Source organism: Pelecanus crispus, chromosome 1 (genome assembly GCF_030463565.1).
Source record: "Pelecanus crispus isolate bPelCri1 chromosome 1, bPelCri1.pri, whole genome shotgun sequence".
Taxonomy (NCBI): Eukaryota; Metazoa; Chordata; class Aves; order Pelecaniformes; family Pelecanidae; genus Pelecanus; species Pelecanus crispus.
The window spans coordinates 92,649,894-92,932,311 of record NC_134643.1 but is presented as its reverse complement, the minus strand read 5'-3'; the positions used below and the strand labels follow the sequence as shown (position 1 = coordinate 92,932,311).

At 41.1% G+C, this 282,418-nt stretch overlaps 4 protein-coding genes across 5 annotated transcripts; 2 read left to right on the top strand and 2 right to left on the bottom strand.

Annotated features, from left to right (window-relative positions):
• Nucleotides 1-85,013: 85,013 nt before the first annotated feature.
• HAO2 (hydroxyacid oxidase 2) lies at nt 85,014-92,783 on the top strand. 2 transcript variants are annotated; one of them, XM_009484377.2, is made up of 7 exons: nt 85,014-85,144; nt 85,896-86,047; nt 86,878-87,161; nt 87,530-87,745; nt 89,550-89,708; nt 91,370-91,439; nt 92,728-92,783. In XM_009484377.2, exons 1-7 carry the CDS (start codon nt 85,014-85,016, stop codon nt 92,781-92,783), a joined length of 1,068 nt encoding a protein of 355 aa, XP_009482652.2. The 2 variants fall into 2 exon arrangements, with proteins under 2 accessions (XP_009482652.2, XP_075580925.1); XM_075724810.1 differs by lacking the exon at nt 87,530-87,745.
• Nucleotides 92,784-102,140: 9,357 nt separating this feature from the next.
• LOC104035039 (3 beta-hydroxysteroid dehydrogenase/Delta 5-->4-isomerase-like) lies at nt 102,141-111,976 on the top strand. Its single transcript, XM_009488206.2, has 3 exons — nt 102,141-102,294; nt 107,080-107,244; nt 111,162-111,976. The coding sequence occupies exons 1-3, from the start codon at nt 102,141-102,143 to the stop codon at nt 111,974-111,976; spliced, it is 1,134 nt and encodes a 377-aa protein (XP_009486481.1).
• A 5,593-nt stretch (nt 111,977-117,569) lies between these two features.
• ZNF697 (zinc finger protein 697) lies at nt 117,570-118,625 on the bottom strand. The gene is given in 4 exon segments (XM_075710373.1): nt 117,570-117,982; nt 117,985-118,093; nt 118,138-118,415; nt 118,532-118,625. Coding segments are annotated over 4 exon segments (894 nt in total).
• A 17,268-nt stretch (nt 118,626-135,893) lies between these two features.
• Nucleotides 135,894-280,075, bottom strand: MAN1A2 (mannosidase alpha class 1A member 2). Its single transcript, XM_075727805.1, has 13 exons — nt 279,768-280,075; nt 250,727-250,982; nt 233,192-233,288; nt 216,154-216,272; nt 213,595-213,675; nt 190,693-190,787; nt 187,983-188,106; nt 187,462-187,555; nt 168,261-168,376; nt 161,273-161,492; nt 149,792-149,964; nt 140,900-141,015; nt 135,894-136,382 (listed from the first exon to the last, which is right to left on the bottom strand). Exons 1-13 carry the CDS (start codon nt 280,073-280,075, stop codon nt 136,250-136,252), a joined length of 1,932 nt encoding a protein of 643 aa, XP_075583920.1. The 3' UTR covers nt 135,894-136,249.
• Between the last annotated feature and the right edge of the window lie 2,343 nt (nt 280,076-282,418).

Genomic DNA, 282,418 nt, shown 5'->3' with positions numbered 1-282,418 from the left:
TGAAGAAGTGGTGCTTTTGTCTGCTCAAACTGTTGATAATATCATAGCATTGCAGAGAGCTATATCCTGTGAAGTTCATGGAAAAACACTGTACTGGTAGCGACTGAGAAATAAAAACACCTAGAATCTTCTGAAATCTGTAAACCTTTTCTCCCTATAACATGTTGGGAAAAAGAAATCTTTCCTACATGTTCTTTTGTATTATCATCAGTTATGGTGACTGTGTTCTTTACATTCATTTTGAATCTGTGTTTCCTGTCATGAGCAGATTAAAAACAGAAGAGAGCGGAGTGAAAGTTTTCTATTGCAAACATCTGTGTCTGAAAAAGGATTGTATTTCCATGCCCTGGAACATCAAGGGGAAAAGCTTGCCCTCCCCAGCCACACACCTTTGGTTTGCAGCAATAAGGACTTTATAGACGAGGTTGCTTTACTACAGTAAATAGAAAACCCAATTCTGCTATTATTTCCGGTGGTTAATCCAGCCTGGGTGTCTGAGGAGACCTTCAGTCATTGTTCCTAGCAGAGAGCTATCTTATTCTATATCTCTAAAATGCTTAACATATTTTGGGGTGTAACATAAGCAATGCTTTTAATAAATCCTGTCTTGTGTATCTGAAATTCAGTTTTATATGCAAATTTTGCTGTCCAGATAAGTGTTCTTAGGGACTGTCAGCAGAAATGGTGAATGGACATACTTACCCTCTACAAGTTAAATGAACTCCACAGACAGAAAAAAATGGCTATGTCAACAGACTTCACAAAGAAAAAAATTAGTGCTGACGTATCATCCATATCTGTCTGCTTTTGAAGAACACAAGACTGGAACAGGAGAGAAAAGATGTTGTAAGAAGCACTGGGGGCCAGATATACAGTACTCTCTCATGATTTCTGGTATTACAAGAATTTAGCCCTGGAAAGAAGGAAACTTATTGGGGTAGGTGCTGCCCTGAGACCTTCCTATCTCCTACATAAATGCCCTCCTTTGAAAACTTCAATATACTAATAAGCATCAACGCAAATACCACCCAAAATATATTTTGCTAGATTCATGTACCCCCTCAGCCCATTGTACCCAAAGATCTGTTAAGTTGGGTGCAAAACTGGAACAAATCTGGGAAAGAGTTTGATAAAATTGTTGTCTGGACTGGTTCTTCAGTCATAATAATCTTGGGCACCGAGGAGGCTTTTGCTGGTATGCAACAGCAATTCTTCATTTCTGAAGTGGAAGCGTGTCTTCAAGTAACAGTCTATGGACTAAAGTTTTACTTTGTGCAACATTATTAGTGAGGATGGTCTTCTCTCTCCTAATCATTTCCCCCATCTGCCAAACCTCCTTCAGGTATACCCAACTGATGGTGATGCTTCCGTACCTGTGAACATATTAAAGGCTCATAAGACTGCCAATATTATTACTAGAGTTAATACAAAAATGAAGAAAACTTGCAAGTTTTAAACAAGATTGGCAAAGTTAAGAAATTGTCTGTTAGGGAAAATTAAGCAAACAGATTTGGAAAATTTAGGAATAGGTAGGGATTCACACAGTCTGAACCTCTGCTTTGTAACTCTGGTTGTTCAGTGTAGTAAGAGAACCTCGCAGCTGCCTTTTTACAGTGGCAATTAGCATGACATCTCTTACTTTCTCTAGAGAATGTATTGTAGTGTGAACATTTGCCTGTGACTTAAATGTTTGTCCAAGGTTCTCAGAAGAGACTCTACAAAGAATAATGAAGTGAATCCCTCCACTTGCTTATTGGAATAAGGATCTGAGATAAGGATATCTGGAATAAGGATGTAAGAGTAGGGTACAGAGAGATCTGCTTGCCTAATTCGCATTTAAATCAGGGGTCATTAGGCATCAGACACTTTTGAAAAGTCATTGATGTAAAACCTATGATTTATTTTTATAAATTGTTCTGGTTCCTAAGAAATATACCCTATTTCCAATCTAAATTAGTCTAGTTTCACTTTCCAATTTTAGATTGTATAACTTCATTGCCTTTTAAGCTAAAACATGTTTTACTTTCAGAAATCTTCTCCCCTTATAATAAACTTTTTTTTTCCCCCTAAAGAAATGGCATGGACTGATTTTTTTCAAAACTGTCATAAAATAAGCTTTACATATTTTAAATTACAATTGTGGCTCCTTAATCTTTTCAGTTTTTCAAGCTCTTTTGTTCAGGGTAAGCACCAGAATGTGCCACAATGCTATTGCTATTCTCAAGTATCATTTGTCTGCTTCTACTCAACCATCTGCTAAAAAAAAATAGAACTGTTGCTAAGAAAGTTTGCAGGTGATGCAGAGATTGATAGAACAATAAATAGCATTTATATATCTGAGAATAGTGTTAGCTGCTGCACCACACTGAGAGCTCACATTCTTTCTATCTGGTCTCTGTCTACCAATTTCAGTGTCAGTGATTTCCACAGTCCCCTGACTTGTAAGAGTGACATAGGTTTTTTGTTTCCAGGTGTGTGACCTTCCCCATTTATGTGTGTTCAGACACATTGCTTGAATGAGTTCCCCTTCCTACCAAACAACCCAGCTGTTCATAACTGGCTCTTTCTCAATGCTGTTTATCATTCCACCGAGCTGGGCATCATCTGCAAACTTTACTAGCAGTACTTTCATATTTTCTTCTATGTGGTTACTAAAAATACTGATTGCTATAATGAGATCAGGGGCTTAACACCTGGTGAACTGGTAATGATTTAACATCCATTTAATGTACAGTTCAATATACACTTCACAGATTATTTTATGTTAGTTTAAAAAATAAGACTGTCATGAAGTACCAAAATAAACACTTTATAAAAATGTAGATATGGCACAGCCAAGTGTATTTCTAGATACCAGAAAGATCGAAATACATAAAATGCAGAGTTGTTATAATTATCTCAAAAAAAAAAAAAAAAAAGTGTGTTAATGTAATATTAAATAACACTCCCAGATAAAGATTTTCAATGTTAATTTTTTTATTTTACCATTTATATGCACATTCATGGCAATGCTCTGACTAGTTTGTTCCCATCTGGGGAACGCAGAACGCCTATGGTTTACGTATGGGATACTTTGACTGGGTTTGCCGCTGCTTTGTTTCACCAGAGCAATGAAAAGTTGCTGAAATAGACACTAGCACCCTTTGCTTTCTGCACTCCAAATTCCTGTTGATTTGTTACCTCCCACCATTAATTATTCTTCATACACAACCCCCTTGTTTGCATTCCCTTAGCCTGGCTTTATCCTGTGAACATACGAAATTCCTCAGGCTCACACAATTCCACTCCCCTTGTATATATATATTATGTATATATTATATATATATAAACTGGCACTTAATTGAGGCAGAGTGACCAGCTGCCTAGAGCATCAGGTTGGCTGGGGGTGACAGCAAAACCTGCCTGCTCTGCCACCTGCTTTTCTTATGCCACAAATTCAGAGAGCCAGGCCGACTGCCGCTGCTGAGGGAGCGAGGGGATTGCGTGGGCACCAGCTCCGGCTGGGCAGGAGGGCAGCACCCCCAAGCAGCGTGGGTCCGTGTCTCCAGCTCTTCTGGCCTCTTGGTGATGGTGGCAGCGACTGATCAGCTCTACACAGGTTTTCCCTCAGCCCTCTGCCTCAGCTCCTCACCTTTCCTCCATCTCATGGCAGGAGTGACCCTGTCCCTTCTCCCTTGGGCAGCAAAATATGATTTTGCCCACATTGCTTACAAGCCTGGAGCCAGCCGTCTGTGCATGTCCGCTTTCCTCTCCACCACTCCTTCAGGGAGGGTGCTGCTGGCTTCCCCTCCAGTGCAGAAAACCAGCACGCTGCCTCCCACCTCCCTCTCAGCTTGTCTGTAAAGAGGATCTGGCACAATAGGTGCTTTCCTCCCAGATGCTTCCTATGAATGGCCATACTTGCTGTTATTTTTTGTAACTAAAAGTTGTTTTGTTGTTGTTGTTGTTTTTCCCCCCATGCAGAATTGTTCCCTTTTGGACTGGCCACCATCATCCATTGTTCTCCATGAAACAGAAACCGCCGTTGCCCTCCGGGGAGATGGTGGCTGCCTATACTGTGAGGCATCATAAAACACAGACCCTGTTGGGAACAATGGGGAAAAGCCTTCTCAACGTGGCCACCAGCTGGGGCCTGCCACCGCTCTCGGCCCGTCCAGAGCACTGGGGAGTGGCAGCCATGTTGAGGGGAGGCCGTGGTCCACCGAACAGCCTCTGGGCCCTGCCTGAGGGGAAAACAAGATTATGTACAGCAGGGAAAATACCCAAACAAAACCGGCTTAATTACAAGAAGCAAGTGAAATAAAGTCTTCATGCAAGGTTACAATGTATTTCACTGTTGTGGGAGCTAGCAGGGCTTTTAGCCCATTTTGTAGGGGAGGTGGGAGTCCTTTTTGCTGCTTTCTCCCATTGGTGCCTTGACTCCCCCGTAAATACTAAGAGAACAAAATTCTTATTTGACAGTTTTAATGGGAAACAATTTTTGTCACAGAATAATAAGCATTTCATCTATGAAGATGTGATATTTTTCCACCCTCCGTTTTCACTGTGCAGCCTCCTGCCTCATATAGTCTTGGGCCGCTGGAGTCTGTATTCTTTTTACCAAGATAGCAGACAAAGAGAGGTCTAATAATGGGTGGTCCATTTTTTTAAATGCCTGATTTTTAATCTCTAAGCAAATTAATATATTCAAATACATCTTTGAAGTTACTGGAAAATTTGTTTTGTAATCAAACCATACATATTTTACTGTTAAGGAGAGTACACTGTGTTTTTCATAGACAGTAAAGAATAATCAATAAAGCATGCCTGAGTTAGAAAATTCTGCCCTGACTCTAGAGTCTTTAATTGCCTCTAAAACACACACTCAGTGATAGAAAATATTTTAAAAGATGATGAAATTTCACACAAGCCACACTGTAGGAATGTTGTGATTATTTTCGAAAACAAGCATTGTGATTCAAGGAAATAAACAGGCAAGATCATACTTAATAGGAATTCAAACCATTGGGGTAATTAAAATCACAATTAGTGTACTCACCCAAGTCAAACTGTAATCTATTAAAATCCCATGTACATAAGCCTCCAGATCTCCACACTTTTACATTTACAATTCTATAGTATGAACAGTCATTTGCTGCCATTATTCTTCATAGCAGGAAATTTCCTCTTGAGCAGAAGTCTTAACCCTGCCACAGAGCGACACTAAAAATCTATATAATTATGCCTATGGCCATTTCAGTGGCTTTGTACTTAAATTGATAAAGTTGATCTTTAAAGATTCAGTATATGCTCTCTCCTCTTCAGAGTAGGAACTGTAATTACTTTGGAAGTAGCGATTCATCTCGAATGATCATAGAATCATAGAATCATACAATCGTTTAGGTTGGAAAAGACCTTTAAGATCATGAAGCTGCATTCTCGAGTGAGACACTGAGTTATTGGTATTGTGCACCTAATAATATGAGTTTGGGAGCTGAGAGGCAGTTTTTTGGTTTCGAATCATCCATAATCCTACTCAGGGTGCTAGGTGTGCTCACTGCCTTCCACACTGGCTAAAAGAAGCAACACCCTGTGTTTAGTAATGACATAAACAATGGACGCTACTGCCCAAAGTAAACATTGAATGCAGGGTCAGAGGATCGATTAGAGTGAATGAAACAGTGGAAAGTGGGAGGAAACAGGCAGGGAGCAAACCCAAAAATCATGGTACAAGAAATGAAGTGAATACACAATGGCCTTGAAAGAAAGCCAAGGGAAGGAGCTTTTTGAGCAGAGCCCTGACTGCAAGCAGATCTGGGATCATGAGCAAAGCAACTGATTGTTGTATTGCAAGAAGCGGGACTTTGTTTGTCATAAAACAGGATTACTTCAAAGAAATACCTGGCTCTTGTAATCAATTTCTCATTCTAATGGAAACAGCCTGCGATGTTGTGCATAGGGGCTAACTGCTCAGGCCATGATGGAGTTAGACTATGCAACCAGAGAGCAAACGACGAGGAAAGACAGGGAAGGAGGACAAAGGAAGATTTTAGAAAAAGACATGGCAAAATGGAAGAAAAATGAAAACTTGCAGGAAATTAATCTAAGGCCAGAGAGATAAAAGAATGTAGTCAGGATGTGTTCTTCAGTGTGATAGTCAGCCAGCTGGGAGATGCTAGTGGCTCTGGGGAAGAATAATCCTTAGTGTGCCCATGTTCGAATTTCTGATAAAAAAGAAGACCCTGTCCCTCCCGTCCCATTGCCATTTCAGAAAAGCAGCCCTCTCAGACAGGCAACCAGGCACCACGATGGAGGGTTAAAACACATGAAGCTGCTGCCCATTTGGAACACACTCTGTCTCCTTTCACATCTGCAGAGCATTTAGCTGCTTGCATCTGGTTGTGTTTGCGCAAATATAATTCCATATTCACTAATAATTCCCGAGGCTAAAGGCCCCTCTCCTGTAACCTTGTTAATATTCTCACAAGGCCTGGTGTGAACGCCTCACAGCATTTGGATTAGAATTCAGTCTGGTGGTTTTTCCCCCCCCCGTCTCTTACTCTTTCTCTCTCTCGTACTTTTCTGGCCTCCAGTTTCCTGGCCACCCACATGACGAGACACTCTCCCTCCCGCTCTCTCCCCATTCTCAGTTTCAAGGAATTTCCTTTTGTCAAAGGCAAAGTGTGATTGACATATTTTCCCCCTCTTAAGTGCAGTCTTCTTAATACTTGATTTAACTATGTCCTTATGGGGCTCGTATAATCATTACCTAGGTGAGAAAGAGACCCCCTGCTCCCTCTCTACCATCCGATCTTGGGCTTCAAGTGCCAGACTGCTGGCTACTTAGTGCTTTTTACACGTTTTTTACTCACTTCTTAAAGACGTTTTTATTAATTTGGTGGTGATGAGGGGTTCCAGATTTACAGCATTGGAAACTGAAGTAATTTGTTTGTCCACAAAACAGGTACCACTGAAGCAGCAGAACTGCCAGCTCCCCTATCAACATGCCTTGGGATCCCCTTTCAAAGCACCTCACCCAGGCCAGGAGAATCACCTTCTCCTCCATCCTTTCTGGGGAGAAGGCAATTAAATTTTCTAATCAGTCCTCAACCCTGATGTTAAGACCGATAACAGACTTGAGTCAGAGCTCACCCTGACCATAGTGTGAGAGGAGTCACACATAAGCATTTTGCTCATTCACTTCTGGTCACTCCTTTCTTTATGATGAGAAACAATGGTTTCCTGTTGTTCTCCAGCCTTTTTTCCATGTGACCTGCATAGTGTGGGCCCTGGCCAACTTCCCACCCCAGGTAGAGACCAAGGTGTGCCAAGGTGTGTGTGTGTGTGAAGGAGAGCGGCCATGGGGCTTGGGAAGGTGGATAGGCTGCTGGCAGGAGAAGGAGAGGAAGGCGAATCCCCAAGCTGATAGCTTGGAGTCTTTAATGATCCCCTGGTTAATTTATATTGGGCACCCTGCTGTACTGCTCTGGTTTTATCTGTGTCATGTACATTGGGACAGGAAGGTAAAACTCTGCATTATGATGGCTGTGGGTTGGCTGTGGGAATTCAGTTGAAGAGGTTGATCAGACTGAGCCAAGCATTTTCAGTACAATGTAGGAAGCATTATTAAGAAGTTTTTGACTAAATATTTGCAAGATCTTAGCACAACTTTTAATCAATATGAGAGCAAAACAGAGTTTTATTTTCTGTTTAACAGAAGTAGTCCTGGAAACTGATTGTTATAGCCAACATATAAGGAAAAGTTTAAGATTATGTTGAAAAACTATGCCACATCATTATAATGCCTTGTTTTCAGTTGTCTATGATCTTTCCTACATTTGAAATAACTAGGGTGAAATTTCCCATGTCAGGTATTAATCTCCATACCTTGCATCCTTCTTTTCCCCTTTCTTTGAAAAAGGAAGGAAAAAGAATTAATTGGGTTTTCAGAAAAAAATTAGGGAGACTTTATTCTCATGTCTATGCTAAAAAACCCCTGAAAGCGATACCAGTAAGAATTAAGAATCCCTAACTAATTTGGATGAAAGACTTGTCTTTTGATCAGCAGTTGGGGTGGAGGATCCCTCTGATGTCAGGAATGTATACTTGCCTATTTCCATGAAAATTTTCCCACATTTACTCAAGTTATGAGCCTCAGAAAGTCCCGCTTTGCACAAAGACATTAGAAATGCATGTTCTCTGCAGGACTTCTGCCTGTTCTCAAATGCAGGGGTGGACAGCAACGTTTTCTGCCACCAGAGCAGTAGGGTATGCGGTGTGGCTGTGCTGTCTCAGGGCACAGGGGGTGAACAGTGTTGTTGCCTCTGCTATGGTTTCAGTGTTTGGCTGACAGAGCATGGGAGAGGAGAAGGAACCTTTCTGACAAGGCTGCAGAAGGTAGGGAGCTGGGACCGAAGTACTGCGAGTGAAGACATTGGGACAAAGAGCTACTCAATATCCTGATGTTCTGAGGAAGGCAGGGGGGGCTTACAGGTAGGACTGGAAGCATGACGGGGTAGAGGCATGGACATCAGATGCTTGTCTCCAGAAACAGAACAGGAATTTCCACACATTGGAAATTAAGAAATGAAATATAACAGAAAAAAAACCCCTAGAAAATTAATGATTCAGGTTTCAGAGCAGAATTTGGATGATATGCAGTAAATAAGACATGAAGCACCTATTGAACAGTGAGTATAAAAGAAGACTTCAAACATACAAGGTCTTCAGCAGAGATCCAGTGGAAAATTGTTATATGGTTATGTCATTAAAGACGGTAAGGTAGCTCATAGATAGGGCTGAAATAAGGTCAGGCTTATTGCTGATGATCCTTAACATCCGAATGTTTGACTTTGTAACATTAATAGTTTCTAAACATAGTATTATTTATATAATACATAGATGTGGTGTAGCATATAGGCCAGGACCTATTCTGCTGTAAAGTGAGTTAGATTCTGTATCTCATAAATGGCTTAAATTAAATTAATTAACAACTATTTACCTTAGCTCTGGCTCCAAGCCACAAGGATTCAAAAGAACACATCCTTTGCGAAGCCAGCTTCTGTGTATTCTGTAATGAGATGGGACCAAACGGTAATGATATAAAAAAAATCCTTTCATACTTGTCTTCCTTTCTTCACACAAACATGTGCAGCTGTGGCCCATATCTGCTGAAAATAGTCATCACCACAATATGGCAATGAATATTTTCAACTATTCTTTTAAGAAAGCTTTTATCTTTTCTTGACCTCACAATGTCTCCAGGCAATCTATCTGCATTGTCAGGCCCTTGTTTAGTGAAGTATTGTTTCAAGAAGCATAGTCCAGGACTTTTTTTTCTGGTATGTGCCTGGGAAGGAGTTAACTTGTGGATGGCTTCAGCAGCTTATCAGATCACAGTCCTCAGCCTTGCTGCTGCTATGTGCCAGGACTGCCTCCCTTGCTGCAAAGAGCCTGTTCCCTGCCTTTGCATGCATTTAGTTTGCAAGCTGTCCAGAAACTGATGTTGGGTACCTGACTACAGATATTGGTAAAATACTGTATTTATGCATTATGGGAAAGTGCCAAATTCCATTGCTGCAGAATGAGTTAATGAGGCTGTGATCGAAATGCTTCGAGAAGGTGACGCAAGAACTGTTGTTTCCAGCTCCAAGGCAGCTCTGTATTGCTGCAATGGCTTACCCCTGGTTCAGGTTCTCACAGTTATTTCCACAACTGCAATTGTCAGAAGCTTTTAAAAATATAAGCTATGATTTCTAGAGCATGATTTACAGTAAGTGAGTTCTGCAGGGGCTGCAGAGCTGTGGGAAGCAGGGCCTCTGCACAGCAGAGCAGACCGTGTCCCTGGAAAAGCTCACGCCACTCGTGATTGCTGTTCTGCCCTTCCCTCTGAGAAGTTTCTGTTGAATGCCTTATGCCACACACTCTTGTGCATGTCACCTGTGAGATCAGTTCTCCACCCTTGTGTCCTGTTGGGCCACTCTTCTGTCCGACATTTGGTGAAGTGTGTCTCGCCTTCATACTAGCTCAACCTCAGGACTGTGGTGTGATGTTTGGATGGTTTCTCAGGCTTGCAGGACTGCCTTGTAAACAACAGTGCTCTAGGTGAAAACACAGAAAACAAATTCTGCAAATTGTGAAGGAGCCTTGGCTTTCAGAATGACCCCAAATAGCTCAGGAGACAAGTGACCTGAAACCTGCTAGAATATTTGTGTACTCTGAAGAAAATCCCCTCTGTTCTCTGTTGTCAAAAATCATCAGTAATAGTATTTTTTTTTTTTAATTCAAAGGAGCAAGCAAATAATCCTGCACCTTCCCTGCCAGATTGAAACCTCTTGAAATCTTTTTCTCTTTTAACTGAGTGCTTGGAGGGGGTGAGGGGGAAGAAGGAGAAAAAGAGACTTGAATAAGTTGCTGATGGAGCGTCTCAGTGTATCAGGTGTATTCCAGGCATTGTGCAAAACAGTCCCTGCCTTACTGTGCTTACAGTCTTAAAGAGCAGGGTACAGAAAACCTGGAACTGGAAATTGGGAATGGGATGAAGCTAGCAGCAAGCAGCATCATGGTCCTGCAGAATAGGGCTGGAGGGATCTAGCACTTCCAGGATCCCATTTGGAGAAAGTAGAACACAATCCAGAAAGCATTTGAATCACTCCATCGTCATCAAGTACCTGTGAAGCCCATGGGTGAAGTATGCCTCACCCCCTTTAATGGCCAGGCCAGATATGAAATGGCAGTCTGCTATTGCTGCCAGCAAATTGAGAAACAAAGACATTTCTGTCCCTTCATTCCCACCCCAAGCAGATAGCAAGCATGAGGTTGATGGGCCTTTTGTTATTAAATCAGTAGTTCTACAACTATGGTGTGAACATTGACTGATAGCAAGGACAAATGGCTCTGTTAAGATGTGGAATAAGGTAGGAAGAAAATCCTGAACCAAAACACTTTCCCCTAGGAATAGGGAAAACTAGGATATGGCAACTGGTGTTTCTGTTCAGACACAAGTGATCAGGAGCTCCCTTCCACATCCGATTCTGAGCTGCCTGCAGGCGTGTAAGGTGCTGCTGCAGGCTGAGGTGTGAGACAGAGAGCCTCCTTTAGGCTTTCCAGGGGCAGCTCCTGTTCCCGTGGATGCTTTGGACAGTGAATGGCATTGTTCTGGGGGCTGCAGCTTGCACCGAGAGGATTTATACACAGTGTCAAATCCCTCCTGTCCTGACCCCTCCTGACTCCTGGACATCTGTGAGGGAACACCCCTGAGAGGGTGTCTGTAAAGAACCGTTTATTTTGCAGTGAAGGGGTAATCTCATAATAACCAGGGAGTTCCTCCAAGTTCCTGGGAGTACGGAGTGAACATTGCCCAGTGTTGGCTGGCTGAAACGCTGCAAACACAAATACAATGGAGGCTCTGAAGAAGGCAGAGCAGCTCAGCACCCACAGCCCATGTTTATTTTCTCCAGAGATGAAGGGGGGACTGCAGGTCAGCAGGAATTGTGCATTCTGACTGGTATTTATTGACTCAGAAGTCCTTGCTGACAGACAGACAGACAGACAGGCAGGGAAGGGTTCCATTACAGTGACGTCATTGTCTCTTTCTCCCTTCGTGCCCCCCCGCCCCCCCCCCGCCCCCGAGGCTTTCACTGCTGACACTCTTTACACATTGCTGTGGCTTCTCCAGCTGGTGCTGGGGCGAATGGCAGCTGCCTTTCACCTCGCTGATGCTGGAAGCCTGGGTGTCCCTAGGGAACACGACTGTCGCTTTCAGCGACATACTGCAGCACATCTATCAGAGATGTAGCAACAACACAGAGCGTTGTGTTCAGCCTTCCCTCTGAGACCTGGGCTAAGACTGGAGGTCTGGGTCAGATGCTGAAGGTGAACTCTGGGTGGCTACTGGGGGTCAGCGTACAGGGGCTGTGTGAAAGAGAAACGTATCCCTGCGCTGTGCTCAGCCCCACTTCCACCTTCCATTCCCTGGATGTAGTCACTGCTAATGAGGTCTTTGATTGCCCGACTCTAATATTGTTCTTTAGGAGAGATTCGAGTCCATGCTGTAAGTGACGGTGAGGCAGATCTACTGTCAGCTATTCACAGGGATGCTACGACACTCTGAGCAGCCTCCATTCTAGCCAGGGGTCATGGCTTCAACACTTTTGATTCCTAGTACGGTTCCTCCGGAGGGTTCCTCCTCCTTTGGATTTAAGACTATGCTGTGGAGACTTGTAGCTCTTGCAAGCAGTACAGTCACCTATGCTTTTAGCCACACAGGGCAGCCTTTTAATGAGCCCTCACTGGCAATGCAAGATACTGGATCCTTCATCCTCTGTCAGAATGGAGAAGCAAAATGTCCATGTTTAAATAGCACGAATTGTTTCTCTTGTCCCCACACTCTCCATTGTTTTTTTTTTAAGATTAATTTTCTCACTTTGAATCCAGTAAACCAAAGGTGGCAGTTTCCAAAGGGCGCAGGAGGCTGGGGCACAGGATATCTGGAATGTTTGCAGCAAAGCAGTGTCAGATAGATCAGATCGTAGGTTCTTTACTCACTTTAAAAACATCATACTTGCAGCATGGATAACCAAATCACACTGATCTCTTGCTTAGTGAAATTTACATTAGGGATACTAAGAAGTTGCAATATGAGAGTGCCCTTTCAGACTCAGTCTTTATGAATATGCCATCTGTGCAAATAAAAATGCATATGAAGGAGAACCCAAGCATCAGATAATTTAGTCCACTTCTTGATTGCCAATGCAAGATTACGTGCAACAGTGCATGTTTTGTTTTAACAGTCTTAAATGACGAGATATCTTCCACATTTGGATTCTGGCTGTTTTTCTAGTAATTCGATTCATGCAGTGAGGCATGGTTGCAACACTTTCTGTTCTGTGACAGAATGCTTCTTACATCACCTAACATATATGGAATTCTTTTCAGGCTCTACCTCATTAAAAACCGATGCTTAGATCTCCTGCCTCTCTAATGTACAGGGGCAGATCTAGGCATATTTTCACTTTGAAAAGATTTCCTCTCCTTTTCATTAATGACAGCTGTACAGCTGCCTAAAGACTGGAGATTTCCCTTGACACTGCTGGATGTTTACTGTCTTGGTAATCTGTTTGTGGAGAGCCACATGCTTTTGTTCCCCCAGTAAAACTCCTTTAAGCAGAGCCTATTTTCCCTAATGTGGCCTTCCCAGTAAATAAGAGTAAAGAGGGTGAGGGGTTCCATATGTGTACAGTGGATGCCAATGATGGGATGGTACTGCAAGGATAATGCTTTCGTGGCTATGTCTGTTAGCTGCTGAGAATGTCTCATGTCAAAAGGCTGCAAGAGTGGAGCTCTCTTTGTGACCTTCAGGGTGCTTATAGGTGCACATCAACTTACAGTTCTAAGTATAAGAAGGCCAAACCAGCCCCTAAGCATTTTATCAGTTGCTGAACTTTAGGTGTAGCGGGGCAAAATATGTTAGCAGCATGCAAATACTGGGCACAGTTATCATCACTCTGATGGGCTTCCATGCCTGAAGAGGGAGCAACTGGACCATCAAGTCTTACCTGAGGGCTGACTTACACAACTGGGATGCCCAAGCTAATTCCTGTTTGAATAAGAGTGCATACACAGAAACAAAGCAAATGACCTAAAAGCAAACTACCAGTCTGTTACATGACTGGCCCGCTGTAACTTTCTTTTCTCTGTCTTTAATCCACTGCTTTTCACATCTTTCCTCATGAGGTGCAGTGTCCTTATGTCAGTGGCTTTCAGCTTGTGATTCACAGATTTCTGGAAATCAGGGGGCTGCTTCTAAAGTGAAAAGAAAAAATGTGTGAAAGAAAAGCAATTTATATGTGCTGTAATCTACATATGTGAAGTTTCTAAAGAAGATAGCGTATGTGCGTGCTCATTGGGGTGGGCAGGAATGTAAGATGAAAGGTTTTTCTTATGGAAAGAAGTAGGGGATTTAAATCCTAAATTTGTGGCAGTTTTGTAATCTTTAGGTTCCTTTAGTTTTCTATTTCAGGAGAGGCATGCTGGCTGGTACTTTGGATTGATGGAACCTCTCAGCAGTGTCCTGTACAGGCAGAAAGAAAGGATGCACAGCACAAGGGGTGTTCACATTAGATTGGAATAGGTTCCCTACTACTGAAGTATACTGTACGTGGCCCAAATTCCTGTGTGAGGACATGTTGGACGTGATATCCATGCACAGGGAAGATGCTGACATTAAAGAGTGAAAGTTGCCTCCTTAACAAGAGCAGGCACAGATGCAAACATGTCCTGGATTTGGAGGTGAAAATCTTTTGATCCTGTGCAAATTACTGTAAATCAGTTATGTTTGATCTCTAATTCAGATCCTATTTAATCCTTTTGAAGGACAGTCCACTGTGTTTTCTTTCTTCTACCCTGTCTCTTGGTCAAAGTGCTACCATGGCCCGATCAGCCACCATGCTAACCTTTGATCCTAGTTTTACTTAGCACCTTTTAAGCCCCTTTTCTTTAGAGCCTGTGATTACATCTATTTGTGGCAGCTGTATTCTAGAAACAGATTCTTTTGCTGTTTATGCATTCACTCCAAAATAAGTGACAGCCAGGCACAATGGATGTATCAAAAGCTTACATGCATCATCACCTGTAGCTGATCTGAACTTTTCCTTGCAAAACCTCAGTGAACTCCACTTGGCTTAGTTACCTCTGTCACTACAGAAGGAGAAACAGACTTTGTTGTTTTGCCTTCTACCAGTGAATCCTTACCACATAGACAACCTACCCATGTAGTGCAGGTTCATGGTCTTATTGTCATTGATCCATGGTTTAGGCCTAGGAAAAATGAATTTTAGTAATGAGATTAGAGGCAGATTAAAGCATTTTTTTAAAATATCAGTCAGATATTTTTGACAGATCTCCTGGGTTCTTTGACAGATCTCCTTTTGGTTTTGTTCCCTTCCCAAAACATCTTGTGATTTTCTGCAGTCAAACAGAAGAATATCAGGTGTTATGACATGTATACAATGCACCTAACTGATTCCCCACATAAATATATACTCACAATTTTGTAGGTTTATAAGTTGAGATACCTTAACTGATGCTGGATATCCACAGATACTGCGTGCTGTGTATGTACAGAACGAAACTAAGGTATACACTGGAAGCTAATTAAAAGTATCCCTGATGGGATGAAGTTTGTCTTTCAATGATACCAGAGCACACTAGTTTATATTAACACACATTAGGTAAGCACATTAGTTGAGTTTAGATCAACAAACTGAAATGGAACCAGACAATAGCTGGTTTCTTTCTGGCTTGCACATACTTATATATTTAAGTCCTACTCTGGACAAGCAGAGCTCAGTGCAGTAACATATTTCTTTTTGCTAGCTTTGCACTTCACATGATGGATTCTGAAGGACCATTAGCTTCCCCTCTTCAGCACATTTCAAGAATGGCCAAACTATGGCTTGCAAGATAAGTATTTCCTGACACATGGTTAGTCCAGCACGCAGTCCATTTCTTTCCATCTTCTGAAGGCCCTCAAGGCATGTGTACAGAGAGCAGGCTATAGGCTTTGTGGGTTGTTCTCATGATTAGTGCTACCAGGTAATCCCCGTAGTCCTCATTCCAAAAGATACATGTAAGTGACATGATGCCATGCGATAGGACACATCAGGTGATGGAAATCAAGCTTTTGATCACATAACAGGTGAATTATCTGGGAACTTAACAGAAAGGCTCAAGCTGAAGAGAACAACCCAAAAATGTCACCACAGGAGGGTCTAGGGCCCACCTCAGCAGAAATGTGGGGAGTCAGTGCTTTCCCAGGGCATAATGCACTCCAGCTATACCTTGTGCCTTCTCCAGCACATTATCCATGCCCTTGTGCCAGGTTTTTCAAGCAAACAGGATAGCCCAGGTGAGCAGTGCCATGGGAACTCCTCTGTGTCCTGGGGATTTCCAACTCATTATTTCTGCCACTCTTCCAGTCCTGGTACAGAGGCCACAATGAAACACAGCCTTTGTTTTTGTACATGGATCCCCCCCTTTAAGCTATAACTTTAAGCTATGCTGGTTCAGCACCATCAGAAAAAAAAATCAGTAGGAGTTAAAAGATACTTTTCTGAGTAAAGGAAAAAAATCAGTCCTCAAGAGAGGAATCTGGGTTGAAGATTGAAGTACTAATACAAAGAATGAAGAGGTAACATTGCAGCCTGGTAATTTTGTTGAACGTTAGTGCATTTTGACATATGTGAGGATAAGGGGAAAAACAGTTAATTAAATTTTGTTGTCTAAAATAAGCAAGGGTGCACTCACCTAATCCTGGGCAGAACTGTAGTTTTTGTCACTGGCTCCTGAGCATACATATTTAAATTGGAAAACCCAAAGCTTTTGGGTTCAGGTTTTGCAACATATTTCAGTTGGATTATGAATCAGGAATTATGAAATTTGAAGTGGCAAATGGTTGTTGTTGATGCTTTTCTTTAAAGGCCTGACTGCTTCCTCTTTTGTCTAGTTTTTCTTCTGTGTGTATCCTGTGTGTCCCTACATTATTTGCATGTCTCTCACCTGCACCTAACATGCCTGTTATTAACACATACTATTAATACTGTGGACTTAATTTTCAGAGGGGCAGCACAGAAACAAAAGCAGCTGCCTTTGGCTTCAACTGGAATTCAGCACCTCTGAAAATCAGGCACTAATGTTTTTCAGTTGGAAGAACAGATTCTCTTCTATAAAATAACACTTTGCATTTATTTAAAGAACTTCCAATCTATGTAGGTTTTAAAACACTGTGTACACGCTACTTTCGCACAGGAATCTGGCAGCCATTTCTAGGGAACATTAAGCAACAAGATCTTGTAGTGAACAGCAGAATTATTTTTTATTTAGAGGTTACATAACTCTGACAAAATGGAAACCAGCCCCCATGCTTCACTGTAGACCAGAACTTTCTCTTCCCAGATGGAGGATGACCTTTAATTGTGTCAGTTCCACCTCACATCCTCAGAAAACAAGGGCAGCTGCTTCACACATGAAGGGAAGCAGAGACTGAAGCAGCCATGTTGTTCAAGGATAGATCATGACTGAAGTAACCTTACAATAGCTACACGATTAGACCCCATCCGTCAGTCAGGTCTGTGAGAGTCTCCAGGCAAAAATACTTGATCTTAAATGTCAGAAATTGAATTAGCCCCTACCTACCTCTGTCCCTTTAGCAGCCACTGTTGCAGCAATACTGACGCATCCAGAAAAGCTGCCTGTCACGGTTAACGCATGGGGGAATCAAGCAGGGTTTGATGCTAGCAGTGCAAAGAGTGACACTGCACTAGAGCTGCTCACTTAACAGCGGCTGTATGGGAGGATTGGGCAGACGGGGAACTCCTGGTGCCAGTCTGCTGGAGGAGGAGTTGCCATATGGACTTCATGTAAGTGGGACTCGTAGCAAAGACTCATAGCAAAAACTAGAAACACACCAAGTATTCTGCCCAGAGTGAATTCATCAGTACTCCCATACACACATTATTGATAATTGTCTGAAAAACTCCACCACCACTTATGTTCTGCTATCTTTCGCTCCTTTTGTTCCAGCCACTCTCCTAAACATTCAGGTTTTTGATTCTCTTTCCCTGTTCCTTTAATGTCTTCATGGTGCTGAGGGGGTGGGTAGGCAGGAGGTGCTGGGACCCCTTCTGTGGAGCAGCTGTGATTGCTTCCCGAGTATGTGTGAGAGTTGGGAAAGATAGCGAGGCATGATTTTTTGCTGTATGCTGAAAGGCTTTCTCCATCAACCTGAAGAAGGACCTGAGAAGTGGTGAAAAGGTATAGAGTTGTCAGCCCCGAAACAAAAGCGTTCGCACAGTTGGGAAGTAACTGGACAGTGTCTGCGTCCTCTGATGAGCTGAGACAATTCCATTACCCACAACTTGCTGTAAACCAGCAAGTCCTCTGCTCTGAAATAGGCATTCGGCATTTGCTCTGCTATTCCTTAAAGTTTGGGGCTCTCCATCAGAGAAATGATGTCAGCACAGTGGTTGGCATGGAGTCATATCAGTAAAGACTTTATCATTTCTTTTGACAAAGTTGTCACTGAATGCAGTCGCATACAATTTTAAAATATTAATTCACTTCGACTATGTTTATGTTAACTTTCTGTGAACACTCAAGCAATTTACTTTTATTGACAAGAAAATCTGTAAAAAGTCAATGTCAAAGATACATATGTGTGCATTTAAGTAAACTAGTTTTAAGTTCTTATGCATAAGCATTCAGTTTTGAAGTGCTTACACATTCCCTCAGCGAAAGGCATGGAAACAATACGATGTGATTTATCTGACCAATCAAACCTAACCCAGACAGCTGCAGAGCAGGCTCTCCTGCTGGCTGCTATTTCCATGCCGGCAGAAGAAGAGGGTAGATGCCTCAGATGATTGTATTTTTGTTGTGAGCTGGTCACTCGGCTCTTCTTGCTGATGACTCAGAAGCTAGAAAAAGCACAACCTGCCTTGAAGGGTCAAATGTGAAAAGCGTAGGAGCCCACTAAACCTGGCGCTCACTGAACAACTGCCTATCAGTGCAATTCACTACATTTGGCCTTTCATTTCTGTATTTAAATATGAATATGTTGATAGGGAGCAGTTTGCATGCTGTGCTGGATATGAAATCTCACTCCCCCCAATTGATTCAAAATTGTTAAAAGAACTGTTGACAAGTTCCATGCAGCAAGTAGCTTATTAGGACAAAATGGTGAAAAATATGCTGACATTTGGTGTCACAGTGTTGTTCTTGTGTAACATGGGGGATGCACGATGTCATCACTGAAATAGCAGCTTCAAGCTATATCTGCGTAGCACTCCAGTGTGACTATTCCTGTGAACAATTTAGAAATGAAATACAAAGGCCTCATTAAAAAGGAAAAAACCACTACCAAGAAACAGCATCTAGATCACTCAAGGATATGCCCAAATGCCGGAAAAGCTGCTGCCAAACCTGAAGATGTCTAAATTCCTTTCAGGGCTATACCTTTGCCAGCAAAGCTCCTTGTGATCTTGAAGGTCTGCCGCTGAGCAGTTAAATCTTGACTGCATTAGGTAGCACAGCACGTAACCTGCAAGATCTTGAGAAGAAAACCAGTGTGGTGTGAGCAGGATTCTCCTGCACACCCCTCAGGTTTCTGTGATACAACAGAAATCCACGCCCGGGATTCAGGCAGGTTATGTGCGTGCTTGTCCCATCGCCTCCTCTGCTGGCGATCCCACCTGGCAGCACGGATTAGTTCGTAGGTCCCTGTCCACGCTAGTTCTTGCCATCTCTCTGACTTGTCTTTCCTCCATCTTCATCCATGGCAGGGAGTGTCTGCAAGGAGCTTGGGAGAAAAGGTAATCTGAGGACAGATCTGTATTTTCAAGGGGTGCATTTTGGCTGAGGTGTGGATTTGGAACAAGATGGCACTCAGAATACAGCGCTCCTCAAGTCATATACTTAATCAGCTCTGGTAGCATGACCTGCTTGCTGTCTAAAGTGCATTTTCAAACAAACATATGTTTTAAAAAAGCTTTATTTTGAAGATCAGAAGAAGTGGGGTTTTTTTCCCCCCTTTTTAAACCAGAAATCAAACCCAGATGGATTTAGAAATTTGTGAATAACGTGATTTTCGGCTTGTCGCCGAACGCGCCCCCCTCCACACCCCCCGCGCTTTCAGGCGAAACCCGAGTGCAGCCCGACGTGCCGGCTGCGGGGAAAGGACCTTTTTTTGCGAGGCGGGGGAAGCTGCCGGGGCCGCACGGGCGGCCTGCCCGGCCCGGCTCCCCTCTGCCCCCCGCCGCCGCCTGCTGGCGGGAACCCCCGGCCCCGGCGGCGGGCGGGTGCCTGGGTGCGCAAGGGGAGCTTCTGGTGGCCCCGGCGAGGGCGGCAGCGGCGGACATCTGCTGCGCACGTTTTATTTATTTCTTGTTTGGAATGGCTGTGTGAGTGGCGCGGTAAATCTCACACGTTTTCTCAATCTGTACCCCAGCCAGGTAGGATTGACAGCTGGAGAAAACCATTTATTCTGAGTGCTAAATAGGTTATCCACCGTCCTTAAGAAAGAAAAGCAGTGAGCTTTACAGCCGTGCCTCCCAGCCGTGCCCTTGTTTTTGACTTTGCCACTGGCAAGGCTGAGTGCCTGACCCCTGCTAACGTGCGGTGCCTTTAATAAGGAGAGGGAGGGAAGTAATTTTATACTCAGCGTGTGAGTGATTCATGTTCTCAGAGGGGATAAAAATGTTATTAGAAAATTCTCCTGCCAAATGTGTGGCAAACGAAACCAATTTATTAATGCTGTGAAGCCAATGTGTGAAATTGGGATAAAAGGTGAGGTGCGGTCTCACCCCCGCGCTTACTGCGGCAGAATGTGCTGCGAGACAAAGGGCTCTCGTCCTCAGAAAGGGGATGCTGCTGTTGTGAGCGCAAGCACTAGCAGCAAACAAACAAAACGTTTTCTTCAGCTCAGATGCACTTCAAAGTGTTGGGGTGAGAGATGCCGAGTCTGAAAGAGCAGACCTTGATCGTGAGCCATCGAACTGCTGCTTGAAACCTGTAAAACATTGTCAGGACACCTTTGAAGGGGCTTTTATTCTTTCCGTAGTTCAAGGCTTCCTCTTCATTTAGGGTTATTATTTATTTTATTATGTGTTAAGCAATCTCAGTGTGCTCTGTGTTGAACAAGACACAAAACAAAAACAGTCCCAGGCCCAAGAATACTCGCTATTTGAACCAAAGTCCACACAAGTAAGGCATGGTTTTGGAGCTAAGCAAGAGGCCCAGACATGGCCCATGCTTTTATACGAATGTATTTTGTATGGCATAATAGTGAAGGTGACCATATGTTCATGAAGTACCTATAAGGCAGATGCTGTACTATTGACAACAGCAATGTGAAAGAAGTTTATATTGAAGTGACTCCTGAAAGGTCAGTCCTCTGCCTGGTGCCCTTCAACTGAAGAAGTCTGTGACTGTTCCTGCATCCCCCTAATTTTTGCTCTCTCTGCCAATGCCATGTTTGATGCAAGTGAACAAGACTGAAACATCACAGATGGAGCTATAAGCAGGATGAGCAAGACTCAGCTCTACATCTTTTTACGTCATATGCAAATAGCATCATCTCCTTGTTTTCAGCACCTGGAAAACATCAGCATCCAGGCAAAGAACAGCCAGGCAGAGCCTGTCAGGACAGAGGAAATCTGTGGGGGAATCCTGGAAATGCATGAATAGAGGCTGTTATTTTCTCAGTTCCAGTTTGTAGACCTATTATCTGAATTGGCTAATCCCCTGCTAAAGCCTATCATGGGTCAATGATTGCACAAGAGCATAGTCTGAACAGCAATAAACACAACAGAAGACAAATAACTCCATGAATTCTGGAATTAAGGGAACATGGTTGGCATCTTGTGGTAGTTTAACTTTGGTGTCTAATGACACCAAAGAACTGAAGCTTTTCGTCTAACTGGCTTCAGGAGTGGCTTCCTGAATGGATTCTTGGGGGTCAGTGAAGAGCTAAGCTTACCTTGCCATCTCCCCATCAGCAGGGAAGCACTGCTAAGGGCTGTCCTCAACAGCTAGTGATTGTTTTGTTGACTATCTGGAGTTAATATCTCTGAAATAGTCACTTGTGTCAGCTGTAGTTGAAACTGGCTAACCTGTTCAAGCAACACAGTGAGAAGAAAGAGAATAGAAAGGAAATTATAAGCAAACTAACATCACAATCTTCCATCTCCCCCTTTGATAGTCCACATGTCCTTATAAACCTTGCTTCCTCAGAAACGTAGTTTATCCATGCTGAGCGTGGATAAACACCACGAGTCAAAAACACCCAACAGTCTTTTCTGCCACAGTTTGATAATTTTGTCTGTTACGTGGAGACTTTACAGGCAAAGCGGTAGAAAGGACAATTAACCAGTTTCTGATGTCACTTGTGCTGGTGTGTCAATCCTCTGGAGCTCTGCTGAAGTCACTGGAATTAGTCTACATTTCCACTGGTATGAGTAGATCAAAACATAGCCTCATTTGTGCAGTAACTTACTTTTTTAGGGAAGCATAAGAATTTCCATTTTGTATTACAATACTTAATTGGGAGTTGTTTATTATTACACCATTATTATCATATGGCCTGAGTGTTAGGGGGCAGTCATCTCTCAGTGTAATTTTGTATTTCCTGGAATCCCAGATCCATGGATGTCTCAGATACAGTGCTTTAGCTAGTAGCAGCGCAGATGTGACTGAGCTGTAACAACCTCCTGGTATTGCTTTGCCATATAAACTGTGATTTATAGCCGTGTAGCATATCATTTGCATTTGTTGTTGTTTGCAGCTATATCACAGCCGTGCTTTTCACAGTGTGCCAGAACTGTATCTGGTCTTGGATGTTAATGTTTTCGTAACAGGACTGTGTGATTTTGGCTGGGGCTAGTTTGCATTCATATGTATATGCATATATATATATATATATATATATGCATGCATTCATTTACATATCCTCTTGTGCCTGCTCCACTGTTCTGTGAATCCATTTGATCCTGATCTTGTACAAATAGCACAATTACTCTGTTTAGGGAATTCCTCAGAGAGAAGTTGTGGGCCATAGGCTGGCACTTTCTGTTGAAGTAAGCCTGCCACCTACACAAAGACCAGTGCTTCAGCCATCAGGAGTGTTCATCACACGGGCTGCTTTCTGCATGGAGCAGTAACTGCACTCTTTTGCATGTGTTTTTCTGTAAATTCAAAGAAAGACATTTTCTTTAGTTACAGTTTACTCTGATCATAATGCTTATCTGTCGGAAACCTAGTGTTTGTATTTCACCAACTAGATCTTTCAAAGTATTTGGACTTTTTTTGTGTACTGTCTCAACAAGAGGGGTTTGCCCTGCAAGGAAAGATGATGTGGGAGCTGAGGGTGACAGCAAGGTGGGCAGGGGCTGGGACCTCACCAACAAAGCAGCACAGTCCCACAGCACCCAAGCAAGTAGGTCCAGTGAAGATGACAGGGCTCAGCCAAGAATCCAGCGATCACCACACAAGTCTCTAGCAACGGGGCAGGTGCAAGGTCAAGCCAGGAGGTCAAGTCAGTGAGTCAGGCACAGGATTAATGTGGTGTGAGGCCAGGGACCAAAGGTGAATCCCTAAGCCTCAATGCAGTTCCTGAGCAAAGGTGGGAGGCCTCCGACAAGGCATCTTACAACTCTTTCCCTGGCATCTGATCCAAGTTACACAGCTGTGCCATTCCAGATCTGGTCATGATCCAGGTGGCCAAGCCCCTTGGATGGGGAGGGAAGAGGTTGCACAGCATATTGATACACACTCAGGGCAACCTTTGGTACGTTGAGACACTTTAATTCATGCATTTATTCAGCAATCATGGATACCTTACCGGTTCCTGTTCTTATCTAGTCTCCCTGTATCTGAGAGACAATTGACAAAGTTACCTTCTATTTACTTCAGGAAAGCTTTTCTTCATTATTGTATTTCAGAAAGCTTGAAAATAACCAGTGGCCTTTTTGCCAGTGTCTCATGGTCTGCCTGTGCACCTCTACCTGTCGATTGTACCCGCTTAAGGGGGAAGATTTATCTTTATCACAGTCACGCTTCTGAGAAAGAATAAAATTTGGAAGCTACGGTCATGAGGTACTATATGAAATAGTTTTTCTCTACCAAATGGTTGTTCATGTTCACATAATTTGGTTTTTACATTCAGCTTTTTAGTGCATTCTTCTCTGCAGTCAGGGGGTGGCAGGGGCCGTCACAGTTCTGATGCTTTCAGTATTTGAAGAAATATTGCTTTGATCAACACAATGTCTGCACACAATGAAGGTATAGATTTTTCTGCATGTCAGTATCATATGGGGCATGGTGAGTTTTAGCACATCCACTCCCTGTAGACCAGACCCTTCTGCCTTTGAAAGACTTTCCAGAATTACAGAATATTTTTCCGTACGGACTTAAAATGTTACAGCTTTGGAGTCTATTCTGGGCTGCTCATTTGTATGGAAAACATTCACCAGACTTTCTGCTAGTTCTAGGCTGCTGGTTCCCAAAACAAGGCCATCTCAGGCAGCAAGGACTAGGCAGCATTGGAAGTAGTTGTCTGGAACAGAGGTAAGACAGGAAAATGGGGCAGATTTGATATGTGTTCCCTAGTCTTACCTTTCATTTAATTTGTAAGTAATGCATTTACCCAAACACAAGGCAACTTTGAATGCAAGACAGTCAATATTTTCTCTGTGTGTGCATTTTGGAAAGGGGATGTTTAACTGCACACAAGAAAAAAAAATTATGTTTCCCTATATTCAGATTATAAACTAGGTCAGCATTGTCCAGTCTTTCAGCACAGCAAGCCTGCTGCTTTGAATTTCTTCTGTCTCTGTGTGAGGTGCTGGGAAGCATGCCTCCTTGGGAAGCTGGCTGTAAGCAGGGGTTGTGCCTGCCCTCCTGTCAGGGAGGGGAGTCTATAAGCATTCAGTATAGAATGAGACACTAATGTGGAGTGGAAGTTTAGAGTGTATTTTCTGAAACTCTTTCTTCCCCCATCCTACAAGCTGTCTTATATTTAGGCGAGTCTGAAAGTTTTTCTATTTTTTATTATTAAAGTTTTGAAGAAGGCCTTCAAAAGTACAAAGTGAATTCAAGATATATCTTCCTGATTTTGTAGAGCATCTGTAATAATTATAAGCCATACGATATGGATGCTCTGTTTGTATTGGTGGGAGGTACTAGACTCCAGTAATAATATTTAAGTATTACAGTGTTTATCACCACAAAGAAAGATTGTCCTGACAACAGCTACACAGGCATTTCCCATCACCTAGACTGCAAGTTTCTGATTGAGAGATGAAGGTCAAGGTGGGAGATGTAAATATGTGCCATTATGATGAAGAGTCTTTCAACAGTATGTGTAGGGGCAGTTGGATTAATTTACCTAAAATTTGGGAAGCACATCTTTAAGGAATTCTCTTCTTAGTAGGTGAGTATTGCCAGGGAGCAGTGAGGACCAGCTGCTACCTAAGGGATGGGGACCTGGGAGCCAAGGACAGTAACATGCCTGGCAGGGCAATGGCTTTACCAGGCAAGGTCTAGTTCCACCATAACCAAATGAGGTGAGCAGAGCAGACCAGGGCCAGGTTCAACCAAGAGTCCAGATCATCAGACAAGCTTGTGATGATGAAGCAAGTACAAGGTCAAGCCAGGAAGCCAATCCACAAGTCAAGGTTAGGTCTCGGGAGGGGGTAACAGGGTCAAACAGAGTCCAGGGATCATGGGGAAGGTCTGTAGTGACAAGACAGGTTGATGGTCAATGTCCAAATTGATGGGGTTCAAGAACAGGCACAGGCAAGGCTGTGGCTGATCTGGAGACCAGTAGTCCTACAACAAAGCTCAAGCAAGGGCTGAAGTTAGCCCAGGGCTGAACTTGCAAGGAGCTCCTGGACCCATGGGCAGGGTGTGTGGGAGAGGTCCAGAGGTAAGGCTGGTCAGGGCAACTAAAGCCTATTAGTGCAGTCAGGGCCCTGACAGCTGTTAAACTGAAAATACTGTAGGAACAGTTAGAAATTTGGCTCATTGTTTAGATTAAATTTTTCTCTGTACAAAATGCTCTGTAAGTATCTTTCCTATATGTTTGAATTCTGCTTGAACTAGCCCATGCGAAAAAAAACATTTTCTATCAGGAAATAGATTTTTCTATCTAAATTGATCACTGTCTAGAGCCAATGTGAGGCTGCACCTTCCCTTGCAGGAGCTCACAGAGGAGCTTTGCATGCAAGATTCAACCCATTTCCAGGGAACATGGTAATGTGTGCTCATCGAATATTTTCTCAGGCTGTCGGTCCCTTTTTGTGTGAAAGGGAGTCAAGAGCGTGATCTCTTCTCTTTTAATAGAAAACAAATGCTATGCTTTCAGTTGGGGCAGTATTAGATTAGGTTAAAAGAAGCACTCAGCTGAGAACTGGTCTCCAAAAGAGTCTTGTTCTGCAAACAAGAGAGATGTATCTTCACCTTCTCCAGAAGACCTATAGGCTAAGTGATTCAACTACATTGTGGGAAACTCTCCTTAAAGTCCCCACGCTGCCCGATCCACACTTGCAGTCCTTATCTCATGCATTCCCAGTGAGAACTCAGGCCAGAGAGCTGTTGGTCTTTTCTGGAAATCCAGCAATTCATGTGGCAAATGCCACTTTCTATGATTGATTATTAATTGGAGCAGGCGTTTGAACCTTGGTTTCACCTGCACCAGACAAGTGCCATATCTGCTAATCTGCAGAACCAGTCACTAGGAGTCAATGGTAGTCACTTTGATCCCCATTCTGGCCCACCAGATGTCTGATTGTTTATTTGAAGTGGAATCCTATCAACAGGAGAAATCAAAGGGGAGAAAGCTTGTCTCTTCATTTCCTTCTTTCAAAGTCAGAACAAAATCTCCTAACTTTTAGAATAGCAGTAGTGAACACAATGCAATTCTCTTGTCTCATAGCTAAAATGGCTTCAATGGTTGATCAAAAGTGGTGTTAGTTTCCTAGTTCAAAAGGCTCTAAGTATATGCAGCATAGTTTTCACATAACCAGCAGCATGGTGTTTTGAGAGAAGTTCAAGTAATTGGGCTTTACATGGGTAAAACTCAAATCCATGGTTCTGGTCAGGAAAACGTGTCTGCAGCAAAGAGTCCTTTGCAGCATTAGATCGATATAATTACAACTCTTAGTGATTGCCATCTCTCCTAGCACTGGACTATATGGTGTTGGAGTCGATACTCCACAACTGAGTGGAAGGAAAGAATGCAAGATAATAGGAATAACATACTTTGCTGTCTTGATAGGATGCTGAGTATTGTAAATCAATGTGGACTTCAGCCAGAAACAGTCTTCAGCCCCTGCTGAGAGTGTCAGCAGCATAGAGTTCCCCAAGTTTATTTCCCTTTGCATAAAACTTGTGCAAATTTGAGCCCCTCCTCTATGGTCCAATAAATTCTGAAATAGAGAGATCTTGATTCTCCATTCCTGGAACTGCTGATTTCAATCTCTAGGGATTTGGATATTTTTCTGTGTATTTTCCCCTTAAAATGTCTCTAGTTGAATGAAATAAAATTGTTTTTCTACAGTGTATTGGCAGAAATAATAGAACTTCAATCATAGAATCCAAATATATTTCAGCCAGTGCCTACAAGCCTGTTCAGATATGCTGAGAATGGACAGTCAAACCCAATGCTGGCCTTAACATCAGCTAGTAATGCATTGTCTTCAGATGAATTGCATCAGCTTACACTAAGGTTAAATAAGGTATTTGGAGGGCAGTTTCTTTATGCTTTTGCTCCTGTTTTGACAGAGCATGCCCTTTGTGGTGAGCTCTTTGAGTTAAATTCCACAGTCTCGAGCTGGAATGTCAAAAGAAGTGGAAATCCTTAGGTGGTGAAAAGTGTTGTATCTGTAGTTGGTCAAAAGTCAGGTGAATAAACATAATTTCCATGATAAACATAACCCATAGTCAATGAATAGCATGACTGAGTGGAATGTGGTAAATTTATTTTTCTCTACATGTAGCTAGGCACTCAAGTAGGATTCTGTATCTAGAAACAACCCATATTGGGATCTCTCCTAGACTCCTCCTTAGCTGCTGGGTTTCTTCCTTTTTGGTTCATGTCCAATTTCCCTCTGTCTCAGGATGTAAATAGTGCAGCCTTCAGAATTCTTGTTGAGCTTCTATTCCTTAGATAGCAGAAAATGCAACATGAAACAGAATGCAACAGAAAATGCAACTGTTAAATCCCACAGTTAGTGCCATGCTGTAGAGGTGAGTTGTCAAAGTGCTCTTATTGTGAATTTCTGCGTGAGGCTGGCACAGCGTACTCCTACCTTGCTGGAATAAAGTCCTTTTTTTCACCTGTTTGGAGTTAATGGAATACTATACGCTAGTAGGACAAAGAAAGTTGGTAGCCCTGGTGTGCTGAAGTCTATCAGTTGGGAAGCAGTAACTCGGGAAGCAAAGTCCAGCTTGTGGTGAATGATGAATATGATGTTTGGTGCTGTGCTATGGCTGAGTGAGCCCAGTGAGTGATGGCTGCGTAGTCACTGGGTATATAAACAGGCAATACTGAATAAAGAGATCATATTTCCTCTGCAAACAGTGCTGGCGATACGTATCTGGCACTAGATGTGTGCCCAGTTCTGCTGTCTACACTTCAAAAGGGTGATGAAAAAATGACGAGGGTTTAGAACCAATTACAAATATGACCGCAAAGGGAGTCTTCATAATGAGAGAGCGACTCAAGTGGAAGTTAGAAGAAAGCTCAGTGATGGTCTGTAGGTAACTATATGGACAGAAGATTTTGATCAAACAGCTCAGAGAAAGGCAGAAATGACCCAGAGACTGCAAATTTACACATTGCGAGATAGAAAAATTCACACTGAAAACCAAGTTCAGACACTTATGGTGAGGCCAAAGAGTTGCTGGAAGAACTCCTCAGCAAATGCAATGTATTCCTCTTTACTTGAAGTGCCTGAGTAAATTTACATTATGGCTGGCTGTTTGCCTGTGAGATGTCCTCCAGCTGAGCATGAATTTTTTTGGATTTATGTAGGAATTCTATGCCTTGTATTGCACTGGACGTCAAGATAACCTCCCAGTTTTCTCCTTCAGCCATAAAATCTATGTGCCTACCTGTTCATCTGCTTCTTTGGCATGTGGGATTGCTTATTCTCCTTTGTGGTGGGCTTTGAGCACAGTCCTGAAAGCTGAGATAGTTTTCTATTCAGACTCTACAGGAAGAGTGAATTAAAGTCACTGGGATCATCTTTCAAACTCTCATCATAAACAAAGAAGCTTGCCTATGCTTATTTCAGTTTTGTTCTTGTATGAAAATGTCACGTTTGGCAAATAACTGGGGTCTTGCTGCTGCTGCTGCTTGTGTCTTCACCTCACTCCTCAGTTTCTTCGGGCCAACTGCAGCTGTTGTGTTGGTGCTGAGTGGCTAGGAAAATAATGATCTGGAACTCAGCAGCATATTGTGTGTAAGCAATGAATTTATTGCCAAAAGTATGTATAAAATAAATTCCTGCCACAACCCATTTAGAAATCCTCACTTTCCTTAGCTATGGCATCTCTTTAGACACCTCGGCCATGGCTGGCAGGCTGGAGTTCTGGCAGGAACCAGGTATACCTGGGCAAGAGACTGTGACTTGGCACGTGGCAGCAGGAGGGTAAGAGGGGGGATCAGAAGGGGCTGGCTGAAAGGCTGAGGCTAGATTTTGCTCTGTCATGGTGTGGGGCCAAGGTAATTTTTCTGAGGCAGGCAGCTGTGAACAGCTGGATGAGCAGAGCAGGACTATGTGCCCAAAGGTGAGAAAGAAGCAGGACAGAGACAGTTGGTAGGACAGGTGAAAAGGGCCAAACTGGAAGGAAAAGGAAGAGTCTGCATTCCTTTCCAGACTCTGGGGGAAAACTGAGAATCATTAATTCCCTTTTTATTCACTCACCTGTGAGCAATACCATGAGAGGGCTTCATCTCTGTATCTAGGATTAAAGAAGTTGACAACCTAATATTGCTGTCAGGTATTCGATAACACAGCTTAGAGGTGTGTTGTGTGAAAAAATCTCTTATCCTATTGGTGAGCCATACACGTGCCACTAGTGTGTTGTATTTTAGTGGTTCCCATTTTTCATCTTGAAGGTGAAACTTTTAAAGAAAAACTGTCATATGGTTGTGTAATTAAAGGTGTGCATCCGCAGGAGAGCCTAGTTAATGTAGGCAGCATAAAAGCCAGGCACACTAGTTTATTTCTAACTTTAGATTATCTGTCATTGCAATGGCTACTAGTGTTTTTATAACTTTATTTTTCTCTTTGTTGAATAGTATGGTTCAGTCTGGCAGGTAACCTTAGTCTCTAATCTAGTAGGTAGTGACTGCTTTTTGCAAGACTTGTGCCTGAGCACACTGGTGTTGCAACTCAGCCTCTGCTGAAATCCTCAGGCTGCCTTCATTTTCTCATACTCTTATAATTCCCTGTCTATGGCTTCCCTGAGTCCCAGCTGTCCAAACCAGCACATGCCGAATTCTGCTGCCCATCTGTTTGTCTACACAGAGAAGCGTGACCACATCCCCACAGCCTCAACCAATTTAATTCACTTCCTGCTGTCTTTGGATTCCAGATAAAGATTTTTTTAAGAAACCAGCCCCTAATCTGTCCACTTACTAATGTTAATGTGTGTGCTTTCATTTAGAAGGAGGCTTTATCATAATTGCACTCTATTGGCTGTATTGCCCTCCTAAAAATGACTCTGTAAGTAAGTTTGTGACTTGAGACCATGGGAAGGGCATGCATTTCTTTGTGTCAGTTCCCATTATGCATTCAATCCTGGGTGTCTCCACATTTCAGCTGTCACCTGGTTTCACCAGGAAGTTCTTGTACCAAGAATTTTCGTTTATCAATTGCTATGTTACCAGTAGCGTCAAAAGCCCCAGTCATGAATATGGCCCTGTTATGCTTGATGTTGTATGAACACATGGTTAAGGAACTGGGGCAAGATCTTTCTGTGAATGCTTTTTTTCCCTCTTTGGTCAAAATGTAACTTTTTACTCAAAAGCTTCTAACACACAGATTTTTTGGAGACTATTTTGTTCTTGCCCAGTTTCCCTATTCGAAGTACACTAAGACGGCACTTAGGGACATGGTTTAGTGGTAGACTTGGCATTGTTAGGTTTACAGTTGGACTTGATGATCTTAAAGGTCTTTTCCAACCTAAATCTATGATCCTATGATTCTATGAAAATACAGCCTCATTCCCAAATTGCTTACAATGTGCTAGCACCACGCAACTCATACCCCTGCAGCAAGCAGTTCTCTTCTCATTTTATTCCCTGGTATGGATGCCTGCAAAATGAACATCATCTGGAGGCAATGGATCATTTTACCTAGGCCACCAAACATGTGTTTGTTGCTAATAACTTTGGTTTACTATTCAAGCATGGCCAGGCAAAATGAATGGTCTGGATTCAGAAGCCTTTGTATCCCAGCTCCACTCTTCCCCACACATTATTCTATAACGTAAGTCCCAGATCTATGGATGTTTGTTTTATAGCCCTATGTAAAGTACCATGTGTTTTACAGAACAGAACAATAGTGACAGCCACATTTTCAGTCAATGTGGTTTGGGATTTGGATGTCTTTCCTCTCTCTCTCTCCTCTTTAGGTCACTGTATTGTTTTCAGAACTGGCATATCTCAGCAATCAGCAAGTTACATATGATCAGTCTCTGCTTTACCTGGGAGCTCCTTGAGTCCTGTGCCAAGAGTTTGTCACAAATTTAAGACATGCACTTTTTAGAAAAGATGATCCCAGCAAAATGGTAAAATTTAGCTTCTTTTTTGCAGTCATGACATCCAAGCAATGAGTAAACCCACCAGAATACCTGTCTGGCAGTGTACACGACTGTTGTGCTGGTCTGTAAGCCAAAGCAATTCAAGTGATGACCAGTGAAAGCAGGACACCATTGCCTGGGAAACCAAATAAATAGAAGCACACAGCCATCCATCACTGCCATCTGGAAAAGATTGGGCTGAACGTCTTCCTGTCAGGATCTGCTACAGTATTTATTTGTATAGCTGAGCTTTGACTTTGGGGATTTCAGCAAAATATTCCTGTCAGCGATGATTCGAAGAGAAGATTTGGGTCTGATTGTCAGGCTAGTGTTAATTCCTCTGTTCAATTTTGCAAAATTACAATTGCAACTAATAGTTGCATTTCTTTTTTCACATGTAGGGACTTCACATGTGTGGAAACAACATGTAAGAGATGATCTCATTTTGGCATTATGTATGCGTGTTACCAAAGCACCGTCATGAGTTGGTGACATGTACAGGTGTAAATGATTCATGATGGATGAATTTTCTCCTCCAGTGTATGTCTAAACCTGATAAGAAGCACAAGTATTTGCTTAATACAAATAGTCTAGTAGGTTCTCCTAATATCAGAAGATAAACAAGGGCTGAAAGATGGAGTTATTTGAAACATTAAAAATTGGAACATCTGAAGGTACTAATGTACAAGGAGTTTATAAATCAGATGACTAGTTCTGAGGATAAGGCTATGCTAATGGCCATATATTACAATGCGGTAAACAAACCTTGAAATTTAATAAAGCAATACTTAAAACTGGAAGGACAGCATGAGGTATACAAGCTATACAGAACAGAAGAGGGTAAAGAGGCAATTTTAGCTGGCTACAACTGAGCAATGAAAAGTGTACTGATTCATTTTTTTAAGTGAGGACACAAGAAAAGGGAACAAACAAATGTAAATGTGCATTTGCTGCTAACCACCAAGGCAGAAGAGAATAACAATAAAATGTTCTCGAACCAGCAAATGCCACAAAATGCCAAGTCTGGGGGGAGCATAAGCTTTACGTGTGCTGATAACTGTCAGAAATTCCCTTTAGTCAAGAAGGAAAAAATAGTTTCCTAAACTGAATGAGAAAAATAACTTTATTGTTCAGAAGGGAGGGAGTCTGGTCAGTGAAGACACTGTCTGGTATCTGCTTTGCCATCTGAGAGGGCTGGAGAGGGTGAGAGAGGCAGAGAGTAGTTTGGCAGCAGGACCCAGGAGGTTCTGCTGACAGAGGACGTGGAGCAAATTACTGAATTTACTAGTGTAGTGAAGAAGTAAAAAAAAGAAAAGAAAAAAGTTAAGAAAAAAATAGAAAGGATAAAAGAAGATTAGGAAATGTAGGACCAAACCCTCAATCCCATGTTCATTGTTTACTTACTTTTTACTTACGTTGGCTCCATTTGACTTCCATTGGAATTTATAGGAATAAAACCACAGTAAAGTAGAATTGGGGCATTGCAATTTTGATTCTAGCAGATGAGAGACAAGCACTAAAAAACTGGGATCCTCAGTGGAAGAGGAAGGGCAGCTGTGTGCATTCATATTGTCCTTTTCTGAATGGACATAGTGAGGCTGACAAAAAGCTGGTTCTTCCCATCAGTGTCTTCACTTCTACACCCTCCTGCTAGTGTTAAATGTGTAGGAGCAGGGAAATTCAGAGTATTTCCACAGATGGCCTTGCCTTCAGTATATCCCTGAGGATTCGTGTGCTCTGGGAGAGGAACCATTTTCCTTCCTGGGAGAGTTGTGTCCTTCCCATAGCCCTCCTAAGAAGTCACCATGAAGACATCCTCACAGAGTTTGCCTTTCCCCAGAGCCTTCCCTTGCAGATCCATTGTAATTACAGCACAAAGAGCTAGCATTCCTTTATGAAAAAAACATTTTCAGAGACCAAGAAGCAGGCAGCGTATGTAACAAGGGGCTGTTCTTAGATGGGAGGTTTGAAACGCAACTGATCCATAAATGAAAATGTTGGGATAGAGGGTGTCAAAGCAAGAGTTACCCAAGACTCAAAGGGAGAGGAGAAGAGCAGCAAGGAAGAAGAATGAGTTAATGCTTAACCTAGACTCTTTAAAATCTGTTTTTCAAAGGGAAAGGAAGGAAGAAGGGAAAACCATTCAGGGAGTGTGAATTGTTGAACTAGATCTCAGAAAGTCTAGCCCTTGGAAGGATGGCTACCCAGGAATATAGATGATTTCAAATAATGGGTAACTTCTTATGTTATTTTTTATTTCTTGCATTATTGGTGTCGTTTTCTAGACAGGAAAATGGAAATGCGGTGTGCTTATTCTATGGGAGGTAAAGCAGAGATTTAATTAACCCATTCAGAGAAAGAAACACTAATAGTCAAGAACAGAATTCAGGAATCAAGCACTCTTTAGTCTGCAAAGCTGAAGTGAACATATCTGAGAGTAAGAACCACTATCAAGGAAAAAATGCTGCAGAAGACCTTGGTCTGGCCAAAACCAAGTGCTGCTGATTTGCAGGAAATTTATTTGTAATAGCTTTGGTCCAGAGAAAACTGAACCTCAGAGTACGTGCAGACAAGGATTTTCCTTACCTTTCCGCTCTTTGCTAAAACTGTCATTCTTTCCAGTTGAGTGACAGTATGTGCTGCCAAATAGTTTGCAAGAGCAATAATACATAGGTGAAGAAATGAATTGATAAACAAAGGTGAAGTTATATGCTTTCAGGGATCAAATGATATGGTGTATAATTTCTATATTATTTTACAGGAAGTGTTATGAAACTGTCAGACTTGAAAGCAATGGTATGAGAGCAGGAGGTGAATTTTTCCCAGTGATTGGCTTGCTTTCCACTGGAGATGGGATGTTGGCATTCTGTGAATAAAATGTAGAAACTCCTGTCTTCAGTGAAGCTTAAAACAACAACAACAACAAATGAAGGCAAAGAGGAGAATGGAAAATGAGGAGAAGAAATAAAATGTAGAATTCCCTCAGCTCCTGGACTGTGGCTTTATGTTGTTGGGATAATAACTCTGGGCCTTTTATATAACATGGTGATGTAGGTGCTACCAATGCTTAGATATTTAGATGGGCAGATGTTGCAGAGAGCCTGAAAAAATCACACCTGCTTTCTGTACACAGTCTCTTGCTTACTGGGAGGACTCGCTCTAGAGATGTCAAACAGCATTGCTTCTCCATTCCTTGGATATACTCCATTGGAGGAGGCAGCAGTTTTATTTTCTGCTTGGATCTCTAGAGAAATCATGATTCACAATTATAACTCGGTGGTTTGTATTGTTAGCATATCCCTAATGACTTCAGCTCGCCTCTCTTCCTGGGCAACGATGCCTTCTTTGGCTGCATTACTGGCATGTAGTAGCTAGCTCACAGTGTCCTGCCAACATGGAATGCATTATCAGGTCTTCTGAGTGCAGATGTCTTTTTACTTTTGTTACTATATTCTGTCTCAGAACTTGGAAAAGGGGAGCATTGCTGTTTTTCTAAAATCAAACTGAACTTCCACTGTGCCTTTTCACCTCACTTCATGCCGCTAATTCATACTATTTACCTTTGTGTCTTGTGATAGATAATGTTTTGGTTTATTTGTTTTGTGTATCTCCTCCTTTGTGCATAAAAATAGTGTATTTGTATCTTAAGAGGGCCAAATGTGAAGGCTGAAAATATAGAAGGACATTAAAAATATTACAATTTATTATTTTTAAGTATATTTCATGACTTTCAAGTGAGTCTAACAATTTTCTTGTATTTGAGTCATGGTTTCTGTACTATATGATTGGCAATGCTTTAATATGAAGCCAAAGAGTTGCTGTTGGCTTCCATAGGTGCAAAACTACACCACTATGTAGGGCTCAGATCGGTTGACCTAATCTCTGCTAATAAACTCAGTTTTATTTTGTTTATATAAACTGCCTCCAAATATGCTGTATGCACTGGTCTGATGAGGGAGGGATTTATGTCATTTTAGAAAAAAGATACACAGGAAGTCTCTGGTGAAAAGAAAGAAAGAAAAAAAAAAGAAAATTGCCTGCTTGAACAGAGGCTAGATTTTGCTTTGATGAAGCCGCAAAGAATTTGAGCACATATGAAGAACGTCTTATGAAAGTTTTTAGAACCCAAGACAGACGTACTTCACCCCTTAAAGCATTAACATAGAGCAATCCCTCATGTCCCGTTTGGTACATTAGCCACAATGCATCAAGCACCTTTGAGCACTTATGACTCTGACATGCCTCAAGTACCTTCTGTTCTATTGCCTCCTTCAACCTAGGAAGTGGTCCTTATTTTAGGACGCCTTTAAGTGCAGGAAGACTAGGAAGGCAGAAGAAGGACAAAACCACTTAAGCCTATAGGATGCTACTGGCAATTATTTTAAAGTGATAGAAAATGATGGAGGAAGCAGGAGACTGAGTGAAAGCAAATGTAGAGCCCATTATCAAAAAAAGGAGCAAGATTGATGCTAGTGAATGCTGTGGCTGTCTCAGATGGCATGCAGGCTACCAGCTGGACTGTTAGCTGTGATATAAATACTTTGGGGCTTTTTTGTAAAATATTCATGGTAACTTCTTGAAAACATTTTTCTCATTTCTTGAGTCACACTCCATGAACTGTGAAGTCACAGTAATGTGCTCCTAGGCCAGCAATTGTTTAGAGTCAGGAGTAGAACTGGTAGATATTTTTCACTTGAAAACAATTTTTGATGAAAAATGGCCTCTTTTGTGAAACCCTCTGTATTTAATGAAAAACAGAAAGCAAATATGTTCTTTGACTCTAAGTTAAGAGTAAATATCATCCCAAGGCAGTGTGAGCTCCACATGAAGGGGAAATCAAAGAGTGGGAAAGCGCACACATTCCCTAGAGCTTCTTTCACTCAGAACCTGTCATTTCCTCCATAGGGATGCTTAGCTTAAACTGGTGCAGGATACAAATCTTGAACACAGAAGAAAATAACAGTTACAGGGTGAAGACTACAGCTGTTGAATACCTTATCAGAGAACATCAGCTAAGAGCTGAGCATAGTTGCCTTTAGATCTGAAGTACATGTCCCACCTGTTTGAAAGACTTACCCATGCAATGATACCTTCTAGGTACTTTTCAGTTTAGTGTTATTCATAGTCTTCCAGTGATGCTGGAATATTTATGGCCTGACGTGGGTTCCCAAATACAGTTAGCTGTGGCTGAGGCATTTTTCAGTCTAAACATCATTACCTTCAAGTTGTCATCATTTCCTGATGTGCTTAGTCTCTGTTTAGAGCTAGTAATAAGCTGGATTCCTCTCTATCATTTAAGTATTTGTGTAGTAAATAGTTTTGGAGTCATATGTCATTGAACATCTCTGTACTTAAACATATGTGAACTCTCAAGGACTAAATTTAATCCCCAACATCATGCTTTGTAGGGGGTGTCAGCCTTGCATTGTACAAGGGGGTTTGTTTATTGACTAGCTTGGTGCTTCATTCCTTAACCACATAGTGTAAGAGAGACTAATACTGTGGCTGATTGCATTTCATTGATGTACTCTTATAAGCTGATGTCTTAGTTACATTACTTGTCAAGGGGAAGGGTTACAGACAGCCCCCGGGGCACAGATACACTGAACAGGACCTCTGGTGACTTGGGGTTTTCTTATGGGAAGCTTATCCCAGACAAAGGTCCCTCATTAGACGAGCAATGAACAGAGGCCATGGATCACCTAAGAATTTAGCTGGCAGCTCTGACAGCTGTGAAATTGTTGTATCAGCAGTCTTACTGAAGGGAGTGCCACGCAGATCCTGAAACGGAGCTAAATGACTAGGTAGCCCCTATTGGACTTAATTTCCTCATACTTGTTCCTGAACTGAGTAACTTCTTCCCTCATGGTGCATCATGTTGGAATAAACTTCGTACTTTTCCCTTGAATCTGATCTGCTCAGACAGCACTGGGAACCCTCTGCGTGAAGGAGAAGTGATCATAAGGAGCATGTGCTCCCTTAGAGGCTGTCCTGCACCCACCGCAGGTGTAGGAGTGCTAGCTGTTCTGTGGGACCGTCCTCCACTAAATTGCAAGGAACCAGACACACGCTGTTTGTGGATGGAAGTCTCCCTTGGTCAGCAGTATCCACAGCTCACTGGCAAGCAATAGCTATCCTAGAAAAGGGTTAGTAAGTTGCCATTGACTACATTTTTCCTTTACTCCTAGTCTAATAGCACCTCTGATGTCCAAGGTTGTTTCATCTGCACCAAGGTGAATGTTAGATAGCTGGTGGAGGCTGAACCTCAGCCTGTCTGAAGTGTAGATGTGCTCCCAACCTCAGATGGAAGAAGGAACAGCTGCAACTTGATGACAAAGCTTATTGGATCAGTCTAAGGGGGATGGTTGCTAAAGCTGGGGCTGCAGGATTTTTTTTTTTCAATTCAAAGCCTCTCTTTGATTTGACCATCATCATCTGAAATTTTCACCTTTGGGACTCCCATTTTCAATATTGACTGCTGGTCAGATTTTTTTAAAAGTGTGAGCAAAAGTGACTTAGTCTATTGTAAGCATGAGAAAAAGTGAAAAACCCATGCTTTCTACTCTATGAAGAGAGATGGAAGTGCTCTAGTGATAAAACAGCTGCAGAAAGAAACTTCAAAATAGGCAGAAAAAACTTTTTCACTAAGGACAAAAGTTTCTGAGTGTTGTTCTGATGAAAATGGATTTGCTTTTGTCTGAATAACAAGGACTCAGAAATTGCACTCTTTCTAGGCTCAGTTCATTTTAAAGAGCTCTTGTGGTACTCTTAATAACAAACGCACACTGGAGCCTTTACTGTGTTCATTGTGTTTCCTGTATATAAATTATTTTCATGAACTGTTTGTCTGGCATATGCAGTAGTGGAGGGCACTGTACATTTGTATTTAAAGTAGGGGAAATGGTATGGTAGAAGTAGGCAGATTTCATTGGTGCTGTAGTATTATGATCGCCGTTTTAATAATTGCCTTGGCATTCTTGTGGATCAAAATGCTACGGAAACACAAGTTATAATGTAGTTATATAAAATTAGAGCAGCAGTAAAAATAAGAGTGGGCTAGCGGCAGGAGAGGATACATGAGAAAACAATTCCTAAACTGAAATGTGGATTAAAGGTTCATTTAAGCAGGTTGCTATGTAACTCTGGACTGACCACAAGCATGTTAAGGCAGCATTCAGCTCCTCTGTAAAACATTTGCTGGTCCACAGGAAGAGTTTGTTGCATTAAGTAATTTATGGGGTGCTAAGAAGTTCCTTAAGCTATTATTAAAAACATACAAAATCTTCCCTGGTTAGGACTCTAGTAACTCAGACTTCTAACTAAGCAGAACTGATAGGGCAGGCCTTTTGATGTTTAATGAGTTCTGAAGCAGATGTGAGATGTGATAGACAGGGGAGCCAGGGTGATTTAGTGCTCATGGAACAAAATGATGAGATCCCCTCCTGAAAAAGAAAATGTAGCTAAAAAGGACAGGTTTTTTTTCCCCCCTTCTTCCTTCTTGGTGCATGTGTTTTTGATTTCCTCACCCCGTGCCTCTCAGTGTTGGCTCGTTTCCATTCAAACACACACAGAACACTGAAAACTAATTAGCCCTGGATGCAGCCACAGGAAGTTAGCCTGCCAAGTCCCCTTTCCCCCACAATTCCTCAACTTTCTCAGCTTGCCTCAGGCCAAGGGCCTTGCACTGGGCCTCTCTGTGTAGGTTGCCAGGTCTAATTTTACAATTTCCCTTCACCTTATCAAGTGTGCCCCAGGCCCAACAAGGGGGAAAGGATCAGAGCCAATGTTGTGTTGTGGGGCTTTCTCCCCCACACCCAGTCCCCACCCACCTCTTTTCTTTTCTGCATCAATTTTGGGAGTCTTGGTTGTATCTAGTTTCAGTGTTGACTTGTTAATCTGACCTTTGCTAATGCTTTTTAAAGGAACCAAAGAGAACTTCACCATCTTGTAAAACTTGAAAGTCCCTCCTCTCCAAGACTTTTCTTGAAGGTTAACAAATTTTCCCGAGAGCCAGAGGACTACAGGTGTCAACCATTTTCAGGCATCTCATTTCAAAGCAGAGCCCACCACAATCCCAATGCGAGAAGCCAAAGTCTGATTAGAAGAAATCAGCAGGCTGGATGCCAGCCCTACAGTGGGCACAGTCATGACACATGCAACTCAACTACAAAATACCAGCATGGCTGCAAAGTTATGAAGGTCTAGAAGCATATTGTGGCTTTCTTCTTGATTCTTATGCTCAGTTGCTGTGTGACACTTAGCAAAAGTCGCTTCAGCAATTTTGACATCCCTTTCTAGGCTGGTGATAACAGGACATAACCTCTACAGAGACTACTTTGAGCTTTGTGGATGAAGTTCATGACAGCTGTTATCAAATCTCAGCAGAAAGGGGTGAAGAAGGAAAAACATGGGGCAACTGAACTTGCCTCTTCCTTCTTCTGTGGTATAGGTAAGTGGGAACCGATGGCCTTATTGCACTATTGCTCATCCAGTCCAGTGTCCAGAACGTGCATGATCTAGAACAAAGTCTTCAAAGGAAGACTTGAAGATCCTGTGGTACAATGGGTGAGAAAAGAGAAGATGCTAATTTGACCTTGTTGTCCACTGCCATTCAGATCTCCAGGAGTTAGGAAGTGGCATAAGCCCTTAAGTACAAAATGTTTGCTATTGCCTGTGACAACTGTGGATGTTCTTGAGAGCCACATAACTATCTGGTCCTTCTTTATTGATGTCATGTTTTGAGCCCTACCAGTTTCCCGGAGCAATGAGTTCCAGACTGTAACTGCATGTTGTGTCAACAAAGTCCTTTTTCCATTGATGTGCTCTGTGAATATGTGAAGAAACTCATGCTACATCTGCTACAGGTGCTGGTGCTGCACCTGCCGTGTAGACAGAGAACTCCAGCCTGCACGGCTAGGAGAGGGAGGTCAAGTGGGAACGAGCTCTAAATTAACTCAAAGTCTGAAAATAACCTGAAGGAAAATATTAAGTACACTGCTAGGAAGGGCTGCTGTAGGAAGGGAATAAGATCCTGTTCTTATTTCATTCTCCCCTGATGCAAGACTTGAGAAGAGTTTTTTATGAGTTTTGTAGTGAAGTTGCATTTTAAACACATTTACCATCTTGCCTTTGATTTCCATGAATGTTATTCCTGTAGAGGAGGTGGTGGCACCTGATGTACTGTGTGTGGAACCATGCCTGCTGCCAATCTTTTCACAGCCTGCGAAATGCCTGTTATGATGTTTTAACATTTCGTATGTGTTAGTCAGGGACAACCCAGTTATGGAGAAGTGACTTCACTGTGCAGGCACACTGTTCCGGAGCAGAGATCAAATGGGAGCACAGAAACATATGTTCTAGACTCCAATTTGGATCATCCTTAAATGTGGGGCGTGGAGCATGTGAGTAGTCCATTAAGATGAAAGGGACTACTCCGGTGACTGCCATAATACTATGTGCAAGCAGCTTACTGAACTCAGGCAGGCTGGATCATTTTTAGGAAAAAACTCTCTTCTGTGGATAGAGGCAGCCCTGTTAATTTGATTTCAGGGATGTCAGTGGCATTTGTAGCATAAGCTCTGTGGGGCAGAGTCTGTTTTTTCCTCTGCATCTGGACCTGGCACAAGTGGCCCCCAGTCTGTTTGGCCTGTCCCTATTACAACTCTAACAAATGTAAATTTGGCAGGATGGCAGAACTAGCAGCCCACTAGTTGACCTGTATGCTCACCCTCTGGCTCCAAGTTTTAACACTTCTCAGAGTACTTGCAAGAAAATAGCCTTTTAGTTTTTTGATCTTTGCCCCGGTGTCAGGATCTAGTCCAAGATTATCACATCACTATTGGTTGCTATGAGGAAATCTGTGAATCCCAGTGAGAACTAAACAGCAAGGCATGTGCATCTTAAAAAAAACAAAATGAAGATCAAAGAAGTTTTATGCAAATATCCATATTTCTTTTAGTGGGAGGGGAGCAATGCAGAAAGTGGAGTATCTGGTAAAAATTATTTCTGCCTCACTCTTGTTTTGAAGTTTTCTGAGAGGTATTACCAGATATAATGATCTACAGTTCTGGAACCACAGCATGCATGCGTTGTGTCTATTTTCTGAGTGTGGATGCCTCTAATTCAGGTTATCTTTTAGAACTCTTCACTTGTCCTGAAGAGCGCAAGGAGGAGAACAAAAGTCTAACATAAGAAGTTGACTTCCTTTCTTATCTGTGAATTCAAAGAAGAGCTTATATTTTGCTAGCATCCTAGCAAAACAAGCCCATGTGGCTGGTCTTAGGGCTATGACATGTATCTGATTGCAAGTAGAGCTAGATAAAAAATGACCATTGAAACTATACTTTGTCAAAACAAAACAAAAAAAAAGTTTTTACTGAAAATGGAAGATTCCTTAAAATAATCTTCTTTTCTCCAAGTTGTTCACATATTCTTCTCAAAACCTAAACCCCAAATTTTTGAGTGCCATTTCTGAGCTTAAGTACTTTGGGGCCAGGATTTATCAGCTTTTGTCGCTTGTTCAAAAATGTGTGTGTTTGTTTTTCTTTTCTTTTCTTTTCTCAGTTCTAGGCTTTTAAAAAAGGAAATGTTAAAAATATTATGCACACCGTTTTCTTTCCCAGCACAGACTTAATGAGGCAGGGCTAAGACAGCAGTAGCCCTGACTTCACACTCCAAGTCACAGGATGCGTCTGCTGCTCCATGGTTACTCAAAACCTCTGCAGCATGGTGGGGTAAGCTTAGATCTGTAGCATGTGGCCTGTCTTTCTGTACCTACAGTTTGTTGGCACTGGCTTGTATCCAGACTCCTGGAAGAGCACCAAATGTTATTCTGGCACCCCTCTGCCTGGTAAGAGGGTACAATCGGGTATATACATGGCTCAGTGCCCACGTTGCTAAACCTTGGGTCCCTGAAGCCTGCTCCAGTCAGAAGAACAGCTTTGTTTTCTATATTTGCTCCTTAAATAACTAATTATACCCTTAAGAAACTAGTCTGATCCCAGTTCTAAGTGTGGCATAGTCTTTGCTGGAGACGGAAATAAATAGGTCAGAATTCATAAGATCCTGTTCAAAATCAACGTATAATAACAAGTAACTACAGCAAGAACATTTTAATCACAATTAACCTGCTGCAATTAATCACTCATTTTGTTGCATTTATATGTATTTCAAAGAGGACCTCCTGTGAGGCTTGTCTGACATGCAAAAATGCTCAATTTAGCTTTCTCCCATCAAATTTTTCTTTTAGAAATTTTCACATTTCTGAAGTTATTATTGCAAAAGTCCCAGTCTGTTCACTTTTAGTAATTCTGTGAGGGAGAAATACCAGCGTAGCCATTGGTGATGCCTGAGAATGGTGAACAGCTTCAACTGAGTGCACATGTTTGGGTTTGAGGAGATAGGATTGCCCGATCTGAGTGTCTTAACAGAAAGATCAAATTTTAAAATGTGTGAGGAGCTGATCTCTCACCACTGAATTTGTGGTCAACAATAATCTCCCCCCCTGTTAAATAGGCCTGGATATACAAGATCTGAAATCTTTCTGCACGGTCTTGCAAATAGTCCAGGTTCCTTCAGGATTGTCCTTATCTAATACAGAAGAGGATAATCTATGAAGCCCTTTCTCTAGAAAGTGCATTTGTGCATTATATATGTGGAGACTTACCAGAATAAAATTTCTGTTATATTTTGCCATGTAAAAACAGTGTGGGGGAATGGTCTAGATCAGGACTCGAAGCCTGATGCAACACCCTCACCCGCTGCTATCGTGTCTTGGAAGATAAAAGAAGCAGGAGGAAAGACAGCCAAGTTTGACTGTGATCCCCAGGGCTCTCTCCATCACCTTTGGTGATGTCTTCAGGCTGTGACCCTCAGAGTGTAGTTGCTGGATATTATTTTGGCATTAATAACTAGCAGCCTACTCAGCTTTTCCTCCGTGTTCCTTACCCTGTTCTTTTCTTCCACTCCATTTCTGTGCCATCTCTCCTTTATGTGTCCTGAGGCTTTGATCTGCATTTCCCTTCATATACACCCTGCTCTTCTAATACAGGGAAAGGCAAAATTCATATTCCCCAAACAGATCAAGCCCCCCAAAAGAAAATCAAGCAAATCAGATAATAATGAGCATGAACCACTTCCAAATTACTGTAGTTGGATATCTTTTCTTTGTTTTCACCCTCTCTTTTTGTTTACATGCTGAAGCAGGGTGGAAAATGTTGAATTTTATTTGATATGGGAATTTTACCAGGGAATTTGGATTCTTTCAATAAAAAAACAACATGGCCCCAGAAATTAATATTTGCAATGTACTCATTTAGATGGTTTACTTGATGCCTCTCTTCTCCCTAGTTTCCACACTAGTGTTTCACACAGCATCTCTCTCACCATCGGTCCTTTCCGGGTGCACCATTGTGGTAGGGCATTAAGAAATTATTTAGGGCACCATACTAGTGAGGCATAGTGGCATGAGTTACCCAAAAAACAACTCTTCATAGATGCAAGCCAACATTTCTCAATAGAAATGTCATTAATGCTGCTGGTACTGCTGTGCAGTACTGGTTATGTGGCTGTCAGCTCTTCTGATCAGTATTCCTTCTGGAGCACCAGAAGGCAAAGATATCCTATGGGCAGCTTTACGGCGAGGAACTTTTGGACCATGACACTGAAGTTATATTTGATATGTTTTGAAAAGGGCTAATGATTCCGATACCTTATATCCTATGGGCATTTTGCACAGATGAATACGTGGCACATTTCTGGTACATATCAGTCACAAACAGTTGCACAGAGCAGAACCTGGAAGATGGGAACCAGTGAGAGATAAATATTTAAGTTGCTATATGAAAAGCAAATAAACAAAAGTAATACCTTTTGTGAAAGTGAAGTCACGAAATTAATTACCCCTACTCTGTCAGTGGAAAACAAGAGACTGCTCTAGTGCAGCTGACATCCAGAGAAAGTCTCTGATGCCACTGTCATCTTGGGTGCCCATTTCTGAGACGCTATCTGTCTCTCTCTAAAATATATCCATGCATATAAACATGGCTTTTTATTTTTGAAACACGTGAAATAATTTAGTACAAACTAGAAAATAACTTCCAAATGCCCTCTTTTGCCTGCATTCTTCTGAGAACATATGGGGAAGATAGCGTATACTTTTCTTACAAAGAAAATGAAAATGTCATTGTTTTCCCCAAATGAATTTGAAAAATTGATTTTGAAAAAATGCATCTTTGAGATCAACCCCTCCCATATCAATACATCATATGAGAAACCAGTCACCTCTGCAGAAACATTTATTGGTTTCCATCATGTTGCATCGTTTAAAAGATGAGACAGCACGCTCTGCAGAGTGCAGAACTTCCTCTCCTCTCCTCTCTACTTTAATTGCATTTCTGTTCTCAGCATTACATAACTTTAAAGGCATGTTATAAATATTGTTCTGCGTCATAGATCATGTCTATAATTTATACAGCATTTTCACTTTGACATAGTCTGCTAAAGCAAAACATGGGAAATTAAAATAAAACCTGCCCTTTTGAAAGACATTTTGCTTTTATTTTGCAGAAGCCAATTTGATATATTTTGCATAGCATGATTATTCTGCAAAGTCAGTTTGGAAAGTTTTGATTAAAAACCCTGAAATATTTTAAAGTCAGAAAACATATTTACGGAATTTTTCTCCCATGTCTATGGTTTCATGTAATTGCTTTTGTTGTATTGTTTTAAATTCAAGATGAAATCATGGCTGATTCCCACTCAGAGTGAGGTAACTAGGTTAACAATAGTGGGGAATGCCATACTAAGAACAGAGGCAGATCTGAGAACAACCAGCTTAATTCCATGCGGTTTCCATTCTAGAGCAAGAAAGAGGGGTGCTACAGGTACAGACATTTGCTCTTTTCTCAGTTTACTCCAGCAAGTTAAAAGTTCAACTACTATGACAGAGAATAGGGTCATAATCCCAATACATATTACTCCTTGTTACAAAATCCATATTATTGATAGGGAGTGTTTTGTTTGATTAGCAACCTTGCAGTCTACCCTACACTTTCCCATTGTTTTTGCTTATGAAATGATAACTATGCAAACTGTCAGCTGTATCATTCAGTGTATAAATATATTAATACTTGTCTTACAACTGAATCACTCTGAGTCTCATGGGGCTGATCCAAAAGTGACCTTCATTTTGAATTTTAGTAATGAATGGAAGTAAATATTTAGGTTACATATTTTTCTAAAAATAGCCCTGACATTAGCATCAAACGCTTGGAGCATCCACCTTCCTGCAGAGTGGAAGTTCTGAAAGGGTTTACCCAGAAAGGTAATTTTTTTTTACATCTTCACCTAAACCACAACATTTCAACATCCCTGAATTATGTTTTCTTTTGATTTTTTGAACCATATTTCATTATTAAAATAAGCTTGTATATTGCATTGTATGCTCTGTAGTTCAAGTTCCTGTTCTCTCTTGGGGGTTGTTTCCTCTGGCTGGACAACATCTTTCCATGATGTACCCAAAATCTAGGGATTTCCAGGGCAAACTTTCTCAGGAAAGGAGCAGTATGGGAGGTGCATATGGAGGTGGGATGGATCTCATCTGATGGTTTCAGTAATGTACAAAACATGAAAAAGCACTGACAGCTTTTGCTGATGGCACAGAGCTGGGGACATCATCAGTACAGAAAAGGTCTGTAAATGTGAAGATCTTTTTCACACAGGAAAAAGATGGACATGAATATTGGTGCTTAGAAAGGGGATGGCAAGTTTGCTCAGAACAAGGTAAGAACTGGAGTTTTCTACTTGATTGAAGGTTGGCTGTGAGTTGCCAGTGTGATAGGACTGTGGAGAAAACAAATATCCTACAGTTGGCATTGAGGCATTTCTAACAGAGGTTGACTTTTAATATCATGATTCAAGAGCTCAGTGAGAACACACTGCTAAGGCTAAACTGGAAGTAAAATTGCAGAGGATGCCTGCTGGAGTGGCTGTGAATAGGAAGCCTGTCTTCTGTGTGGAGACCAAGACAATTTGTCTTTTTTAACTCAGCTCTGAGAAGACCAGGGAGAAGATACTCATGTTCTCCGTGCATAATTCAGGGCCAAGTGGCCAGGGTACCAAAGACCAATATAAGCTGAGTGGCCATCCTGGCACAAGAACAACTGGCTCTCAGGAAATGTGTGCTGTGAATTGGAAGAGTGAGGAAAAGCATCAGTAGGAATAATGGAAACTGGAAGCTGAACAAACTTTAAGACAGGGCTGGTAAATATTTTAAAAGGATTACATGATGCGATTGCCTGCTTTGGTGACTTGGGAGGTTCATTACGGTCCTGTGTTCTGCTTCCTTTCAGCCAACATAGTCCTTCCCTGGACGCCAGCCCTTGGAGTAAACGAGGACTAAAAGAGAGTTCCTGGGATAAAACGTCTGCCCACAGATCAATCGCCCGGGTTGTGCCAGTGGCCCCTTTGCACATTTTAAAGGACGGGGATTGTGCCTGTTGCGTCTCAGTGGAGCGCTCCTCTCTGGTCCCAGTCATGGCATCTGCCACAGGTTTGCCAGGAGCTGGGTAGAAAACTTCCATTTCATGTTCTCCATATGGCTGCTGTCTAGCACATGACATCACCTAAATGCCCGTAGTCCTGGCTCTGTTCTCAAAAGGCAGAACGATTAGGGAAAAAATAAACTAAATGTCCTCCTTGCTCCCCCTCACTCCTAAAAAAAGTGCAAAAGTCAAAAGTCTTAATGAATTGTGTTAACTCAGGAGCAATGACCCATCTTCAGGGTTCATAATTTGTTACGGATACTTGCAGAGTTGTTTTCTGTGTTTTTGTTTGGGTGGGAAGCCTGCAATTCCTGTTAATGCTTTGTTAACGTACTTTGTGACATGTGGTAATGCTAGGGAGAATAAAGACCAGGAAACACATGCAGCTGACAGGCAGGGCCAGTAGTTTTCCTCCTGCCAAGTAGGCTGCCTTCATACGTGTTTCTGGCAGTGAGCTGCATGACACCTCAGGTTCCCTCCCGTGTCTTTCCAAGAGTAACAGAGATTTTCTTCCTTGCAGAGGAAAAATGAAATCATGACAAAAAGTAATAAAAGCCATCATCCCAAGGCATTCACAGGAGTTTAAGACAGGAGTTGGGGGAGTTTCTAGCTCAGAATTATTTTGTTGCAGATTACTGGGTGCTGTAGTTTATCATTATGTATTTTATTTTGAAGTGTTTCATTTCTTTAAGGTGGTGACCTTCAGTATGCTGAAAGCATAACTCGATGATCTTACCAATTTTGTATAGTCCAGGTAACCTTATGCATGTTTCAAGCAGTGTAAGCTGCTTCTAAGGCATTTTGAGAATATGGTTTACTAATTAAATGTTTATGTTGACTTTACTCTGTAACAGTGCCTGCATGGGTGCATTCTGGGGGAGCTCTGGTAGATTCCACTGCAGTGCAGAAGGAGCTGGCAGCAAGGTGGGTGGTGGTGTACTGGAGCTCTCCTGCAGTACAAATGCTGTGAAGATGGGTGTCCCAAGCCCACTCAAGTAATGAGCCCATCCACTTTTTTTATATATATGTATTATTCCAGCAATGGCATAAACAGGCTTTCCCTTCTTGCTGATCTGAGATGACTCTAGTTATTCCATCCTCTCTCAGAAAATTACTTTTTCTTTCTTTCTCTTTCCTCAGAAGGGTCTTCACCTCCCCAGTCTCTCAGCATTGATTTGTTCTTTGTCTTCTGTACTTTACAGTCCCTTATGGTCCTTAAAATCCTACTACACCACACAGTCCCCTGAGCTCCCTGTCAGCTCTTCCTTGCTCACAGCATCTTCACATGTTTTTGTAACTTCTTCCTCTCTTTCTCTGTGGTGTCCCCACACATCCCTATTTTTCCTCATGTCTCATCCTCCTCCAACATGCTTTAGGATCTCTTTGCCAGTGCAGAGTAGCTCCCAGTAATGTATTTACTGCTATTTTAATAATTTCTAACAATTAAAGTGTCATGAGTGGCAGGACTTGCCTAAATAGGTGATAATTCAAAGATGAGACCCTAATTCTCTTTTTAAAAATACAATTTGTCTTCTCTCCCAGCTTTGCCAAAACTACAAACCAGTCTGTCTTACATTTCATATGCATGATCTCATGTCAGAGCAGAAGTTTGCTGGAAAATTTGAGATGAATTGGATGAGGCATTTTTGGATTCATATAGAAACTGAAGCATTCTTAGGTGCTATTTTTTTTTATTATTATTATTTTTTTGGCTTGTCATGACTCAAAAGCAACATGGGCTGGAAAATTCCAGATCTGCCAAGACCATTGGTTTTCTCCACAGACTCTAGGTTTTCAGGTTCTTCTAGAGGCCCAGAGAGTAAAATCAGTAAAAGGGGCAGTCTTTTTCAGTTGGTCGTCTTTCTCCCTTCCCTGCCTGATGGAGGACTGCCAGTTGGAGCTGCAATGCGTACTGAAGGACAACCTCCCATGTAATTACCCATTACCTCTCAACTGTACAAACAGAGGGTTAGGGGCCAGGGAAAGAGCTGACCAAATTGAGCCAAGTCCATGCGTGTTCATTGTCAACCTTTTTTATGGTTACTGAATACTGGTTGTTGAATGTGTCATATCAATAGGTGGTTTTCCAGTTTGAGTTGTGACTTGATAATACTGAGATAAATGGGTTTTTTGCTAATACAAATTAATTTTTTTCTCCCAGCAAAATAAAAAGTTGTTTCAAGATCCCTTTTTTCTTTAATATCAAAGCAGAGAATTCCTTTCAGTTTTGTGAATTGTTTTTTTTAATTCTTAAGAATACTATCTCTAGGCAAATTTCAAAACAAAATATTGTACGGAAAAAATCAAAATGCTCATCAGGAAAAACATTGAAATTTTTTTTCCTCTCCTTCCAAAAAAAATCTCTGTAGACTTGCTAAATTCAGTATGAATTTGTGAATAGTTTTGATTAACCCCAAATTATATTTTTTCTGGTAAAACATGTTAATTATTTATACCAGTATGTTTTGTAGCTCTATTTTACATTTTTTTTTCTCTGATTATCTCATCAATGACTGGTGCCTATGACTAGTTTGGTAAAAGTTTATTAGCTAAGCTGAAAAAAACCTATGGATGCTGTAAGAACTTTGCTGGATGATTTTTATGAGCCTCAAGAAGCCCATCCCAGGCAGCTATGACATATTTAAAATTTTGTGTAGCTTCCCTTCTCAGACACAGCATATGCTGACTTCTCAGTGGGTGTGGAGGAATTTACCCAAGCAGTGATAAACACTGAGAAGGTGATTTGGAGCTATGTATATCCAATTTTCCTCCATGAAAATGCCATCAATCCAAAGGTTCAGAAGACTTTGTCAGCTGTAGTTGAGCTTCTCAGGTCACACATGCTCTCCCCCTGTGCAAACAGTAAGCTATGAGTGTGTTTTTTATTCTTTGCCTGATCAGTTCCTACCAGAAGAAGAGGAAATGGTGCTTTGACAGGGTACACAGTATGCTAAAAAATAAAGCATAAAATAGTATGAAATGTGATTTGTTTTGTCTTGGGAGTGAGTAGAGCAGAGAGGAAACCCTCCATCTTTTCTTGCTCCCTTTTCCCTCCTCTCATACAAAACCTGTGATAACTCACAAGCAGCGTGGATATAGTCTGCTATATATGGCTAGAGCTTTGTGAGGGGTTAAACTAGAAGCAAGGCTTGCGTGAACTTTTTATGATGGACAATTTGGCAGCAATGGGCAGTGTGGTGTGGTGCTGCTAGGAGAATGGTGTGACTGTACAGGCAGAATATGACCACAGTGGCCAACACAGATTTCATGTCTCACCCTGGAATTTAAATTAGGTCTTGTGCTGGCCTTTTGTGCAAGATTAATTTTATTCTAGAAAGGAGTGACATTTCTTCCACAGAAAAGCCAGTGCTCTGACAATCTAAATTAAACTAAAATAAAATTTAAAAAAATATTATTCATATATGAAGAGTGAAAAATTATGGTGAAAAACTAGAGTTTAAAATAAGTAGGTTTAATGGAAAATTTAGCAAGGTAACTTAAAAATCTAAAACCCCAGAAAGTTCAAGATCTCAGCAACCTTTAGTCTGCTTTTGTCTCATTGCACATCTTCCATCTATAATAATGAAAATAAACCCATAGATTTGCAATCCCTCCGTACATTGACAAGATGAGCCATTGATGTGCATCATGTATGATTTAAGGACATCTTAAGCACCCACCCAGGACATATGGACATTACACAACCAGAAACTATCTTCCAACTCTTGTATCTATGGCAAAATCTTGACCTTTATGTTTCACATAAGGAACAAAGATTCCCAGCTTCCCATTTAAATTCTCCCTTCCATGTACTGAAAATATTAAAACAATTTAATTTCCTTACAATCCCCAGTGGTGCCCTTTAAATCAGCTTTTCATTGGGAATTGACTACATACTTTCTGTAACATAAACTGAAATCTGGGAGTTGTAAGCTGCCAGCAAAATATGAAGGTATGCTACATTTGCCCAGATATATAAGATATGACAAGATTTAATATGTATTAAATTTAACAGGTGCTGTGATCTCCCGCATAGATACACAATATTCAAAGGTGTACTCCAGAGAACTCTGCATTCCCTGCTAGTTCTGCATTTCTATCCTTTCCAGCATATTTTTATCTGTAATCTTACCCCCCATTTCTTACAATTCAGATTCCTTTTATTTAAGCAATGTTATCTGTATTTTTATCAAGTTCCTAAATTACAGGCAACATATGCAACCTTAGCTCCAGCTTCCCAGAAGCGTTAGTTGGGGTAATTGCAAACTGTTTAGATAAGCTGTAGACTTTGACAGAAACAGAACAAAACTTGGATGTCGCATTTCTCACCCAGTCAGGAAAGCTGTTTCTCTCACGTGCTTACTATTTGAATCTTTAGGGTGAAGAAATTACTAGGGAGGAGGTGGATGGGGAGAAAAGAGAATGGTTTTATTTTTGTGAAAGCTCCTTAGATTATGGAGAACCATCCATTGCTACCTTGCAGCTGGGATGTAAAAGCAAACATGTCAAATATGAGTGATCACCTTTTACGTGTGTTTTACATGGTCCTGAACACTGACAATAGATGTAAGGCAGCCCAACATAGGGAATGAGATGCTGAACTATTGGGACATAGGGTGTCTCTTGAGTTTGCCAGCAAAGGTCAAGAGTCCACATTAATCTAAAAATTATAGGCCTTGCTGGGAAGAAGTGCTTCTTGATTGCCATTTACAGTGCCCACACTTTGATTTCACTGGTACTGCAGGTTCTAGCTCCCAAACAGTTGGGAGCTCCCCTTAGTTTTTTAATGTCTAACTCATTCAGATATTAATAAAGACACCACCCCCATATTCACAATCATGTTGTATGTTTTCTGAACATGCAATACACATTCTCGGTCACTCAGCACTCCCACATCCACCAGTCTTTTTGTAGCTCAAGGAAGCCACAGTGAGCTTTCCAACCCAATTTTCAGTGGGGATCTGCCAGCTGGTGAGAGGAAGGTTCTCTGAAAGTTTGTTTTCTCTCTTCTGTCAAAGGAGGATGTTGAAACATCACTTACTGAGAAAACTATGTGAGAGGAAAATGTCATCATCTCAGTGGGCTAAATAGAACCATATTTCGCTCTCTGTCTGGATCAGTATTTTTAAAAAAGAGCAAAATTTTCCATTGATGACACCCTGTGTGCAGAAGGAAGGAGGCTGCTCAACACAGAGAGACACTTATAGACATAAAGAATCTGCATGTGGCTAAAAGCTAAATATCAGCCTATTAAAAACAGAAGAGGTAAACCAAAGACTAGACCCTTGTAAACACAAGGCACCAATGATGTTTCCAGAGATCTTAAAGCCCAGAGGAACCACTACGATACTCTAGTGTAGGCTTTTCCATAAGATAGGCCAAGAAGTTGTACTTCCTGGTTCCATCAATAGAACAATATCTTCTGCTTTATCTCTAAATTAGCTTTTAGAAGTACATTTCATTTTTTGTTTGAAAGTCTCAACTGATGATGAGTTGTTTGGGTAAGTGGTTTCAATAGCTATTTTCATGGACAAGAATGTATATCTTATTTATACTCTGAAATGCTCTTCCTTCAGTTTCCAGTCACTGGATTTCTTTTTACTTTTATCTGTCTTTTGCTGGAAATCTTTTCCCCATGAACATACTTTTAAGGATTGCATCACACTTAACTTCCGCTTGTATAAACTAACCAGGATGACTTTTTTCTTGCTGTGAAGAAGACCATGTCACTGAATTTCATATGAAAAGTGATGGGAATACTTGAAGTTCCTTTCCAAACATAAATTTCTACAGTTCTGTGGTGGACAGTACATCAGTTAAAATCTTTCTATCAAGATGCAAAGTAATGCTAGAAGATTGCAGTGTCTTTGTAAAAGGTATCCTAAACATCAGATAGAACTTGTTTTCATAACCTAGAAGCAAACAGGAATTAAGCACTTTTGAAACATGGTTAGATCATGCTCCATGGTCAGAAAGAAGTCTTAAATACAGTTGTCCCCAGCACAGGTGGTTGTCCAGCAGAGGACATGGGTACAGATATGACTAGTTTCCTTGAGAGGAGAAAAATGTTCATCTGGGAATGCACGTGAGATGTGGAGGCTGGAAGTGTATAAATTCTGTCTGTTGGACGCATAAGTTGCATTCTTTGTGTGGAAATCTGGTGCTCTTCTGGACTTCATTTGTTTATGGCTAATGTGAACTGATGAGTTTATTTACTGCTGCAACAGGCTGATTACACTCCCCTGGAAAAAAAAAAGAAAAAGAAAGTTTAAGATTCCTTAGTGCTGGGTCCACATATGTTAGCCAAGATAATTTCAGAATCAGTAACAATATTGACTGTTAGTCCTCTTAGCCCAATCACATTTCAGATTTATGAAGCTTTCTTCTAGCAAAATGAGTCTTTGATAAAAATTTCTGTTAGCTGTGGTCTTTTTTAATAAGGCATCAACCTCCATATATATAGTGGAGCTGCTAAATTTTCTGAGGGCTTAGTTTAAGAGTTGAGCAACAACAATATCATTTAGCTTTTAAAAATCAACAGAGTACGTACCTGTGGTGGGTTGACCCTGGCTGGACGCCAGGTGCCCACCAAAGCTGCTCTATCACTCCCCTTCTCAGCTGGACAGGGGAAAGAAAACTGAATGAAAAGATCATGGGTCAAGATAGGGACGGGGAGAGATCACTCTGCAATTACTGTCACGGGTAAAACAGACTTGACTTGGGGAAAATCCGTTTAATTTATTACCAATCAAAACTGAGTAGGAGAGAGGAGTGAGAACATGTGTACGGTAATGAGAAATAAAACCAAATCTTAAAACACCTTCCCCCCGCCCCTCCCTTCTTCCCAGGCTCAACTTTACTCCCAATTTTCTCTACCTTCTCCCCCCAAGCGGTGCAGGGGGATAGGGAATGGTGGTTGTGGTCCATTCATAGAATCATACAATCATAGCATTGTAGAATCATTTAGGTTGGAAAAGACCTTTAAGATCATCCAGTCCAGCCATTAACCTAACACTATCAAGTCCGCCACTAAACCAATTATCACACCTTGTCTCTGCCACTCCTTCCTCCTCAAGGGGAGGACTCCTCACACTCTTCCCCTGCGCCAGCGTGGGGTCCTTCCCACGGGAGACAGTCCTCCATGAACTTCTCCAATGTGAGTCCTTCCTGTGGGCTACAGTTCTTCACAAACTGCTCCAGCGTGGGTCCCTTCCACGGGGTGCAGTCCTTCAGGAGCAGACTGCTCCAGCGTGGGTCCCCCATGGGGTCACAAGTCCTGCCAGCAAACCTGCTCCAGCGTGGGCTCCTCTCTCTCCATGGGTCCACAGGCCCTGCTAGGAGCCCGCTCCAGTGCAGACTTCCCATGCAGTCACAGCCTCCTTTGGGCATCCACCTGCTCTGGTGTGGGGTCCTCCCCGGGCTGCAGGTGGATATCTGCTCCACTGTGGACCTCCCTGGGCTGCAGGGGCACAGCCTGCCTCACCGGCGTCTTCACCACGGGCTGCAGGGGAATCTCTGCCCCGGTGCCTGGAGCGCCTCCTCCCCCTCCTTCTTCACTGGCCTTGGTGTCTGCAGAGTTATTCTTCTCACATATTCTCACTCCTCTCTTCAGCTGCAGTTTTGCAGGGTGGTTTTTTTTTTCCCCCTTCTTAAATATGTTATCACAGAGGGGCTACCACCAATTGGCCCGGCCTTGGCCAGCGGCAGGTCTGTCTTGGAGATGGCTGGCATTGTCTCTATCAGACATAGGGGAAGCTTCTAGCAGCTTCTCACAGAAGCCACCCCTGTAGCCCCCACTGCTCCCAAAACCTTGCCATGCAAACCCAATACACTGCCTTAAGCTGTATGTTATGTGACAGGTTACAACTCTGGCACAAGAGGCACAGTGTTTGAAAGCTAAATCTGGTCAAATTGAGACTGGATATGAAGCATGTGCATGGCTGTGGAGTTAGTTAACTACTGAAGAAACTTCTTTAGGGACATGGTTAATTTTCTAGTACTTGAAGATTTTAAATCAAGCCTTTGAGCATATGGAAAGGGTGAGTATCAGGACTGGTGTGGAGAGAAATGTTTTGGATAATTTGTTTGTCTTTCAGAGAACATTCTAGTAAAACCTACAAGTGAAGAGGATGACAGGAAACAAAGCTAGTCTTATTTGCTGGGACCACACAGTATGTGCAAAATGAACAAACTTGCGTGCTCAGCCCTGAAAGTTGATGCTCACTGTTCTGACAAATTCATGTGTAATGTCACATATCTCATTCCTAAATTCTTCACACCTTTTTTACAAAGTGAATTTTTTTATGCTGCAAATCATGTGTCTTCCCATCCCAGCATCTGTTAGATAATTTAAAACTATTTATAATAATCATAGAATCATAGAATTGTTTAGGTTGGAAAAGACCTTTAAGATCATCAAGTCCAACCATTAACCTAACACTACCAAGTCCACCAATAAACCAGTTAAGGGGAGAGTAATAATTAATTTCATGTTTCCTGGCTTGGTGGCTGGATTATCTTTTAATGAAAGTAAAACTAGAATAGAATCATTAAGGTTGGAAAGGACCACTGCGTTCATCAGTCCAACCATCAACCCAACACCACCATGCCTACTAAACCATGTCCCAAAATGTCACATCTACCCATTTTTTGAACACCTCCAGGGATGGTGACTCCACCACCTCTCTGGGCAGCCTGTTCCAATGCTTGAATAGGGAGCTACACAGAAAATGGAAGCAAAGTTGAGTGAGGAGCTGGGATTACTGGAAAGATGGATATCTGTAGATTGAGAGCCTTACTGAGTCCCACAGAGTGGATATATTACTTGTCATCTTGAATGGCACTTGGCACTTCAAGACCTACAAGTAAGTACCTGAATGAAGAATGGGAATGCTGCATGCTGCAGGGATCTCAAGAAATGTCCAATGTGTTGGGGGAAAGGCGGGTCACTGTTGTCCAGTTTGGCTGAGTCTGGGTGATGCAGACCACATAGCCTCGTTGTACTCTGCAAGCCAGAATGCCATGGCCGAAGCCAGCTTCACACAGCGCTGGCTTGGGGAGTGAAGCAGCTCTGAGGGACGCCCAGCTGCTGGCTGTCCTCGAACACTGCCATAGCTGCCCTCTCGGCTCTTTCTGAAGGGTATTAACACCCAGACTGATGCAGTGATTAACTGATCCTCTGTTCTCCTCTTGATAAAATTATATGAACTCCAGCCAAAAAGGAATTGGGAAGATATACTGTAATGCCACAAATACTTTGACATTATATTAACGTGAGTACTTCAGGAAAACCTTCCTAAGGCAGAATAAAATGTTAAAGGAGAGGTTTATTAACTAAGTAACTAGATTTCTGCAGAACAGGAAATATGACAGGGAGTGCACCACTTCTTAATAAAAGTAAACAAACAAAATATCTCTACAAGAAACCCAGATGAGGAGAAAGTTTTGTGGTTGGTATTCTGTTATAACTATGAGGACCCACAGAACATATAAATGTAGCAAGTCAAAATGTAAATCATAGAGATTAATCCCCTGTCTGAGGAGTTAAGGTATGCAGTTAAGAAACTGCATTGCCGTTAATTATGAAAGACTTGATGGCTGTCTTATGGACTTACTTTCAATGGGGATATGCCAGAGAAATGTTTGTTAGCCAGTATTTTCAGTGTTCCCATTGACTGTCTGACAACAGATGCTAAAGTAGGAGTAAAAATTACAGAATCATCTTTGGCTGATCTTGAATATGTTGATAATATTACCTAGCACAGAGACTGCCAACAAGCTAAGAGGTTATTGGAAGAGCTGCAAAAAACTGTAGGCCTCTAGAGGATTTAAGATCAAAGTCATAAAACAAAAGGGTTTAGAATTTTTTCAGTGACTTTAGTAGCCTGTGGTTGAGTTATAGCATATCCTTTGCAAATCTTTTCAGTCTTGATGTAAAGCATTTTTGTAATGGAAAATCCCTCATGTCTCTCAGTAGGTGATTTCAATGTTTAATCAGAAATGCTTTCTAATCCAAATTTGTAACTCTCATAGTCTTTTCTTGCTAAACTGAAGAGCTCTTTCTTATCAGATATTTCTTCCTCACATAGGTATTTGTAGGTAAGATTGAAATCCCCTCTCAATTGTCTATTGGATAAGCTAGCAGGTTTGTCTTTCTTCATTCCTCACTATACAGCAGATTTTCCTGACTTCATATTAGTCATTAAATTATCTTCTCAACCCCTTCCAAATTCTACTGTCCTCTCACGGGTGTGGACACCAGAACTAGAACCATCACTGCAATCACAACAATACTTTCTTTAGCTGTTGGCATTAACTGTTTCATTGCCTATTTCTGTGCTGAAATTAGGAAGACGAGAGACACATGGTTGTATAGGCAGCTCCAGGAAGCAATGCAGAAGAGCCTAAGCTCCAGTCCTCCAAGGTGCCTCTGGGAAAAGCCATTCTCTTGTCACAGACAGTAGAAGGAATTCAGAGAGACCAGCCTCCCTAAGCCAAGGTTAGCCTTTGTAAGAAGCTTCAGAGATAAAATTGCTTTGCCCATATTGTTGCTACATGCATATCTCGCAGTGTGTAGACAGATTTTCTCAGGCAGTTGATTCAGAGAGAACCAGATTTACTCTTTGGCCATGAACCAGGTTCCTGGTTCAAGAAATAGCCTGACAGTTCTCCATGTGGGATATTATTCTGATTCATGTTTGGGCTGCAGCAATAATTCAGTCCTTCCATACAGTAATTTTATGCTTTTCTAGTTTGTTTTCTTGGAATATCTCAAAAATGCCATAAATATTCATTGGTTTACATTCACAGCAATCCAAGGAAGAAAGTAAAGATGACGGCCTTAATAAGATTATTCTGAGTCTTGTTTTAATGCTACATTTTAAGTCAGTTGCAGAGAGTGAAATAGAGCCAGTTTCTCATGCAAACTACTGAGTCCATCATATCTCTCTACTTGATATTAGAATTATTGCAGTCCACACTGGAAATCACCTCTTTTATCTATGTAAGTAGCCAACCCTGTGGCTTCATGACTCCCTTGCTATACTCCACAAATACCTAGCTATGTGCTGGAAATGAACCTCCAAGTATGTGACTTAGCCTGCTGGGATATACTTGAAGACAAGGCATTAAATGTGCCTCCTTTTTTCAGCAGCAGGGTATTTTCCTCTCAACATTCAAAAGAAGAAGGAAGTGTGAGAATAACTGCCCCAAAAGCATAATGGAATATTTCTGGTTTGTGCATTTCTCCTTTTGGACCGAGTCCCCTTGGCTTGCAGAGAAAAGCTCCAAAAGGAGAGCATAGGGATTTTTTTCTTCAGTGTGTTTGTCTAAGCTGTGGCCCTTCGTGCTATGAGAAACCTCTCAAGCAGCTCCAGCAAAAATCTTCCTTCTGCTCTCTTCCACATCCTCCCTTATTCCTAGGTCCCCCTCCCCCTCCTCACTTTCTTTCATGTGGATCAAGGCCTGGAAAATGACAAGCCTCTTGATTAATAGATACAGAAAGTCTTCTTATGTAATTTATTTGCTTTCTGCACCTGACTAGAATCACTAGGTTTATCTGGAAAGGAAAATATATTGTCCTTCCTGACTCCGAGTGGCAGCAGAGAGAGCTGAGCATGTGATATCAAGCTGCGCATGGAAAGCAAACAAAACGCCATTTCTGTATTTTGTAAGCATCTCAGGTCATAAAAGTGTCAGCACGCTATATTTCTTGCTGGGATCCTCTCTGTTTTATTATCTGAGCCCTTTCCATTGTGTTGAATGTGCAAGGAGAGTCTCCAAAGCAGGCAACATCTGTTTCCCTGTCATGTTTTTGATTATCAGCTCCATATTCGTTGCGAGTCTCCGGCTCACATATTCCAATCAAACTCAATGGGGGCTTCAACAGCGAGGACACTTCCTTATCTCCCTTCCCCCAGACTCTCCATCCATCATTCTTCCATGCTGGCCCACTAAATGCTGATGCAAGAGGCCTGTTCTTTACACTTGGGTAACACACTCATGACCTCTCCAATTTGTTTTGTTTGCTTAAGTCTAATTGCTGTGAGTATACCTGCCCCTCAGTCCTTAGCAGGGGAGAGGGGAGAGGAAGGAGGCAGGTGGGATATCTAACTGATTTTTGTTTTGGTACCTGTGGAGAACATTTTTCTAATGTAGTTTTAGATTTGTTTCCCAGTTTTCTTCCCTCAAGAGGAAGTTTCTTCCCCTCTTTCTTAGCTCCCAATTGCTAAATCAATCTCTCTGTCCTTTGCCAAGAGCTCTGTTTTACCATTTATGCAGGAATTTCAATCTGCAGATGGGGATTCTGCCAATAAGAATCAATTAAAACAATTGTCTTTGGCTTATGGTATGGCAGTTGCAGGATATCTGGCACACTGAGATCTGGGAACGCAGAGACATAAGTTACATTGAGCTATGAGTTGTTTATCCAGTGATGTTTTGCATTTATTTTCACAGAATATTTTTGTGTCCTTGTGCAGAATGGCAATGAACAGTTGTGGGGTCATGCAACCAGTGTTGCAGTTGAGATACAGAAGTGGCAATCTGTACAGGTGAATGGTATTTATTTATTTAAAGGGTAGGTTCCTGCCACCATAGGAATAACTCACCCATCCATCCACAATAAAGCCACACGGTGAATCCACATGGCAGAATTTTCCAGATTCAGCCAAAAATGTTGCTGACATTCATACTCAGGTTCAAAGCCTGCGTAGAAGAAATGTATGTACTACCTAGATCCTATATTGCTAGCAGTCCCGAGGTTACTGATGGATCTCTTACGTTCCAGGCGTGGCATGGCTTGCTTGCACACTCCAGGTTAAACCACTTTCCAGGTTTAGGGTCATAGAGGAATTTTTCTCCACATCAGATTGGTCAGCACAATTGCTACATCTGCCCTGTTGCACCATGCATCCCCTAGATGCCCCCACATCTAGGGCTTCCTAGATGTGGAAATGGCCACTAAAATTACTTGCTTGCTGGGCATCTGTTTGACCAGTTCTGACATAATTTCTGGTGTGGGGAAGGGAGGGACCCCAGATGGTGCTGGTGTTTGAAGGACCTTGCATCCTATGGCTACCTGCTGAGCTTCTGGCATTTGTTGCAGCTTCCTGTTCACCTTCTGGTGCTTCTGTTGGGCAAATGGAGCATACCCGGGGCAGAGGCCCTGAAGTTCATCTTACGAGGATTCAGACATTGTGGTTGCAAAGTTGGGTGGCAATCTGTATGCAGCCTAAGTTCAGGCTGAGCACTAGCTGTCCTCAAAGCCTGACAGAGACACCAGGTTGAAGGACGTGCTGGTATTTAGATCTCTGCCAGATCCAGTGTGCCTATAACTTTTTTTTTTTTTAACTTGAAGCCAGATCTGCACAAAGTGTTTCCATCAAAGTTTCCCTGCTGTCATATTTTTTATATCACAAGTTCTTTCCTTGGGCTACATGTAGCTCTTGCTCTTTGTGCAAGAGTCTCATGTTAGGAATTGCGTTTTAGCAGTGCTATGTGGCTTGTGATGAGGTGTATGTATGGTATGAGGCCATTTGGACCTTTCTGTCTACCATTTCTTACAGTCTTTTCCTGGACCTGGAGGAGACTGGACTTCATATTTATGTTGTTTCTTGACAGTTCCTCATGCAGGAGTGTGTGTGAAAGAGATTAATGGCTCAGCAGGTCATTAACAGAACCAAACTGACTACATTATGAAAGGCAACAAGGACTGGAAAGAGAAGAAGAGCAAAAGAAAGTAGATGCTTGCAGAGTACCTGTCACTGAAGATGACTGCAGGAAACAAAAGATAAGGGTAAGGAAAAGTGGGGAGAAGAGATGGATGGATGTAGCTCAAGGAGCAGCCAGGTATGGAAGACCGTAGCCTTTGTTGGTGGCCTCACAGAGCTGTGAGTGCAAAGGCAGACTGTTGTGAGAGACTGCAGTGCTCAGGCAGCTTCAAAATACAATTGCCCTGGAGAGGGAGTGAGAATTCCTGAAAAAATAAAGGGTGGAGGAGAAGAAAAGGAGCCATAGTAAGGTGGGTTACTGGGATGGGTCAGAAGAGGATGCAGGGTGTGAATAGTCTGAATGGGAATCATGGGCTGGGCCAGAGAGATAGAAATAAGTGATCAGGAAGAGAAGGAGGCAACAGAAAATTGGAGAGGGGGGAACAGGATTGGTGGAGATTCACAGAGTGCTGTATAGGAAAAAGGGATAGGACAGGTGAGGAGAGAAGAGAAAGAGTGTGAATGAACATGGGGGCACCCATAAAAGACAGAAGAGGAGAGGAAGCAGAGATTACAAATAGCAGAAGCTTGCTGTCAGGGATCCAGGTACAGAACACAGAATACCACAGCTGACATTACTCATCCACAGCCTTTTGCTTATGTTTCATACACCCTTTAATTTTATGATAAGACTTTTTTTTTCTTTTTTTCATATGAATGCTACCTCCCCTACCTACCTCAGTGATCAGAAATTTACATCATCTAGTAATTCCTGGTTTTCTACACTCTATATAGAATTTTTTGGTATCTTTTTTGTATTTACTGCATACGTACTTGATTGGAGATAGCTAAAATTATTTCCTGGGCTGATTTTTCTGTTGTATTTTCACTACATAAAAGTGTGGATGGCCTCATTAGTTGCATTGGTATAATGTGCCATAATGTTTTGATTAGTTCACTTGGAAATTTCTATTATTAGACTCTTCTATTTAATACAATATTTTAATAAAAGCATAGTAATAAACTTTATCCTTTAATAAAATACACAGCAGCGAGTTTGCATTAATGAAATGAAATATTTCAGCTTGAAAGCAAACCATCACCTAGAGAAAGCACCTAAAGAAAACATTTTGGTTATCTTGAATTAAAATTTGGGGGAGTTTTCCTGCCCTGCCCTGTCCCTGGGGCAAAACCTGGGGGCTGAGCACCACCCTGAGCCACTTTGGTGAGCCACGGGTCGGTAGGACCATGGGACATGGCCATCCAGGACACAATTTCTGATTGGCTAGCTGGAAGCTATGTGTGTTCTGATTGGCCAGTCAGAGGTCGTGTATTCTGATTGGATGGCCAGAAGTTGTGAGAGTTCTCCTTGGCCAGTCAGAAGTCATGTGTGATCTGACTGGTTACCAGGCTGTCCTGGCTGCCCCAGCGGGGCCGCAAAGCTGTCCCGAGCCATCCCCCTGCTCTCCTGCAGGCATGGGGCAAGGTGGGATGCAGGCAGCTGCAAACCCAGCCCATTTTGTCCACAGCATCGGGAGGTCACAGCTCTGCTCATGGTGAATTAAGGTCCTGCCAAGGAGAGCAGTGATGTGCTTCTGGGTACACTAAAAGCAGAAACAACCATGAGCATGTGGTAAAACCACAGGAAAGGCATGAAAAATTCTTGGATTGGATATCTGGGCACCCAAAAGCCTTTGGGAGGACACTGCACTTCTGAGGCAGGAGATGGGAAGAGGAGATTGCTGCTGGTGATACTTCAAAAAGGCCATTCAGCTAAACATTCAACAAAGGGGTTCTTGAGCATGAATTAGAGTTAAAATTGTGAAAGCAGTCACTCTTGTTGTAGAAGAAACCACATATCAAGACAGTAGCAGAAATTGAATGAGACTATACGGAAGTATGGATCCTGTTACTGTGAATTAGTGACTTCAGTTTTGTTCATGGATATTTCAAATGTGCTCACCAGGAAATACAGTCCAATAAAGGGCAATGTACTATGCATTAGTACAAGGGGATTCAATTGCAAGAAAACAACAGCTTGACCCAAGCCCTAGATCTGCAATGGGTATAAAAGCAAGAGCAAGGAGCATTAAACTTCTAAGTACAGTTTGGCTGTAACTTGCTATCTGGCCCCTTATGCAGTATAAAAGTACCACAGAACTCTGCCCTGTCTCAATCTCATCTGCTTGAGCTTTCCAGTTGGCTCCCCCACACTTTGCCAACTCTTCTGCCCTTTCTACTGTACTTAGGAACCTCCATCTTGCCCCTGCCTTCCACACCATTCCCTCACAATGCTTCCCCTGATGTGGGAAGATTATAACCTTCCCATACACTGTGTGATCCCTTCTTTGAAAAGAAGGTTCATCTTGCCTTCTGCTACAGGTTTCTACACCAAGGTTGTACCAAGAGGCAGTTGCAATGATTTAACATGGAGATGATAGACCACCAGTTCTCCTACCTGGGCCTGACTGTTGTTTAATATTTAGGGTAGATACTAGGGTAGGTGTAGGCTGTGCTTTTTTGGCAGGCAAGTTTCCATTCCATCTGCAAATGCAGTTTTTAGGCTGTATGCCTGATTCATAACAGCAGAGACAATACTGAAAAACCTGAAGAAAGCAATCATAATGTTATTAAAAATAAAGAAACTGTCCCACACATTTGATTTCTATTCTGTTTAAAAATATTTACTCATGCGTTTGTGGTGCAGCACCACAATCTCTGTGATTTTATGGTTCAGACACACCAACTGGTATATGGGTTCAGACTGGGAGAGTAGCTGTGGCCATGCTTTGCAGTTTGGGTTGTACCCCCTTATGACCAAAGAGCTCCTGGCAAACTTTATGTGCTTCAGCTCTTCCCTTCTGCTGCAGCTGCATCCCCACAATCCCACACCGTGTGCATCATTTGACTGCCTAAACCCAGTACTGTCTTTGAGCCCTGATCCTGTGTGTCTGATCTCACCTGCCAAGGGGTAAGTAAGCAGCAGGATCTATGTCACGGAAGCATGAAGAGAAAGTAGGTAGACTTTGTCAGAAGTTTTTAAAACAGGTTTTAGTAGTGAGTGAGATGAATGGGAAGAAGGAGAGCAGTAGGTGGAGCACATCCAACACGAGATCTTTGGCACAGAGCTAGCTTGAGATCTTTGGCACAGAGCTAGCTTCCAATGCGTGTTACATGGCCCCCTGAGCAACTCCTTCCTGTCTTGCACTGCAGCAAGCCAGCTGCACCGCCTCCTATTCTATCCCTTCTCCAGGTCTCCAATGCAGGCATGTCACCTTCACTTTCTTCCTGTCCCCACTGTGTCTGGCTTCCACTTGCCTGAGGTCAGTGAGATGAATCAGAGCAGCCTTCAAGCAGTTTTAGCTTTTAGGTAGGCACTAGCCTGGCATCCAGACTGGGAAGTGCTGAGAGTGCTTTGCTGCTAAGGTAACACAGTGCTAAGCTGCTTTGCTCTGTCTTATTTTTAGGGCTGTGTCAATCAGGTCATAGCTTGAGACTTGGACCTTTGATTTTAGTAGCAGAATTTACAATGTTTTGTCAGTAACAGGCAAGTTGAAAACTGCCTGAAAACCAGCTTACAATCAATAGCTCTCCAAAAGTTTGCAGAACATGTTGCACACTGAGTAATAATTTTGATGTTTTCTAGCTTTTTCATAATGGAAAAGAGGGTAAGCCTCAACTTCCTCATGTCTGCAGGCAGGAGGGTACTACGTCAGGGCAATGTGAATAGAGCAAAACTAGAGAAGCCAAAGAATCAGAAAGTAGGTCACTGGGTGACAAAAATGAAATCCTACTTGGGAAAAAATATAAACTAATACATATGGGGAGAATTATCTAAAACACGTTATTCACCAAGGGAGCCATGGAAATAGGTAGGCTGAAAGAGACCTAAGTTTGAGAGCAGCCAGTAAATTAGACATGAGTTTGCAATGTGTCAGCGATGCAGTTTGGGCTGCATACACAAAGGCACCACATCAGAGAACATGATAATAAACCCTGTCTCTACACGCCTGGTGCGACCACACCTGAAAGTTTCAGGGACTTTGAAGTCAGTGGAGCTGTGCCAATTAACACCAGCTGAACGTCTGCCTGTTGTGTTTAGTTATAGCTGCCTTATTACTAAGCAGTTATTGACAAATTGGAAGAATCCAGTGGAAAGGAACAAAACTTATGACGGAACTGCTAAGGCTCACGCACACACGCACACACATATAAAAATGACTAAGTAAACTCTATATGAGGAATGTTCAAACATTGGGAAAATCCCATTTATTCAAATTTCAAACAGCTGGCTGGTTTGACTGCAGCTATGATGCCCTGTAGTATATAGTCCCTAAGGATGTTTGTGGAATGGTTGGTCTTTGATTGCAGACATTTGCATAAGAACAAAGGTGCGTTTGTGAGCAAACATGGTATCCATTGTTAAATACAGGGTCTCTTCCTGGATGCATCCCTCTGGTTAATCTGCATTTAGGCACTTCAGCAAGAGACCAGTTTTTTAGATCTGATTATCACCCACAGTTGTCATGAACGTCAATGGCAAGTGCTAAGAGCTCTGCATGTCTGACCTCAGTTATATAGATGTTAAATATAGATGTATACATCTCAATGTAGGTGTCTAGATTTGAATTGTTTGGTGGACAACAGCTGAAGTTGCCATGAAGATCCAAACATTTTTCCATTTCATTATCTAAAGATACACTGACCCTGACAGCTAGTAAAGGCCATTTAATGCAATGTCCCTTGAAAGGAATTCCTGAAGATGAAAGTTCCCTGTCATTCTGTATAAGACTATCCAGGACCTGATCCAGAGCTCTGGAAGTCAGTGAAAATCTTTCCATTGACTTCAAAGTGTTTTGGACCATTCCTAGATAATAGCACAAATTTCACTTCATTCTTTCTTTCCAATTGGGTTGTCTGAAATTGCACAGTGTGTGATTGAATCCCTATGTCCCTTGCATAGCTTGCATGCCAGCTCCCTTTAACACCTCTGTGAAGCTTACGATGTTAAATGACATTTCGGTTGCTGCAGGCATCTTCTTTCCAATCTGGACCCCAGCTGCTTGAGGTCTAACAGATTGTTCTTAAAGGACAACGTGAAAGCAACAATTAATGTATCTAAAGAAGTCAGTTTAGCTAAACACCTCTAAACATGTGACTATGAAAGTTATGGAGTTAATCTAGCTTTGGACACATAAGCCTTAGCAGCAGCCAAGTAATTACAAACTTACCTATTCATTAACCTTGACGAAAGTAGAGATTTTTCATGCTGCTGGTGATCATAATGCAGAATAGTCTCGATGCTGAAATGCCTAAACAGAGAATCTGACTACTTAACCATCAGAGACCCAGATTACCCACATCACATACACAGATTAATGTGAATATATGACCAATTATGCGGGGAGGCTTTTACCTCCAGAAAATGACAAAACTTACAAAGTATGCACTCAAAAAAGTGTGTTAAAGACAGATGAGCTTCATACGGTGAAAACTCCTGAGTTTCTGTCATGTTCTGTTGCCACCATATGATGCCAGAGGTCAAACCCAGGGTTATTAATCTTTGTATACCACATGTAGAATAAAAATGCTGGAGCTACCTCTCTGCTGTCCCTAAAATCGTTCAGTCCCTCCACCATCTGACTGATGCCAATGTCCTCCAGCCAGGATTTAGCTACTATTTAGATCCTATTGTTACTTCTGGAACCATGAAGTCTGCTAGTTTCATTAACATCTGGCATTATTAAAACAAAAAACTTAAGTTGGAGAAGCCAGAATTATGTATTCCAAATTAATTACATGAGTGTTTCTCAGGGGAATTCAGGGAATTTGGTCATATCCCTGGAGCTTGCCTACCCTGTGGACAGTTCTCTCAAAGGGTAAATCACAGACACTGTTTCTCTCCATCACTGCAATCCACCTGTGCTGTCATCCTCCTCACTTAGAGATTTCTGTTGTATGTGACAGCAGAAAAAGACATCACTAACAAATATTGATGTCTAATGAATGCAAAGAGCTGGCACTTTCTCTGAAGTGGAAAAAATACATAGAAGAGGAGGCAAGTCTGTTTATCCTTGTCATGCCAGCTGACTGGGGAGTGGAAAAAGAACAAAGTTGAGCAAGGCAGAGGAGAGGTCAGTGTATTCCCCATCATAGGGGCAAAGTAACAGTATGCCTTACTAATAAAACCTGCACAGAACCAAATAAGAAAGTGCTCATATGTAGCAACACACTCCAAATACCACAATCACTGATGGAGAGGAAATGAGATGATGGGTGAGTGGAATGGGGAAGAGCACATCTGGCAAATCAAACAGTAACTCTCCATATCAAACGGACGCGGATATCAGACTCCACCCTGCATTTTGGAGGCTCTCAGAAGCTGCTCTGACCACGTCAGACAGCCCTGCTTTTGTGCTTCTGTATCAGTCCCAGGCACCTATAGGCAGGTGGAGTATTAACTCCGTCACAGCTTCACACAGCCTTTCTTGAATTAATCCGTATCTCCTACAGCAGTGCTTGATCCCTGTTGTGAATTGTATTTTCCAACATCTTTGAATGGACTGAGCGCCCAGTCTTCTAATGTGAAGTCTTCTCTCAAAGGTAGTAAGAATTATGAAATAATTATGGATTCATCTGACATGGCCTGTGGGGAGTGAGGAACACCTTCCATGTCTGAAGGCTTGGAGGTGACCATCAGACAAAATCATGTCGAATCTTCTGCAGAGCCGAGGAGAAGGGGACAGCAATGGAATGCACTTAAGAGAAATAGATACACACATGAAAGAAAAAGGCCTTGATATTTAAAATATTTATGGCCTTAAAAGGCATGAAAACTGATACTAGCCATTAACTAATAGACGTTCTTGGCTTTGTGATGCAGCTTACATCCCTAACTAAAACCACATCTCTGCTCTGACTTTGTCTGAAGCCAGGTGCACAGATGATTAAGTTTTGGGCCAGCTTTAAGGAGAGCGTCTCCATCCTGTCCTCTCCTCTGAGCACACACCATCTGTATGATACTTATTCATCTCCTTTTGCTGGGCTGACATACTGAGCCCATATTCTTCCAGCATCAGTTGTCCTCACACCGTCAAGCTGTGCAAATGGAAGGGATCTAAGCCTAAGGGAGTAACAGACTCTGGGAGTAGGCTTGTGCTGTATTAAGCCAGTATTAACTGCTCTGCTGTAACCTTGATGCTGTTCATATGTGTTTTCACAAAAGAGATTTGGGGCTCTAGCTGTCCACTGTTGCCAGCATGCGTTTTACTTCTGTGTTCACTATATTTAAATGCTACATTGCTGTGCACCTCCTCTGTGTGAATTACAAAAGGGAAAAGGCTGGCTTTGTATCTCAGAGCATATGGAGGCCTTGTAATGAGTGGAGAGTAGATTGCTTAAAGCATTTTTATTTTCCTTTCTGAACAGAATTTTTGAGCCCCTGTTCCTGTGTCATAGACCTGCTTGTAGCAGGAAATTATAAACCCAGACCCTGCCTCTTTGAGGAAAGGATAGGTGGAGAAAAGGACTTCAAATACATGCATGCTTTTCATAAAAAGATAAGACAGCTACTTTAAGTGTGCTGAACATACCAGAGAATAGACACAGGCTCTTTTTTTTTTTTTTCTTTTTTTTTTCTTTTTTTTCTTTTTTTTGGTTCTTCCTCTGGTCTAAGCCATAGAGCTTAACAAGATCAAATATATGCAATACATTTGACCCAAATACATGCAAATGTTATTCAGACCTGGATCCAAAGCTGTCACCCAGGTTTTCCACTCTACCAGATGTTAAGCCGCACAAGATGCATTCAAACTTCAATTTCAAGAAGTTCCTCCAAAGCAGGGCACTACTGACGTGTCTTACCCTTCATTCTTTCTTCGTTTTCTCTAAAAGGCAAAAAGGTACTTCCTTCCAGCTTTTCACAAGGCTTTAGCAGCTGTTTTCAGTGGAGGATGATGCCTTGTTGATGTGAGTCTGCCCTGCAGTTCTCAGGATTATTTCTGGGATGGTGGACTCAGGCTGCAGAGGGTACAGCCATAAGGACTGAGACTTTGAGAAGAGCAGGTAGAGAGCAGAGAAAACGTCTGAAGGACTCCACAGGTAAAGAGGCTAATTGCAGAGATACAGCTTCCCACCACTGCTTGTTGAGCGCATCTTGCCAGGAAACAACATGCAATACATTTGACCCAAATACATGCAAATGTTATTCAGACCTGGATCCAAAGCTGTCACCCAGGTTTTCCACTCTACCAGATGTTAAGCCGCACAAGATGCATTCAAACTTCCATGTCCACTTCCACTTCAAAAGTCCATTACCCCACACCACCCACAGCTGGTACCTTATGAGAGGCCCCAGATCACCCACAGCTGGTGTCTTGCGAGACACCTGAACAGTGCACAAGAGCCCAGAAGAACGAGGGTAGATCTGTGCTCTTTCTGCTTTACCAGAAGACCATCCACCAGTACTGCATCAGTTTCCATCTCGTAGGCTGGCTAGAATTTAGGGTGTGCTGGGTCTTGGACAGGCCAGCAAGGAGGATGTATGTAAAAATTTCTAGAGATAAGGACAGAAAATTAAAATGTTGACATAGCAGGCAACTACTTGCCAATATATGGCAATTGCATTCTATTAAGTGTCCTACACCATTCTTTGGATGGCAAAAATAGCACATCTTGCAGGACATTGTCCCTTGATAAAAATAGAAGTCCCAAGTGAAAGAACATCCTGAGGAGTGAATTGCTAAAGGTCAGCTAGGCTGCTGGTGCCTGAGGAGATGGACATCACAACCCATGCTTCGCAGGCTTTTCCTAACCCCAAAGTTCTTGCTTTCCTCAGCCATTTAAGAAAGCTTGTAAAGGAGAACCGTAGCTCAAGTAGCGTTACAAACATAAAATATAATAAATAAATACATATTTATCTGTGTAGTCTATTTGATTAGCTGTTTAGTAGGCAGATATAGGTGTAATGGAAAAGTGGAACAGCAGATCATAGAAGGGCTGCTTACAGAAATACAAAGTTGCATATCAAGATAGTTTTTAGTGAGCTTTTACAATAATCAGGGCAAGAATTTTTTTACACTATCAATTCACATGTAAATGTAACGAACGTATTCAGTCTTATTTTTTTTTGTTCAGTAATGGTCAAGGAGTTGTTAAACTTGGTATAACCATGTTAAATGTCCACTCTGCCGCATGTAAAACACAGCCCAAACATGGGACATTAGGGACAAAAATGGATCTTGGTTTTAACTAAAATTTACCCTAGGGTCTTTCTTGGAGTGCATCCTTAGTTCTTCTCTGAGAAAGGCTGTATATCCTCTTCTCTCCAGCATGGAGCTTTGGGAAAAAATGTGGAAACACTGCAAATTAATTAAGAATAATGAAATATAATAATTTTATGGTGACATTATTAGTGAGATGATTTACTATACTTGAGATTATAATGCTTTCACTGGGGAAAGAATTGGCCTTGCTGGAGGAAAAGTAAGCAGGAGAGCAATGCAGTAGCCAACAAGTAAGCAATGTTTCCAACCACCCTCCAAACTAACAGGGCAACAGCCGAATTTCAGGCTTCAAAAGTGACACAGCTGGAAAAGACATTAAACAGTTAAAAAGCCCTCAGAGCAGTGGAAGGCAGAGAAGATGAATGTACAGGACTGTCAGTGGGTTCTAACATGCAAGCAGACAGGTTGAAACCTGTTTACTCCTGAAGTTTTTTGCTCTAAAGAAATAATCCTTTTAATCAGGGATAGTACTGCCATTGCTTCCGGAGGGAACAGGGCTGGAGGTGCTGGAGGGAATGTAGGCACAGGAAAGAAGTTCTGGTGTCCTTTAGACCAGCCTGAGGATTCCTTTCACAGCCACTGACACCTGCCCCAAACAGCCCCCTCGCACAATCCTTGCCAAGTCTCCAGACCTGTATGGAAATGCATTCAGAGAGGCTGGTTTTAAAGCTACTGCCATAGACAGCACAAATATCATGTTTGAAATCTGTGTAAACTGAGGAAGAACACTACATTAGAAAGACAAGTATTCCTGTCAGACAACCTCATCTTAAGTTTGGCTGTCTAAGAGAGAATTATTTTTTTCAATAGGCTGAGCAGACTGATAAGAAATTGATTCCTAGAGCAACTACATTTATTATTTTAAGCATATACCTGTCTTTGTTGGAGAAATTCAATACCAGAAAAAGAAACCAGAATACGAAGATTTTTTCTCTTCACTATACCTCAGCTACCACAGTACAGCATCTTCCCCTGCTACAGGGGATAAGAGCAGCACTGAAGAGCTAAAAAAAGCTGGAAATTTAATTCACAGACAAATTAGCTGCATTGCATTTAATATTCCCAGTGAGGAAATGAAAAGAAATTTATTCTGTTCCTGCTCTCCACAAATTCACCAGAGGGAATGATATCCCTTAATTAAGGAAGACTGATTGCTTATTTTTTTCCCAAGCTTTCGTTTGCCCTAAAATAAAATGATGCAAAATAAATGGTGCATATAAAAAAATCAAAACCACACTGGAAATGCAGCAGTCATTCAAATTTCTCATTGTGGTAGATACTACATTCTAAGGAGTTCTTTAATAATCTAGTAGGAGAGTCGGCCAAATGGAGGAATTCATGGCCTGTTTCAATGGAGCAAATCAATTCAAACAAACAAACTAAACGCAAGGAATTCCTTCTGTTCTTTCAGGGCTGATAATTTAACATTGTGGGATAGTATGAAAGTATACATATTTGACAGCCATTTTTTTTGCATAAACACTATGCATAAAGATGAAGAAAAGAGGAAGATTTGGATCAAGAAGGAGGTGGATGGAGATCTGGATCAAGAAGGAGGTGGATGGTAAAGTAGAAGGGAGCCTAGGACTGGAACCGCATTGGTGACACCTTGGCATGATCAGATGAAATTGAATGAGAAATGCAGGCTGGACAGCAAGAACTGATCCTAATGCAGGCTTAACAAAGAAATGTGGTTGTGCCTGGAGAGCTGTAAACTGTTACAGTATTTGTCATTATTTAAGAAACTAGATGTGAATTAGTAACTGTTTCTGCAGCTCGTGTTTATAAAGGATTTTATCTTTCCATTTATTTAAAAACGCAGACTAGAGGAGTTTGGAAGTCTATTTAGAGAGAAGACAGCTCAGTACCTTCTACTGCATACTTAGACTATGAAGGCACACTGAAGAGGCTGAATGCAAGGATGCCTTTGATAATGCGTAGATAAGGTAGAAGATGCCCCTTGTACTGTTTGTTGCTCCTGGCCTGGATGTAGCTATAGTACATACCCTAGACTGGTCACTCAAAAGGCTGTGTAAGAAAGAGGTACATGAAAACTGCTCCTCTGGTTTTGGTCGAGGATCCTTGTGGCCTGGTAGCTTCTCTGCAACAATGACCATAGCAGATGCCTTTAGAAGGGTAAGAACAGGTGAGGCATTAATGACACTTTCCTAACTGCCAAACAAACTTAGCTCCATAGGCTTCCTGATGCTGATGCTTTTTCTCTAGTATCCTTTGATGTAGTGCACTTCCAAACATTTGTCTAATCTCTCCTTGAACCCATGTATGTTTTTCATATCCATAACATCCTTAGGCAAAGTACTCCACAATTTTATCACTTGTATGAACATTCACTTTCCTTTGTTGGTTTTTAACCTGGTTTCTGCTAGCTTCATTTATTTGTCCCTACTTCCTAAGCTGGAAGAGACAGTCTATTGTTATGCATCATCACCATTTCATTCAGGCTTTTGCAGAACTCTCTCATAAGCCTTTTCTTTTCCTGGCAGAAAAGTTCTAGTCTACTGAGTCATTCCTTGTACAGAAGTCATCCCATGCTTTTGGTCATCCTTGTAGCCATTCTTTGAATGTTTTCCAGTTCCATTCTATCTTTTTTTGAGAGGATAACAACAGAATTATACACAGATTCAAGTTTGGGGCTAACCACGGGCTTATACATGGGGATGATGTTATTCACTGTTCTGTTGTCTGTTGTTTTCCTAATAACTCCTAACTTCTGATTTACTTTTTACTTGCTCCTGAGCACTGAGCTAATGTTCTCATGGAATTATACCCTCACATTTCATTCCTTAGTGTCAATGGTCAGCATGAGGTCATCAATTCATATGAGAAATGGCAACGTTTCCTTGTGAGCATTGTTTTATATTTATCAGCACTGAATTTCACCTGCCCATTTATTCATTCATTACTCAGTCATCTAAAAGCCCTCCACCATCCTTCACAGTCTGCCTTCATCCTTATTAACCTGGATATCTTTGTAACATCATCTAATGTCACCTGACAGCTCACGCTCTTCTTCAGGTCATTTATGAGTACGCTGAACATAGGACCCAGCACAGACCTTTGTGCAACTCCACTGGTGACATCCATGACATCCATCTGTTCCGAAAATGACTGTTTATCTCTACCCTCTATTTCCTTTATTTCAATGAATTCCTTTTCAGGATATTTCCTTCTTATATTTTGGCTGCTTAGTGTACTTATCAGCCTTTGGTGAGGGACTTTTCAAAGCATATTATACGTACAGGGCCATCTTCACCTCTCTGCTGCTGATCCTTTCAGAGGCAATCAAGGAAGCCTCTCAGACAGGACTTCTCTTTACACAAATAATTTTGACTCTTTTGAAGTATATCCTCTTCACATATCGATGAATTCCCTGCTGAGTGCTAATGATTCATCAAGAGCAGAACTTCCCTGCTCACACATGCACACCCTGGTCTCCTGGAGCTGCACTGCTCACCTTTCCAGGCTTAAAAAATAGTATGAAGACCTGTGTTTCCCTGGATGCCCCCCGGGACCTATTTGGTTTCATATATGCTACCTTCCAGTGTTCAGGTCCCAGGGAGGTTTCAAGTGTGAGGTTGCACACTGTGATTAGTAATTTAATGTTTCCATTCTTGATTTCTGCTAGGTACCATCTGGCTCCAGCAATTTGTTAATTTTCACCGTGTCTGTTTGAAACACAATCTCAACCACAATTATTTTGATTTCAGATATATCCTCTGCATTTTCCCACTTATGAAAACTTACCCCAGTGAACAGCAGTGAAGAATGGCTTCATTGCCTCTGAGTTTTGCCTTGTCACTAACTGGCCATTACAGAGTCCATAGCAGGTTTTTTGCTCCTGACATTTTTGATGAAGGACATAGTACTAGTCTTGATTCCTTTAGCTAGTTCTCCTCAAACTCTTTTTTAGCCTTCCTAATTAGGATTTTGCTTTTAATCTGCCTGACTACACTATTCATTTCATTTTATTGGTTTGGATACAATAGGCATCTTTTTGAAAAATGCCTGCTTACTGCTAATAAACTAACTTACTTTGTTGTTTATGTGTGCTGGCCTCCTTTAATTCATTCTCCAGCCTTTCTCAATAGGTCATACGCAGTGGTGTTATGCTTCCAGTCTGGTGTTCTTCAGAAGTTTCCATGCTGCTTGTTAGGATTTCTCTTTGCTGACCTTTCTAGCTTCTTTTTAACAAGCCTCCTCATTTCTGCATAGCTTTTCTTGATGCTGAGGACAATGGCAGTGGCGTACTTGGCCTGTGGTGCTCCTGTAGAGCTGGTGAAGCTGAGTCCTCTGTGGTCACTGTCACAGAGTGGGGCTTCGACTGGAAGGGTTAGAGCCACAAAGCTGAGGACTGCATTTGCTCCTGTGGGCTCTCTAACCAGCTGCTCCATGGAATAATTGCTGACAGAACCCCAAAATGTCATCTCTGTTTCATGTCCCAGCATGACATTTGTTGATCTACAGGAGGGCAGTTGAAGTCTCCTGTTACAACTGTTTTTCCTACCCACACTGCCTCTCTGATCTCTTTCAACTTATCGATTCAAGGCATTTTGCTATCCTGGGTCAGTAACATTATCTGTCATAACTATATTCTTCCTATTTAGGCCTGGAATTTCAACCTGTACAGACTTTGTTACTCATTCAGTTGGTGAGCTGGTAAATTCGATTTGATACTGAGCTTTCAATAAGGCAGTGCACTGCTCTGCCTCTGGCACAGTTTATCTTTACTGTGCACTTTATATTCTGGGTTTAGTGTCCTGTTGACTACCTTTCTTTCCCTAGGTTTACGATATGTCTGGTGTATCAGTGTCTGTGTTTTGGATCAGACATCCTGGTTCCTCATATTTTAGATTTCAAACATGGTGTAGAAGTGAGCATACCACTACTTCAGTTCTTTTATTGGCACCTTGTTATAAAACCCAGTATGTTTGTTTCCCTTTCCCTGTTGGATTACTTGCATCTTCTGGATTGTGCTTTCCTTCAGGATTCAGAATTTTTCCATTTTTTTTCCTCCTAAGGGTACTCATGCTGAGCCTGGGCTTTTCCACAGTTGTCGGCCTTCCCCACTACTTTTTTTTTTTCAGCTGGTAAGAGAATATTTTCATTTCAAAATGACTGTCTAGGGCCTTCATTTTGCTAAGAATGTCTGAGAATGTTTTCAATTTGCTGCAACACCAAGAAATATCATGGTAGAGAGATATGTTGGATGTTTTCAAATCAGCTGGACTTGATGAAATCCCTGCTAGGATACTGGGAGGATTGTCTGAAGCAATGCCAGAACTATTAGCTGTTATCTTTGAGAAATCATGGAGTACAGCGATAAATGTGTTGCCTCTTACTATTTTTTTAAATAATGAGGGGGCAGGGGAAAAAATCGTTGAGCCTCCGGAAGTTAACTACAAGGTGAGTGGCAACCAGTATGGATTTATCAAGAACAAGTCATACCAAACCAACTTAATATGCTTCTGTGATAGGACTTGTGGATCGGGAAGAACAACAGAAAGATGTATCCTAACTTTAGTCAGGCTTTGAACATTGTCTCATATGAGCTTCTCAGAAGCAAGCTAAGGAAACATTGGCTATGTAGAATTTTTAGTAGGTGAGTGCAATATTGGTTGAAAAGTATATTCGGAGAGCAGTTCTTGATAGTTCACTATTAGCATGAGGTCTCTATTGCTAACTTTTTAATTAATCAAATGGATGACAGGATAGAGAATGTATTTATTATTTCTATATTACATTGAACTGGGAGGGGTTGCAATTAATTTAGGTGACCTTGACAAACTGGAGAACTAGTCTGGAAAAGCTAGGATGCAATTTTATTAGGACAAACTTCATCTGCCTTTAGCTATCAATCATCAGCTGTGCATGAGCTAGAGAGCAGCACCGCAGGGAGGAGTGTGGAGGCTGCAGTGTGCCCCAGGCTGAAAGCTGCATGCAATGCTGCTGCAAGACAGCGAATCCTCTCAGTGGAAGGTTGGCATAGATCAATGTGCAAACAGGGCCATGCTGCCTCAACTCAGCTGCTTCCCTGCTGTCTTAGTTAGGCTTAGACTTTAGGTAGACTCTTAGACTTAGTGTCAGCCAGAGGACTACCTCCGAAGTGGGTCACCCTTGGCATCTTTGGGACTGGGGCAGTGCTCTGATCCCGCTCTGTGGCCTCAGAAGAGCAGGTCCTCTGATTTCATGCGAGGACTCAAGCTGTACTGGGAGTCTAGACATTAACAATAATAGTCAGGCCAACTTTCAAGGCACTAGTATGGTTTTACTTTCCTGAAGGCATCAGTTCTGGTATTGCAGAGTCCTAGGCTCAGATTAAATATTAATTCAGTCTCAAGTCTAAAAGGAACCCCTCAGTTGTGTTTTTGAGTCCACATTCTTATTCAGACTGAGAGTCATGAAAATCTTTATTTTCTGACCTTCTGTCATCACAAAATCTCAAGGCTGAGGTGGATCCTTCAGGATAACAGGCTGTTCTTGACACTGTTGTTCAAAGGCCTCCTTTACATAATATATCATATCAGGTTTTCTCTGTCTCTGTTTCTCTGGGGAGACATCCTGGATGTGTTAGGGTGTCTCTGCTGTGTATTTGTGATGGAGTCTTTTCATGACATCTATTTCCTCTCAACATTTTTAGTAAAAAATTAGAGTTCTTTGCTAGGTGGTTGATCTCTGGGGTTTGAGACTTCGATTATCCCTAGCCTGACCTCTTATTCTAGTTGGAACAGAGATGAGACTACATCTTTGTCTGGAAGAGATGAACAAAAGGGTTTGGCTCCTTTCTTTATCTCAGGATGGAATGGCACATCTGAAGAAATGAGTAAGGAACATACTGCTGAGTAATGAACACAAAAATACTATTCTGTCATCACAGCTGAATAAACAGGAGTATTGGCATATTCTTTCTATAGCAGAAAGTTCCAGCTAAGGGCAGGAGAGGACTCAGCTGGAGGATCATGTCCAGTTTCTGGTGCTTTAATTTATGGAGGATGTGGAACAGCTGGAGAGTCAGAGGAGAGAATTGGGGATGACCACAAGTATAGAAAACATGGCTCATGAGGAAAGGCCGAAGGAATTTGCCTAGCTTGGTTTAGAAAAGAGACAACGGAGTGGTTGGCCAGCAATGATTGTTAAATATTTTGAAGATAGACATAAAGAGAATGGGACTAAATCTTTATGTGTGTCCACTATGGGTGGATAATAGCTTAAATTACGGGAAGTGAGATCCAGGTGAAACATCTGTAAATTTTCCTTGTGATGAGGGTAGTAAATCAATGAAACTGGTCATCTTTGGAGGATGTGGAATCTCCATGAATGTAGATGAGCATAGGTATAGCTGATTCTGATTTCAGGAAGAGGAGTGGACTAGATGGCCTCTCTGGCCTCCTCTCAGCCCTACTTTTATATTCTTCTATGATGGTTTTGCAATGGCAGATAAAGACTTAGTCCTCACTGATTCTCAAATAGTAGTCAGATAGCAGCATCACTCCCACTGCAGATGAAAGTTGCCAGAATTTTGCCCAGCTTATAAAATGGAAGTGGGACATCAAGCCCAGAGTGCTTTTTGTCTCAGGTGGCTGCAGCTCCCGGGTACCTCTTGTTTCTGTTTTTATTGTACCCTGTGGATTTGAGCGAGCTACTTCTTTCACTGCCAGTACCATGGTACTTTAAAAAACAAGAAGGAAGAGAAAGGCTGGATGTCTACACAAGCCTAGCTAGCCTATTAGACCAGATAAGGTTATGGACAAAATAAACTGTAGCCAACCCTACATATGGGTGTATCATGATTAATGTCCTATCCAGCTGCCTCTGACTCCCTGGCTTTAAGAGGGACAGCTGCCCATGGAAGTCAAAGGGGAGACTCAAAGCTGAGTCATGCCTGAGCTCCTCTGCTGCTCCACCTTGTGTGAGCTCAGTGTCTTTGGAGCCAGCTTTGGCAGCAGCTAGTGAGAACCAAAGGGTGTTCTGGGAAACACAGCATCTGCAGCTCTTCTTCCCTGACTCTTCTCTTGCTCACTTCAGACCCTTATCCCTATTTTGCACACATACTGCAGGTTGTACTTATTTGTGCAGTTATCTGCTTGACGGTAGTCTTAGTTATGTGTTTGAGATGAGCAGTGCTGTATGTTTGTTTCCATGCTGAGAATAGACAGTCATTGTCCTCCCTCCTTCAGCATTTCCCAGCAATAATTAAGTGACTCTGGAACTGCTCTCTGAAACCTCTTTTTTATGGTTGTGTGTTCAGTCCATGACCCTGCCTGTGCACTCCCTCCCTGCTACCTGCAGCCAATGACTCCTCACATGGCAGTGAGTCTCCTACATCAAACCCTGGTGTGATCTTTCCTCCCACTCTATTGGCTTGATTCCAGCGTTGCTGGTGAAGAGGTCTGTCAGAGTCTGTGGCTCCAGTATCTTTATGAAGAGGGGTAACCTGGTGAAAAGACTGCATCATCTCTCTTCAGTGCCACAAAGCACTCCAGACCTCCCTCACTTGAAGAAATGCAGGGGAACAGACTTCCACAGCAGGACCCAGAAGCATGCTCCTGCTTTCTCCTGTGTTTTTTCAGGGAGGAAAGGAGGAATGAAGAAGAAGGGTAAGGATGAGATGAAAGAAAGGATACCACAAAAATTCAGGTTACTGAGAGAATCTAGAGATGTAGGAAGATTCAGATTGATGGATGGCAGAATACATTTTGCCCCACCTATGAGCTGGCACGTCCAGGGATGCTGACAGATGTGGTGTGGGAGAGAGGTAGACTCCCACACACCAAAGGAATTGTCAGCTGAAAGGTCCTGCTGTGGCTTGGATTGGGACAAAGTTGGAAATCCAGCCTGTGATTTGGAAAGTCCGCTGTGCTTGATTCTCTTCCCCTTGTCAGAGGACAGAAGGGACCCCTGCACTTTGCAAGGGAAGAGGATCATTGTTTTTCTGACCTGAACTTTCTAGAGGAAAAAGAAGAGATTCCACATGCAGGGCTGTAGTGGCAGTGTGAGGCAACTGGGATAGGACCCCATGAGGCAAGGTTTTGCCAACATGTCCATGAATTTGGTTTGCCTTATTTCAGGCAATCTAAGTCCACTAGCTCTTGCACAGCCCAGCCAAAAAAGAATGGTCCTGAACCGGTGCTGTACATAGTAACAAAGTAATCTCTATTTTACAGCCAAGGGCACAGAGCAGAGTGCTGATAACCTCAAGAACAGCTCTGCATGGTCACAGAGTGGAAGCAGGGAGGCTGTGCCGACACGGCGTTGCTAGCAATTAAGTGGCTGTGGATTACCAGGCTCAGTGTTTCTTTCCAGACCCAATCTACTTTTGCATCCTGCTATTTCACTGTGCCCTGTTGTCACTGGTTTAGCAGATCTTTGCTTGTGCTCTCTGATGCACGCTAGTTAAAACTGATCTGCTTCAGACCCTTTGTCTAATCCTGATGCAGGCGTCGAAGTGAGATGCAGCTACCTTATGGGAAGACTTATAGTTAGGTGACATATTGGCACGTTAAGTAAGCCAGAAGGAAAGGCCCAGAAATGACATTTTACCACATGTGACAGTACATGGGAGATTTGAGACTTATATGGTTGGACTTCCAGACACACAGTACAGAGTCCTGCCACATGAGCTAGAGGAGTCATCTGCTAGCAGGAAACACTTTTCCTTTTTGAGAATCTAACACTGGGGGGAGATGAGACACATTTTCCCAAAGGACTCTGTAGCTATTTGCTGTTCTGCAGAGTAAGGCTGAGAATAAATCAAGCCCTCTTCTGGGTTTTGGAGACAGAGGTGGTTACAGAAAAAACAGCCAAATATTTGGTAGTCTCCAAGAGCTCTTTCTGCCCAGTGTGTCACAGGCTGTCCCCTTCTGCCTCTTCCCTAAATTTGTCCCCTTCTCTTGATTCTTCTATCCCTCTGAAGTCCTGTCTTCCTGGCATGTCCCTGTCCTGTTTTACTCCCATCTGCTCTATCTCTGACCTTGTTGCCTCTGCACATCCCACCCTGCCTGTCCCTAGGTGCTGTCCTGCAGGTCCTCTTTTGAGCCATTATTCTTCTCTTTCTTCTCCCCTCCAGTGCTGTTTAAGGCTGAATCCAAGCACAGGTGGCATGGGGGTGGGAGAGTGGGGGCTGGCCAGCTCTCTGCCCTCTGCTTGTATTTGGGGCTTTCTGAGTTCCTCTGGCCATAGGCAGAAGCATGCTCTGCACTAGGCAAGTCTTCAGTAATAACATCTGGATTTCAGACAAGCTCTGCTGAGCATGTGCAAGCACAGAGCAGTGATTTACAGCTAGGTCAGGTCTGGCTGGATTTTCATACAGCCAGCAAGTACAGGCTGATGCCCCCAGGGATCAGCCCCCGCTAATTTCAAGCCCCTGCATGAAGCACTGAACTGGAGTGAAACCACTGTAAGACTTTTTCAGCATGGGCCAGCCACCATATTTTTCACTAACCTCATTCTTGGAAGTTGCTGACCGGCTTTCAGGGAAATGTTCCCAAAAAAATTCAGCCCAACACAGAGACCAACGATGGAAAATTTCAGCCTAGAATGATTAAAATATGACAAAATTAAAAGCAACTGAAAACTGGATCTTATAATTGAAAGCGTTAGGCAATGTTAAATATAAGATTTCTTGCCATCTCCACCTATAATAGATGGATGGCTATTTAAATATTTAATTTTGGGAAAACTTTCTTGCCTGACTGACAAGCAAGGAAAAAGAGTTTTCCTTCCAAATGTGGGGCATATGCCCAAGAAAGACATCTGATAAGGAAAACCAGTGGTGGCTGTATGCGAACTGTTACGTGATCTGAGTTACTTACATTGCTTAGAGTTCACCAGATTCTTCACTGAAGTGTTGTAAAGTCCCAGACTGAACCCACCACTAGCAGACGCATCAGTGAGATAGATGTCAGCTTGACCCATGACAATTTACCGTCTGTGAAAAGCAAACAAATATAACCAACTGGAGTAAAGAGCATCGTGATTGTAATAGGAACTGGAGCACAGATTTACACAGGATCTTTGTGTTTGGATTCATGAGCCTTTGACTATGTTAGTATTGAAAAGTACACAACTGCAAAACCCCAGCTGTGCTGCTATGTGCAAAAATGAAGCTTTGACTGTTGACTGCTTGACACTCTACCTGTAAGGTTGGACCAGATGTGTGAGTATTTCCTATATTATTTTCTTCACTTCTCAAAAGAAGGCAGCAAGGTTTCCTGCAAAGTTTTCAGAGAGTCTTTTCAAGTCTTTTATTGTTCTCCAGTGGAAGAACTCCAGGACTTTAAAACCTGTCCACTTTTTTCAAGTATATAGCAGGGGCTCTAATAAAAGGTATTTTCGCTGTGGCAAATTTTGATTTCTTTAGAACTTTAGAGCTTCACAGCTAAATCAGAAGTCAAACTAGTATCAGAGAAAATACTACTTACAGGAGAAGAAGTCATTGCTACTTTGAATTGAGTCCATTGCCGAAGGAAGAGAATATATCTAGATGCAAAGTACAGTCTCTTAAAAGCTGCAGCACAAAAGCAGAGATTTTTCCCCTCTCCTGATCCAAAATGCAGTAGTCACAGGCTATTTTTAATTCATGTAAAATTATGACAGCCATGAAACCATAAACTTTATGGTTTGGTGAGTTGGCTGTGATGTGCGTCCCTGAAGTAGGCGTGTACTGAGATCAGCATAATGAGAAATATGACAGAGGACCCTGCAGATAATTCGTAGGCTGAAACAAAGATCAGGCCAGACCAGATGTAGCTACATTTATTGCTATGCTATGCACCAGAAAATATTAAGAATAGAACACAGGGAATGAAGATTTCCAAACATATTAGCAGGCAGTCTTGTGATGTGATCATATCAATTTTAAGGCCATAGCGCCTGGCAGGCCATCAAGGACTGGTGTTTTTTTTTTTTTTTTTCTGGTTGTTATTACCGACATAGGTTGATATATGTGACCCAAAGCTGACATCTAGCGGAAGGAGAATGAGCGCAGGATTTTCGTTCCCTTCCCGGGGATGCACTCCGTTGTGTCCATATAGAGATGGCACTTTGCTCGTTTCAGAGGTGACCTGAAGGCTGTCTGCTTGCACGGGTTGTCCTGGACAGGAAAGTGAACCAAGGAGCTCACCGGCACTCTGGCTAAGCATGTGCATCTTGTCTCGTTTGTGACAGGTGTATCCATAGCCCGATGCCAGAAGCTAGCTTCACAGTGCTGTCAGTGGATAATGAGCTCTGAAGGTTGAATTTAAAAAAAGCTTCAAAAGACGATGGTATAGATGGTCATGCCTGGTACAGTTTGGGCAGGGTCTCGTGAATACATCTAACAGAAGAGTAGATGTTCACTACAGCTGCAAAGATGGCATCAGTGACCTAGGATTTCTGCTGTCAGGAATGTCAGATCTGCAGTCCTAGATCAGACCAGTCCCGAGGTTGCAGCTCTTTTCAGCTTCCAGCTCTTCCCCGGTCCTTTGGCTCATTCACTGCCCCAGCTGGGTGGCTTGGACTGGGAGGGCAGCAATACTGGTAAAACTCTGGGAATGTTTTCACGAGTTTCTGCCTCACCCTTTGCACCTGGTATCACATGTTTATGAGAAAAATAGCTCAATTTTCAGTTAGTAAAAAACAAAGTTTCAAGCTCTTAATGCTTGCATGGAAAAACTGAAAACATGAACCCTAAAGGCTTAAAAAACGGAAAGACAAATAACACAGTCCAGTGTTTACTTTTCATATCTTGCAAATTTAAGTCAATATCATAAATCTGTTGGCACCTCGGTCCCAGTTTGTAATGCTTAGCAGGGGAGATGGAGGGAAGCACAGAGAAGTCTCACCAGCTCCAAGCACAGAAAAGGGAGAGGACTGATGGTCCTTCTGGGAGATAGCTGGGTGGGAAGCCAAAGAAGGGAATCTGCAAGCCCAGTGGGAGAGCAACCAGAACACAACAGCACTCATTGCCCTTTAAAAATGGCAGAAGACAAAGGGTACTTTACTTTTTCATATACTGTAGGAAGTGAAAAATATCTTTTCCACACATGATGGTAAAGATTCAAGGCTCTGTAGCTGTGGGCTGTAACAACTCATACTGTCTGTGGATCATCATTTTGGTGGGATTTGTAGCACATTCAACAGCAAGTTACCAATAGTTTAGGGATTCAGTCAAAGTCCCTGAAATACTGTTGCTCCCCTTCAGCCACTGCCAAGGAGTACAGCTCCAGTCTAGTGAATGAAGCACCTGACAAGGTGATGCATGTTTTTGGAAGGAACTTTTAAACATCTGATAGCAAAACAAAGTTAGTGTTATACAAACATTGCAAAGTTTACTGCAGGATTGAGCTTTAATCTCTGGTGGTTGCTTATTGACTCCAGAAAAAACAGCAACTACTCGGTGAAAAGACCTCCTCTACATCCTGTTTGCAGGCAAACTTGAAGGAGAGGATCTCATCTTCTGCAGCTCTCCCTGAAACCCAAAGTAAGTCTGAACTGAGGTCTGAATTGGGAGACAATGAGGACTGGGCCTGGGTTGTTTAAAATTACCATTTATTCTGCCATGAGAGGATTTGGTTTACCTTTTTGTGCTTGCTGGCTTTGACCTTTCTAACAGTTGTGCTATGTAGTTTACGGTATATCATGATATATGACATATGAAGACTTGTGCTATCAGCAGTGCTTGATGACTTGAAGGCATACAGAGAAGGCTTGGGATACTTTTACCACCTGCTACCTAATGTCTGTCAGAGGAGACAAAACAATACTGAAGAAATCAGTCACACTTCATCTTCCAATGAGGCCCTCATCTTTGGCTCTTTGCTAACAGAGAATTATGAGTTCTAATTTTCAAATATATACACAGGCACCTCAGTCAGTGAGACATATCCGTGTCTGCAGTTTGACAGGTTGGATCTGTGTATATAACCTATGTGTTTATCTATGCCAGAAGTGTACAACATTGGACACGTGGGACTGATTTTAGTGAAGCTTGCAACACTTGCTAATCTGCAGTGGGAGGCTAATCCTGAAAACTGGGATATTTACTTCTTCCTGTACATTTTTAGAAAAATTAGATCCAAACCACAGATGGTCTAAAACTTCATGTTTTCATATACCTTGCAAAATGCCTTTTTTAATCAGAGCTGTGGAAGTAATTGCAACAAATGATTTAGCAAATTGATTTTGTCTATGTTTTGTACATGTTTCCTTGCACACAGGCATGGTTTGCTAAAACATTAATTTGCATAGCTTTTGGTCTTGGCTGGTTCAAAAGCATCTAAGTGTAGGTATGTGCTAGGCAGCATTTATGTTGGTTTGATTAGACATCTGGGTCGCACAACGTCACTTCTGTTCCCTGAAAGATTGAGGGTAGTTCTTAGAATCATGTTTCATGTCATGGAATTTGCTTTTTGCCAGTGTTTTCTCATAGTTTGTCCAAATCTTGTATGCTCCTTTTTTAGCATGTATCAGTGCTGCAGTATGTAATGTGAACACCCAGAAGACATTTGTTAAAAAAGAGAAATGAAGAACTGTAGAAAATACTTTGTTTTTCCGCAGCTCTGGCCTTGACAGTGACTTGCACTCAGAGTCTGGACATAGTTTTGCAATGCGTTCGTGCTAGAGTAGGTTAGATGTAGACTCTGTATTTTCTTGCTTCCAGATTTTATGAGCTTGAATTTAGTCACATAACTAATTGTTCAGTCAGGGAGCCGTCCTAAGGGGCGATCCAGCAAATGATGTTTTGGGCCAACCTCTGAGGAGAATTAGTGGAACAAATAACTCAGCTAGTTTTAAAATGGAATTTATGACAGAATTATACAACTGCTGTGTCTTAAAATAGCAGAGGACCGAAAATGTCTTCTTTGGGTTTCTGTTCATTAAGACAGAATAAGGAGAGGCACAGAGATGCAAGCTTCTTCCTACTATTATAGCTGCATCTGCAAGTTTTCGTCATACTAGGGGAGAGGATCAATGGCAAGACAGACTGAGACAACCTCCCAGCAACTCTTCTACAAGACAGATGGGTCCAAGGTTTGCATTAAGTGACATTAGAGTCCCTGGAAGGGAGAATACCAGTTCAGGGATCTAATTTCTGCTTCATGTTATTCTTTTCTTCAAGGTTCCCAGAGCCTCTCTCAGCAATGGCTATGGTGTGTCTTTCAGACTTTGAAGCTTATGCTAAGAAGTATTTACCCAAGATTGCTTGGGATTTTTTTGCAGCTGGAGCCGATGACTGTAGCACCCGAGATGAAAACATCCAGGCATATAAAAGGTAATGTGAGGAGGAAATGAGGGGTGTTGTACTGGAAGCTCTTAAATTAAGTTTTTGTGCAAGTGTTTGGACTTCACAGGCCACAATTCCTTACACCTTGCCCTTTCAAGGTGGTCCCCAAGCAAAATGCACTTACCTGAATGACATACTCTGTATGCTCTCATGCTAGTCTGAATATGACATAGATTGTATGAGGCATAAGGGAAGCTAAGGATCCAGGCAAATGGTAGGGTAGGGTATGGTATGGGATGGGATGACATGACATGACGGGAAAGGGGATGAGTAACTATAATAGAATGAGATGCAATGGGGAGCATTTGGTGAACAGTAGGAAGCCTACGTGTAAGTAGTGTGGGATTTGGGGAACATGCTGCAGACAGTGAGGGCAAGCTCAACATACAGTGAATGGTGGAGTGGAAGGCAGAGACCTGGGAGTGAGCTGTAAGCAGAAGGAATCTGTGGGATGGACAGTGGGAGGACAAGAGCTGGTGAGCTGAAATGGGAAATGCAGAAATGATGTGCTGTGGCCAGTGAGCACGAGTATGGGATTAATGAAGTGGAAGTAGATGAACTGCTGGCTGAATTGCCCTCTAAAAGTGAACAGAAAGGACAAAGAGCCTTTGCTATATTCTGTTTTCTTTACTCGCTCAGATTCCTGCATTGCAATAGGTAAATGAAGACCTGATTTCCATGAAACCTCAGAAAAGCCACTGGACAGCTACCATGCTGAAGGGTTTTTATTGCCTTACAGAATTTGTTTCCGGCCACGTATACTGCGGGACGTATCCATGATGGACATTAGGACTAAGCTCCTAGGGACTGAAATCAGCTTTCCTGTAGGAATCGCCCCTACTGGCTTCCACCAGCTAGCATGGCCTGATGGAGAGAAAAGCACAGCTAGAGGTACTCTTCTGCTTTGTTGCTGCATAGCAAAAAGGGGTTTGTGGAAAAGCCTCAAGAAGCTGTTAGGATGACTTGAAGTGTGACTGAGCAAAATCTTGAGGCTTGAAGGGGCAAACTCCTTTCCCAGTTTCTGACACCCCTTTTTGTGGATGACGTACTTGGGTCTGGTGACACAGAGTGCATGGGAAGCCATATAGACATTGCTCTACTTCTCCAGCTACCATTATTACGAGATCAGCCCTGTGGAGGCTGCTGCAAACTTAAGACAGAGACTGTGGACACACTTCTGGTGTACACCAAGGACCACACAGGTCCTCAGTGCTGTGGGCTCTAGGACATAAAAGTGGTGGATGGGACTCAGCCTGTAAATTCCTTGTTACTGGTAAGAACAGTGTCTCCCTTGGAGAAAAGCATAACCTCTCTTCCCGAATCCTGTGGTTCATTTGGAGAGCTGACCCCTGGAAATATCTTTTTTTCCTGTGTGTGTTTCTGTGTACATTGAGTGCATTTGCCAGCACATTCCTGTGAGAACAGAGTCATGAAGTTCATGCTTTTTAAAAAAAATAGTTGCAAAATGAAAGCACCACTTGGTCAATTACCTCTCCCTTTCCTGCTTTCTTAACCATGATCCTACAACGGGGCATGGTAAATATAGCCATTTTTAACCCCAGGGGCATATTTGCCAATTGGCAGAGTGCTGTGTTTGGGAGGATGTAAAACAGGAGTTCAGGTGTCCTCTGCAAACTGTATATAAAAAACTTTTGTATGTGGTGTCTGGCAGGACCATTCAAATGACCTTGATTCTGATTATTTTCCAATACCTCCTGAAGCAGCCAAAGCGATGAACACCTGTTACATTGCCAGCACGTACTCCACCTGCACGCTGGAGGAGATCTCCGCGGCCGCCCCCGGCGGCCTCCGGTGGTTCCAGCTCTACATCCACCGCAACAGGGCGGTTTCCCAGCAGCTGGTCCAACGGGCGGAGGCCTTGGGTTTCCAGGGACTCGTCCTCACCGCAGATCTGCCCTACACGGGCAAAAGACGCGACGATGTCCGCAATGGTTTCCGCCTTCCTCCCCACATGAAACTGAAGAACTTGGAAGGAGCCTATGAGGTTTGTAAAATGAGCACCTCCTTTCATTCACTGTGCTGGCGTGTACCACATGAGACAAAAACCACTGGGTAACTGCTGCTTTGGCATCTGCTGTACCCAGGGTGTATCTTCTCCCCTTCTGGTTCTGCAGCGTCCTGGCTTGACCTCCTGCCAGCCTGGGTTCTGGCTTCAAAATCCCAGTCCAGCTGCCTTAGAGACACTGATCTCCATCCCCATTGTAATTATTCTCCAGAGACACATGCTTTCTGGAGCTGATGAACATGTCTGTTAGCAAGTTTAATTAATCTGTTCTAGGGCAGGGAAAGACATCAAGGGGCCTCTGTATTGTTACAGCTCAGATGAGGTTTCCTTCTGTCCTATGGCTGTAGGAAGATGACCGTTCTGAGTACGGACTGCCACCCAACAGCTTGGATCCTTCGGTCACCTGGAACGATATCTACTGGCTGCAGAGCCTGACCCACCTGCCCATCATCATCAAAGGCATCTTGACGAAAGAAGATGCAGAGCTGGCAGTGAGACATGGAGTTCAGGGAATTATTGTGTCCAATCATGGTGGAAGGCAACTGGATGGAGGACCTGCCACTGTAAGTGAGAAAATGGGTGTCCCATGAATGTTTATTGTATGCATATTTGCGCTAACCTGGGTATGTCTATGCTCGTCTTTGTATATAGACTTCTGGTGGACTTCTGTGTTTGTTGTGTGGCTGTGGATGTGTGCAGATGCACTTTAGCTTTAAACTGGTAAGATGCACACCTTGGCATGGGCTACCCACTGAAGTATTTTCTCAGCTTCTTGGGAGGGTTCTGTAAGCAGCTCTGAACTCAGATAACTGCAGATAAACTAGTGGCCTAAGTTAGTAAAAGTTTTCTGCCTATGTCTTCATTAGCTGGTGCAGTGCACACGTACTCTTTGCGCACTGCAGCAAAAATAAAACAAAGCTCTGGAACCAAAAATGTACAAATGAGAGCATAATGTATTCTCATTGTTCACATCTGCCAAAACATGTGCAAACTGCAGCTAGATTTAGTGAGAGGTCTGCTTGCGTATTTACAGACTCAAGTCTAAATGGGAATTTATTCACTTTCATGAGCCAGAAAAAGGACAACTTATCTGGAGAAAAATTCCCCCACTTTTTAATCTGTACAAAGAAATCGTGGGTTGTTTGGATGCATGTGTATTTCACTGCTTTAATTTGGCTTCTGTCAATTTTTCCAGTTGTTCTTCTTTTACAGTTCTCTATTGCATAGTATCTTATGGCCTTTCTTTTCTCTGTTTTCCTCTGTAAAATAAAAATAGGCACCAGGGAATTCTCTTCTATGTCAAGGCTGACAATAATGATTTAAAAACATACCTAAATGCTAAAGACATAATAATGGAAATGGCATCCACATTAAACTGCTCTTCTACCTTAGAAGTTTCTTTACATACACAGACAAACCGGTAGATACCTAGTTCAGCTCTACTACTCCTCTGGTACCAAGTCTGGCAGCAGAAGCTGTTGTCCTTGCTCTGGGTGAGCTACTCCTGGAAAGTTTCAGCCTCAATGTTTTCAGTCTGAAATTCTGAAAAAAATTATGACCAATTGGAAAAAATCTACTTAGTAATCTTAGCTGTAGCTGCTCTACTTAAAAAAGATGAAAAGAAGGCAAAAGAGTATAGGAGACTGGAGAAAAGAGACCTTTGGTTTTGCTGCGAAGGAGAGTTAATTAGGTCTAGTGCAATCTCCTGCCACTGGTTATACTGCTTTTGGGACCAGAGCCTGCATGTCTGTGTGGTACTGCCCTGCACTACCAGCCTGGCTCTGTGCTCTGCAGAAAAGCCCTTAAGGAATCAGGAGACTTAGCCTGGAGGAAATGACACATTGACTGTACTACATAGCAAATGAAATCCTTCATTGACACTTTATGGTGTTTGAGGAGGCTTTCGACAGGTGGTCACCAGGATTAGGTTGAAAAGTAAGTTCAGGCAACTTGGACAGTAGCAGGGAGAAGTTTGACATCAGCCTTATTTATAAACATATGTGTCATTCATCGTTGTCTCAAATGAAAGTAAGATATTAACGACAATAATTTCCATTGAAATTTGTTTCAAAAATCTTTCAGAAAGCAAGTGAAAATGTTACTTTTTCACTTATCAGAAGTGCTAGCAAAGAATATCAGTATAAGCAAAGCTCTAGAAAATGGAATTAACTATCTGGCAAACAGATCAGGGAGCTGCACTTTATTCTGCAGCTTTTGGTACTGAGCTATTTGTGATGCATTGTCACATTTCATTTCGAGAAGGTATGCTATTACAGTATTGCATCCTTGCCTGTCTCTTTGGAATATCTCCTCTTTCTCTTGGCATCAAAAGCTGAGCTGAAGGTGAGAGTGGCTGCTTCTTTGCAGATTGATGCTCTGGTTGAGGTTGTGGATGCAGTACAAGGCAGAGTCGAAGTTTATTTAGATGGTGGAATACGAAAAGGAAGTGATGTATTAAAAGCACTGGCACTGGGAGCAAAATGCGTCTTTATTGGAAGACCAGCTTTATGGGGTCTGGCTTATAAGGTGAGTAAGGAATTTTGAGTTTGTATGTCTACTTCTCATACTCTCCAACACTCTGTTGTTGTTGTTTAAAAGTCATAGAGACAGTTTTCACCAGTGAAGAAGCTTACCTTTTTTTTTTTTTTGGTTTTGCTGAATTTTAAGTGGAAACATCCCAAATTGAATCAAACCCAGACATTTTCTGTGATTTAAAAATACCACTGAATTTTATGATTTCAAATATGGTTTTGAAACTCATAACATTGTTTTGTGGGACCTGATTTCTTGGTGTTGCAGTTTGGTGCTAAAATACCGCAGGACTCAGGACCATCAGTGCTTTTGAAAATTGGAGGTGGGCTTATTTGCCACAAAGATGAGTCTGACAATTTTATTTGCTGTCAGCTTACTTGGAAACAATAAATGGTTTTGATACAGTAGTTTCATAACAGTGTTATGAATTCTTCAGAAATACATATAGAACTTCATCCCACTGATGTCTGAAACATTTTGGACAAGACTGAGCACAACCGTGTCCTGTAGGTGCCTGAGCATGCCACTACTATCTCAGTTCCAGCTTTGCTGCTTCTTAATTACTAGCATATTTCTATGATCCAGAGTCATGAATTAGGCCTCTGACACAGAAGGTTAATATAATATAATATAAACTAAAATGTAATTATACCAGTTGTTTGCTTTGCTAAGTTTTTGCCTTTTAGCCTCTGGACTGGAGCTTTCAAGCTTTTCTCTAGAAGGAAAAAATATTTGCTTTTGTCTATGTCTAGAAACACTTTTAAATCTTTTAAATGAAACTCCTGTCCAGTGGTGTGATTGCTGTGGATTCCGGTAGCTAGGCTTTAAGCAAGAAGTCACCTGAATCTGCTGAGAAACCTGGAAGAGTTAGCAGCACTGTTTCTGTTGCCAGTAAACAGAGAAAAAGGGCCTAACATGACAAGGGTGTTGCTGTGAGTTGCCTGTATTTTTTCCACAATGCAAACAGAAAGGAGATGGGATTTTTTGAGTTTAACTGTGCTTTGGTATTATATTGCATAGAGTATGCCTAAAGATGCATCTCAGTGCGTACAAGAGAGGAAGGGCATGAACAAGTGCTGACATTGTCTGCACCCAAATCATTCTTTATTGCAAGAAATAAAAATAAAATTTAAGAGAAAAAAAAAATCCTCCAATATTTTACAGTAAGATCAAAATCATATGTACATTTTATTGGATTTTGCACTTCTTGGTGTTGTTTGCTCGGAGAAAAACATACAGTGTACTATTTTTAAAGATTCAGTCCAGTATTTGAGTAAACTAAAGTTTTTAAAGCTGTACCATATATAAAAATCTCATTACTTCATAAAATACTGTCAGCATTGTAGGGCTTGACATTTTAAAACAAGCCCGTTGGTGGAGGTTAACTGAAAGCTAAGAAAAAAAAACCAGCTACAAAATGTCAGAAGTGAAAAACAGCTTTGTTTTTGTTCCCTGTTCAGATGTATCACAAAAGGAAAAGCATCTAAATTAATCTGTGATGAACTGAGCACATCCATCATATCATTTTAATCATTCATCTGTATGAGAGACTGGAATTGGCACAGACTTAAGGGACTGTCCCAGCTCTCACAATCCTGCAGCATTGATCTGTGCCAGTACTCCTTTTACCCTGACTGCTTTCTTTGTTGGAGCAGGGTGAAGAAGGTCTTCAAGACGTTTTGAGAATTTTGCAGGATGAGTTTCGTTTGTCGATGGCCTTAGCTGGTAAGTGTTTTGCAGGTTGTTTGTAATTGGTGATACAGAGGTTTCTGCATGCAATCCATCTAAAATCAGATGGATGGGTCACAACAAGGGAATCCATGTGAGCTGTGCTGGTTCTCGTTGCTATATTTAAGGTGATTCTTTGCTTCCTGTGAAACCACTTGGCATTTCAGGTGCCCTAGCAATGAAGCTTGCAAGGAGGAAGTAGGTTAAAGCAGCTTTCTGACCCAATTGAAGAGATGCAAAATTGCTAGGTAGAGCTGAGCAAAACTTGGAATTTCTGTTCTGCTGGGAATTGCATCATATGTTTTTCAGTATTTAATTTAATGTTTACCAGGGTAAAATGCAATCAATCTTCTTGCTGCATGAAAAGTTCGGAAAAAAATGGATGCAGAGTTTTTCTCTGTCTTAGAGAATACAGTCTGTTGGTACAGCTTCAAATCTCTGCATCCCACATGCTTTAAAAGCCTCTGTGTCTCCTCCAAGCTTTTACTGTTGTTCCTCATTCTGCGTTTCTCTCTTCTACTCCTACTTCTAGCTGCCGTGTTTGACCCCCTCACTGAACAGCAAATTTGCACAGCCCAGTGCAAACTCCAGTTTCATACATGAACAAGTATGGCATGCAGTTCCAGTGCAGAAATATTCAGACATATCCAAAGGTCTTATCCCACTTCAAATCATGTTTTAAAGATTTTCATGCTCTAGCAACCATGAATTCAAGTGGATAGCAACGCGGACTGGGAGGTTGGAACTGAAATCCCATTGGGCATTTCTTAGTAGGCTGGTTTTTTAGGTTACTTTTTCAACTATAAAGATTCCTACAAGTTTTTTTTTCCAAGAGGCTCTCACACTTCTTCGCATGCAAAAGGGCACTGAACTTGGCAAGAGTAGCAGGTGGGACCTTTTGGGCAGGGCTGTGAAATTCCACCCAGATTTGACCAAATGAAACGGCAATGCAAATCTCCACCTCCGGTGACTTGACACACAGCAATCCCTGTGTCATTTCTGTCTACCTTTCACTTCTGGCTGGATCAGATAGTTCCCTGCTCAGCCTGTTATAAGGATCCTTTCTTTTCATGTTTCCAACTCTTCTTGTGTGGGAAGTCCAGTGCCTAACCTCAAGGCTGAAGATGCCATTGAGTAGGGCTCCTGTGAGTGAGCTGCTGAAGTACCAGCCTATCCCCACATGGCTCATACAAGACTAGACTGTGATTCAGACAGGTTGCCTTCCAAGTTTCATCCACAGATCTTCCTTTCTCACCAACATGTTTAATTTCTCTATTTATTTCAGGCTGTGCCAGCGTCTCAGAGATTGGCCGACACCTCGTTCAGTTCTCAAAGCTGTGAACAGCCTCCTGCAACGCCCACCAGAGGCAGCTCACACTGAGGTCCCAACCAGACTGAAGAGAGACAAAGGAGGTGCAAATGTTGAATGTGCAATAAGTTTCTGATAAGGCCTTCAGGAAACTTCTGAGGAGATTAGGAAAGGCTCCATGTTAGCAAAGGCCCTTCTCTGCTTTTATTGAGACCAATGAGTTTCTTTAACACTTTGGGCAATTGTTACTTGCTTAAATATATTTACTTTTAACTGGCTGTTCTGTGGCATTACCTGTGTTGGGCCTTACTCCCAAGCTCTGTTACATCGGGCAGCCAGACATAGAAAACTATGTCCCTTGCTTCTTCCACTTGGTTGTCCTACCAAATCTGACCGCAACTCAAGCTACACACCTTTCCTGCTCTGGGGCAGTAAGTGTTGTGGCTGGTATCTTCCATAGCTTTGGCTTTCCTGGATATATTCATAGCAGATACAGAAATGAGATGCATCAGCTAACAGACACCCCGGCTATCCTTTGGACATTGGGGCAGTTCTTGCTCACTGCTTCTAAATGCAGAGCAATGAAATCACTAGTAACCAAAGCAACACCCTGTGCTCCCTGCCAAGAAAGCCTCTTCCTTCACTACATAGTTAATTTGCACATCCAAGCAGCAGTCAGGACATATGCATTCTCAGAGCACGGCACAAGTTTGTGGGAGTGCATAAATAACTCACCCGGTGCTCTGGTCTCTGCCCATGGATGAGCATGGCTAGCACAGGCTGACGGACCAGGCAGGAGCTGCCGGCACCACCTGAGCAGCACGTGGACATTTCTCTCAGAAGATGGTGCAGAGGAAGTGGTGCGCCTGCTGCCAGTGTAGAGCAGCACAAACCCTGGCTCTCCAAAGTAACAGAAATGTGTGCTCATCCCTCCTTCCCTGTCCAGGTTTCTTCTTGAGACATGGGTCTTGCTTCCCCATAAGGAAGCACACCCTTGGCTCTGTCACCCATCTGCCATAACCTGGTGGTGATTGGTCCTTAATAGAAACTAGGAGCTTGCTCGCTCTTTTCTTTCTCTTTCCCTCCCTCCCTCCCTCCCTCCCTCCCCCTCTCCCTCCCCCCCCTTCCTTCCTTCCTTCCTTCCTTCCTTCCTTCCTTCCTTCCTTCCTTCCTTCCTTCCTTCCTTCCTTCTCTTTCTTTCTTTCTTTCTTTCTTTCTTTCTTTCTTTCTTTCTTTCTTTCTTTCTTTCTTTCTTTCTTTCTTTCTTTCTTTCTTTCTTTCTTTCTTTCTTTCTTTCTTTCTTTCTTTCTTTCTTTCTTTCTTTCTTTCTTTCTTTCTTTCTTCTTCTAGTTCTTTTTCACCTGGATGGTTCCTCTTCTGTAGCACTCCTTAGAGCACAATCTTCAGCTACGCCACATAGTCTTCCTCATTCCATCTCCTTGCATCATCTCTCTGTCCCCCAACAGCCGCCCTTCCCCATTATGTTTCTTCAGAAAAAAATCAGTCCTCACCTAGGCTATTATTTCTGTATATCACTGACTAACATGAGCCTCCCAGTGTCATGAACCTTTGGAGAGCAAGGAAGCCTGCTGCTGCCCAGAGCTGAGGAGCTACTGGGGAGTGGAGATGAGGCAGAGTGGGGGCAGATAGGGTCCTGCAGCCAGGGCAGATGTCTGTTGATGTATTATTTGGAGCTGATGTCCCTTGGGGTTTGTCTGTGTCAACAGGCTGCAGCGTGAGTATTTACTCTGAGCTGTTCTCCCTAGGAGGGGTTTGACAATACTTGGTTTTTAATCTTTATATAATGCTGTCCAAGTAAAGGGGTAAACAGAATTCATCTATTTAAAATGGCTAAAACCCCTGTGTGCACATTTGGTCTTTGTTATAAATGTGGTGTGTAAATCAGTGGGGAATTGGGCCAGTGTAACTGGAAATAAGATGAATCTCCGTAAAGAGTTTAACTGATTTAACTTCTTAAATGAGGCTAGGTAAACTAGGACTGTACATATGTGAAAACTGCTAATGTGCCTCATCTTTAAAAATGCAATGTGATCTTAAAAATATCTGCTAAGACACCTGACCTTGTTTTCTTATAAATAATTTTTAAGGCCAGACTCACTGGCACAGCCACTGCTTTTATGGCACTTTATGGCAGCACAAAATGGCTAAGGAATGCTGGGCAGCAATCAGATGCTACATGTCGCTTTGTGCCAAAGAAGTACCAACTTGCTGGGCACCTCCTCTGCTTATTGCACCTCCCAGTCTTCCTGTGCACACAAGGCTGCCTTTCTTGGCAGAAGGCAACCTTGGACGGTGGTCTCCTGCAAATTTCACTGCCCTGGGCACCAGGCACAGTCATCCCCAAGTGGGGCCTCTCTCTGCTCCCCTTGGAGCTCTGGCACTGTTCAGTAAAAGCACCAAGAATAAGGGGCCGCAGGCAGGGAACAGTGACACTTTGTAGGCTAGTGATTTCAGGTTGTCCTGTGTATGAGGGTGAAGGTGGGGGCATGAGGTCATTACTTCACTCAGTAAGAAGTTACTTGGAGGAAAATGCTACAGGAGTCACTGATGCACGGGGCCGCACAGTTACTTAACCCTGGGTTGGAGTGCTGTGTGGCCAAGTTTCAACAAGAAAGTGCCAGCTCTCCTCCCACGAAACTGCTTATGAGCTTCTTCAATCAAGGCTCTCTCCTGGCAGAGAAGAGAAGCTGCTTTTTCTGCAGAGGAGAAGGCATGTGTGCTCCCCCAATTCCTGCTGAGCACATTGCCCACTAGCTCCAGGGTGTACAAAGGAAAGGGGGGGCAGCAGCAGCACCTCCTTTTGCACATATCTTAGAAGAACCAAATGAGGCTCGTTAGGTCCTAAACTTGCTAAAAGAGAGGCTTCCAGCTTATGCAAATGGCAGTGGCTGTGAAGGGGCCTGCTGGCAGACCTGAGATGTCTGGCTAAGATCTGGAGAGGAGCAGGATTTCCAGCATGCTTCCTCTGATACATCTTGGTGACTTCCCTCTGAGCATTTGGAATTTTTTTAGATCTGTTTCTGGATGATCTAGAAGAACTAGACATGGGCATGTAAAGTGTGAGAATGAGCAGGTGCCTGAATTTAGCTGCTGTCTTCTTGAGTTGATGCTGTGAAACAGGAAAGTAGATGATGAGAGGCTGGGACAACTGCATTTAAGCTCTGTTTCCATGAAAATGAGCTCCTCTGTCTCCCTGGTAGATGACCATCAAGGCCTTCGCTCTTTGTTCTACACTCCCATTCAATGAAAGAAATCCCTTTTGTTTGGAGAAATCCAGGTACTGAAAAATGATGCATTTCTCACCTGCATTTCACTTAGATACCTTTCACTTGCAGTTAGACTCTGTCAATGCTCCATGCATGACACGGTTGGTCTATTCATGCCGCTCCTCACAGCAGTCTGTGCTCCTTGGAACAGAGGTAGTGCTCAAGGCTGCTCTGCTGAGGCAGAAAAACCTCTCATTTCAGGCTTCAGAGTCTCAGCTTTCATTTAAAGCCAACAAAACAAGATGCTGGAAAGCATGTCATTGTTACAATTGTGAAGGAAAACTTTCAAGGAGGAAAGCCATCTTAAGAAACTCAGAGACAACTGCTGGAGCTGAAAGAATTGTGATGGACATCATTGTCTCCTGAGCTGACTTGTGGTAGCTTCATTTACACCATTCTTGAGTACCATGAGGTCAAAATCTGTTTTGAAGGAAAGGCAACACCACATTATGAAAATAAGCACAATGGTTTATTTTGTGATCACCTTCTCTGTTTTTCCCATGGCACTGAAGTTGGGGGATGGAGGATAGGAGGGCAGGTGGAGCTGAAGGACATAACTACTGAAGTTAGCCAGACAAATTGCAGCCTTTGATCAGGCCGTTCTATAGGTTTGTTGTATAAGATAGCATAAACATTTTAAACCAGAAATGTTTGCAGAGGCCAGTAATTTGCAACGCCTGTGATCTGGGTGTCTAGTGTAGTACATCTGGAGCCAGATTTGAAGAGGCATGGAGCACTTGCAAGTGAAATGAAGGTCAGTAGAGGTGCAGGACTGCAGGTGTTTGGAATGAGCAGCATCACAGAACTGAAATATCTTGTTCTCCAATCCTGTCTCTTGCTGTTGGCCCTTTACAGCCATACAATTTTTCTATGTGATTTTTCAACTATACAATGATATAGAATATCATCCTAGCCCCTTTTTCCCTTTCAGATCAACATGTATTCCAAAACTGAGGCAATGCCTGTACACTTGGATAGTTCTGCATACCTCTGGGAGTAAGGGGAAGGGAAGATTTTGCCAGTCAGGTTTGTGCAAGTATCATGCCATAGGGATCAGTACCAAAGGGGAACCACTACAGAAAAGGGCATGTGCATCCTGGGGGCAAATGACAAAGCCGCTCTTCAGTTGAGGTTTCGAAGGCAAGCCACCGCCCGCTGAGTACCACTTCTGGGGCAAAGAGCCAGCTCACAACGGCGCAGACCCCCTGTCACAGCCTGCTTTGTAACTAGCAGCTGTCCTGGTGCCCGCTTCCCTGGCACGTGCGGGAGGAGCCACGCTATCAAGCAGCGACCTTCTGCATAAGCCCTACTTTAAATTGGCCTTAAGGAGGCAGAAGAGAGAAGCTAGCCCTGTTAGCTCACTCTGTTTAGACCTGAATTTCTCGCAGAGATAAGAGTGTCTGCAGTGGTCTTCCAGAGGCCTTCACATGGAGGCCTTCCTCTCTGTTCCAGCAATAATAAACCTTGCCAGCAGACTGACAGTCCAGCAGATAAGACTGAGGAATCATACCACATCGCACACTGTGATGGACATCAAGGATGTACAAGAAGAGACTGAGACAACTGGGTGTGCTCGGTCCTGAGAAGGCTCAAGGTAGGGGGAGGGGGAATCACATCACTATCTTTCACTACTCAGTTGGAGGGAACAGAGAAGATGCAGCCCAGTTTCTTGGATGTGTGCAGTAAAAGGGTGAAAGGCAATGGACACAAGTTGCAATGAGGAAAATTCCAGTCAGAAATTAGTGGGAAAAAATTCACCGTGAGGGTGGTCAGACACTGCAACAGAGGGTTTGTAAAATTTCCACCCTTAGACATGGAGACCAGGCAAGGTCCTGAGCAACGTCGTCTAATCTGATGCTGCTTTGAGAATAAGTTGGGGCAGAGACCTCCAGAGGCTCCCTCAATCTAAGTTGTTGGGGGACATCACAGAATCATAAAATAAGAGCCGCACATCAGATCTGTACCCTGCTGTACTGGTGTGTTGCCATGATCAACTACCATGGAGCTGCAGAGGCAGCACCTATATCTCTGTGAAAGAGGCTGCAGAAAGCATTTTCTGAGGGAAAAAGAAAGCTATTTGGTGAGTGAGCTTAAAAGAAGAGCTCACGGGATTCGACCAGGCTGAGAGTCTATTGAACAAGCCCATCCTACAACTTTTCCAAGACTTTGGAAGTTTTCTGCAATATGGATTAAGCCTGGGCCAATGCATACCAAAGTCTCATGGCCCCTTTCTACACTCTGTCCTGCTTTTTGTATTTGATTGTTGTGAATATCTGTGATGTAAATTCAAGATAGGTCAAATCTTCCAAAAAAATTATGCCTGAAGAGATTGTAACCATGTGGGTTAAGGACTAATCAAACCCTGCTGCCTCCCAACATCCCTGGAGGATGTAGCAGGAACAGGGAATCAGTCTATTTACAAGGGTAGTTTATCTACAAAATGGATCCAAATATAAACTTTTTCCTTTGGCATATGGTGCAAATTTCTATGGCCTTTATATATATAATTCATTCATCAATTTCAGTTGAGGAAACATAGTTCTACCTAAAACTAAAGGGAAAATGAGACTAAATGTTTGTTTCTAGTTAATTGCCCAACTCATACGCTGTCTAATATAGCAAAGAATACTACAAGTAAGTCTTTCTGATCTTGAAGATCATTTAGTAAAAGTTTACAATCACTTTCTCCCTTCTACCAAAAGAATTTTGGTACTACTAGAATAGGATGTTTTCTTTGTCAGGTTTGAATACACAGAAACATTGTGACCTCTTAAGGTGGTGATCTTCATACATTGGTTAAAGTGTCTTAAAACTGTCCCCCACTGTGAGAAGTGTTTATTCAGAGTTTGATTCAGCACAGTTGTCCACAAGTTAATTATTTAAGTCTTGTTGCCTCTTGTCAATGTGTAACCAGAAGAGAGAGGAAAATGTTTCCAGGAGGGAACAGTGCCTCCCACCCTGAAGGGGAGAGGCTTTCCTAGAGTAAATCGGTATCTCAAAATACACCCTCTTTCCCAGAGCTGCCAGCATCTAGGCATTTTGAGCTTACAGGCATATGATGGTAAGAAACGCATTCATTTTTCACATGAGAACCACATGGATTTTTTGTGCCTTTTTGGTCACAATTACTCTATGTTTAGACAGCAAAAGTTCCAGTTAAATAATGAGCATGCCCTTGCTTTTTCCTGCTTCAGTTCTCATCAGTCTGGGCAATTGGGCAGGCTCCAGAAACTCCTCTTGTAAATCAGACTTCTTTTCTGGACAAAAGGATCTGTTCTTCTCTTCTTACTCCTAGATAGCTTCTTTTTGCCTGACTACACAATTAAACAGCATCGCCCTCTGTAAAAGTATATTTTATCCTACCTAAAACTTCTGTGCTTTACAATGTTATTGCATTTATTCATTCCAATACCATGATACAGTTTGTTCTCAAAGATGCTGGGAACTTTCCCTTCACTGTTTTTCCCTTCACTTACTGTCTTCTCATCTCAAAAACACCCCCCCAATCCCTTCTTCTCCTTGTGACAAGGCTAAGAAAATGCGTTCTCCTAACACCAGCCATTGCCCCGAAGTATCTTTGTCACAGTAAGCACCAATAAAGCCGGAGGATCAACCCTGTTCCTGGACCAGCACATTAGGGACACAGCTGTGATGGGACATAGTGGATTGCACATATACTAAGCTATCCACTTAGTCCATCTATAGCAATTCTCCAACACAAGCAGAAATTTACAAGCGCTGATTTTCTAAAATGATACTATTAGATATGTAGCCCATTCTACAGCAAAATATCAGATTGTGAAGGCCTCGTTTTACGATAAAGTCAAGGAGGAGAAGACAACAAAGTTAAATAAATGACTATGCCTTGACACAGAATGCAGAACTGGTAAGCTTTTTAGATGCTGCTGAATTATGTTTTAGTCTGCAAATCCCAGACCCATGCAATAGCTCTGAATTTCTTCAAGTTGTTCTTGGTGGTCAGGGGTCTGGTGGGCTGTGGCCTTGTGGCTCATTGACATTGTTCTGGGGCGTACAGCCCATTCTAGCATCTGCCTCCGTGTCCTTCAGGGAACAGCAGAGCCAGTCTTGTTTGCAGCACAGAGGAGCTGTCATGCCACCCAGCAACCCCACACAGCAATGTCAAGAAGAAACAGAAGGTGAAAATGTTGTCTCTACATGAGACCGCAGGAAGCACCAGCAGGTCTGCGCTTGAATTGAGCAAACTCTCTGATCCCTGACATCCACAAGCAGGAGTTCAAATGCCTCTTTAAGGCATTTTGTTTCCTTTCTAACAGTAAAAAAGAAGCACTGTCTCAGAGAACACTGGTTGCAGCAGCAGGCTTTTGTCAGTTATTTTTCCTTGCAAAATGCATGCACTGCACAAAATTAATTTGCAGCAGCTTCTGATAAGAACATACAATGTCAAGGTCCTGCCTAAGAGAAGCCAAGGAACGAAGCACTGATAAAAATTTTTTTAAAGCTTTGTTGGGGTAAGTGAAGGATTTTCAAGGATGCTATGATTGAAACAGTTGCCAAAACTTTGTCATCTGTGTCAGCTAGAAACTTTTCTCCTCCAACAGAAACGGTTTTGCTTTCCTCCCGTCACTTGCAGGCCCAGTTTTGCTCTAAAAAAGTAACAATGTGGGGGTGCTGCTTCTATAGCTTTTCTCCAGGGCTCTCTCTAATGAGTGAAGAAAATTCATGACAGAATAAAAAAGAGACTTTAGGAGTTAGTCACACGAATACAAGTAAAGCATTTTTAGAGATCCATTCCAGCTGTGCCTGAAATCAGTGATCCCCTTTCCAGTGATTTCAGCCTAATTAGTTGTGTTGCTGGGCTTCTTTGTAACTTCCTTCTCGCTTAAGGTGGCTACCCATTTATCATCTTGCTTCAGTAGTGATGCCTGCCTATCCCGGTGTGAGAGAGAGAGGAAATACAGCTCCCGTCAGTGTGCCCTGACAGTACACAAAGACCTGGGAAGGCAGTGCAGGTATTAGGAGCTTCAGGCTAATGCCTAAGCCCTGCCCTGGTCTCACACTAGAAAAGCATTTTGCTAGAACTGGAGTGAAACCCTAGGGAGAAACACCTGGGCATTTTCCCTGTATTTTGGAGATGTAAAAAGTAATGACACAGTTCACTGCAAAGGCACAAACAGCCAGTCACAGCCTTATTTTAACTAGGTACTCTCACACCAGACATTTCAGAGGTGAATCTTTTTCTCCTGTAACTTTAATTTAACCTTAATGGTACATTAGGCCATTTCATCACTTCAAATGCCTCGAGTATACTGAACAAATACAAACCAAAATCCCAGAGGTTAGTTTTATATCTTGCACAGAGAGAACGAGAAACCCACGCTATAATGGGGGAGCCCAGTATCCAAAAAAACTACAGCAGTAGAGTCCAGTTCTCAAACCATTATAAAGAGCTACTCCTGCTATTTACATTTAATTTTAATGCTACCTTCACGCTAACACTGTATTACACAAGCAAGTGCAGCTACAGAGAGCTGCATGAGGGTTTACCCTCTGAGGATTTAGGCATGCAGGACCACATCTAGGCTCAGACTTTGCCGGATCCAGAGCCTTCCTCTTTGAGAGGTGGGGGTGGAAGCCCCATATTTGTTTGCAGCAAAGGAGGCATGCAAGAGGGAGGGGAAGCAAAATGACTGAGGTGGTGCTCTGTGGTATATAAACACAGGCAAAACTCCCCCACAGTCTTTTGAGTGCTAGAGAGGTGGAATCAAGGATTGAGGCAGACTTTTGTGGGGTTTGTTTGGTATTGAAGTTGATTTTGAGCATTTTCAGATTTGTTAATTTCTTTAGTTTGTAATAGTTTGTAAATACTTTTTTCTTTGCATGGAAAAATGTGTAGGCTACTTCTGAATAGGAATAGCTAGCAAAAGTAAGACATGCTTTAAAAATTGTTGTTTAATGTAGGGGTTAGTTTGTTTTCCAGTAGTCTCTCCTTCCAGTAACACCCTTCGATTTGTAACCTTTCCAGAGGTTGATGTCGTGTGTTCATTTCCTCAGGCAGGAGGTGAACCAGCCGGTCTAAGCTCAAGAGACAGCCAGTTCGCCACCAAGGAGCAACCCAGAGCAATGTCCCTGGCTGGGGTAAGCTGTCTGGTGACAGGAGCAGGAGGATTTCTTGGTCAGAGGATTGTCCGCTTGCTGTTGGAAGAAGAGGAGGCGCTGGCTGAGATCCGACTGCTGGACAAAGCCTTTAGCAGTGAAGCACTTGGGAGATTTGGAAGTAAGTACCATCTTGTGAGGACTATGTGTTGCAGGTATATGTGCTGTTGGCTCATGTGGATAGCTTGGAAGTCTTTACCTCTCATCCAAACCAGCTTTGTAGATAGAGGGTTTTTTTCAAGGAAGTCTTGCTTTATCCTTCCCTCTCCCTCCAGCACAGAAATCAGATATAAAACGTAAAAGCAAGAGTTTTCTTTGCCAGACCCTGAGGCTTCTCTAGATTGGAAGAGAGACCTATATACTGTTCATGCATTAAACAGGCTAACTTCTATTCCATGAAAGCCCACAGAGCAAAATCAGTGCAAAAGTCTCACACGTCTGCTTGGGGGGAAGGGAAATGTAAGAGTTGCTATACAGGGGGTGGTGGGGAGGCAGACTGTAACCCAGAGCATACTTCTCCTGGGCTCTGATGTGCTAGACTAGAAGGCAGTGGCAAAGTTGTGGGTACACAAATGCTAATGGTTTTCTTCAAGCTGTGATTAGTTTGGTTAATAGTGATCTTCTGTATGAGAGTTGCGATGAGGTATCTTAAAAATTTGTTGTTACTAATATTATCGCAGTTGCCTGGAGAGCAGAACCCTTTTGTGCTCTGCACAGAAGAGACAGGACCCATTGGCAAAGGGCAAGTCAGGACTCTGGTTTCTTGAATAGACTGGAGACAGCACAAATGAGTAATATGCCCAGTGTCAGAAAGGGTCTGTGGCAGGGAAAGCAGCTCAGAGTATTATATTTTAAATGTCCCATTTCCTGGGATCCTGAGCACATCTATAAAAAGGCACATAGGAACATAAATTAAATCAAGTTCTTAAGCCCCTGCATCGCATTTACTTGACAATACTTTCCTCCATCACATCTTAACCTCAAGACTATTCTTCCTCTATGCAGGCAACTATATGGGAACCCCTATGGGATATCCCCATATGATTTGCTAAAGAGCCACAATCTTTCTATAAAGCATTTAAGTGTAATCAAAGAATGGTAACAGTGCACCATAAACCTGGTGCAAATTGTACAAGCCTTTAGGATGGTTTTATACAACTCGGACTTCTCATTAAATGACATTCAGCATTTCACCGAGGATTTGCTAGATGCCCTTGAGCCTTGCAGCAGTCCTTCCTGCTCTGATTTTCAGGGAGTTCCCACAGTGACAAAACCTGCAGCTGCAGTAGGCTGAAGCACTTACAGCAGCAGGAGCATGTGTGGTTTAGCACTGATGCAGCAAGGCAGCGACAGAAGCATCTGCACTGCTTTGGGCCAGGAGAGCTTTGTGGGGATAATGGAGCTTCCTGGGGAGTGAAAACGACTGTTTGTGTGAGCACAAGCTTGGCTGGACTGCAGCAAAGGTTGTGCTGTTCCTTTTTTTTTAATAGGAAAGCTCTAGGACCTCTTTCCTTATCCTCCCTCCTTCCTCCACTGAACACTGCCCAGACACTCCCTCTCCTATTCTTGCAACATTCTTGCTGCCTATCTGACCAGTACAGGAGGAAGGGAAAAAATCAGTTATCAGAGCTTTTTTCCCCCCACAGACAGCTAGGAGGAACAACGGGCTGGCATTTCAGATGTGTTTGAACTGCCTTGAGGCCCTGCACTTTGGCAGTCCCTCTGTCTGCATCAGCCTCTATAGCTACATCTCTTCAAGCATCCTGCCAGTGCTTGTGCTCAGGACTACCTGAAATATTTTCCTGCCATTGCTTTCCAAGCCCTTCTCTAACACAGTGACTCCTATTCCAAATGCAGGGCTGCTGCAAAAACTGTAGGGCTGGAGTCTTCTGACCTGCATTATTTTTGCTGCAGGGACTTTTAGTTGCTAGCGTATGTTGTTTGGATTTCTTGAATCGCCAGGAGCAGAGCTGAGTGGTTTTCTTTCTCACTAAGCTCTTGAGCACCTTTTACTTGCTTTACTTTACTATTTTTTTTTACTTTGCTTTACTTTTACTTTACTTTATCTTTGCAGAGTCAGGGCTGTGGGTAGTAAGACAGAAGAGTATGTGCAAGTTACAGCTCTTTGTGCCAGCAGACACTCAGGGACACTCCTCTTTTGTCCAAACAACTTTCCTGCTGAGACCTTGACCATCGCACTCAGTCTGCGTAAACAGTGGCATTTGTGGTCTTCTACGGCCCTAGGGAGTCCAGGATGATCCAATCAATGTGAAGTGCTGTGAGCTGGAGTCTACTCAGTTACACTGTGTGGTTGAGAATGAACGTCACGTTGAACATGGTAGTTTGGTGCCTTGGGTTTCCTACCTCCCATCTCCACTTCAAATTTATCTTTCCGCCTTTCCTGTGCTTCCACTTACGCAATTCTTTTTTTGTTCACTATTACACTGGCACTTCTGGAAAAGGTGGAAACTCCTAGGTTGTTCTCCAGAGGATTTCTCACTATTTCAAAACATTGTCTCCCCCTTGTCTCATCCCTCTGTACATCTCCCTCCACTCCCCCAGAACCCTGATTTCATGTCATTTTTCAGGGGCAGACATTTATAGATTGTGTGATGCTTGACCATTGAGCGTTTCTGCACTGCTAACCCAGTACTGCTCCCAGGTAGAAGGAAAGTATAGGGAGGAAGAATGTTTTGGTTTTTTCCCCCCCCCAGGACTTTTGCTGGGGGAAAATTCCTGCTCTGGGAAACTTCCTCCTGGCTTTTTGCTCAAATGAAAATAAGATGCAATTTTTAATTTTCTCCTATGAATACACAAAGTAGACCATTTTAATGAACCATCCAGTTAACCAGGAAAGTGGAGATCTCTCATGAGGAGTGCCTTTCCCCATCATCCACTCCACAGGTGTTAGGACCTCTATAAAAGAGCACTAAGAAATTCAAGCTAGACAGCAGCTTTCTAGTGACTGATACCAACTATCCCTTGATCAGCTTTAAAAGAGACAGGTTTCTTTTGTGTTTTTCCTGAAAGTTTTGATTTACATGTGTAAAAACTTCCATTTTCCTAACTCCTGCCCAGGCACAGTGACCACTCTGAAGAGGAGACACATGCCAGAATTTACATTGTGAAAACCATGTATTTCAATCCTTTGGATTATTGCAACCCCACAAAGCCTTACTCATGGAGAATATCAACCTAAGGGCTGTACAAAGACTAATGTTTATTAGAGCAAATCTAACTGCCAGGTCCTTAACAAAAAGCCTAGCCCCGTAGTCTTGACACTTTTGCATCCATACAAGTAGAGGTCAGTGTAAACCTTCTGGAAACAGAGCCCTAGGAAGTGAATGCACTCTGTAAAATAAAAAAGCATAAGAGAGTATGTGTCAGTGACTGTGCTGGGAGGGCAGTAACTCTAGATTTAGTAACAGTTTTGTAAATGTTTCACAAATTTCACATCTCAGACCAACTGACTGTGATGAAAAAAAAAGACCCTCAAGCCTGTTGCATCAGAATAATTGTTAATTTACAATTACATCCTAGCGTGTAACAGAGATAATGAGATAAAACCATTTTAACAGATACTCCCACTCAGTTCCAGAGCCTAGCAGCTGCCTCTCTTAGTGTTTCTCTGTTAAAGACATGGGATGAAATACTGCCTGCTTTGGAGCTGGAGACACTAGGTTACACGAGATTTCAGTCATGGCTGAGGCTAAAAGCTGTATAAATTAAAGGTCCTTCTCTTATCTAAAATGGGCATTTGATTATGCTGGAAGAAGACAGAAGATCTGCCTGTGCTGCAGAGTCCCTTCCCAGTAGCTGTGCCTGGGGAGCCCTCTAGTGCAGCCACAGCAGAGGCTTGCGAGAGGACTTGCTGTAATGACACCACGTCCTGAAAAGCTGAAAGTCATGCTGAGAAAGTCCTCTCCTCTCCCATGGCACAGCTGCAGCCAGGCCAGCAGATTTCCCAGGACAGCAGCATCTCCTCTGAGTGTAAATTTCTCCAGATGATCATCCTGTGCTGGCTCAATTTTGTTACTGTAGTTCTGGGCTGTATAAGGATGTGTCTGCCCAGCAAAACTCAGGGGAAGGATTGCTCTGAGACCTAGGACTGCACCAGGGTCACACACATTAGGTGCTGGGGAGGGAGGGGGCTTACAAAGCAGGAGTTAAAGCAAGTCAGGGCTAAGGTAGCTCAGGAGAGCAGTCTTGAGAGTTCAGATCTGGACCAGAAAGATGTGCATGCTAAAAATGGCCCCACAGCACAGATGCTGAAATGGAGCCAGAGCTGGAGTTAGAAGAGGCACAGTAAGTCCTGGCCAAGGTACATAAAAAAAGATGTGTCAGAACTGTAAGTAATGTATTAGAAGAGCTGCAATATGGGCAAGGTCAAGGGGCAGAAAATAGGTGTGAACACAGCTCTGTGCACACATGCTGTGGGTGGAGAGAAATGATTCATCACCTTGAAGACAGCAGCATGCAGTGCCTGGCTCTTTGCTATACTTGGGTTAACACTTTTATAAATAGCCAGTTATCAGAACATGCATAGCTAAAGCTACTCCCCCCTGTGAACTTTTAAACAGCCACACCTGAAGGAAGCTGCCAGCCCTTGCTAGCAGTGGGAAAGAGTTCTCTTAAAAAAAAAAAAAGAACCATGTTGAAAATTTGGCTCCAAAAATAAGTAGGTAATGCAACATAGACTTCTATAGCACTGTAATTAACACTTGACAATACAGCCATTGGGAAATGCCTTCTGTTTTGCCAGCCTTAAAATATCGCTCCTGTGCCTGGGCGGTCAGCACCTCCCAGGCACAGCGTTGGCTTCCACCCAGCCGCTCACCATTCCTTTTAGTGCTCTTCTGAGGAGGCCTGTAAGGTCTTCTGCTTTTGTTTTCTGCTGCCCTTGCAGAGTTCCAGGGTAAGACTGAGGTGAAAATCCTGGAAGGGGACATCCGAGATGTGACATTCCTGCACCATGCCTGTCAGGGGGTCTCCCTCGTCATCCACACAGCTTCCATCATTGACACCTTGGGCCTCATAGAGAAGCAGCTGCTCTGGGAAGTCAATGTAACAGGTGAGCGGGTGAAGCACCTTTCTCAAACTCATGTTTACTATGTCCCGATCATCATCTGCTCAGGAAAGGGAGCACCTGGCCTGTTCTTTTGAGCCAGATTAACTGGGTTGTTCTACATCTTGCACAGCCACACCTGTGAGTGCAAAGCATGCATATGTGCAGCCCTGTGCAGCTCTGGCCCTCTCCACACCCAGTGTGCACCGGTCTTCCACTGCAGGGCACTGCAGGATCATTCACTCTTGTCAGCACTCACATATGCCCATCCTGAGATCTGCACAGGCTCTGCCTTCAGTGGGGACAGCCATAATCCCATGCTCAGTGGCCCTTTCTGGAAGCAATTCACCTCTGAAATCCCAATGCACATTTGAGAAATATGGTTCTTATTCTCCCTCCCCATGTAGCATCACTGCCTGTGTACATTTTTGAATTTTTACAAACACTAGAGGCTTTGGTTGCAATTACAGCACACTTGCACTGTTAACGTCCCAGACCCTGAGGCTCTCTGCTGCCTGTTCTTTTTCTTCCTCCTCTTCTCCTTTTCCTCCCCTTTGCCCTTATGTCTGTGTGTGCATGAATGCAGTTCAGATAGAGGAACAGATGCTCTCCCACCTTGAGCTTATAATTAAAATTCCTCCAATAAACTCAAGGCTATATGAGGGAGGGGTTTCAGTGACCCCTCATTCAGTGATGCGATCTCCCTTTCTGCTATGGAGCCCCTGTTCCTCATGAAAAGATCAGATAAGGGGGAAGGTTTTACTTTAGAAATTACCTGTGTGGCAACAGCTGCTAGGATATTTAAATATATTTCCTAAAAGAACAACTTCATCCCCCTCCCTCTCACCCCAAAACCCTCTATGCCTTTCAGAGAACTGGTATGCCTAACCTCCCTGGCTGTGTTGCTTCAGTTCCTTGAAGAGGATCTAGGGAAGATGTTCTTATTTATGTGAATAGTTTTCCTGATCCTTTGTTCCTTTCTGCCAATGACACAGGGCTTCTTCACAGAAAAATAAGGAACGTATTTCTACAGGGACTACTTTTACAAATATTGGCTACTTACCAGTGTTCAGAGCAAGAGAGCATTCTTTGTAGTTGAGTTGTCTCTTGCATGCACCTTAAAAACAGTGGGATGGCATTTTGGTTGTTTTAGCCTGGCTCACTGCCTGTACATTCAGCTTCCAGACCCTTTCATTTCTGCTCAGTCAAGGCCACAAATTGACAATGACCACAAATTAGAGCCCAGCGGGCAGCTTCTTAGGTCCTTGCCAGGAGGGAAGAGCAGAAAGGCAAGCTCCTGTAAACCTGTGCATTGCGTAGTATGAAAAAGAAATATATGGGGGTGGTAGTTCAGAAAGAGGAGTTGTAAAGCTCGCTCTCTATGAACATACTCCTGCTACAATGTGGTTTTTGCAGCAGAATATGTTGCCTAAACCCATGGGGGGAAAAAAAACCAAACAAAACCCGCAAACAAATATGAAAAAGCATTCCCAAAAGCAGAAAGCTCTCTACCTCTGAGCTGGAGTCAGAGCTAGAGAGTTTATTTAAGTCTGTCCCATCATTCCTTTTGGCAGGTTTAGACTTAGGCACAAAGTATCTAGGTTTTCATAAATCTTTCATCCCCCACCCCCAACAGTCTGCCTGTGGGTGAAAAAGGCCCACTGGGCCAGCTGGGTTAGCTGGTAACATTTGGTAGAATGAAAGCACACACCAGTCCTGCTCCTAGAGCAAACTGACCCTAAGGTCAGACAGTAAATACTGCTGTCCTCTTCCCCATTTCCCTCCATTTCCATTCTCATGCTCTCATGGCTTTCTGACTAGCCAAGACACTGCTCCATACTTCATAGACTTGCAGGATGAAAGTTTTGTTTCTCCTAGAAAACAGAACTTTTATAATACAAGTGTGTCAAGGAATCAAGATGTGGATGTTCACAAACCAGAACAGAAGCAAACAAGTTAAACGTGCCATGATGCAGGGCTTTCCTCTGTCTCACATGCCACACAACGCCTCAGAGCATGAATATCCATTTAGGAAGGGAAGGGAAGCAAATTTTTAGGAGGAAGGGAATCAAGAAAAAAATTAAATATAATCCAAACAAAAGTACCCTCTGTGAATCAGATCCTCAGCCAGAAAGGCTTTGTGCGCAAGTAAAACTTGGAGACCTGCTCCATGAAGATTTACTTCATTACATGCTACGTGAAAGATGCTCAAATTCCCATTACTGTAAGAACCTTTTCATTTTTTACATACAACTTTGATTTGCAAATAGAACACATTTTATTTGGGTGAGATTGATCTTGAACAGATACCAACCGCCAAGATAATTTTATGTTTGCTTTTTTTAAAACTTGCTATCTCATTTGATTTTTATCTAGCCCTTCTGCACTTTATTACTTTCCCTCGCTTTCCAAAGAGCATTGATGGCAGGATATATTTTATTAATTAATTAATTTTCCAGATGACCCTGGCTTGTATGTCACCGAAACATAGTGACTTGCATGAACTCACTTTTCATGTGAAATTATTCCTGGCTGGGTAACCTTTTTTTCTTTGCACTTCTTTAGTGTTTCTTAAAGCCTCATCCAGATCTATTTGCCATTTGTTTTAACTTGTTTCTTTTTCTTCTTCAAGCTTGAAAGAGAAATTTTGGTGCCCTAACAATATTCAGTTCAGTAATTCTTTCCATTCTTCACTCATTAATGGGTCCATATTTTGCTGCCAATATTCCTTGGTCCTCTGAACCTCTTTTATTCATTATATGCTCTTTAGCAACACTAGCCTGTTCTGCATTGTGCTGCCTTTAGTTGTAACAGACTGAGCAGACTTGTTAGATCATTTATGTGCCTCACTGCTAGTGTTTGATTTTATCCCCTAGATTTTAGGCCACACCCTTCTGATATCATATCAGTCATTTTGGTTTAATGTTCCTTTGCCAAAGACATTTTCAAATGTCTTTGAGCTGTATCTTCTGTTTCAAAATCACTGGCCCTTTCACACATAATCTCTCTCATTACACCACGCACAACAAATAAGGCAATTTTTGCCTCAAAGCTCAGAAGAACAGTCTACCTGTAATTTAAACAACCCAATTTATTAAAATATTTATCTTCCCCTTGAATGTGCTTTCCTAGCTTAACCCTCCTGGCTACTTGAAAGACCTTGAACTTGCCAGTTTACCTCTGCTCTCCTCGATGAAAGCATTGTAATAAGATTTTTAAAGTAAGAAATCCTGTAGTACTGCAAGTAAAATCCAGAATATGCCAAAAAAGGAGGCATACATACACAATCATCAGTTTGCTCACTGCACTTCATGATCTTTGACTACATAGTATCATGCATTGTTCTGACATAAGAGCTTTCTCTTCAAGCCCTTCTCCAAAGCCAATTGAATGGTAGATAGACTCCCACTGGGTGAAGCTGAATTTGGAGCAAACCTTCAGGTCCCACATTAATTCTGTCCCTGCTTAGCAAACCACCCAAGAGCATCCTCAAGCCTGGAAAACAGGGTCTTCAGCATACAGGATGGATGGTACCCCGTGAGAGGGGCAGCTTCTGAAGGTTCTCTGCCTTAAGCCAAGTCAATCCAACCAACAGGCACAAGCCCCTGAATCCATGGTCAGTGTCCATGCTAGCCTAAGCAAGAGCAAAATTTGACTCTTGGCAGAAAAAAACCCACAACATGCAATTAAGACCAAGTGTTATCCTTGTTTATCTGCAGCAGGGGCACTGATACCACTTAAATACAGATTCAGAGCAGGTTCCATTTCATTGAACATGCTGCCCAGTTCAGAACAGGATTCTTCCAGCTGCAGAGAGGGGAGATCTGGCCAAACTCAGGCCAGAGATGCTGTTTCTGATCTAAAAAGCCTACTTTTCCCTGCTTGGAGAGCTCCAGACTGACTTGCATGTTTCTCTTTTGAAGGTACTCAGCTACTGCTGGAGGCATGTGTCCGCTCTAACGTCCAGCACTTCATATATACCAGTACCATAGAAGTGACGGGCCCAAACTGCAAAGGTGACCCAATTTTCAATGGTGATGAAGATACACCTTATGAGAGTATATCAAAATCTTCTTACGCCCAAAGTAAGAGACTGGCAGAGGATTCTGTGCTGAAAGCAGATGGCCGGGTGTTAAAGGATGGTGGCATGCTGATGACTTGTGCCCTGAGATCCATGTACATTTTTGGAGAAGGATGCCCATTTCTTCAAGGTCATCTGGATAAGTGTCTGTTGAACAAAAATGTCTACCTGCGTTTCTCCAGGAAGGAGGCTTTGGTGAACCCCATCTATGTGGGGAACATTGCGTGGGCACACGTGCAGGCAGCCAAAGCCCTACAGGTCCCACAGAAAGCCAAGCACATCAGGGGGCAGTTCTACTACATCTCAGATGACACTCCTCATATGAGCTACGCAGATCTAAATTACGAGCTGACCAGGGACCTGGGGTTTGGAATTGAGCCCCGACTCCCCATGCCTCTGAAAATGTTGTATTACTTCTCACTGCTGCTGGAGATCATGAGCTTCTTGCTCAGGCCCTTTGTCAGATACATCCCCTCCACCAACCGTCACCTGGTCACTCTACTGAACACCCCATTCACCTTCTCTTATAGAAAAGCACAGAAGGATTTTGGCTACATGCCCCGCTACACATGGGAAGAGGCTAAGCAGTGCACTGGTCAGTGGATTGCCTCCATAATCCCACAGAGAAGGCAATACTTGAAAAGCCAGGCTGCCTGAGTCTTAAGAGGAGCTGAGACCTGGCTAAACAAATAGGGCCTTGAGCCAGAGGAGAGCTGGGTGAACAGCAGCAGCAGCAAACTACAAAGCATTTAAATGAAGAATTTGTGTAACAGCCCCCTCACACCCCTTCCCTCCTCCCCACCCGAACCCAGAATAAATAAAAGTGAAATGTTCCTTTATTTGTTGAGTACAGGCTCAGGGTAACCTTACTGGATAGTCCACATCCACTTCTACATCTTGTGCAGTATGAAGACATTATTTTAGTAAGGCTCCACACAGTCCATAGGGTGAACACATCAGCCCTTCTTTTCATGCCATACCACCTTTAAGTCTTTTGTAAAGCACAATTCATTCTAGAACTATGATTACCTTCCACAAATATGTACTACTCAGCTATACCCTACTCACTGAGCTCTTGCCAGCCTTACCCAAACACGCAGAAGGTAGAAGCCACCTGACTGCAAAATCTGTTACAAATCTGGTTCACTTTTTCAAGAGCATTGTCCAGTTTCGTATGCCATTCACCTGACAATCAAACTTGAGAGCAAATTTGGCCACTGTAAGCATTGTGAGGCCAAAAGCACAATGTAAGCGCAACATAGTTTTAGTTAGGATGGTTTGTAAAGAGAGAGAAGGGGGAGATTTGGTCAGGTGAAGACTTCCTCATCCAATCGCATTTTCCTAGTTAGCAATTTTGCAATAAATCTGATGGCTGCCCAGCAGAACAGCAGCTTCAACAAGATGAAAAGGAGAAAAATATTGCAGGACAGTCTTGGTCACTGAAAGGTTTCCATTGCAGAGTCAAGACATTTGTGAACACTGAGGAAAAACAAACAGTGCTGAAAAAAATCATGCTATTTCCAGGTTTCAGCTGGGAACAAAGGCTAACTTTAGCTGATAGATGCACGTGTTCTGTCCCTGTACTCTTCTGATGGCTGTATGAGTCTCTGCAGAATGTGTAACCTGACTTTTGACCCAAAAATGTAGAACTTGTCTGAACAAACAGATGTGATCCAGTGTTTGCTTCTTAAACAGACAGCTCACTTGCTGAAAACAGCTCTAAAAGATGGGAATTTCTCTGCTATGTTCAGGGTGGTGTGAACAGAAACATTTTACCTGACTCAGTACTAATGTAAATAAATCACATTTCCAGAGATATTGGCAGCTTAAAGTCTGTGTTGAGTTTATTCAGTGCCCTAGATATTAGATAGTCCCAGTGCAAGTATTACCACTTTCTTTAGTAACAAGTAAGATGTCGTGAGGCTATGCAGAGAGAAAATTAGAAGGGCCAAAGCCCAACTATAACTTAATCTGGCTACTGCCATAAAAGACAATAAGAAATGTTTCTATAAATACACTGGCAACAAAAGGAGGGCTAAGGAGAATCTCCATCCTTTATTGGATGCAGGGGGCAACATAAGTGACAAAGGATGAGGAAAAGGCTGAGGTACTTAATGCCTTCTTTGCCTCAGTCTTTAATAGGAAGACCAGTTGTTCTCCAGATACCCAGCCCCCTGAGCTAGAAGACAGGGATGGGGAGCAGAACGAAGCCCCCATAATCCAAGGGGAAATGGTTAGCTAGCTGCTACACCACTTAGACACACACAAGTCTATGGGGCCGGATGGGATCCACCCAAGGGTACTGAGGGAGCTGGCGGAAGTGCTCACCAAGCCACTTTCAATCATTTGCCAGCCATCCTGGCTAACTGGGGAGGTGCCAGTTGACTGGAGGTTAGCAAGGGTGATGCTCATCTATAAGAAGGGCTGGAAGGAGGATCCGGGGAACTACAAGCCTGTCAGTCTGATCTCAGTGCCGGGAAAGGCTATGGAGTGGGTCATTTTTAGTGCCATCATGCAGCACATAGAGGACAACCAGCTGATCAGGCCCAGTCAGCATGTGTTTATGAAAGGTAGGTCCTGCTTGACTAACCTGATCTCCTTCTATGACAAGGTGACCTGCTTTGTGGATGAGGGAAAGGCTGTGCATGTTGCTTACCTGGACTTTAGTAAAGCCTTTGACACCATTTCCCACAGCATTCTCCTGGAGAAACTGGCTGCTTGTGGCTTGGATGGGCATACTCTTTGCTGGGTAAAAATCTGGCTGGATGGCTAGGCCCAAAGGATTGTGGTGAATGGAGTTAAATCCAGTTGGCGGCTAGTCACAAGTGGTGTTCCCCAGGGCTTGGTATTGGGGCCAGTTCTTTTTAATATCTTTATCAATGATCTTGGCAAGGGGATCGAGTGCACTGAGTTTGCAGATGATACCAAGCTGGGTGGGAGTGCTGATCTGCTTGAGAGCAGGAAGGCTCTACAGAGGGATCTGGACAGGCTGGATCGATGGGCTGAGGCCAGTTGTATGAGGTTCAACAAGGCCAAGTGCCGGGTCCTGCCCTTTGGTCACAACAACCCCATGCAATACTACAGGCTTGGGGAAGAGTGGCTGGAAAGCTGCCTGGCCGAAAAGGACCTGGGGGTGTTGGTAGATAGCCAGCTGAACATGAGCCAGCAGTGTGCCCAGGTGGCCAAGAAGGCCAACAGCATCCTGGCTTGTATCAGGAATAGTGTGGCCAGCAGGAGCAGGGAGGTGATTGTTCCCCTGTACTCGGCGCTGGTGAGGCCACACCTGGAATACTGTGTCCAGTTTTGGGCTCCTCAATTCAAGAAAGACATTGAGGTGCTGGAGCGTGTTCAGAGAAGGGCAACGAAGCTGGTGAAGGGTCTGGAGCACAGGTCCTATGAGGAGCGGCTGAGGGAACTGGGATTGTTTAGCCTAGAGAAGAGGAGGCTGAGGGGAAACCTTATTGCTCTCTACATCCACCTGAAAGGTGGTTGTAGCAAGGTGGGTGTTGGTCTCTTCTCCCATGTAGTTAGCGATAGGACGAGAGGAAATGGGCTCAAGCTGCGCCAGGGGAGGTTTAGGTTGGAAATTAGGAAAAATTTCTTCACGGAAAGGGTGGTCAAGCATTGGAACAGGCTGCCCAGGGAAGTGGTTGAGTCACCATCCCTGGAGGTATTTAAAAGACGTGGAGATGGGGTGCTTAGGGACCTGATTTAGTGGTGGACTTGGCAGTGTTAGGTTAACAGTTGGACTGCATGTTCTTAAAGGTCTTTTCCAACCTAAACGATTCTAAGTTATTCTTCATGTTTCCTCTATTTTTTCAGTCTTCCTCTGTTTGCGTGCTGGGGTTGTGTCTTTCTGGTGGACAGCAATTACTTCATTATTACAATTCTGAGAGAAGTATTTTTCGGGGGGGGTTAAGTATGTAAGATCCGAAGCAGTTGAATACCAGCCACCAGAACTTCCAGTCATATTCTGGGGACACAGAAATAAGTTCTTCCAAGCTCTCATTGAAGGTTTTGTAAACACTCAGCAAACTAGTACCATGGATGTGATTTGAATGCTATTGCTTCACAGATAACCACGTCAATTTCTTCACATTTCTCCACTGAGCAAGCAGTACTATTAACACCTCCATCAGAGTTCCTCCTTTATTGGTGAGCACACAGATCTATCCCATGCTGAAGGAGACCCGTCCCCTCCTACACTGTCAGCTGATAACTCCTCTAGAGATTGAGGGAGAGTGAGGAGTTCTGCAGCAACCTTAAATAATAAGGGACTTGAAAATTAAATTTGGAATTGTGAACTCCTGGATAGAATCTGTGCCAAGCAAACTGATGTGTATACTGGAGTTTAAAAACAGATAAAAGACATTATTTAACACATTTGAGTTTGCTCACGGCAGACAAGCAGCACATCAGGGTGAGGATTGCTAACCAGCTGTATAACCCCTACTAGGAGACCCTTACGTCTCAACATCATGTTAAATTTTCTCTCTGAGCCCCCTCGCCCCCCTGCCCTCACACCATCAGAACTCAAACTTGCAGTCCTGCTCTAACCCCTGTATCCTACTGCCCTCCTGGGGCTTCAGGAACACAGGTGTTCTTTGAACAGAGGTGAGGAGGGAGGCAGCGGCCAGGGAGAGGGGTGTCTCAGTGTGATCCATCCCCAAAACCTTTGTTACCCCAGTTACACTGGGCTCTGGGGCTGCAGGCTGGCCAATGGAGAGAGCAAAAGCCAGCTGTCTAGAGGGCAGGCAGAGCAGGGGACAGCTGAGACCTCAGCTCAGGCGTGCCATTTGTCTGGCTGTGGAGACCCAAGGAGTTTGCAGCTGGTGAACTTCTGTGGAAGGTTAGGTACGAGTGTCTGCAAAACTGGCCGAGGACAGCCGAGGCCTCTTCTCTTGCAGTTAGAGACATGATGCAGAGGAAAGGGAGTGGGCCTGGGTCTTCACGTTCTCATTCTGTCCAGACCTCTCTGGCAAAAATATGTTTAGCTACAGCTCCTCTGTTCATGCCTTCTTCCCCTTGAGCCTCACCATTCATGTTCTTTTGCCCTCCAGTCTCCTGCATTGTTGGCTTTTTTCTCACCAGATGGTTCCTTTCCATTCCCCTCTGTACATACTCTGTTCCCCTCCGGTTCCCTCCTGTTCTATTTCCACTTCCACTTCCATTCCCCTCTGGGCCCCTCCGTGTGCAGTCTGTTTCCCTCCAGTCACCACTGTTCATACTCCACTCCCTTCCAGTTGCCCGCTTGCACTCTGTTCCTAGGCAGAAGGCTCTGCGCTGGCCATAAGCCTCCAAAAGACTCCCAGTTACGTAAAATTCACAGCCCTCTGAGTGCTGCTAGTAAAGTTACAAATCAGCTCCATATATTTACATATACACAGTTATTTCAGCTGCCTCCAGGGTTGAATAAGGCTCTGAGGATGCGTAAGACAAAATACTGCTGAAGACGGTTATCAAACCCTGCTCAGAGAAGCAAAAAGGTGTTTAACAAAGAGTAACACCCTTTATTTTTCTAGGCTAGTGAGATTTCATCCTAATGTCCTGTGAGACCAATGATAGGCGCAGCCATGGCTGCTTTGTCACTGAAGTAGTAGAAAGGACATTCTGGGCAAATGGAAATAGAGCAGGAAAGGAAGGGGGAGAACAACAGAAGCAGAGCTGCTATTTAATAGGGGAAGGCACTTAACACATCAAAGAGCCAGAACATTATAACACGTACCAGAAAACTGGGACATCTTTGCCCAGGTTTAACAGAGCTCCTAAAATACCTACACATGCTGCCAGAGAGAATAAAGGACAACTTTTCTTCCGCAGTTCAGTAAGTGACTCATTTCCCAAATGCAGGCTCCTGTTGCTGAAGCCTGCTTTGTCATTTTTGCCTTCTCAGTAAGACAGTAGGATCTTTTCATCTCTCCAAGGACCATGCTCTCAACAATCAGATTTCTAAGCACCAAATTCCTCCTTTGCTGAACTTCCTATTTCTTGTTACCACATCCCTTCCTTCAATCCCCAGGACAAGCTGTTCCTGCTGACGGGAAGCTTATTCCCACTTCTGCCCCTACCCTGCCACCCTCCTCCCACCTCATCAGCAACCTCTTTGTACTGTGACAGAGACCCTCTCCTCCCCTTGGTGGCTTCTTCCTTCTTTCAATCACACCATAGAATTCATAACTGATTTTCTTTTTTTTTTTTTTGAACGGCAAGGCACCATTGTGCACACCCAAGGGAAATGCTGTCTTGTTGTCTATTTCAGGTGAAGTTTACGGTGCTGCTTGAGGTGCGTCTTGTTTTGGAAGCACTTCCCACACTCGGCACACATAAAGGGTTTTTCTCCTGTGTGGACTTGCTGGTGTCTGTTGGCATGAGCACTGTGTTTGAAGCACTCCCCACACTGGGAACACACACAGGGCTTCTCGCTTGTGTGGGTTTGCTGGTGCTGGGCAAGTGTTGAGAAATCCCTGAAGCCTTTTCCACACTGCATGTATTCAAAGGGCCTCGCACCAGTGTGGGCTCTCTGGTGATTTCTAAGGTGAGAGTTTTGGCTGAACCTTTTCCTACATTTGAGACAACGGTAGGGCCTTTCTCCTGTGTGCATTCTCCTGTGGAAGGTAGGGTGGGAGCTCACCCTGAAGTTTTCCCCACACTCACTGCATATGAAGGCTTCTCGCCTGTGTGGGTTCTCTGGTGCTTAATTAAATCAGAGCACCACCTGAAGCCCTTGTTACATCTGGGACATTTGTGAGGTTTCTCTGTCTGGGATGTCTCACGCTGCTGAAGATGCAATGTCTGACTGACGATTTCCTCACACTCACTGTATCCAGATTGTCTCTTATAGCATCTTCTGGGTGGAGAAGGATGCTGTGGAGGCCCGCAAGGGCCTTTTGTAGATGAATGCTGTCATCCTGCCTCTCCCCAAGGAGGTCTTGCTGGTGCATTTCTGACACGTGCTGGCTCTCATAGGCCTCTGCCTTGCTACATCTCTGGAAAGCATTATCTTTAAATGCCTCCAGTAATGTCTCATATTGTTTCATGTTCTCAGGATCATCTGCCAGGGGACTGTCATCTTCATTCCCAGTACTGGCCTCATCATCTTAATGAAAAAGAAGCCAACATGAATGCTCAGCAAGAAGGCAAGATAAGGAAAGGGACTTAGAGACTGTGAGCCTTTACTAAGCTCTAGTTTAATTAACTTGGTGTAATCCTCACCTTTGGAGATGTCAGTGGGGAGATCCCTTCCTGAGATCTCCTTGAAAATGGCCACGCACAGCTCTTTCTCTCCTTCCATCTGGAGACCACCCATGAATGGACCCTAAATGAGACTGCAGAGCGGCAGTAATTACCACCCAGATTGTCAATCCGCAGGGAGGATGCTCTTGGCCCTACAGGCTATCCCAGGGAACCACCTTTCAGCACAAACACGACCCACTCCCTCATCCCACTGCCTGGTAAATTTGAGCTGAGCACCCCCTCCATGGCAGACGCAGTCCCTGTGCTCGCCAGGGGCCAAGGCCCCAGGGGATGGAGGGCAGGGAGGGGAACCCTTCCTCCTGGCACCTGAGCATCTAAAAACCTGCCCCACGGCAGCGAGGTGGGAGGACGGCCCGGGGTGCACCGGCCTCCTGGGCGCTCCCCTCGCCTCCAGCGCCGACGCGTCGGGGAAGGTATTTGGGAGAAGCCGCGACCTCAGGCCCGGGCAGGGGGAGGGCGGCTGCCGCCCCCTGACAGAAGCAGCGCCGGAGTGGGCCCCGCCTGGCCCGTCCCTCCCGCCGCTCCCCTCAGGAGCTCCCTTCTCCTTCTATTTTGGTTTAGTCATATTTTTGCGGTGCAGTGCAGATTTTTACGCCTTTAATTCTTTATTTGGGTTTCTTGGTGCCAAGGCGCAGGGAGGGCCGGCAGAAGGTGAGGAGGAGAGATGGACCCGGTTAGCCGTCCTCACCACGCACCCTCAGGTTTGCACCTGTCTTGCCTCTCGCTTCAGGTATCTGCCCAAAATGGCAGAGCGTCCGCAATAAAAAAGGCCTGAAGGCCCGAGGGGGTGGGTACCTAAACATGTTAGCCTGCTGCTCGGCAGTCACCAAGGGAGCCTGTGCGTGTGGTTACCCGATAACAACCACAAGCCAATTAAGATATTTGAAGGGATACCGAGAGGGAGAACAGGCACGCTTACTGCAAAGCAGTTGATCTGCTGCAGGTTTACACTTCAGTCTACTTCGCAGTAACTTGTTTATATACTCTTATGCTTGGCAGGTTAGCAAAGTGACTACAAAATGTACTCGATCAGTACGAAGGAACCTTACTATTTTTTAAGCTAGCTGGCCAGGACCATTCATCTAATTTAATTAGTTTGTTGGCAATCAGTAAAGCAAACTATTGGTTATCAATGAAATTCCACTGTCAACAGGATCACAGTCAGTAAGAAGAATTTTACTTAGGTATACACGCTGGAAAAGAAAAAAAAATGTTAAGGCTGCTTTGCTGAAACGGTGTTTATTTACCCTTCAGGCATGTAGAAAAGGGGGATGTAGCAAAGATATGTCAGCAATACTTACATGCTACAGACAAATTAATTACTTCTGGTTCCAGCAGGTACAAAAGCCAAGTTTAAAGACCACCTTTTGCTGTTAAATATTTTGTCACCAGAGAGGAATAGATTTTTGCTTGCTAAAATGGACCGGGAACTCTAAGCTATGAATGCACATTTTTAATAAATTTAGGAATACTGAAGAAGCTCCAAAGGAAGAGAAGCAAAAGCGGCTATCATGTCAGTACTGGAAATACATGCCTGGCGTTGATATCATTAATATAGGATACAGTCAGTAGAGGGCAGTTGGATAGCAAATGCCAATGAGCATGTTTTTATGAAGAACCCATATTGTCAGACAAGCATGACATTGGTACTTTGAGTGCATTGCAGATTTCAAATAACAATAAAAGTTTTGATTTATTATTGGATGAAGTTTGATTTACAAGTTGTCATTTTACACTATGACGTTAAATGAATTACTACAGACTAAATGATAAATACCACAAAATAATTGTTAACTTTCTCAATTGCGATCTTTAAATCAAAACTGCTTTTTTTTTTTTTTAAAGCTTTGGCTCAATTCATAGGCTTGGTGCAGAATCACAATGTGAAACATTTTGTATAGCCTCTGCTATGTAGGAAACCAGAGTAAAAGTGGTCTCTTAACCTGAAAAATCTGTCACTTTTATACATCTAGGTATAATATAGTCACTGTAAAGCTAATTTGGAAAGTGGGAATACAGTAGGATGCATTTCAAAAGACCAGTTCTCATTTCACCAGTTCTTGTCATGACCCCTGTAGTCCCATGTAATGCTCTTCCTCTTTAAAGCTCTCCATCTGCATCTCCATCTAAGTTCAAAAACCACTGGATAACTGGAATTCATGTGTGGCCGTGCCATGGATTTCTTTCTCATACCAATGTTTTGTCATTTCTAGAAGTTCCTCATTCACATAACTAAACTTCTCACATTTCTTAAATACAATGTGCCTCTCCAGTGCTAGCAGCAAGCACTGAATATTAAGTAGTTGAGGACCAGTCTAAGAAAGGGAAAAGAACAGTAGCTAAAAATAAAGAAGATATATTAAATCTCCAGCTTGGTCATATACAGGTGCCGCTCAATTTTGTGAGTGTTGATTAGGCAGGTAGGGGGTTTGTTGTCAAATAGCCACAAGTTCCCAACAGTGAGGTGCTCAGTTAACAGACTGGTTTGAACTGGGAGTTGTGGGGTTACATTTTTCTTGTCAAGTTCATCTCCCATATAAAAAAAATGCAGAGAACTTTTTTAGGCACCAAAAGTATGTCTACAAACCTGGTTTCTCCAAGTACACCTGGCATCTCTCCTCTCACAACTGCAGAGTCATAGGAATGGGTGGGAAAGAGGTCTGTAGAGAATGAGTGCTGAAAGTTAAGCACTGCTCTGCAATAGCACTTACACTATACAGTATCTTCCATCAAAATGCTTAATATGCATTGTAGAAGACCACTGAGGCAAAGAAAGACTGTTTTTGCTGCTGCCTTAAGATGTGGAAAGCCAGCCTAGAAAGTTAAAAGAAAACAAAATGCATGAGGGCAAAGCAGTTTTTGCATTTGATATTAGCAATATAATTTTAATCTTGAAGATTTTGCAGATATTACAGATATTTCAGATCACTTTCTTCTGCATTTTGAGGGATTTGTTTGATCTTGGTTTTGCTGTCAAAGCCTTTTTAGCACTTCTGCTTGACAAATGCCAGGACAGTCCAATGGTGCACAGGCTAGCAAAGATTCTACAGAATTTGTTCAGCAGCCCATTTAGTCATTAATTAGTACATCCACTGGTGCTAACTAGAAGAGCTGACCTCTTTTTCCAGGTGGACCATTATAGAATAGAATAGAATAGAATTGTTTAGGTTGGAAAAGACCTTTAAGATCATCCAGTCCAACCATTAACCTACACTACCAAGTCCACACTAAACCAGTCAAGGGTAGACTAGACTAAACCATGTCCCCAAGTGCCACATCTACCCGTTTTTTGAACACTTCCAGGGATGGTGACACCACCACCTCTCTGGGGAGCCTGTTCCAATGCTTGACTACCCTTTCCGTGAAGAAATTTTTCCTAATTTCCAACCTAAACCTCCCCTGGCGCAGCTTAAGCCCATTTCCTCTCATCCTATCGCTAACTACATGGGAGAAGAGCCCAATACCCACCTCGCTACAACCTCCTTTCAGGTAGTTATAGAGAGCAATAAGGTCTCCCCTCAGCCTCCTCTTCTCTAGGCTAAACAACCCCAGTTCCCTCAGCCGCTCCTCATAAGGCCTGTGCTCCAGACCCTTCACCAGCTTTGTTGCCCTTCTCTGAACACGCTCCAGCACCTCAATGTCTTTCTTGTATTGAGGGGCCCAAAACTGGACACAGTATTCCAGGTGTGGCCTCACCAGCGCCGAGTACAGGGGAACAATCACCTCCCTGCTCCTGCTGGCCACACTATTCCTGATACAAGCCAGGATGCTGTTGGCCTTCTTGGCCACCTGGGCACACTGCTGGCTCATGTTCAGCCGGCTGTCTACCAACACCCCCAGGTCCTTTTCGGCCAGGCAGCTTTCCAGCCACTCTTCCCCAAGCCTGTAGCATTGCATGGGGTTGTTGTGACCAAAGGGCAGGACCCGGCACTTGGCCTTGTTGAACCTCATACAGTTGGCCTCAGCCCATCGATCCAGCCTGTCCAGATCCCTCTGTAGAGCCTTCCTACCCTCCAGCAGATGAACACTCCTACCCAGTTTGGTGTCATCTGCAAACTTACTGAGGGTGCACTCAATCCCCTCATCCAGATCATCGATAAAGATATTAAACAAGGCTGGCCCCAAAACAGAGCCCTGAGGAACACTGCTTGTGACCGGGTGCCAACTGGACTTAACTCCATTTACCACAACTCTCTGGGCTCAGCCACCCAACCAGTTTTTTACCCAGCAAAGAGTATGCCCATCCAAGCCATGAGCTGCCAGCTTTCCAAGGAGAATATTATGGGAGATGGTGTCAAAAGCTTTGCTAAAGTCCAGGTAAATGACATCCACAGCCTTTCCATCATTTACCAGGTGGGTCACCAGGTCATAAAAGGAGATCAGGTTGGTCAAGCAGGACCTGCCTTTCATGAACCCATGCTGGCTGGGCCTGATCCCCTGGTTGACCTGCACTTGCCTGTTGAGTTCACTCAATATGAACCTCTCCATAATCTTTCCACACTGAGCGTAATAACTTGGGCCTGGCTGAAACATGTAATACAGAAAAGCATCCAGATCTCATCCATAGGTGTCAAGGGAAGAAGAACGTATCACTTTGCTTGGTGATTAAGCCTTTTCACTGTTAAAAATTTATACCTTATTTTTCAGTCTGGATTTGTCAAGGTTCAGTTTCTGGCTTTTGATTTCTTGTTATGCTTTCTCTACTAGAATAAAAAGCTTTTGAGAACTTTGAAGTTTCTTCCTAGTAAAGGTACTTACATACTTTGTAATCACCTCATCCCTTCATATTTTTTTGTAAAAAATTACATGAATGGACCACCTTCAGTTTCTCATTACATGCTATTTTCTTTTTCAAATATTCTTGCATCTCCAATTTTTCAACATGGTGATTTCATCAGGAGCTAGGTATACATTTTTTCGGATAATCCCACATGCAACTTTAGGTATGTAAGCTTTTTAATTAATCTAGACCAAAAGCACACTGGATTTTTACATGTACTTGGGCTTTCTACACACTTCTACATGCTGATGACATAAGGAACATACCCACTGCTATGTTCAAGACTGTCACTCTCACGGCAGGCTTCTTTTGGTCCATCTTGCAATTGATGTCTCTTGTCTATGAGGATCTTGAAATAAACTCTGGCACACGGGTATTGCTAGAGCAATGTGGTCTTTCTGGCCAGCCACAAGGAATAATCAAGATGTGAAAACTGTTTGACGCTGAGCACAGCACGGTAGGTTTTGCCTGTAAGAAGTGGTTGAGGCAGCCATTTTTCAGTGTTGCAAGTTTTCTTCTAGGGACTTTCCTCAGCCCTCTTAAATTTACTAGTTATAAATTTACAGATAGAAAGTAGTTACTTTTATGATGAACTCATTTACCTTGTACTCTTTGTTCATGGTGTTGCTATGAGGGAAAGGAAATAAGAAAATGTCACAGCAGGTTAGCTCTTGCAACATGCACTGCGATAGACTGCAAATTGACCAGGTCCCACTGCAGCACAAAGATCCCCGCTGGGATCTCCTCCCCCCGGCTGTACGGTCAGCATCTCTGTGCTTGGACTTGGGCTGTAGGAACAGCAGGGAGCGGGCAGATGCGCTGTGCTCTGGAATGTGTGCTGGACATCAGGGCCCAGGCTGCTGGTGGCAGAGGTACTGAGGGCAAAGCTTCCTGCTGTAGTGGAAAGGCAGCTGGAAAGTGGCCACCGGGCAGGACCAGGACTGCATTTTGATCTTGCCACCCTTTCACAGGGGAAGGTGTTTTGGACAAGACCAACGCTGGGTGGGGTGAGTGCAGTATAAACCTGTGATTTTTCTTGTGTGTCCCCTCCCTGCAGCTCTTGGGCTGAGTCAGACCTGAGCCTAGTACTTATTCATCGGTGGCATCCTTTGCAAAGGAAGGAGTTTATGATCAGCTATTTGATAGGATTGATGCTTGCTTCACACAATTTAAATCTGCTGGCTTTGTTGGTCTGTACCTCTTACTACCACAAGATGGTATCTTTAGCGATAGTTTCCCCTCACTTGCTCTGTGAAGTCCGATTTAATATTCTGACTGCTGAGTTTCTGCATTCACAAAGCCTGCACTTTTATCATAAATAACACAGTGCAAGGTTGCTGGTGCAGGCTGCCTACTACTGGGTGTCAAGACAAACAGAGCCGAGGGATTAACTCTCATATATCATGTCCAGTATTCATGCAAGTATTCATCTCACCTCCTCTTCTGCTAACATCCTTGAGTGCTTTGCAAGCCCTCTTACAAGTCAAAATTTCACAATGTTGCTTTAGGGGAATGGCTTGATGCATCTATTTCAAGAAAAGGTCTCTGGTTCATTCTCTAAAGATTGCTCAAGTGGGAGTAACGCCATGTTTAGCTGTGACAACAGAACAACAAGAGCACACCCCAGATAACATCTGGAAGAATCTCCCAAACACAGAGTGCTGCTGTCTAGCTTTCCATTCCTGTCTAAGGACAAATTGGTTAATACACTGGAAGTCTGCATGGGCCTCTCTGTACAGACAGATATGTAGTATGGGCTTTAAAAAAGTGTCTCCCGTCCCTTCTCCCTCCAGTACTCCTGCAGCGAGTGCTGGAAGAACTACAGGTGATGGAGTTAAGGCCAAGTTCATGAATCTCGTTCATTATTCACTTGGGAGTGGAAAAATAAACCTGCCTGTATAAAGATCAGTGCAAGAACCCAAAGTACTTGTGGGACCTCACATTTATGTCACAGAACATTTTACTTGGATGTCATGTTATTCAGCACTGTGTTTTGTACTTGGTTACTGTGAGCTGTCTCACTAAAAGCAGGATGTTGCCAACTGTCTGCGCTTGAACCAGAGCAGTCAACAAGAGAAATTGCCTGGTATGTCTGGGGAATGAAGATCCATGTCTATATCAGATTTAAGTTTAAAAAAATTTGCTTTCCAAAAAGCAAGTTGCCCTTACTTTAGCATTTGTAGCAGTGCTCAGGGTGAGCTCAATGCAGCAGTGCCCACTCCTGATTATTTCATGATGCTGGTATACAGTGCTGGAACCTCTGCCAGATTGGGAGATATGCCAAGTTTTCTTTTTCTTTTATTTTTAAGGGGTGTTTTTAATCATTCTGGAAGACAAGGGAAGGGAAGGGCTTGGAAATATTAAACTATGAGTGACCCAAAGGCACAAGATAAAAATAAAACCCTTAAGACATGGAAAAAGATCCTCAAACTTAGAAGCAATCTCTTAATTCTTGCAGCATGACTCAGAGTTTTTGAAAAATTGGGGTTGTCAAGCAGCTAAAAACTAAACTATAGTCTTTTCTCAGCTGGAGCCAGTTGAAATCCCACAGTGTCCACAGAGGTTACCAGACCCTCCCTTCCCTTCAGGCCCCTCCAGGAAGAAGGCTCCTCACAGTCACAATTCATGTCCCACATCACAAACTCGCCACCAACCTTTGTGTTGATTTCCTAATCTGTTCAGGGCAGACTGGGTCTGCTGAGCCTTGCTGGCTCCTGGAACAGGGGACTCCATACATCCTGGTCAGTCAGCTACATCAGGTGTTACACATGCAAGTGGGCAAAGGATGTTCAGCATTTGGGAGACAATGAGTCTCTGACATATGAACCTAATGATCAAATGTCACCATTTTGGAAGTTAAGCCTGGACTATTACTGAAACCAAATCATGACTTTCAAATTTTGGGCTGACTAGCTGAGATATGCCTTGAAGAGAGAATACAGCAGCAAGCAGAGAGGTGAGAAAGGTGGGACCAGCATCAGAGTACAGCCAGCCGCATCAGTGCCCTTTCCCCAACAGCGCAAGCTGGCAGAGAAATTTCTACTGCAGGGGTAAAATATGGATGCGGGCAGAGCATCTTTCTGCTGCAGCTAACAAGCACCTGGCATCGAACATAACCTGTTCAGAGGGAACATCTCCAGGGCTATGCACTGTGCTCTGTGAAGGGGTTGACGTGTTTTCCCCATAGAGTTCTGCTCTATTAAGAAATAGCATGAGCAGTAACTGGAGGAAATCAGAGGCAGTATGTAGAAAGGTTTACTTAGACTGCACACCTGGAAAAGCAGTATTTGTGTATTATTTAAGGTAATAAAAAACCAATGTAACATTGTCTCCTGGATGTGGCAGTAAATTTCTCCGTTTTGCCACTGAACCCATCAAAGTCTGCTTCAGAGGAAAGCAATTAATCCCACAAGTTGATGACTGGTGGATATGCAAAGATTTTGGGGATTCTTTTGCTGGGGAAAATTTCCACTTCAGCTGAAAAATACCTAATGAGAACCTGAAAACCTAACCTTGCTGTGACACAAGTAGGAATACAGTGTCTAAGTTCACAGGATCTTGGCATAAGGTTTTAGCAGGCTGTAGTATTAGTTTGATATACATGGTTGCCCAAGTAACACTGGTTCTAAGATTTGAGCGTACTAACAGCAATAATGTATGGATTCTTTGAAATTATTTGCCTGGCTGAAGCATACAAAAGGCGTAACTATATATCAGTGGAGATCTAAAAGTACACTTGCAAAAATGCCACAGAACTGTCAGGGAAATCCCTTGATATAAACACTAATTAGTACAGAAATAACCCACAGACGTAAAGCACCTGAAGTAATAATGGGATATGTACCCAAATAAAGGACAAGATGAGCTTATGCCAGAAATCTGCATATATAAATATGGGAAAACCAGAATATAAGTGCATGCAACAGACTGTATCTTCAGATATTATCTCTCTGAGGGTACTCATGATCTTTACTTATTTTGCTGTGTAAGAATCATTGCACAAAGGACTTTATTTGCGGGCTGTACCACTCTTTTCTATTTTAGTATCGTATTCCTTGTTTCTTGTTCAGTAACAAATGCTTTACATAAAAGAGATTGGTGTCCTATGCTGATAGCACTGTGTTTCAACACATTGCAATCTGTTTCTGATTTAGCCACAGCAAATTCAGTGGTGAAAGCTAAACGGATAACCATGTTAGAAAAGTTAATAGCAAGTATTTTGATGATTTTCTATTCATCATTACTCAACCAGCAAAGCAAACATGAACCAATTACTCCAATCCATGTAGATAATAAAGGCTTTTTTTCTGATCCAATGGCACTTTACACTTGCCCTGCACTAGAAACAGATAATGGCACAAAGGAAAGCACTTTTGTAAATTCAGCCCTAGATATAGAGCTCCCATAGGAGCTCTGGAATGTAGGACAGGAAGGGACCTGCTATATCCTTGATTCAGGTACCTGAAATTGCAGGCAAGCACACAACATCGTTCTTTTCTTCAGCTGATCAACATGTTTGCTACTTCTAGGACCTCGTTGTCAGAAATTATTCAGATATTGCAGGTATCAGTTTGTGTGGGGTTTTTTTGCCAGGTTTGTCCTCCAGGAAAAACAGCTTTTTTCTCTCCCAGGATGATCCACCACTTGATGTGTTGTGGACAGCAATTATCCCCTGTGTCAGTCTTCCATTTTGCCAGGCTAAACTCTTCTTCTCAACTCTCTTGACACAAACTCTCTATTCCCTGGTAAGCCTAAATACTCCTGTCTTGCACCTGTTCCCCTGAGACAAGCCCTCCTAAATATGGGTGACCAGAACCATATGCCATATCTCAGATTGGTTCATCCTGCTTTGTATAACACTGATACTTTTTCAGTTTCATCAGAAATACCCTTTTGATGCATGCATGCTTTGCCAACACCATGAGGCTTTTCGGCAGAGCTTGTTCTGCACACTAAAAAGTTTCCATTGATTCAGTAAGTGACCAGACTAATTCATAAGAACATCCCCCCACCATCCCACCCTGTATGTCAAAGGCTGTTAAATACAAAGATACCACCTATGGCTCAGGAAGCTGCAGATCATTTCAGGGTACATTTGTGAAGTATCAATACATACTTATTTTTCTACTCTTCTATGGGAATCTGTTCTTGGTCAGTGTTGAGCCAAGATGCTAGGTTAGACAGACCTTAGTTTTGACCCAGCACAGCTTTTTTTTATTTTCACTTGCTTTTTTTCACCTTGCATTAGTGATCTGTGTCATTATGGCTGACTGTACGTTCAGGTTTTTCTTAACGTTAATGATTTCAGACTGACAACAGTCCCAGATTATAGTGAAAGGTTTTATTCCTAGTCCCTGGAGGAACAAGTTTGCCTTTTGACATTTTAAATTTCTTTTGTCTTCTGCTGTTCCAGGCCTCAAGATTATCTGATCCTTCATTCTCTTTATTGACAATTCTTCCTAACTTTCTTCTGCTGCGAACAAATTCTTCTTGCTATTACAGAAGATTTGTCATAGTACCAGGATTTAGTGACATTCACTAAAACACCTAGAAGTTTCCTTCTCCATTTTATACTTCATTGTTTCTCCTTTATCCAGTTCCTTATCCACTGTGCAGCTCTTGTGCTCAACTTCATATTTTCAAGACAAATTAATCAAGATGCAGTACTGCATACATTACTGAGGTTCAGTAATGAGTACATGAGATGTACGGTACATCCTTCATCTGCAGAATGATATATCTCATAAAAAGTAGCATCTGCTTACCCTGAAAGCTTTTGGTTTTGGTATCCCAAGTAATTCTGCATGTTCAGTGACTCTTTTCTTCAAAATACATTCTGTGGCCTCACAGATGGATCATATTAAGCCAGAAGCTCTGTAGAAGGATTCACAGGAATGCTGGGCATGATCCACACACCAGTCATGGATGGGTCTACCTGTCCACATGAGAAATCTTCCCACACCTCACCTCCTGGAACCCATGCACAGGCCTCCGTCGCAGGTGATGTAGCAGACTGCCGGCATCCACTCGTATTCTTTGGGGCTTCCTCCACTGATTTCCTTGCTGAAGCTTCAGCACGGATTGGTGAAAAGATGGGTATGCAGACAGATGCAGCACCAGGTTGTGGAAGAAATGACTTAGGGGCATTCTTCCTTTTTGTGGCTGTATCATAATGTAGTTCACATGGGACTTCTATGTGATCCCATACCAACACATGATGTTATTTTCTCAGTCATGCAGCAGCTCATCCTTTTTATATGGTAACAGACAGACAGCATACCTGTCGCCTATAACTACTTGTACAATGGAAACCATACAAGAAAGAAAACAATGAAACTGTCGGTACTCATGGACACACAGTGCTTTTTTCTTCCTCCCCAAATCCTTCCCCGAATTTTTACCCGTAAGGAGCTTGGCTATATGAGTGACTGCTCTTCTCAAACCTTTTCACAGGGGAGTTTGCTCAGCCTGAAATACTGTTGTCAAAAAGACTCTTGCTCTTCACATTAAAAAAAAAAGCACACCACCAACAACCTTCACACATCCCACATGTGAACCAACACAAATAGAGTTCGTTTCCTTTCCAAAGCCCACAGAATGCCTATAGCCTTGCACTGAGAGAAGCCAACTCCCAGAGCTACAAGATGAAGGCTAAAAATAACCCATTAAGGATTAATTTCAGGATTTTTAAATACAGCTAATTAATATGCATAGCAAAGGCACATGGTCTCCAGGAAGGAGCACACACAATCACAGAGTCTACAAGGGAAGGGGGGGGACAGGGATGACACAGGCAGGCAGAGTGCCAAAGGAGAAATAAAAAATTATATTTGCTACCTATCCTCCGACAGAGGACATGCAAAGAAAGTGTGTTTCAGAAGAGGTAGGAATAGAGGGGTGGAACACTTCACTACTGAAGAGGCAGAGACAATGCAATGCAACCACAAAGGACAGGATCCCATTTGAAGAACAGCGAGGACAGTAACAAAGCCTTCGGTATTGGCCAAAATGTTATACACAAGGACAGAGAGCTTGGTAGTACTAGAGCAGGAGGCAAGGTTTTGTGCGTTAGGGCTCAGTGGCTGAGATGGTGTGACATGGATAGAGGTAGCAAACATGCTTTGATGCAAGAAGTGAATTTCAGTGAGGGTGACTTAAGGGCTGAGCTCACCACAGGAAGACCAATGGATGCAAAAGACACTGCTTTGGTAGCGGCACTGTGGTAGGAAGCGGGGTGCATCATGAACACGCAGCGCTTGTGTGGAAAGCTAGGGAACAACAGCTGAACGCATAACTGGATCTCAAGATGGATGGCATACCAGGGCAGCAGGTGTATACCTGGTGTCATGTGTTGCACTGAATCATGGCACTTTGGAAACAATTTTCTCTTATGAAGTAATACTGAAGGAGGTCATTGCATCCTGAGGCAGAAGCACCCTGGGAAGGTTGGGCATTGGATATAAAGCAGTGAAACAAGACGCACAGGATGGCGGTCGTGGCGCGCCATGAAAACAAGGTACTGCGTATGAGCAACATGGGTGATGTCAAACAGTAAGGATTATCTACAGTTAATGTGAATCAGAAAGCAAATCTGGTTATTCATCTGCTGTACTGCAAAACAGAGAGCTATAGCAGCAGTTCCAGTGAATTTAAAGGTGCAGGGGGAAAATAGGTTCACATGAATCCATTTCCTCATATCAACTTCCCTGTGAACAACATTTAAACAATTACAAACTTCTTCCTTTTCACAGAGGGCAGAGGAATGGATGGACAGACTTAATTGCCCAATTCACTGGCTATTTAGTATCAAGAGAAGCTGAAGTTTTAACCTGGTGTCTTAGGAAAATTAAGTTTATTTAGTAGCACTGCTTATCTGCCTGCCCCCTTTACCCTCATCAAAGAATCTTTGAACTTTTTAGCCACTTTGACACAAATTTAACAAAAAGGTAGGAATCTCAAAATTTTGTGAGATTTGGTGGCTTTCACAACAGCACACAGGAAACAGCCTCAAACAGTTGTACATTTAGCTACATCTTGAGAAAAATTTGAACACTACAATGACCTATTAAAAGCAAGCAAGGGGTACAGGGGTTTAATTTTGCAACAGGGGGGGATCTTGATACACGTTTAAGTTGACAAAGTCCCTAGTAGAGCTGCAGAAAAGCTGCAGCACCACCAAGCCAATGAAGTAGGATCAGCTTCACAGTCCAATGCTACAGAAGGTTGCTATTGGAGGTAAGGGACACAAAACGCACCTTTTTCACTTAAAGACATTCTTTATTCAATCTTTTTTATATACAATATTATTTTTAATCTGTAAAAAGTACATATGCAGGATTCCAGGTCAGAGGCAGAAGGTTTCCACATCAGAAGGTAGACTTTTGCCCTTTTATTATTTTGGAGCAAAAATAATCTGTCAGTTTTAGACAAAGCAAGAATAAAGGCAGAATGCAAATCCAACTTCCACCAAGCAATTAGGATTAAAGGCAACAATTCACCATAATAAGTCAGGCTGACTCCTTTGACTTCGGTGGTTCCCAACTTTTCTGGGCAATTACAGAGCAGTTTGTTAGAAGGGGCTGGCAGCCGAAGCAGCTAGTGCTTATCATCCCTGCTACAGTTGTACGCACATAACTTGCAAAAGACGTTGGGTTTCCTCGTTGTATGGCAACTGAAACTCTTGAGTCAGAAGACTGTTTCTCAAAATTCAAGGAGCAAAAGAGGGTTGTCTTAGCAGGGTGAACAGATCTCCAAACTACAGTGTGGATCAAGAGCTTGCTTTCATTTTTCTCTGGTAACAAGAAGCCTGTTTCTTATTTGTCCCCTTAAAAACATGGACTAGACTTATTAATGTACGTAACAGGCTCAATTTGCTAAAAGCCTGTTACTACAGCCCTGAGATGTAAACCGCCTCACCATTTTCTGTGGATGCCAGGTTACATTGTTGATCCTTGTAATGTTAATGCTATTAACCCCTTCTCCATTCAAACTAGGACGAGTCACATTATGAAGGTCTGTAGTATCACTTCCTGAGGGACAGAAGAGGAGATCATAAAAGAGAGCCTGATAGGGCTTTGCTTAGCTGTAAGTCAGCACAGGGTAGACCTTTAATCTTAAAAGATGGCATTACAGGGAGTGTGTAATTATATCCACTTTTCAGAACCTGGATACTCAACATTCAAATCTTGTAAAATACTGGGTGGGATTATATCAGTGATTGGGAGGTAGAAGACAGTGATCCACAAATTTGGAGTAGGGAGCTAAAAGGAACCTCAGAGGTGTGACGGGCACAGGGAGCTACCTGCTTTTCCCTTTACTCCAGCATACTTACTATTTTTCATACTTTTCTTAAGCATTCCATTTTAAAGGACCATATTGTGCAGCAAAAATGAACACCCAGAATACTATTCAAGGGTTTTGTTTTTATTTAGAGGACAAAGCTAAGAACTTGACTTCTTGACTGCAGGACACACAGAGCCCCAGGGTGGTCAATGGAAGCTGCTGAAATCTGGCGGCTTTGAAAAGTCAAGCTGTTAAGTGTTAGAAAAAAAAAAGTACTCTTAGCAGATCCTGACCAACAGGCAAGCTTGAGGCTTGGATTAGGAAAAGAACTGAACTTCCTTGTTTTGACTGCATGCAAACGGGAAATAGACAATTCTGGGATTTCCAGGCTCTTGCCCAAATCCAGTGTGCCAAAACCATACATGACTTTCTGTTCTTTATTTCATCCTGTAGGAGGAGAGGGTATTGTAGAAATTGCTAAAATGGGACAGCTACCTAAAGAAAACGAGGATTGTTTTGTTAGAGAATACAGTGCAAGACTCGGAAACAACTAGGACTAAAAAGTCATTTTGTGCTTAAATTTACACTCTATCTTCATGAAAGTATGTAAGACAGCAGCAACAGAATGAAAATGGCAATATTCTACTGTACCTTACAGACCCAGAGGGAAAACAGTCTGAACTTTGGGTTGCACATAACGCTGTTCTGCAGATCAGAACCTACTTCTCTGTGAAGGACTCGGAACGAGGGCACGTCAGAAGTTTCAATATCCATGGTGCTTGATTATTATGCACCCACCTCGCTCAGAACCCATTACCTCCAAACTCAGCTTGCTCTAGGAAATCTCAGGATGGAGAGATTCATGAATGACACAGCAATTAGTCCATAAAATGCGTTATTTTTGATAGACTATGCACATCAGTAGCTTCTGGAGGAAAAGGATAGTTTGTATTTTAAAGAGTGATAGAGTAGAAACTGACAGCCGTTGGGGTAACTGGAAAAGGAGAAACAAGCGTCCTTTATTTGGTACCTGCTGCTTGTCTACACAAAGAAGAAATAGCAGTACTGTACAACTGCTTCGAGAAAAATACCATCCCATAACATGAAATGGCTTAGGTCCTCAATTCAAGCATTCTTGTGGCAGTGAGTTAAGCCGTTGGGATCCATGGAGGAATTAATTTGAAGGGTCGCTCTTTAATTCACAAGAGGGGGGTGGAAGAGCAGCAAACAATGATAAGAAGTTTGCTGTTTCTGGGACTCCAGAATTCTGTCCTTGACCTTTCTCTGAACAGACTGGCAGCCATTCTACATCTGCATTTATCAGGAGGCGTATGGGGTGGAAAGTGCCTTTTTAAACAGAAGAGTCTGCTTTTCCTCTTTCTCCTTTGTACCCAGTGAGATTTAGGACAACAAGGCAATCGAGTGCAGTTTTAAACTAATAACAGTTCTCATGGGATGGAAAAAGCTCAATTTGAAAACACAAAAGATCTGAACTTTGGAAAATGGAAAATGACTAACTCTTCAGTAAGTCACTGAATACTAATTAGAAAAATAAATTAATGTGGGACCAGTAAGAAGTATCCATTTATTAAGCTACTTCTAATTTTAAATAAACAATTACTTGAATCAGTATTATTTACTGTATCAATTACTTTATCAATTCTCAAATTATTTTTAAGATACTGCTACAAATTACAGTAACTAAGTAACTGGTATGAAGGTAAAAACATTGAGAATGGAGTTTTTTTCCAAGCTCTATGTCTTCCATGTCTTAAACTAAAGTAACTGTCTGGGAAAAAGCATCTGATAGTATTTTTTCTTAGATCATGTGATGATTTCTGTGTCTAAGTTAGTGTCAAAAAGGAGTGAAGAAAAATTTTATGGGGGAAATGCTACTATAATGTACAGTTGGATGTATTAAATATGATGGAGAGAAAAGCTTTTATATATAAAACTTCATATATAAACATTTTTTGAGAGGGAGAAATAGCACTCACTCCCTTTAGATCTGATGCTGTACTGCTGTAGCTCACTGAAGAGTTCTTAAAGTCACTTCAGTATAGAAACACAATCAAGATTTTTTTAAAGATTCACCTGTGCACTAATTAGGAGGGAAAGGAGCACCTCACAGCTCTTTTTCAGCAAAGGGGCCAGTCACCATGGCAAATGGATTTGAGAGGTATAAAGGGAAATAAAAAGAATAATTTGAGCTGTAAGGATTCTGGAACAACAGTAAAAAAGAAAAAAAAAAAAAAAAGAGATTGAGATATACTTGAAAAGACAAAACTTCTTTTAGCAAGTAAGTGAAGACTGAAGCAGATTCCATTTAAGTGATACTGTCCAGCCCAGCCTAGGAGTACTCGGGTAAAATAAACCATGCAGGTAACAGCATCTCATTTCTTGTAAACTAATGGAAGAAGAGACTCTTCAGTTTCTTTTTCCACTCATATGTAAGAGATGTTGTTTCCAAAGAAGATCATGTTGGCTTTGTACCGGAGCACTGAGAAGAAAAGGAGTTTTGTAAACTAAATCAAAGGCAGCTTTGGGCTTCTGTCACACACATAACCTGCAAAGAGGGTTCCATAAATAGTATCCAAAGAATGAAATTTAACTTTTAGGAAAAAGCCCGATTGTGTGGAAAAATATAAAGCAGCAAACTCCTGCTGCTTAGCTCAAGGGGAGCATTTTTAAGTGCCATGTATTGTATCCTGTTATATATATCATGAGAGACTGTTTTCTTACATTGTCATCTCTGTTTATTTAGCTAAAAGGACCAGGACTAATAAGAGAATGTTTTTTTCCATGTGACAGGATTTGTGAGGAAGGGAAACTTAGGCTCCTTCCTACCCCTGCGATATGCTCCAGACTGTGACTGTAGCTTGCCAAATGATCTAAGCTCACGTTGCTGACAGTGAACTACAAACCAAATGCTTACTAGTTGTTTTTTTGGATGTAAGCATACAACACAGATATTTCAACATTATTCTAAAAAGGGAAAATGAGGAGGCAATATTTTTTATAGTTTAGAGTTTAGTTTTAATAGCTTAGAGGCCCTGAGAATGGCTGCCAGTCTGGACAAACAGATGCTCCTTAGAAAATTCAGACAGGTACAGAAAAAAATTCAAATCCTGATGCTGCTGGTGCAGTGATGTTGCTTTTGTTGTTGCTTTGTTCATGCCATCATCAAACACAAAAAAAAAAAGAAAAATAAAATCTAGGTATTTGGAACCCACCCGATCTGAACCCAACCGATGTATTCTTCCTTGCAACAGCCAACAGCAGCAGCAGCAAGTTCCTCTCCCTGGACGGGAAAGCCTCCTCTTCCTTATGCTGCTGCATTTAATATAAGCAGTAGATTCCATGTCTTGCTAGGGTTCAAAGCGCACAAAGTCTCTGTCCTGCAAATACCACACTAACATGTTTTGGTCATGTATAAAACAGAACTTTTAACTTATCTATATGTTGAAGAGCTTCGTTTCTCACGCCGGTACTTGCTTGACTCAGAGGTCTAGTTTTATCAAGTGTCTATCTCCTCTCCTGCTTAAAGTCTCAAGTGGTCCATGTAAACAAAACAGAGCTGAAAGCAGTCTCTCTTCCTCTTCATAGAGCTGTTTTTATCGATATGCAGGATTTCCTGACAGCGTGGTGTTGGCTAAATGTAAAACAGGCAGAGGATGAGCTTCTGTGTTAAAAACCCAGTTGTCTAATGGTAGAAGGTCATCATTGGAGAAAAGCAGATACAAATACCTAGATATCAAGACAGAGAGGAAAAATGGTGGGTATTAAAGCAGAGCAACAGACAGGCAGGGGCAACACAGCAGCTTCAGGCTCCACCAGTCAGCAGCTAAAGCTATAAACAAGTTACTTGCTTTCAATCTTTGTATAGCACCCACACAACCTTCCCTATTATAATGATCTGAAGAGTCATTTTTATTGCGACCAAGCCCTTCAATGAAAAGTTGTTATAAAGACAGCATTTTAATCTTTCCAAGTAACTTTTGCTTTTTCAGACTCCTTTCAAAGACTTGCAATGTAAAAGAAACATCAAGACACCAAGCACAAGGATCTGGGGGACAGGGGAGCAGAGAAGAAGTTGGCAAAAAATTCTTCTTAACGGAGTAAACCCACTTGGAAACGACTAATCCTCTTTAATCCAAATCAAAGATTATGAGGAAGCGCAAGAGGACCCACTAAGCCATGCCAGAGATCTGACTTCTCCTCACCATGCTGGAAGCTGGTTCAGCTTCTGGTGGGAAGAAATGGGCCAATATATTGTGCAAAGGGGATTCATAAATGTTGTACATTATAAAGCAGTGCAGAGCAAATGAAGCATGTAACAAGGTTTCTGGACATACACGGAAGAAGAGTATTTCTTGGTTCTTTTTCTTAATACACAGTTTTGAATGTGGCTGTGCTATACTTTGTAGGAGATACTGGTGGTAGGGATCTTTGTCAAGGGTTCCAAACTCAATTGCTAAAATTCAAAAGGCATTTCCCTTGTTCCAGAAAGCCTGATTGTGCAAGTGCAAGCATAACATCATGGGTGTACAGGACGTCTCAGCTCCTGCTACAGCTTGCTTTCCTGCCATCCAGAAAATGAGAGGTCTTGCAGCACATGACAAGGAAGGGGTGTCATTCCCTTTAGTGGGCTCTGTCACATCCAGAATGCGCACACACGTTCTGCCTTTGCTCTGCTGAGGCTGCTGTTACTTCGCTCTCTCAATCAGATGCTGGTAGTGTCTACTGTCTACAGCCATGTGTCACTGCCCAATCATTCTCCCATTGCCTTTATTTGCCAGCTGTATCCACAGCACAACCCAGTCCGTGAAGCTCTACTTTTTCTTCCCTTCCTCATCAATTAACTGTTTACAGATAAAAATGTATTGCTGAGATGATTCAGTTTTGTCCTGCCTGTCTAGTCTCGTTCTCTACATTTTTCATTTGTCTTTAAAGTGTCATGCCTTTCCTTTCTTCCTTACTCCTACCTTGCTTTCTCCCTCTGCAGCTCTCCAGACTCTTTTTCACCACAGCAGAAATGTTTCATCTTACTCAAATTCATCTTAGAGAATCAAAGAGTTGTTTAAGTTGGAAAAGACCTTTAAGATCCTCAAGTCCAACCATTAACCTAACACTACCAAGTCCACCAATAAACCAATGAAGGGTAGAGTAATAATTAATTTCATGTTTCCTGGCTTGGTGGCTGCATTATTTTTTAATGAAAGTAAAACTAGAAAAGAATCATTAAAGCTGGAAGGACCCCTAAGATCATCAGTCTGACCATCAACCCAACACCACCATGCCTACTAAACCACGTGCCAGAGTGCCATGTCTGCATGTTTTTTGAACACCTCCAGGGATGGTGACTCCACCACCTCTCTGGGCAGCCTGTTCCAATGTTTGACCACTCCTTCCATGAAGAAATTTTTCTTAATATCCAATCTAAACCTCCCCTGGTGCAACTTGAGGCCATTTCCTCTCATCCTATCACTAGTTACTTGGGAGAAGAGACCAACACCCACCTCACCAGAACCTCCTTTCAGGTAGTTGTAGAGAGCAGTAAGGTCTCCCCTCAGCCTCCTCTTCTTCAGGCTGAACAATCCCAGTTCCCTCAGCTGCTCCTCATAAGTAAGACTTGTGCTCTAGACCTTTCACCAGCTTTGTTGCCCTTCTCTGGACATGCTCCAGCACCTCAATCTTCCTCATTTGATTCATGCTTTTCCTTTGAATAACTTAAGCAACCTACTTCTACGTCTTGCTCCTTCCCACTCAACAGCTACCTTCTTGCCACTCATACTGCCCAAACTCTTATAATTTGCTGAGTGTCTTTTATGAGCCAAAGTATCCGAGCAGCAACAATGCATGTTTGGGAGAGGTATCGATTTTGAATTTGAGGGGAATGAAGATGCAGAAGTTATCATCAATAGCAGAGAAGATCACAGCAGGCATTCCATAACACGCATTTTATGCCCCTTTTCTGAGGGACATCTTAATTTTCCTCATGGCACTACACCCAACCCTTCTGTCTTTATTTTCATAGTCATTTGAGCTATCCTGACCTTATGTTTTCTATTTTATCTCAAGGTGATACCAGTTTCTGGTTTGGCTATGCCAATCGCATCAACATCAAACATCTAATATTCCAGCTCTCCAATAAAACATTTTGTCCTGCAAGTGAGAAATGATCCAAACCAAACGCCAATAAAAATTTCTGAGTTTCTTCCTAGAACTGCCTTCTTTTGCAATGCTTGCACTATAGCACATCCAGTTACTGAGGGATGCATCAGTGAATTTTCAGATCTCTTTGTGATTATTTAAGATTCAGACAGGATTCTGGCAATACTTCAAAGGTCAGCCTTGTCACCACAGAAGTCCCTTAGGAGCAGATTTCATTCTCTGATTTGGCTTTTATAGGCAGATCAATCATATACGATCAGCTCCTGGGGAGGTATTGCTTCTCTGACTGGACCTGTTTGAAACTGCTGCCTCTCCCTTTGGGAGTACAGCTTTTAGTCTCCAGAAAATGAACTTGAAGGAGTAAGTGAAATAAAATTAATGAAGACAACAGAGGAGGTAGCAGTGGCTGACTTTCTTTTTATAATGATAACATGGGGAAACAAAGTATTGTGACTATGTAGAGGAATTTGGTAAGGAACCAGCGGAAGGATAGAACAGTCAGAATCTCCCCTTACACATGATGAACTCGGAGCCCCTTTTTGCTCCTTTTGTGGTGCCTGAAGAAGGCACCAGTACTACCACTTGCAGGACCTGCTTTCTCCCTGCTGCATTTTGAGCTCCCAATACATAAAATCAATCTTCACGTACATCAGCTACAGCTAAAACCTGAAAATTTGATATTGCTGATACTGTAAACTCTGCTGCTGTATAGAAACCTTGTTTGTTCTGCAAAGCCTGCATGCCGTGCTAGACTGTCACACAGACAACTGGCTTTTGTCATATCACTGGGTTGTAAAGACAGAAAGGGCACCTTAATGAGTCTTCATTGCTGACAGATTTGTGCAACTACATATGTATCATCCCTTCCATCATGCCTTGACAGAAAGAGGTATGGATATGTAAGCAGTGGCTACAACTACGTCTCCTAATAGCAGCTCTGGCCTCATTCACACTGCCAGCAGTGGCTTCTGTCTGTGGATTTAACCAACTAAAACGTTCTCCAAACTGTTACACAGGAGGAAAAAAAAAAAAGGGGGTAGGGAATAGCCAACTCAGACACTTTTCTTCCAAAAGTAGACAATTCACAAGATTTCAGGGAGGTAACCAATACAGGAATCTTGGTAGATTTCAATGCAGAACTATATTACCAAATTTGCTGATGTAACTTGAGTATCAAGAAAATTGTCACATGTTAGAAGACATTGCTTCATAGGCAAAACACCAGAGTGATCAAAACTGTGTGACAAAAGAGTGCTCTTGATAGCTGGTTTGTGTCAATGATGAAGGAGATGAGTAGCCATGACACACTAGCTCAGTTTTAAAAATGTATCTCCTAATAAAATCCCCATAACATATTCCTACCTTTATACTAGTTTTTCTTATTCTATGTATCATCTCCGTAAGTTAGAGGTTATGACATATTCTAGTATAGCCTTTTTTGTTATTAATTGAAAAAACCCATGGTGGAAGGCCAATGACTTTGAACATTTTACCTTGAACCAAATACGCAACAGAGGGCATTAGCTTCTGCAGGGTGGAATACAGGTGTCCTACTGATTTGACTGAATTGAAAATATTCAAGTAAAAGGTTATAAAATGCACCTGATATTCTTGCTTACACCAAAAAGCATTCCAGAAAAATATGTTGTGGGATAAATACAGAAAAATCATCCAAGAGCACGAAGGACTTCCATTGCATTTACTCCCTTCCAGTGACATACACAGGAGAAACAGGTTCTACAACATCAGAGCATGGCACATACTTGTATAAGACATGTCAAGTCAGCATATCTAAAAAAATGTCTTTTGTGAAGAGAACTTCTTAAAAGGAGATAACCTCTCCTCTGCTGTAATGCCAGAAATCAAATAGAAGTCTTAAAAACTAAAGGTCTCTCAGCATAAGCTTCTTGTATGGGAAATTCAGCTTGTATTTTCTGCTGGTAAAATGGGCTGATCTGGGACCCTAAAGCTGGGAAAAAAAGAAAGTCCAAATCATAAACCACCCTGACAAGACAAGCTTATTTGTTGAGCCACCACATTCCTCCACAATTTAGATGCTACCTTTTACAGGAAGATGGAAGAGAACTTACTTCAAAGTTTCAGCAAGGAAAAAGCTCTGCTGTACATCATCATATGTAGGAGATGAGGAATAGACATCCTTGACACCAGAAAAGCCACCACTGACTCGGCAATACTTGTCAATTGCCTGCAAAGAGGAAGGGAAAAGAAAAGGAGAATTTAATTGTAGAGCAAAATTTAGAAACATTAAAGGATCAGGCTTGATCAAGAAAGGAGGTAGCTCTTTCCATGATGCATCATTCTGTTGTGAATTTCCTTGTCAGAGGATGCTGTGGATGTTAACAGTTTATGCTGACCAAAAAAATAAAAAGGGACCGGACACATACAGAAGTAAAATCCCTCCAGGGCTACTAACACCACCACATTTGGCAAACTGCTAGATGCTAAGAAAGTATTCTGAGGAAACATACTTTCTTTCCTGGGTATTTACTGTTGACTGGTATTGATGACGACATGGACTCGGTAGACTTTTGCTCTGAGCTGGTACGGGTCCTCATAGGTAACACTAGAACATCCATCAATCAGTCAACACCTTATATGCTATGAGGTGCATGGGAAGATGACAGACATCCCTGGATTTTGCAGCTGAAAGAGTTTGAAGAGTGGTAGGAACTCTGTGACTAGTAGCTACTCATAAGGACTTACTGAAAGTAGGAATAAAATACTGTACTCATCTTTAGGGACTGTTCATTTCATCTTATAAAGTCTTCTAGCTGCTGCTTTCTCCCCACACTTCCATCTCCTACATGTGCCCTTCTCTGTTTCCCTTTTATACAGTTGAAACTCAAGTCAGCTTGTGTACTGGACTGCAGAAGAGCTCTTTATCTTTAAACCATGAAGTTTAAATCCATAAACATTCCATGCAGAAAGGGGCCAATGGATCCATGATTCACAAATCACCCAGCTAGTCAGCTCGAACGCAGTACTGCAAAAAGCACAATGGAAGAGGAGGAGACTGGAAAGAACGTGTTAGTAGCTCAGAGCACCTCTCGCCTACGCTTTCATTATTCCACTCACATGCATGACCTTACAGCACACAAGGATATCAGCCATTAAAACCAGCCCCAAAGAAATGACTCTGAAATGATTCACAGGTTATTTGTGCTTCCCCGCTGCTTTGGCAGTGCTTCCTCAGCAGACACCAGCTCTTTTAATAGATTCATGCAGGGACAGAAAAGGCACAGTGATGAAGGAAAATGTTTGGCTCCGGATGTCTGTCGTTGCCAACTACCAAACGTAGCTACCTGTAGTTCAGTAATCTATGATTCAGCCATTAGTCTGTATGAAGTTTCTCTCCGCATGGTGCTTTAGGCCCAGGTTTTCATTAATTCTGATTTTTGCTAGTTATACTCAACAGAAGCTGAGGGGAGTCAAGGGAGGGGAGCAAATAACTTTTGAATGATATCCCTTTTTATGCAAAGAAAACAAATTAAATCAAAATTAACTCTTCAAGGTCCTTACTATAGCCTTTGTATACTAGAAATATGAGGAAACAAAGGAGAATTTTCCATTGGACACATGCATGAAGAACACTGACAGATGCCATCACTGAAATCAGGAGGAGAAGTGGAAAGACAAATGAGCAAGGTACCTAGGACAGTAAGTCACAGCACATCAGGTACTACAGCTAACCTCCTCCTAGTATACACTCTTGCTCTGCAGAAATGTGAGGTTGTTCATGGACCAAAGAATAATCCAGACTGTACAAAGTTCTTTCAAATTTCTGAAGACCAAGATTTTTAAACAAGCAAGAGGAGAGTCTGGCAAAAGAATGTTACTGGAATGGCTGTGGCTCTAGAGCCTGAGCTTACGCCAAGAAAGGTACGGTCTTTCCTGGCAAAATCTAATTCTCACTGTAATTCCTTACCTCAAGTGGAGCTTTTTCCAAGTTCGGATAGAAATGCTCCCTTTTTTGTTGGGACTTGAGCCTAAAAGGAGCAAGTGTCTGGATGAATTGTTTTCAGAGCTGGTTACTGGTACAGGCTAGGGCTACACTAAGACTATTCACATGTTGGAATTTGGGTTGACCAAGTTTTCTCTGCAGTCTGGAGAGAAAGGTGTATGTGACACATCTAGCCCAACAGCATCACACGTATGACAATCTCTTTGTCTGCATGCTCTTGCACACCACAAGTGATGGTAGCTATCACATGGCAGCCAAACAAAAAAAAAGGAAAAGAAAAAAAATTAATTGCTTGGCCGACTTCTTAAGAAAGAATGCATACGCTGTTTATGGAACCATTTTCACGTTCCTCCCCACAAGTCCTACCGCCACTAGGCAGGCGTTACATGAATAAACAAGAACCAAAGCACTTTTGCTTTCTAGGCAGGAAATGAAGTGCCTCCTCTTGCCACTATCCCCTTTGTTATAATACGGCAGAACACAACCTTGTCTTTGTCTCTGCTCCGGAGCGTAGCAAGATGCACGGAAAAGCTCCAATGGTTACAATCCTGCCAGAAGTTCTAGCGTGCAGACTCTGACCTTGCAGGTGTTCCTCTGGTCAACGATTCAGCAATCCTGACACTGTGTGCCACAGCTCAGACAGCAGAAACTTGCTAGTGATTGTGGCAAAATGAAAAGAAGGAACAAATGGTACTGCTGTTAGGACATTGTCTCCTTTCTGCTCAAGAATTAAAACCGCAAGTCAGCATAAGAGACACAACTTGTTTACTCTATAGACTGTAGATAATAGATAGCACTGAGATCCTGCTCTGTGCTGCAGAGGTCTCACGCTTGGATAACTAAGTGCAACACTGCTGAAGCGAGCAGGCCTGAAAACCTAAAAAAGAAAACGTGTGATTTATATCGATTTTTTTCCCCCCTTACAATTACCAAGTAGTCTTGTATCTTCAGAAATTTCTCCTTGGGGCGGCAGACTCTGGCTAGACTGGAGTTCAGGATAGGCAGAGGATTTATCCTAGTTGATCAGTGTCCTGGTTTAACCCCAGCTACAACGAAGCCCCACACAGCTACTTGCTCACTACCCCCCGGTGGGATGGGGGAGAGAATTGTAAGGGTAAAAGTGAGAAAACTCACAGGTTGAGATAAAGACAGTTTAATAGGTAAAGCCAAAGCTGTGCAAGCAAGCAAAGCAAAACAAGGAATTCATTCGCTGCCTCCCATTGGCAGGCAGGTGTTCAGCCATCTCCAGGAAAGCAGGGCTCCAGCACGCCTAACAGTTACTTGGGAAAACAAAAAGCCATAACTCCAAACGTCCCCCCCTTCCTTCTTCTTCCCCCAGCTTTATACGCTCAGCATGACGTTATACGGTATGGAATATCCCTCTGGTCAGTTGGGGTCAGCTGTCCCAACTGTGTCCCCTCCCAACTCCTTGTGCACCCCCACCCTGCTCGCTGGTGGGGTGGGGTGAGAGGCGGAAAAGGCCTTGACCCTATGTAAGCACTGCTCAGCAATAAGGAAAACATCCCTGTGTTATCAACACTGTTTTCAGCACAAATCCAAAACAGAGCCCCATATGAGCCACTATGGAAAAAATTAACTCTCTCCCAGCCAAAACCAGCACAATCAGAGATCTAGACACTGCAGGTAGTCATGAACTGTAGAGGAAAAATTCCTCTGAAAGATTGCTATACAGCTATTCATCCAAATATGGATAAACAAATTTTCCTTGATTCAGGGGTGTACAGAACTTTAGGACACTGTCTGAAAAGTTTCATGCTCTAGACAAGCTGCTTAAAAAGCACTTGAAATTTGCCTTGTTCTGCCTTCACACAGATCTCAGAGTACTCTGTGTAGAGGCATCTGATTTGCCACTTGGATACTCTTTCACTCAAGAGCTGAAGACCAGTTTCCTTGATAACATGATGCTGAATTTATTGCACCCTAGAATACAGGGAAGTCCTAGATGACTGGAAGGGTATCAAGGCAATGTTACTATTACGAGGCATGGACAGGCTGAATAATCTTAAAATGGCATACCTGATGTTAGTCCCAAAAAATTACAGAAACACATGTAAAAAAATATAGAAGAATAAGAGGATAATTGACACCAATCAGCATGGTTTTATAGAAAACTATCTTGCTCACAAGCTTGATTTCATTCCTTGAGGTCTACAAACTGGCAAATAAAGGTAACTGCACAGGTGTAATAAAAGTTTCTAAAGCAATTTATGTGGTACCATAGGACTTCATGATAAGACAAAGCAGCAGTATACCATACCATTATCACTATCTTAAATTAAAACTGACTGAGAGTGCTCTAAGAACGAACTGGCAATGTAAAATCATCAACAAATAGAGCTGCTGCTTCTCACAGAAATCCACAAGGAATGGTCTGAAGTTTTATCAATCACTGCAACACTGCTGCTGGGAAAAATGACATAAGTAAGTAACAGCAGTCAGTGCAATCTGGCGGTAACTGGGGCCCAAACTAAATGAGTTTCATATAACCAGGCACATAATCCTAAATCTAGACATAAAGGCTGCATAACTGCAGAACCAGATTAGCCTGGAAAGTAGAGACACTTAAAAGAATTCAGTGGCCACATGAGACAATCCAGTATGAGCTCCTGCTAGTATGTTGTGGCAGGTCCACACACAGGGATAGTAAACAGTAGCAGGGATATAATTTTACTTTTGTGCAGGGCTGTGCATAAAGACAAAACAGGAATATGCAATTCCAGAATTCATTTTTAAAAAAGGATGATGAACTGATGTGGCTGCAGACATTTACAGAAAATGCTTTACAGTGGGAGACAATACAATTTGTTTAGCATCTTAAATAGACTCAATAGTAAGCTTATTACAATCTATGAAAACTCTTTGGAAAGAAAACATGAGGGAATAAAAGACATTTTAATATAATATAGGAAGTCATAGGAAAATCCAGTGATTGACAGCTGAAACTAGACAAATTCAAATGGGAAAGCACAAGCAATTAAATAACAGAACACACTAGCAAAAGTGGATTTTCCAGTTCCCTTTATTCAAATCAAGAGTAGAACAGAAGAATATGCAATAGTGTACTCTTGCCCAATATGTGTGTCTCCACTCAAAAATGATGCAAAGAGCAATTTCCAAGCCTGTGACATACAGGGAGGTCAGAGTTCTTTGGAACTAAAATTGGAGGTGCCTCTAGATCAGACCCCAGCTCCCTCAGTTCCTCTGAGGGTGTTTTTGTGGTTGCATGTGTGACTCTTCTTGACTGTGCTAACAGCATGCTCATAAAAACTGTGCCAGTCTCTTCCCCAGCTTACCTCCCCAAAGCATCTCTCTGTGGTACTCACAGCTTCCAACCCATAAACTGTGAACCCATGTTTCTTTCACCTCCATCCTATGCCTGGCTCTTTTCTGTCTACTTTGTTTCACTAATAAGAGAGCTATAGGTCTTTCCACTCCATCTTACTGTCAATCCTCAATTTGCCTGAAGTTAGCCCAAACTTGAGGTCTCGTGTATTATTGTCATTGTAAGTAGAAACTCTGAACGAACTCTGCAGCCTCCATGGTGCAATCCTACTTAGTCAGATAGGGAAGTCCCCAAGAAATAGTTGAACCCTTCATTCACACAGCTTAGATTAGTAATTGGCTTTACATGCCTATTGTGAAGTGGTGGCTCTTATTACTTTCAAATAATTAGCCTAAAAAGGATTTTAGTCATTTTCTGTATTTACCCTGAATATCTTGCATGTGTGTTTCTCTAATACTTCAGCCAGCCCCCCCAGCATATCATCATCCAATTTGGCTGGCCCGATACAATTGCGATGGATGTTGTCTCTAGTGCCAAGTATAGTATTAGGGAGAATTAACCTTTTTTTATTAGGAAAGAGACAGAGACCCTGTCACAGGGATTTATGATCACTGAGGAAATATAAGATTCAACTTCCTGTTTTTTTCCCCCGCAGACACTGGATTTGGAGAGATGTGACAAAAGAGGCCTTGGGCAAAGCACACCACCTGCACTAAAATGCCCAAGTTTTGTCCAAAAGTCCAGATAATAAAGCCAAAAAGAAGCTGCCAATGGTGAAATAGATAAAGAAAGTACAGTACAAAGATAGGCATACACACACAGCCCTCTGTGCAAATTCCCATTGATAAAAAACAGAGATATCGGGGCTGGGAGTGCTAAAGAAACTGAAGTAATGCAGTACACTTAAAAGCCAGGTGGTTCTGCAATGTATCCTGGATCATCTCTGAAGAGTTCTTAAGATGACAGAAGCAGGCCTCTAAAATATCGGTGAACTAACCCAAATCCATTCAGGTAGGGACGTATTCATCTATTCAAAGAAGTAAACAAGGGAGACCACCAAGAACTCAGTCAAACACCAGGTTACACCAGGTTCAGTGTAGAAAAATAAGACCATTTAGCACTCAGAAACAAAACTCAGTTTCCTCAAAAGTTTAAAAAAACGTACTAGACTTCTGATGATGAAACTATCATTCACCATGAGAAGTCTGTAATACAGATTTCAAAGTATGCTTCAGTGGTTGAAAGGCAAAAGGAAAGCGAATACAGCCAGTGTTGTACAAGAGCAGCAAGCCAACTGCTCTGTGTGTCATACCAGATTCTTCTCTATTTATAAATGGAGGAATAAACACAACCAGAGCTGTGTGTGGTAGGGAAGATGCGAAAGTAGTGAGTAGGTGTGAGGACTAAACACAAGAACTTATTATCTATATGCAGGGAACAGAAAACCCTGGGGAATAAAAAGCTTCCCAAGCTTCTGCGTTAGTATGATGGTGGAGGAAAAAAAATCTGTAACTGTGGGAGGGAGGGGTATGCAAAACCATTGACGAAGAGTTCAGAAATATTTTATGGCTATGTTGGATAAAGAACTCTTTATTAAGCAAACAAGCAAAAAAAGGCACTCTGTAAGGACAGAGGCAGTTAAGCACATGGGCTGCCTGACTTACACAACTTTTATGCAGGTTGACAGAAGGATAAAATAAAATCCTACCCTGCACACAGAGGCGGGGGGAGGAAGAAGGGACGGTTTGCTTTGAAAGCATTAATGGGGACCAAGATATGAAGGCAAATGGAGAAAACTGAACAACATGCAATTCAAAGACACGCAGTGTGCTTAAGAGACAGATCCTGGCCTGAAAGATTTATATTTATAAATTCTTTAACCTAGTACAAAGGACCCAATCTCAGCTTGGATCATCCAGCCATAGCTTCTGACAGGAGCTGGTGTTGGATCAGCAAGCATTTGTAGTACACACACTGGCAAGGAGTAGGTTACTAAATCCATTTCTTTGTCATTTTAGAAACATGCATAGTTTGGGCAGAAGGGATGATGTGACTCAATGTTTGATGTTTTGGAGAGAGCAGCAACGTATTCTGGAATGCAAATGTGACAAATGTAGAACCTCTCTCCAGAATAACATAATGTTGGTTATAACAAAACAGTCTACAAGGCAAAACCTAGCCAAGACTAAGACACAGTCTTAAAATACTTGGACTCTTCTACATGACTGTAAACTGAGGGAAGGATAGGGATAAGCTCAGCTAAATATTCCGAACCTGCCTTAACTATCTTCCACCTGATGAACAGATCCACGCTTCTCAAGAGATCTCTTGCTCCAAGTACTTTTTCTGGGCCTCTTGCCTCTGGAGCAAAACTGGTTTTCACCTGCAGACTAAAGTTTCTCCAGGCTCTTGGTTCGTGTTTTCCTTTGCTCTTCCCTCATCTCCTTTGGCTGTACTCAAAATATTTCATTCATGTCTTGTCGTTTTTAATATTTATTCTCATCTACGAAACTGGCTTTGAGCTGTGTTTCCAAGGACTGCTGGAGCTGTAGCAGGGAAGTGGAGGAGCTGCAGTAATCCAATGGCCGCTCAGATCTTTAAGATGACAAGAAACTGTTTCGGCCAGCAAATGAGTTTTGTATGGCCCCAGTACAGACCAGCAGGTGGAAGCAGTGAGAAACATGAGACCAGAAAAGGCTCACATTTAAAAGGAGAAGTCTTTTTGGGATTATAAATAATTTTTACAACTAGAATATTATATTGTCATGTGAAAATGGAACCTAGTTATTCATATATCCCATAGTCTGTGACGATCAGACAAAGGAGTTATCCATGTACAAAGGATGAATGAAGGAAGGCCATGAGCAGAGACCTGCATTGAGAGTCTTACAATTAATTTGCGCTTCTGTATACCATTATCAGCATTTCCAATGAGAAACGCTGAGAAGCATTTTCATACTCGGGAATTTGATTGAAACATACAACAAATAGATATAAACCCAGGAAAGCAGATGTACAAAAAAAGCAATAATCTCTAAAATACCGTAGCAACAATTTTTACATTCTGCCTCATGTGCCATTACTTTTTCACTTCCCTTTCTGGTCTACTTCTAGTGATGTAATTTTTTGTTACAATTAAATAAACCTAAACTGGCAATTTTTTTTTTTTTTTTGCTTCCAATCAGACAACTAAGAAAAGAAAGAGCCGTGATACCAACCCACATATACATATGTAGATGCTATCTAGTCTACAAACCAATTGAGAACAGCTGTCCTACCACTTGTGTTTTAAGAGCTGACCAAGGAGGAACCATAAGAATAGCTTTGTCTTTTAGCCTAAACCGAGTGCTAACACATGCTTAACAAAGTTATTTATAATATGCTTTCATTTCCCAGTATAAATTACCTCTCTTGGGGGCTGTGGACTACTGATAACAGTAAGAGTCACGACCAGTGGATTCTATTTCCATGCCTAAAACCCATCAGCTGTATAATGCTGAACACGTTTCTTATCCGTGCATCTGATTCAGCAGTTGCAAAACAGGAATAACTGTACGCACCCCCATACGTACCCTGGTTTACAGCAACTTGTGAAAATCAATTACCATTTGAAGTGCTTCAGTACCACGAGATTAAAGTGGCTACAAAAGGAAAATACATAGGATTAATTTACTGACAGATAATTAATACATTTACCTGCGTTGCCTCCCAGCCCCACTGTCTGTACTTGGGATCGTGTGTGAATCTCCACATATACCAGTAGGTCTCAATCACCTCTGGTCTTAGGATGTAATACTTCTCATTCTGCCGCACTGCCACTGCCTCTACGCCACCATCAAATTTGAATGCTTCTGGACCCAGCTTTAATGCTGCAGAGGAAAGGAAAAAAAAATTAAAAATTAAAAAAAAGAAGAAAAAATTTATTCCTTACCAATCTTTGCAGGAAGGGTGGCTAGGAGACTGCTATATCCCAAGCATGTGAGAAAAGCAGAAACTAGCTTTTCTTTAAGCAGTCTCATAAATATTTCCTATTGTTGAGGCCTATAATTTCTCTTATGAATAATTTATCCAGTTCCTGTGAGAAAACTACCTATCTCGACAGGAGTACAGTAATCCTCTTGAAAACTAATGAAACGCTAAGAATATAAACACATTAACACATTCAATCATAGGAAAAAAATTAAAGTGACCAACATCAGTTCTTTTCAAGGAAAAAAAAAAAAAAAAGGTCAACAGAGGTTTTGATGTCCTTTGATGCCACCCAGCACAGCAGGAAGAGATCTCGGAACAAAACCAGGTACCACCCTCTCAAATAACCTGCATCTTTATCCAAACTCTCTTGGTTTAGGGAAGTGCTGTCAGGCCACCGTAACTGATGTGCTTCATAATGTGATCCTCAAGTAAAGGGTTTACAACTAGGCAATGAAAATTTAGCCACACCTGAAAATAAATCTCTGAATTAAGACATTCACGATTTCAGCCCTTAAAGGAAGCTGTAATGGCCCTGTGCCAGCATCTGGAAGACTATTCATAAAAGAAGGAGGTACCTGTAGAAAAACTGTCTATAATATGAATATGCAATTACATTTTTTTTTATTATACAGCTACACAGTATTCCTCAAATTTGACATAAATAATGCACTCCTATCTACAGCTGCACTCCACCCTTTGCTTTGGCAGAGAATTTTTAAGGCACTGAACTCTGAAGCTGCACTCGAACTTTAAAAATTATCAAAGCAATTAATCATGTAATTCCTATGCGCTAGAAGCTCAAATTAACCATGGTCTCATGAGTCTGAAAAGGGAACCTTAGAATATTACAAAATATGAGCACCTCCCAGTGCATGCCCCAGCAGAAAAATCTCCAAAAAAAGTTCCTTAATCTTTTTGTTTCAAGTGAGTATGGCTCTGGATGCCAGCAGAAAAAAGCACCACTCTGCTTCAGCCACATGCGTGGTAAGGAAAGTTCCATCAAGAAATATATATGATACTTCTTTCAAAATGGGCCATTTTAGCAGTTTCAGTAAAAAAAAATTACAAATTTTACTACAAAACCAATGAGATTAGATACAGAGTTCTACCTATCCAAGATTACGAAGACAAGAATGGCCACACTGGACCAGATGGAAGTTTTGTCTGGTCCAGTATCATGTCTCCAACAATGGCCAAAATCAGACAAGGATGGGGAAGAGGAAGAACAGGCCAAATATATGAGATACCTTTTTCCAGCTTCTCTACCAGTCTCCAATTTTTTTGAGCCCAAGGCTTCTCCCAAACTAGACATACTTTTTTATGTGGTCAGTAATTCTTAATAGATTTATCTCCCAAGTACTTGTCTGGTGTTTCCTTAAACCTGTGTAAGCCTAAAGCATCCAAAACAACCTCTGCTAAGTAGTTCCACACCTCTAATACCTCTTTGGTGTAGAACCACTTTTTTTATTGTTTTCCATTTTCAGTTTGGTTCCTACTAGACTCATTCAATAGCCTCTAGGTCTTGTCTTGGAGAGGAGAGTGAACAACTGATTCCTATCCACTCTCTCCAGTTCCCTGGTGATTTTGCAAATCTGTTGTATCCTACTTAAAATGTCCCTTTTCCACACTGAAGAATACTATCCAATTCAGTTGTTCCTTGAATGGAAACTGTTCCATACCTGTAGTTTTCCTTCTAGCCTTTCTCTGCAGCTCTTCCAGTTCTACTATATGTGTTTGTGAAATGAGAGGACCAGCCTGAATACAGCACTAAAGGCATGGACAAGATTAATAGTGACATAATGACATTTTGTATTTTGCTCTTTCTCACTTTGTTTTTCGTGACTGCTACTGAGCTGACATTTTCGTAATCTCAAGAGCAATTTCCTGAGTTGTAATGGTCAGTTAAAAGCTCATCGTTTTATATGTGAGGTTAGGAATAATTTTTTCATAGGTGCCTCACTTTACATTTAACTACACTGATTTTAATTTACTAATTTATTACGCAATTACTCAACCTCATAAAGTCCTTGTGTAATTTTTCAACTTTCTTTCATCCTTGCTATCCTGAATAGCTTTTTTTGTAGTTATTATCAGCACGCTTGCCTTACTGTTCCTGCCCTTTTCCTGATCATTTATATATGTGCATATATGTATAATTTTTATTTATATATACATATATACACATATTAAAACATTAAATGTAAATATATCTAGTATAATATACATTTATACATGTCTATACACATATGTGTATAAATATGTATCAAATATATCAGAGTACCACTGGTTAACCACCATTCGTCCATTGCAAGAGCTGACTATTTACCTCTACCCTATTTGTTACACTACAGCCTTTTTTCTTTTCCTCCATGCAGGTACTTGCTGCTTATGCTGTAGCCGCTTAATATGCCCCTTAAAGGGCCTTAGTAGAGAACTTTTTCAAAGCCTTTTGGAAATCAGGTAAACCATGTCAGCTGTATTACTCTTACCCACCACAGAAGCTGTATTTCAGGCAGTTCTGGTGATGCCTCACCTTCAGAAACTGTGACACCTTCTCTTGCTTTGTAGCCTGTTGGTGCATTAAATCCTTAAGTATTTACTCATATCTATTTTTAACGTTATTGGGCACTCCAGCAAATTATTCCACCCAAGGATGGGTGACCCCTGCATATTGTGACAATCTCACTGAATTTTTATCTGAAACCAAGGATGTAAAATTAATCACAGCACTTCTACCAATAGCTGACTAAAGTAAAGAAGCTACTATGAACATCATACCTTTCAGGGAAGCATTCTTCTAGGCAAAGAACCAATTAAGGCCATTTTACAACGCTATAGTGGTCACACTTTAATCAAGGTATTTTAATATTAATGGCGCTGATAGGCTATAGCCTAGGCAGGGAGAGCAGATGAGAAAATTTCATATCATAGTGCAAAATTACAAAGCTAAACCAGTACCATTTTGAAAGAGATTTTAACTGATTTAAAGTTGATTTCAATGAGAGCTGTATTTAGCACTGCTGAAAAGAAGGGCAAATACTCAGACTTCTAGATAAATATTTATATATCTAATTTTATAACTAATTTTGAAAATATTGTTTGATTTTTTTTGTGTGTTCCTGTAAGACTACAGTCAATCTAGTAATAAATTTCCTGAAAGTAAGAAAGGATTCATAATTCTAATAATACTTTCTAGCCTCTAACTCATTTAAAATTTGAGGAGGAGAACCTCAAAGATACTTTTGTTTGAGACTCTCTAAACCATTCCATCAACACACATTGTTATTTTATACTTCTCACGAAAACAAGTCATTATTCTTTTTTCTTCATCTTTGCCTGTTTAGCTGCTTACTGAGAGTCTTGGGACAGACACAGCATCTACTCATACCCTTACAATGTCTCAGCTGAAATCTTAGTCATCTGGCTTATTCTGCATTGGAATTGTCACACATATAAAAACAGCTAAAGCTGTACCCAGATTCTGAGGACAGTTCTTGTCAAGAAACTTTAAAGACATGCAAAAAAATTCATCCTAAAATAATCTGTCTGTAGTCAGCCAATACTTTACATACTATCAGCTAATGGCTGGGAAAATTCTTATGTAAAAGGGATGGTATATTTTACTAAAAAATACTATGTGCTATAAATCAGCACATGCTGCCATCTATATAGATAATTTTGCTTATTAATCTAACCTCTACAATACCTATGAAAGCTAATTATTCAGACTGATTTGTCTTTTTATTCTTTCAGTTTCATTGGACCTTTTTTTTTTTCTTTTTTCCCATTTATGGATTTCTCATTGCCAGTTATTCTATGCCTTTGCCATGTTTCTCAGTGGTACGTGTTAAGCATGTAAACCAAAGAACTAATCCCCAGTAAGTGGAATACCTCAAGATATACAGTCCACACACAAGCTTAAACATTAAGAAACCTTGCACCATAAGCATGTGAAGCTGTATTCTTTTAGCCTTACCAGTGCCCACTGACAGCACCATGGTTCCTTGTGCTGTGCTGGCACATGGGCACACAGAACAGAGCATGCCTTCTATCTTTGGTTCTCTCAATCTCCTCTCCAAATCAAAAGCACCCTGGACTACAGAAAAAATCTTGAAATCTCCTGTCATAGGATGGGAGATTTAGGATGACTGCAGCAATAATCTATCAATAGGTTATGGTACAGAAAAAAGCGGAGTAGGTAGGAAACAGAGGCATGTGTAGATTACACATCCCAAGACTATTCTGGTTACAGTGAAGTTTTCTGCCTTTGACCATCAATAAGCCTTTTCAAATCCTTGGTGTTTCCAAGGAGTGCCACATGCATTGCAATTTCCTGAAGAGAGGAAAAGCCTCGGGGGTCTCATGCCAACAAGTTCAATGGATCCTGGAAACACAAATCCCTTTGTCAGAGGCAGGTCAGAGTCATGCGTGTAGCCTCTGCCTTTACCTTCCAAAGACCATCAGCTTCCTCCAGCTGGTGAATTAGAAAGGCATCCTCCTACAGGGAGTGCTATAGACTGATCCTCAGCTTAAGCAGAACCTACAGGGATTTTCACAGAGCCAGGGCAAGGGCCTGAGCTTCTCAGGATATCCCCAGTCACTTCTCCAACCTACAACTCAGGAGTCTGAGGTCTTCTCTCGGGTATTCCTGGAGAACACTGATAGGTGAATCAGATTATCAGAGAGACTGCGTCCCTGCATAAACCTCTCATTGATTACATTGCAGTGACGCCAGTTGTCACTGGGACATAATGTCCATGGAAATACACCAGGAATGGTCACAAGGACTTTCCAACTTCTCTGTACTAATCAGCACTGTGGAGCAGACAGCATCGCGAGAGATGAAATGAGTAACTTCAGTGCTGACAGAATGCAATCTGGTGGGAAAGGGAACACAAAGGATGTAGCAGCATCTAGAAGGATTAAGGCAAAACTTGTAATAAGCCATATAGGAGAAGGCTGTCACATGTAGACAGACTACCTTACATTTGGACAATGACACTTGGGCCTGATGTGAGAAAATAGTGTGTATAGGATAGCAAAATTTCCTCAGAGGGTAGGTCTGGAAGACTCGCTCCCAAAAAACAGCAGGGTATTGACTCAGTTTAACTGTCCAAAGATAAAAAGCCCCAAGATAACCTGAAGGGAATGATTAACCTGCTTTTAATTACTCAGTCACTTGGGTAACAAAAGCAGATACTTTCACCCAAGTTGGGTTACTATGATGGCCAGGTACCCTATGAAAAACCTCAGATCTGTACAGAAGTCAAGCAAGCGACTTTTGAACCGGAATGGGTTTGTTTCTACCACAAGACATACCTCCTGTTATCTGTTTTGACTGAGATGTAGAATAAGGTATCCTTGAATTCAAGAGACAAAAGTCCTTCTCCTCTCTGTAGAGCTGGGATGATCTCCTCCATCACCATCCTGAACTGAGCTTATGTATGAACACATGTAGTCCTCGTAAGTCCAAAATGGGGTCTCATCCTTCCTCCACATCTGCCTCTATGAAAAAACTATTAATCTTAGTATTGATTAATCCTGACTAAAGCAGCAGTAACTACCAACGATAATGGTGTTAGGTAGTGAGGAAGAAACTGAGTTGTGTGGGCTGAGATCGAGTATCTTTGCTTGACCCAGCAAGACATGTAGGTGCAATAGACTGTGGCCTCTTGTCCTGGTTTTGGCTGGGATAGAGTTAATTTTTCTTCCTAGTAGCAGGCATAGTGCTGTGTTTTGGATTTAGTAGGAGAAGAATGTTGATAACACGCTGATAGAATCACAGAATCGCTTAGGTTGGAAAAGACCTTTAAGATCATCCAGTCCAACCATTAACCTACACTACCAAGTCTACTCTAAGCCAATCAAGGGTAGACTGGACTAAACCATGTCCCGAAGTGCCACATCTACCCGTTTTTTGAACACTTCCAGGGATGGTGACTCCACCACCTCTCTGGGGAGCCTGTTCCAATGCTTGACCACCCTTTCCGTAAAGAAATTTTTCCTAATTTCCAACCTAAACCTCCCCTGGCGCAGCTTAAGCCCATTTCCTCTCGTCCTATCGCTAACTACATGGGAGAAGAGCCCAATACCCACCTCACTACAACTTCCTTTCAGGCAGTTGTAGAGAGCGAGAAGGTCTCCCCTCAGCCTCCTCTTCTCTAGGCTAAACAATCCCAGTTCCCTCAGCCGCTCCTCATAAGGCCTGTGCTCCAGACCCTTCACCAGCTTTGTTGCCCTTCTCTGAACACACTCCAGCACCTCAATGTCTTTCTTGTATTAAGGGGCCCAAAACTGGACACAGTATTCCAGGTGTGGCCTCATCAGCGCCGAGTACAGGGGAACAATCACCTCCCTGCTCCTGCTGGCCACACTATTCCTGATACAAGCCAGGATGCTGTTGGCCTTCTTGGCCACCTGGGCACACTGCTGGCTCATGTTCAGCCAGCTGTCTACCAACACCCCCAGGTCCTTTTCCGCCAGGCAGTTTTCCAGCCACTCCTCCCCAAGCCTGTAGCATTGCATGGGGTTGTTGTGACCGAAGTGTAGGACCCGACACTTGGCCTTGTTGAACCTCATACAGTTGGCCTCAGCCCATCGATCCAGCCTGTCCAGGTCCCTCTGCAGGGCCATCCTACCCTCCAGCAGATCGACACTCCCACCCAGTTTGGTGTCATCTGCAAACTTACTGAGGGTGCACTCAATCCCCTCATCCAGATCATCGATAAAGATATTAAACAAGGCTGGCCCCAAAACAGAGCCCTGGGGAACACCACTCGTGACCGGGTGCCAACTGGACTTAACTCCATTTACCACAACTCTCTGGGCTCAGCCACCCAACCAGTTTTTAACCCAGCGAAGACTACTCCCATCCAAGCCATGAGCTGCCAGCTTCCCAAGGAGAATATTGTGGGAGACGGTGTCAAAAGCTTTGCTAAAGTCCAGGTAAATGACATCCACAGCCTTTCCGTCATCTACCAGGCAGGTCACCAGGTCATAAAAGGAGATCAGGTTGGTCAAGCAGGACCTGGCTTTCATGAACCCATGATGTTTTTAGTTGTTGCTGAGTACTGCTTATGCTAGTCAAGGACTTTTCAGCTTCCCATGCTCTGCCAGGTGCACAAGAAACTGGGAGGGGGCACAGCCAGAAGAGTTGATCCAAACTGACCAAAGGGCTATTCCATACCATATGATGTCATGCTCAGTATATAAACTGGGGGGGTTGGCCAGGGAGCAGCGATTGCTGCTCGGGAACTGTCTGGGTATCGGTCGGAGGGTGGTGAGCAATTGCATTGTGCATCACTTGCTTTGTATATTATTATTATTATCATTATTATATTCTTATTATTATCATTACTATTTTACTTTATTTCAATTATTAAACTGTTCTTATCTCAACCCAGGAGTGTTTCTCACTCTTACTCCTCCGATTCTCTCCCCCATCCCATTGGGGTAGGGGGAGTGAGCGAGCGGCTGCGTGGTGCTTAGTTGCTGGCTGGGGCTAAACCACGACACCTCTCTAAGGTAGCTTCACAGATCTGAGGTTGGTCTTATTTATATGCTGGGAGATGTGGCATGGTGTCACACCAGCAACAATCTGTCCAAAAGGTGATGGTGGGCTTTATTTGTACCACACTTTCAATCAAGTTAAGAAATGTCCTAAAATCTTCAGCAAGCCCCAATGATGCACTGTGAGCATCCAAAAAACCTGCAAGGGATCACTGATACACATTCCAGGGGACTAAGGAATACCCAAAATGTCAGTGGAAAGCTCTCATTCCAGTGATGCCAAAGCTAAGGCAAATAAGTCAGTCTATAACATTACGGTGCAAATCTGTGACCATGTGGCAACTTTTTCTGGTCACATGGCAAATTGATTGCTGTTGCCAAAATGGAAAGAAAGGATGGGCAGTGGAGGATATTTTTTCACCAGTAAAGAGGTGAAAAAGCAGGATGCTTTTGCATCTGCAGGGTGGTCCTCAGTCCTCCCCAAATAATTTGTGGCAAAACACACATCTTTTCATCATGTGTCTGGGGAACCTAAAAGAAGCATTTGAGTTGGAGAATGGGTTAGAATATGTTTGGGAGCACTGTAACCCGGCTAGGCTAGTGTGGGATTCCTGCAATACAGCCTGCCCCTCCACCTGTAAGCTGGGAGAAGAGGGTATAACTGCCTGCTGGGGCAACAGCTCCTAAACACCACAAAGATCTACTGCTGAGAGCACGAACTGGATGGAGACAGAATGCTTGACATCAAGGGGCAGACCAGAAAGCAGAGAAGGATTCATAATGGCCTGTCTAAGACCTCAAGGGTCTTAGAAACCATCAATAGAAGCAAATGCATCTAAGGGACCAGAGAAATGGTCTTAGAAACAATGAGAGTCTGGGCAACCATAATTCAACGGTGACTTCTCACATCAATTGTGATAACTTCTGTCCCAAAGGCAAGTAAATAAAGAAGAGAGGCAAACAGACAAGAACAAGTGAAAGGGCTATATTACCTTGACAAAATAAGTAAAGTCTTGTTTTGTTAAAGAAGGCTGAAGTCACCACAAATGCTCTGCCTTACAGAGGGTGATCGACTTTGTCTGAAGACATAGGGTAATGTATGAGAGGGGAAACTGATCTGAGAGGATACTATTATTGCCTTAAAAAATCCTAATACATCAAGAACCTCCAGCCACAAATGTCATGGCAGAAAATCACCTCAATGTTAAATAGGCATGTGGACTGTCACTGCAAGACAAGAGCATTTTAGTTATTTTCACACTGGTAAAATCTGTCCAGATCAAAGTTACTCCAATGGAATTTATCTGAAAACCCAGAAGTCCTGGACCCTAAATCATCTGTCATGTCATGGTGTTTATTTATGCAAGACATGGAAAGCATGATTTCAAACCAGAATTTCAGGAGACGGTATTCCATGATTTATATGATAACATGATTGTGAAGACCGTAGCAAATACAGAATTTGCCTGAAGCTTTCTGAAATACCAAATTCTTTTTTTTTTTTAAACAGGCTTTCATACCTGCAATATGTGCAACGGGTTGCTGACAGTTGGCAATATAATGCCCTTCTTTTCCAGAAGTGCCTTTATTCTGTGAAATCCTGTTTTGATTTTGCTGAGACTGGACCTTGAAACAGCTTTTTTTTATTATGAGCAACCCTGGGAAGACACAGGAAAGGGCAGCTCTGGTTTGTTTATCTGAAGAAAAGATCTCTCTGTCCTCAGCACACAGCCTCAGCACCTTGCTGTCTCCTCTGGGGACACCAAATGGGGCAAGAGTTCTCCCAAGTCTATCAGGCTCTCCCCTTTGCAGACTGAAACATAAACCTACCAGCTGAACCAGGATGACTGTCTACCCTCTGAAAGAGAGGGTTTTTTCTGCAACCAGCTAGTTCCGTCATTAAAGTGTACAATTATGTCTCAAATCCTGCTGTTAAAGCATAATGAAGAAGTTGACATTTGCACGTAACAGTTCTTTATTTTCTTTTAAAAATCAGTCCTGGCAAAAAAAAAAAAAAAAAGGCAAACAAAAAAATCCACATTCCTGAGATTGCATGACTGAACTAAAGAAAACTAGGGCATTGCAAATTTATAGCTGCCTGTACAACTTTCAGTCTGTTTCTTGCATGTGTGTATTCTTACACAGTCATTAAATATGTAACCAAAACTTTTATCCCCATTGTTTTGACTTATTTAGGGTACAGAATAAACATCTGAAGGAATAAAATTAGGACTGCACAAACAACTGTAAATTTAGCATTGCTTATTTTTAAGTGTCGAATTAAACATTTAAATGCAGTTTTTCAGAATGCAACAATAGCTACTATGTCCTACCTTTTGCTTTAAGCATCCTCCTATTTTTTCCTTCTCCTTATTTTTAATGCTGTTGCTACCCAAGTAAAAGTATCACTTATGTGATAGAATTCTTTAAAATGACAGGCAATTATACAATGATAATATGTAATCCTGTGAATAAATACATGAATTCTCATCTTAAAACTGCTTGAGCTTTAGTTACCATTACTTTTACTAAGAAGTTATTTCAAAAGCTCACTTCTCTGATGGCTACACAAAGCCATTTCCAATTTCCAGCCTACATTTATTCACGGCAAGCTTACAAATCTTGCTCTTGGTACAACGGTGGTTTTTATATCTTAAAATAACTCTATTTCTTTTCAGTGTTTACCCCTTGAGATGACAACAAATTTATTCCCTTTTTTGGCATTATTCTTCTAGTCTGAGCAGGCCGACCTCCCTTATTTTCCCACTGTAAGATAAAAGCTCTGTTGCTCTAATCATTCTGTTGGTCGTTCTCCGAATTTGTTGTGCTTGAAATTCAGATTTGTACAGCATATTCTGGATGACAAATTATACGTGTCTTCTAAGGCAGTATTAATATTCTCTAATCTCTGCTGAAAATTATTCACCTGGTATAGACTAGGACTGCACTGACATTTTTCAACTCCCAGTTTAGAGAAAGAGCTCCTGCCTTTTTTCTAGTGAACTTATTTCTGACAGTCCAGTCCTCAAGATCTTCCTGTTTACTATTCTGAGACTCTTCTGTTTTAATTGTGTCTTATGACTTTATGGCCACTGTAAGTATAATCAGCACACTTCAACTTTATGCATCAAGGTCACTATTAGAGACGTAAAATAAACCTGGTCCGGAAGACTGAACTTGAGAAATTTCCAGCCCAACAGTGAAGTCTGATATTGCCTCCTCACTTGTCAAGTCTTTGGCCATCTCTCAGTTTGCATACTAATCTTCATCCTCCCTCTCTAGTTTAATTGTACTTACCCAGAATGTACTATTACTAGAAAAAGTACAAGGTGTATTTACAAATTTTTCACTCTACATAACTGTAAGAACAACATATATGAAATGAAAACCTGCCCTATATATCTGGGAGGACAAGAGTTCACACACATTCCTTCCTCCCTGCACCCATATAACCTGTCTTAGCTGATTGATCCAAAAATAGGGATAAATGTGCAGGAAGGAACCATATAAAGTCTGGTTTTACATTTACTCACCATGATGTAGACAGAAGTGAATACATGGGTGTTAAAAAAAATTATACTGGTATAACAACAGTGCATGTTGGACAAGGCACAGGTCCATAACAAATCTTAAAAATAATTACGACAATTTCTGTGTTTCAACTACAGAAATAAGTAGATTAGCAATGTATCTTACTTGTCCTGTCATATGACTCATGACACGTATGTGCAATTTCAGCTCCAAGCTGCAAATAATGTCCAGCTTTATCATCTCTGGAACCATCTGCTCCAAGGGCAAACATTCCCCCTGCAAAACAGGTCAAATGGCCCATCTTTCTTTCAAGGTGCCCGTTCTTCCACTCCCCAATGAAGGTCAGTCCTCCATTGGACTTTCTGATGAGATGTTTTTCTATTGCCTACAAGAAGATTAAGAGAACTGTCAAATACTGTTTCACATGCAAGTTTTACATACTAACTCTCTTTCAAAGAATAAAGTACTGTTTTCAAAACAAAAAGAATTTTCTTCTTCTTTCAACTTAACTTCTGAGCACTACAGGAACAAACAGCTATAAGAATATAATTTCAATGCACACAAAAAAATACCCTAACTGCTAAACGATGCTAATGAGATCAAACAGGAAAATCACAACATATATAACACAGCACTTTTAGCTGAGAATTCAGCACATATATTATAGCTCAAACAACATTTGTCTACCTGTTAACTCTGAGAGGTACCTATTTGATCTGCTGTACAGTCTGTGCATACTCAGAAAATACATCCACGTTGGAAACTTTTGGTCAACAACATATGTAAAGGCAGCACCTGTACTCTCAGTCAGTCTTTAATAGGAAGCGACAAGAATGCTCCAGCCACCTTCTAACTGCTTCTCCATAGCAGCACATGGTCAAAGGACGGGTGAAGGTGAACAGCTGTTCACAAAAAGCATTATTATTTTATAGGTGAGGCAACTACTTCTTTTTCTTTGCACATTTGTATGAATATATGTTGTTGCTTGTGACTTATAAATGGTATTCTTCTGGTAGTAGGAAGGAGAACAGCTGACCTAACTTCCAAAGTTTGCAAACTACATGGAACACCACATTTACTTAAGCCTCTTTCAGAGACATTCACAATGCCCACCAATCTACTGCAGTACTTAATACCTTTAGCATTAGACGGTTTTTCTTGTACCTAGAATCTCCTTACAGTTTGGGTCCTATAATAATAAATACAATTATCTTCTTTACCATGGAGACATTATTCCTATCTCCTTTCCAGAAATCTCCTTTGTACTTCCACACATAACCATCTGATGGGTTCACAACTTCCTTCAAAGTGCATGACCTGTGTCTGGTCAGAGTACTCCAAGGCTGATTAGAGTTGAAATGCCATTAAAAAGGCATTTACTACTCTCCTTACCATCCACAAGATCTATTACAGAAGTGAGTTACTACCCCTCTCCATTACTTTTCTGGTACCTACAACAAATTACATCCCAAATGTCCACAACTGTATTTTGCACTAAAACTAGGTATACTGAGAACACACATGCAGAGGATCCTGCATATAACTAAAGTGGTTATCATGGATGTGGAGGTCATGTCTCCTGCAGACAGTTGTCTCGTTGCTACCTACACAGTGCAAACTACCCAGTTTGGTACAATACAGATTCAAGCAGTAAATACATAGATTAATCAGCTTGCAACTTGTAATTCAGGATTATAAGGGGACAGTGAAATAGCTTTTCCCTCTAAATAAAAAAAAGTGAGACTGTCTTTTGTTTTCAACGAAATGGACAAAGGAAAAGCTTCAAGCTCTTCTGTGACTGTAGTAGGTATTTCAACTTTTTTTTTTTTTTTTAAAAGAAGCTGATGCTCAAGTGATACAGGACTGTTAAAGCAGCTGTACTGAACCCAGCAATATTTGATAACATGAAAGTCCCCCATGCAGGTACTGAAATAACATCTGACAGTCTTCCCAAGTTTTCTTCAACAAAAAACTTTTCTAAAAACAAAATTATTGAAATGACAGTTAGAAGAGGCAGAATTTGTAGGATTAGAAACCTCATCTGGGGAAGACGATAATATAAACAGTAATCTGAAATAGTTGTGTTTCTGAATATGTATGTGTTTCTGTATGGTTTTCCAAATATGTTCTTGACTTGGGATGCTGCAGTGCTTGCAGCAACTTTTCTGAAGGGTTATAGTGATGTGAATCTACACCTCAGCCATTTAGCCAGTGAAGATCTGGCAGTCCCCATATGTCCAAGGTGAATGTACTAGCTAAAAGCCAATGTAGCAGATTACAGGGAAAAGACTGCATTATCAGTAGGGTCCTGCTCCTTACTTGCACTGTGGACCGAGCCATCGTTTGGATGGTGAAATCTCTCCACTGCCCTCTATTGAGCCTGTGCATTCTGAACGTAATGAAAGAGAAGTGCTGGTCTGCATTCCTGTTGGGTTAATTTCTTCACTAACACCACTGACAGATCTGAAGTTTGTGCTTACGGCAGGATCCAGCGAGAAGAACGCAGAAATAACTGACAGAGATAAAACTAGTAAGTCTCTGACAGCTGCCAGAGTGGTTGTCTAACAATCATGCAAATTGGCATTGAGGACTGGCATGAAACCGTGGTTTCTGATGCTAGGGAGCCTGATGTGGTTAACTACAAGCCTCATTTGTTCTGAAAGTACTGGTATAGGAAAGATTGGATCTGCTGAAAATTCTGCCACTGAAGATGACAGTAAGATCTGTAGCATTAGCTCTGTTGATTCAATTATCCCAGACTGTGACAAAACTAACATTATGATGATTATACGCTTTTTTTGACCGTATGGTACATAAAAGTTGAGGAATCCTTTTAAAAGGAAAGTAACTTTTACTATGAAGAGCAGGAAGGCTTAAAAGGGTTTGGATTATGTATTTCCTGGAGAAAAACTCCCCCCCCCTCCCCCCAATGTTGTGTGAAATTCCCTTTTGATTTGTATCTTTTTGTAATTTCATAACTGTTGAGGAGTAAATGGCTGCAGGAGCATTTCCAGGGGGACAAAATCACTGTGGTTGGCACCAGGAGAGCCAGCAAGGGCCAAATTTATACACTTCTCCAATGAGCTACTCCTTCACTCTAGACTTGCTTTCAGGGTTTGACTGAGGAACATCATCTAGGTGCAATGTACCCCTCTTCTGAACAGAGAACACATCTTCTAAACTTGAACATCACTGTCTTGTATAAGGGGTAGTTTCTGAAATCTGAAAATCAAGTTCTGTCAGTTACGTAATTATTAAGTTACATCTTAAGAGTCACAAAGGAAGCATCCCCAAAAAGAAAATAAATGCAACCCTCTCAAAATACTTTATCATTCAACAACTCACTGCTTGCTAACTGTATAAAAAGGACAATCAATATTTACAGTAATTGACAAGGAACAGCTAGGCATTGCTGGGAGCACTGCCTAGTGGACAAGAAAAGCTTGAGCAGGTTGGGACAGATGTGACATTGGTATCTTGGGCTGGATGCCTGGGGCCACAGAGCACTCCAATAGGTACTGTAAAGCAATGACAGACAGCTAGACTATGAGGAATATACATGCACTAGAGTGGACATGTATACTTCAGCTCCCAAAGAAAAGACTTAGTTCACATCAACTTAGAGATTAACTGATGGAAGAAGCTTCCTTAGTCTGTGAAATGCCCAAAACAATAGACAGAGATGTGACAACAGAATGTTCTCTATCTGACATTCATGCTTTCTATGATTTTTATTACTACAAAAAATAGTGTTTTCTGAGCTGTCTTGCAGCAGTACTTGCTATGTTGTGATAGTCAAACACACTGCTGAATCCTTCTTTTAGCTATTTAATGCTGTGCAATAAGAAAGAGCGAGGATCAAATTCATGAGCCTAACAGATTAGGCTACTCAAAGCAACAGATCAAAAGGAAGCTTCCCTATCCTCTGGCCAACATGAGAAGGAGAAAAGACACTTTAAACCAGACTAGGTGGGAGGTCCACATGATGATGCTCAAAGCAAAGTTAAGAGGCCCATCCTCAATATTTATCATCACAAAAAATTCTCAACAAGTTTCACAATTTCGTTTTTATCACAGCTGTGAATCTACATACTAGGACATTGAAATGAGGTGTCCTTTACAGTGGAAGACTGCACTAATGTTATAGCACAGAGAGGTCATGGATACAGAACTTGTTCATACTCTTGTTATGAAGTATGTGGTGACCTGGGTAAGGCTTCATATGCCATGGACTGGAAATCATGACATTGGAAGAAAAGATGCCATCATCTTTCTTAATACCTCCAAGTAATGGGGTATCACTGCCTACTGCAAGGCTTGAGAGTGACGGTATGGTTGTTTATCTTCCACTCTCCCTCCTGTAAGAATCTAAGGGAGTGAAGTGTGGCTGGACAGAGACCTCCTTTTAGACTGGTGGGTGCTGAGAACATTTCCAACTCCGTGCTAAGAGTGGGAAGAATGTATTTTACACCTTTCCTCTTCTGCTTGCATAAATGACGCAAAGAAGTTTTCCTCCAAGTTTTGGGGGGGGGGTGGGATGGGGGTGGGGGGAAAGAGTAAGAAGTGTCAGGTGTCAGCTATGGAGGAAGACCTATGTTATGTTGCAACCACAAAAGAATGGCAAGGGAATGAGCTCTTTAAAATATTTTAAGATTTTAAATAAAAATTCAAATTGCAATTATGTAAAACAAATCCTACTCACTGACTCCTTGCACATGTCTTTCAATGTCAAGTAGGACCTGGGATAAACACAAACCCTGAACTAGTAGGATGTTCCACAATGCATAAATCAGTATGGTTCATGCAGCTTCAAATGTACATGGGTAGGTTTCGCTGAGAGAAAGCCGAAGAGGAAACCATCTGATGCTTGCACTGCAGGTCATATGACACATGAAGCTGGAGCATCTCAGCTCTTTCTCCCTCCTATCCACAGTGTGTTTTTATCTGGTCCCGAATTTGCTTTGCTGTGTCTCCATTCAAGACAGACATTTGCCCATACAAAATGTTTGCAAGGCTGGGCTTACCGTGAAGAGGACAAATTTTAAAGTGCTCACAGTCTAGGAATCAGAATAAAGTATTTCAACAGTAACCACAATGGATGTTAAACAACAACTGCTAAACATTTTTAAACCCACAGGACTCAATAAACTGTATATTAGACTATAAGAAGTACTCAACTAATGTTCTGAACTACTAATGTTGACTTTAACAAACCTGGAAAACTAAGGAAGTTCAAAAGGACTGGGGAACAGCTGATGCTTTAACAGTATTTTAAAAGGTTAATAGAACAATCATATAAAATGAATGATGTGGTTTCAAAAATAAATGTTTGATTGACAAGTGCATGCTGATATTAGGAACATTAGGAATTTCAGGAATTTCATTGGTATTGTACAAATATTAGTCCTAAACAAATTCAAGACAGCACATATGAAGTAGATTAAAAGTTGGCTTGCTAGAATAGTTCAAAGTAAAACAAAAAATTGTGAAAAATCCTCTTCCCATGAAGATTCTGCAAAGATACTTTTATTCAATGCTAGGCAGCATTTCTACCAATGATCTGCAAGAAATAAATGCTAAAAAAAAATTTGCAGATGACACAAAAATTGATGGAGCTATAGATAGTGATAAAGGAAAAGTCAGTCCTGTAAAATCAATTCAGAACAGATGACAAAATGGGTTTTGCCTGAACAATTGTGTTTTAATAGAGATAAGTATAAGGTCATACATCGAAAAATTGGGAATGTAAATCACAGTAGTAGGAAAGCAGTAAATCAAAAAGACTGTAATCAACTTCAGAGTAAAACCAACTGGAAAGTGGATGACAGTGCGAGGCAAAGGTTAAGAGTGCAAACACAGCTCTTGGCTGGATGAAGAGGAGAACACTGAGAAGAAATCATGCGATGACATATTAGAAGAACCATTACATTTTTGTCTCCATACTGAAGACACTGGAAAGTACCTAGAAAAAAGCTTCAGAAATAATTCAAAATCTGTTTTATATTATGAGACTGAAGAAAAAACACATTTCTCTTTCAGGAGAGAATGCCTATTGTACCTTTGTTAGTAACCAGCTACATGATGCAGATAACCCTTTAAAACAATGTAGCGAAGGATAAAGTTCAAGTAGCTGAAAGCCAAATGTAATCAAATTCAGGTCAGGAATAAAACATATTACAGCTTCAAAGCAATTCTGGACTACAACTTTCACTATATATCTTTTAAAATGTGAATTTTGAGAACTCCAAGAACAGGTGTTTTGCTTTAGGAGACTGACTGGACTGCACTAAAACTAAGCTTTAAAAGCTTGTGTTGAAAGCAACACAGCACGCACAGAGCATGGAACAAATTAGGCACCAAGCACATATCTGTACTTGGACAAGACTACACGGTCCTTGTTGCTGTTGGTACCACAATTGACTTGACTAAAACTAGCTTAGTTACTCTCTATGTGTCTTAACTGTAGCATAGGCATGTTGGCATATATGGGCACAAGTGAGCCTGATGAAAAAAGATCCCTGTGTAAGGGGAAACTCAGAAAGTAAGAGCTGGGCAGCATAAAGCTCAGAGCCACCACAAAAAGGCCCCCACCCCAAATCCCGCTGAACCATCCTGCAGTACTGCCGTGCTTGGGCAAGCACTGCTTGATCTGTCAGAGGGAGCAAGACCATATCACAAAAGAACCACAGACACGGAGTAGGTATGAACTACATTTTACAAGGTAAATATGGAATATAACATCTAAATGTTTTAGAAAATAATTTAAAGAATAAAACAATTCAGGACGTCAACTCCTAGAATGATTCTGAACACTGTAGAAAAGTGACTTGGTTGTTCTGCACACATCTTAGGGTTGCTAGATCTCTTTCTAATAAACTGTAGCTTAGGCTATTACATTATACCATTTTGGACAAGCTGATTATTTTTAGCACAATAATCTGCATCAGATATATTCCATAATAATATATTTTAAACTACTCAGAGTGAAAGCTAGTATCATTCATCACTTGATTTCTTACAACTTACATAATGAAAACAAGTTCTGTGGTGGCTTGTTTTTTGGTTTTGGGTAGGGTTTTTTTGGTTTTTTTAAAGTATTAAAGACTTTTTTTTAAGTTCCACTGTATTGGAAAACTCAATGAATTATAATCACCTCAATTGCATCGTCGTACATTTTCCTTGCCTCCGTGTCCATCTTGTCTGACATAAGCCAAGCTTTCAATAAATATTCATAAAAACTGTCTCCCAGCCCGCCCACGGACGTGTGATCTGTAGGAGGGAAAGAGGAAAAAAAAGTTGAAATTGTTATATAATAGCACCTTAAATTTATGCAAAATATAAACTTATGTTTTTGAGGTCTACTGTTGTAGAATTATCAATATTTTAAGACTGTTTAGCAGGACAAAGCCACACTGTATCCCCTATCCCCTCTGAACTTCCTTCATAGGTGTGGAACCGGCTATATGTGTTCACTATTTGTCATTCTGCACAGACTATTCCTCATATCAAAAATGTAATTTAACCTGTTTTTACTTCATTCCACAGAACCTAACTGTTTTGCTGCTAGGATTTGGGGTGGTTTTTAAATTTGTTTTATATATGTAAAAAAAAAAAACAAAAACATATAAAAAACCCATAAGATCTCTGTATCCAGGATGTAACCAGGTCATGTGGCTGGCTATTAACTGCCATGAACTACACAGAATCCAATTATTTCCAGGAGATTTTAATTTCCAGCAAGGTAGTTACTTAACAGACTAATGAATGTCTCAAAGCAAATGTTCTTATTTAAATTATTTCAGTCAAAAGGGAGGCAAATTGCCTTTGCAGTGTACAACACAAGCCCTGCTCTGTTCTACCACCCCTGAGCAGCCATGCAGAGCCACACCATGTGCTACAGGATAAGTAAGGCTGCTTGACTATTAGAATCCACCACCACATAAACTGGACCTCCTAACATGCAGATTTCTTTTTTGCCACCTTTTTTTTTTCTTTTTTTCCTTGCAGAGGTTGCCTTTCACAAGTAGAGTCGTTGATACTCTCTGCTGACAGACCACATGAGAACTACCTACATTTCTCTTTAGGTGAACTATCATACATCCCCACAAAAAGCCTACTGATGGTCTGACTCAGTCTCAGAGCTCCTGTTCCAACCACAGTAAGCACTACCTCAGTACACCCTTCATTCAAAAAGCAGTACACTCTATGAGATTTAATAAGTGACTTCAACCAGAACAGCACATAACCTTTTCTTTCCCAGCATTACAGCCCGCAAAATGCTAGCACCAGAACAGTCTTAGTCTGCTGAAGCTAGGCGGAAGAAATGTTTAAGACCAACTTTGTCACAATGCCAGAAATGCACTGCCCTACAGTCATGCAAGTTCCCTTTTACTGGGTGGAAAAAAAGAAAAGATGATACTTCCTTTTCCAAAGTACCTCAAAAAAGTGGTATTATTCACAATCTCTCTGGGATAAAGGTGTAAAAGAGAGATTGGAGCTCTCCTTCTGTTCCTTTTTCCTCCAAGCACCACCCTGCCCTCTTGTCTCTGAAGATGTGAGTAGGAAGTTAGAGCTGGTAGATGCTTCTATCCTAACTCTTCTAGCTGCCCGTTGACTCCTCTGCTACTTACCAGTGGATTTCTAAACAAAGGAAGGAGCAAGTGGAAAGACTGTAGCCTTCCCATTTGGTTTCAGTTTGTGAATTTGGAGCAAATTACTTCATGCCCTTCTCTTGTATCTCACTGTCTCTTAGACAGCCTTTTCACACCCAGTGATTTAACTACAAACAATGAGTTTTCATAAGCTTTCTAGCTCTGAGCTGTAAGAGGGCATTCAGGTCACGAGTCACTTTCTCCCACAAATGCAAGGGCTAGAAATTACTCCTTCAATACACAATTGCCTTCTCAAGTAGACACAAGAACTAAGGGTCTGTGGTTTTCACAAAAAAAAAAAAACCCAAACAAACCATCCCAAGACTTCAAAGTTACAACTCATGTCAGCACTACGCAGGGACTGTCTTCACAAGAGATATGGTTTAAAACTACTTCTGTTAAGCTGCTGCCTCCACCCCAGCTGAGCTCTGTCACTTGAGTCAGCGCTGCTCCTCTGCCAGATTTCTTTCACAGATCCACTCAGTCCCCAACCAGGACAGGGTTGCTGAACCCTCAGCAGCGTTCGTCTTGGGGCAGCTCCAGCGGGGTTCGGGGCAGGAAAGAGCAGGAAGATGAGTGGAAAAGGTTTATTTCCTAAACAGAGAAATCCACGTTCCAGGTGAGTTTCCAAAGTCAATTACCAGAAACACACCCCATTTCACTTCTAATTCTTCAAGCAGTCATTTGAGAACTGTCTTTCCCTCCTGTTAGCTGCTCTTCTCTTCCTCCACATTGCTTCTCGTCTTAGATGAAAGTACAGGCAACGCAGGAACCAGTAGCATCAGGATGCACAGGAGTCGGAGCCATCCCCTAGACAGCCTTTTTTGCACCTTCTTCATGTGTTCAGAGAACAGAGCTGCGCAAGCCCCTCAGATACAGCAGATACTCTCCTCCCACTCAGCAAGTAAGAAGCAAACATGGTAAAGCTAAGGGCTTCCGAGGGCCTTGCAGCTCCCAGCAGCAGTGTTTTCTTTATTTCCATTTCACAAAGCTCACTCCAAATCTCAACTACTAGGAGTTTTCAAGGCTCCTCTCTCATTAAACAGTGGGCTCCTCCACTCCCCAGCTGATGCCTTTCACAGTTGGACCAGAGGGTACACCTGCCAGGAAGGGCAAGCTGATTCTGTTCCTTCTTTTCAGCAGCAAGAAAGGGACAGAAGAAATATTTTTGGTGGTCACACATGATAAGACATCACAGACAGGTATCTTTCACACAGAAGGGAAGCAGTATTTCAAGGGAGCTGACTGCATTAAGATACAGCTGTCTTTATTTCTCTGACCGCTCCCCATCTGCAAAAAACAGGCAAAAGAGGGTGGAAGTGAAAAGGAAGCCACCACAGCAGCTGAACTGAGGTTTAAGCACAGCAAGTTTTCCAACTTCTACAGCTGCATTAAATGCACCCTGGCAAGATCATCTTCAGGTCTTCTGCTAGTGTCAGAAGGTGTTGCTAAAGCAGAATTTGCTGCATTTTGTGTAAGGACTATAACTAGAAATGACTGAAAATTAAAACGCTTTTTGTGACAGATTGCAGTACTTTGACAACTTGCTCTCACCTAGAGTGGAAATGCTAAAGAAATATTTTTCAAGATTCCTTAGCAAATATATAGCTGGTGAAAACTGTAGATTTGGGTCATTGCATATCATTCTCTCCTACAAGCAAAGCTCCCTACCCAAACTTACCATCAGAACGTCCACGGTAGTTATCACTCTCTCCTGCTATTTAAGCTACAGCTCAGATGGATTCAGAGATTTAACTCAGCTCAACTCAAAACGTTTCGCACATAAAAATGTTTTGCACGTAAAATATTTTGAAGTTTTTTAATCAGCCCTAACCTTGCATGTCAATCCGGAGTACTAAAAAGGAAAAACTCGTGCTTTGAATAACTGGGTTTACAATAGCGACTCGGCACTGGGCACTGTTCAGTAGACAGCTGTGAAGGCACGTATGACATTTAAAATGTTTATAACTATTTTGCAAATTTAAAAATTTATTTAATTTTTCACACATTTGATCTACAAGAATTATTTAATTAGCTCTATGTCATTCAAAGGTTTTTACTGTGAAGAAGTATTTCACAGTGAAATCCTCAAGTAAAATTCTTTCCAGATTAAGACAAATATAGCAAAGAGAACATAAGTATGAGGGCATATCAAGTATGGCAGAAGCCACATATTCTGTTCCATGACACATACACATTTTTAGAACATTCATTCCTTCCAGTCAAGACAAATTACGGTATTTTCTTCATTCCCCGTTTTTTCAAATGTAGGCCCAGATGACTGGGAAAACATAAAAGGATTCCAGTCAAGGATTCTTTGGAAAGTCTTATTTTAAACTAAAAGACATAGTAGCTGCAGTTGCAAAGAATATACCTTCAACTATTGCAACCAAAAGCAATTACAAAAAGCCCTGTATTTTTTCTGGTTTGTCACACACTTGAAAGCATGTTGTGTGCAAACCCGTGCAGTCAGCCTGTTCTGTAGTGCAGAAGCCTAACTTCCAAGGCTTCCTCCTTGCCAGAAAGAGCCAAATAAAATCTTAATAGGAAGACAACAATATTTACAGTTCACAGCAACATTTTTTCTCAGATACTTCAAAAGATTTACATCCTGTTAAATATTGGCATTTTTCTTCTTAATAAACACCATGCAATTGAGAAAAAAAACCCCAATCAATTTCATAGAAATATTTTAATGATTTTTTAATTTACTGATAAAAAAAATCTATGTTCAGTCAAATATTGTGGCTCAGTTATTCCAAAAATATATTCCAAAAATCACATCCACCTCTTTCCCACAGACTGAGTGGAAGACCTTCTTTTAAATTCTCACACCATCGTTATCTAGTATTTCTAACACTAGCTTCACTCCAAACGATTTTATTTGTATCAGCAATCCATTAGCTCACTGCTGAAACAGTCTGATGAGAACGAGGGCTATTATTTCACAGCAAACCACAGAAATACGTAGCAGGTCAGAAAGGAGCGTACACGCTACCTAACTGAAATGACAGTGAATTTTAGCTTGATATAGGAGGGAGCCTGTGGCTCTCTGGTGATTTGTTCTCTGTAAGTGAAACTGTTTCTTTACAAATCTGGGGAGACAAACTTGTTTTTCCTCAGCTAGCTCTTCAGGGCATAGGCAGCAGGGTTCTCCCTTTTCAATTACAGCTGAGGCACTGTGATAGATCTGGCTGTTCTTCCCCTCCAGGACTAATTTTGGGGCGATGGCAATAGATAATAGGGATACTAGGTATTCACATAGCTCATTCTCCTTTCTCATACCCAGCTCTACCTAATGGCTGTAAATAACTTCCACCACAGCAAGCCAGTTTCTAAATGAACGGCAGTGGTTCCCAAGAATACGGTTATAGCAGCAGACTGGAAGTTACAAACACGTGCTACTTCCTTTTCATTTACAGGGAAAGTTTGGTTCAGTGAGCAATAAAGCATTTTCCACAACAACTGAAAGCCCCCTAAAGATAACATTAATAACAAAGCCTGCTCTAATGAAGGTCTACCTGCTCTCTAGAGCAAACTTAAGATGTGTAAATTATTTTTAAGCAGATGGATTTAAGTAGTTAACAGCAGCTTAATGAGGCAAATTAAAAACAGTTCATGATTTGCTAAACCCTCTCTGCTTTGTGCCTTAATTGTTCAATTGTCATTTCTTGGCAATGAGCAGGAATAAAGAAAGAAGCCAGGCATTGTTTTAAAAGCAGCACATTGTGCCAGAACTGATGCTGCAGTCACAACACTTGAGGGTGAGCCTTGGTGGTACCCAGGAACAGACGGGTAGCGAGCCACTGCCCCTTCCTGACCCCAGGGCACGTCCTCCCATCCTTCCTTTGCATCCATAAAGCTTACACATCATTTACTGCACACAGAATGAAAAAGATAAAATAAAATGCTGAGCAGAAGTGTGTTTAGCACGCACAGGCTGCCATGCTGAAAAGCGGTGCGGTGAGATAGCATTCTAGCAGTACATACGCACAAGCAGATGAGGATCAACTATGCCGATGGTATTTTTAATTCACAAATTTGCAACTATAACACTGATTTAATATTTTAAAGTACAGACAGCTAGAGAACAACCAAGCAAAGAATCAGAAATCTGGCAATATGTAAAAGAAACTCAAGTCTTCGAAATTGAATTGTTAGTTACAACTCTAAAGTAAAGGAAAACTAACTTAAACCTGCCTACAGTGCAATACCAAATAGACTGGAAACAGCAAGATGAACAAACTACTGATTCATTTCAACCAAAAGAAGAGTAGTACAGAACTACTTTGCAACACAAGAACAAAGTAGTAAAATGCGAGGCCGATTTTCCTTAAGGATCACAAACACTGTACCTTTGACAAAGTGCTACTGTAATATGTCAGGAAAGGAGTTCAAGAGTGGAAAAGATAAGCGATTGGGAGGGAGTAGTGAAGTGGATGTAATAAGCTAATACTAACTTTCATTAAGAAATCCACACACCCCATCACCATTAGTTGTTCTGGGTACCAACTGGCCTGACCCTGCAGGAGCCCTCTTTCTCTGTGTAGGAAACTTTCAAAGAATTGCTTTTCTGTTTGTCTTCAGAGTAGCTCTGATTAAATTTCAGTTCAGTCTTTACTTCATATAGTTGGGCTTAGTGCCCCTCAGCTGCTCTAAATAGGTGCAAGCTCCCTTTCTAATCCTTTAATCCTGAAAGCTGAGGCCCTGGAAATTGCAGCTGCTGCAATTCACAGTGGAAATTCAACCTAAGGATGCAATAAGCCATAGTGGATGGCTTAAAAGTGCAAACACTTGTAAATTAACTGCAGCAGATGCAGCCCTGATAAAAGGAGGTGGAGGTGCAATTTTTAGTCAGCTATGAATCATTTATCACTAAAGAACACGTTACCAGCATGAGAATTTTTCTGAAAACATGCAGGTTGTCACATAACAGGACTACATTCAAAGAACAGTTAAGGTTGCAAAACCAAGCATTTATAAGTTAGGAGGCAGCTGAACAGACATTGGTTCCCATTCTACTGTCTGGTGCCACAACAGATACAAGAAAAACCTAGCTCAGCTCCTCCCAACCTGCGGATGCGTGATCACACCTGCTCAGCACACACAACTCTAGAGAATGTAGCAGCTGAACTCCAAGTACTCCATATGGACAAAGTAGATGTGAATATTTTTCAAAGGCTTGATAAAATATGGATGGTTTTCTCCTCAAGCAGTCCTGAAACAAATAATTCCCACAGTGTTTCATATCCAATATATGATGGTTCTTGAATTTCTTAACTGTACGCCTAGGAAAAAAACCAAACTTTAATCTGGGTAGAATCACATTCCACCTCTAGCTTCATTTAGAAATGGCTGAAGCATTTTTGTCAAAGCTGTTTAAAAAAACCCAACAAAACAGCTTGAGGCAGACAGAATATTCCAGTTGGAAGAGTTGAAGTTTGGCAGCTACAAGAAACTGAAAACACAATCACTTAATGGAAAGTGTTGAGCAATCTTAACTGTAAGTGCTACCAGTTTCTCATATAATAAAATTAAGCAAAATTACTTCCTAGAACTGTAGTGATTATCAAATTAAAGATTAGAACTCTCAAACTTGCACAATTCCAGTGTGTGCAAAGACAATAGAAATAATATGAAACAGACCAGCAAGTACAACTAGCCCAGCTAATAAATATATTTAGGTAACTCATGTTGTTAGAACCAAAATGCGTCTTCAAATTGAATATAGTTTATGATTCTGTAATGTCAAAGGAGTATACTAATTTAATATCTTACAACAGGCTCTCCTTTCACACTCAGGAATTTTCAGCTGGAACAAATATTTTCCTTTTTGTATTTAAGCTTCCCTGAAACTTCAAAACATTCCAGCTATTATTTATGATTCTGGAAAGATTTAGGTCATCTCTCAGAAGACACACTGACGAATTGAAGATCAATCAACTAAATATGTCAAGTCCATGTGCAAAAATTAAAAACACATTAGACCTTTACATTAGTGCTTTTACTGAAAAGTGGCCTTTTATCACCTTAAGTTGTCTCTTCCAGATTATTACACTCAGAGTCACCTGAATGAAGCAAACCTGCCTCTGCAGGTTTGAAGTCACCGTAAATCCCACCCGTGCTGACAGCTTTAACTAAGCTGCTGGAATTTGCAGTGGATTGATGGGAAGTCAGGTACATGTTTACCTCTGATGACATTTTTAACCTGACAATGTGGCTGTGAAAAAACAGCTACAGGGTGGTAACACCTTCTGCTACAACCAATACTGCTACAGGTATGTGTCCACAATCCAAAAAGTCCCTTTTGAGTAAGAGTTTCTACATAGGGAGATTGACAAGCTCGTAATGTCATTACAACCTTTAGTTTATTCACCTTAGTCTTCCTATAAGATAGTCAACTCTCCTCTCGCAGATTAAAAACAAGAAAATGGGAGAGAGAAAACCCTTATTTGATTAAATCTAGCCCAACATCCATCTATGCAAAATTAGCTATCAAAACCACTGCCAACAACTTGCCCTCTCCCTTCAAGCTGCATCAAGACCATAACACTTTACATACATATATATGTATGTGTGTGTATATATATAAACACGTCAATGCTGACAGTCAAAAGAGATTCAGAGAAGCAATGAAAGACACTCCCTGTGTTTGATGTACTTATGGATTACACCACATGCAATACAAATCCAGGCTACTCTGTATGTTTCTTTCTCCTAGACTTGTACCTATGTATTATTTTTTGTCTTATGACAGATACCTGAAATTGCACACACACCTAGCTGAAGTTCTGGTCACTCAGGAGGTGCTAGGAAATTGTGCTGATTGTAAGACTTACTCAGCCCATGCTCTATGTGTGAGACTGAGCTACCACACCCTGCATTTGGGCTGTGTTCATCACCATCCCTCTCTTATTTTTGTCCATATAGGCCAAAAAGTGCTACAGTGTGATCTGCAAAGATCAGCTATGTCTTCGCACAGATCTCCAAAACGAAATGGTATTTTACCTTGCTGCTACCAGACAGTCCAGCTCCCAGTGGAACTTCATGATTAAATGAACCCATCAGGAAGATATATTTAATGCCCACTGAAAACTATGGACCCTCTGCCCTCAATGTCGAGAAACATTTCCAGTTTGACATGTGACCACCAGAAGGTACATCTCCACACATAAATCAGAATATGAAGTCTCACATACTGAAGACAGAATGAAAAGAAAATGGACTATATGTCATCTGAAATCTGTTAGTGGTCTAAAGAACATTGATATAAACAGCTTGGTGCACAGCCTCCAATAAATAAGTGATACAGAAGGAATAAACTAAAATTAAAAATCCCCAAACCTAAAAGTTTTTATATTAAAAAATAACTTAACTATTTATTAAAAAAATAAACTAAAAAATAAGGATGTAAGAACTTTGTGATTGGTCTTTGATAGGCTTCTCTTTGATAGGAAGTAAGTCAAGAACGGTTCAAAAATACAGTTTAGGTATAGAGAGACCCTAGTACAAAAATCAATTATTAAAGAAATAACGAGATTCCACAGGAGCTCAAACTTTAAAAACTCACAGAGCATGTGTCAAAGGATACCTTTTTAGTCACCAACCATTTTAAGTTAGCTGTCTTCAAAGCCAACAATTTAAACTCTCAAGAATATCAGGCAATACCCTAAGACATGCTAGACTCTGTTAATACAGGTTAACTCACTGAACTTACAGTCAGGAAAATAAATGTTAAAGCTGTTGCAGGACAGATTTCGAATTCTAGATATTAATGCACTTCCTACCAAGATCATACTCTAAAAGTACAGTTTGGTGGTACAGCAAAATAAAATATTAATCTCTTTCCACAGCAATGTATGCAAGCGCTTTCAAAACTCAATTACACCATATCCAAATCCTATCTTTAGGAATTATTTACAGACACTCCCTTTCAATTGCATAATTCATACACATGTTTAACCTTCCAATAACACTAGAATCTTTAACACACTAAACAAAGCTTTTATTTGTTTAGCTTTTTTTAGCATCTTGCTCAACAGACCAGCAAAACGTCTTAACCTTGTAGACTTATAAAAGCATATTCCCTGTAATGCACAGCTCTGCTGTATTTCATTAAAACAAAGTTTTAACAGATTAACTTGCTCTTGGCTTCTAACGAATAATCAAATTTGAATGCAGTCTTTTCTTGGAACACAGTTAATTATATTTGTACATGGTTGTAAAGCAAAAGGGCAAGGGGAATTCCCCATCAGCAATTACATAGATTATTTTATATTCAAAACACATGCATGTTCCTAAATACAGAACAAGACAGAGTATTTTGGAGAGAAAAATTAAGGACATCCACCAAGATAGTAAAGAAAATTAAACAGCAGAAAACCACCCCCACCTCCTCACCTGCAACCGATACATGCATGCAGACTGCTGGAAGTCTAGAAATCATGTTGTATTTTCATTTATTCACAATGTACTCAACTGAAAGCAGATCTGAAATAAAAACCCCCACCACAATAAATGCCTGCATCAATCCCCAGACTAACCATCACATAGATCACATTACCTCCAGTTCTATAACTGACGTTTCAACCACAAATCAAAAAAGAAATCTACTTGCTAAATCAAATAAATGTGCAAAGATGAAGTCAGGTTGGGAACTACTTCTACAACTATTTTTACAAGAATTAAAATTAATTGTTTTAATCCTGCACCATTTCTGTTCAAGAGAGAGAAAATCTTTTCCTTAAGCCAAAGGAGAAAAAAAAAATCACCCAAGAATTAAAGCATTAGAAACTATTACCCACAAGTCCAAATTGAAGGTAATTATCTGAAAGTTTTGGAAAATACTTTTTGGAAAATACAGGCCTACTTGACACAATTCTCTTCACTTCCTTTTACATTATGGATGTTTTGCCAGAACTTGACATTACATTTCACAGTTTGATTTTTCATGACTCTTGGCATTGCTGGTTTCTTAGTGTTTTGTATAGCATGTAGGGGTATTAACAGATATAATTTAAGAGACTACTTCTGCTAAACAAGGCATCTAGTAAATAAACAAACAATGTAAGATGTAAGGGTGGGGGTGAGAAAATGCAAAGTATTTTCATAGGTAAAGGAGAACACCAGCAGCTTCAGCTGGCCAAGACAGGAGTTTTCCAACCCTAGCATATTGCTCACTACCCATAACTAGACTATCAACCTGTTAATTTATGCTACAATTATATTTCTTATCTGAAATATTTATCTGTAATATTTCTTTAATCTTTTGAAATACCACTTCATTCTTCAGTATTATTCACCTCACCTTGCAATCTGCAGGGGTTTTAATCTTACAGAGGCAGATCTAAAGACTAAAAGAAAGGGTTTCTTGCTTAATCTTAACAGTGCAAGTCCTGACAACAGACATTCAAGTAGTGATTTATTTATCAATCTCTGCAGCACCTTTGAAAGTTTGTATTCAAGAGAGCCACTCTTTCTATATATTAGAGAGAGCTCACACTGCCAGGACAGTATCCTTCAGCTGACATGCTGATTATTCTCGGTATTAGCATTCTGATGCATGGGGATATGCAGAATGTGAGAGCACATTCTGCATCAAGTTATCTGGGTAAGGACTATTCAGTATAAATGAAATAACAAATGACAACGAAATTGGTAAATGAAACACACAGACATTAACGAGCAGGTGGTAACAGACAGTAACACAGACCACAACTCTTCAGCTACTGACAGGCCATTAAAAGAACTACTCAGCCACAGCCTCGGAGAGCCAACCTGGACTTTTGTCACTGATAAGAAGGGGAAACATGATTGTCACGAGCATTATGAGGTATTTGAGGGGACTTGCAGGACTGTGCAAAATGTATTTATGGGACAGCAGAAAGGGCCTGTGGCTTTAGATAAAACTTACTAGGGGCCATTTAGGGCCAAAGGCAGGATCAGGGTGGAATGGGGAGGAACGAGCAAGGGAAAAACAGAGAGGAGGTGGGTTAAAAGGGCCTGGTCACATGTAAACAGGCTGCTGATCAACATGCTTGTCTGCCTGAGCCCTGCATCCTACCACCATGGTCTGCCTTATCTTCTTACTAAATCCTTTATTTTTTGCATGCAATCCCACTCGCTATCCTATGCATGAGTGCTGCAAGGTGTAAACATCATCAGCTGGAAAAGAGGCCATGGGTCACAGAGCCTGCAGTCTAGGTGCCAGCACCTGGAGAGACTGGCATGCAAGAGAGGTCTGGGTGCCAGTAACTGGAGGGACTGGTATGCATGTTGCAAGGTCAGAGTGCCAGCAACTAGAAAAAGGGGCTGCAGGTCACAGGGGCTGGTAGGTCTGGGTGGCAGCAGCTGGAGAAAAGAGAGTGGGTCACAGGGCCCTAGGTCTGTGTGTCAGCAACTGGAAAGACCCGCATATGTTTGTTCTTTCCAGTGAATTTAATCCTGAGTGCATGTGTGTACATGGAATTCATTAGCAAACTTCAAGCTGGATAAGCTGGTGAGTAGGAAGAGACCTGCATCTGAAAAGACCCAAGCTCTGAGCCGATGGCTGCATAAGGGTTTCAGGGTTCAAGCACGAGCATTAGGTAGACTAAGAGCCTTTGCTAACATTTGAAGAATCCATGAGCGTGAGGGTGCTTGTGAAGAGTGTGCGAGTGTATGCATCTATTTGATAGCGAACATCAAAGAGCAAGACCTGGCTACCTGTACTTGTTTCATGTGAGTTGTGGCAGCACTACAAAGGCAGTGCTGTCGGCGACAGTCTGTGTGGGCAGCTGCATTAGCGTCCTCTTAGTGTATGTGTGCACTTCTCTAGGATATGTCCTCAGCCTCCCTACTGGCCAAACCTGCAAATGGGAACAGCAGCAGCCACGTCCATTGGACTGGGATGGAGAGACCTGTACCTGGCTGGGCTTCAATAGCTGGGAAGGAGGAATCCCCAGACCATGGAGTCTGCTGGATGCAGTGACTTTCTTAACGTCTTTAACAAAGTCCATTACAAACATTTAGATCAAATTTATTTTCAATTTTCCTTTAAATACTGACAAATATAGACAGATGGTGCTATGTATTTGATACAATGTCATATCACAAATTAAAATAGATAGGGTGTATTATTCATGGTTTGTCTATTACCAGCAAGAGTTTAAATGAAGTAGTTCAGTTCATTACCTAGCTCAGCCCAAGAGCATTAGACTAAAACCAGCTGTACAGGCAGGCATAAAAATTTAGGAATATTCACCCAATATTTGCACTGATTTAATGACAGTAATTTAAAATTGGTTTTATTGCTTTTCCTACACGTGAGAATTGTACGATTTTAACAGAAGTGTAAATCTAATCCAATTAAATTAAATCCACGGAAGCCTTCTCTAAGTAGTATTTTAAAATTAAAAGTGCTTGGTTTGGTTTAATTTAGGCATTTACTGTTGAAAATGAAAGACCACCTGAAAAAACTGAAATATGCACATCCACAAAGGCATTTGCTTTGGTTTATTTAAAAGCTAGTCTACAGCACAAACAACTGGGAAACAGAGGATATAAATTTCTCCCATTCAGCCACCTTGGTTGTGCCCCTACTCACTCTGTAGTAACAGATGCAGGGAACTGCAAGAAAGTGAGAACATCACCTAAAGGTGCTAAATGCAGTGTGTGTAACAAGGCAGGCTAAATACCTGTGTGAATCCTCTTACTTGTCTTTAGAGGACAGTAATCATTTTGTACATGAAAGACAGCATTTAAATTTAGTGCATTAAATACACATACATGGACCAACATCACATTGTTGGTGAGCCCCTGTAAACGTGTTGAAAGAGTACCCCTCATCGGGCTTTTAACTTACTCCACTTGCAAATCTGACTAAAGGGGCTTGTTTTTGGTAAGGAGACATGAACAAAGCACTGCAGAATAGACTGCAGTCCAAATGTTCATCACATCAGCATTCAGCAATGGTAATTTCACTATCTGCTATTACATTCCTAATAGCAACGCTCAGCTTATGCGCTGTAAATTGACATACTAGCTCACTTTACAGTAAGTTGTTAATGTGCTCACATATAACTAAGGTGTAATAAACACAGAAGGCTAACATAGAATAGATATCTCTGGTTATTTTCTTGCATATGGAAGCCATATATAGTCTAAAAACCAATTTTAGTTTAACTGACACAACTTCCTACCATAAGCAACCCAGGTAACTCCATAGGTAGCCCAATTCCAGGAAGCAAGATGTGAAGCCAGAGCAATCTGAGTTCCCCTTCAGTAACATTATTACTTGCAAGAGATGTTGGAACCAAATGAAATGCAATGATTTGTTCTCCATGTTGAAAAGCAGAAAGGAAGAATGCCCAATTTACAGAAATGTGCAAACACAAGTGGCATGTCCTGACTTGGCAATAACATGCAGATTGGTATTCTCCTTGTTACTGTTCTTATAGTTGGTATTCTCATCTAACCTGTTTGCAAATGCAAACTAGAATTAGATTTTCCCAACATATTTTCATTTCTTTTAAAAAACATTTTTCTTCAGTACAAATTGATTTCCATAATTCTGAAATATCTTGCTTTTAATCACAATTCTAGTTGTTACATCTGCTTAGGAGGCTTCTCTAGAAAGCACTGTCACTGTTTTTGAAAATAATCTAAATTCAAAGTTCGGATGCTTACACCAAACCAATCACTCACCAAGTGAAACAACAAGCTAACAAAGTTAACTGTAGGTTAATGTGAGAGGTTAGAATATGCTTCTTGCCAGCTATTTTCCTTTCAGTCTTACAGAAACTGAAACCCCAAGTCAGAAGTACTGTAAATCACTTGTTCCTACTGGACCATCACCTTAGTCTGTAAGTAAAAACTGAATCTGTTGACATTCCTGTGGGCATTATAGCTATGCCTTCTAGCAAAAGCCCCAGTGAGCTGGCAAATCCTGAGCTGAACCCATTAAAAAGCTGTCTGTCTCATGCCACTCATGCTGTAATAATACCTGCACATTACACGCTTGAACACAAATATTTAGCCTACACATGACATCATTCTCCTCCCCCTGGGTGTAACAAACTCAGTTCCTGCTATACAGTAGTAAGGGTCCAATCATGTACAGCTGTATTGCAAAGCATTTCCACTGGAAAGCACAGAAATTTAGCCATGACCAGTAAGCCATTCACCTTGCAGTTTTTAGGACTGGGTTTTATGGCATTCAAATGCACAGAAATGATGGGATGGAACGGTAGTCCCTGTGCAGCCCTGCCTGCTGCGGCTCCTGACCCTGGCTGCTGCTGCTGCTGCTTCACGAGGCAAGCAGAAAAAGAAAAAGAAGGAAGGTAACCTATCACCAAAACCCTTCTTCAAGTGCTACGTAAAATGCATTAAATACACATGGAAGTTTATGTTCATAAAAATGTAAACATTACAAAGACATGGCTACAGATTAATGTCACGCTATACAACTCTACTCATCACTCCAATCTGTTAAGAACCTGGAAGCCATGGTGACATCCTTCTTGATGAAACTCTAATTACTAATTGACTGGTAAGTTACTTTACTGATTATAACTTGTTAGGTGTTTGTAAGAGAAACATTGACTGGTTTGAATGAACACACATGTCTTCGTAAGCACCAGCAGAAGCAGCAGACCAATGAGCGAAAAGGACAGCCTGTATGTCACAGGGCACTGTCCCCGGAACACCATTCCCCAGCAGTGAAATTGCAGAACATGCTGTTTATATTGAGATCAAAAGGCCTGCACTCCGATAAATCAAACCACAACAGCAGGAATGACACATCAGACCCTGCATCCTAACATCAGAAGGATGGCGACAAGGTTGCGGCATATTACACACACCATTCCCCTTCCCCTAACCCAAGAAGGGAACAGACCACATACATATATTTTAAGCATACGTTTAAATGAGGAAAAACAGATGAGACACAGCAACTTGGCCTCAGATCTATGGAGGCTAAAGACAAATATTCTGAGGCATAGAAAAACCCCATAACAATTGCTGGTCCCTAAGAGGCCTGAAAGATCTGTCCAAAAACTAGCTCATTGTTGTCATTCAAGAACCCTAGATATGCGAAGAGCAGTGTCCCTTTTTCTTTGAGTCCAGACAGCTTGGACACGTCTTGGTACCTGTGAGTATGAGTGAATTAAACTTATGAGAAAATGAGAACAGTTAATTATCAGCTGGCTTAATGACTCTGTAAACAAATACAAGTTCCATAATACCTAGCACTGAATTTTATTACTCTAATTTCCTAACACCAGCAGCTGAGATAAAAGCTTCATATTTGTGAATTACATCCAGTTCATACAAGGTTCCGACGGACAACATGACATTTAGATTCTGCAAAATCTGAGATTCAAAAAAAGAAAGGCAGTGTGCTGTGTTGAGAAGTTACTTATATGGCAGCATAAATCACCACACACATCTCTGGCACAAAGAGGAAAAAGGAAGGAAAGATTTCTAAATGGGGTATTTCAAAGGCATATCAGTTGCTCACACTAACATTTAATACTTGGGATTGCAAGTCAAATAAAGTAGATGCAATCCTTGTGGGTTTTTTTGGTTAAAAACACAAAATGAGGATGTGCCTAGGCTCCTTGTGCAAATACCTCTGAGAAGGTATCAAAAAACTGTATCAAGGTAGAAGGTACCAAGAATTTTCCACAACATTCTTGTTGCAAGTAGAGATACATCCAGCTTACAGTCCTATGGGGCCACACCAAAGCCACAGAAAATGTTTGAGACTTCTCTTTTCTTCCACAAATCTGTCTTGAAATAGGAATTGTCTTTAAGTATTCAAGTTTACCTATCAGCCTGTTAGAACAAAATTAAACAGAAAAACAACATACAAGTGTATCTTTTTTCTTTTATTCAAATAATGTAATTCTTTTTCTTTAAAAAAAATGAATTAAAAGGTAAAGACAAAACATAACTGTTGAGAAAACTTGACCTAAATGGCTTCTTCCATATTTTGTTTAATACTGTCTGGTATTAATACAACTGGTATTAATAACATTAATTAGTCTGACTATGTGCAGGTCATTGGTATTTTTATTACTTTGAATAAAGGTACCCACCACTAGAATGATGGGTATAGAAATAGAAAAAAAAACCCACCACTAGAATGATGCTATACTGCAACTAAATCCCATATTTCAACAGTGTATTTATGTAGAATTATTTTACCTATTTCACACCTCTCATGACTTAGTTGGAACACTGTACAGATTAGCAGAAAACCTAACTGGAACTGAGCCAAAAAAGTCTGAGGAGGAAAAAAAAATGTTAAAAGAAAAGAAAAGGAGGAAAAAAAAAAAAAGCAAAAACCACAAAAACCCAGAAAGGTCAGAGTCAAGAGTTACATGTATCTAGGCAAATAAAGAGTTCTGAAATAATTCTCAGAAACTACCTGAAGAAAGTACTTTGTACAAGGTAAGATGCATGAAACTAAAGGTCACAGTAAAGACGAAAAGGGCAGCTTTCCCAGAAGCTGAAAGAAGGAAAGTTATGCTTTGGTACTCTTTCCATTGTCTCAGTCTTCCCAGTACTGAAGCATATAACAAGCTAAACACAATGCTCTTTGAATTTACCTTCTGAGGAAGACATAAAAGCCTTGCCTGCCCTTAATACTAACGATGTGACTCAAGTCAGTAACAGCATTGTGGACTCTGACACAAGTCCTCTAGTGAACTGAGATGTAGGGTGTGAAGGCATCACCTTATTTAACTGAGTTCTGAGGTGCAGGATATGATCTCTGCATGAGAATCAGAAGAAAAATTCCTGTCTAAGCCTCAGCTGTTCCAGCTTATACGTCAGTGTTGCAGTGCATGTGTACTTTTACCGTAACCTCTTAAATTTCTGCAAATAGATTCACTGAAGAGTGATCTATCAGGGATATGATAAAGACAGTTTCTCATAGTTCCATCCTGCTTTGTGGCAGGAAAAACAGAATTAGGGATTCTTGCTTTCATGTCCACACAAGACTTTTCAAGATAGGCTTACAAATGCTTCTTGCATTGGAGATATCTTGGAAACACTACCAGAGTATCTGTATCTGCACTTGGAAGCTTATTTGCTCAAAAAAACCAAACCCCCAAACCAAAAAACACCAAAAAAACCCCGTAAACCCCACCTGAACCCCCAAAACCACCCATCACCAAATTCCAGGAAATATGTTTGTGGCTAATGAGCAGCACAGAAAAATTAAAGGCTCTATAAAGTTGTATTTCTTTTTATCCTAAGAACTTAAGTCTCAGCCTGTAATCCTAAACTTCAGTTCCAAATGTATTATCTTTCAAAATTGTTTTAAATTGTATGTCTGAGCTCCATCAAGCTTCTGCAAAGTTAAAATTTTCACTGTATGTTTATTCTCAGTGACCAGGATTATTTTCCTCCCAAGAGCTGCTAATTCTGAGCATTATTATTATAACTGACAAAAAACCCCTAAAGGATCCTGGTGATATGCCACATTAGACTATTTTTGATAAAAGTAGCAGGAGCAATTGGTTAGGAATAGAAAAAAGGAATAGAAAAAAGCAACAGAAAAAAATATTTCAGAACAACAACATAAAATTCTCTTTTGAATAAATAATAGGTGAATATTTGTATTTGCTTTCTTTTTTCTGAATGCATCATTAAACCTAAATTTGTCTGAAGAATTTATCTCATCAATCCATGTGTCAGTCTCAGAATGTGTCACTCTTTGAAGATGTTAGACTCTTTGGAGAGAGTTTTGGCCTTAATGATTAGATTAGACAACTCTTTTCACAGTCACTGCATTGACAGCTGCATTCATTTCCCTCATATACCAGACAAAGTCAGAAGTAAATTCTCAGTTTGCAAGCCAGAACGTGTTCTGCTGGATATTTACAGCAAACCACTGAAATCCCCGAAACCTGTCAATGATGTCAAACAGGAAAGAAATAGATCTTCTTGCTTGTTTTTCCTAAATAAACTTGCATTCATGAAAGAAATAGGAACAGAAACCTTGAAGAAAAAAGAATTCTCTTATTACACCCACTATGAAAGCACTAAAACACTCAACTTTTCTTGGAAGAACCACTTCAAGAAAAGGAATCGTATTTGTCTATCTTTGTGTTTTATCCACTCCACTTACATTGTCAGCAACAAAAACAAATTTTTCTTTTCATTCCACACCCCTCCCTTTTTTTTTTTAAATGAGACACACACTGATAACAGCAGGATCTATAGGGAGGTTCATCATGACATTTCACATGCCACTAAGTAGAAGAATGTTTGTAAATGTCAGTCCCTAATACCAGGTGAAGGAGTTCAAATTTAACCACCACAAACATGCATTACTTCTACATGACCTTATAGTAATCCACTTACCCGATGGTTTGCAGAACAAAACCAGAAACAAAATCAAAATGAGGAAACTATTTTCAGCCTCATTCTTTATTACTGAAGATTTTACTGACTGATAAAAGTAAGGATAGGCATCAGATTTGGTAGGAAGCTGCTTTCAGAAAGGACCACAAAAATCGAGCTGCGTGACTTCAGAGAGAGCAACAGTCAAAAATCGGTTTCAGGAGATCTCAAGTCTAAGTAATCCCTCTATGTTGCATGTTTTCAAGCAATGCTGTTCATGCCCCACAGAATAATTTTTCTGATCTCCAACTCAGCAACAAAGTAAGAAGCAGAGCTTTAATTAGGAATGACTAAAATAAGAATACTTACGCTGACCCCACCGGCCTGTTCTTGGATTCAAATAATTTGGATAAAGTCCATTAGGACGATCCATTTTTTGAAGTAACTTCCGAATGTGCATGACCTAAATTAAATCAAGAATCAGGATCATCACTAACAACATTCATCTGCTCTCTGCACATAGTTCAATCTAATATTTTTTCTTTTTTTTTTTTTAGTAGTAAGTTTCCTTAATCTGAACCCAGAAACTTTCTTAAACGCTCTGTGCAGATTAGTATGTTTTTGCTTTTAAAGGACTGCTCACATAAACATGTTTAAAAATTATCATTTTTTTAAATGTATGCTGAAACAAACAATAAAACTTGTGCTGTCATAAATTTCTACTTGAAAAAGTCACCTATTTGGTAACAGAAATACAAATATGAAAAAATTTATCTGCTACCATGAATGCAAATAGAATGCAATATAGAAAGTACTTCCCCTTTAATGCAATTTATGATGAAACAGTATAAAAGACACTTGTATGACAAAAAACTGAATTTGAGACCCACCTTGTTGTAGTATACAGGGTCCCCTGTCAAATAGCTGAGGTGGACAAATTCCATGTGTAGAGTACCAAACTCAGCAAGGATGCTGCTGCCAGCAGAAGCCCAGCCCCAGTTTCGACCCACACCACTGAATTCCAATAAATATGCATAAAAAAGGGAGAAAAGAACAAAAAATTCAGAATCACTGTGAACAGCACTAGTAACAACCACCACAGCAAGTTAAACAAGTAACAGCAAAATATTAACCCATACTTAAGATTACAGGAGTTGTGGTTTGATTGATTGGTTGGTTCATTGGTTGGGTCTTTTTGGAAAAAAGATACCATAACCTCATCAACAAAAAGTCCTGAAAATAAAAGATACAGTATCTTGATGTCACAGAAATATAATGTCCTAACACCAGGCCAAATGTCAATGGTTGTTTATTCATTGCATGTTCCTGAGAACAAGAATCAAAAGCAATTATCAGACAAGACAAGTATACTTCCAAAGGTGGCATTTGCTTCCTTGTTCTGCCGAACATCTCCTGTGTTCCCTTTATTTGCATGGGATGTGCTTCAAGTCAGTATTAGACACTCCAGAAGGATGGGACTGGGCCCTATCTGTATCTACATAGAAAAACAGTATGTTTACTGTATGCAGAATAGTACGGGTTCCTCAGGCTCTCAAAGAATCAACAGAAAGTATCATAGACCACGTACCTTTTGCAATCTAAGAGATACCATCTTGCTAAGTCATAACTCCTAATTTACCTCTGGTTTAATCTAACTTGGGAGTTTTCACCACCTTCCAGGAATGAGTCTTTTAATTTCTAAAGTTAACTACATTTTCCTGGGGATTACTTCTACTTCTTCTCATAACAGATTTCAGTTATTAGTAAGACTACAATCAATTAGGAATGTTGTCTTACTTATTTTTTTTAAAATTATAAACTAGAAAGAGGAAACGTAAAGGAAATATGTTGGTTATGGGGCAGTATTTGTAGCTCTGACCTGAGACAGAACACCACCTTTTAAAATACAGTAACCACTGTTTACAAGGTGTAGAGAGACAAAATCATAGCTTGTCTCAGGGGTTTTTTTGTACACCTCATAAAAAGAGAAAACACTTAGTGTTTCATTATGAATACAAAAGCTAATAAAACACAAGTCAATAATTTTCCAAATATTTCTTTCAGGTCTTGTCTTTTACTGCACATCAGCCTCATAAGTGTTCTCATACATGCCTGCTACTGTCACTGTCCCCCAGCACGCCAGCCACTGTATTTTTTACAGCAGGATCTGTACATTACCAAGAGACTAACATAGTAAATGCATAAACAACAGTGGCATGCAGGAAATTTCTGGCACTCCAATCCTTTCCCCTCCACCTACTGCAAATCTTCCTCCCTGGTCTTGCCTTACTGACTGTGCTCTGATACCTGACCTACGCGATCAGCCTCCAGGTTTTACTGATAAGCATCCATGCATCTACTGGTTACAGCTTCTTAAACCTCACCGTCTAGGTTCTTGAGCCAGTGAACCAGACACCTGTGCTTCCTGAGGAGTATGGCCACCTGGGCCATTCAAACATACTGGAATCATGGTGCAGGCTTGGGCTAAACAAAGCAAAAATAAAAAACTAACTTCTGCACAGAGGAACTTCAAGTGATACGAAACTGCAGGAAGAACACGAGACTTGAGTAAACCATAATGCCACACAGTGCGTAGGGAAATTACGCAACAATATTCATTGTACAGAGGTCAAATAAATGGGGAAAGCAGAGAAAACCAGGCGACGCCCTGCATCACCAGAAGGGCAAACCACAGCTCCATGGTCTTCACCCAAGAAGTGACAGCAAAGTGAGGATCATTTCCTGATCACAAAAAGGTACGTAAGGCTAATGGTGTCAAAGTAGTCCTAAACGTCTTCACAGTCTAACAAAGCACAACAAATATCTCTCCTAAAAGGAAAACAATTTAAAACAATTAAAAAACTCCCTGCTATTTACTATCCCGAATTACTTAAGTGTACAGGGATCTAGACATGCATCCTAATTCAGCTACTGTTCAAGAAGATAATAAAAATCTTAAAAATGCCTTGCATCAAAAACGCGCTCTCAAAACCTGAGGGAAATCCCAGCATTGAACAAGAAATACAAGATAACTTAGGCAAGGCAATTCTCTTTCACGAGGCAATGCAGACCATCTAAGTTCAGTGTCTGACCTGAACAGACATCTAAAGGAGCCTCTCCATCTCCATGGACCATAGTGGACTTCAGCACACTAGCCATTATACCTAAGCTGAACTATAAAATTAATTAATGTCTTCAGAGTCCTATCATCTTCTCAAACATCATGAGTCTTCTGAAGCTAACATACAGCTCACACAGTACATAAAACCCAGTAAGTTCAACTATGGCCTGCAAACAATTTTCTTTAATGAGTAAAGAACCAATGATTAAGATTTAGGGCAACACATGGCATAATACGCTGGGCATGTTCCAATGGCATGTTGGATTCTTACTGCAGAATCAGGAGAAAAAGAACAATTTATTGTAGTTAATGAGCTAGAATGCTCTGAACTCTATTAAAATTATTCTCAAGTGCCAGGAATGCCAATTTGTCTGCATCTTCTACAGTTCCCTACTAAGAAAAACTGATATATGCCATTACTAATTTTAAGTTGGAAGGAGGGGGAGGAACACACTTCCCCTCAAAAGAAAATTCATTACCTTTTCAGATTCACCATTGCCCATGGTATACCCGTAGGTGTGTTGAAGGCTGGAAGAAGTTTTCCTGCCAGTTGGACTGCTTTGATCTTGAAAACCTAAGATAGTAGGATCAATTGCAAAGAGTTAAAACGTCTGATTTATCTCCAAGAACTATAAAGACTGAAATTTCCTTGCCCCACCTACCTCTCTGTATTAGAAAAGCTTTACATTGTAAAAAAAAAAATATTAACTTATCATTTATTTTTCACTTGTTCATTTTATAAATTTCATTAAGACGTGAACATGAAAACTTGTAATTTTCATTTCTTCCTTCCATGTTCTCCAGCAATAGTGCTTAGGTTCCTATCAAAGAAGAATATAAATTCTCCTCCCACCTCCCTCCACCAATATTAGGAACTTCAAGTGCTTTCTAAAGCAGTCTTTAAACCATACTTTATATTTTGGAGCTAAAAATCAAGAGGCAACTCCCCCACCCCCCACACAAGTATTTTAACTTTTACAAATCTCGAATCTCTTTTTAACTATATATATATATACAGAGTGCAGACAGAATTCCTATTCTTTTATGAACATTGTTGAGGCAAAGCAATATATACACAGCTTCCTGTAGCTTTTCCTCATTGATAATGCATAAAAAAAATAATTACAGGCTTAATCTTCCCTTTCAAGTCTGAATACTCATGGAAATTACTGAGAGGACAACATCTCTTTCATTTCTAGTGTTGTTCCTACTTACTTTTGGAACATAAATCTGTAATAGCCTTATTCAGAGCCTAATGTTTATTAATTAAATGAGCAACTGGGAGAAAGTTCCTTTTAAGCCTATAGGAAGCATCTTTTCCAAGAAGGCATATTTGGTAGATCCCCATGACATAACACTGTTCTTACCAGCTAGTTGCTAGAATACGTTTTAATTAACTCATTGTCAATATTCGCTACATTTGTGCAGAAGTATCTTCTTAATTTGCAGATAACATTATTCAGTCTGAAGCACTCTACAAACATGTAACAAAAAGAGCTACCATGCCCCAAAATAACTTATGCAACATGGACATGCTATAGAAGCATTATTATCAACTACGCGACCAATACTCTGTAATCAAGAGAAATAAGAGCTTTAAGAAAGACTAGAATACAGCTCTGTTGGATGTATAAAAAGGATTTGTCCCTTTTGTAAAGTCTATGGGAGGAAAACAGAAGAGATGCTTGCTGAAGAAGCAAGCTGAAAACTAGCTGAAAAACAAGCAATCAAGAGCATCCTCATTTTTCATATGAAGGTGGGAAAAGATCAATATCTTAATATTTGAGGAGATGACTAGTGAGACATGAAATAAAACAGAAAAGAATATTAAAGATGACATCTAATTGTATTTGATGCAGTGGAGTATGGAGAGATGGAGGTGGATCTGAAAGCAATGAGCCAGGAAAAAAATTTTACAGAAGTACTCTAAATGAATTGTAAGATGGGATATGTCTAAACTGAAAAAGAAGATACCTCAGAATATGATTTGATAGAATTGTGAAGTAACAGAGGCAATATGACTTGAATGATTTTTAGCAAAGATACTGACAAGAGACAGCCTTTGAGAAAATACGCAGAAATTTAGCAGTAAAATTCAGATACTCAGATTCAATCTGACCTTGAATAAAGGACCACGTCAAAATAGGACAGCATAGTATAAATAAGAGGTATAATACAGGCAGAATATATCGTAATTGGGGAAAAAGAAACCCTGAAGAGAACTAAAAGCTCCATCTTGGTCCAGTTACATATAAACTACCTGATTTGCATCTATAAATATGTGTCAAAAATTCATGCTGAACTTTTAGATTTTTAGTAGTAGATGGGTCAAGACTAGACAGAACTATGTAGGGAGTCATCTAAAGGGAGTTCCTCTACAGCGCAGACAAGCTTCAACACCTAATCTAGAAGAGAATGATGACTTCCAGTTAAATGGTACATAGTTCGGAAAGACATTTGTGGCATGAATTTGTATAGCTTCCGCTTTTGGATCCTGCACCCTCTGAAAGCACTACGCGTTATTGTCTTATTCAATAATAAAAACATATTGAAACGTTAGGGTAAGAATGTTCAATGGGAGAACATTCCTAGAAGCATCCTCACTAGAAGAATATTCTTAATGGCTAACTATTTACATACCACTATCCAGCTTTTAATCAGTTTGAAATGCACTATGATGATTGCTGGGGAGCAAACTATAGTATTGGAAGTAGTTTTTAGTATGAGTATATGAAGTAAAGGTTGAGCTGATCTAAATGTGCATGAATCTAGACAAGGACAGTTAAAGCAAGGCAATCACTGTGCCAGCCATTTCAGCACATGAGCAAACCAGAGTGTCAGGGTGGCAGCAGAAACTGCTAGTTCAGACAACCATGTTAGAATAGAATAGACTATTTCAGTTGGAAGGGACCTACAATGATCATCCAGCCCAACTGTCAATGTCAGCACTACCTGCAAACACTTCCTGTGATTAGAGGCACCCTCCCGTCACCTCTGTTGGGTTGAGAACTCTATGTACCACTGATTTAGCATCAGAAGGTAGAACTCTACCTTGCTATATCCCTCTCATCCAAGACCGAATCCAAGGAAACACTTAAATTGGCTGGAGACATGCCTTTACTTTCTATTACTGCCATCTCAGTCCTATCTCATTGCTGCTTATGGGTAACAAAACCACCTAGCGCACGATACAGTGTTTACCCGTGCAGACTGGAGTGAGAACTGAGACACAGCTGCATAGGTTTTTGTCAGAGCAAAGTGACCAGAAGAGCGTACTTTGAATAGATGTAGGGAAAAGAAAGAAATGTAACAAGCGGTGCTGGATGAAATGCCTTTTATGGGAGACTACAGATGTGACCAGAGTGCTCTGCTGAGCTCATTAAAGTGACTTCTTTTACTAAGTTTCAGATTTACTGTAAGAGCAACAGTAAATGCCTCAGGCTCTAGCTTTTAAATAATGTGCTGGCATCAGACAAAATGGTTGCTTATCATATAGTAAGCTGTTTTGGGTTTGGTTTTTTTTTTTTTTTTAAAAAAAAAAAACAGGTTGAACTGATAGATTCTATTTCAGCCTTGGCAGTTCCCTGTTGACAGGCAATGCATTTCAAGAAACATACAGGCAAGACGAACAGATAAGAACAAAAAAATGAATGGATGCCTTGAAAACAGAGTTCATTAGGAAACAGTAAAAGAATTTGGGTTATTTAGTCCAGAGAAAAGATGCTCAAGAGAGGACAAGATAATGACTTTTCAGTATATAAAAGGCTAATACAAGGAAAAGGAAATAACATTTTTTTTCTGTGGACATGGAGAATACAAAATGGAGCAAGGGGAAGTAAGTTAGTTATTAGCAAAAAGTTGGTGATAAGGATAACTAATAAACATGACTGTGACTGCTGCAAAATCATCACTAAAGCTTTTAAAAACACACTGCAACTATGAGGACTGACATGATTTGACTCTGCCAGGGAACAGAAGAATAACCAAGAACTACACAGCTTCCTTACTGCTCTTCCAGCCATATTGCCAATTAATCAAAGGGCTTGTGCACATTCCATACATGTAAGAGGAAAGTGTTTCATCTCTCTCGGGACCTTGTACCTACTCCGTAGGCCCACATAGCACCTTTATAATTAGTGCAAAAATCATGAAGACCATCCATCCTCAACATTCTTTGCTAGCACAAGCTCCACAGTATAGGACCCTAAAACAGCCAGGGAGTCACAGAAACCACAAAGATGACAGCTCTCAAAGAAGTGCTGTTCCTGCAGGATAACTCAATCTTCTTTCAAACATGCATTCACACTTACGTTAATTACAGAATTTATCATGTAGTGGCCTTAAGATGCGGAGAAAACTGATCAGTCGTCTTAAAGTAAAGACCCCATAACAGCTCTAGCAAGGTGTCCTATTTTTAAGATGCAAAAATACTGTTCTAGGTAAACGTGTATTAATCCCAGGGTAGCTGTTCTGTCCATTCTCAAAATATGGACATTTTTTCAGAAAAGTTTCAGAAGCCACCATAGACTTGGAGTAATATTTCCATTTTACACGGCAAAATCTGGTATGCTAAGTCCATCAATTTACATGGCCTTTGGTAGACTAATGCTTCTTCCTGCAAATGCTGTAAAGCAATGGAAGGATTTCTTCCCCCTATAAAATACAAATCAAGCTGTTTACAGCTAGAAGGGGAGAGAGTGAAAATTAGCCAAAAAGAAAAAAAAAAAGGCAAAACCTAGACCCCAGATCGGCTAAGTGGATCCCTCATTAAGATGAAAACATCAATCAGTATCTACAAACTAGTGTGTACAGCAGACCAGCTGTGAGCCTGAGTAATTTTCATCCATTAAATTGATGCTTAACATATCAAACCTGCCACCTACCCCACAATATGAAAGCTTGCTCCTGAGCCTATTAATCCAAGTAAGGCCAAAACATTCAGCAGAAAAGGCCTTAAAGATTAGGAATATTCTTCAAAAGCCTTATTGATGTACCCAGTGACTGAACTGAGATGCATGGCTGCAACTCTTAGAAGACTACATTATGCTAATACTGTTCCAAGGTGTTCCTTTCCAGCACTATGAATGGCAAACAGCCTCGAATGGCCTCTGTTCCTAACTCTGAGGGGGATTAAATATGTCTTATACAGATAAATAATCTCTTTCACTTATGTGCATAGATCAGTCTTTGAGTCATTCTTCTTAAGCAGTAATAAATGCCAGACTTCTGCTTAATCTGACAGTTATTAACTAGTGAGCATCCATGGTCATGCAATGTGGCTGGTTCTGCAGGTTTGATAACTTTTGATCCTCAAAAAAAAAATCAGACAAAACAGATATGCTGCACAAGTTCACAAAAATGTAGTACTCTCACCGTTAGTGCTACTGTTACTACCAAATGCTACACACATTTCCTTTGAACACTAAGCATGAAGATGACGAGGCAGACCTATGTAATTACTGAATGCAAAAAAAAAACCCCAACCCAAAAAAACCAACAAAACACCCTGAGCATCTGACAGCAATACTAGACTCAGAACCTTGAGGAAAATATTTGGTATGTCTTGGCCCAAACTAGAATAGTTATATTTCTACCTTCAGAGTCCAGCCTGCAGTACTGAACTCTTCACTATCCTTCTGTGGCTAACCGCCCATCTAAAGCTTAACTTGTCAGGACTTTCTGCATGAGTAGAGATAGAGGCTCATGGTGTGATTTACTGATGAAAAATCAAGATAAGCAGCATTGTCACAAAAAACCAAAAGGTAATTAGCTTAATAAGCATTGCTGCTTTGTTGCCTATTTATATATAAGCCTTACTTCATAGGAAGATGCCTGCATACCAGATGAATAGCTCTAAGTTCCAACACACTTTCCCCCTTCAAGACTGGAAACTCCTGGATTTTACAGTGTTCCTAGGGCATTCCCCACTGCAAGTGGGGGCCATCCTGCTACCAAGAAATGAAGAAATTACTTCCTCTTTACATATTTGCTTCTAATAAATTCCATGGATTTAATTACAAAGGCATCTTGTGAGAATAAGATTCTGCTAACATTTCAGCTATCATAGTTTGATTGAGCATGGGAGAGCACTTCAGCTATATTTTATAGATGTTTGAGAGTGATGATTGAAGAGGTAAGTCACATCTAGAATTGGTCCTGACTTCCCTTTGTGAATCCATGCTGGCTACTCCCAATCACCTTGTTGTTCATGGGCCAGGGAATAGTTTTCCACGATCAGTTGCTCCATCACCTTCCCAGGGATAGAGGCAAGGCTGACCGGCCTGTAGTTCCTTAGGTCCTCCTTCCTGTCCTTTTTAAAGATAGAAGTGATCTAAGGGTGATGCCATTCATCTTGTGCTTTAGCTTTAGTGCCCAATTAAACCCTAGCCTTTTAAGCTACTACACTTCTGTAAGGCATGCAGCTGTTACATGCAGAAGATTTTCACAGGCAGAGAGAAAGAAACTGGGCTTAATTCCTTAGTTCTAAGTGTCTCCAAAATTTTAAAAAATGCTGCCAAAGTCAACCTGCAGGAAGTCCAGGACTGGTTACTTCTGTTCATGCAACTGTTGCTACAGAGTGCTCTTGTGCTGTGAGAATTCTGGTCTCTCAAGAACAGGATAAAGCAGATAGTGCTTCATCCATAAATATTACATAACTTGCTGATTTATTCGTTTCACAAGCCAATAAATGCTTCATGAAATGTTCCTTTTTTCAAAAAAAAAAAAAAAAGAGAGGCTATACCAAAACAAAAAAAAAAAAAAAAATTACCAATTCAGCAAACTCAGAGAGTCAACATTTATGGACATTTATGACTGCTTTCTCCTGCAGCTATTCTGATCCAGGCCTCTCTTTCCTTTAAAGGTTTCTGAAGTCTGACCAGGTGTTTTTTTCACTAAAAGTAAAATGCCTTTCTAAAAAGATTTTCCGAAACTCCCTTAGTTTTCAAAACATGCAGACTAGGCTGACATTTTCTTTAGCCAGTAACACCACACATGACACTTCTACAAATACTTTTGTAAAAGAAAGTCACACTGGATACCTCCCTGAAAGATATGCTTTTGTTGACAATTTGAAAGAATTGTAGGAAGGCAAAAAAGGCTGTCCATTTTCAGATGCATGCAACTAGGTGATGTAACAGTTGCCTCCGATCAAAAAATCATAGCTACACAAGCCTATCCATCCTTAGTATCTCTGCCTGGAGATTCAGAGATTCAGCTTGCAAAACATTTCTAATGCAGAATATCAGAATTATCCTGACTTCAAGGAAAAAGCTGCAAGTGCGCTCTGCATTCTATTTCTGAAACAAAAAGCTCAGTAAAGCCCACAGGACTGTACAGGTTCATTCATACACCCAAGTCTCCAGATCTCCTCTTTCCTAGAGGCTCTAGACTGTTCTGAGATAAAAATAAAGGTCATGTTTTTTTTGAATACTGAACACAGGGACAGGTAAAACACTGGCAGAAGAGATGGCAAGAAACCACCCCATCCTATCAACTAATATGAATGAACTAGACAAGCTAGGAACACTATTCTAGTGGTAGCTCCTAAGTTAGAGTTGTACTGAAAAGCATTAAAATGCCTATCTGATCACACTGTTCAGCTACAGTCTCCAGTCTACAAATGAGCAGAAAAATAAACACAGAAAGCTACTTAAATTGCATCAGTTAAATGCGGATAAGACAGATATTATCTGGTTGGCTACAACTTTCCCTATTTACATTTTACAAATTAGCAATTATATGTTCAAATGCTGCTGCTGCTTAGATATAAGATAATAAATACTATGGTGGTTTTCTACCATTAGCAGGGAAAGATTTGCTAACAGAATTCTTAAGTGATACTATCTTTATATTTTACTAAAGTTTTCCATAGCTGCATTCCTGGACAACAGACGTGAGGAATCTAGTTACTGTTGACTGAGGCATCTTAGGATCTAATGAAATATTCATTGGTTTCACACTACTGATATTTTTGAAAAATCCATGAGAAAGTTTGTGCATATATTAGCTTACTAGAAATATTTGAACTTTTTGCTCTAGAAGATCTCAACGTAAAAATTGGCATGCACTGGACAACCAGCTAATCACATTTAAACTACCTGGCACTAGCTAATAGTACCTCAATTAAACTGCATAATTTCCACTCAATTCAATAGCTGTATCAGCTTCCTTGGCATGGGTTTCACGCATATCTGAGTAGAAAAGTTACACATTCTCGATTTTTAAATGGCCTTCAAATCTGAGGCACTTTACACCAGTCAGCCAACATCACAGATCACTTAAAATTCAGAATAAATGTGATGAAAATCTGGCATATAAATGCCTCCTTGATCTGATCATTCCAGGAAGATATAATACACTGTTTCTTACCCCATCTAACTGAGCCAAAAAACACAGCAGTTTTGAATTAGTTTTCTCTTCTATTATTATTATTAGAAAGTTGCTTTCAGCCCAAGCAATTTTTGTGCTTTATCTTTCCTTCTTTTCATATCTCTGACTTCTTCACTTTAAGTGTCCCTGCACAAGCAGTATTAACCTGCCAGATCAGTTACCTTTGTACATAAGTTGTCTCAGGACTAGAAGCAACAATCTTGAGTTACCACAACATACCAATCACAATCACTCATGCCTAAGCATGCTCCAAGGATGTAAGTGGACTTTTAAAAGACTCTCCTTACAGATGATTTCTTCTTGCTGAGAGAGCTACTGTAGCATAGGGAACCAGATGTGAGAGCACAGACAATGTCTGGCATCTAGCTTAAATATTCTCCCACTAGCTGCTGGCAGCAAGAAAGTAGATTGATTTAGAAAGCGTGGAAAAAGGGAATGGAGAAAGAGAAGGAGAAAATCTGAACAGCCATCAGGAAACCAAACAAAAGAGCCATCAAGGGACAGAAGATCAGTAGGGAGCTTTGCCAGCAGGGAAGCAAAATTGGTAAAAGATAAGGCTTCCAGTCTCCCACCTCACACAAGGTGAGGTGCCAGCCAGAAGTTGCTAAAAGAAGAGAGCATGAATAGGAGCCGAAGAGAAGAAACAAAAGGCATCAGGAGGAAGGACAGGGAATGAATGGATGGCTAAAGCAGACAAGACATAACAAGGGACCAGGAGCATGAGGAACATCTTGGGGGATCTGACAGGGGAAAAACATTTTCTCATCTCCAGAACATACTCTTTGGCCCTAGAATTGACCCTAACATTTCAGCCTCTCAGCATGCCTTTGTAGCCAAACACACCCAGGCAAAGCGAATGGTAAAAACAAATCTTGGAGGGTGGTGGTGATGGTGGTGTTTATTAATCAGTGGTTCTTGGTATGTTGCTACTACCAGTTGTTCTACTGAGTTGAGTAACAGACTGCATTATATTCCTGAAGGTCCCAACCCAACTGATGATCCAGTCTCTCTGCGGTTTTTAAGAAAGAAAATGTGTATTAGGAACCCTAAGAAACAGTTCTGAAGTAATTAAGCTGTTTGTGCTGTACTGAAAAGTCTTACGAGAATCCTTTTCATGCAATAAAGATTATCTACCATCTTTAATTATTAATCTCTCTTGACACTGTCTCTTTTTGGTAACACCTGCTCCTAAAGTGTTCTCCACTCATACCAAATACCTCCTTAATTTCCCATATATTTTTCTCTTCCATGTCATCTTTTTTGTCCTTCAGCTCTGTGCTTATATTGTATCAATTTCTACTTTCCTTCTCAGTTATTCCTCTGTCTCCTGTTTCTCTTGAATGTGCTGCCAAGCTTTCCATTTTAAATTAATCTTGATTTCCCCTTTAGTCTTCGCCAGAAATTACTCAGTCCCCTTTAGACTGTATTTGCCTTTACAAAAAAGTTAAACAGAGATGAAATTACATGTTATTTCACACTATGTGCACTCATTATACACACAGCCTCCCTTCTCCCATTGGTATGATGTAACAGATTACAAGGCAAAAATCAGAGTCTAGAAAAAAACTTTTAAAAAATCACATAACTTTTACATCTTCAAAAACATATCTTTTACAGTGTCAGATGCAAAATACATTTCATTACATTGTACCCGATGAAAGTGAGTAAATATTGTTTTCCTTTTTTTGTTTTTTTTTTTAAATGGATGAACTAGCTTGTTTTCACAGATTTACAGACATATTTAGCTTATCTACAGTTAATATATATATTAGGACCAGGTTCTGCAGAAAATTACTTGGCAAACAAAAGCTACAAGCAATGAATTAGTAAGCACCGAATCTTCATAGTTGCACAAATTCTGCAAGGCACTTGAAAAAACAGACATTTATTTTGAAAAATGGTACAATAAATATCCTGAACTCCTGGCAGCATAATTTATAGAACCCAGGGCCAGAAATAAGACAAAAATTTTCTTCTTTTATGCTATAAAACAAAAATAAAAAAAGGCTCAACAGAGCAACAATTTGGTCTTCTGTATAAAACAAAGGATAATTACCAAGCCACCTTTGTGTTTCTGTCAACAAGTAGTATTTAAGTGAAACATTTCTTCCAGAAACATATCTGGACTGAGTCATATACAACACACTGACTATTCATGTGTCCAGGAAGCATAATTATCAGTCCTCTATTTTTTTGTGATTTTTCTACACCTCTGTTTTTACACATCCTTTTAAGAACATGATTACCAAGACACTTAGAGCATACCAAGAGTGACCCTTTATTAAGGACTTAAACAGAAATAAATTCCTCCTCATATTCAAAACTCCTATTTATAAATCCAAATGCTCATAGGTCTTTTGTCACAGGATTTCATACCAAAAGTTCAAACTAAGCTGCTTGCCTTTTGTGAGTTCCACATCTCTTGAAGCCACAGCTATGCAAAACGTATTCCCTTGTCCTGTTCCCGTGTTGGTCTGGCCAGCATGGGTTGTTGTTTTTTTCTTGTAACTTACAGCCTGCACCTACACCTTTGGCAACATTAAAATGTTCATTTATACAGGCCACATTGACCAATTAATTAAATTTCTCTAGAGTTTTCTATTTACTTGCCATTTCAACATGAGAAAATCTACAGTCAGCTATAAATTCTTACGAGAATACTTTTATTGTCAAATCACTACTATAGTGATGATCTTTTATTTTCCATTAACTGAATTTCTGGGATGGGGAGGAGGAGTGAAATCAGACTAACTGGCTCACAGATACCTAGGTCACCTTAAATTACCTTTTCTGAACATGGACATAGTTGTGGTCTTCTGGTTTAGGCACTTATCTGCAATTTTATATTTTGAATTTTAAAAATGAATGTTAATAGGCTAGAGAGCTTCTTGGTCTTTTCTTTAAAGATGTCAGCTGATTATCCAATTCATAAATGGTAATGCCATACTCCTGCAGACAGCTTAGCATCCTCTTGATTCCTAACAGACTAGAAGAGTTCACTATCCTTATCATGTGATAGGTGAACACATCATTAGAGGCAACATGATTTTTGCTAGTGTTTTTGCTAGTTTTTAGTGGTTTTGCTTACGAGTTTTTTGCAGCATTCGTGGCATTTATTTCATTTTTCTCTCACAGTACCTGTTCTTGTCTAAAGTTTTTAATATCCAAAGTCCTTTCTAAGAGGGAAACATAACAGTTGGCACTGAACGAAAACAAGTTCCAAAAGGCAAAACCAGCCAGAGATGCCTGGTTTTAGAAGTGCTGTCATGTCTGGAGTTATATTTTTGTTTTGTTTTAAAGTGAAAAAAAATCCTACTGGAAGAACCATGTTTTCAGTTGACAAAAAAGAATGCCATACTTCCTCTCTGGATCAGAACAAGCATGTGAAAACCCTCACTGCAGATGCTAACGTAGGAGGAAAGAACATAAGAAAACTCAGTGGGTAGAAATTAGTGCATTACTGTGTCAACAGTAACACCAATAAATGAATGCTTGGAAAAATAACAGCTAAGTTACTGTGCTTGCTGTCACTGGTGCCCATCAGCATCAGTATGACTGTTAGAATACTGAAGAGGGAGCCAAAAACTAATAGACATGGTCATCAGGAGATAGATGGCATATGAGTAGTTACAAATTATCTATTCTTTCTTAGCTTGTATAGACCTCTACAGGAACATGACCAAAGAGTGAGTTTTAATAGTGACTATTACTGCACAGTTATTGTATTTTTTATTGATAAAAAAGCTTCTCCTTTATTTCCACCAGTTTAAAGCATGTTGTACCAACAGGCAAACTTGTTTCCAATAAGACTTAGAGGAAACAAAATTGCAATGAAGTCAGTCTTCCCCTCCTTTCTTCCTCTTGGTGTGTCGCGTGGTACCAAGATGCAGCAATAAATTGGGCCAAGTGTCATTTGCCAGTCAAGAAAACATTTAGTACGAGCCTGGTAAACAGAAACTGTGCAAGGATTACAATCTGCACTGCAGAGAGCAGTGGCAATGCTTTAAAACTCAAGAAAGAAAGATTTTTTTTTTTTTCCAGGCTGTGTCCTGTTAGAGACCAGTGAGCTGTCCTGTCCACTTATGAATAAGCAGCTCATCTCCTGGTAACAAACTGAAATCTCATCTTTATTGGGAAGGACGTACATAACGCTGTTATCTCTCCCAAGATTTTAAACCTTGGAAAACTTAATTTAGATAAGCCCCTTCATAGGTACAGTCAAGACTTCTGTGAAACCAGTTCACAATATATACTGTCTTGCTCACCGAAGACCTATACTTTAGATATTTAAGTCAGTTACTGGGGATTTCCATTGGCATGTAACATAATTTTACGAAGGAGTCTTCCTGAACAGAAGAGATGCTGCCTGTCAGTTTCCTGGAAAGGATTAGTTTGATTATCAGTTAATAGAGTATCAAGTACTTAACAGCCCTCACGCTCTATTTTAAATGACAGATTTCAGGCTGGATTTATCTGTGTGAATTATATTATTATCTTGCCCAGAAAGATATGTCATTTTGATGGTGTTTATAAAGATGAGAAAGACAATCATGTAAAGGAACTGCTTTATATCTAAGGCTGGCAAAGGTAAACACAGTAAATCATTAGGGTTTTTTTGTACGCAGATACCATAAATAACTTTGTTCAACAAAAATAAAACAATAAGCTATCCTTTTTATTGTATTAATAAATCATCAGCAGACAAGAACACTTTGTCATAATGGTGTAAGTGTCCTCCTGCCACTATCACACAACAGCCATTAGAACAATATTCACTTTGTTCTCCTTACTTGACACTGTTTCTCAAGTACAGCCGTGTACTCTGCGCAACAACTGACCCTCTATCCATCTCTAAGCTTCTATCATTCCACACATTATTGCTAGCAGGAATGGTTTATTTGCCACTACTAGTCACACCAGGAGTTATGATTATTTGTGAAGCTCCAATTCATAAAAAAAAAAGCAAGCAGTTAGCACGTACCGCAAGTTAGCAAGTTAGCACGTACATGCACTCTCTTCACATACAAACGCTCTTCACACCAGATAAGGTGCTCAGTTACTCTAAAGGCAAGATGGGGTTACACCCGCACACCTTAAAAATCTCTTTATGGACTGCTAGCAAATAAGCTCTAGGCAAAGCATGTAAGTATCACTTACTAAACCTAATTCTTAGTCACTTGGCTTTCTTTACAACCCAGAACATAGTCAAGAACTGGAAACAACCCCCAAATCCTGCTGCAAACAGCTGCAGCTGAACTTTTGTGGGGAGGAACCCAGAAGCCATGGGCTCAATGTTTGGTTTTATTACAGACTTCCTATAAGATGCTAGTCAAGAGAGTTAAATCTGAGTTTTCAGAGACCACCACTAGCTACAGCATTCCTTTTTCTGGTTCATCTTGCTTCAGAAAATGTGCTGAATTTTCAGAAGGTTTAAGGACTCTAATCTGTAAATGAGGGCCATAGGCTCTCAGAGCGCTAATGGCTGAGAAAAGGTACAGTCATACTTCTGCTCACTGAAGCGCCCCAAATCCAGTGAGTATCTCCTGCATTTTATCCATAAGCCTATCCACTACTCAATTACTGATGTCTGAAATTAGCATGACAATGCATACTCTCACAAGAATACTGTAAACTTTCACAAATGAACATTTATGGGGCACATGCCCAGTATCACTGTACAGAAAAGATTAAGCGTAGAAGGTTCATCCCGGGTGTGTATAAAGACAGGTGGTAGACAGACCTGCCAAGTGTCCTGCACAGAAGGTATGAGTGATGACTAGCTCTTCCCCTGTGATCTGCCCTCTAGTTGGGCTTGCATTTCATGCATTTGCAGGACAGAACGATACTTCCTAAGCACTCCATGACCTACTGACCATCTCAGATCTAGAACAGAGGAGTGGCTGTAGCACTGTACTACAGGCAGCACACACACTTCTTTGGGGGAAACCCATACTCAATACAACCACCTTAGAAGATGTATTCTAGAGTCCATGATACAATTAAAAGACCCACAGAGTAAGCATATCAAAAAAAGCGATGACTTCTTGAGGATCAGAAGAACAGGCCTACCCACTGCAACAAGCATTAAAGAACAAATGGTACAAAAACGTGTAAATCAAGTCCTCGTATATACAGAAAGACACAATTAAGATTATGCCAAACATTAACTATAAAAAATGTCATGTTTAAAATCACTCAAATCAAAATTTCAGTTAAATATGTTCTCAACTGCCCTGAGTTATTCAGGCTGAAAAAATGGCGCTTCCCAAAGGCAAAGCTCAGAAAGACAGGGAAAACCCACATATTGAAAGGATCCATCTTAATTTGGATAAAATCTAGGTATCTGAAAGAAAGTCTGCAGTGAAACAAAAGAAATCCATGTAACACCATGTTCCTCTGACTCTCTTAGTTTGGGTTAACTACATCTCTTCAGCCTCCTGACAGTAATCTATATTTTCATGCTGCCTTCTCCTACCTGGAGACAGAGATGCTCCACCAAGCACCTGGATACGCTTGCTCCAGGTACTTTCTCTCAACATCAGAGGATTTTGTTTCTTGATCTCAGTATACACACGATCTTGAACCAGACTGTGTCACAGACAAGAAGCATGGGGCTGTAGCCATGGGGAAGGGGCAGACTTGACAAGTAGTATGCAGGAGACTCCTTCCTCAGTTGGGGAGATGCAGATAACTAACTATCAGTGGATAGGGCTCATTTCTGCTTGGCTAGGACTAACAAGGAAGTATGCAGAGCCACTCTAGAAAGACAGAAACTTTCTTGAAGCAAGGAATGAGTAAGAAGAGGTCCCACAGCACGGAGAACACCTTGAAGATGGTGGCACTGCTTCTTTCACTCCTGTTGCTCTTGTTTCTTCTGCAAATGCTGACTCAGTAAACTGGACTCAAAGTTACCCCAGAGATGGGAGATTACTGCTTCTTAGTCACTTCTCACTGGGGACACTTCCTGAGGAGCAGGGATAGCCAACCTTCCCGGTTCCAGCCCCATCAGAAATTCACCTTCTCAGCCTTATATTGTCTTGCTTCCTTTTTTGGTGAGGACAATGGTGATGGCAGGGGCCTCATCACTAGAATTGCCTAAGAAAGGGCAAAACTGCAACTTCTTTGAGAGCTCCAGGCAATAAATGGTACTCAAGGATTATTAACCCTCAGGGAAGATGCCACAGTATCCAGAGACAGTGGACATGCCTATGATCGGGATCACTGTGAAGAGATTACTATTCCTGTAGATTTGCTCAAAAATTAGGACTTTACCTATCTATTCTTCAAGAAGCTGGACAGACATTTGGCATGTAATATGAGTATCGCGTTCATTCTAGCAGTGGGTATAGTCACTGCTGTAGGCTATTGGGCAGGAGCCACAAAGGAGAAACAACAGCAATTCATCAAATACAACTGTAAAAACCCAAAGATTTTGAACACACAGCAATCAACTCTAGCATCCTCTTTATCTGCAAAAGACATAGCAACACTGTCCTTTATCTTGCTTAAGCTTTATTGCTCCTATGATCAGTCAGTGTGTTTAATTACAGGATTATTCTGCATATATGCACCACTTGGGCTCTACAGCTGCCTGCCTCCTTCCTTGAACAAACTCCCATTTGGAGATCAGAAAGTTCATTTACTGTGTCTTCATAAAGGCTTGGAAGTGAAGAAAATGCTCCTAGCAGGGTTCAGCATCTTCACTGCTGTCTTTTGGATGGTCTTCAGAAGTGAGGAACAATGGGCCTGGATCCTGCAAGATGCTCTAGGAATCTCCATCTGCCTTTATGAGCTCAAAGACATTCACATAGCCAATATGAACTGCAGCTTGTTTCCACTGGCACTGTTGGTCTATGACGTCTTCCTTGTACTTATCACTCCTTCAATAACCAGGTGTGGGGACAGCATAATGGAAATTATAGCTCTTGGACCATTTGATTCAGCACACCACAAGAAAATCCCATTTCTGCTGAAGATTCCAGTGTGATACCCTACATCAGGTTCTGACAGACCTTTTGCTGTTCTAGGCCTTGAGGACATTGTAATTCCTGGTATCCTGGTAGCCTGCTCTCACAGATTTGACATTCAGGCATACTCGTCATGGATCTATTTTGTAACTTCTACTGCAGCTTATAGCTGCGGTTTGTTGGCAAGCTTTGTTGTTTCAGCATTAACACAGAAAGATCAGCCAGCTCTTTTCTACTTGGTGCCATTCATTCTTACTGCTTGCCTGGTTGTTGCTTTTTTGTGCCAGGATTTGAGAGCATTTTGAACAGGCGATGATTTTATGAAGCAGCCCTCCTGACCTCCCTCAGAAATCATTATCAGCTACCCTGATGCCCAAAAGGACCCAGATTCACAGATGCGGCTGAAAGAAGTGGCAGAACATATATATATCATCAATCATATACCAAATAAAGACCAACTAGATAATTTGTGTTGAAAAAAAGAATTTACCAATACCAACATACATTGTGAAGAGAAAACCGCATGTCACCCAGAGAAAAAGCAAGCACCAAACATGACTGATCTTGAACAAAATCTTGAATCAGAGAACTGGATAGACACCATGAGAGATGAAAGAATTCCCGAGCTACATTCTGAGAAACCAGCTATACAATATGGCTGATTTCCAGGTAACAGAGGAACCTCCCTGGAAAGAGACTTTTAAAGACTGTATGAACAGACAGCTCCAATCTAATAATAAAAGTGTAACTTGCAATAGCATCCTTTTTTTTTGTGAAAAGCAAGTGCTTTATCTTGTTCTGATCTCTGTATATACATGATGCTCTTTCATTTCATCAGCATTTCTATCCTGATGCTATTACATACAATAGAGTGATATCAAGATATATTATTTTATTAGTGTTGAAGAAGTTAAAGATAACCATAAGGAACACAAAACATTCCTATATAGTAAGTCTAGGGAATTAACTTGGAATAAACATAAAGGAACCTACTGTTCCAGGAAAAATACTAAATGCCTTGATAGGCATCACTGAAAACTATAAAAACCATGGATACATAACTAAAGACAAGAATTATATTTGTGCCAGGATGACATGAGAGAAAATGAATCTCTTCATGCAGCCACAAAGAAAAAAAATTATTTCTTTTTTGCTCTGGGGTTTTGGGGGTTTTTTGGTTGGTTGGTTGAGTTTTGGGGTTGGGTTTTTTTCTGTTTTGGGTGGGTTTTTTTTGGGGGGGGGGGGGGGGGGGAAGTAATTAATGTAAAGCTGATTTTCATCCTAAGCTGCCATACTCAATGTTTACTCCAAAGCAGGCATAAGGATCATTTAATTTCTACTTATTTCTCTTACATTATCAACTATATCACAGTCGCCCCCAGGCATAATGAAGACCAACCATGTCTAGTTCCTACAGAAGTTAAAGGATTGTTGCAGGGATTACTGAGAAACAGCCTAGTTCAATTTACATAAGAAGTCATTATATATTTTACCACTGGTATGTTAATTTGTCCTGTTAACTCCATTTGACAGATGGAAAAGAGGAAGCATAGTAGTCCCTATGAACTCAGAAGGTGGAAGACTTGTAGTTCACACACCTTAAGTAAAAGGTCATGCTTCCTTTTTGATCAAAATGGAAAAGTTTTATCCATTCTGTCATAACCTGCGGTGGAGAAAAGGAGTGCCTGGTTCTCACAGTATGGCTCCCAGCCACTTTCTACTAAGCAACTCTTAAAGACTGTACCTCCAAAAAATATTTAATTAGTAGCTCATGACTGAGTATAGGCACAATGAATTTTACACTTCTTATTTGGAGATTTTAGGTACTTAGATATTATGCCTATTAACATACAGCTTAATAAGGAATAATAACAAGTGAAGCGAACACTTTGTATTGCTTGCTCAGTGGAAACTGGGAAGAAACCTCTGGCATACAGCAAAATACAAGAGAGCCTGCCTGGACATACAGCATGCCCAGGAAATCTCACGCTTCCCCTCCCCCGCCCCCTGCTTTTTGTCAAGTCTCTGTTTCTTTCTTTGGTTTGACAGTATAATTTTAAAAAATTCCAGTACACAGTATACCCCACTTGTACTGGGGTCCCAGTACTGTATCCAGCTCTAAGGTCTCCAGTACAAGAAAGGCACGGGCCCATTAGAGTGGGTCCAGGAGGGCCACGAAAACAATCAGAGGGATGGAGCACCTCTCCTGTGAGGAAAGGCTGAGAGAGTTGGGGTTGTTGAGCCTGAAGAAGAAAAGGCTCTGGGGAAACTTTATAGTGGCCTTTGAATATATAAAGAGGGCTTATAAGAAAGATGGAGAAAGACTTTTTACCAAGGCCTGTAGTGACAGGACAAGGGGCAGTGGTTGTAAAACTGAAAAAGGGCAGGTGTAGACCGGATATAAGGAAGACTTTTTTTGCCGTGAGGGTGTGAGACACTGGAACGGGTTGCCTAGAGAAGTTGTGGATGCCCCAACCCTGGAAACGTTCAAGGTCAGGTTGGATGGGACTCTGAGCAACCTGATGTATTGAAAGATGTCCCTGCCCACGGCAGTGGGGGTTGGACTAGATGACCTTTAAAGGTCCTTTCCAACCCAAACCATTCTATGATTCTATATTCCACTGTTTTGGCATATATTCATTATATATTTCAATACTGTATTTTGAAGAAAAGCCACAGGCTCAAAGCTTCAAAAAAACCCCCAGGAATCTCAAAAACAATGACAGATTGGGACCTCATTGGTGCGCAGGAGCTGAGACAAAGGAGGCATGCTCTTAGATCTGATTACACCTAGTCAGACACCAGACGGCCTGCCCGCAATCAGCCAGGAAAACCTTACTGTGCAGAGGATTTAAACAAAGGCCTCCCAGATTGCAGACCTACTACCCCTGCCACCAGATAAACCTCAGTGTTGTTTCAACTCGAGAAAACTGCAACAGAATGCACAGGCAGATTTTCCACTGTGTCACATTTCACAGGCATATCTTGATTTTCTTCTATTCAAAAGGCATTCTGACATGGAAAAATGGAGAAAGATGGTGATTTTCCCCAAATCGGGAGAACTGCCTGTTAGACAGAGAAACAATTTTGTGTCTTTATATGAACAGAAAGGTACAGTGAGGCAAGACAACCAAGACATTCAGCCAGAGGGACATGAAAACACATCCTCCCTAAACTTTTAGCTTTACATACTCATCAGTCAAGGAAGTCCTCCAGAAATTCCCACATGTAAAAGGCTGAGCTGTTAAAAAATTCACAAGTGTCATGTTTCACAAAGAAAGGCCTGTGACCTAACATTGGACAGGACAAGCCTGCAGCATTTTAAGCCAAGTTGTCAGTTGCTAAAAACAGCACCTCTTTTTTTGGTTGTAAGAGAGATATATTTCATTATTTGCCCACCCACTGCAGTGAGAGGGAACTCTTACTGAAAGAAGGGACAGCAATACCCACAATCTTAATGTGAACAGTTTAAAATTTTACCATCAACTGTAACCAGCATCATTAAAACCATGATCATAGCTGATGCTCCTCTGAGTAGTATCAGTAACATGACAGCTAAAATATAGCATGGAGACCACAGAGTCATGCCACTAGAGATGCTGAATATTTTTTAAAAACTAACATGTTTCTAATAAAAGCATTAAACAGGACAATTATCTAGTTAATAGCCAACTGTACTTAAAAACTATGACCAGTATCTACCCTTATGACTCATAATCAGACAAAATCCTATCAAGCACAATTATCCTCTCCATACAAAGGGCAAAAGCATATAGACAAACCATGCTGACTATCAAATTCTCCAAGTGTGGCCACTTAAAAGTGAATGAACTTCCACAGCTGATGCTGAGTCTTGGACACTTTCTTTTATGGTTGTCACTATAGCATCTTTAACAGCACTAAGTGATAAGAGTCAAAACGAAATAAGTGCAGCTTTTATAACTGTCACCAGACAGCAGTAACTCTTGTTGTGGACCTAAGCAGAATTTATATAAATTAAAAGGGGAAAACCAGAATTCATTCCAAGCAGCCTGTTAATTGTATTGGACCTATTTTTCAATACATCAAACAAGTCATGCAGAAGTATGGAAATTAGTATGAAAACCTTCTAAACCAGTATCTAGCAACAGTCTTACAGAAGTAGAAGCTTAGAGGAAGGGAGATAGGGACTGGAATATCAAGAAGATGTGGGAAGGGAATGTGAGCAAGTAAATGATAGCTGGATGAACAAAGGAAGGACACCTACCAGTAGATAGAGACTCCCTTAGAGACATAAGCCCATGTGCATCACAACCTGATCAGGCAAAACATCCAAACACTTGGGATCAGGTTTGCCTGTCTTAGCAGTGGCTAAGAAGTGTCTCCTCACACATCTGAATGCAGTGAAAAAAGAAATTAAGCATGTCCCACTCCTGAGCTAAGGAATACCTTCCCTTCTTGGGAACAGAAGAGAGAAGACCAGATTAGAAATCATGCCTCCAACAAACCTGTTTCCAACTCCAAGGAGTTCTCAGAGGCAGGTGTCTCTCTCCTGGGCTCAATTACTGAAAAGCCTCAAGCTCCCTTGCTTGTCTTATCCACAGTGACAAATTGCAGAGAAACCATCCAACTTGTCAAATGAGGTAGTCTCTCAGGTACCAGAAGCAGTCCTATCTGCCACACTCTTTTGAAAGAAATGCAGTCTGAACACTTTTTTTAGGAGTTTAGGGGTTTTTAGGAGTTGTTCTTTTGGAAAATAAAGATAATATATATGAACACTTGACAGGAATAACCTTCTACCACAAGTCATGAAGCATTTAAAGTCCATTGGAAAGACTAACGCCATAAAAATATTTTTAAAAACAAAAAAGAGTCAGCCCAGTGGCCAAAATTTAGGGAAGACAGAGGGTAAGAGCTTTCTAAGAAGGAAAGAAATAAAATGTGTTGATGAAGACTCTTTAAGCGAAGAAGCTTGTTCTGACTCTTCAAGGAATAACGGATTTAAACTAAAGAAGAATAGATTTAGACTAGACATTAGAAAGAAGTTTTTTACAATGAGGGTGGTGAAGCACTGGAACAGGTTGCCCAAAGAGGTGGTAGAGGCCCCATCCCTGGCAACATTCAAGGTCAGGTTGGATGGGGTTCTGAGCAACCTGATCTAGTTAAAGCTGTCCCTGCTCACTGCAGGGGGTTGGGCTAGGTGACCTCTAAAGGTCCCTTCCAACCCAAAGCATTCTATGATTCTATGACTCTACGAAGCAGTTAGAAGAAACTGAAAGGAAAAGGAATACTCAGCTTTGTGTTTTGGCAGTATTTGGCTGCACCCACCTACATATTGGGGCAAAAAAGTTCTTAAGGGGCTTGTGCACAGGTATGGTATTGATCTATACAAATGATCCAGCTACCGATATGTGATCTTTGCTCTTTCTCTGAGGTTTTTCATATTCACAGTAGATGACTCCAAGGAGCATGCTCCAGTTGCAGTAAGTTATCCAGAGACAGGATCAATGTCCCTAGCTGAAAAGATCATGTGGGACTGCTCTCCTCAATGCATACATAGTACTTAATGTGATCTGAACTCCAAGCAACAGAAATACAGATTTCTGGAAAGGAAGCATCCTTCAAAATGCTGCTGAGGTCACCTGCACTACAGTAGGAACTACCATGACTACTCCTAATGGTTCCAGCTTAGCTACTTCAGCTCTTCCTTAGCACAAGTTGAAAAGCACGTGCAGCTCAGACTGCTCTCCATGAAACTTCTTTGCCACAGAAATAAAAACACAAGCATTTTTCCTTGCTTATGGCCAACAGCAAAAGAAAGCTTCTGTTCTGGGGGTCTTCGAAAGAAAGCTGGTAGGTTAATAACGCTGACCTAGATGAAATTCAGAAGCTGCCTCAAGTTAATATTTGGGTTGATCATTCAGTGATTTTTATGTCGTCTTTTGTTAGGACAAAACCGTAAACTAATAGGGCTTGAATTTCACCACTACTCTAACACAAGTGATCGCTGCTACAAAGGCTGTCTTCCCATAGAGGTGGACAGCAACCAATTTAAAAGGCTGACTTGTAACACTGGGGAACAGGATCACTTCCTGAGGGTAAAATCCTTACTGAGCTGTGAGGAAACTCTGATGGAACACCTAAGCCTGCAGATTCCAGAGGCAGAGAAAGGCTCACAGCCATGAACGCAAGGTCAGCTCTTCAGTTGCTCTAAAGGAAAGAGGGGGGCAAAATCATGTGCTTCTCCTTTCCTTTGGGCCTCCTGTAACAGACCATATGAATCAGTGTAGCAGAAAGGACTGCTTGCAGCTGATCCCTCCGCAGACAGGGAGCTTGGAGAGCGTGGACAGTGAAGAAGGTAAAGCAGTGATGAAAAATAAACTAGCAATTTCTTCAAGATAAACACTGGATTTTTTGCTTTGCCACTAAGCTCTTCTTCCAAAGAGAAGACACTCCTATAAGAGAAAATTCACAGATCCCAGGATGATGCCAAAGACCTAAAAAGCCAAAAAATATGGGGTTTTTTTCCTGGTTATTTTTAGGGCTGCAGGCTTAAAATCCCTGAGAACTTGTTGATACTTACGTGGTGCTCCCCTAAACAAAGTGGTAAGATACATATGAACACCTGAAAGTGTATCAAACCTTAAGTCATGAAATATGGCTGGAAGCCTAATATTTTAGGTAGCAGGCTACAGAAGGTCCATGAAAAATAAAGGATAAAAACAAACAAATCAAAGACATAGGCAACATATCAAAAGACAGGTAGCTGATAAGACATAAGAAGAGCTATGACTTGATCTGTCAGCTGGTTCAGGCTCCAGCCTTGAAGTGTTTCAAAGCTCTGACAAGGGGTCCTAAATTGGCCAAGACCTGCACAGAAACAAGCTTTAAAGATTCCATACTCCAAGAATTTGGTTACTTTGGACAACTTACTGCTGTAAAATTAGTTTGCAAACTACTACAAAACCAAGATTCTAGAAAATTCTTTGTATGCACGTTTGCTAGAATACGTTAAATTTCACAGACGCCTTCCAGTCTCCTTACCTCTTGTCCTGAAAGGTAGTATGCTGCTAGAAGACCGCCAATGAAGCGAATATTGACCTCAAAAACAGACACTTCAGAATTCTAGAACAGAAAGAAAGAGTACATAATTCACCAACTCAAACTAACTAATCAAAGAATAAAAAAATCATCAAGGCAGAGGCAAGTACATACCCTAAACCAATCTGCATACAAGAGTTTGTAATGTTTCAGTATCTAGATCCATACTGAAATTCCTGGGCACATCTTCACAACACCACGTGATAATTCTAGTTACAGCTTCAACTGATTTTTAAAAATGAAACAGTTTTTCTCCTGCTTTCTAATCATATTATCACCACAAAGTGCAATTAAAGTTCTTTGGGGATGGTGGGAAAGAAGGCAAGGACTGTACACTTCCATAATTCAGCATCTTTTCTCTTGTGTTTAAGCATAACACCAAACCTTCTGGGTTTACAGGGTAAAGCAGAATAATAATTAGAGAATTGCTGTAATGTGCTTTCTTAACCTGAATTGCCAACGTGCAATCTCAAATTCAGAGCTCCATTTTAACATAGTGTCTATCTAGGAATAGCCTTTATGTATTTAATGTTATGACAACAAGTACTGCAAGACCACTGAGAAATTCAAGAGAATAAACCACTTTACTGCCTTCCTCTACATTAATATCCTTGGGCTAAATTCACCAGTATGTTTTGACTCATTTAACCCATTGAAAAATTGGATAAAATGGATAGTTTTAACATCTTTCTGCCTCCCTCTGCACCCCATTCACTCCTTTGCCTGCATACACCCCATTTGTCTCCCCCTTAAACTTCATTCAACCCATTAGACACAGAAATGTAGTTTTATTAAAAGATTTTGAGATAAGGGAGACTTTTCCTTTTATCCAGAAAAGTCACTACAATGTACACTGTACAAGTTGACCCACCAATTAGCACACAGTTGAAATTATATTTATAGGTATGTCTTTCCTTTCACACTATTTCTATGGCACCTATGGTTGTATCAGGTATCATACATGTATCATGCATTTTGCTTGTATCTAAAATAAACGCATTTTGCACACACTACTTATTCCAGAAAGATTATATAAATACTTTAAAGATTTCCTCAAATAGCACTGATGATTAAAAGTCTAAAGTTTGAAGTACTCCCAAATATAGGTTTTTAGTAAAAGCCATATTTTTATTCACATACAAGTGATACAAGAAAAATATCAATAACGCAGCATATGATTCCATCTAATACCTATTAAAGTCATGAATCACACAAGCAATGGTATAGTGTAGAGTGAAACCAATGATTTCTATTTCCCAGTAAAAGAATCCAAGAGGAACAAATGTATGTATGTATTTATTTATAAACTTCAAACCATATAAGGAAATTACTCACGTCTGGTGTATATATAAAGACAACTGATTAACCTTCAGAAATATTTTTTGATACATAGGAAGCTGTAATCGAACCCCAGTGGGTCATGTAAATTTCTTCCACCCAAATCCTAGATTAATTCTGCAAATTTATATTGAGATTGCCTCAGATCAGACAAAAAGTTATGGAAGTAATTTAGTTCACCCTCATAATAGTACCATTATGTCTACACTGTCTCTGATATATTTAGGGTCTTCAGTTTTAGACTGAATAATTATCTGTCACTAACTGAAAAAAGCAGAGCAGAATTTCTTTAATGTTTGCCAGACAGTCAATGTATAAAACAAAAGGAAAAAACCCAAACAAATAATTTTTGAAATGTAGGATATAATATAAAAACAGTAGTAAGCAACTGCTGAATTCTGACTGTATACCTACATTTCATTTTGTGCATTACTGAATGAAAAATAATTTTGGAACCATAGGGCAAGTCCAAGGACTGAAATACAAATTCCATCACAGAGTCTGTGACAGTCCTAAAATTAGTAATAAGAACACTAATCAATAAGGATAAAATAGAGCCATTTCTTCCACTTAATGCTTCCAAACTCTGCACACACACAGAACATCAGATGCTGTATGACCAACTGGGAAATTCTCGTGATAGATTCAGAACCTGTAGGCAAACTAAGAAACTCAAGTGGCATTCTTCATGTTAAAACTTCTTAAGGACACGGAAAGAAGAGGAGATTGTATTGTTAAGTAATTTATACACTATGGTTTGGGGGGAAATTGTCTTTCACAGCTCAGTTATTTCCAACTACTATCAGCTAGTACAGCCTCATCTTTCTGCCTTCATTTCTGAGGCCCTGTTGGTTCTCACTGACCACTTTCCCTTCTTCAATTACCCAATTATAATTTGTACTTTGAAAATACAATATATAGATGTATTTTTACTTATAATTAAGTGTGAAATGGTTGGGGTGGGTTTTTGTTCCTAAAATAAAGTTACAAACACAGAGAACTTCACTAAAGCTTACATCTGAACTTCTGATACTTCGAAAGCTTTGATTTTTTCTAATACTTTTGATAAGCTTTTTAAGTTCCAGCTGAAAGACCTCTTCTGTCTCCCCCCAAGAGGAACACTGTGAAAAGGACTACATAAATATTAGGGCAAGCTCTACTCACCACACTGAAATCAAGATTTTTGTCAATCCATTCTTGTCCTTCTCTGAATTCATCATGAAGCCCCATGATATAAAGAGTATCCAATGCATCTACTATGGTAGCACCCATTTGTGAGTTTCCTACAGGCAAAAAGAAAGATTTCTATTACAAGTGATTATTTCATTACTTTTCTTAAACATCACAAGCATGAGAAAATAACCCGAGCAGTAGCAAAGCAAAGTTACTACAAAGATGACAGCACAAAGAATAACCAAAGTGAGCAAGGAATTAGCAGCTACATAAGAGGATCACACTTCTCTTTCAAAGCATCAGTCCTCTGGCACAGTTTGGCTTCTGGGAAGAAAAGAAGACTAAAGATAGAAAAAAAACCCCTCTCATCTGCCTTCCTAACCTGAACAGGAGCAACCGTACTTTGACACAAAAAAGGGACAGAAAGACATTCAGCTTCAAAAAGCTGATAGGAATTCTAGGACAGAAGTGTTTTAAAAAAAAAAAAAAAAAAGCAGATGCAAGATAAAGCAATCTGTACTCGCAGTAATGCCTTGCATTTCCCAACATTTACTGCTGAAATGTTCCAAGTTTTGCAATTATGGAAGCTACCTAGTCACTGAAAGCACGGACTGATGAGCAGGGATGCCCTGGCTTGGCTTGACTGATAAAGCCGCAGCCCTTCAAGTCACTGCCTGCAGGGACCCACGCTATGAGGTGCTAATGGATTCCTGAATTGTCACCATTTAAAGAGGAGCATTTAAAGCCAAATAAAAATCAATGGTGCTTTAACCTAAAATGCTGTTCACTTGAAACAGCAGCAATTTAGAGTTGATTGACGAGTGACTCATCGGTTTGTACAAAGGCAACAAGAGAGGTGGTGAGCCACTGGCCACGTTCGCCTTGACCTCCTTAGGCCATCTCAACCTACACTGTTGCCCTTAGTAGGCAGAGGTCTTTGCTTTGAGAGGAAAGCAAGAATTACCATGGGTTTATTTATTTTCATGGAGTGTATAAACGTCCTACACACTAAGAAAGTAGCCCGATTTCACTGTTCATACCAGTACTCTATAAAACAGTACAATATCTATATGATTAGCAATTTAATGACAGTAGTCTCCTAACAAGTTAAGCCAATTTTATTTTTTTTAATGTGCTTTTCATCCATAATGGAATTTCTACAGTGCAGTGTTCCTGTTTGGTTGTTGCTATTCATTCATTTCTGATTTTGACATGTTTAGAGATTCCCCCCTCCCCACCAAGCATAACAATAACTGAATGAAGCCATCACCCTCATGGTATTTCTTTTACACACCTAAATGACTGTTACTTACACACAGGCTTAATTCCATTCTCAGAGATTTCTTTCCCCGAATAATAAAAATTAAACACGATAGTCTCTATGACAAAGTAATCGTCAACTAATTTCTTCAAAAATAGTTGTGCATCTGTTTTAATTAATTTAAACTAGATATGGAGAGCCTTAAGTCAGTGGTGTTTGTTAAGAATATTCAAGTACAGATCAGGACGCACTACCTTTCACAAGATTAATTTAAAGGACAAACTGGCCACGAGGCATACCTATAACTCTCAGGAAATGAATTCACCATGGTGCATAAGTACTGCAAGGTTTAACACCTTCAGCCAAGTGACAGATACCATTACTTGTGCTGAAGTGGAGGTGGCTTTGAGCTACAGCATGCACTTAACTTCATACCTTTTCATAAGCATAATGTGACAGTTATCTAATTTATCACTTCAAAAATATGCAAATCAGACCATGACACAAGGACTAACTTCAGTATTAGCTGACAAGGTATTTCTGACATAAAAGTAGAATGTGTTACACTGCTATGCACTCTGTTCCTTTATTTAAACCACACTGATAACAGTTTTAAATACACAGGGTGTTTTAACGAATAGGGATGCATAGCCTTGGGAAATCCTGAAAGCTCCTCTTGTAATAGTTTCAAAAATAAACTTAAATAATTCTAACTTAAACACAGTGATAACCACATCAGTAAGTTCTCATATTCTATAATTGGCAAGGGGTGAGGAGAATACATTGCATGGGGATGGACTGGTGTGTCATTGTGTCCCCCCACAATAGAAAAAAAGTTCAGACACCACTGTACAATTATCCACAGTTTTCTAGATCTCAGAAGTACATTCAAGTGCCCACAAGGGGGGACAGCACTATGTTGGGCACAACAATATCTGCCTTCCAGCCTTCCAGAAAATATTTTCAAAAATACAAATTTAAATAACCTTTTTCATGGAGTTCTCTGCACAGAACCATGAAAGAAGGTCTATGGAAATGCAAAAGCCTATGACTATTTTTGTCATCTCATGAATTCAATAGATGCATCCAGACAGAGACTGAGAGCAAAAAGGCTAGAACTGCAGGAACAGAGCTCTCTCCAGAATCGAGCAAAAACATCCATGATTTCCTAACACATCCCATAGTGACTGAACAATACAACTTCAAATACAGACAAGACATTTGCTTTCATCCTCACAGTGTTAAAAGTGAGCCCTCAACCCCATACATGGAAATCTCACCTAAACCAGTAGTCTCCAATAGGGATTGACTGACAACCTGTTTCACACAAGACCCTCCAATGTTGTTTGCAGCCACAGAAATAAATGGAGTCGACAGAGCAAGGCAGGCTTGCTCAGCATTTTTTTTTTTTGTCCCTAAGAGTCAATTAAAAGCACAGGTTCATACTCTAAGCTTTTGTCTGGGCTACACTCCAGGAGTTTGTTCAAGTTCTCCCTCCTGCTGCCCTTTTGTCCCTTTGTCTCATCTTTTATCTCTATCTTTTCTAGACCGAAACGTCCAACAAAACATTACCGAGCAAAGCCCCTTCTGCTCACACATGCCCTGAGCAGTGACGGTGCCTGTTTCTGAGATGCAGATCAGTATGGTTATAGCTTCCAGACTCCATGTGAGAGCTCAACTGTTTCTTACCATGGTCTCCTAAGGATAGCATTTATATCCCTACCCATAATAAATTATTCATTTTTCTTGTTTCTTATGAATAAGTAGGTTATTTTAGCCAAATTTGGTTTATTTTTCCTTTTTCTTAAACATATGGTAGTTAATCCTAACTGCACACCAGCACTTCTTCCTTGACGAAGTACTCAGAAGAACAATCTTTGGTTTTTAAACCTTTTTGGCTGAACACATTTCTAAAAGGTCAAGAGACAAGAAGTCAATACTTTGCAACAGACTGTCTACCCAGCCTTCTTCCTTTAGTGTCAGTCAGGCAGCACAAAGCAAGCTAATTCCCTCCTCCTGGGCATTGAGAGGGAAGAGTCCAAAATGCAGAGTTCATACCCGGAAGTCTTGTGCCTACATGAATAGAGCACACAGCTGGACATAAGGCAACACAGAGGACAACAGACCTAACAAAACACCTTGGCCGCCCCATGTTACAAGATAGGTACAACTTAAAACCATTTGTGGGCTACGCTAGGTTGGGTTAGAGTAAAATTAACTAATTGCTCTCAGCTTCCTTCTTGGAGGACTATGTGGGGAGGATGTCATTCTTAATTTGTTCCTAAATAACAGCTTCCGCTGAATTCTTCTGTATCTGCTGAGGTTCACAAGCTAACCAGAACAGGCAGTGATACTGTCATAGCTGTCTTCCCCATCTTAAAATGCACTGCACTACCAGCAAGGCAGTAGCTGAAATCTAAAGCAGGAAGAAACAGCAGGTGTTCAAAGATCACTGGCCTGCATTAGAGTCAGACGTGGTGCTACAGGGAAAACAGACTACAGTGGATAGGCAGCTGTACTTTCCCCCTCCTGACGCTCATACAAACCATTCAGTCTAAAGTCACAGAGAAAAATCATTTTCCATTCATAATAGAGTATGTTTTTTTTCCTTTCATAGCCACGCTAAGATCCATAAATCTTGCCTTAAAGGACAAGAGGATAGCTTTCATGGACTTAAACTGCAGAAGGTGTAATCTGAAAAGTAATAAAGTAACTCTAAAGAATGAGATAATAGTTTAGAGGAGTATACACTGCTTACTACCACCTCAACCAGTCTGATATATTATTGCTCCAGATACAGAGAGAGCAGATGTCTCATTGTGGTGAAAAAAGCTATAAAACAATTAAATTATAATAGAAAATAGCACTTCTCCTAGCTGAAGGCACTCCTCCCAGGGTCTGCCTCTGTTCAATACAAAGGCTCAGTTGGTCATGTTGCATAAGATAATAACCGATTCCAAAAGGGCTCAGTTTTACAAATGTCAGATTAGGAAGTTTCCTCTCCATATAATTATAGTTCTAGTTGATTGAGCTCCAAATTTAATGAAGTTTGCCTAATGAATGCAATGCTCATTCTTCTAAATAAAACAGAACATCCATCATGAGCTGATGGAAGGAATTTAGCAGTGAAATAGCTGAACTATTAACAAAATTGTGCACACTCTCATTAAGCAAGAGTACTATTCCAAAGGACTGCAAAATAGTAAGTCAGATTTATATTTAGGGAGAGTTCAGTTTCCTGAGATTAGACAAATAATTCCTTCACTTGATAGCACATAAATCTACAGTCTGAAATATCTAGCAAATCATATGACTAAGTGTAAACAGCAGGGCCATTAAAAGAAAAATGGTCTTCCTATCTAAAATTCTTTCAGTATGCTGAAGTGCTAGATGAAGAACTGGTTTATTCATACCATTTTAAAGTCTCGCAAGAGACTATCAAAGCACAGGGAGACAGATCATTGTCATGTGTTCCATGACAAAAGTAATATGAAGAAAATAAATAGCCCATTTTCATTATAACCATAAGGATAAGTATAGCGATTTAGAAAGCCTGATACCAGCTACAGGGTTGCTTAGAGTATTTATTATGTGGAAGCTGAAGAGACTACAAGCAGCAAGGTACTAAAGAAAATAATGCGAACTAGCATAGATCAATTATGATCAGAGAAGACTATGAAAATTTGAGACACAGACACATTATGTACCAGCAAACTCAAGTCATGCACTCTGAGTTGAAAATAATCATCAAATAGGTGTTTCACAGAAACTTGGATTATGTGACACATCACCCATACCTACTCCTTTCTTCAACAAGTATACACCACACACAAATCTCATCACTACTTCTGAAAAACACTTCTATGGGGGCTTTCATTAGCCTGAGTTGAGGGCTGAGAAGGTGTACTGGGCCTGGCTGGGATGGAGTTAATTTTCTTCACAGCAGCCTGTATGGTGCTGTGTTTTAGATTTGTGACTAAACCAGTGTTGACAATACACCAGAGTTTTGGCTATTGCTGAGCAGTGATTGCACAGCATCAAAGCCTTCTCTTTTTTCGCTCTTCCGACCCCCACAGTGAATAAGCCAGGGGTGGGCAAGAGGCTGGGAGGAGACAAAGCCACGACAGCTGACCCAAACTGACCACAAGGATACTCCATACCATGTGACGACACGCTCCATGATAAAAGCTGAGTGTGGAGGGGTTAGTCTGGCAGGTAGCCATTCCTCGGGGACCAATTGGGCTTCAGTCTGCTTGTGGTAGGTGGCAAGTGGTTGTCTTTGCATTACTTCCCCCCTCTCACCCCTTTCCTTCACTTATTAAACTAACTACCTTTATCTAAACCCATGGGTTTTGTTGCTTTTGCTCTTCCTGTTCTCTCCCCTGCCTCGCTGGGGAGTGAATTTTCCTTCTTTCCCTTTCACCCTCTGTCTGTTTGTGCTCTAACACTCTTGTGTTACAAGTGTGTTCGTGTCTTACAACACACTTGGCATCTATCCAGAGACCACCAGTCAGAGTAACAAACCTGAAGGACATATAGCCTATTCAAATGGATATCTCATTACCAAAATGCACACTAGGTCAGAGCAGGGCTGCTACAAAGTCAAGGAAACCAGCCTAAGTGGAAAAATTACCATGAGGCTACTCTGCCTCCAAGGAAAGTCAGATACAACAGGCCTAATAAGCGCATGTAACCATTCTTACCCTTCTACCTTATGCAGTGACTGAAAAGGAATATTTTATTATTAAGCAGAAAAGATAGCTGATGAAAGATCCAAAAGTGGGATGCTTATCAGTTCATTTACAATCAAGGCAGGGTTTTAAATATTTCCTAAACCAGAGACAAAATCACACAGGAATCTAATAGAAACTCTTATTCTTGTTTACAAGGACAGCCTGAGGATACCACCACCAGCTATGTTTTGAAGAAAGTTAAGGGAATTAGCAAGATTGCTTGAGGAAAAACAAGCAGTGGGACACAGTAAAAGCATTTAGGCTGTTATTCAAGACAACCTGCCTCTGTATCATACAAATAGCAAGTATCTCTGTGTCAAGACATCCCTGCTATGGAAATAAGTTATTTTGTACTCCAGAAAGCCACCTTCTCTTCATAAGCATTAGAAACCTGGAATCTAGAGTTATGCACAGAGACTAGAGATCTGGATGTAAGGAAATGGCTTTCACTTTCAAAACAGCATAGCCAATGGGATGACCATACTGATGGACAGAACCATCAGATACAAACAGACCTCCTGTGCCAGAAATCATATTGGTCTCAGTCACTTATATCCAGTTCTGGTTTTTTTCAGGGGCCTGGACAGACATTATTTACTGGAAGCAGAACGTACTCCTACTGGTGCAGAACGCTTTTGATTACTGGTGTGTTTAATTTGGGGGTGGGGGGAGGAATAATTTGCAAAAGGAATCTAAGAGGACCGAAGTCTCGAGGGATAACTTAATTCCTAAGTTAAATTTCCACTCTGGCAGGTGACCTGAACTTCAGAGTGGTCCAGCACTACTGCAAGAGCAACCCAACAATTGGGGCATGCCCAAACATAGAGCAGAACCTCCCTATTCCATTGCAGTGATTCCAGAAACAAAAGAGGAGCTGTAAAGCCTCCTCAAGGAAGTATACCCTGGCACACTTTGAACCTAAGAGATCAGTTATTTTTCACATAGGCAGACATTTTAATCCCTAAACAACAGAGTGAATATACTTCCTTGATAAACTCAGCCTGACATTAAATACAGCATTATTACAGTCTTAAAATAAATATTCTTGTTATTGATATTCTTGCCTGGCCTGCTTCAAAATAGCTCAGAAATGCAGACTGGGCTAGACTGTACTGATCTAGGGAAAGTATAGCAATCTCTACTCAAAAAGGTTCAAATAATTCAAGTTTTCAGACTGTAGCAACAGGATTTCTTAATGTGATAGACAATTACAGACGTGGCAGAAAAATATATTACATGAAAATTAAAAGCAAACAATTATCAACCCAGTTTTCTGTATCTCTAATGAGGTTCTGGCAATAAAGCTGCCACTACTGAAGCATACCACTTGTAAAGTATCTTAATGACTCACAAGGAACAAGATAACGTTTAAGAAAATGAATTAAACTTTTGAACAACAGAGTTTAATTCCACTGCGAAAACAAGTGCCTCAAAATTAGTCAATGAAACCATACATTTCATACAAAATTGCAACGTATTATTTCAGCTCAGCCATAAAATGCAATGAATAAGCCTTTAAGTATCCATGAAAAAAACAATTGTCTTTAACATTTTAGACTAATTAAAAAAGCAGAACAAAAAACGAAGCATGTTGATTGCTTAGTTCTGTTAAATTGCTGATAATAGACAACATGAAAAGGAGTCCCTAATCTTTTGTATCAGACAGTAAATTATTTTAGCATATAAATAACACTAAATAATCAATTGTAATGCTTTCCTTAATTTTATAAATGAGGAAGTAATGGGAGTGAAGCATTTTGTTGTATGCTAGTCTTTGTTCTTTGAATCTAAAAGTGGACCTGCAGGTAGATGTTATTAATCAACAAGCTGCTGCTTAAATAGCTATGTCCTTAAGACCCAAATTTTAAAACTTTGTCTAAGAATTTATACTACAGTAAACCTTCCTCTTCTCTACTCTTTGCTTGATTGCTTCACTTTGCTCTCCCACTAAATCCTACACAACCCTTCAGCTTAATTCAAAATTCACACAAGCAAAAGTTGCATGCAGTCCCTCTAGTACAAAGTCTGAATGTGCTCAAAACTAAATTTGAAAAGGGCTCAGTGTATTACTACCAGACTGTTTCAATTTTCTACATTTCTTTCAGTCATCTCTTCTTTTTTTTCCGGCCCTCCCACCTCCTTATTTTGTTTGTAATCACAAACCTGAATTATTGTAGATAGGAAGAGGAGAGTAGACCGTGTGCTGACCATAATTAAGATTAATGCTAGAACTATGATCTTAGTCAGTGGAAGGTTAAGACCTAATGATAACTGAAATGCTGCAACGTCAGGAGAGAAAGATTAGGATGAGCTTCAGAGGAGGAAAGGAACAAGGAAGAGGAGATGGCATTAAATTGAGTAAAAAGGAGAGGATAGAAGTGTATCAGAATGGAGGCAAGAATAACGGGCAAGAAGCGAATGGTGATGACAATCAGCTACACACATAAAGCAGTCAATCAACACTAACCAAAACTACAGATCTGGAGCAACTCCATTTTGAGAAATCAGGAAGCAGAAGATTGAAGCAAAGAGTACCTGTGAATGATGGCTCAGAAGCATGCAGAACCTAAATACAGGCAGCAGTCAGTTAAACCCAGCAGCAAAGCAAGATTAATATATGACAGTAAGTCAGTCAGAGCAAGATGTTATCTGAACTCAAGTATAGTTGTGTGACCTGAGTGCAGAAATCTTATGCATGAAGCAAGCTAAGTACTGATCTTCCAAGACAGTAAAGATACAATTTCTCACAGATAATTGTAAGCTAAGCTACTTTGTCAGCTAGGCAGTAGGAAGAGCATCACAAAAAACGCACCTCTAACAGCCATCATGTCACATAAGCTTTTCCATCTTCAGATAATCAAAAGCTTGGGCCACTTCCACACATTTTGGTCCAAACCATATTCTAAATTTTCTTTAAGACTGCTAATAGGAGCTAATTTCAATTTGGTAGCCATAAAAGTTCATCAGAATGGTGCAAAACTTGAGTGAACAATCTCTGATAGAAGACAGTGTATTAGGCACGAGCACAGTGCTGCACTCACATGGTTGAACTGCTTCTGAATTACAGCTGCCTTGTATATCTGCTGGCTTCAGATGACAGCAAAGCATATTTGCATCTGCCTCCCACTTTATACACACGTCCATGTTGTCCTTACCATATTTAGTTTTAGAGCTCAGCATGCCAATCCTTATTTAGTTGTCATGCCCATTTACTTAATATTTTAACACAGTCCAAAATAGACTGCATAGCCTTAATTTAATTTCCTTATTACACCCTCTGTTCTTAATTCCAAATGAAAGGAAACAAGCTTAAATTCAGGGATAGCATTCCCACAACCTAGATAATTCCCAAATCAAAACAAACATAAGTCCAAAGATTCCCAATGGGAAACAAATGTATTTTTTTTCCTCAGAACAAATCGTCTGGTTTATAAGAGAAAAACAGGAGAGGATGCTATTAGAGAGAATTAAAAGTCTCAATTTGAGCCTGAGCCGTGAACTCTAACATGACTTATTTCTTCATTGCCATTTGATGTAGATGTTTATCTCACTATTCTATAGGGCAGGTTACAGAAATAAGGTGTGTTTATCTAATTCCGCTTTGCATCTGTACATCTCATTATGTATTTTTTTTACAGGCAGAATTTTCAATCTTCTGAACAATGCCATAGGATTTAACCTCATCAGTTCAGGAACATGTAAAAAAGCCACTGAGAACAACTGACCTAAATGTGTTGTACATGAGCTAATACAAACTGAGTGAAAAGAATTCAGTGGGAATACTGTATTATTAAAAAGAAAAACAGAGGACAACAGTTGCCCATGGTGAGTCTTCCTGATATGCACAGGCACACTTGTGACAGTTTGATGAAGCAGCTATAACATTCAAAAATATTCTTAGCTAACCACAGTTGTCTTTATCTGTGGCACCAGTATCGTAAAACAGTTAAGAGCGAATGCACAGCCAGATTGCTTCCTGCCTGCACACATTTGCAAGTTTTAGAGAACAACCATATTCTGAATAAACACCATGTCTGTTGCAGTGAAGCAAAATAGCATTTGCAAAACCCTATTTGCCCAATTAGCAGCATGAATCAGAGGACAGCTTTAAATTAGATGAACTGAGGAAAAGTCAGAGCTTTTGTAAGGGGAAGTCTTAGCATCAATGTTACAGTCTCTTTAAGAAGTCAACTTGCATATGGACAGAGAATATACACAGCAGGTATGCAAGAACATGCCTTAACAAAGGCTCTTAAGAAAACTAACCTGCCACAGGATAAGAGAAAATTGTTCTCATGCAGATGAATAATTGTTTAAATGACAGGAAACAGGATAAGTGTAAACAACCAATTATCATTGTCAGAGGAAACCACCAATAGGATCCTACAGAGATGAATGTTGGGCACATGCTTATTTACAAAATAATTTGGAAATATTTATAAATCATCATATTTATAAATAATTTGGAAATACCGTACACAGTGGATGAGGATTTTGATAAGGAATGATACTGCAGAAAAGCCACCCTATACTGAGTTTCTAGACTCCATAAAGGAACATAAAAGATGCAAAATGCAATTATTAGGAAAGGAACAGCAAACAAAACGGAAAACAGAACAAAGTTTTAGTCTTCCTCTCAAAAAAAAAGGGAACTTGAAAAGACAAAGAAAGGAGATAACAATGTGTAGGGTATGAAAAAACGTATGTATGAGAAATGACTTAACAGACCAAGACTCTCCATGTAAGACAGGCACACAACTGAGGGCATATGCAGTTCTACAAACTCATGAATGGCAAGGAAGAGATGAATAATGGGGTGTTTTTTTCCAATACCAAACCTAGTCCCCTAGGCCAGCAAGCAGACTTCAAAACTAAAAGTTTTCTACGGAATATGGAATCAAACTATGGAACCACTCATAACAGGATATGGCAGGTGCTCTTAAGTTTGCACAGACTCAAAAGCAGACTGGACAATATCACAGAAAAATAAACTAAAAATTATTAAATAAAACTTGCTGCCTCTGACCACAGAAGCACTAACACTGCACAAAACTTTTGTAAGTCTGGAGAGTAGTCTGAGAAATGCTCACTTACTATAGGCTTTTCCTGCTCTTATATTTCTTCCCTAGGTACCTGCCATGAGCAATTTTTGGAGGATGAGTAATGATCATGTTTGATCTTTCGTCCAACCTGAAGGAATTTTTCTTGCATTATCAGAACACTGTTCTAATTCCAGATTCAGCCAGCAACTCTTGAGAGTTATGTTCTTTCTTAAAATTTTATCTTTCCAAAATTTATGTTACTGGCCAAAAAAATACACATTCAATGTACATAGAATATTCAACATGGCCTCAGCGTAGTCACTCATTACTGATTTTGCAGAGGACACAGCTGCATAGGCCTGTCCAAAGGCCAGTTTCATATACTTTAAAATTGAACAGAACCTGAAATAGAGATTGGGCTGAAATTTGCATCATGAAATTATGTTTCTTTACTAGTTAGCACGAATGGATGTTCTTTCCCCTTTCATTTGCCACAGAAAAAGGCAATGATGGGTAGATTACTTGTGCACATACTGTTAAGATGAAAACTACTGCTCACGAAGTACTTGTTTTTCATCAAAACAACAAGAAGTCAAGAACATATTTGTTTACACATATACCTCATATCCCTTTTTTGTTTTCATTTATCCTCCACATGGATTCAGAGGCTGAAAACATGCACAGAAAAAAGATGCTGAGCAGAAGTTGTTTCTTCTATCTCTTCATTAGAATTTTACCATGAGAAGACATCAGAAGTTTTTAGCCATATTTTAAAGAGGTCATCCTCAAGAGGTCATCCCTCAGTCTACTTTAGGGTTTATCATCTAGTTTCTTCCCAGTAGAAGTGTTTGTCTCCATAATGTTTATAAATTTGCAGGTTATTTGGCAGCTAAAAAAACCCCCAGAAAAACAGAAGGCCCATGAAACCTGACACCCTTGACACTCAATTATGTGAACTTCAAAAGTAAGTGACAACTAATCAGATGACAGCAGATGATAGTGTCAGAGCAGCTCAGGCAGCCCAGTAACTGTTACGATGACAGATGACAAAAATGTCTAATAAACTAATGAATATTTCCCAGGGTAATTTAAAAAAACATCTGTTAAAGCATTTTCTTATAGTGCTTACAAGAAATATTTCCCCTCTTGTTTTCTAGACCACAAACTGGACAAAGAAACTGCATTACTCTCCCAAGCTATACTGTACTTGCCAAAGGTATTGGAAAAACAGACTCCTTTGCCTGACTCAGCTCCTTCTCCCAGCAGCCTCACACCCTTGCAGTCTAATGAAGTGCATTTTCTCCACAGGGCTTGGGAGCATCGCTGCTCGTGCTCTCCAGCACAGCAGCGAAATGCAGCAAGATCTCCATTGCTTAGCAACACAGAGATCTGCAGCAAGAGCTTCCCACGCTGCAGAAGTGGGCAGTTAGCAGCTGGCTCAGCAACCTTCTCCCAGGTCATGGGGGTTTTTCAGTGGCATTGGCAGCAAAAGGCTGAGACGGGCTGTGCAGCAAGCCAGGCAACAGGACACATTCAGCAAGGTGGCAGAAACAAAATAGTCCACTGGCAAGTTAAAAAAAATTCAGCTCGCTAGCTGCCCCAGCTGAATCCTTGAGTTGTTCCTTTGGACACATCCTGCTCATTAACCCACATTAACTTCAAAATTTCATTTTTCTGTATGTATGAAGAGCAGTACACTGTGTTATATGACACTGAACATGCCAGACAAAAATACCTCATAAAAGAGACAACAGCTGTATTTGGTCATGTGTTAGGGAAGAGATATGGCACTGCATTGCAGCCTTGAGGCTCTATGAGGTAATAAACACAACCACAATGTGACTTCATTGACAATTTCCCCTTCCTCCCAGAATACAACATCCCAAGACAGACAGAGCCTGCAGACATACAGATTAAATTGACCATTTGCATAGCATGTGAGATAAGAGAACAGGAGAGGCATGAAAGCACTGTAGATGCATGAGGCAGTTCTAGTGTGACAAAATACAAGGTAATTGTTTCATTAAACCTTTGTGCATGAGAATGGGCGTATCTGTATGCAAGTATCTACAACTTAAAAACTCCACATCATTATGCCTTAGGAAAGATCTTTTCACACCCTTGAACACATATCTAGACATATACCTGTTTATGTATGTATACATTATCAGATCACCTTCACATAATGCAGCTCATCTCTAGACATAATATGTCCAAATGCAAAGTTTAGAAATGCACTGCTAGTAATATGGGAAGTTTACAATTTAGCAAGAGTTTGTATTGTTACTTTGTCAGGTACTTATTACCTGACAAACTGCACATCTTCACTTTATTCTTAGATAGTTAACATTACAAAAAAAAAAAAAAAAAAACCAAAACCACCACACACCACAAATTTCAGAACTCTAACTTCAGAAAGCATCAGGTAAGATGACCACCCATGATTTCTAGTTTTGCTGAGGATAATGTTGCCCAAGACTGTGGTCTTTTTTTTCTCAAAGTCATTCAGGTTCTCAAATAAACATTGTTTTAGAAAAATAAAGATGCAAGACTGGTACAAACACACTACTACAAACTGCTCAATTTAACTCACAATAAAGCATCCCCAAAGCTTGTGCTACAGTAATTAGTTCATAAGATACTGAAGTAAAAGATGCCACAAATACACATAGTTTAAAACTCTGAAGCATACCTGGACTTAGTATGCTGTTTCCATAAGATGTTCACCCAGGGGTCACCAAACACATGCAGGGTCAAATCATCCTTAAACAGCACGTTTCAGATGGTTACCCTGATCCTCAAAAGCCAATCCAATCAGATTTCATTACAGCAAGAGAATCTGATAATACCATCAACTACTCTGTTTTTTGCTAAACCAAGAAAACCTTCTGAAGTAAGCTCAGTGCTTGTCATGCTTGTTCATTATCTCACATGCTTCATCTTCCATCAGCCTTTTCTCTTCACCCTTTGTGTTCTAATGAGAACTTGACCCACATCCCATACAACCCCACCTCTGCAATAACGCCCTGTGGCTGTCATTAAATTATTCCAGCAATTTAAGCAGCCCAACAAAAAAAGTTAACTTTTTTTAGCTTAGCTGCTACAAACACCAGCAGAGCTGCAAGTAAAAATTTAAACTAGAAAGAGAAATTATACCTCTCTGCTATAGTTCCTCCTCGCCTTTTACACTTCATTTTATCTTATAGGGTAGGAATAAATAACAAATCTTGAGATTATAAGCCCTTTCAAAAACAGGCAACTTTCACAAAAATAGGAGCAAGTTATCACCCTGTTTCACAAACACAGAACCTATAAAGGTTTGTTTCATATGTCATCTAAATCTAGACATCTTTAAAAGCCCAACAATTCCCAGCTGTACTTTCCCAAACCAGCATCATACTACTAACACTGTGATCCAGCTGTTGAAAAGGTACTAATCAAGATTTTAACTACAGACTACACAGTTTGATAGGCAAAACTTCTAGCAGGTTCTGCTTTACAATTTAGTCACCAGGTCAGATATCTTGAAAAGACTAGCAAGAGTTTCTAGTTGTAGGTCAACTAAAGCAACCCCAGCAGGTTCTGTTATAAAAGTCAAACTAATAATTGGAGCAGCCCTCAAATGTTCTTGCTGGCATGCTTCAGTGAGGCACACAGCATCTTGTTTTAAAGTTTATCAGCTTTCCTTATTTTTTTAATGACTTAAAACTAAGATTTATGAAAGCAGAGCAGGACACCTCCTCTCCCCTTCTCTGACCACAGCCTGAACCCTGCTAGGTCTTGCGATGCTGGGCACACTGATGTTCCTCTTGGCATAGATATAGATATACACTGCTTCAGAGGGAAAGGGGAGTCCAAAAATGGAAGATTAATGGCTTATTTGCCTTCTAAATTGAATTGCGTTTACCTCACTTGAGAGTTATCAGTAAACCTGATTTTCCCCAAAGATTCATGCAAAGGATTCCAGTGTCAACCAGCAATACCATCTCCTTGCTGAATCTCACAGATGTGCTATGAATAGAAACGGAAGACCAACAGACTGCAGTAATGGCAGAAGAGAGTTTGGGTCAAATCATCTTTGAGATTAATAATAAAAACAGGTTTTGCTGAGCAGCTGTTTATTAAAAATAGCATCATATTTCAAAAAGAGTTATGTAATGCTTCTATAAAGGCAAATACCACTGGGAATGGTGTCACCATGGGTAATAGAGATTGGTAAACTGCTAGCAATAACAATACAGCCTAGACAGTCCTCGGTACAAGGACCAGCTTTTTTCCCCCTTCCCTTCAACCACCCATCAAATCAACAATAGCTAACTGTATTTTAGACTTGGTATATACCGAAGAATATATATTTCAGACAAGTTTTTCATATGGAATAGCCTTGAACAGAGCAATCGTAACATGACACAGCTAAAAATTAAACGGCACAAAACAGCATCTGGATTTTAAAGGGACAAACACTCATGGAATTGGCTGCTAGAGTTAGCTGGAATAAACGGATCTGAAATTTGAATGTGGAGGAAGCCTGCAATTTCTTTCAGACAGCAATGCCAAAACTCCAAAGGATAAGCATCCAAAGAATAAGCATTCCAAGGAGAAAAAAGTAGAAGTCCTACAGACTCATTAGGAGACATGTTAGAAGTAAGCAGAGGAGGAATGGAAAGAAAATAAAAGATTAGAGTAAAACTATAATTCAAAATTGCTTCAAAATATTGTGTCAGTCACTTTAAAAACAAACATTAGAAAAACATTTTCCTGCCATATAAAGAAGAAACCTCACTTCATAGAAAGTCTGGGTTACAAACCAAGGCTGGTCTAAAATTATACTTGGCAAATTAAGCAACAGAATTGCATGTAAATTCAACAGCAAAGACTACATGATCATACGGGTGAACATTTTCACAAAGATTTTCACTGTCAGACCCAATTTCATCAGCTGGAAAAAATATAAAGGCAGGCCATGAATCCAGGCTTAACCTTAATCACTAACATCAAGGTTATGTGTTTTACTACACCAGAGGATGAATCTAGAGAACCTCCAGGGCTCAGTCCTCAACAGTTACAACCAGGTTTTTTGAACCATCAGCCCTACGGAACTGGGGACAAAAGAATTGATTCTTTCCTGGTTCGAGTACCAATAAAATGCTTGTCACTTTCTGATCACTGTCCTACTTATTCTATCCCAGTGCACCTGCACCAAAAAAAAGCAGTACTGCTGCAGATCACTGATATTTTAAGGAAGAAATCTAGAAATAGCCATCTAGTCTGATCACACATACGCAACACAAGGCTATTCAATTTCTTGATCTTTACCTTCCTCATGTTTCATAGTATTCTAAATGCCATTTGTAACACTCATTCACACTCCATTGCTCAAATCTTCTCACTCCATCTCTTGAATTTCTTCAAAACTTGCCTCAAACTCCTGTATTTTTAATGTTTTTTTCTTTCACTCCTGTCTACAGGTTCAGGATCCACAAGTCACACATCAAGTAACAATGTCACTTTCACCTTACCCAGATCTTTTTTTTTTTACAAGCTACTTGAAATTTCATGTTGGTACTAGCAGGTTTTGTCATCTTGCACATGCATTTTGTCTTTTACCACATTCTCATGGAATTAAACACAAAGATCTAGACATGATGAGGTTTTTTTAAAAACAAATTTATATTCATTGCATCCCAAAATACCATCAACACATTGTAACTTTTATTTTTATATATATATGCATACACAAAATAACAGTGCACATAGACACAGCTTAGCTTTTGCAACAATAACAACACATCACTCCCAAAAAGATAGTTTAGTACAGTAATTCATTGAAGTAACATTGAAATAATCGATACACTTCTGTCATCCACACTTCAAAACATTTGTATTAAAACAGAATTTGCTAGGAAGTTTGGGTGGACTTTCAAAGATGATAGCATGGACAGAAATATTTAAAACAAACAAACAAAAAAGACAAACCAAAAAACACAGCCTACCAAATATGTTGGTGGAATGTCCTTTCCGGGCAATTGGTTTGAGCTCATTATGTCCCCATCCGTATTGCCTATAATTGTCCCAGGCATGCTTCATCATCTAAGAAATGGAAAAAACAGGGTTTGATTACATTATAAAACTACTTTGTACGAATACAATATTTTACTCCTTATTTGAGACTTCATCTTTCACAGTCATCCCAGCATACTGATAATTACTTTGCCACTATTTCCATCTGTTACAGAAATCAGATTATACAGCATGAATAAATTTGGAAACAACTTCAAGTCTATTTGACTTGAGCTGTAGATCCATCCTAATGCTCTGCATTAGGTGGTTTTCTTGTTCTTTCTTTCTTTTCCTTAAATATATGCACAGACATTTAAGAATTTAAGCACAAAGAATGCATTTAAGCATAAGGCATTGGTGAAAAATACTGGCTGACGTCTAAGGCGCTAACCAAAAGAAAAAAAAAATCTACCAATATCTGAAGCATAAAAGGGGTTTATTTACACTGGTGCATCCAAGTATGACTAAAGAATTTTGCAAAAGGCATAATGAATTTTTTATTAGCAACACCTACTTGATAAAGATATACTGTCTACAGCCTCTACCAAAAGAAATGCCAAAAGCTTTGCTCTTTAGAAACTATAATGAACAAAGCAATATAAAATTATTAATATTTGCTCCATAAAACATTCTCAACTACTGTAGCAAACCACTTCTAAAAACCAAAACTTGCTGACCCACAAGTATTAATTGTGTACATCAGCCACTAAGCACTGCTTTTATGGATTTGCTAAAACTTTTTAAATTCCTTGCTTGTTTGCATACAGCAGAAATTCAACTGCAACCAAACTGCAAAGCAAATGCAGTTTAAAATCAAATATTATTAGCTAGCTAAACAGATCAAAGCAAGTAGCAAGAAGAAATCAGATTCTAAAAGACACTGCCCCAGACACAAGAACAAACCTGTTCTAAAACAACAGCCATGCAGCTGTATCCACAATGTTATGCATATTTTATTTTTATATTGAGTCTTAAAAATGGTATTAAAATGTTAACAAACGAAAATGCCAAGAAAACGTACAGGACTTAAATCATGGTCTCCACAAGTTTGAGAAATGCTAAGAGGGGAAACTATGCTAATGTAACTAACAGACCAATACTAACTTTTTAAGAAACTGATTATAACAGGGCAAGTAAAGTTTTCAGTACGATTTACAAGACTGTACCTTTCTTAAATTTAATCAAAGAGTCACTGTACTCCTAGAAAACAGGAGGGAAGAAGCAGATGCTGGCTAAAGAGTGAGAGACAGCCAGCTGCCTTACCAGCACTACCTCACGTAGAAGCTGCTCTCTTCTCTTACCAACTTCAGGATTTAGTAGAAGTCAGCATTCGGTAATCCCAGATCTTTCAAACTGCATCTAAACTGCCTGCCGAGACATGCAAAACAAAGTTCCTGTCTCCCTACAACCATCAAGAGATCCCTGTCCCACCTACACGGCTATAATTCCTTTGAATGTAAACTCCCTCAAAATTTCCCACGACTCAGTTAACTCATGCCCAGACAATAAATTTGAACGACAGCAAAGGTATATGCACGGGCCCAGAAGCTGGGAAGCACTTCTGTGTTAAACTGACATCAACCCAGGCACAGATGTCCCTCTCAAGATGCCAAAGGTCCCATTCCTACTGTTTGTCATTCAAAGTCAGCTCACATGTTGCTTTTGGTATTTGCACTAGAAGATTCTGACACACCTGATTAGGCAGCAATGGTGTATAGTTTCTTTTAGTGTCATGAGCCTGTACGGTAAGAAAAAGAGGATGCAAATATTATACTAGAAGAGGAGAGAAAAGCCATTTCATTAGCATTCACAAATTCCTCAGTGTTTACGAAGCACTTACCGAACTGACCCATTAACAGCTATTAGAACCTCAAGATGACTCAAGTAAAGTGATCCTCTCTTGACAGGTAAGAAAACTGCAGCATGACAAACGCAGCAAAAGCCTGATCACAGGCAGTGTAGAAGTTCCTCCGAGACCTTTTACTAATGTTATCCAGAATCAACCTACAAATTTTTTTATAAAACTGTTCATTAACTTAAGATCACAGAATCGAGTATCACAGCATTGTTCAGGTGGGAAGGGACCTCAGGATGTCTGTAGCTCAACCTCCTGCTCAAAGCATGATCAGTTATGGGATCAGACTGCACTACACAAGGCTTTATCCAGTCAGTGTGGACTTAAGGCTTTCTCCAGTCAGAATGGGACAGTCAAGGCCTCCATGAAGTATCCTGCTCTAACTCACAGCTTGCCAGTCCACCTTTAAATCTTAAAAATTCTACTTGGGAAAACACAGACCTATAGTTATAGAAGGCACTAGAGGATGAAACTAAAGACTTACTGACCAGTAAGCTCTATGTGAGTTTGATAACAAATGGATGTCTAAACAACAAGGTGGCCATGACACGGCAGATCTAACCAACCTGCTTCCACATAAGGGAAACTGGACTTCTGAGATCTTTGAATTCAAGTATGTAGACTCATAGAATCATTTAGGTTGGAAAAGACCTTTAAGATTATCAAGTCCAACCATAAACTTAACACTGCCAAGCCCACCACTAAACCATGTCCCCAAGCACCACATCTACACATAGATGGATCCATTAATTAAATATTTCATGAAGGAGAATCAAATGACCATTGACATTTTAGCTTTGTAAAAATGTCAAAATGTAGGCAAATACCATACAGATCAAAACTAGCTAAGTCCAAAAAAAGAACAACTTGTTTCCTCATGGCAGAATGTAATTGTGGAATATGTCCCAATTTGCTATGCTTCTGGGGGATAGTACAGATTTTGTTACAGACTATTCAGTTCTAAGGAAACCCAAGAAAATTATGGAAATTACAAAAGGCTAAAACAGAATACATCACAAGATGTTTCTATATCCATAAGATCATAAGATAAAATTTATCCTAAGATAAAATTTCATTATGATAGAAACTGTAAAGGAGTCGATTTCACCAGATTCATGAATTAATGCAGAAGTAACTTAAGAATACACTGAGACCAGAAACTCTTTTGAACACAAGAGACTAAGACACAGCTGACTACATCATCTAAGGTTCTGAGACAGGAAATCGTATTTTGAGGAGACTAGGCTACTTTGATAAATACAAACACGTGTCTGTCCTGTCCCCTCTGCCTCCCCCAAACAATGTACAAAGAATATGGTGTTATAACTCACCGAGAATCTTCTGACTTTATTACACTTAACTAGCCAACTGATTTTTTCCAGATGAACACTAAACATTACCCTGGCACACAGCTCATTACTCTCACAAAGTGAGCAGATTCCATGATACCATGTTAGCAGATAACTGCACATTACCTGTAAGTGAGAAACCCCACAGCTCTTGTATACAATACTAAGTTTCATAAGGATGATATGCCAAGAGATCTTATAACAACATGGAGATTTCTGTTACTGCCAGAACTGGTAGCATGATATACTACAGATACAACATCTATACTATTGGGAGCAGTTATGCACACAGAAGCTTTACAGAGACAGGAGAAGATAGATGCCTCTGCCAGCTAAAAATTTAACAGAGGATGTGACTTTGGCTTCACAATTAAAACCAATGTGAACTCCTTATCTGAAAAACCAAGCTTATTTCTACAGCTATGCCAGATAGCATTTGCGTAGTGAAAGTTGGAAATGCCAAAGAATAGCTGCAGGTATAGATAGGCTTTTATTTAAAAAAACTTGTCTTTAAGAGGAGAGGAAAGTTTTGGACACTGACTAGGACATCAGCATTAATGATAATAGAAAGAAGGCAAAAATACTTGCCAAAAAAACCCACCCAACCCTTAAATAACCCATGAGAGAGGCATTTAACCTCAAGTAGAGTGAAAATAACAAGCTGGTCCAGGCATAGATCAGTAATTGTGAAAAAGGTGAGGGGTAGATTTCCATACCTGATAGCAGTTTGCCAAAGTAAGCGCTTGGAGCTTGATGGTCTATCATATAAAGAACCTGCAATCTGTCCACCAGAGAACAAATGGTTTTAGTGGTAGACTTTTTACTTACACTATTAATGCCAGATGACTGGTCTTGCTTTTGAAGGCAAAAATCATTCATAGGGGATAGGTCCATTGAATACCAGTCTCGAAAATGTTTATTATGGGATGCACCATATACAATAGCCAGCAAAATGCTGTTGCATGTACAGCTTGATAATTGTACAAAAAGATGAATTTGGACTCTGCTGCAAGAGAGCCAGAATGGCAAGAAACAGGGCGTGTCTCGAAACTGTTTTTGTAGGTACACCATTATCTAGATGATTTTACTGACTTCAGAACACGTTCATGGGATCTGATCCTCTATAGTCACCGGGAAATAAGGTTTTTATAAAGACAGAGTGGTAATGATGCCTTTTGATAAAATCATAATTGTAACAGTAAAAGTTAAAGTGATTGAAAAGAGACTTTTGTAAGGGAGTTCTATCTCTACAGCAGCATGTGAGAAACAATAATTCAAACCACAGATTGTTTCAAAAGCCCCTTTCCACTCCTCAAAAAAGGGCAGACACCTAGCAAACACAAAATAAGAGTCCTGAGAAATAAGCAAAGGAAAAAATTTACTGGCAAATTGCAGTATTTGCTGGTTGTGCCTAGAAACAAGAAACCTATCTTCTTCTTGCCATTCATCAGGAATATACGTAAGAGCAAAAGCAAAACCTATTTGCTGCCTAAGGAACCTATTCTGGTTAAGGGTATGATTTTAAGAGATTTATATAAACCACCTTCAAATTCCATTTTAAAATTAACCAAGGACTTGCTAGACAAGATTACTGCTCAATTGGCAGATTAAAAATTAATAACCACTTTCCTACTGTCTGCAGAGAATACTTTTTGGAGGTTAAATTAAAGAATGATCTTTTCCTTGTATAGATACTCGTATTTTTGAAGAAACTTTGAAAACTCATACAGATTACTTTACTCTTCCGGGAGCTACAAATCTCTACCTAAAGAGAAATTACTTTAGGCATCAGTCTGTGCCTCTGTCATGCATTTCTCAACACTGCCACTGAAAAAGTCTGTTTGGAACATGTTCCTAATACACACAGAAAGTTGGGTTTTCTTCTTTTACTGATGCATCTGGAAAAAATCCACTAGTAAAACAAAACTGTTTGTCAAATGTATGCAAAATGGGAAGCTTGTCCTTTTTTGTTGGCGTGAAATACTTGAAGACACCCAATGGAACTAAGGGGAAAATACTTCAGACTGGCGAGAACTGGAACAGTAGATGTAAAGGACCTAAACTTGGAGAGCTTACAGCAGTGAACCAACTGCTCAAATTTGTACAAGAAAGCCAAATGCTTTTTTCCCCAAGATGGTGAATCAGTATTTTTGACCTCGTGTGTCCTCATGGGTTCAAGAGAAACTGGTAGTCACGGGTTTGACTGGTCCTGTGGCGTTCAGAACACTAGAACCTCCCAGACCATCTCTGTAAACAACCAGGACTGCACATCAGCCAGCAGAAAGCAGTTCCTTTCTTCCAGTTTAGCCTTCTTCCAGTCTTGCCTTTTCAGGCATCAGTCTAATCATCTTCATCAGCTTATCCTTGCACCTCTGCCAGTTTTACTGTATCCTTTTTGAAGCTGAGAGACTAGAACCACATGAAGCGCACAAGATGCACAGGCACCTTAGCTCCACACACTACCGTAAGAACCTTGCCTGTTTTGTTCTCCTTTCCTGAAATACTGAATATTTTTGTCTACTGCTGAGCACTACAGTGACATTTCCAAGGAACTATGATAAACACAAGCTCTCATTCTCAAGTGGTAATAAGTCACCTCACACATTTTCATATTAAGTGTGAAGTTGGAATTTCTCCCCCTCCAGCCCCAAAATGCATCATCATACATTTAGCTGAGAAATAAAAAGGGAGATAATTGTTTAGTCCCATAAGATTTTTCTGCAATTCTTCAGTCTGGCCTCAGTTTTCTACTCCAAATCTCCATTTTGGCAGCAAAGTTGATCATCCCACTATCATCCATTTTCCAACTCTAAATAATTTATTTGTATAATTTAGAGCACGGATCCCCAGCACACGCCCTTTATGGCTGCAGCACCATTTATTTGTACTCTCCATTTTCTGCCTTCTAACCAATTTCTCCAGGCAAAGAGAGACACAATCCTCCATCCCAGGGCTGCTTAGTTCAACAGCTGTGATGAATGTTGCCAAACTTTTTTTTTTTTTTAAATTGTGTATATAACCATATTTCCCTTGTTCACAGGCTTGTTGACTCTTTCAGGGATCTTCTATAGCTTTGTGCATCATGACATCATTAAAAATATACTAGGAAATCTTAGGTATCTGTTTGCTCAGTAATTCTATTCCCTGTTCTAGTTTCTGCTAATCTGCACAGTTCGTTCATCAGGCATAGGGGTCTGCTGTTCTTTGATCTCTCCTTGAATCCTTTTCAAAAATTGATGGCTTGTTAGCCACCTTCTAGTCCTTTGATAACAAAGCAGAAAATAAGAATAGATACCAGCAATGTAAATCAAGAATCCAAATCCCAGAGCAAACTAAGTCAGAGTAAACTGTTGCAAATTTCAGGTATTACAATATTGTATGCAGATGGTCTATGTCTTAATGGAACACAACGTAAGAGGTTACTCATCAACTACAAGTAGCTCACACTGTGTATCAATGACATTATTAATATCCATAATTCTGAGATGTAACATCATCAAGAAAATTCTGTGTTAAAGAACACACTGGTCAATATTCTATGGAGTTGGTCTGGGAAACACAAAAGGGACATCAGCAGAAATTATGCAAAGATGACTAACAATTAGTAGAATCTTTACTATATTTAAGAGGATGCTCTTGCTTTCCAGTCAAAGTCTCCATAGCTGCAAAAACACACATTGTCATTTGTATAATCGATCTTGTATAATTTAATATAGAGGTCTCTTCCATCTAGCCATAATTCATGATTTTTGCTACCAACACGTCTGTAGTACAGGAATAAATGGCACATAAAACACAAAATTAAAAAAATAACAGCAAGGTCAATCAGGTATCACAGAGCATTTTCATTTGCCCAACTCTGAAGGTAAGTAATTTACCTGGGGTTTTGTTCATTTTTGTTTGGCTGATTGTATCAGGGAAGTAAAATACTTCCTTGCTTTCTTGATTTTTATTTTGCATTTATGAATTTTAAATACTGCAAATGTGCTAGTTCATTGTTGAAAGACAGGTTCTTCTCACAATGGACTGGAAACAAGATATCTTTAATAATGAAGACCTTCCTGAGTTTTTGACATGCTTCCAAATAATTCAAGAGCACTGGAGAATTCTGTAATTGCTACAACTTGAATAAATGTATTCATTTTTTAAATATCTTCAAACACACAAACTTGCATTCCTCATATTGAGTCACCAGCCAAAGCAACCTATCCAGGATGCACAGCTGAAATACTGCACCACCCACACTAGGAGCTTTATTTTCTTCCTTCTGTCCGAGCAAAATAAATACACCAAGCTACAAAGCTTCTCACAGGCATAAATTAAAGATTTACAAATGTAAAATGAGTTCTTTATACAATCATCTCAACATGCTGGGACACAACTTTGTGCAGGGCCATTCCTAACTTGCCTGTACTGGCCAAAGTGCTAATTGCACAATTTTCATTCTAATGTATCCATTGAAAATTAGTTTACCAACAGGCTTGATCAAAAAGAATCCATCCTTACTTTACACAGATTTGACTCATTCAGTAAAAATCAGATAAGCATTAAAAAAGTGCAGTAAAACTAATTTAAAGCCAACTTAAGCTGTTCTCAACATGCTGAATTACATCTGAGAATCCAAAACATAGAGAATCCAAACAGTGTGCAAACAAAACCACTTAATAAACAATGTGTGTGTATACTTATAGATACAAACACATTTTTATATATACACACTTATATATAAAATGTGTGTGTATATATATTTTATACACACACACATATACTGCAGGGAGTGTTATCTTACATACTGGAAAAGATAAGTCATAATACTGTGCTTCATTTTTATTTGTATCAAAGCCAGGAGCAGTGAGCTACCAAATACAGTGCAAAACTCTTAACACAACAGACATGTATTACTAAAAACTGATGTCCTAACAAACTAGAAGTCCAAGTAAGTTTGACCAAGAAAACAAAGAGTGCAAAGCATCAGCAATAATGAAATTGAATGAAATTTTAGGTGCTGAAAAAAGTCCCCCAGTCACAGAAGGCAGCCTGTTTGGCTAGATCAAAACCACTGCAATTACAAAAAAAAAATAAATGGCATTAGCAGTAGAAGTTGTATCAATAGTAACTATGAAAAGAGGAGTTATGCAGCATAAAAAGACCTCTCCATGATTATGTATTTCTTCTGCACAGCTCTTTTCTCAATAAGCACACAAAATAGAACTCAGGTAAAAAGACACTTACTATTTTTAACCTGATTTCTTAAGAGAATAAGGTTTATGCAATCTTGCTGTCTGTACATCTGTCATTTGCCACATACATTTGCAGTAGCCTTTGAATCTGTTCTATCATTTCAAACCTGATTTTACAGAGTTAGAGGAACTTGACATCTCTACTTTTTTTTTGGGGGGGGGGAGGAAAAAAATATTAAAAATATCTGTGGCTACGTAAGGTAGACAGACAAATTAGTACCCCAACTGAGAGGAAGGCAGTTATAATCCAACCATTTATTCATTCGAAGGAGCAGCATTTAGCATGCAGGTAGCTCTAAACAAGGCACAGAACACATTGCAACTCATGCAGTCAAACAGGAAGATAAGAGAGCATTCACAGCAATGTGTGCATGAGGAGCAGAGGGTGGTATAAGGGGATTTAGGTCAAAAATCCATAGGAAACCATTAGTTTTGCTGCTTATAAAACAAGCTGTTACTTCTCAATATTATTAACAGCCTCTCGAGCATCATCCAGAGACCACAATGAAAATACATTTTAATCACTTCTCTTCTTGGCACATTTCTAAAAGTATTTCCAAAACTGCCTCCACTAATATTAGATAAATTATCTTCCTACCTTCCCTTCTAAGAGGCAACATATTAGAAGTCACATTTTAAAAGAGGATACACTGAAAGTTTTGCTGAAGGCCACAGTAAGTTCACTGCCAAAAGAACTCAAGTCAGAACATCCCCAGCTTTCCAGCCGGGACCTTGTTCCTCACTTGTGCAAAGCATCCAAACTTAACAGCAACTTGTTCTACAGGTGTCAGATGTAGCAAGTGATCTTTAACTGTGGCCCCCATGCTCCCTGGACACCCATTTCACAACAGCTTTTGCTTAAATGTCTTTCTCCACTTTTTCTTTTTACCAGAAAGCCATGACAAGCAGGAACAAAACCAAAACTTTGCTGTGTTGAAAACAGCTTATCAGAAAGTAGTATGTCCTTGCTATCCCATCTCATTAAACGTAACAGCTTTTGAACTGTACAAGAAGCAAGCATGATACAGCCAGCAGCTTCAGTCACTTCACAACTCTAGCTTATGTGTGTGAACACACCTCCTTTGAGCTGAATTAAAAAAATTCTATGTACAATTAGCACTGCCTAATTACATGATTGCGTATCACAACAAATACAAAACAAGCAGTAGAACAAAAGCTCCAGAGAGCTCAGATTTTCCAGTCTATCTTTGAAACCTAGCACATAAAAAAGTATTTCACTCAAGTTTATTTAACTTCACTTGTGTAACATTCTGGAGAGGCTTTCTTGCAGCTGACAGGCTTAGCCAACAAACGCCATCCTAGCACAGGATGGTTGCATTTGGAAGGGACCTCTGGAGGTCATCTGGTCCAATCTCCCTGCTCAAGCTAGGTAATCTGGAGCAGGCTGCCCAGCTCCATGGCCAGTCATCTTATGAATATCTCCAAGGAGGGAGACTCCATGACCTGACTGGGCAACCAGCTCCAGTGCTTGGTCACCCTCACAGTAAACAAGGGTTTCTGATGTTCAGATGGAGCCTCCTGTGCTTCAGTTTGTGCCCTTTGCTTCTTATCCTGTCACTGGGCACCACTGAAAAGAGCCTGGCTCTGCCCTCTTTGCACCCTCCCTTCAGGTATTTATATACATTGCTAATGTGTATAGGCTGAGGCTCCCCCTGAGCCTTCTCTTCTCCAGGCTGAACAGTCCCAGCTCGTTCAGCCTTTCCTCAGATGAAGAGATGCTCAAGTCCCTTAGCCATCTTTCTGGCCCTTCACTGGACTCTCTCCACTATGTCCGTGTCTCTCTCGTACTGGGGAGCCTCGAACTGGATACAGCACTCCAGGTGTGGCCTCACCAGCGCTGAGTAGAGGGGAGGGATCACCTCCCTTGACCTGCTGGCAATGCTTTCCCTGATGCAGCCCAAGATACAATTAGCCTTCTTTGCTGCACGGGCACACAGCTGGCTCACGTTCAACTTGGTATCCACCAGGACTTAAGTCCTTTTCTGCAAAGCTGCTTTCCAGATTGTTGACCTCCAGCATATATTGGTGCATGGGGTTGTTCCTCCCCAGGTGAAGGACTTTGTACTTCCCCTTGTGGAACTGCATGACATTCCTGTCAGCCCATTTCTCAAGCCCTGTTGAGGTCCTTCTGGGTGGCAAGATGATGCTCTGGCATATCAGCCACTCCTCTCAGTTTTGTCATCAGCAAACCTGTTGAGGGTATATTCTATCCCATCATCCAGATGATTAATGAACATGTTGAACAGGATCAGACCCAGTATTGACCCCTGGGGTACACCACTAGTTACTGGCCTCCAACAGACTTCAAGCAACTGATCACCGCTCTCTGGGCCCTGCCATTCAGTCAGTTTTCAACCCACCTGTCTGCTTATCCAGCTCATACTTCATCAGCTTGTCTGTGAGGATTTTATTGGAGACAGTGCCAAAAGTCTTACCAAAGTCTAGGTAGACAATATCCACAGCTCACCCCTCATCTACAAAGCCAGCCATTTCATCATACAAGTTTATCAAGCAGGTTGACCATGACTTCCCCTTTGTCAATCCATGCTGGCTACTCCCAATTACTTTTGTTGTTGTTCATGGGCCTCGGAATAGCTTCCAGGATTAGCTGCTCCATCACCTTCCCAGGGACAGAGGTAAGGCTGACCAGCCTGTAGATCCCTGGGTCCTCCTCCTTGCCCTTCTTGAAGATAGGAATGACACTTTCTTTCCACCAGTCTTCAGGCACTTCTCCCAATCACCATGATCATTCAAAGATTATGAAGAGGTCTTGCAATGACATCAGCCAGCTCCTTCAGCACTTCTGGGTACATCCCATCATGGCCCACAGGCTTATGTACATACAGTGTGATTAAGTATTCCTTCAACTGATCCACTAAGGGTACATCTTTCTTGCTCCAGACTTTCTCAGTGAACAGCAGGGCCTGGGATTCCTGAAGGCCAGTCTTATCAGTCCAGACTGAGGCAAAAAAGAACCTCAGCTTCTTCCATGTCTTATGTCACCAGGTCCCCTGCCTCATTCAGCAGCGGGCCCACATACTCTTTAATCTTCCTTTTGTCACCTGTGTACTTATAGAAGCCCTTCATCTTGCCTTTGACATCCCTTGCCAGATTCACCTGCAGTTGGGGTTTGGCTTTCCTAACCCCATCTCTGCAAGCTCAGACAGCATCTCTGTATTCCCCACACGTTACCTGTCCCTGTTTCCACCCTTTGCATGCTTCCTTTCTGTGTTTGAGTTTTGAAAGAGCTCCTGGCATTTTTGCCTGACTTCCTGCTCATTGGGATGAGCCACTCTCGAGCTTGGTGGAAGTGATCCTTCAGTATTAACCAGCTTCCTCTGGCCCCTCTTCCCTCCAGGGCCTTATCCCAAGGGACTCTACCAAGCAGATCTTTAGAGAGACAAAAGTCCACTCCTAAAGTTCAGGGTTGTGAGCTTGCTTTTTGCCCTTCTCCCTCCTTTCAGGATCCTAAACTCCACTATCTCATGGTCCCTACAGCCAAGGCTGCCTTTGAACTTCACATCCCCAAGCCCCTCCTCCTTTGTGAGTATGAGGTTCAGCAGAACACCTCTCCTCACTGGCTGCACTATCATTTGGAGGAATAAGTTGTCATCAATGCAGTCCAGGAAATTCTTGCATTGCTTATGCAATGTTGTTGTGCCTCCAGCAGATACAGAGTTGGTTGAAGTCCCCCATGAAGACCAGGGCCTGAAAACATGGTGCTGCTCCAATCTATCTGTAGAGCACCTCATCCACTTGTTATTCCTGGTCAGGCGGCCTTTAGCAGACACACACCACAGTGTCACCCGTACCAGTTTGCTCTTTAATCTTTACCCATAAGCTCTATTTAGTTCATCATCTATCCCCAGGCAGAGCTCCAGGCACTCCAGCTACTCTCTCACATAAAAGGCAACTTCACCCCTGCATTTTCCTGGCCTAGTCATCTTAAAGAGTCTGTACCCCTCCAATGCAACACTCCTGTCATGCAAGTCATCCCACCACACCTCCGTGATCCCAACATCACAGCCCTGCAAATGCACACAGATCTCCAACTCATCACGTTTAGTCCCCATGCCACATGCATTATTGTACATGCACTTAAGAGAGGTGCCCTGGCATGCCTATTTCCCAGAAAGGCTTTTAGGGTTTTCTCCATAATGGTGCTTTGTAGGCACTTCCTTGCTCATATGCAAATGCTAGAGGTGACCCTGCCTAAGCCCCGTTTTGCCAATTTTGTGATCCCTTTCTGTCACATCACCACAGACCCTTTGCTCGTCCACCCTGTGAGTCACTCCCCCTCATAGGGCTGCTGGCTAGTCTCTCCCTCCCCCATCATTCCTAGTTCAAAGTCCTCCTTACAAGGTCAGCCATCCTGCTGGCAAAGATGCCCTAGTGAGGTGGATCCCATCTCTCCCAGGCAGACCCTGAGAACAGCATCCCATGGTTGCAGAACCCAAAACCCTGTTGCCAACACAAGCTCCACAACCAACTGCTGATGTGCATTGCCAGTGCCCTCCCCCTCACACCCTTTCCCCTTACTGGTGGGATCAAGGAGATCACCACCCAGGCCCTCGGGTCCCTGTCAGTCACCCCCAGAGTTCTTTAGTCAGTATGAATGCAAAAACAATACTCTATGTAATACAATACATACTGACTTGTATGTAAAACTTACACATCCACACTTTCAACCACCCAAGACCTCTGGAGTTCAACCACCCAAGATCTCAAAATAAACATTTAAATGTTTAGAACAAGGTATATAGATATAGAATATCCTGCGTGGGATTAGCACTATTATTGGGTGAAATACTCTGTTTTAATGAGTATCTGAAATGAATGCTGGCAGTAAGGCAATACTGTGAAATCTTAGGCTTAAACGGAAGAAAACCTGAACCCTGAGTAGGGTGAAAAGAATAATAAAGTTTTCCTTATTTGACTGGGTAAAATTTAACTCCTCAAGGAAACAAAACTCATTAAAAAAAAAAAACACCCACTATCTGTAATGATTACACTTGAACTGCAGAAAAAAAGAGAATATTCTGAGCACCGTTCAAAGGACATAATAATGGAAATTAAGTGCCAAAAATTCCTAGTGCCTATGCAATGTATATCTAATTTAACTTGGAAAGGAAGCCAATGACTTCCAAAGATGAGTTTTGTTCTTAATTTCTTTGCATTAACCATACTAAAAAGACACATCTTAATTTTCTAAAAAGATTTTATACAAATTATATCTACCCTCTTATAAAACCATGTTCTTATCTTTTACTTAGTATGGAAAAAAATCACTAAATTATTAATACAAAGCTAAAGTGTAGCAGCAAGAATAATTTTCAGATGTGTTTATTCTTAAAATACTAGTTAATTAAAAAACATAGCATTTTTTAAAAGCCAGAAAAACAAGCTAATATACCAGGGAAGTGCTACAAAGCATGTACGCTAAGCAGGCAGAAAACCTCTGCTTCTCAAAGTTGTGCATCTAAAATGATCAGCCAACTCATAAATAGTCCTTATTGAAATAACTGAATTAATAGCTTGTTAGAAGAATATAGATAGATTATACAATTCTGTGAGTTAGTTACAATTGAGAATACAACACTAAATATAAATATCAGAACCAAAGACAAAAACAAAACCAAGAGATGCAGATTCTGCTCCTGGTTTATTTCATGACCTTAAGATGACTCCCTCTCTGTGCTCAGTTAATATTCATATTATATAAAGCTTTCAAATGCTTTACAAAGCTCTCTTAAGAGCATTACACAACTTCTTTTTACTTTTATAAGAACTTTAAAAAAAAGCCAAAAATATGTATTTTTAAAATATGTAAGTACTGCAAAACCACCTTTATGCAAAGTTCCATTAAAAAAGACTTCACCAAGTTGTTCTTTGGAAAGAAAAAGTAGTAACAAATTTTCTGTGAAAGTGATAGAAACAAGACCCCCATTTGAAAGTTTTCCAGTCTTTCTCCCAATTGTAAAAAGCCATGTGCATGCTACAATATGTAGCCCAATTCTACAGTTTTTCTCCGTTTGATACTAGGCAAAATAAGCTGTATAAATTAATTGATTTTGTGAATTTAAGCAGCCTAAAGCTGTTCTGAGAGAGTGAAGCTCCTCAAATATGCATCAGGACACTTCAAAGTAAACTAAGGCATAAGCCAAATGCCTTCTCAGGACCACCTGGAATTCTGAAGCCAGATATGCAGCCTCCAAAGAGCTAGCAGCTTCCCTGTGCTATTTTTCTGGCCTCAATCCAGGCAACCATAATGTCTTGCATATCAGAAGTGCCACATAAGCTAGGTGTAGACCTATGTTAGAGATATTGTCTCCTAGAACTTTTTTTTTTTTTTTTTTTTTTTTTGCTAGGTCTCTCTCTCATCTACAAAGACTATTTGTATTAGTCTACATTGGTTACAAAAACAGTGAGAGAAGACCTCAGTGATGATCATAACATATTTCAAAACGCACTTTGCATCTCTGGAATCGCTGCAGCCTTCTGTGATACATCTGATGCTGTCAAAAACAGGGTTCAGGCAAAATATTATTCATCTGACACTGCTGATATATGTTTTATCTCAGCCACGTTATCACAACATAACAGATGCCAAAATCCAGAAGTAGACACAAAGGCCAAACAAAAATGACAATGCGCCAACAATGGGTTCTTCAGGATTATCTTTTGTCCATTCTCACTAGCAGACCTTCCACTCCTGTATTCTACCCCTTCATGCACCTAGCCATAGAAGTGATGATCTGCTGCCCTACACTGAAGAATTTAAAAACTCTAGAGATCACCTGATAGCTACAGTACTAACAAGACTGACTCAATGAAGGCAATTCACACAAGAGACAAAGTTCAGTCATGCTAGTATGATCTTGAACTGTTCCAGCACAGTGGTCACACTGTTGATGACAGTTCAGTACAAAGGTATGATTATCCTAACTGAAATACTTACCCACCTAATACATAGTCCCATAAAACCTTTGGTCTGGCTATGTAAAGCTACACTTCAGAAGCGACAATAGGAGCCATTAACAAGTTATGCAATAAAAAAACCAGCTTGTCAGCACGATTCACACATAGGCTAACCACCCAAAAAAACCCAAAACACCCCAAAAAACCAAGCCCACAACCAAGTAAGCCTTTTACAGCACGGGATTTGTGGCAACTGCAGCTAAGGATCACCAGACTTATTAGTTAAACTACACTGGACTCCTTACTCACAAATTGCTACACCTTCAGGTTTAGACCAGCAAGAATTGGCCACATTTTACTACTTATCCATGTCACCAAGAAAATTCTGTATTAACCTATAGCTTCTCATCTCCTCTCATAGTCTACATTCTGACAAAACAACCTCAGAAATGCAAGTACCAATTTTCAACCCTCCCTCCAATTCCAGACTGTATATATAGTAACTTCAGTTGATTATGTCTTCCAGCTAGTCCTTTGTTGTCAGCTGTGCTCAGTACTTTCATATTACTTGGTCAACTCAATTTTATTCTACCCATTAAATCCATCAGTGGCAAACTCAAAGGTATTTAAATACAGTAAACTGTAGTTAAAATTTAGAAGTGTTGACAACTATATGACCATACCATTCAGCATTATCTTCACCCTTCTTCAGAAAGCATTTTGAAAATCAAGATGCTTTGTATATTCTCACTGAAAATGTTTGAGGACACCATTTTGAAAAGTAGTAGAGCCTTTTGAAATCCACAATTCAGTGCTGTCCTTTGGGAAACAGCTCTAACCAAGCAGGATCAAGGGGGTCCAATATTCCACACACAACTTCTTAGTCAAAAGTGCTTCTGCGGTAGTCACTAAGAGAACAGGCACACCTTCCAGGGAAGGATTTGCTACTCAAGAGGTTCAAATAGCAATACAGCTCCACATTGTATCGCTCATGTATCATAAGCAGTTGTTCATTATTTAATAGAGTGGATTTCATCTAGTCATCATTACTATTCAAAGTAAAATTCAGCCTGTGTGATCTACCCACAGCATGGCACTTACTCCAGCTGCAACTCCTCCCTATTACCATGACAGGTGTACGACTGACTTATGAGCTAACTTAACTCAGATTACAACTTAAAAGAAGATTTAGCTGATGTAACTACTAAGTGCTGTGGTCCTGGATGTTCTTTAATTAGAGTCTGTGCTTGTCTACCTCTGGCCTGAACCATTCCTGCTTGCTAACCCAATTTTTAGGCATAAAACCAATCAGATTGCAGGGAAGAAAAAGAAAGAGAAGGCTGTACAGTGTTTCTGCCATACCAGTTAGACGTACAGACTCAGAAAAATGCCTGGCGATAATAACAGGAAACTGGCATTGCCAGGGCAAAAGAGGGCAATGAACCTCACAGCCAACCAGGAGTGGAAAGGGTAAGACCAGAAACAGCAATTCCCATAGCATAAGCTGCCACAGAACCAGAAGCCTAAGCCAACATCTTAGTTTGAATGTTTTACAGGTAAATGAGGCAATCTACTTAAATGAACTCCTAGTATTTAGACCCATTTAAAACTTATTTTGAAAAGCATGTGATAATTTGGTAATTTGCAAGTTTTAGCAGCAGGTCATTTTTTTCCCCCTATCTTTTCAATCTACTTTTTAAACATTTAAAAATCTCTTCTGACACACTAACATATCCCATTCTTTGAATGGAACCTGACAAAGACAGGCTCTGCTTTAAAGATGCACTTGTTGCTGTTCCATGTATTAATGATAAACTCACTTTAAATCCATACCACTAAGTTGAAGAAATCCTTAAAATCATTTTTAAGTTATTATCCAGTGAAATATTAACACCCAACACTAGGAAAAAAAATAAAATAATGCTTATGTTCATTAAAACTTGATGTGCACTTTTAACTTACTGTTTATTAAAAAGATTTGTAGTCCTGTTTTTATTTTTAGTATAAATAACATCAAGTAAACACCATATAAATAACTGCTATCAGATGCAAGAATGGGTAGGACCACATCACCATCATCTTTACCTCTTTAATTTTGTTCCTCTTCTCTCGGATATCCGGGTCTGCTGGTTCTCCACTGTTTATCCCTATAAGATTTGGTAAAGGAACAGGGGGCAGTGGCTTGCTGTCTTTCTTTTTCAACTCTTGCACTACTTTGTTCTTTTCTGTCTGAATCTCAGCTTGAATCTCATCACGTGATTTCTTCAATTTCTCCTTAGCTTCTTCCAGAGCTTTTTCATGATCTGCTCGGATCTTATTTCTCAGTCGTTCCTCTTCTTCTCTAGAGACACAAATGCTAGTCAGCATCTCATTACTAAAAACACATTGCTTACAAACAAACTGCCGCTTCAAAACAGAAGCCGCATCCCAAGTTGGTTTACTCCAAGTAATTCTAATGATTCAGACAAGTTTACTGAATTATGTTAGTGCACAATCCTACACTATTTTTGCTATGAACCCCAAAAGAGCAGCGCACACACATCAGCAACACTATTGTAGAAAAATGTAGCATAGGGGTTTTCTAGATTGTATCTCAGCACCTTTGCTTGTCTACTCAAGAATTTAGAGCGGAAAAGCCTGACATCCTGTACTTCAATTACAGGACATGTACAGAGGCACATCTAGCAATCGTTCAGTTTAAAAAAAAAATCAGAAGGGCTCTTCCTTGCCTTCTGCACAATAAATGCATTGTACACAACTTGTCAAGATTTGAAGTAACCACTACAAGAAAAAAAAAAAATCACAGCCACTCCTTTTATTAACAACATGCGAGCTGCAAGAGCTGCAAACCCCACCGCAGCATGTTTTGTCTTGAATTCAGAACTCATTGTTCCAATCAGTATGGTCCATGAACCTCACAAGTTAAATGCAGAGTTAACTATAAAGCTATTCAGGAACATAAGAGCTTTTCATAAAGCATGATTTTGAAACTCACTGTCAACAAAACCAACATCATCTTGGTGCTAAGCACAATCTTCCAATCATGATCTTTAATGTTCAGTAAAAGTTTTGAGATTCACACACAAAATGAAGAGTGCTGTTTTAAAGCCTGGGTTAAACAAGAAGTTATTCTAACAACAGACAAAAATGGTCCGTTCCAGTCCTAAAGTATTTCAAGGCATCAGAAAGATACACAGACTCGATATAACACAACCTTTTCAAGCTTCGTTAGTCATTGAGCCACTCTATATTTTAAAGTAAGCCAAAATAGTTGTAGGTATTTAAAACAAGCACTAGTTACAAAAAACCCCACACTCCCTCCCTGTTTCCTCCCCCAGGCAAAAATACTTTTTCCTTAAAGAGCATTAAGGAGAAGACAGTGGATAATGGAAAGAAAAGGCAGCAAGCAGCAAGCCAAGTAAGAAATATCAAGCTTGGCTTAACTGCTTTTAGGAGGAAACGAGCCACTTGCCCCATATCACATGTTTTTTCCGGTACACTGAAAATGTACCAATGAAAAGGAGCAACCACCATTTGATATGTGAGAATTAGAATAGAAGAGTTCAGCCAGAAGGGACCTACAGCGATCATCTAGCACAACTGCAATTAAAAGCCAATCCAAAGTTTACAGAAAAAAAATAAACACAAGATTGACAACTGTTGACCAAACATTGACAACAAAAATAGGAATGTATCTACATATTTAAATTGGGATATTTTCCCTACAAAGGTTATTAAAAATATTTGACAAAGTCTATGATAAACCGATAACATTTCTAGAGATTCAAACAAATTTTAAGTAACTCGCTGGGGTGCTGTGTTGGAATATTTGGGGATATGGACAGATCTTACTGAGCTTCGCAAGTATAATAGAACTGTTTTTATTAATCTCACAGATCAAAATCAAGTCATGTCTATTATAGTGCACTGCTTCACCTTTACAAAAAAGGGCAAAGAATGAAGCTAATAATGAATAACTTGCATAGAGTTATGAGATACTATTGTATCAGAGCAATCCCACCAGACTGGTCCATTTTGTGCAAGGTTTACAACTGTTACAGTCCTCTGCCTAAGGAGAGCTGATTTGAAGTCAAAGTGCAATAAATCAAGCTTTTAGTTCCAGAAATTCACAGTTCAAACCCCCAGTGCGGTAGCCCTGACTGCTATCTCATAAACATCTGGTATATTTTTAAGTTAAAATTTATACACCTCTTTGCTCCAGTCTTTAGCTTGGGCTCAAAAGCTCAAATAGAGACTTTTTTTTAGGCACACATTTTATTCGCAGTTTGACGAAGTCTGATATCACTTGATGTCATCCAGAAAATAAACTACCCAGTTTACAGGCCAATGTGCATAGCATGCAGAAGGAAAACCATGGTACTATAACATAAATGCTTTCATCAAAATGCATTGTTACACAAAGAGCGTTTTATTAGCCCTTACATTTTTAAGTGCTATTAGGTTTGCAATTAAAAAAAAATTATAGTAGCATTATTACCTTTCAGTATTTCAGTACCAGGAATACAATGCAATGTTTTAACAGATGCACTGACTGAAAGGCGTTCAAACTGAAGTTCTTCAGACACTTTTCTCAATATGACACGTCACGTCCATATTTCTCCCAAACAATAAGAAAAGGACTGAGCTCCTCACTTTGACTATCAAATCCAAGCTCATCAACACTGTTGAACAGTAAAAGTCCTTCTCTCCCTCAACTGTATAGCAAAAAAACCAACTTTCAAAGTGGCAAAAGACTACTCTAAAGAGAGAAAATAAAAGTAATACCATTTAGGATAACTTTTACTTCTACTATGACCCATTTATGGGGGAAAATAACTTTATTGTGTTCCTGTAAAAGTTACATTCTACTGTGGCAGCAGCATGCTCAATTCAGTAACAAAAGCAGCTGAAAATTTCTATCAACTGAAAGATGTGAAACCACAGATCTGTAGTCTGGAAAGCTCTTCCAAGGCTAGCAGAGGCCTCTGTGTAAGACACAGCGAGAGAGAAAGAGAATGAGGTCACCACGAGACATCATTCCCCACAGTCATGTTCTCACCAAGAGACAGCATGCTGTACAGGAGCCAAAGAGATGGCTTACAGAGAATGAGAAATAGGAAGTGTTACTGAACATTTAAGAATCCAAATACTTCAGTGAGGGTATAATGTATTTTGGAGGTACATTTCTCATTTTCAAAACTCAGCTTCTGGAGGCAAGTGACAGCCTTTACCTTCCAACTAGATCTACTAACACTTTGTTAACAGATAGTGAAATTCTTTTTGCAAAGGATCAACCATCACTGAAAAACCTGAATTTTTAGAAAAACAGGGTAACAATGTATCTTAGACCTTAATAAAAAGATGTTCAAGGTGTATCCACATTAACCCAATTTGAAGAGGATGCTTTATTCATAAATAGAAATGCTTTTGGTAGAACCCATGGTTAACATGCATGTCCCCAAATACGATTCCCCTGTGTGAAAAAGATGAATGATGTTTGAGCAGGTATAGTGAGTTTGACTCACTAAAATGAATCACTGGTGATGTGCTTTGTGCACCTTCATGATTTTGCACCAAGTTCAAGCGCCATGAAGATTGTGCCTTTACCTTTCCTTTAGATTTTCAGTCCCAGGTGCTGCATACCACAGTAATAATAAAAGCTCCATCACTAACAACTTCATCTATTTCTAGATTCAAACTGCGTGAAACAGCCATAAAATGGAAAACAAGCTTTGAACTCACGTCTGTTTACACTGCAGGAACCACTATATAAACATACAAAAGCTGTTGATTTCTACAGCACTATAATCCAATTAGAGTCATTAAGGAGGTTTGAATGACAGCCTACTTTCCTTCAGTCACTCAGCAGAATACTTAAGTGTTTAAAGAAAATACACAGAGACTCAATAGAGATGAAAAATTCTAGTGCTAACTGTATCATCAGCTCAAAGTCTTCCAGAAAGTGACATTTTGAGACAAACATAAGAAAACAGTAAGATGAAGAGAAAGGTCAACAGGTATTTGAGGGAGTTTACTGGAGATAGTACAAGAGCTTCTTCTGCATACAGATACTCGCTATGCAATTACCAATAATGGACAGCATGAGCTACAAGAAATGTCATATTCTGTGTTCCAGCTGAAGACATAGTTTACCAAATTTATTCAAGTATATGACCCTAATGGAAGAAAGAAGTCACACCCCTAAATACCAATACCACATGTTTCTTCTGAGTTCTTAAGCAAGAAGTACTAAGTGAAAATACAGAATAAAATTGAGAATGGGAAGATTGGAAATGTGTGAGCAGCTGACACTCCCCACCCAAGTCACACCCAAACACCAACAAGCTCCCCAACCAGCATAAGAGAGTCAGCAACAGTTTAATGCATGTAGACAGCACTACATTCAAATACTCAAGAGTTAAAGAGACCTCAGAAAGGATCAATCTAAAAATATAAGACTGGAAAGAATCCCAGCATAAACACATATACCAAAATGTGTCAGTTTCCCCACCCAGCTACACCCCCCCACTACTCCTAGGCAACATAAACAACCTCTTAAAATAGAGTAGTTTGACTAAATCTTCAAAAACCTTACCTAACAGAAAGCTGCTGCTTCCTTCTAGTCACCCCAACAGCTTATTCTAAAGTCTCAAGACAAATGTTCAAGTACCATGAAACTACAGCAGCAGCTACTTTAAAACAAGCATCATTATTAAAAGAATCTGATTAGACTATTTTTGCCAGCAAGAACCATCGACCTAATAATTAGAATCTGAAACTAGAACCAGGTGCAAGTTTTTTAAACAATCACTGTAATTAACTATTACAGCTGCTTATGCAGGAACACTGTACACTCTCAAAGCATCCACGAGCTGTCTAAATGTCATTCAGAAAAGACCACAAATTATAATGCTTGATAACTGAATCACTAACTGAAACTTAATGTGCTTTAATTATGCACACAGCAGTGAGCCTTCTGAACTTAACAGGTACTAAAGCTTCACTTGCCAAGACAATGACTTTTAATATAAGTTTCTCCTATCTGCTGTGACACAACAGGCTCTTTAGCATCTGAACTGCAAAAAAAGTGCTTTTTAACTTCTTTGTAAGATTCAAGATCAAAAAAGGAAATAAAAATTATAATGAAGTCAAGAAAAGAAAACTGGCCACCAGTAACTGTTCTCTCACATCAAAAAGCAGAGCACTGGTCACTATAGCAAAAGGACAACCAGTTTATCATCATTTGGATTTTTAGCAGATGGACAGACAACAACTGTTAAAGCACATAAATATTTCTCTAAGTCTGTCATCCAGAAACAAACCCCTCTGTGGAAATTCTGAACTTTTACTCTTTTGTCAAGTTTAATCTTCAACCAGAGGCTACTTTCAGAGACACAATGAAACAAGAAGATAGGCAGTAATAAAAAAAAAAAAAAAATCTTTGAGAGTCAGTGCCTAAAAAACATTTCACATGTTAACTACAAAAGTTGCTTTTCTTTCCGATCCTGCAGCACACACGATTTTGTAACATTCACACATATTATAACCCCATCATGTTCTCCTATTATATGGAGAATATACATTCATGACACACAAGGACACTAAAGATACATATATTGCCCCTCATTGCCCAGAAAATTAACCCAAATTACAGATTCCTTGAGTGGTTTCTTTCAGACAAAGGTGACAGTAGAATTTATTTCTAGCAAGTGGTTAGAATTGCATATGACATGAGTACTGCTACAAGGAACATGAGACAGTCCTTATTCAAGTCCTCTTATCCCTCTCTATCCAGTTTCAGAAGTTTTTCTCTCTTGCTGTCACACCTCCCCTTGATCTTTTTCACATTCCTTTTTCCTGCCTTCCTTTCCTACTATTTCTACCAACTTAGGCTCTGCTAGCTTGCTTCCTTGATCTTCTACAAAGGCATGGCTGCCACTCTGAACAGCAGTTTTCCTCACGTTTCATCATTCAACATCTTTGGACCATGCTAGGGAGAGGACAGAATTAACTCACTAACAGAGGCATTCTCTTTTAATCCTAAATACCCCCTCTTAAATTCCATGTAGACCTCCTCCAAACAAAACTTCCTTTCGCTTCTGTGTAATAAATGATGTCCCTACCTGATCTCTTTCACAGCCAAATCTTAGACCAAGAATCCAGGCCTTCAGCCACCTTCATCACTACTCTCCAAAACTCTTATGTCTATGATAGAAGCTCACAGATCCTCTTTCAGATCTGCTCTCTTGTCTAAACCAAAACCTCAGTCTGCTATTTCTTTGTAGATAGCTGGGTGTCACCTTCAAGCTGCATGAACCGTAACTTAACTTTTAATCCTCCTTCCACATCTTTTGTTCAGCAGTAGAGGCTTCTTCCATTGCCCAGATTGCCAGTGTCTGGGCATTCTTCCCATTTCCTAGAACTTGACTATACCTAAATTTTTCTGCTTAGTTTCCATGTATTTTAAATGGAGTCTGTCTTAACTCATGCAGTTAGAAGCCCTCAGAGCTTTATCTTGTTCTGTTCATCCACCAATTCTGTTAGGAAAACAATCCACTTAACGATGCAAGTAGTTACATTGCCTTTCTGTATTTTTTTCCCTGCAAAAACTGTAATTCACTATATGTATTTTTCTAGGCACAATGGAAATAAAAACATGGCCACTTCTAAATGTCCAGTATGTTAAATTTACAGATTTCCATGCTGATCATTAAGGGCCACTGCTGCTTGTTACTCCTGTATCTCTCTACCCAATTTTTTTCCCTTTGTCTTGTAATTTAGACAGGGCCTTTGGAAGCAGCTCTGGAATGAGGACAAGCAAAACCCTCGGGGAATATATTTAGAGAGAATTTCAAAAACACAGATTGAATGGGCACACAGAACTTGCAGAAAGGACTGGAGAGTTGAAGCACATCCCTTACGCATGAAGAGCAAGCCCTCTGCAAAACTGAATGCCAAAAATTCCTTAGTATTGCTAGGTATCTTTTTTAAGATTTTGGAACACAGCCAGAATCTCCATAAATCATCATAAGGTAATACACTAAATTAAATACTCCATTAATAAACTGCATTAACATATAAGACATCTCTTGTTTTCTTTCACAATGATAAGTACAAAACATACCTTCCAGTTAATGGAATCTGTACTGTTTTGTTCTTATCAAATGTAGAACACGTATAACTTTTGAAGGAAAAAAAACAACATGCAGGCAAGGGGTCATCCTTCAGGAATTACTTGCTTCCTATATTATGAATGTTAACATGAACAGAATTGAGAAAATTTGTCTTGAGATTCTGCCAAGTGCTGTGACCATTAGCAAAGGCATTTGTTCCTCACCTCTGTCTATAGCTGCCATGTAATCCCAAGCATCAACTCAAAAAAGGAGGAGGGTGCCAAGCTCAAGTCAATGCCTTTCTTGGGACCTGAAAGCACTTTCATAGCTGGTACAGTCAGCTTAAGTTTTACTAGTGAAGAAGGGTAGCTGTTTCTACAAACACAGCAAGAGTGGCATTCATATTAGCAGCCAAATATTTGTCAATGCCAACAAGGGTCACTAGAGACCGCGTAAGCTTTTTAAGCTTACATGAAATTTCTTAATTTTGTAGTTACAGTATCAGCTGAAATAGATTTTCAGAAGAATCAGATCAACTATTTCAGGAAGAAATATGATACTTTATTTCAAGACTACAACAGCAATGAATGCAACTTTTATTAGTGAAGAGCGAATAAAAATACAAATTACACAACGCTTTACACGTGTTTTCAACTACATAGCAAACTCATTCAATTTTCAGTGTCTTAATGTCATTCAGGTACGAAAACACTCTGTTGGAAAAAGCAATAGATGCATAAAGTTCAACAATGTAGAGCTCTCAATTACTACAGCTCTATCAAAACACATCTCATTTAGATCCTTTCTGCTTATACGATGTAAAAGGGAATACAATTAGATTTGCCTCAAGGCACTAACATATAATCAAAAGTAGGCATTATTTCAGAATTTTTGCTGATTAAAGAAACTTCATTTAACAGCTGCAGCTAATTACTTCTGTGCAGAATATTAAGCCTCTGCAGAACAAGGTCTTAAATCTGATTGTCAAAGCACTTACAATGCTAATATAGAAGAAAAAAATTTTTGGTTTTTAGGAATCAATCTTACTTCTAAAAAAGGACACTGAAAAACCTAAGTCTTACTAAACTGTTATGAAATTTAGAACTTTACAAGAAGCAGGAGTGAAAAATACATATGGACTACAGGAAAAAGAAACCAAAAGAGAAATCAGTATTGAACAAGAGAATTGAGGAGGGTAAAAAGAAATGAGCAAGACAGTAAGCACAAGTATCTGGAAACGGAGAGTTTATTTTGATGCAGGATTCAAACAGCACCAAAAAAAATAGAAGGATAATTTTAATACAAAACTGCAGAAGCCTACTACAATTAACAATGTCAAACCACAGAACTTTCTACTCTAAACCACTCTAGGTAGCTGGAAACACAGCTGTTGTACAAGTTTAGATATGTATATAGCAATGTATCAGGGTATTTATACTTTACTCAGCACAGTCAAGTAAGACAATATGGACAAACATCTTGCATGCTATATTATTTATTGATATAAAAGACAGTTTGATCAAGGCAGAATAACACATAGCTGGTCCTGTGATACTGAGGAAGCAATTACACAGAACTGGGTTCTCAGGCAAGAACAGTGCGTCATCTCTGCTTCTTATTAAAAGAAGGCATCTTTACAAATAATCACATTTACATATAGGACAAAGCAGCCCCGCTGATGCTGATGGCATAGATCAGATACTGAAGCATATGCTCAAGCAGAAATAAAAGGAATCGGAGCACTCCCACTACACAGCATCAAGCTCTTAAATATTATGTCCAGTCTACTATTACTGCCAGTAAAAACTAAGTTTCCAATGGGGGGGGGGGGGTGGGGGGGTGGGAACCAAAGAGACAAACCCAGCAACACAAGCCAGGAAGGAAAAAAGGAAAACAAGAGTGGCGCACTCTATGATTTGGCATATACCACAAAAGTTGCTGCAGAGTCTGAAGCATTACTGTATTTTCCATACCACTCAAAGTTCATCTTTGAATTTCAGAGGTCATCATGCTACACTCTTTACAAAAGTTGTTTTATCTTTCTTTATTCCATACAAAATTAAATATATGCAGTGTTTTTCACAATGATAAAACCAAACCTGCTTTGATGGCAACTTTTTCCCCAGAAATACCACAGTTCTACTTAAGCTGCCCAATATTAAACAGAATCCTAAAATTAGCTAGACTTAGATGGCTAATTTTAGATTAAAAATAGATTCAAACACCTAAAAATGAAGAAGATTACAGGTTTCTGCTACACATTAATTCTCACCCTTCTGAACACATGAAGAGCCACATTAAAGTTGCATGTGCAAGTGCAGAACTAGCACTTCCTACGCCATTAACATTTTAACATTCTCTGGAGTGAAAAGTTTTGTTTTTTTTTAAAAATACAATTCTTACATAATTTTTTACCTAAAGAAAATGAATCATGGGTCCCTTTTTGTACAACACCAGCAACTATTTCAGTATATGCTCTATGGAAGCTTGCACTACAGTATTGACTTGCTACTCCTTCACCCTCTGTACTAGCTACATTGCCTGACAGTTGTGCCAAGGCAGGATGCTGGGTTCATAACCTTAGCTCTGTACAGGAATTTTGGGAGGAGATGTGGACCGAAACAAGAATGAAGCAACAATAAGAAACTCCAATCGTATGTGCATTACACAGCATCCTTGCTCTCTCTTCTTCCCTGATCATCTTTGCCCCCAGAATTACAAATCCTCCCTTTCGCAGATGATACTCTCAAAGGACCAAAAAAAGTCCCAGAGGCATGCAGAAAACCTTCAGGAGTGATTGAGAGGACACAAACAGCCTCCAGAAATTGAACAAGGTTTAGGTAGGAGCCTTAGCCAGCTGAGAAATTCCTGTTCCTTCCGCATACTCACATGGTAAAGAAAAGGAATTTCTTCACACATATATCGATTATAGCATGCTCTTGTTCAGGTAGTTTAGCCCAGTAACAGAACGTGATATTAGTTTGACTAATAAGCTATGAAGACTTTCCTAACATTTCACCTGAGACACAGGAACACAATATGTGAAAGAACATTTAAGCAGAAGAGAAACAGGATTTTACCTGTTTACCTTCACAAGATACAGCTTGAAAACTCTCCTCTAGCAGGTATCAAAGGCTTGCTGAAATCACTATTAAGAATGTCACAGAGAAAGCTGCATTAACTCCCTACAATGGGAAGTGCTAAATATAAACATATTCAATACTTAATATACTAGGACAGCCTCACTCTCCACATGTGGTAGGACAGATGACACTTCTGTGACATTCCATATCTACATTATAAGCTTGTTCTAAAATGAAAGAAAAGAGAGGACATACTTGAAAAGAATTTGCAAAACAAATCCACCAAAAAACCCACACTAAACATGCGAGTCCAGGAAGAACAATAATAGAAGGATAACTCCTGGTCTACCGCTGTTTTGAAAAAAGACCAAGCAAACCATAAAACAGACCAAGAAAACTTTTCAAGCAACACAGTTAGCAAGCAAACACCTCTTTTAACCCACTTTCATAGAGTTAACTTCACTTTATTTTTTTAAGAACCAGTTTTATTTAGTTTCAAATAACAATCAGAAAAAAATTAAACACACCAACTGTGAGCAGTAATATTTGGCTGACTTTTGAAGGACTGTCATGGTTTAGTCCCAGCCAGCAACTCAGTACCACGCAGCCGCTCGCTCACTCCCACTACCCTGATGGGATGGGGGAGAGAATCGGAGGAGTAAGAGTGAGAAACACTCCTGGGTTGAGATAAGAACAGTTTAATAGTTGAAATAAAGTAAAATAATAATAATAACAATATAATAATAATAATAGTAATAATAATATACAAAACAAGTGATGCACAATGCAATTGCTCACCACCCTCCGACCGATACCCAGACAGTTCCCGAGCAGCGGTCGCTGCTCCCCGGCCAACCCCCCCCAGTTTATATACTGAGCATGACGTCATATGGTATGGAATAGCCCTTTGGTCAGTTTGGATCAACTATTCTGGCTGTGCCCCCTCCCAGTTTCTTGTGCGCCTGGCAGAGCATGGGAAGCTGAAACAACGTCCTTGACTAGCATAAGCAGTACTCAGCAACAACTAAAAACATCAGCATGTTATCAACATTCTTCTCCTACTAAATCCAAAACACAGCACTATGCCTGCTGCTAGGAAGAAAACTAACTCTATCCCAGCCGAAACCAGGACAAGTGTCAAGTAAGTAGCCTTAAGAACACACCTCAATCCACCAGAAAGGCAAAACAGGATGCCAAAAGACATTTGCTGTATAGAATTGTGTTTGGGGAAAGGGGAGTGTTTCGGGGTAGAGGGGTGTTTTTTAAGGAAACTAAGAAGCAGCAATCACTAAAAATTATGACAATCATTTTAACATCCCAGTGATTCAAAATGGTAAGGTTGGAGCTTTACATCCGCAAGAGACACTACCAGTTGAGCTAATAGAGGATGACAGCCTCTTGCTATCAGTTACTATGTAGGTCAACATCAGAAGAAGAGAAAAATACCTTGACAGGGTTTCACACATATCAGCTTGCAGCAGAAAAAGAGACTCCAGCTACAGTTTCACATTATATTTAAGCTGATTAATACCTAGCTACTGCCAAGCGAAAGGTCCCACTCAACCTTGCACCAGTTCTGGCCCTTGTCAGTGGCTGGTGAACTGATCAAGGGTCTTAACACAGTAGACAATCTAGAGGCTTGGTAATGCTCTCCTGGACACTTGTTTGTTCTGAGGCTTTTTGCATGGGATTAGCTCCCTGAATTAGCTGATGATGGGGTCAGATGATAGCCAAAGCTAACACGGGTAAAGAAGCAGGAGCAATCTTCCCTCTACGGATGAGTCCACATGGCCTTCCTTTAACAGAGCCTGCCAGAGACAAATGTGTAAATTATAGCTTTAAGGTGACTGGTATAACAAGAAATGAAACTAACTGTAGAGCTCAGAAGTAAACAGTCAAAGCCAGCAGTAAAAAGGAAAGGATCTGCTGGAAACTGAGGGCTATCAAATAAAATCATGGTGAGATAAATGAACTGACTGGACAACCCACACAACACCTACAGCAGAGATCACCAATGCAAGCCCAAGCTGTGGCTGGTTAAGCTTCAGGAATTTCTTCTGATAAACTCAGATGGGACCCATCTGCAGACCCAACTTCCAGTCGAAGAGGAAATGACACTGCCTTCACTGTATGCCTGAGGTAGAGAAGTCCACCTGTGTGAACTGGTAAGAGAATATCCCTGGATGAGTAAGAGTTGCTCACCATCAGCATGGGTCCCCTCTCCCAAGCACCAGCCAGATAGTGCAGAGGAACACTTCCCTGGTGTTGCTGGAGTGAGTCATTGATGGCTAGAAAGGTAGTGGTTCTGTAGAAACAAGTCAACTAGCATGTGAATGATGCTGGTATGTCCACACATGCTGCTGATTTATTAAAGATTGGTGGTGTATGACTGCAGCATTAATAATACGATCAACAATAAGAGTTGGAATATTGTTTTATGTAATAAGGATATAACAACTATATTTCTTGTGTTGGTGACCATGTCTGTACAAATCATTCTTTAAGCTTCAGGGCTTTAGTTGCCCTACAAAAACAAGCTCCTTTACTCCTTATGCTGGTACTCAGGAGACCAGGCAGTAAGCCAGTCAGCCAGTGGTGAGCTGAGCCAGCTGAAAAATCACTGATCATTTCAGGCCAAATCAGGTCTCCTAACTGGCTGACTGCCCAAACACTACTGTTGGGGCAAGCATAGGCAAGATTAAATGGCTCTGGACACAGCAGAATGGGGCATGAGCTTCAAGTGTTATAGACCTGCATGTTCAGGGACCTTAAATTAGAGCCCAAGCTACAGAGATCATGTTTTGTGCACACACTCTCACATGGCCATTAACCCCAGTCATTCCCTTCCCCACCATCACCAGTATCCCCTCACTCAGCCATATGGTTCCCTTTCCTCTAGTTTATCCCAGTGATATTGCTTCCTCCATCAAGTAAGAGTCACTCCCTACCATCCTAAATTTTATTTATGCCTTAGTAAGCACCAACTTGCTTCAAACATCTCCTCTACCCAAGGCCACTCTGATTAGTCTTTGATATCTCAGCCAACACCTGCCTCTTCTTATGCCTCAGACAACATTGATCTTTTTCTGCTCAGGGAAAAAGGGGAGGAAAGCAAAAGGCACTATTTCACAGTCATCCCACCCCCTTCAATTTTGCTCCACGTGCAGTTCATATCTCCAGCTTCCAAAGAAAGAAATTAATTGCTGCTCCACACCACCACCAAGGCCCTCTGCTAGCCCTGGCTCAATTTCCCCCTCCAGGTTCCTTGTTCCTAACCGGGTACTTTCCCTTTTCCCACCCCCTATACTGGAAAAATGAGACTTATATTAGCTGAAGCAGTGTCTTCTTCCTGATGTCTGTGTTCAAAAGGGGTACCCACAGTAAGTACGGTAGCTCCCTCTTTTCACACCATGAGTCTTCTCAGCAGCCTGATCTCCAGCAGTAAACCCCAAGACACTCACCAACTGAAGAAAAACCGCTGGAGAAAGTTAGCAATTTAAAGCAATAGCCATGATATTAGTATGGTCTTAGTCTAAAAACTCTTAATTATTCAAATATAAAATAAGTTGACAGCAAAAATACACATAAAGAGAAAGGCTACTGAAAAGTGAAAGTAGCAAATAGCATATAATGTAGACTCAGAGATGGCAAACTTTCAGATAAGCAGATGGTACTAGACTTTTCTGCACGGGAAAGCCTCTGGCAGGTCCTACAGAGCTCTAAGGAAGTGACTACCCTCACACAGATGTTCTGTTGACACAAGCTACCACATTTCCATAATGCTATCTTACTCACCCAGCTAGAGTTGCTTTCCACATCTCAGAAGCAACAGTGCTTTAAATACCCTATTGGAAGTTCACACATACCCCTCAGATTTATCTTCCTCCTCCACCTATAACTGTTACCATATAGCTATACTGTAAATTGACACCTGTATATCAATGCATCTAAAATAAGAATAGCAGTCAACATGCATGGCGCCATAGGCCATGCACTAAAATGTTGTATGACAAAGAGCTTGACGAGGAGGGAGAACACCCTGCAATCTACCATATGAGACTGATACAAGCTCTTCATTGCAGGGGAACAATACTACTAGGGGCGTGCAGCTTAGTCCAAATACAGGTCTATTGGTCTACAGTCCAAATACAGCAAATTCTGACTTGCTCCTCTTGCCACCAAAGAACAGTTATACACAATCCTCCTGGCTAATACAGCACCAGTGCTAGTCAGTCAGCCTTGCTGTGCCATAGGAGCAGCATTTGATTTGTCTGAAAGACACAGATCAGCTCCTTGCACCACAGGACTGGCAGGATCACACCAGTCACCAGCACACCCTTCCTTCTATGTGGCAGCAGTTTAAAATGTAGTCCTGCCTCACCGAAACTGGAAGAATTATGGGGCAACAACAGGAAAAAAAAAATTAATTTGAACTCAGTCTCAGGATATCAATAGCTTTCAGAAGGTATTTCGTGACACATCATGAAAAAAAGCCAGAAAGGACAGGAGCTGCAGGCAATGTTCTATAGTTAAACACAGTCCTTACTTATTTCAGGGGAAAAAAACCCCAAATATATATATAGCACTTATACCATGATTCAAAAGGATTTCATATAAAAGGACACAGATTGCAGTGGGGATATACTTTTAACAGTAATAATGGATTAATTAAAAAATAAATACTCTATAAAAGTTCTCCCATACAGCACTGCTGGGATTGGTTAGAGGAAAGAATAGCAAAGCTTTATACCTCTCTACTTGGCAAATCAGCCAAAAAAGTTAACTAAAGATAGAGCAACAAAATACCTGGAAATCATGACATACAGTTTAATCTGCACTGTTCCGCAGAGCAAAACTGTATCTCATTACTCCCAAAGTGCTTTAATCTTGTCAATAAAGCAGAGGATGAAAGACAACTGTGTGACAAATTATTTAGCCTTCCAGGTGCTTCTAATAAGTTTCCACATTAAAATAACTACACAATTTTAATTCAAGAGACAGATAATTGGGTGTTAGGTGTTTTTTCCTCTTAAAAAAGGTCAGAAAAGCAACACTGGATCAGTAACCCCCACCCAAAATAATATAACAATGCAAGGCTCACAATACTCAGTACACTTATAAATATGGAAAGCAGGTTTTTGTACATCAGAAGAGAATATAGTCCCCGTCACAGAATCACAGAAAAGTTGAGGTGGGAAGGGACCACTGGAGATCATCTGGTCCAACCCCCCTGCTCAAGCAGGGCCACGCAGAGCCAGTTGCCCAGGACCACGTCCAGACAGCTGCTGAGTATCTTCAAGGATGTAGATATCGTTACCATAAATTATGCAGTGGAGTTTCCTCCTATATGAGCAAACTGCAGAGAATATGAGTGATACGCTTCACACTGAAAAAGACACCTTCCCAACTGCAGTGTCTTCCCAACTGAGTAAACAATATTGTTGACAGCCAGCTAGGTTAGTAAAATCCAGCATGTCATCTAAGGAATGACTGACCCATAAACAAGGTAAGGATGTTAGCATCACAATGGTAAATGCAATAGAATGCAAAAAAAGTAAAAAAGAGGAAGTTGTGATGATTTAACTACTCTTAAAAATTACAATTAAGTCAGCTAAAGATGACTTGGCATTCTTCAGGAACTGCTAAGCAGATTTTTGTTCATACACATCTGCAATAAAAATATTGTCAGGATACAAGAAGTGAAACAAAGTACAGCAAATGAGCAACGTTTCAGCAGTATATATATATCTAGAACTCTACAACAGTAGTACATCTAGTATATACATCTAGAACTATCATGGATGTTTTTCATAAACCTATGATAAAATTAACAGATTAAACTAAACAATGAATTGTTGATTAACAGCTACCAGTGCTATTCCCAGTATCAGTGAAATACTTTAATATTAAAAATGTTTTACAGACTACATATACCAGCTTTAGATGTATGCAACAACAGATGAGTTGGTCATGTCAAGAGTAGTTTGCGTCCAAGACAGAAAATACACAGAAGTACTGTAGCCCAGAACATGAATCTAAAACAGAAGATCTGGGGATATAAAATGTCTCAGCAATTGATCTTTGAATTGTCTTCATCAGTAGAATCTCAGATTTTTCAGAGAGCTTTATAAACAGTACAAAGTACACACTGCATTACCTCCTCTGTTAATTTGCTTAATACAATCACACATACACCCAGTGTGTAAAGTCAAATTTCTTCTTTCACCACTACTGCCATAGTCAACTTTCTAAATTCCCAGCAACAAAATGCAGCTCATGGACAGCTGTCATATGCTCGATTCCTCTAAGATTAAATTAAAATCTGTTTCACTAGCTCAAATTATTATGGCAACTTCCCTACCTCTTTCATGAAAAAAGAGGTCATTTCCCTAACAAATATATTATCCATAATATAACAGTACATAATTAAGAAAGAGATTACTCAGAGTAACACTGTTGATTTGACTAATGGAAACTCTGGAACTAGAAAACAACCCGTGACTCTTTCCTTCACTGGCTGTAGGCAACAAAATCATGTTTATTTTGAGAAGTTCTGACCCAATAGTTTCAAACATCTTGGTCCAGAGTAAACAACCATGCAGTCCCAAGATCACCAAACCAAGAGATTCAACTCCTTACGACCCAAAGTCCAGTGTGAGCTTGGGCTCAGCTCCACCAAAAACAGTTACGAGAGGATACTCTCACAGCTGTAAGCCACAAAAGGTTAAGAAAAGGAGTAAAATTGCTGAGACACTAACTTAATTCCAGAGAAAAATATTGACTCAAAAAGGCATAAAATCTGAGAAAAAAGTGGAGTTGGAACATGTTGACTCAGCAAGATCAAGAATCAAACCACTCCAAGATTCAAAGGAGGTTGATATTTTCCTACCTTACACCTTCCAGGCCAGCAAGGACTCATCGATCTGGTAAGCACATTAATTCTCCATAAATAGTCTAACTGGCCAGGCTTCCTGCACGAGCCAACAAATAATTGCTGTGTATCTCCTGCTTGAAGAACCTCTGTGTATGCTAGAAGATGCCAAACACATACCCATAGCAATTTTATACAGAAAGACTCTATTTCTGAAAATTAATGCTGGGGCAAAAGGTCATATCCTTGCAGCCATTAGCATGCATGGAAGTCAATATTAGTTGGAAGTTCTTTCCAACCCTGAAGTAAAGATGCTGCAAAATCAAGCACTCAGACTAGGAAATGGAAGCTTAATTCCCTCCCCCTATAAACATTACGTCACCTTCAGTCATTATCATTTTGGATTCCAGAAAGAAGGGATGGGAGAAAAAAAATAAAGAACACAAAACATGGAATTTAAGATGACTGTCAAAGCCTAGTGTAGCTTCCCTTCTTGAAGATTTCTTGAGTGTTATGGAGGCTTTTATTCACTCTTGCTTCTCAGAGGTTAAAGTTCAGTCACTCTTAACAGGTTAAAAGAAGATGAGGCGGTATTAGCCACCTGTCACCACAATGTGTTTTGGGACCACACCTAGCCTTTGTGGGAGGAAGGTTGGGGTAAAGGCTATCTGTGACCTGAAAAACAGCATGGCATAAAGGAACACTGGGTTACATCCATCTCCTCCTATCCTCCTCTGCTCTCCCAACTTTCACATCTCCACACAACAGAGAAGATGATGATGCTGTTTTAGGTGTCTTGGACTACACAACCATTGGATAGCAGTTTCCACCTTTGCAGCCCTGTTTTATTTCAACTGTTGAGCACTGAACTGAAAACAGTAGGGTCAAATAGCTAAAAATAAGTGACCGATTCTATAAAAAGGAAAGATAGAGCAGAAACTGAAAATAAAATGCTAAACCAAAAACTGCCACAAATGTTTTTGAACGGTTTGATGTAAATGTAAGGCTTTCTAAATCTCAAAAGGCATTCTATTTTAAGCATTACTGAACCCACCTGAAAGCTGGTGAGGCAAGGTTATGGCTGATGCAGTGTAAGGCAATTCTTCAAGGCAGCTTGGAAGAACTCTACTTAGTCTGCACAGGTTCCACAATTTTTTCTTATTAACAGAAATCAGATAGAAAAATGAATTTGTTATGTATCAAATTTAAGGAATATTTTAATTTTTTTACGCTTCCACATATTTTCTAGTTACTAGAACAGTAGACAATATTACAGTTTGCTTTTTTCTAAAAATCACCTACTATGAACCCATGAAGGTTCAAAACAAACTTGCTAGGGAACCAAAGAACAGCAGGTGATTATAACTTACTCAAAAATGATACACACCACTTTGGAGTTCAGGCTGGTTGTCAGTTTGTTTACTTGTTACTGTATGAAAGGAGGCTCCATATTTCCATGGGTTTTTTTTTTCTTTTAATCTCAAAAGGCACTTTAAATTATCCCAGTATCACAACCAGCAAATTCTAGAGTACAAAAAATTGTGAATAAAGTTATATACCTTAATGGACTAAATCACAATCTTGTGCTGGGGACTGATCAGGTGACTTCTGTCAGTACCTGAACCTCCCAGACCAAATAAAGATGGCATTTTCTTTGCAGTGCCTTAAGTTTCTCCTGCAAGTGTTCCTGCAGGTTACACTACCACTTGAAACGTCACATATTTCATTGAGCACAATGATTCAGGCATCTTGCCAAATTGACACGAATATGTCAAGCCTCATTTTTCTTTGTAATAGCAGCAGACTGGATGATCTAGTCCCACTGTAGTGTGACGGCCAGATGCTATTTTGAGAAAATTATGTCTAAAGAGGGGAGGGGGGGTGTCAAGCAAATGACTATGTATAACTGCAATAGCAGATCCATCTGAATAAAATCAGTGCTCAAGTGATTTATAGAAACCAAAATAATCATATCAAAAGACTACAGATGTATAAAAAAACCCAGAGCAAACCAAGGACCTGGGGTTCACATGTAATGTTAGTAACAATCTCAAAAATTCTGTTGTTTCACACACACAAGAACAAAATCACCACTAAGCATTTGAGTCAATAAACTGTTCCCATCGCCCACTCTGGCCAGCAAGCAGCTATCAAATGCTGCAATGCCAACACAGGACCAGGTAAAAGCCAGCCAGAAAGTTTCCAGGGTCTCTTCCATCACCGGTATTTTGTTGTTAATTTTCACATGAAGTAATACCAAGGCGGGGGGAAGGGGCTGTTTATTTTTGGGTAGGGTTTTTTACTAGGTCTTGGTGTTGTTTTTATAAAAGAGCTTCCTTTGGTTACCAATACAACTTTGAATGATTCCTAATCATTCTGTTCACCAATACCACTACAAGAAAAAGCTGAACCAGGTTCGTAACGGAAGTTAGTCATAAAAACTTCCAGCAGAATATCAGTCGCCTCATTAGCCATTGGTTTTAAAGTTTCACATGCAAGTATTGAAATGCCAGCAGTAGCAATTGGTTATCCCCTTCAGTGAGCGGTTTATAGATACCACATATACAGATACCTTGGTATCCTCCCATAGGTATCAGTCCCTCAATATGAGGAAGTTCCCAGACATGACATAAAACAAAAAAAAATTCTCAGTTATCAGGGGGACATTTATTGCAGTGCAGTTAAGTTCCCTTCCATCATCTGGGATGTGAATTAGTAATTCATTTCACAGAAATAGGCATAACATTCATGCTCTATGAACTTTTCACTGCACTGATCTGGACCAATTTAACAAGTATACCAGGTAGTAGATCCAACTTGACTGTTTTTAAGTACCTAAATCAGTATTTTTAACAGTTCAGAGTAACAACAACTGGTTAAAATAATGTACAAGATACAGTGATAAAACTGAAGTTAAAAATTTAATTCTTAGCACTATTTCTCATTTGTTTTGATTTTTCTTATTTACTGGAAAATGGCTGTTTCACAGACCCATTAATATTTTCATTGCTGTGGATTCCACTGTCTCTAGAAGGTGGAATTACTCACAAAAGCAGAAATTTTAATTCCTTGAATACCCTTTATAACATTGGAATTCCATGATGCAGAAGAGCCCACTTACCCCTCTGCAGTATTTTCTTCTTCAGAAGACTGTGCATTGCAATTCAGAATTCAATACATGCATTACTTAATTCGGAGAACACTTTCCAGTCAAATAGAAGCCAACAACAGCAGAACAGATGTCTTTAGGAAACTAAGGATGTGTGATTATAGCACTGCAAAAACAGGCACACGCTTGCATCATCTGCAATTATTAAGTTTAGAATTAAACAACAGTCAGCATTTCCAAGATAAACCTGATTAACAAGAGATTTAAAAAGTCACTAGAAACATGCTTAGTCAAACTAGTTCATGCTATCATTTTTTCAGGACTGAATTTTCTCTTTCTTATATTGTACCTTATCCAGGACAGTAACTCCCCTCTTCTCTAAGAAGCATCTTGCCCACTACTTTTGCTATCTCAAACAAGCCCAGAGAGTGGCGGGTGTTTTTTCAAGTTTTGTTTATAAAGCATAGAGCAAATTTTATTTCATAAAATACGGAAAACAAGCAGGAAGTCTGCAGTCCAGAAAGTCAACTCTGGATTATGATTTTTTAAATATACTACAGAAAGGATGCAAGTATTCTGAAGCAAAAGCAGATCCCTTAACTTGCATAGGAAAAATAGTAAATAGCACTCAAAATGCAATACATTTGTAAAGATAGCAACATATCCAGAAAAATCTGCTGAGGAAATAGCACATGCTGTAAGCTATTCTTCTAGCCAACTAACCTAAACCACAGGTACAACCCAGTGTATTCAGCACAAGTTTACTTATCCAGCAGGATATTCAGAGCAAGAACATGGCAGATGCGATCTTCCCCTTCCCACTGAAGGATGCCGCTCCCACAGACAAGATGTTTTTCTTGCCCTTTGTGAGCACATTCAGTTTGAACCAATAAAAAGTAAAATGGATTAGTTTGATTTACCAGTGACAGTTACCGGCTCCTAAGTGGCCTGACTGTACACTTCAGCAGTTCAAACATGTCAGCAGGTCCCGCAGAAAAATGATAACAAATTACTGAAAGGGAGAAACTACTTATGCAGCTTGCCTGTGCAAACTTCAAATGCCTTGCTGACCTACAAACAGTGCTAAACCTCAGCTGAGATGAATGTCATCTTGCAAAAGTCTTCCAAGTTGCTACCAGCACATATTAAATGTGAAAATTGACATTTCTGCATCCTGGTGTTAATAGACACAAAGTAATCTCATTTAAGAGCTCTTAAATCTTTTACAACAAGAAAATACTTTCATCGTAGGCACTCCCTTAAAGCTGTAATTTTGCTCATGCCATACTGATCAGATTACATAATGTTAAGCCAAATGAAAACCTCAAACTTGCTCTCTCAAATAGAATCATAGAAAATAGCTACCTGTCCATTGTAAGCTTTTACAAAATCCTCTGGTGGTTTAACAGGTGACTAACAGGTAAGAAAGCACATAAAACATTAATGAAACTAATGCTGAATACCATATGCAAGGTAATCCAGTTCATGGATTTGCATCATAAGAATATTTTAAAAAATGAACGCAGCAAGACATAATCATAAATAAGATTCAACGTTTGGGCAAATAAATCCTGTAAGGAGCAGAACTAATGTAGCTCAGTATTTCATACGTCAGTGGCCTTTAGCTTTCTGTCCCAATGTTTCCTACCACCTCGGTAACGCACCCCACTGCTACTGGCATCCCATAAAACCCAGCTCTTTCTTGCCACAGCATTAATTTCCAACCACCCTTCTCCAGCGATCAGTGAAGAACAGAGGACACGTGCTGTGGCTGGGTCAGAGTTACACTTGTGCAGACTGACTAGCAGCAGACCAAGTATCACAGATGACTCTCAGGCTCATAGCTGCAATTCTTCCTTCAGCACTGTCCCCAATTAAGGTCTTTCTCTTTCACCCACCACTGAGATATGCACAAGATATAGAAACATACTTATTTTGATAGATCACCCTTTGCTGCTGATAGAGGTTAGGGGGGAGAAAGAGGGAATAGAGAACACAACAGGGTCAGCAAGCACTACAGGTGAACATACGGGACAGCCACGTAAACTTTGTTTGCTTAGGAGACAAAGCTAAAGATACCTTTAAAAAGCAGTCTCTAGCTTAGAAAAGAAGGTTAATAAACAACCTATAACATATCTTCTCTTTTTTTTTTTTAATTTTAGAAACACCGGTGTACCTCGTTGGGTACCCAAAAAACAAGTCTGGAAGTTACCAGGGAAAATTACCTCCCTTATTTTTTTGAGACCTTCAAATACTAAATAATACAAACAATACAGAACCTCCAGATCTTTATTTGAGTGAATGGATGAAGCTACATAATTTGCTCTGTACAGGACACTAGATCAGACAACAACATAAAGACAAAAGGAATCAAAAGCCTACAAATTTCATGAGCAAACATATATTACAAGAACTTAGCAGTTCTCAAAGCTTTTCCCAGTATTTCCTCCCCCATGAATAAGTGTATATGCTCTCAATACAGTAAGATAATAAAGTAAAATCTATTTGTTGAATTTGAAGACAAATAGCAGAAGTTATATTGATCAAATAAGAGGTAAATAACTACATTGTAAATGTAACTTTTCCAAAGTACCTGCAATCATACATGCCACGTAGAGCCCTCAGACTTTTTATTTCAAGGTTTGGGGCGGCAGAGGAAAGGTACTTATTTTTCCCCTTTCTTGGCCTTGCTACCTTGTTGGGCTCTCCTCTCCTCTCCCCACGAACAGGTAACTTGCAACAGAACTCTGAATTTTAGTAATAAAGTGATAATCTAGTTACTGAATTAAGACATATGATAGCACTCACTTGAGCCTGCAGCTGGAAATGAAGGGAAAAGAATAAATCCCACAAGCAATAGCCAAACACATGCCCTCAAGTTCCCACTTTGTTAGCCTGAATAACTACTGTGAGAAACAGCTGCCTACCCATCAGACCAGACTCTTCTTGACATTGAGAGCTGCAATAATTAAAGTGCGGAATGGTGGAATAAAAGCACTGACAATGTTTGGGTCTTTGTGGGCTTCTTAGGGAAGGACATAAGAAGAGAAGGAAGGCATTACAAAATTTTTCCTCTTTGCCCATATTCAGTCTCAGTTCAATTGTTATGAAAACCTGTACACATACAACATGTGATGCCACCAAACTCGCAATGAGTTTTGCATACATTTGTTGTAAGGAAGCAAAAACCTCAGAACGCAGAACCAGCTGAGTAGGATCAAGATGTTTGCACTTACTATAGTAAATTGAGAGGATCAGAAGATGGAAGAACTCTTATAGTGCAATGTGCCCACAACTACCCATGCTGCTTACTATTGCCTACCCTGCCACCATCATCAAGCAACCCACATTTATGCTAAAGTTCTTTGGAGATTTTAATCTACAAAATTCCGAATGAACCAAAGTGCTACTGCCTCCCACCCACTAAGCTGGCCTAAATCCAGCCAGCAGACTTTCTGCAGTTTTCCCACGCCTGATTGTTTTCCAGCACATAGACAAAGTGTAGATCATGCAGAAAACCAACAAGTTAAAACTTCTTTTTTTTTTTAACTGGAAAGGATAAGAACTGGAGAACACCAGCTCTCAACTCCTCTCTTTCATAATATAGGAAATACTTTGACAAACTGGCATACAGCAAGATAACTTGAAGAAAGCAGCACTCTGCATACGATGTAGGCTGTTCAGCAGATGGGGGGGAAGGAGGGAGGACATCTAGACAGATGGTCCAGAATTTCCATTTCGTAATTCAAAGATGAAAGCATTTCTCAGCCTACAACATAATGCACTAATTTCAGCAGAACCAGGCTCAGGAGAAATTCATATTGAGTTTAAGAGTATAATGTGGGGACTCCAGAGGAAAGCAAGGGAAATCAAATTTCTATAAATCTCCAAGTACCAACATTATTTCTCAAGCCTCTTCTCAAAACAGAGTCCAGAATAGAGGATGACACGTGGCTACTAAAAATGCCACCCGAGAAAAGTCTCCAGATAAAGATTGGCAGTGCTCTTGCAATAGGTTCAACAGTTGAAGACTGACACCTGGCAGTGACAACTCCTTTGCCCTAGACATACCAGGTGTTTCTGAGCCCTGACTTGGAATGCACTACTCCTGTCCTCTTCAGCTCCCATACGTGTCACCATGAGGACCTGCATCTCCTGCATGTTGCACCCTAAAAAAACCCTTGCTTCTAGATCAAGCACCTCAGCTTAAACTCAGAGTCCACATTTCACAAACACTGTGGAGTCTGCTCTGAAGACAGGCTCAATTTCATGCAACGAAAAATTGGACAGAGTAGGAGTTGGGGCCCGGGCACTACAGTGGCTCCTGATTTTTCAGGCGAAAAACCAGGTTCTCTGAATCACAATAGCAAATACTCTTAATTGCACTAATAAGCTGTGCCTCAAATAAAGGTGGAAAAGGAAGAGCAAAGACTTTTATGCACTTTTATACTTCACGGCACATCAGAGGATGACAGGAGACACTGATCCCACTGAGTAATAGAGGTTACTCTACTACAGCTAATTAAGTCATATAGACCAGAGAAGATAAAGGTATTCAAAAGAAGCATATTAAACCTTTCATGTTTAAAAAAAAAAAAACCACAAACCTGCAGGGTTTAAAAGAAGAAATTAAGACCGAAAGGTCTGCAGAATAATTTTTGTTACTTTCACCTCCTAAGAGTAGAGACAGCAGCTGCTACTGCCATAGAGACAATCACATATTGAGCAACAGAAGAAAGAGCACTTTTAGACTACTGCCATACAGCTGCTGACCCACAACTGGTCATATCAGACTGCTGAGCTTGTATCTTTGCCTAACACAGAAGTCAATATTCCTTAGCTTCACAGAAACAAAGTCAAAGGCATGATTTACAGTGATCTATACCTACTTACACACAGAGGCCAAGGCAGTTGAGGTGGTCAGTTGCATTAGCAGCACCTGCTATCAATCTGATGACATGAGGGTTGTTTGGGTTTTTTTAGCACAGGCAGGAATTATGACTTGAAGTAATACACAGGAATTTAGCAGCTGAAGATGCAGCTCTGCAAATTCTGAAGGAATGAATTGTTGGCACAACAGTAGTCCAAGTGCCATTACAAAGTGGCTTTGCAGCTTTGAGCTCATAAAATTACATTATTCGTTGCCTCCAAGATCAATGTACTTTTACCACAGAAATGATCTTAACTTCTGTCAAGTATTAGAAAGAGCAGCTGCTTGACACATCATTAAAGAAACAAGTCTGCTCAATTTCCACATTACAGATAATCTTATTTAAAAAAAATGATCGATCAAGGAGATTACAGGGCATCTGCATTCTCACTCATTTACATCAGATGCCAAGAAACCATAAGAATGTTTTATTTTGGTTCCAAAGCTATCTTTCAGACGTGATACTGAAGAATAAAATACCTGAGATAGCTGGAAAGTAACTGGGTAGCGAGAAACACCTCAAGCGTTTTTGTGCAGCAGAGGAGATGCAGACGTTGGGAGAAGTGACATTAGTTAAAACCGTGTAACAAATTTTAAGTGACACTTAAGTTTGTTTGGCAAGATGTGTCTCCAAAACTGTGCAGGTCTCATTCCAGAATCTCTGCAATATCCTATTTGAAATGGAGAGAAATTAATCTTTGGGAAATGGAATTGATTTTTAAAAAGCATGTGTATGCACATGTCTTCACAATTCCTGGACTGGCCTTTTCCACTCTCCCTCCCCCCGAGGCAAAATTTTGTGCTACATCTTTCCAACATTACTAACCCATTCCCCATGCATTATCCTGCAAGTGCACATGAAGAGCTTACCCATGAAATGAACAGCTAAAAATTAGTATTAACTTGCACTACAGCCCATCCATTTCCCAAAATATAAATCGCAGCTTTATTCCAGATTTTAACCATCTTCTTACAAGAAAGGTTGGTTTTCTTTGGATAGTAAGCAAGGACACTGTAATTTTTGAACAGACCATCAGTAAGGGAGTTTCCCCCGCTTTTTCTGTCTGGAAGGGGAGATGGGAAGAAGGACAGGAGCAGTAAAAAACCAACAAGTTAATGGAAGATGTAAAGTTAATGTCACCAAGGGATAAGCACTGTAACAATAATAATAAAAAACACTCAAGAATGTCTTGAGGGAGTAAGAGGTGGGAAAGAAATGCAAGGAATGCAGAGAAGGTCCAGCAAGAACCATTGTTTGTACACCCAACACTAAAGCATGGCTGCATGACAATTCTACCTACATCATTGCTGTATTTTGCTACAAGATAGAAATATGAATATACTCCAATAGTCTACAAAGCTCAAAATTTAAGGGATAGGGGAAAATAAGCATTAAAATATTATAGCCTATGTACCAAGGGAGCAGCATAACCATGATACATAGTTTTTACTGTTCAACAGATGTCAATAGCAGCATTCACAGAAGAAACACTTTCCTTTAGGCACTAAATCAACACACCTGTCATCTCATGATCAAGTCTATACTTCATATGAATAACCTTTCATCCAATTTCTTCTGAAGTCCCACAATTCTTGGAAAGACAGCTTGTCAATCCATCATCATACTTCACATGTTAGACTGCATCCTCCCTTGAATTACCAGTAGGTTATTTTCTCTTGATCTTTTGCACCGTAACTCCTTAGTGCCATCCTAAAAAACCCCTATAGAGTAACTGACACTTGACTTTCCTCCTCGACAGTAAGCTGAATAAAGTTTTTCATCCCAAACTGAGACAACAAGTAATCCAAAATTCACTACTGAAGACCCTTTACTTTCTCAAAACACCATCCATCAATGTCCCTGCAATCCAGAAGCAGGAACTCAGCACTGAAAATGGCAGCAGGTGTTTCTCCTTTATGGAAAAGTCACCACATCAGCACCAGGCTAGCAAACAGCCTGTTGATAAGACTATGAGGTAATAAGGCAAAAATGTTGCTCCAGAAGTAAAGCACATAACCTTGCTTCACAACACCTATTGTGGCATTCACACAAGTGTCTAACAAGCAGGTTAAGCAGGCAGGCTTTTTCAGTAGTTAAGACATGCTCGGAGTAATCCAATGGTTTGCAGGGCTAAAATAACAGGAATCATATCTATTCTTGCTCAAATAACAACTCAAAAAGCAGCCATAAAAACCTGTTTATGACTGGGACACACTGTACACACATCTGTAGCTCACGGAGGAACCGTAGGAGAGTTAAGTGATGACAGGATAGCCACTTCTTTTAAGAACAGATCCCAAACAAGCAAAATGCATTTAGCTCCGATGGCTGTAAGTTACTGCTTATCTACACGACAGACAAAAGTGGTGTGCACTTTGTATCATTACTAAAGCTGTAGCCTCAGTAATTACACTTAAAGAGGAAACCTGGAAAGGACATACACAAGTAGGTTAATCAAGAGCATCACTCCAGAACTATCAGTATCAACAAACTCCTTTTTTCTACAGCCTATCTACTGGGCAACACAAGGTGTAACAGTCACAGCTGGAGTTTTGAAAATTTCTGCTGAACACCTCTTTTTGTTTCATCTGTCTTCTATTTCAGAACCTGATTCTGACTGCATGTACCAGAGTGACTGGGGAAGCTAAGAAATAAGATCACACAAAAAAGACAGTGAAAGACGAGAACTTCAAAGGCATATTAGAGAGTGTCTAAACCTACGTTTTGTGCAACGTTTAACTGCACCAGCAATTAACATCCTAGACAAAAGAAGTCCTTGTTAAATATTAAGCATCTATGCCCTTTCAGTTAGGGAGAAGGAGCTCCTAAGTGCCCCAAGACATCCAACAGCAAAGATGCCTTAAGGAAAAATACCATAGTATTCAGGTAGTCTTTGTAACTCATAACAGATGAGCAAAAAGAGGCAATGATACCCTCTTCTTTTAATCTAGCACAAATAACCTTTAAAGAATTCTTATGTCAATAGGATATATTTTAAACTGTTCTCGAAGGAACACTATCAGCACAAGTAACCTTCCTTTAAATTCCATGTATTACTAATTTGAGTATTGAAGAACATATATTTTATCACCTGTCATCATCACATTTTACACATCTTTGACAGTGAAGAGAGATCAGTCAGCTTCACTACAATCCAGGCACTAGGGTAGGATTTAAGTAATTAATGAATGTTAGAAGCAAATATACTGCAAAACCCTCATGCAAGTTTTTGAATCTCGGTTTTGAAGGCTTAACTTCACATGACCCAGACTCTGGAACATTTAGAGACCTGCACCGCACAAAGCTTTAGTTGGCCCCAAAAAGCTATCAACAGCATGACATCTACTCTTGTTACTCTCAACTACTCTTTTTATCTCCAATTTCTTTACGCTGGCAAACACAATTAAGGAAACTTAGCCACCAGCACCTCCAATTGTCTAGAACAACATTATAACAAGTTTTTTTAAGGGCCAGAAAAAGCAATTGTGCCACCTACACCAGTTCTGTGTCCTGCACGTCACAGGCTGACAGCCTCTGGGTCACAGCATGAAGTCTTTGTCAGATCAAAGTTTTTGCTACGCTATTCAGCAACAAGCAGCTGTTCTGAGTAAGCACATAAAAGCTATAGAAAAGACGCAGCAGTTTTTCGGTCACTTATACCGTCTCCACAAATGCCATAACTTAACCCCCTTTTTTTCCAACGACTGACCCAGGGAATCGGCTAGGGCAAGGAAAATAAATCAGTCGCCGGAGGAGAGCTCATATTTATCCTCCCAGCCCTCGCTAGCCAGAGGGCTAAATTCACACGGGAAAAGAAAACATGGAGCCACAGCTACATATGGCAGCTGGAGGACACCAGGCTAGCGCTCAGAAGTCGATACACGTTGGGAAGACTTGAGGATGCCGGGGAGAGGAGCGAGGGCAGTACGGGAAGGGCCAATTCCAGTGGATCTCCCTTCCACCCGGTCCTGCTCCCACGGGGACCTGCTCGCCGCCTTACTGGCGAGGAAGGCACCCACCTGTGCCGGTGCTCGTCGTGCCCTTGCCCGTGGATGAGGAAGCCGCCGAGGTTCTTGCCCCCTTTGCTGGTGTCCACGTGAGGGATGAGCACATCCTCCAAGCCCAGGTCAAAGCGCTTGTGCTTCGAGGAGTCGGGGAGGAAGAAGAACGCCCCGAAGCACAGGGTGATGAAGGCACTAAGAATAAGGAGCAGGATGAATTTTTCGGAGAGTCTCAAGGTAGCCCTGTGGTGCGGGAAGGCGGAGGCGCCCAGGTTCAGGGGGGGCAGCCTCCGCCCGGAGAGCGGCAGCAGGGCGGGAGTGGTCATCCTTCCGCTAGCGACCACCCCGCCGGGCACGGCTCATCCCCTCAGCCCCGGCGGAGGGCGGCCCTGGCAGCGCGGGCCCGCCTCGCCTCGGCCGCCTCCCGGCCCGCCGCGGGGGCTGGGGGCGGCTTCACCATCCTCCCCGCGGGCGCCGGGCCGCGTCCCCCCTCGCCCGCCGAACCACCGCGCGGGGGGGAGGGAGGGCGGGCGGGCGAGGGAGAGAAGGGGAAGGGGGGGGCCGGGCCGCCCCTACGGCCCCCGCCCCCCCGGGGGCCCGGGCCGGGGCGCGGCCGCCCCGCTACCTGAGCGCCCCCCTCCCACGCCCCGGGGGCCGGCAGGGCCCGAGCGGGCGGCTCCGGTCAGCGGCGCTCCCCGAGCTCCGCGGCCGCTCGGCTGCGGGACGCCGGCGGCAGCGGCGAGGGGCAGCGGGCTGCTGGGGGCCCGGCCTGGCGCGCGGCGTCCCTCTGCCCGCGTCCCCTTGGCCGGGCCGGGCGGAGGCTCATCCCCGCCGCGCCGCGCCGCCCCGCTGCCGACCGCCAACGGCGCCGGGAACGGCCACCGCAATTCCACTCCGGACCCTCTCCCCGCCCCCACGGCGCCTGCGCGGCGGCGGGCGGCGCAGGCGCGCTGAGCGAAGCGAGGTCTCCAGGAGGCCGCCGCCAAGAGAGCCCCGCCCCTCCCGCCGGAGGGGCGGGGCGAGGGGCGGGGCGAGGGGCGGGGCTTGCCCGTGCCCTTCCCGGCGGCAGGGGGCGGGGCCGGCCGGGGTGCGGGGGCCGGCGGGGCGGGCAGGGCCGGCCGGGGCGGGCAGCTCGGCGGGCTCGGCGTTGCCCCCTGCGGGAAGCGGCCTCGGCCTTGGCTGCGCTTTACAGCCGGGTCGGCGGCGCCGGTGAGGGTGGCAGGTCGGGCAGCGAAACCCGAGGTGGTTTTTTTTTGGAAAACGTCGCGCAGAGCCGGCTGAGCGCGGGGCCGCGTAATCGGCCTGGGGACCTCTTAAAGACCGGGCCGGCCCCCATGGAAGAGCAACAGCTGTCTCTGGCACGACGGGCGCGCCCCTAGGGAGCTGCCCCGAGATCTGATGTGAGCACGGGGAACGCGTGCTGGTGCCCTACGAAGGCATCAGCCTGTGCGTCCCCCGGTGCGGTGGTTTTGGTTTATCTTGGGGGATCGGCCGGGATAGCAGAGCACACAGCCCGGGGCGGCTGCCCGGTGACAGCTGAGGGCTGAAAATCCGCAAGAAATACTGCCAGGTCTAGCGACTTCAACTGCTTGAGCCATCCAGCTCCCCGAGCTGCTTTAAACCGGTGGGAACGTTAAGGCAGAAGCGCTGTCAGAAGGGGCATAGATGAAGTGACGGGCAGAAAACATATCTAAAATACCCTTTACGAATCTTAAACGTGACCGTTTTACCCTGCTCAGTCATGCATTGCTGCCTGCCACATGCACACAAGCCAAAGCTCCCCAGTCTGTAAAAGGTTTTATGCAAAAGCAAAAGGAAAGGTCAAGTAAAGGCCTGAGCAAGGTAGCTGCCAGATTTAGAGATTCAGAGGAGTTAAAACCAGATTCAGAGATTCAGAGGAGTTAAAACCAGATTCAGAGGAGTTAAAAGGACAAAAGCAGCTCCCTAAGTTTAGGAGGCGAGTTGCATCTCCAGCTCTTTTCAAAGTAGGATGTTTTTCACTTTTTAAAGATTTAAGAAGATTGCCGGAGCCTTGAGTGCTCCCAGACTGTGGAGAGCAGAGTGTGTTTAGCAAACCTGGCAGACAAGGCTGAATGCCAGCCAAGGAAACATAAAGGCAGGGGAGAGGACAGGTCCCTTCAGCCTGCTGAAGTGAAGTCAGCTGGGCTGGAGAGGACTTCCAAAGTGGAAGGCAGCATCCCCAGACTGTGGTAGGACTCATAGGATGAGAACTGAATGGAAGTGTCAGGCAGCAGCTCCCTGCGGGGAAACCCCCAGCCGAGCTCCAAAAGGGTGAGGGAATCCAGTCTACAGGTGTAAATGCACAGAGAAAGCAGGAGAGAAAGTGTTGAGGCATGTGTCCTGCAGACAGACAGAAAAGGCACAGAGCCGAGAGTGGCGTTCACTGCCACTAATGCTGCCAATGCCCATGAGCGGGGTGCCCTTGATCCCAGTCACAGCAGCTGCTGAACAGAGCAGGTTTCATAACAGTAATACCAGGCATTTACGTCTATTATCAGTCTTATACTTTGCTTTAAACATTTTGAACCTTTGGGGAATTATGCTGGCCTGTGAAAAAGATTTCCCAAGTCCAGCTGGCCATGCTGAATCAATAAAGGTTAGTGCTCAGCTTCTCGTCCGAGTGTGGTGTACTATGGAAATTAAGCCCT

Coding starts and splice junctions, on each gene's coding strand:
- HAO2 (XM_009484377.2), top strand. CDS start 85,014: ATGGCTATGGTGTGTCTTTCAGACTTTGAAGCTTATGCTAAGAAGTAT. Junction 85,145..85,895: donor AACATCCAGGCATATAAAAG/GTAATGTGAGGA, acceptor ATTGCCTTACAG/AATTTGTTTCCGGCCACGTA. Junction 91,440..92,727: donor TTTGTCGATGGCCTTAGCTG/GTAAGTGTTTTG, acceptor TATTTATTTCAG/GCTGTGCCAGCGTCTCAGAG.
- LOC104035039 (XM_009488206.2), top strand. CDS start 102,141: ATGTCCCTGGCTGGGGTAAGCTGTCTGGTGACAGGAGCAGGAGGATTT. Junction 102,295..107,079: donor AGCACTTGGGAGATTTGGAA/GTAAGTACCATC, acceptor CTGCCCTTGCAG/AGTTCCAGGGTAAGACTGAG. Junction 107,245..111,161: donor CTGGGAAGTCAATGTAACAG/GTGAGCGGGTGA, acceptor TCTCTTTTGAAG/GTACTCAGCTACTGCTGGAG.
- MAN1A2 (XM_075727805.1), bottom strand. CDS start 280,075: ATGACCACTCCCGCCCTGCTGCCGCTCTCCGGGCGGAGGCTGCCCCCC. Junction 233,289..250,726: donor AGAGGAACAAAATTAAAGAG/GTAAAGATGATG, acceptor TCCATTTCTTAG/ATGATGAAGCATGCCTGGGA. Junction 168,377..187,461: donor AACAGGCCGGTGGGGTCAGC/GTAAGTATTCTT, acceptor TCCCTCCTACAG/ATCACACGTCCGTGGGCGGG.